Source organism: Phoca vitulina, unplaced genomic scaffold (assembly GCF_004348235.1).
Source record: "Phoca vitulina isolate PV1807 unplaced genomic scaffold, GSC_HSeal_1.0 scaffold3, whole genome shotgun sequence".
In the NCBI taxonomy this organism is placed as follows: Eukaryota; Metazoa; Chordata; class Mammalia; order Carnivora; family Phocidae; genus Phoca; species Phoca vitulina.
Genome location: NW_022589706.1, coordinates 27975625 through 28263824, shown reverse-complemented (window position 1 = coordinate 28263824; position 288200 = coordinate 27975625). Strand labels below are relative to the sequence as shown.

The 288200-nt window shown below is 37.3% G+C and overlaps 3 protein-coding genes and 1 pseudogene across 14 annotated transcripts in view; 2 read left to right on the top strand and 2 right to left on the bottom strand.

The window, feature by feature from the left end:
- N4BP2 (NEDD4 binding protein 2) overlaps nt 1-45005 on the bottom strand; it is an 83580-nt gene extending 38575 nt beyond the window's left edge. For 5 of the 9 annotated variants that reach the window (XR_004298844.1, XR_004298845.1, XM_032400228.1 and 2 more), the window contains exons 1-6: nt 44895-45005; nt 31225-31321; nt 14119-14461; nt 9295-10438; nt 8634-8758; nt 3673-3761 (exon numbers count right to left, since the gene is read on the bottom strand). Coding sequence is in view for 7 of the 9 variants with exons in the window: in XM_032400228.1 (XP_032256119.1) it covers nt 3673-3761; nt 8634-8758; nt 9295-10438; nt 14119-14347 (1587 nt within the window). In the remaining 2 variants the exon portion in view is untranslated. Of the gene's footprint in view, nt 1-3672; nt 3762-8633; nt 8759-9294; nt 10439-11841; nt 11935-14118; nt 14462-31224; nt 31322-44232; nt 44561-44894 lie in introns of those variants that run through there. The other 4 variants (XM_032400229.1, XM_032400227.1, XM_032400232.1 and 1 more) reach the window with 4 other exon arrangements.
- Nucleotides 45006-118332: 73327 nt separating this feature from the next.
- PDS5A (PDS5 cohesin associated factor A) lies at nt 118333-244203 on the top strand. 4 transcript variants are annotated; one of them, XM_032400222.1, is made up of 33 exons: nt 118333-118460; nt 119316-119493; nt 160696-160899; nt 162001-162087; nt 162578-162675; nt 167347-167473; nt 169381-169461; nt 171255-171395; nt 174652-174767; nt 177169-177263; nt 178160-178305; nt 180652-180803; nt 182341-182454; nt 184790-184871; nt 186210-186258; nt 186493-186632; nt 192088-192203; nt 200090-200195; nt 201971-202131; nt 205693-205816; nt 206631-206789; nt 209230-209298; nt 210446-210582; nt 213358-213481; nt 213783-213987; nt 214505-214619; nt 225486-225618; nt 226192-226311; nt 228095-228157; nt 228886-229031; nt 230452-230560; nt 234297-234649; nt 243941-244203. In XM_032400222.1, the coding sequence occupies exons 2-33, from the start codon at nt 119356-119358 to the stop codon at nt 243942-243944; spliced, it is 4014 nt and encodes a 1337-aa protein (XP_032256113.1). In that variant the 5' UTR covers nt 118333-118460; nt 119316-119355; the 3' UTR covers nt 243945-244203. The 4 variants fall into 4 exon arrangements, 3 of the variants coding, with proteins under 3 accessions (XP_032256113.1, XP_032256116.1, XP_032256115.1); XM_032400224.1 differs by lacking the exon at nt 118333-118460 and adding an exon at nt 118561-118676; XM_032400225.1 differs by lacking the exon at nt 206631-206789.
- LOC116629926 lies at nt 145136-146998 on the top strand (annotated as a pseudogene).
- A 36949-nt stretch (nt 244204-281152) lies between the features above and the next one.
- UBE2K (ubiquitin conjugating enzyme E2 K) overlaps nt 281153-288200 on the bottom strand; it is a 72050-nt gene continuing 65002 nt past the window's right edge. The window contains exons 6-7 of the mRNA XM_032400221.1: nt 285938-286066; nt 281153-285614 (exon numbers count right to left, since the gene is read on the bottom strand). Of these exons, the coding sequence (XP_032256112.1) occupies nt 285540-285614; nt 285938-286066 (204 nt within the window). The 3' untranslated portion in view covers nt 281153-285539. The remainder of the gene's footprint in view (nt 285615-285937; nt 286067-288200) is intronic.

Here is a 288200-nt window from a genome sequence, read left to right as displayed (position 1 = left end):
TCTTCTTCTTTTTTTTTTTTTTTAACATATAATATATTATTTGTTTCAGAGGTACAGGTCTGTGATTTAACAGTCTTACACAATTCACAGCGCTTGGTCCTCTACTCTTTTTTTTTTTTTTTTTTTTTGGTCCTCTACTCTTGTTCATACTCACTTCTTTGGTAATATCATTCCATTCCTTGGCTTTGAGTATCACCATTACCATACGGTAATGACTCTCAAGATACATATCTTTAGCTCAGAATTCACTCCTGAACTCCAAACTCATAGATCCAACTACCTATTCAACAAACTTAACATATTCAAACCTAAACTTTTGAAATCCATTACCCGACACCCACCACAAAACTATTTTATCTGAACCCTTCTCCATCATTCTCAGCTCCTGACAACCTCTAATTACACAGGCCAAAAACCAACCTTGATGTCACACTGAACTCCTCTTTCTTTCACATCCATTATCAATCCAATAAGAAATTCAGTTGGCTCTACTTTCAAAATATATCCAGAATCTAATCAGTACTCACTGTGACCTTCACTGCCACCATGTTGGTCTAAGTCATATGATCTCTTCCTTTAATTACCACTATAGTCCTCCAATCTCCCTGCTTCCACACTTGCCACCCCCGCCCCTGCCCTTACCCCAAGTCTATTCTCAACATTGTGCTACAGCAATCCCGTTAACAGTCGGATCATGTCACTACTCTGCTCAAAACCCTGTTACGGACTGAATGTCTATGTCCCTTCAAACCCCATTATGTTGAAATCCCACTCCCACCATATGACTGTGTTTAGAGATAAGGCCTTTATGGAGGTAATTAAGGTTAAATGAGAACATAAGGGTAAGGCTCCAATCTGACAGAATTAGTATGCAAATAAGAAGAGACACCAGAGAACTCCTTATATACCATAAGAGAACATGGCAAGAAGGCAGCCACCTGCAAGCCAGGAAAACAACTCTCACCCAGAAACCAACCCTGCCAGACCTTGACCTGGGACTGCAAGCCTCCAGAACTGTGAGAAAATAAACTTGTTTAAGACACCCAGTCTGTGGTATCTTGTGGCAGCCTGAGCAGATTAATACATCTTTCATGTCACTCAAGGTAAAATCTGAAATTCTTACAGTGATCTATGAGCCCTTATATAATCTGCCCTACCATCTCCCCAACCACCATTACGTCTCTGACCTCATCTCTCACTACTGATCCCCTCAGTTTTATGACAAGATACAAACAAAGTACCCACTGATATTTTCTGTCATTCTGACAGAAAAGTCCCAAAATCAACCTAGGTAAGAAGTGACAGAATACCCTGTAATGAGTCTACTCACTTCCATCTCCTCACCTCAGTACCAAATTTTATATACTTTATTCAGGGGCTGGCAACAGCTCTGGTCTCTAATTACCTAAAGGGACTGTCCTATAGCTCTTAGGATCAAATTAATTTTAAATGAATATACACACACAGAGGGAAAAAAAGAGACTATGAATTTAAAGACTTTTTCAACTCCCATATCAATAGGCAAATCTTAATAATGTTATATTACTTGGGAGGATTCTTATTTATGTTAAGCTATATGATAACTCACAAGGGAAACTATATATACATTTAAAGTAGTAAGTTTTGCCAGATGCCACTAAGCATACCTGACTGCTTGCTACTTATCCCCAACTCACTACTTAACTACTTCTGTAAATGACAGTCACAACAGTAATAGATTGTTATCTCCAACCTATTCCACTCCCCCACAGCTCTCATTATCTTGCTACCAAAAGGAGCAAAAAGTGATCCTCTTCTCTACAGTAATTGCTGTATCTACTCGTTTTTGAAGAAAAAGTGAATTTGGCAACCTATGATAAGCAGCAGTCCTTTATACTTCTAAGTAGAGTTGGGAAGAGCCAAGGAATCAATACTGGGAAAATAGCTTTATAATTTCAATTATTATGTAAGGAAAAAAAAGGAAAGAAAAATACTATGGAAGCCTGAAGGCTAAATGAAAATCAGTAACACAGTAATGCAGAGGCTTTTTTATTTTCTCCATAGGAAAATGAGTGTTAAAGAATTTCTTAATATGACAATAGGAAGCTAAAGAAAACATACAGAGAAGTCAAGTAAGTTAAGTGGGAAAGCATTCCCCATGACAAATACATTAGGCTAGAAATTAGTAACTCCTGAGGCCAGAAAGCAAACTGAATTTCAGTTCCCAATATACTAAAATTGAGTCTGTTCCCTTTACTGCACCTGCACAGAAGTAAAATCTCATTTGCTCTCAAAGGACATTAATTTTCTTCAGAAAAATGAAGAGTCACACCTTCAAAATAGTACAAGTGCACAACACATAGCAAAGGAGGTACAGGCTGGATATGCTGAGGACATTCAAGAAGTACAACATTCATTAACTGAAGAAACATAAATTGAGCTTTAACGTGCCAGACGTGTGTGCTAACAGTGGGGGAATAAACAATACCCAATAATCACAAAAGCTTCATTCATTCACCATTTTAACCTAACAAATATATCTTTACTATATGCCACCCTGAAGATTCAATGATGAATAAAACAACAATCTATCCTCAAGAATATATAGATAGCTTACAGCCAAATTTAGACCATCAGCCAGTATTTGTACAGCCTAGGAACTAAGGATAGTTTTTATATCTTTAAAGGGTCATTTAAAAAGAAAAGAAAAAAAAAAAAAGATAAAACAACAGAGACTGTATGTGGCCCCCAAAAACCTAAAATATTTACTACCTGGCACTTTATAGAAAAAAGCTAGCCAACCCATGGCCTACTGATAAAAGCAGCGTGCTTAATGGTATCACAGAAGTAAGCCAGGGTACCATGAAAACATAAAGAGTACTCCACTCAGCTTTTTTTTTTTTTTAAAGTTCTTTTTAAGTTTTTTTTTTTTTCATTTGACAGAGAGAGAGAGACACACACAACGAGAGAGGGAACACAAGCAGAGGGAGAGGGAGAGGCAGGCTTCCCACAGAGCTTGGAGCCCGATGTGGGGCTCAATCCCAGGACCCTGGGATCATGACCTGAGCCAAAGGCAGACACTTAACGACTGAGCCACCCAGGCGCCCCTCCACTCAGCTTTTTAGTAAGTTAATGCTAACTTCCTGAAAAAGGTGACATCAAAGCTGGGCAAAAAAAAAGAAAAGAATCTGGCAAATTTGAAGAACTGAAAAGAGTTGAATTTATAAAAGTCTGAATTTATCAGAAGAGCAAAATCAAAAGAAATTTGGTCACTAACAAAGGACCACCAATTTTGATTCCACCAAGTAAAAGCAGTAAGGAAAAATATTTTGTATGTATACATATTAATACACACACACGCACACACATATATATATACACCAACATAAACATAAAATTATAATTTATTATCTATATACACACAAACATAAAATTATAACTTAATACCACTACTTTTTATAAAAGACATCAAAAATGAAATAATCACAGGATTTAAAAACTAAGAATTTGAAAACTGATTAAATTTAGCTTTATGCAAAAACTATTCCTATTTTTCTCATTTCGCTTACAACCAGAGAAAGCTCAGTTACAGACAGTCCGAGGACTGTTTGCTTGAGATTCAGTTGTGTAATTAACATCCACCAACAATTTCAAACTTACTACTATAGACTTATGACAATTTATGGTACAAACCAAAGAAATATATGGCTTCATTTCCCATGCCTGTAGGTTTGTATTGTCTATTATTATAGGAGACACCTTCTTCTCAAATGCTTCTTTCGCTGAAAAACACAAATAGAAAATGACAAATCACTTTTTATAACAGTATTAAGTATTCTCTTGAAATTTGAAAAATCTGATCTTGTTTCCATAATGAAAATCATAGATATGTGCTAATTTTACTCACAACTCTACTTCTTTTTTTTTAGGGGGGGAGGGGCAGTGGGAGAGGGAGAGAGAGAATCCCAAGTAGGCTCCACACCGAGCTCGGAGCCCAATGGAGGGCTTGATCCCAGAACCCTGAGATCACAACCCGAGCCAAAATCAAGAATTGGATGCTTAACCGACTGAGGCACCCAGGTTCTCCACAACTCTACTTCTAAATATCACTTATGAGTGTATGAAAAATTAAAGTAGAGGTAAATGTCGGATAATAAATAAATACTAAAGTTATAATCAGAGAAAATTATAAAATAAAAACTGTCTTTTATGTGAGTTACATGTATAAATGGCATAAATGGGGAAAAAAACTATCATTAAAAACAATATCATGCTAAAAGCAACAAGGTATCCTGGATAAGATTCTAGAAGGGAAAAGAACTTTAGTAGAAAACTAGTATCAGGGGTGCCTGGCTGGCTCAGTCAGTAGAGCATGCAACTCTTGATCCCAGAGTTGTGAGTTCAAGCCCCACATTGGGCATGGAGCCTAATTAAAAACAAAAATTGTAAAAAATAAATAAATTAAATTAAAAATTAAAAGAAAAGAAAAACTATATCCAAATAAAGTCTGGAGTTAACAGTAATATACCAGCATTAATCTCTTAGTCTTGACAAATGTACCATGGTTATATAAGATGTTAACATTAGAGGGGAAATGAGGGGTATACAGAAACTCTGTATTGCCTTTGCAACCTTTTCATAAATCAAAAATTATTCCAAAATAGTTTTAAAACAAACAAGCACAAATTATAAACAAACACACACAAAAAGATGTAATGATTTAAAATAAAGAAAACATTATATACTGTTGTCCAAGAGATTTTCTTAAAAAACTACCTTTTTTCCCAAGGAATTAAACCATTCAGGAAATTAACGATGAAGCACAATAAATAAGCCTTACAAGGATATTATGTGGAAGTTTTAAAAGTTCCATGTACTCTCTTACAACTCAATAATAAAAAGGCAAATAATCCAATTTAAAAATAACAAACGATTAAGGAGCTAGAAAAAGAAGACAAAACTCAAACCCAGCAAAAGGAAGGAAATAATAAAGATTAGAAGAGAAATAAATGATATAGAAACTAAAAAAAATAATAGAACAGATCAATGAAACCAGAAGCTGGTTCTTCGAAAAGACCAACAAAATTGATAAACCTCTAGCCAGACTCATCAAAAGAGAGAGAGGACCCAAATAAACAAAATCACTAAAGAAAGAGGAGAAATAACACCACCACAGAAATACAATTTTTACAGAATATTATGAAAACCTATATGCCAACAAACTGCACAACTTAGTGGAAATGAATAAATTCCTAGAAACATATAACCTACCAAAACTAAAGCAGAAGAAATAGAAATTTTGAACACAATAATTACCACATGAAATTGAATCACTAATCAAAAAACTCCCAAAAACAAAAGTCCAGGACCAGATGGCTTCACAAGCGAATTCTACCAAACATTTAAAGAAGAGTTAATACCTATTCTTCTCAAACTATTCCAAAAAAATAGAAGAGGAAGGAAAACTTCCAAATTCATTCTATGAGGCCAGCATTATCCTGATACCAAAACAAGATAAAAACCACCAAAAAAGAGAATTACAGGCCAATATTTCTCATGAATATAGATGCAAAAACCCTCAACAAAATATTAGCAAAGCAAATCCAACAATACATTAAGAAAATCATACACCACAATCAAGTGGGATCTATTCCTGGGTTGCCAGGGTAGTTCAATTATTTGCAAAACAATCAAAATGATACATCACATCAATAAGAGAAAGGACAAAAACCATAGGATCATTTCAATAGATGCAGAAATAGCATTCTACAAAGTACAACATCCATTCATGAGAAAAACCATCTGCAAAGTAGGTCTAGAGGGAACATACCTCAACATAAATTTGCAAATGACATACCAATAAAGGGTTAGTATCCAAAATATATAAAGAATTTATACAATTCAACATCAAAAAACAAATAATCCAATTAAAAAATGGGCAGAAGACACAAAGAGACATTTCTCCAACGAAGACAGAGAGCCAACAGACACATGAAAAGATGTTCAACATCACTCATCATCAGGGAAATGCAAATCAAAACTTCAGTGAGATATCACCTGACCCCTGTCAGAATGGCTGAAATCAAAAACACAAGAAACAAGTGTTGGTGAGGATATGCGGAAAAAGGAACCCTCCTGCACTGTTAGTGGGAATGCAGCTACTGTGGAAAACAGTAAGGAGGTTCCTCAAAAAAAAACTAAAAATGGAACCACTCTATGATCCAGGAATCACACTACTGGGTATTTACCCAAAAAGTACAAAAACACTAATTCAAAGGGATACACACACCCCTCTGTTTATTGTAGTATTATTTACAATAGCAAATCTATGGAAACAGTCCAAGTGTCCACTGATAGCTGAATGGATAAAGAAGAGGTGGTGTATACACACACACACACACACATACACAATACATACACATACACAATGGACTATTATTCAGCCATAAAACGGTGAAAACTTGCCATTTCCAACAACATGGATAGAGCTAGGGAGTATACTGCTAAACGAAATAAGTCAGAGAAAGACAAATAACATATGATCTCACTTATGTGTGGAATTTAAGAAACAAAACAAGGAAAAAGAAGAGAGAGAGAGAGACAAACCAAGAAACAGACTCTTCACTATACAAAACTAATAGTTATGAGAGGGGAGGTGGGTAGGGGGATGGGTAAAATAGGTGATGGGTATTAAAGAATACACTCATCATGATGAAAAAAATAATTTTTAAAAAAGGAACACAAGATACTTAGAAAAAAAGTACAATTTTTCAAGGAAATACTATTTTCCTATTTAAATACTTTTTAAATAGGAAGGGAAAGACTGTACCTTTATATAACTAATGTATTAAAAACTTTTAAATCACATCTTGAAAAAAAAAAAAGAAACTTAAATTGACAACTCTCCAAAGAAGATAAACTAATGGCCAAAAGGACACACCAAAGAATGCTCAACATCATTACCCACCAGGAAAATGCAATCAAAACCACAATGAAATACCACTTCACATCCACCAGGATAGGTATAACCAAATATACAGATAATAACAAGTATTGGTGACAATGTGGAGAAGAGAGAACCCTCATAAACTCCTAGTAGGAATGTAAAATGGTGCACTCACTTTGGAAAAACAGGTTGGTAGGTCCAAAAAAGTTTAGACATAGACATGTATGTTCATACCAACATTATTCATAATAGGCAAAAAGTGGAAACAACCCAAATGTCTATCAACTGATGAAAGAATAAATCAAATGTGGCATATCCGTACAACAGAATATTTTTCAGCCATAAAAAAGAATGGACTACTGATACATGCTATAACATGAACCTCGAAAATGTTAAACTAAGTGAAAGAAAGCCATTCACAAAAGACCACATATGATATGATTCTATTTATATGAAATGCCCAGAATAGGCAGATCTATAGAGACAGAAAGTAACTTAGTGGTTGCCTAGGGCTGGGAGAGGTTAGGGAGAAATGAGGAGTGATTGTTAATGGGTAAAGGATCTTTTGGGGGTGATAAAAATGTCCTAGAATTATAGTGATGGTCGTAGAACTCTGAATATGCTTAAAACCATGTGATTCTTATCTCAATAAAACTGTTTAAAAGAGTTCTGCCTCTTAATTTAATATTATTACTGCTATGGCTATTGCAGTAGTGAGGGCATGTTGAACCACTGCTAAACACTTCTTTCTCAACCTTAACAACACCATAGGGGTTAAGTATTATTAAGCCCTTTTACAGATGAAGACAATAGGCTTTGGAGAGTATAAATAACTTGTTCAAGATTGCATAGCTAGTAACTACCAAATCCAAGGCTATTCTTCACCACATGATACTGTTTTCATTTTTTGTTGTAATAGTATTTTCATAGTCCTGCGTTCTCACTTTAATATTCAGTTCAAGAAAAAATACAGAAAAATTCAATAATGTCTGAAGATGGCAAATTCAAGAATCACTTTCACAGTGCCTTTATCATAAAATGAAGGCAAAATATTGTCTATGTGTATTAAGAATTCCTCATGGGACGCCTGGGTGGCTCAGTCACTTAAGCTGCTGACTCTTGATCTCAGAGTCCTGAGTTCAAGCCCCAAGTTGAGCTCCACGCTGGCCATGGAGCCCACTAAAAAAAAAAAAAAGAAAAAAAAATTCCTCATATGAAATTCAAACTATTTATAACTAAATATTTCATGATAAAACCATCTTCAGTGAACAGATCATTGCACTAATAATAACAGTAAGGTTTTATCTCTTCTCTACAGATTCAGTTTGAGGAGAGCCATTTTTACTCTCACACTGTCCCCCCATACCAACAAAATCAACCTAGGAAAGCGTAGCGTTTAACAATACAAATTCCATTTTAGGGGGCCCCTGGGTGGCTCGGTGGGTTAAGCGACTGCCTGCGGCTGGGGTCATGATCCTGGAGTCCTGGGATTGAGTCCCACATCAGGCTCCCTGCTCAGCAGGGAGTCTGCTTCTCCCTCTGCCCCTCACCCCGCTCGTGCTCTTTCTCTCTCCCTCTCTCTCAAGGAAATCTTAAAAAGGAAAAATAATTACAGGGAATTATAACTTTCTAAAAATTGTCTACCTCTCAAAATACAAATATTTTATATTGCTCTTAATATTACCCAAAATCTAATGTCTATTCTTACCACGATTCTGGTTCCATTCATGTGCTTCTCCTAAGTACTTTACATCAAACTGGTACTGTCCATTTATGTAAAAATAATCATCAGTACTAAGAATAACTCCACTTGGATTATCCTCTTGCAAAGTCCTGTGAATGATAAATGGAATTATTTCCATTAATTTTTCTCCTAAATTCTCTCTCCTAATTTTTACAAGGTCATAATCCAAATAAAGAATTGTTACTTAAAAGTGAGAATACAGTAATATCCAGACAAGTCATACTGGAAATCCTCTTAGCAGAGGATTGACTCCCAAGAAAACTGAAGTAAAACAAGTCTATTTTATTCCTTGAATTCAAAATCAATTATGGTTTTTTAACACTATAATCTAAGTTGAACTTATTTTTTTTCCCATTCAAATTAGTTCTCTTTCACATAAAGCTATTTCTACTGATTTCAGAAGCTTACAGTCTTGGAATTATCTTTAAATTTTTCTTCTATCTCCCAAAATGATAGTCTAAGATAGAAGAATTCAATAAAAACTTCTGGAGAAAAGAGTGCTGCTATTTGCTACAAAGTAAGAAAAAATTAGTAAAAAGAAAAGACTTTAGGGGTTACTAAACATCTCTATTAAGCAATAGCATTTCACATATATTTTTTTTTTAAACTTAATTAAACCTCATACCTTGCCAAAAAAGATTTTCCTGATCCTGGAAGCCCTCTGAGAAGAACAAGAACTAGTCCAACATAAGATGATGTCTTCTTTCTTACAACCTGAGAAACTGGGGTTTCTTGTACTTGATAAGCACTTGTTCCCTCTTTATTTCTCCATACCTTTGTTGGGGAAGTGTGAGAAATAACTGGAGGGGGAAATGTGTAGTTGACCGGTCTCCAGTGTGTAGTGGTGGTTACAACAGGAGCTACAAAGCCATGATTTCCTTGAAAGAGGTCAAAAGCAGGAATCATTGGATTCCACATCGGTGGAGGAGGAGGAGGCAGCAGTAGAGGGAGAGGGGTAAGTACAGAGCAGTAATTCACATCCTTCCCCTTTGATGGCAGTTCAGTATGTTTGTGTGGCTTGAAACTGAATTCTTCAGAAGGTACAAACGCATCAGGGACAGAAGTAGATTTCTGATCCCCACTTGTAACTAGTAAATCAAGCCCCAGATTTCGCACAGTAAGGCTTAACGGAGCCTGAGGTTCGTTGGCATCCAAATCTACAGGGGCTGGAGAGAACGGAGTCTCAACACACTCAGATTCTAAAAGCTCTTTCTGTCTTTGACTGAGATTGCTACCACCCACCATAGTGTCATTTGCTACATTTAAAGAACTACTGAGAAGAGAATCTTCCAATGCCAATGTGTCATCCTTTATAAAACTTTTGGACTCATTAGAAGCAGAAGGTGACATTAAGGTGTTTGAACTTAATGCAGAGGCAGAATTCTCTAAATTTTCACTGTTCAATTCCATATTTTGTGTAGAAAGAATGGGAGTCATACTACTTGAATCGGAATTTATAAATGCACTCGGGTCACTAGAACTATTAACACCTTCCAAAGGCAAAAATGAGTATACTTGGTCATCAGGAGAAGAGTTCAATTTCTCAAAAGCATTCTGTATTAAAGAATCCAAGTCTTCAGTTAGCTGCATGTCCAAAAATGAATCCATTTTTGAATCTTCATTCTCTTCTTCAGGAGGATACTTTTCCATTATTTCACGTCCCACAGCACTTACTTGGTTCTCAGAAGCAACAAAGCTTTTTGAAGACGATTCTTGTACCTTGGCATCAGTGGCAGATAATTCTAATAGACAATCCATTGCATTTTCAACTGTACAACAAGAAGAGCAATATACATGTGTATTGAAAAAAGTAAACTATAATTTGATTAAAATCCATGTACTGAATAGAATACAGAAATTTATAATTTATAAATATTCATTTTTTAGTTAATATTTTATGAATATACCAGTCTGTATTAGTGAAAGGTTTGAATGATGGAGTCATGCAATGCTGTTACTATCAGACAAACTGTAATAAACTAGGATAACAAATTGCCATCAAGTAGATGATCTCTGATAAATGTCAATAAACATAAAACATAAAATATCTATAAATTGTATCTAAAAATATCTATAAATTGTATCTAAAAATTGCATATATTATGTTTATTTATAAAGACCCAAAAAACAATTTATTCAACAAATACTTAGCTACTGCCTATCCTTTTAAATATTAAGCATTTTTAAGCACTCTCCTATAAATCTAATTTGTTTATATGGTTTATGCTATGAATTTCACTTAATACAAAAAATAGGTATCAGCATGTACTACATATCAGACATACTCTGTTCAAAGTAAATAAGACATAGTTTTTACTACACTTAAGGGATTTTTGCAGTCTAATGGAGGTAATTAAAGATAATTAAATTAGAAGACAATTACATTATAATATAATATAGATTAAATAATACACACTTTTAGTAATACACAAATGCCATAGCAGCCTTATAGGAGAATAAGGAAAGATTTCACATAAGGTAATATGTGAACTGGGACTTGAAGATTAAAAAGAAACTTGTCAGACACAAAAGGGAAAGGCAAAGCCAGTCTTGAAAACACAAAGCATGTTTAAGGTATTAAGAGAAGTTGGTTGGAGTGTGCGTACACAGTAGTATGGTAGATGAAAGGAGACAAATCTGGAAAAGATGAAGTGGAATTGGAAAAAGTGCTATATGTCATGGTAGGACAAATCAATTTTACTTTCTAGGGAAACTACCTGTCACCATATTTGAGCTAGGAGCTTCATATGTATCACCTCAATGAACCATCAAATAATACTATGAGGTATAATATTTCTAGCAAATAGATGAAGAAGTGAAGTTCAAAAAGCATATTAACTTGGCCCAAGTGACACAGATATTAAGTGACAGAGCCAGGACTGGTATGTCTGACTCCAATGCTGAGCTCTTTCTGTTATAATACAAATACAGAATTAGAATTGTTAAGCATTTGAAATTTTGGAGTTTTGCTTATTTTTGTGTTGTTTTGTTTTGTTTTATGGAAAATAAATACGAAAAGGAAGCACAGCACAGGAGGTAACAGCTCTGGTCTGGAGTCAGAAAACCAACACTTAAATCTCTGCTTACTGGCTATGACCCTTAAAACACATTACTTAACTTTCCTAAGCTTTGATTTTCTCATTTGCAGTACAGGGATAATAAAGGTACCTACCTCATAGGGTTCTTGTGAGGATTAAATGAGATAATCCATGAAAATGTGCTGGGCACAAGGACTGGCACCTAGTAAGCACCCAATTAATGTTCCCTTAAGAAGAAAAACAAAGAGGGATTGGAGGGGCAAGCCTGGCAGAGAGACCAGTTAGGATATTATAGCAATAGTACAAAGGTTAGAAGCCCTAAACATGGGGGGGGGGAAAAAAAAAGAAAGGAAGAAAGCACGCAAGCAAACATAAGAGGTATTTCTACGAAGAAAATCTACATAATAGAAAAACCACAAGGTCAACCAAAAAAATTAACATGTATATAATAAAAAACAGTATTAAGTAAAAATAAGTAAAAGATCAGGATATATATATCACACAAAAGAAAAGTCCTTACACAGAGTGTTGGAAAAAATTAAAACAATGGTATAAAACAACAAAAAAAATATGAATAAACAATTCACGCAAGAATACAAAAATTAATATATAATCATGTACAAAAATGCTCAATAATCCTGTTTATTTAAAGAAAAAACAAATTAAGAAAAAGCAAAATTTTATTCCCATTAAAATCTTAAAGTAATACTACACGATGCTGAAAAGGCTGTGGTGAAACCACTATACTTAAACAGTGCTAGCAGGATGACAAATCAGCACACCTGTTTGGTAGGCAATTTAGCAGTATGTTTCCAAGAACTGAAAACTGTTCTTACCTTGTGACATATGAAAATAAAACGTTGGACTAAGAAAAAAAGCCAAAAGAAGGGAAAAGTGGTTTGTACCAAGATGTCCTCTGCTGTATTAATTATTCATGAAAAACTTAGATATAATTAAAAAATTAGAGCACAACAATTCAGTGAAATATTAGGAAGCTATTAAAAAGAAATACAAAGATCACGGCAACACTGAAAAAATGCTTATGTTAAGTTTAAAAAGCAGAATACATAATTTCATCAATACTATTATTCAAAATACTCAAAATATCAGTATTTATGAACAAGGTGTAGAGAAGATCCTGGAAAAGAGAAATGTTTTTTGTTAGGATATAAGGGTAATATATTTTTCTTGTAATTCCTCATTACTATGTTAGTGTATCTGAAACAGATTTTAAACACCTCAACAATAGGAAATAAGAATTGAAGTCACACATAAAATTCTACAAACTATCATTTCTCAGCATCATATGGACTGCCGAAAACTGTTTTTTTACATACATAAGAGGATAGTTAAGATATGCTCACATCACAGTCCATGTAATGAATAAAAATGGAAGTTTCTCATGCATTAGCAAAACTTCCCCAATCTAGAATAATTTTATCTTATACTAATCATGGCCAATAGCAACACTAAGCATCAACATTTATTCATTCAGTCAACTTTGATAGCTTGTCTATTTGCCAAAATACTTCTAAACAATTTATTACAAGTTATTAATAATACTATACTGAAGACTTCACAAAAAAAAAAAAAAAAACACACACACACAACTCAATTCTCACCAGAAAAGTCCTATGAGGTACATACTACTATTTTTCTTATTAACAGATAAGAAAACACCCAGAGAGCTTCAGTGGCAGAACTGGAAATCTAACCCAGGTTTCTTGACTCCAAAGCCAATATTGTGAAACACTACTCTATTAGCATCAACACCTAATCAGCTCTCTTTCCCACAATTACAATTATCTTTTCATTCAATAAATATTTACTGAGGTCCTATCTGAATCATTTGCTATTTTAGGGGCTGGGGATACAGCAGTAAAAACAGTTTATAAAATCTGTCTTTATGGAGCTTACATCCTAAGACAGTGGTTCTCAACTGGGGATGATTCTGGTCCCCAAGGGACATATGACAACAGATGGAGGCATTTTTAATCGTCACAACAGGCTGCTGAAGGTTGCTACTGGAATCTACAGAGTATAGGCCAGGGATGCTGCTAAACATCCTATGATTCACAGGAAAGCCACTCACAAAAAAGAATTATCCAATCCAAAATGTTAATAGTGCCAACCTGTTCTAGAGGGAAGATAAAAAGAAATGAAACATAAAATATGATATCTATACATACATCTTATATCTAGAACTGTATATTTCTCAAAAGCAGAAAAAAACAATGCTTTCTTCTTCATATCATTCACAGTAACAACTTAGTACCTTGCCCATAGCAGATGCTCAATAAATTAACAAAACAGAAATAAGGCAGTCATTTTTCTATATTACTACTGGTCATGGCACAGTACATGAAGTCTACTTATACGATGCAAAGTGTTCAAACTAAACTTTTTCTCACCTTTGAAATCACATTCAGAAAGCATCAAATACACTACATCGGGATCCAGATCAGAAAACATCTCTGAGATACTGGTGAAGAGTTCCTCCTGATCAACTTTTGTCTCACACATGGAAGGAAGAGTAGTAGTTGGCTCCTCATGACTAGCAACAGTGGATACGACAACTTCCTTAGAGCTTGCAGTCTTCCGAAAAGGATTTCCCCCAAGATTTTTCTTTCTCCTTGGCATTCTGACTTCCAAAACTAAAATGTTTCCCTTTTCTTATTTAAGATGTTTGATATTTAAGTCATACCTCAAAGAAAACACGGTTAAATATCTTGCACAATCCAGCAGTAATAGGACCTAAAATAGAAAGCAAGTAAAAACACTCAGACTATATAGTTATATTTCCATTTCTAAAATCGGAATGACATCTTTATTTAACTCTAAGAAAGTACCATCAACTCTGGTAGCAAAGCCAAAAAGCAGTCAGACAACTTCTCTCTCTCCAAAATATTCAAATTTTGCCAGGATTGAACATGTTAAAAATCAAGGTATTAACAAATATAATGAATTTTCGCAACAGTGTGTACACTGTTTTACTGTCATTATTTCATTTTTGAAAACCATAAAACAGTATTCATAATGACAACGCCTACTGAACACCTACATCTGGATGTCTAATAGGCATTACAAACTTAACATGTCCAAAACTGAGCTCCTGATCACCTCCTTCATATCCGCTCTTCTCAGTCTTTCCCGTCTCAGTTAATACAACTCTATTCTTCCAACTGCTCAGGTCAAAAATCTTGGAGTAAGTCCTAACTCCTCTCAACCCAAATCCAACCAGTAAGCCAATTCTGTCAATACAACCCTCAAATGTATCCAGACTATGACCTTTCCTCAACTATCTCACTGCCACCACAGTCTGTTGTCAAGATTACTGTAAAAGTCTCCAAACCAATCTCCATGCCCCTTCTGCTATTTATATGTAGCAAAGCAATCTCAGTTAACTACAGGTCAGATCATACATATCTTCTGCTTAACTATCTACTGGCTTCCCATTTCACCCAGAGTAAAACCCAGAACCCTTAAAATGGCCCATAACTCAGACATGTGTTACTTCAGTACTGTCATCCCTAAACCTCTTTCCCTTTGCTCAGTGTCACTCCAGCCACACTTGGCCTCCTTGTTCTTCTTCAAACACACCAGCCATGCTCCCCTCAGGGAACCTTTACATTTGGCCATGTCCTAGGCCTTAAACCCCAGCAAATTTAAAAGGACTGAAATCATATAAAGTGTATTCTCTGACCACAATGGAATCAAACTAGAAATCAATTAACAGAGAGATAACCGATAAATCTCCAAACACTTGGAACTTAAACAATATACCAAATAATCCATGAGTCAAAGAGAAAAAGTCTCAAGAAAAATTTAAAAATACATTGAAATGAATGAAAATGAAAATATACCACATCAAAATTTGTAGGACACAGCTGAAGCAGCAATGCCGGAAATTTATAGCAAATTTATAACCAAATGCATACAAATCACAAAAGAGGAAAAGTCTCAAATCAATAATCTAAGCCCCCACCACTACTACCTAGAAAAAGAAGAGCAAAACATAAAACACTGATGAAAGAAATCAAAGATCTAAATAAATGGAAAGACACAGCATGTTCACAGACTAGAAAACTGAACATAGTAAAGATGTCAATTCTCCCCAAACTGATATGCAGAATTCCTATCAAAACCCCAGACAGAGTTTTTGTGGATATGGACAAGATTATTCTCAGATTTTTTTGTGGATATGGACAAGATTATTCTCAAATTAAATGGAAAGACAAAGGAACTAGAATTGCTAAAACAATTTTGAAAGAGAGCAATCAGTCAACTCAATTTCAAGATTTGTTATATCACTACACTAACCAAGACTGTATGGTATCAGTAGAGGGACAGACATATAGATCTGAAAACAGATTATAGATTTGGAAACAGAAGAGAGAACCCAGAAATACACCAACATAAATATGCCTAACTGGCTTTAGACAAAGGTGCAAAAGCAATTTAAGGGAGAAAAGATAGTCTTTTCAACAAATGAAACTGCAGCAAGTAGACATCCACAGATTAAAAAAATAAACCTTGACCTCAGTTTCACACTTATACAAAAATTAACTAAAAATGGATCAAGAACTTAAATCCATAAAACTATAAACATCTTAGGAAAAGAAAAAAAAGAAAAACAGGAGGAAATCTCCAGGACCTAGAGCTAAACAAAACACCAAAAGTATGATGCATAAAAGGAAAAACAGATAAACTGTACTTCATCAAAATTAAAAACTTTTGCTCTGTGAAAGACCTTGTTAAGAAGATGAAAAGGGGCGCCTGGGTGGCTCAGTCGTTAGGCGTCTGCCTTCGGCTCAGGTCATGATCCCAGGAACCTGGGATCGAGCCCCGCGTCTGGCTCCCTGCTCAGCGGGAAGCCTGCTTCTCCCTCTCCCACTCCCCCTGCTTGTGTTCCCTCTCTGGCTGTCTCTCTCTATCAAATAAATAAATAAAATCTTTAAAAAAAAAAAAAAAGGAAGATGAAAAGACAAGTTACAGATTGGAGGAAATATCTGCATACCATATATCCAACAAATGACTAGTATCTGAAATAAAGAACTTATCAAAACTCCACAGTAAAAACCAAACAATTCAATTAGAAAATGGGCAAAAAGCATAACACCAAAAGGATACACGAATGGCAAATAGGCACATAAAAGATGTTCCACATCATTAGGCATTAAGTAAATGCAAATTAAAACTACATACAATGAGCTATTACTTACACATCTATCAAACTGGCTAACATAACTAATGACAACACAAAATGCTGGCAAGGATACAGAGAAACTGGATGGCTCATACACTCTGCTAGGAATGTAAAATAGTACAGCCACTATGGAAAAGAGTTTGGAGGTTTCTTTAAAAACTAAACACATAACATCATACAACAATTCAGCAATTGCATTTCTGGACATTTATCTAAGAGAAATGAAATACTAAGTTCACCCAAAATCCTATAAACAAAGTTTATAGCAGATTTATTCATTATAACTGAAAAATAGAAAACAATTCGGATGTCCTTCAATGGGTGAACGGATAAACAAATTATACTTCCATTCCATGAAATACTAGTTAGCAATAAAAAGGAACAAACTGATGATATACAAAAACAACCTGGATGAAATTCCAAAGTTATGCTGAGTGGAAAAAAGCCAATCCCAAAAGGCTATATATTGAATGATCCCATTATTATAACATTTTTGACATGACAAAATTACAGAAATAGAGAACAAATTAATGATTGCCAAGAGTTAAGGAAGGGATGGGAGAGGAGGACAAGTGGGTGTGGCTATATAAGGGTAAGTTGGGGGATTCTTGTAGTGATGGAAATGTTCTATATTAATGACAATATCCTGGTTGTGATGCCATAGTATAATTGTGCAAAGATGTTTCATCGGGGAAACTGGGTAAAGAGCACAGGAGATTTCTCTGCATAATTTATTAGAACATGTGAATTTGTAATCTCAAAACAAAAAGTTTAACTCTGAAAAAAGCATGTTAAATTAAAAATTCATTTCATCAGTCATACTACACACATTTCAAATGCTCAATTACTACATGCAGTTAATGATTACCATATTGGAGAGCAGAAATAGTAAACTTTTCCATCAGTGCAGAAAGTTCTATTGGACAGCACTGTTCAGGAATATAAGTTCCATGGAGCAAGTGAATATCCCATCTTGGGAAGCAAAAAAGTACAAAGAGAAAGTCATAAAGAAAAAAAGTACTAACACATCTAGCCACATTTAAATGTAAAAGACCTGTGTATCAGAAACAAAATAGGGAAAAATATGTACAACATGCAGCAACTGTTTTCAATTTTTCTCCTTCCATTCTTTCATAAAGAGGGTTTTGCATCCACCATTTCTACAACTACCCTAAAATTGCTCTTATCTACCAACAGTGCACAAGGGTTCCTTTTTCTCCAAATCCTCGTCAACACTTATTTTTTTGATTTCAGCAATTCTGACAGGTGTAAAATGGTATCTCGTTGTGGTTTTAATTTGCATTTCCCCAATGATTAATGATGTTGAGCATCTTTTCATTTGTCTGTTGCCTATCTGTATGTCTTCTTTAGACAAATATCTATTCAGGTCCTCTGCCCATTTTTAATCAGATTATTTGTTTTTTGGGTATTGAGCTTTTCGGAGGTTCCTCAAAAAATTAAAAATAGAATTACCATATGATCCAATAATTCCACTACTGGGTATTTACCCAAAGAAAATGAAAACACTGATTCAAAAAGATACATGAACCCCTATGTTTATTAAAGCATTATTTACAATAGCCAAGACATAAGGGCGCTTGGATGGCTTAGTTCGTTAAGCGTCTGACTCTTGATCTCAGCTCAAGTCTTGATGTCAAGGTCATGAATTCAAGTCTCCATGCCCAAGTATCCATCAATAGATGATTAAAGATGTGGGATATGGGCGCCTGGGTGGCTCAGTCGTTAAGCGTCTGCCTTCGGCTCAGGTCATGATTCCAGGTCCTGGGATCGAGCCCCGCATCGGGCTCCCTGCTCTGAGGGAAGCCTGCTTCTCCCTCTCCCACTCCCCCTGCTTGTGTTCCCTCTCTCGCTGTGTCTCTCTCTCTGTCAAATAAATAAATAAAATCTTTAAAGAAAAAAAAAAAAAAAGATGTGGGATATGCACATACACACACACATACACAGTGGAATATTACTCAGCCATAAAAAAGAATGAAATTTTGCCACTTGCAACAACACGGATGGACCTAGAAGGTATAATGCTAAGTGAAATAGCCAGAGAAAGACAAATATCATATGATTTCACTCATATGTGGAATTTAAGAAACAAAACAAACCAAGGGGGTAAAAAAAGCCAGACTCTTAAATACAGAAAACAAAATGGTGGTTGCCAGAGGAGAGGTAAGTCAGGGGATGGGTAAAATAAAGGGGATTAAGAGTATGCTTATATTGATGAGCACTGAGAAATGCACAGAATTATTGAATCATTATGTTGTACACCTGAAACTAATATAACACTGTATGTTAATTATACTTGAACAAAAAAATAAAATTTTTTTTAAAAGGGAAAAAAAGTTTTAGGTATCTTAAGCAACCAAAAGGTTCTGGTACCTTCTCCCATATTCATTTCAAAGTACAAGCCATTCTATGGCTAAAATTAACAAGTCAGGAAACGACAGATGTTGGCGGGGATGCGGAGAAAGGGGAACCCTCCTACACTGTTGGTGGGAATGCAAGCTGGTGCAACCACTCTGGAAAACAGTATGGAAGTTCCTCAAAAAGTTGAAAATAGAGTTACCATACGATCCAGCAATTGCACTACTGGGTATTTACCCCAAATACAAATGTAGGGATCCGAAGGGGTACGTACACCCTGATGTTTATAGCAGCAATGTCCACAATAGCCAAACTGTGGAAAGAGCCAAGATGTCCATCGACAGATGAATGGATAAAGAAGATGTGGTATATATACACAATGGAATATTATGCAGCCATCAAAAGGAATGAGATCTTGCCATTTGCAACGACGTGGATGGAACTGGAGGGTGTTATGCTGAGCGAAATAAGTCAATCAGAGAAAGACATGTATCATATGACCTCACTGATATGAGGAATTCTTAATCTCAGGAAAAAAACTGAGGGTTGCTGGAGTGGGGGGTGGGGTGGGAGGGATGGGGTGGCTGGGTGATAGACATTGGGGAGGGTATGTGCTATGGTGAGCGCTGTGAATTGTGCAAGACTGTTGAATCACAGATCTGTACCTCTGAAAGAAATAATGCAATATATGTTAAGAAAAAAAAAAGGAGATAGTAGGAGGGGAAGAATGAAGGGGGGGAATCGGAGGGGGAGATGAACCACGAGAGACGATGGACTCTGAAAAACAAACTGAGGGTTCTGGGGGGGGGAGGGGGGTTAGCCTAGTGATGGGTATTAAAGAGGGCACATTCTGCACGGAGCACTGGGTGTTATGCACAAACAATGAATCATGGAACACTACATCAAAAACTAATGATGTAATGTGTGGTGATTAACATAACAATAAAAAAGTTAAAAAAAAAGTACAAGCCATTCTAAACTAAAATAAGTGAAAAAGAAGCCTAGAAAGGCTCTGATTTTCCCTGACTGTGATTTATGTTGTTCTTTTTTTGTCAAATATTAAATTGTTTTCCAAAAGAAAATAAAAATTGCTCTTATCTAAATCACCATTGATGTACTCGTCAATGATAAAAGTCAATGATAAAATTCACCAGGAAGATATAACAATTCTACAATTCTAAGCTTGTATTCAACTTGTAAAATCACTCCCTCTGTAACTATTAGAAAAAGGATGGGGCGCCTGGGTGGCTCAGTCGTTAAGCGTCTGCCTTCGGCTCAGGTCATGATCCCGGGGTCCTGGGATCGAGCCCCGCATCGGGCTCCTTGCTCTGCGGGAAGCCTGCTTCTCCCTCTCCCTCTGCTGTTCCCCCTACTTGTGTTCCCTCTCTCTCTCTCTGTCAAATAAATAAATAAAATCTTTTAAAAAAAAGGAGCACCCCCAACAAAATAGAAAAAAAAGAAAGGCTGAACAATAAGGACAGAGGAGATCAATAAATAACTTGGCTTAATATCTATACAACACTGGACCAAATAACCACAGAATACACTTTATTTTCAAGTATACATGGAATTATATTAGAAATTAGTAACTAATGGGGCGCCTGGGTGGTTCAGTTGTTAAGCGTCTGCCTTCAGCTCAGGTCATGATCCCAGGGGCCTGGGATAGAGCCCTGCATCGGGCTCCCCGCTCAGCGGGAAGCCTGCTTCTCCCTCTCTCACTCCCCCTGCTTGTGTTCCCTCTCTTGCTGTGTCCCTCTCTGTCAAATAAATAAATAAATAAATCTTTAAAAAAAAAAGAAGAAATTAGTAACTAAAATATAACTAGAAAACACAATTGTTTGAAAATTAAGAAACAGACTCCTATACTTGAGTCAAAGAAGAATTCCACTATATTAGTGAAATGCTAACATCAATTTAAGATAATAGTTAAAGGGCGCCTGGGTGGCTGAGTGGGTTAAGCACCCAACTCTTGATTTCAGCTCAGGTCATGATTTCAGGGATGTGAGATCAAGCCCCAGGTCCGGCTCTGTGCTTAGCTCAGCTCTGCGTTTAGCTAGGGGTCTGCTTGTCCCTCCCGCTCCATCTCTGTCCCTCTCCCTTCTCCCCTCCCTCCACCCCACAAGCACTCTCTAAATAAATAAAATCTTTTTTAAAAATAAATGTAAATTTAAAAAACAAAAATAATTAAATTAATATTATTAGAAAATATTTTAACCAAATAAATATATCCAAACTTGTGAGATACAACTAAAGTCATGCACAGAAAAAGATGCATACAAATGCGGGTGCCTGGGTGGCTCAGTTGGTTACGCATCTGCCTTCAGCTCAGGTCATGATCCCAGGGTCCTGGGATCAAGTCCCAGCATCAGGCTCCCTGCTCAGCGGGGACTCTGCTTCTCCCTCTCTCTTTCCCCCTGCTCATACTTTCTCTCTCTCTCTCAAATAAATAAATAAAATCTTTATTTAAAAAAAGATGCATACAAATGCATATATTAGAAAAAAAGAAAGGGTGAAAAATCAACTGTCTAAACATTCAATAAGCAGTTGGGGGGGAGAAAAAACAGCAAATCAAACCCAAAGAAACTAGAAAGGAAATAACAAACAGCAAATACAAAATAGAAAACAAATACACAGTAAATGGGATCAACAACATCAAAAGACAGTTCTTTGAAATCTAAACTAGCTTAAAAACAAAAAAAACAAAAAAACACCCCATTAAGAATAACAAATCCCCGGCAAGAGTGATCAAAAAAAGAGAACGGATGCATGGGTGGCTCAGTTGGTTAAGCAGCTGCCTTCAGCTCAGGTCATGATCCCAGTGTCCTGGGATCAAGCCCCGCATCGGGCTCCTTGCTCAGTGGGGAGCCTGCTTCTCCCTCTGCCTGCCCCTCCCCCTGCTTGTGCATGCTCTCTCTCTCTCTCTCTCTCTGACAAATAAATAAAATCTTTAAAAAGAGAGAGAGAGAGAGAAGGTACAAATTACCAATATCAGAAATGAAAAAGGGGACATCATTATCAAGTCCACAGACATATTTTAAAAAGAGAGAGATCATAAACAATTTTATGCCAATAAATTTTAAGCTTTAAATGGAATGCACATTTTTAAAAAACACACATCATACCATATCTGAAATAACAAGATCTAATAGTCCTGTATCTATTAAAGAAATGGATCTATAACTTAAAAGCTTCCCACAAAGAAAACCCTAGGGTCGAGGTGGCTTCATAAGAAAATTCCACTAAATAATCTGTAATACCAATCTTACACAAACTCTTCTAGAGACTAAAGAGAAAACACTTCCCAACTCATTTTATGAGGTCAACCTAACCTTGATACCAAAACCTTACAAGGATATTAAAAGAAAAAAATTACAGGCCTATTTCACTCATGAAAATAGATGCAAAATTCCCAAGCAAAATATTACAGTAGTAATACATAAATTATGAGTGACGTTATACAAAATATAAAAATTATATTAGTTATTTATAAATATAATGTATCACAACCTGAATTTATTTTCAGATTATAAAGTTGTTTTAATATTTGAAAATTATTCAATACCCAGCATTACCAAAATAAGAAGAAAAATCGTAATAATCAACTCAATATATGCAGAAAAACTATTTGAAAAAAGTCAACATCCACTCATGATAAAAACTCTACATAAATAGAAGGGAATAAAGGCATGTCCAAAACACACACACACACACACACCCTTCATACATAATTAGGAAATGCTAAAAGTTTACCCTCTGTAATCAGAAATAAGATGCCTGCCATCACCATTTCTATTCTACAGTACTACATTGTACCAGATATCATAGCCAGTGCATTAAGACTTGAAAAGGAAATAAAAGTTGTAAGGATTGGAAAAAAAGAAATATAACTATCATTATTCACAGGCAATACAACTGAGTACACATAAAATCCGAAAGAATCTACAGATTATCTTTTGGATTACCCAGATAATTTAGCAAAATTGCTAAACTGTATTTCTCTACACCAGCAATTAGAAAATAAAAATTAATGTTCTAGATCTATCAGCAGCATTTACACAGCTGATAAATCCCTCCCTCAAAGAACATCCTAAGGATATTATCTTCTTTTAAGAACAGGGCCACTATCAGAATTTTCTCATCATTCAACTTGGAAAAAATGACCTGTTCCAGGGCTTAGCCCTAGGTTCTCTTCTTTTCCCTGATTTACCCACTTCTTTGGTGACCTCTCCTAGTCTCATGGCTTTAAACACTAACAAAATGCTAATAATTTACATCTTCAAACTGCACCTCTTCCCTAACCCCAGACACACAAACTACCCACTAAATATCTCCACTTTGTATATCTAATAGACATCTCAAACCAGGCATGTCTAAAAGTGATCTCAATCTTCCATTGCAGACCTGTCCTATCTATAATCCTCCAATCTCAGCTAATGGCAATTTCTAGTTGCTGAGGCCAAAAAACTAGGAGTCATTTTTGCCTCCTCCTTCCTGCACACTTCATCTGATCATTCAGCAAATCTTGCCAGTTCTAAATTCAAAATATATTCAAGTCATATGATAACTCTTACGTTTAACCTTCTAAGGAAGTGCCAGACTGTTATCCAAAGTGGCTGCACCATTTTCAATTTCCACCAGCAATATATGGGGGTTCCCATTTCTCTATATCCTCACCAACACCTGTTATTATCCACCTTTTTGATTATGGCCATCCTAACAGTATCTCATTGTATTTTTTTGGTTGGTGTTTTTTTTTTTTCCTCATTGTAGTTTTGACTTGCATTTCCCTAATGACTAATGTTGTTGACCATCATTACATTGCTCAATTAGCATTTGTATATCTTATCTAAAGAAATATCTATTCAGATCCTTTGCCCATTTTTAAAAGTAAGGGTTACTGTCAATATTATTTAGCTGTAAGAGTTCTTTATGCATTCTGGATAGGAGTCCTTTATCAAATATCTTCTCCCATTCTGTGGGAAAGGACCCAGGCGCCCCATCCTTTCACTTTGTTGATGGTATCCTCTGAAGCACAAACATTTTTTATCTTGACGAATTTATCTGTATTTTTCATTTGTCACTCACACTTTTGGTGTCCTATCTAAGAAACCATTGCTGAAACAAAAGTCACAAAGATTTATGCCTATGTTTTCCTCAAAAAGTTTTACAAGTTTTAGCTTTTACGTTTAGGTCTTTAATCCATTTTTAATTAATTTTTGTATGTGGTATGAGATAGGGGTCTAAGTTAATTCTTCTTCATGTGGATATCCAGTTGTCCCAGTACCATCTGTTGAAAAGACTATTCTTGGGGCACCTGGGTGGCTCAGTCCATTAAGCATCTGGCTTAGACTCAGGTCATGATCCCAGGGTCCTGGGACTGAGCCCCGCATCAGGCTCCCTGCTCAGCGGGGAGTCTGTTTCTCCCTCTCCCTCTGCTGCCCCCCCCCCCCCCCCCGGTTCACATGTTCTCTCCCTCAAATAAATAAATAAAAATCTTTAAAAAAAAAAAAAAAGACTATTCTTTCTCCAATGAATGGTCTTGGCACCCATGTCAAAAATCAATTGACCATAACTATAAGGGTTTATTACTGTATTCTCAATTCTATTTCACTGATCTATACATCTACTCTTTTTTTTTTTTAAGATTTTATTTATTTATTTGAGAGAGAGAATACAAGGAGAGGAGGGGCAGAGGCAGAGGGAGAAGCAGACTCCCCACTGAGCAGGGAGTCCAATGCGGGATTTGATCCCAGGACCCTGAGATCATGACCTGAGCCGAAGGCAGATACTTAACCAACTGAGCCACCGAGGCACCCCTATAAATCTACTCTTATGCCAGTATCACACCATCTTGATTTGTAGTTAAGTTTTAAAATCAGGAAAAGTAGGAACGCCTGGATAGCTCAGTCAGTTAAGCATTTGCCTTCTGCTCAGGTCATGATCCCAGGTCGTGGGATGGAGTCCCACATCGGGCTCCTTGCTCAGTGGGGATCCTGCTTCTCCCTCTGCCTGCCGCTCCTCCTGCTTATACTCTCTCTCTCTCTGACAAATAAAATCTTTAAAAAAAAAAAATCAGGAAAAGTGAGCCTTTGAACTTTGCTCTTCTTTTCCAAGACTTTTGACTATTCTAGGCCCCTTGGATTTACATGCAAAATTTAGAATTAGTTTACCAATTTCTGCAAAGAAGCCAGATGGAATATTGACAGGGACTCTGTTGAATCAGTAGATCCTAAGTCAAAGGTTTGTTTTAAAGCTTCCAACACCTCTGCATTTCATATAGAGTAAAAGCCCAAGTTCTTAAAATGGCCTAGTTAAGATACGAAACAGTCTGGTTCCCTAGTAACTCTTTCAAATCATTTCTTGCTACTCTCCCTCCTGCTCTTTCTTAAATTCACCCAGAATTCTCCTGTTTCACTGCCCTTATACTTAAATCAAATCCTGAAATGCACTTCCCCCAGATATCTACCTGACTTACTCCTTACAAGACTTCACTTATGGCATCTTTGCAGCAAGGTTTCCCCTAACGATCCTATGCAAAACTACACACGCATGTTCTCTCCATCTCCCTTTCATTATTTTTTTCCTCCAAAGAAATTAACACTCTCTAATTTCGATGTTTATTTTGTTTAATGGCTGTATATACCCTGACACTAGAAAGTAAACTCTCTGAAGACAAAGGTTTTTGGCAATTCTGTTCACTCTTCCACTGCCATCACTAAACTAAATAATAAGTACCAAAACTGTATACCAATATCAAAACAATGTCTAGCACATAGTAAGCACTCAATAAATTTCTGCTAGATAAATAAAGGATTAAGGCAAGGAAAAAGAAATAAGAAGAACAGGAAAGCCTTAGGTATAAAATTCTGAAAAGAAATAGTAATACTCAATAAAAATTTAGAAGTTTAACCCCATTAATAAAATGAAGTTAAAAGAATATTACTGGGGGGGGCGCCTGGGTGGCTCAGTCGTTAAGCGTCTGCCTTCGGCTCAGGTCATGATCCCAGGGTCCTGGGATCGAGCCCCACATCGGGCTCCATGCTCCGCAGGAAGCCTGCTTCTCCCTCTCTCACTCCCACTACTTGTGTTCCCTCTCTCACTGTGTCTGTCTCTGTCAAATAAATAAATAAATAAAATCTTAAAAAAAAAAAAATATTACTGGGGTGCATGGGTGGCTCAGTCAGTTAAACATCTGACTCTTGATCTCAGCTCAGGTCTTAATCTCAGGGTCCTGAGTTCAAGCCCCACATTAGGCTCCATGCCCATCCTCCCTCCCTCCCTCCCTCTCTTTTTTTTTTTCTTTTTTTTTAAAGATTTTATTTATTTGACACAGAGAGACATAGCGAGAGAGGGAACACAAGCAGGGGGAGCGGGAAGAGGGAGAAGTAGGCTTCTCACCGAGCAGGGAGCCCAATGCGGGGCTCGATCCCAGGACCCTGGGACCATGACCTGAGCCGAAGGCAGACGCTTAACGACTGAGGCACCCAGGTGCCCCTCTTTTTTTCTTTTTTAAAGAGAACATTACTGTTATGTCAAATACTCTTATGTTGCCTAATAGACAAAAAATAATTTTCAAAATAATAATAGCCACTGTTGGCAAGTCTACAGTGAAATAGGAATTCTCATACACTGTAATGAGAATAAACTAGTATAACCTTTCTAGAAAGCAAACTGGCACTGTGTATCAAGAAATCTTAAATCAGGGGTGCCTGGGTGGCTCAGTTGATTAAGCGACTGCCTTCGGCTCCGGTCATGATCCCAGAGTCCTGGGATCGAGCCCCACATCTGGCTTCTTGCTCAGCGGGGAGCCTGCTTCTCCCTCTCCCTGCTACTCCACCTGCTATGCTCTCTCTCTGTCAAATAAATAAATAAAAATTCTTTAAAAGAAAAAAAGAAATCTTAAATTACAGTTAACCTTTGAACAATGTTGGGGGAGGTGTCAAGAACACCAACCACCCAGTCAAAAATCTACTGATAGCTTTTGACTTAACTACTAATAGCCTATTCTTGACTGGAAGCCTTACTGAGAATATAAACATAAAGTCAATTAACAAAAATTTTGTAAATGTATTATATACTGTTTTGTTACAATAAAGTAAGCTAGAGAGAAGAAAATGTTATTAAGAAATATATAAGGAGAAAATATATTTACAGTACTGTACTATAAGAAATTTCCATGTGAGTGGATCCCGGCAGGTTAAGCCTGTGTTGTTCAAGGGTCAACTGTACTTTTATTCTTTGATCCAACAATTCCACTTTTAGGAATTCATCATAAAAAATAATCAGATTTACATATATAAATAGATATTTATACAGAAATGTTCAAAATACAGGAATTTTTTACAAAGAAAAACTAAAAAACAACTAAGTAGTGAGAAAGGAATGATAAAATAATTTCTGGTGATAGTAAGTATAATTTACTAAAAACATACGCCAGCTAGAATGTTAAGATCATGATTTTACTTAACTCTTAAAATTGTAAGTAATATTATGCCTATTTTGCAAATAAGAAAACTAAGGACTAGAAAAGATAACTATCAAGCTTAAGGCTCTTAAGTAGCAAAACTGGGATTGAACCCAGATTCGTTAGACTCCACTAAGCACAATATCCATTTAGATTCCTAAATTGGAATTTTATACAGTCATTAAAGACTATATTTTGGATAATATTTAATTGAGAGGTTTTTTTTAAGACAATGTTTGAAAAGAAAGCAAGACACAAAACTAAATGTAATTTATCCAGACACCCAAATGGGACTAGATTAGACTATAATATTAGACTGGAAAAGAAATCTCTGGGTAATGGGATTACAAGTAACTTTATTTTTTTTTTTTAAGATTTTATTTATTTATTCAAGAGAAAGTGAGACAGAGCATGAGAGGGGAGAGGGTCAGAGGGAGAAGCAGACTCCCCACTGAGCAGGGAGCCCGATGCAGGACTGGATCCCGGGATTCCAGGATCATGACCTGAACTGAAGGCAGTCGCTTAACCAACTGAGCCACCCAGGTGCCCCACAAGTAAATTTATTTTTAGCATACTACTCTTTTTATATACTACTTTTGCATTTTCCAAATAATCTATAATATATACAGACTTCAATAATCAGGGAAAAAAAAAATCGCTATTATCAAAGATGAATGTTAGACTTCCCCTATTACTTCCTCCAGCTGGCAAACCATACATCCTTTCCACCTTTTTCCATTGTGTCTATTTATATGGAAAAAGATCTAAACATGTAGGTAGCTTAAGTGTCCAACCAATATTTAGTATAATGAGGAATTGCTATAAAAACATACAGTACCACCCAAGTACCAGTTTTATTTTATATATCCAGATTATTTCAATCCCATTTATTCACTTGAGTAATGTTCAACTTTTATCAACTGATCTTATGCATCTTCCTTTTTCCATAAAGAGAGCCTTATTGATACACTAGTTTAAACAAGGTTATGTAGCTTCTTCACATACATACCTGACCTAGAGAGTGTATTCTAAAAGGATATGGGAAATAAGGATGGGTAAGTAAGGTTTGATATACGATGGAGAAATGTGAAAGAACTGGCTCAAATGAAGAACTTAAAAATAAATAATATAAACTTTTGTTAATAACGAGACCATGAATATTTAAATTTCATATACACATTTTCCAAGCTCTTCTACCTCTATTATTTAATTTTAACCTGATAGAGAACCTAACCAATATATACTTGCTCACTAATTATCATCAAAATATTCCCGCATGGGGCGCCTGGGTGGCTCAGTTGGTTAAGCGACTGCCTTCGGCTCAGGTCATGATCCTGGAGTTCTGGGATCGAGTCCCACATCAGGCTCCCTGCTCAGCGGGGAGTCTGCTTCTCCCTCTGACCCTCCCCCCTCTCATGTGCTCTCTCTCTCTCTCATTCTCTCTCTTTCAAATAAATAAATAAAATCTTAAAAAAAAAAAAATATTCCCGCATGGTACGCAGAGGCCTTATCAACTTGAGTTTTTGTTTTGTTTTGTTTCAACAGATAAAGATATATGTTCTTTTAAACATTAAAAAAAAAAATTCTGGGTTAACATGAAATTTATAAAAGTAGTAGAGTGAACATGACCTCTAGAGTGGTATGGCAATAGTCAGTACTGCCATTAAAGTGAATATACCAATAAACACCACTTCAAAAAATACCTTCCTATTGAAAGCTACATCATCAACACAACACTCACTAAAAAAATTTACCATGTCATTTTATGAATAAATCTGCTATATTTATATAAAGACTACTAATTTTAGATAACTTACCTTTACAGAAAAATATCAGAAAAACAAATTTCTATAACAATCAAGAAAGATATTCTATTTAATATATGTAATATCAACCATCTAGAAAGAACAGGCCTAAGAAAATTGATACTAACAATCAAATTTATTAATAATACTTTAGCTCCTTAAAATCATCAAAAAAAGAAAAACAAAAAGCACCTCTCTATAAGGAATATATATATGGAAGTCACGGGACTCAAAACATTGTATCATCCCAAACAAGATCAAGAAACATCTCTTTCAGAAACAAATGCTACCAAAACCAATCAATCCATCTTTACTGGGGATTAAGTCACCTACAAAATGATTTTAAGTGCACCACTGTGATAAGAGTAAGATAAATATTACATCTGATCAAGGTACCAAAGGGTGTGTCACTAAAAAAATAGCATTTATAGAAAATGTAATCAAATTAAGGTAACCAATAATCTTAAAGTGTATCTATCTGACATAAGAACTATTATAATAGATCATTGAAGACATCCTAAATATCAGTGGATAAGAGTATGGCTAAATAAATTATGGTAAAAATCACCCTTTAGAATACTAGGCAACTATTAAACAGTTTAAGATAGAATGAAGAAACCAGATGTGTGTAGAAACCAGAAAGACCTCTGAGACATATCCTTAAGGGAGAAAGCCAGTTGCTAAATAATATACAGCTTTTGGCCAAAGAATCCAGGAAGTTGTAATTTAGAGTTCTTCAACACTTTCTATAATCCTTCATTACTTACTGCCAGTACTAGTCTTGCTTGGTTATTTTAGAGCCTCACATTGTTGGTTTTACCAACATATTTTCTTTTTTTTTTTTTTTTAAGATTTAATTTATTTATTTGACAGAGAGAGACACAGCAAGAGCGGGAACACAAGCAGGGGGAGTGGGAGAGGGAGAAGCAGGCTTCGCGCCGAGCAAGGAGCCCAATGTGGGGCTCGATCCCAGAACCCCAGGATCATGACTTGAGCCGAAGGCAGATGCTTAACGACTGAGCCACCCAGGTGCCCCCCACCATATTTTCATCTGTATGTGTTTATTTCCCCATTAGCCATGTTCCTTGATAACATAGATGATGATATATACTCCAATCTGACAGATAGCCATAGTCCCATACATAAAATAGGTGCACAAATAATATTTGCAAATGGAGAATATATAAAATATGAAGATGCATTTTAGAAACAGAAACTAAAACATTAAAGAGGAAATATTAAAGGGGAAAAGCAGGGATGCCTGGGTGGCTCAGTCGGTTAAGCATCTGCCTTTGGCTCACGATCCCAGGGTCCTAGGATCAAGTCCCACATCGGGCTCCTTGCTTGGTGGGGAGCCTACTTCTCCCTCTGCCTGCCGCTCCCTCTGCTTGTGCACTCTCTCTCTCTCTCGCTCTCTCTCACTCTGACAAATAAATAAATAAATCTTAAAAAAAAAAAAACTAAAAGAAAGCTAAATAAAAAAAAAGGGGGGGGGAACAGGACTACAATATAGTTGTTTTACACAACCACAAGCTCTTTGAGAAATTCTAGTAACAAAATCCGTGATTACATTTTCCTTCCGAGAGATTTTTTTAATCACTCAAATAAAAATGCTTGAGAACCTATGTGTAAAATATTCATCCTCTATGACTTTAATAATACTTACCATCTGTCCAACATTGATGCTAAGAACGTGCTTATTAAGGCCACAGTTGATATCTATAAACTCTACAGCTCTTCCTGTTATCCAACATGTCTTCTTACTACAAAAAAAAATACATTTTATATATATAATAAAAGGCAAATCTATATCAAACTATAATCCTAAATGAAATCAAAGTTCAAAACATGTAATACTTACAACATAAGTACATATGATATTCCACAGAGAAAGGCACAAAAGTAAAAAAAAAAAGACAAAAAAGGCCAACCTCATTTGCCACCACTGGAGGTAACTATAACCCTCTGGAAATGGTTATATTAAAGGAACAAACTAAGCATTTATTCTCCAGGTAGAACATTATTTCAAGATAACAAAATAGCCCAAATTGATGAGGGAAACTTCTTCATAGAAGATGACTATGCAAAAGGAATGTAAAAGAAACAACAGAATCTTAGTATTTCTAACAAGTAGCTGAACAAGAATCAGCAATCATCAATGAAGGCTAAAATCATTAGGTGAAACAGGTTGATAGAGATTTACCCGGAGCCAAAGTGTCATCCACAGATGACTTACAGATGCAAAAAGAAAAAGATAACTTTTCAATAAAATGATCTGGTTGTCACCACCTCAGCCTGGTGATGAAACACAGCATCAGAATGATGGAACAACTAAACATTATGTGCTCTTAATATGAAACAATATGAATACAGAGCATCACTTTTATCTAGTACTCTTCCAAAAATCTTTAACCTGAATCTGAAACACCTTTAGATATAACTCCAAGTTTAAATATGGCGGGGGGGCGGCGGCGGGGAGACAGAAGGAGAGGGAGAGAGAATTCTAAGCAGGCTCCAGGCTCAGCACAGAGCCCAACGTGGGGCTTGATCTCACAACCCTGAGATCATGACCTGAGCCCAAGTCAAGAGTCCGAAGCTTAACTAACTGAGTCACCTAGGCAGCCCCTAACTCCCTGTTTATAGAAAATATAGGGGATAGAGGAAAAAGTTCTACTACACCATGAGTAAACGATCAGCAATACAAAAAATGTCAGACATTCTCAACAGAGCTAACAAATCTGTATCACGGAGTAAGAGAGGGAGGGTGGTGAAGAGATAGGTAAGAGAGGCAGTTCTATAAAAAAAAAAAACTCAAGAGATAACTAAATGCAATAGGTAGCTCTTGATTTGAATTTGGTATTAAAAAAAAAAAAAACAATAAAAGGGGCGCCTCAGTGGCTCAGTCAGTTAATCATCCAACTCTTGATTTTAGTTCAGGTCAGGTTCTCAAGGTTGTGAGATCAAGCCCCATGTCACACTCCACCCTGGGCATGGAGCCTGCTTAAGATGCTTTCTCTTCCTCTCCCTTTGCCCCTCTCTGCCTAAAAAAATTAAATTAAAAAAAACAAAAAACAATAAAAGAGGTTTTGGGAACAGTTGGAGAAATAAGACTATGGTATGAGTATTATATATTAGGGAATTATGATAATTTTGCTAGGAATAATCATGGTTTTACAGCTATATCGGAGAATATCCTTTTTCTGGGATATATGCTAAAGATAATATGTCTTCTTATAATTTTTTAAAAGAGCAAATTTCAAACTAAACCCTTAAACAAAATTGAGCAAAGTCCAAAATATATACAACTATAACATAAATGTATAATACTCAAAAAGGAAAAACCATGGGTGGTTTTTCCTGGGTGGTTCAGTCGGTTAAACATCTGCCTTCAGCTCAGGTCATGATCCCAGGGTCCTGGGATTGAGCCCCACGTCGGGCTCCCTGCTCAACGGGGAGTCTGTTTCTCCCTCTCCCTCTCCCTCTGGCTTGTGCTCTCTCTCACCCACTCTTTCTCTCTCAAATAAACAAAATCTTAAAAAAAAAAAAAAAAGGAAAAACCAAAAAATAAATTCCACTTGCCACCATTAATTTACTTTTAAATGGTGCAGGAAATTTATATGTACATACACAGATATGTAAAGTAAATGTGGCAAAATTATTAACAATTATTTGAATCTAGAAGGTGGGTACAATATACTATTCTACTTTTCTATATGCTTAAGTATTTTCCATTTGTGAAAGTTTTTAGAATGTACCATGCTTCAAGTAAACTTGTTTGTCTAGTCTACAAAGTAAAATCCTTTTTTAATCCAAATACCAACACTTAATTTGAAACTTCTAATTCAAATATGCCAAGTTTTCATAAAGCAGAGTAAAGGTTGTATCTGGTTATCTATCCATATGCGTTCTGAGAAGAAAAATTCAATCATGCTATAAGTAAAGGGAAGGAAGAAAATGAAAGAAGAAATCTTTTTTTCTTAAGATTTTATTTATTTATTTGAGAGAGAGAGAGAAAGAGCACAAGAGTGGGGTGAGGGGCAGAGGGAGAAGCAGACTCCCCACTGCCCCCCCGCTGGGGACTCTGGGATCATGATGTGAGCCAAAGGCAGACACTTACCTGACTGAGCCACCCAGGTGCCCCTGAAAGAAGAAAGCTTAAAGGATAAAACTGAAGGAGGGGCTCCTGGCTGGCTCAATCAGTGGACCATATGACTCTTGATCTCAGGGTTGTGAGTTTAAGCCCCACATTCGGCGTGGAGCCTACTTTAAAAAAATTAATTTTTTTAAATGAAGAAAAGGACCCTGAATTGGGGCAACAGGCTATCCGCTCGCAACAGCTATCTGCTCAGTGGCAAGTCTGCTTCTCCCTCTCCCTCTATGATCCCTCTCCCTCTGTGATCGCTTTCACTCTCTCTCAAATAAACACTCTTAAAAAAAAAAAAAGAAGAAGAAGAAAAGGACCCTGAATAGCCAAACAACCTTGAGAAATTAAAACAAAGCTAAAGTCTTTGTTTCCTGATTGGCTTCCTGATTTCAAAACATATTAACAAAACTACAGTAATCAAAACTGTACGGTACTGGCATAAAGAAGCAGAAGAACAGCTGCAATAGAATATAGAGCCCAGAAATAAACCCTCACATACACAGTCAAGTAATCTTTATTTATTTGAGAGAGACAGAGACAGAGAGAGGGAGCGAGCACAAGCGGGGGAAGGGGCAAAAGGGAAGGGAGAGGAAGACAGAAAGAATCCCAAGCAGACTCCACACTGAGCATGGAGCCTGACATGGGTCTCGATCTCATGACCCTGAGATCATGACCTAAGCCAAAACCAAGAGTCAGTCACTCAACTAACTGCACCACCCAGGCACCCCTACAGTCAAGTGATCTTTGACAAGGATACGAAGGCTACACAATGGGGAGAGGATAGTCTTTTCAACAAATGGTGCTTGAAGAACTGGATATCCACATGCAAAAGAATGAACCTGGACCCTTACCTGATACCATATACAAAAATTAACTCAAAATGGGTTAAAGACCTCAACATAAGACCTGAAACCATAAAACTCTTAGAAGAAAACATGGCAGAAAGCTTCATAACATTGGACTGGCAATGACTTCTTGGTTATGGCACCAAAGCACAGGAAACAAAAGCAAAAATAAACAAACAGGACTACATCAAACTTAAAAAAAAACTTCTGCACAGCAAAGGAAAACAATCAACAGAGCAAAAAGGCAATCTACAGAATAGGAGAAATATTTGCAAACCATATATCTGATAAGGTGTTAATACCCAAAATATATAAATAACTCTTACAAGTCAACAAAACAAACAAAAAAAAAAAACCCTCAATTTTCAAAATGGGCAAAGGACTTGAACAGACATTTCTCCATAGGCGATTGATACACAAATGACCTACAAGCATATGAAAAGATGTTCAACATCACTAATCATCAGGAAATGTTAATTAAAACCACAATGAGATATCACCTCATACCTGTTAGGATGGCCACCATCAAAAAAAAGGGGGCAGGAACAAGTGTTGGTAAGGATGGGAAGAAACTGAAACCCTTGTGTACTGCTGGTGGGAATGTAAAATGGGCAGCTTCTGAGTAATATATAGAATTGCTGAGTCCTATATTATATACCTGAAACTAATTTCACACTGGATGTTAATTATACTGGATTTAAAATTTTAAAAATAAAAATAAAATGTGCAGCTGCTATGGAAAACAATATGGAGGTTCCTCCAAAATTAAAAATAGATTATGATCCATCAATCCCACTTTTTGGGCATATATCAAAAAGAAATGAAAACAAGATCCCAAAGAAATATTTGCACAATCATGTTCATTAAAGCATTATTCACAATAGCCAAGAAGTGGAAGCAACCAAAAATGTCCATGCAACATAAATGTTCATTAACAGAAAAAAGGATAAAGAATACATGGTGTACACACAAACACACATGACGGAATAATACGCAGCCTCAAAAAAGGAAGGCAATCCTGTTATATGCTGCAACATGGATAAGCCTTGAGGACATTATGCTAAGTGAAATAATCCAGTCATAAAAATACAAATACTGTACGATTCCACTTATATGAAGTATCTAAAGTAGTCGAACTCTTAGAAACAGCAAGTAGCATGATGGTTGCAAGGGGCTGGAGAAGAGGAAGAAAAGGAGAATTGTTTGATGGGACTAGAGCTTCAGTTCTACAAGATGAAAACATTCTAGAGATCTATTGTATTAACAATGCACATATAGTTAACATTACTGTACTGTTCATCTAAAAATGGTTAGGATAGTAAATTTTATGTTATATGTTTACCAATTTTTTTTATAAAACTATAAGGGGTTTAGGGGGCGCCTGGGTGGCTTAGTCGTTAAGCGTCTGCCTTTGGCTCAGGTCATGATCCCAGAGTCCTGGGATCAAGCCCCGAATCGGGCTCCCTGCTCGGCGGGAAGCCTGCTTCTCCCTCTCCCACTCCCCCTGCTTGTGTTCCCTCTCTCGCTGTGTCTCTGTCAAATAAATAAATAAAATCTTTAAAAAAAAAAAAAAACTGTAAGGGGTTAAAACTACAAAGGGAAAAAAATAAGAGAAGGTGATTTAGCAGGGAAAGAAAATGTTCACTGAAGAGAGTTGGGAGTCAGGGATGCCTGGGTGGCTCAGTCGGTTAAGTGCCTGCCTTCAGCTCAGGTCATGATCCCAGAGGTCCTGGGATCAAGTCCCACATCAGGCTCCTTGCTCAGCAGGGAGCCTGCATCTCCCTCTGCCTACCTCTCTCTCTCACTCTCTCCCTGACAAATAAATAAAATCTTTTAATGAAGAGAGTTAGAGTCAGAAATAGAACAGAAAAGAAAATCACAAATAGAAATCCTGAGAAGTGAATTACGTTAGTTACAACTACATAATCAATTATCAACTCTGGGTCCTGTGATAGAATAGATCTCCTGGATCTCTTTAGCTCCAGAAACTATATGCAAAATACTATCTACTAGGATTGTACATATACTATATCCATCCCCTACTCAACCACTTCTTTCCTATGAACCATCACCTACCAAAAAGCCTCCATCCTTTCCTTTCTGTCTTTAAAAAGTCTAATTCTAAAAAGTTCAAATTCCTGCACTGGAAAAACGGTTCAGAAATTTGATTTTCTTGGGGCACCTGGCTAGCTCAATCAGTAGAGCATGTGACTCTTGATCTCAGGGTTGTGAGTTCGAGCCCCACTTTGGGTGTAGACATTACGTAAAAATAAAATCTTAGGGAGGGAGGGAGGGAGGAAGGAAGGAATTTAATTTTCTCAATACACCCAGAGTTGATAAGTATCAGGAGATTTCTTAACTGAGACTAACCAAATTCCTAGTATTCCCTACACTGTTTTGTAAAATAATAATTTACATTTGTTGTTTCAAATTCCCACTTCCTGTTGATGTCTTAATCCAAAGCAATCTTCCCCCTACTGGTTTTTCTCTGGCTGCCCCTTCTCAGTCTCCATTGATTTCTTCCCTTTTGCTCTGTCTTTTCAATGTCATGGTTCCCCTGGATTCTGTCTCCAACTTTCTGCTCCACCAGCTTTTCCTAGGCCCATCTAAACCCATGGTTTCAATACCTGTAACTACAACTCCAGCCCAGAATTCTCTCCAAAACTCCGATATACTTAACTGCCTAACAGTCATAACCACTTGGATATTACGTAGGCCCTTCAAGCCTGAGAGGTCCAGCTTAAAATCCTTCAGTGACTCTACAGTTTTCAAGATCAAGTTCCAACTCCTAGGGAAAGTACTCAAGGACTTCTATGATCTGGTCTCTTATGTACCCCTAGCTTCCTCTTCCTCTATTCCTCCTCAGGTACTCTCTATTATTTCTGTATCTAATTATTTGCTTCCCCACACAAAGTAGGACATTTCACATCTCTGTGCTTCACAAATGTTCTGCCCAAAAGTCCCTCTACACCTTTCCACCCAACCCATATTTCTTGGCTTAATTAACTTTCCTTCAGAAGGTTTTTCTGCTATCCCAAAGTCTGACTTAGACACAGCTCCCACTGCACCCTAGATATACCTCTATCTTAGCACCTCTGTATTTACTTGCTTAGACCACTAGTTGATAAGCATCTCCCAGGTAATGTGTTATTTAGCAACCAAGAGCTCAATAAATATTTGTTACATGCCAGCACAAACCAAAAAGCCAAATTAGTTCTTTAAAATATTAGACTTCCCAGGGCGCCTGGGTGGCTCAGTCGGTTAAGCATCTGCCTTCGGCTCAGGTCATGCTCCCAAGGCTCTGGGATCAAGCCCCGCATCTGGCTCCCCTCCACGGGGAGCCTGCTTCTCCCTCTGCCTCTGCTTCTATTTCTCATGAATAAATAAATTATTTTTTAAAAAAACAAATAAAATATTAGACTTTCCACTTTAGTACCTGGAATACTCACATACATAATACTGAGTATCTTTTTCACAAATAAAGTACCTAAGAAAATAAATTTATAATCAGAAGAATGGTTAAGAATTATAATGAATATTCTTTGTGTCCGCCCAGAACTCCTTCTCCTCCCCTCGTCTGTTAGAAAACAGACCCCTGACACATAAACGAGCACATCACATGATCTAAACTAAACTAAGCATAGCACCTCATCTCCTCAGCTGCAGGAATCAGTCAAGGGATGGACATGTGACCAAATCTACCTAAAACCTTGTACATAAGGCTCTAAATAGATAAGTCTGTGCTGGCAGGAACCAGGTCCCACCATGTGAAGCATATCCACAATAGGAGAAATGGCACCAATATGCACAGATTTTAAGTATAGGAAGGACCTACCTGTGGGCAAGTTCCTACCTTAGCCTTTATGGCCATCTCTATCCATACAATTTCTGTTATATGGTTATTAAGCCAGTAACTTTTCCCTTGAAATAGCCTATTTCAAACTGTATCTCTGTTACTTGCAATCCAAAAAGTCCTAACAAACAGAGAAACTGAATATATGGAAATTTTATGTAAAGATGTATTTCACTGACGCTATAAAAGGGCCTACCTAGTATGCCTTTCCTAACTTAGAAAACTTTCATCTGGGGCTCCTGGGTGATTCAGTCAGTTAAGCATCTTTCTTCAACTCAGGTCATGATCCAAGGGTCCTGGGATGGAGTCCAGCATCAGGCTCCCTGCTCTGCGGGGAGTCTACTTCTCCCTCCGTGCATGCGCTCTCCTCTCCGCCCCCACACCCCCATCTCCCTCTCTCTTGCAAAAATAAAATCTTCAAAAAAAAAAAAAAAAAAAGAAAATTTTCATCTAACATATATAGTGTCTCCTTCCCTTCCCTACTAGGTAAACCCCAAAATAACTACTTAATTCCCTCCATGCAAATCACATCATTTTTTAAGATAGTCAATTCACCTCTTTCTTTCACTACACCCTAACCACTACATGGTGAGATGACAGATAAGCAAACTATAACAATGTGATAATACAGAGTTGGCTAGGGAAACAAACAGAAGACATGGAACAAACATTAAACCAGGCCTTGAGATATCAAAAAAAGCTTCCCCATAGAGGTATCATCTTGACTGAGACCTGAAAGACAAGTATGAGATAACAAAACCAAAGGGGAGGGAAGCAGGGAACCAGAGAAGGCATTCCAGACAGAGGGAAGCTCCTGTACTCAGGCTTAGATTTAACAAACCTGGCATTTTAAGGAAGAAATGCCAGTAAATGAATATGACTAGCACATTGAAGGCAAAGGGAAAAAGTGAGAAGGGATGAAGATGAAGAGGTGAATAGAAACCAGATCATGAGGATCCTGAAAGCCAAATTAAGAAGTTGACTTTATCCTAAAGATGATGAAAAGTCACAAAAAAAGAGTTTTGTAGCAGGGAAGTTATATGTTCAGCTGTGTCAGATAGATTACTCTGGCTAAAATGGTGGGGGGGGGGGAAGGATTGGAAGGCAAGACTGGAAGCAGGGATAACCACTTAGGAGGGGATTGCAGCAATCCAGGTGAGAGATGATGCTAACCTTGAGCAGGATGGTAGCCTTGGGGATAGGGAAAAGGCACAGAGTCAAGAAATATTAAGAAGAAAGAATCCAGCAGGGCTCAGTGATCAATCAGAATGTGAAAGCAAAAAAAGAGGACAAGGAATAGCCCATGTTTCTGCCAAGTTATTATTCGCAATGTCTACTATTTACTAAATTCTTACCACACATACATTATCTCATTTAATCTTCCCCTAGAAAGAAGACCGAAAAGAAACAGTCTATTCTGTATTTTTGGTTTGAGGATAGGAGACGGAAAGTTGTTAATGACTATAGTTTGGGATATGCTTAGTACTGATGGTAGCATACAAATGGACATGTCATGAAGATAGATGATACATGAGTCCACTTATCAGGAAAAGAGCTTTGGATTGGAGACAGAGAATTACCAGAATACAGATGGTAAACAGAGAGAAATATTTTTAAAAGTAAAATATCTCCTCTATTCATGCCAAGATTTATTTAATACCTACATACCTAAAGTAATTAGGTTGGGACCAGTGTTAGCAGGAAAAAAAAAAGGAAGATTCAGTGAAGCTCAGTTAGTAGAGGGAGGGAAGAAGGAGCTCAGCATAGCAGTTAAGTGTATACTGGAAATATATCAAAGGTTCAAAGGTTAGGCGGAGGACAGAGAAAAGAGTAAAACACTCCAGGCAGAAGAAATAAAATTCAAACACAGAATTTTTTTTAAAAAAAGATGCCCTGCTTTGGGGCGTGTGGGTGGCTCAATTGGTTAGGCAACTGACTTGATATCAGCACAGGTCCCATCTCAGGGTTGTGGGTTCAGGCCCTACGTTGGGCTCCACTTTTAAAAAATTAATTAATTAATTAATTAAAAAGATACCCTGCTTCAGAACAAAAAGAAAGTAAATATCATTCATGTCAGTTTCCCAAAGTAATTCTTAAATTTAATGAATAGAAGATATATAAAAATGTTTTTCTTAAAAAAAGTGACATGGGGGGGCGCCTGCGTGGCTCAGTCGTTGGGCGGCTGCCTTCGGCTCAGGTCATGATCCCGGAGTCCTGGGATCGAGCCCCGCATCGGGCTCCCTGCTCAAGCGGGGGGTCTGTTTCTCCCTCTCGCACTCCCCCTGCTTGTGTTTCAGCTCTCGCTGTCTCTGTCTCTGTCTCTGTCAAATAAATAAATAAATAAAATCTTTAAAAAAAAAAAAGTAACATGGGGAAATTCCCTCTACTAAATACTACTGCATATTTTTTTTTAAATATTTTATTTATTTATTTGAGAGAGTGAATGAGCACATGAGAGGGGGGAGGGTCAGAAGGAGAAGCAGACTCCCCACTGAGCAGGGAGCCCGATGCGGGACTCGATCCTGGGACTCCAGGATCATGACCTGAGCCAAAGGCAGTCACTTAACCAATTGAGCCACCCAGGCGCCCCTAAATACTACTGCATATTATGAAGGGGTGCCTGGGTAGCTCAGTCTGTTAAGCGACCAACTCTTGATCTCAGCTCAGGTCCTGATCTCTGCTCAGGTCTTGATCTCAGGGTTGTGAGTTCAGACCCCACACTGAGCTCCATGCTGAGCATGGAGTCCACTGAAAAACAAACTAATGCATATTATGCATTATGAAATGGTACAGTCACAAAAATTCAATAAAAGATTGAGGAACTATTATAAGAAATCAAGAGTCCAGAAAAAGTCCTAACTATATCTCAAAATTTACATGTAATAAGATAGGCTTTCCAAAACAAGAAGATTAAAGTTTTTAATAGTGGTAAAATGATTTAATAGTAATTTGTAAAACAATTAAGGTGGTATCACCTTAGAATTATAAATTTATGCTTAGAATTTATCCTAAATTCTGATTACAAAGTTAATTTTAGAAATATTAGGAAAAACTGATTATCACATCTGTAGAACAATGAAATTTTTTAATTTGGAAATATGAAGCAATGACAAAGGAAAAGAATGATAGATTCATGTATGAACATTTTAAACTTCTGACAAATAAAAATAACCAAAAAGTAAAACAGCAAGCTAGAGAAAAATATTTTCAAGAAAAACGACACTAATAACCATATATTTGGACCATTCTCAAAATTTTAAGAGAAACAGATGTAATAGATGATCAAAGGATATGAACAATCCACGTTTAGAAAAATAGTGTCCACCATCAGTCTAGTGAGATTTAGCGGAATTGATAGACCCAGAGCCAGTGCTCAGCCAAGTGCAACATGTGGGTTCTTCCTGCTACTAATTCCACTAATAGTCATAAAAACCTAGCTGGCATAGCTAGTTTCTTCCTCCATGGAAATTAATGAAATGATTTTTTCAATTTTCAAAGTTATGTGAGTTTGGATAGCACAAATTAATTAACCTGAATCTAGATGTACTACTGAAATAGTTTCTGGAGAACAAGGCTGAGATTCTTCCAACAGTCTGCCCACCTAGACATATTTTAAAACTTTAGTACAGTGGGTAGGAAGGTACTTACTTAAAAGTAAATTCAATAAACCAAAATTCAGAGTAATGTTAAAATCTGTATATGATTTAAAAAAAAATCTGTATATGATCTTACATAAGTAAATTGAACTGTAATGTAGAAGGAAAAAATGTTTATGTGACAAACTAATATACCTTATTTCATCCATTTTAAGACATTTTTACATTTCTGCAATAAGGACCATCCTAAAATCAATGGCATATCACAGTTACTTGGAGTTTTTTTGCTTTTTTGGTTTTTTTGGTTTTGTAGAGGTACATAAAATAATCCATCTTACAACTGATGGGAGGAATGGTAGATATTTGGAAATGTCATGATTTACTCGACATCAAAGGTTTTGTTTCAGAGGGCCACAAAAAGAATATGCTAAGAGTAAGGTTCTGGGTCACAAAGATCCAGAACTGACTGAATCCTGGCTCTGCTAAATACCAGTTGGCTTATATTGGGACAACTTTCTTCACATTTCTCATATTGTCTGTCTCCTCATCTGTGAAACAGTACCAATAATAGTGCAAATCTCATAGAACTGTGAAAATTAAATACAGCAGCATATGTACAGTGCTTAAAACAGTGCCTGGCATACATACATACATACACACACACATGCATATATACATATATACATATATATATGTATGCACATACATAAACAGATATGTGGTGGCCACTTTTATTACTCTAAGGATGAAGGTGATTAGGCCGATAATGACTTCTGGCTTATTCACTGCCTGGCATGGTAAATATTTTTTAAAATGTCAATCTCAAAAATAAATAAATAAATAAATAAATAAATAAATAAATAAATAAATAAAATGTCAATCTCTTCTTTAATTCCTAAAACTACTTCTAAAGGCATTTAATAGGGATCTATTAAGATTAAATATCTGGCCTGACATATTCTTCACAAAACTGACAACATGAGTTTGCATATAAAAAACTGAAGGGAAGAAAGGCAAAGATGATAGCTGTTTCCCAAAATTCACATTGACTAATAAATGGTTACTGTTTTGCACATCAAAAGACAAGCATAACCATGGATAATCATGAAGACAGAAAAGGAGATTTTAAAAGAAGGAAAATCCTCAGATATTGTTAAAAAAAATACGCACCTACACTGATATTTACTTAGCCTCTACTGTGTACAAGGTACTAAACCCACTTCAATAAAGGAAAAATATTCTTCTGATAACTTAAGCCCACTTTTTCTATTTAGTCCAACACTTGGTCCTCTTTACTCTTCCCCTAAAAGCTATTAAAGTCAACAGGTACACAAACTGACATTCATCAGTACTGTATGCTGGGTTTCTGCACTGGGATTTTGTACTTTTTTTTTTTTCCATTAATATACTAGTCTTTTTTCATGAACTAAATTGTAGGCTCCTCATACAAAAGCAGCCATTTCTTCCCTATTCTTCCCACCATCTCCACCACTGCAGCCCCCTTATTCTGGCACAACCACTTAAATGATAAAGGCTCTATCTAGCATAGGAACTAAAAATTATTGATTTAAATTCTGACCTTTAAAAACGAACAGTGTTAGAAAACTGAACAAGCCGAGCATCAAAACACATGACGTTTACATTTCTTAAAGTGTGTAAGGATTCTTTCATTGAAAATTGAAAGATGGTTCAAACGAGTTACAAAAGAGAGCTGGGTGTTTGAAAGAAAAACCACAGAAATAATAAAAACGGAACGAAAAAGCTGATGCTGGGATGAAAAGATAACATTAAAAAAAAAGTGAGAGAAGAGAGGTGTCTGCACATCAGTCATTGTTTTCCCAGAGACCAGGTTGATCACCAGGATTTTCTTCTCTGCGCTCAACCAATCCCCACCTTTTCTGAGTTAACCAGTCTCCAGGCAAGCAGCGCTTCTTGATTGGCTTAAAGATGGGGAGTAGAAAAACCAGCCAATCCCGCCTTCAAGTCGGAACTGCGCTATGGAGACATTACAACCACTGCATGGCGAGAATGTGTACAAACCTGTCCCTGCCACAAATACCAGATTCCTAGTTCTAAAGGCTGTTGCGAAAAGGAAGATTCTTTATAAGCCACACCAAGCGTCATCTGGCATCTACACTTTATTACTCTAGCTCTCTGAAGCGGGGGGCGGGTAGTGTTGACCGTTTTAATCAAAAGAGCCTAAGGAATAAACTGTGCCCCCGGTCAGATGACTCACTCTATCGAAGACGGATTTCCAAACGAACATCTCGGAGAAGGTCCGGATGACAGAAGGGTTCAAGCAAGGTCCCAGAGAGGATCAAAGTTGCGGTGGGGGAGGGGGTGCGGACGAGGGTCAAAGAGGCACAAATACCAGGGACCCGGGATGTCTCCCCACAGTATCCAAAATCGGAACGTGTGGAGTGAGAGGCTGTGTTTGGATATGAAGAAGTGAGTAAATAAACGGCTTTGCTAGGACTACGTGCTCCGGAGGGTGGCCCGAAGTTCCGAGAAGGCTCCGCCTGGGAAACGCCGAAGGTGCTCGAAGGGGCACAAGGTCAAGTCCCGGCGGGAACCGACAGGGAAGCAGCTCCGGGGGGTCGAGAGGGGTGTGTCTGGGCCCTGGAGGCCCGCCCGGGACTGGGAGGCCGGGAAAGCGGCCGCGGCCCCCGCCTTCGCCCGGCCTCGGGCGGCACGCCAGGGCCCGCCCCTCACCGACGCCTCACTTCCCTTCCGTCCAGGCGGCCAGGCCCGCGGGCCCGCGCCGGCCCCCACGTTCGGGGATTTGGGCTTCGGTCGTAGCGCCGCCCGCCGCTGCCTCAGGCCCTTCGCTTCGGCTCGGGGCCCCGGGATCCCTTCCCTCCCGGACCCGCCGCCCCGCCTACCACCCGCTGCCTTTACCTGCTCCGAGAGCGGGTGGAGGGCGTCGAGGCCCGGGCCGCGTCGTCGAGTGCGCGACGCGGCGCCGCGGGTCCGCAGCCCTTTCCCGCCGCCGCCACTGCGCTCTCCGGCGCGGCGCTGGGCTGGCGAGCAGCGGCGGCCGCGGGGGGGGCGGGTACTGGGGGGGGAGACACGCGCGGCGAGTGCCGGGCGGGGAGACACTGCCGCTCTCTGTCCGGCCCGGGAAGAGCAGCCTCGCCGCCGCCAGCCGCGAGAGGGCGGGAGGGCGGGTGGGCGGCCGAATGGGGAGGGGTCTCGGGAAGTAGGGAATGGCTGCCACGTCGTTCAGGTGGCTCACCGCCCTCCGCCTCCCCCACACCACCCGGCTCCCCGCCGCGACCTCTGGTTCGTCCCCGAGCTCCGCCATGGCGCGTCGGCCCGCCCCGCAGGGCCGGCTCCGGAGACCGGGCCCGCGGGCGCTCCCGCCTCTCCCGCTCCCTCAGGAGAGCGAGTCCGGGCCTGGCCGATTCTGCCGGATCGGACCCGTCCCTGCATCACCACCACCACCACCAAAAAGCTCCCCCGAAATCCTGTTTCCCCCTTTCCTGGTGGAGCGGCCACAGGGAGGAGCAAGCCCTTTTCAGTGTGTCGAGTTTTCGGGGAAGGCGGGAGCTGTTTCGAGCCCGTGAACGTTATCAGTAAGGGGCCCCAAATTTTTGCCGAAGTAAAGAGCGCGGGAAACCACGGCTGTTTCTAGCCCTCTGCACTCTCCCAACCCGAAAAGCAAAACAGAAACACAGGGTCGTACTCAGTACTGGTCGAGGCGTGGGAGGAAATAAGAGCCGGGGCGGGCCCGCCAGCGCGCGGGTCCCGGCGGCAAGTTGGGAAGAACGGCGGGGCGAGCTAGACCGCCTCAGCATTGCCTCACTGGGCGGTAGACTCGGGGCGTGCAGGGCCACGGCGACGGGCGCGCGAACCCGCCCGTTGCGCGCGCGGCGCTGCCCGCGGAGGTTTCCGGGCGCGCCGGCCACTTCGCCGGCGGGAGACAAAGGGGTCGACGGCGGCCGCGGCCGGGACGGAGACTGTCGGCTCCCAACCAGCGCTGCCCACGTCGGTCCGACCACGCTTGCGGAAGCACCAAACCGTGGGTTTGTTTGCCATGCGGCTCTGCACGCACTGACCTCTGCACTCCAGTTAGAGCTTCGGTTTTCAGATGCCAAGAAAAAGCAACGAGGTTTTCTTCCCTTTTGCGATAACTTAACTGTTAGCCCTTCTCCTACGCCTGCTCCATTTCTTCACCTAAACTCTGCTTTCTTTAGTTGGTTTTCTTCTGTGTTCTGACGTGAAATCGATGTTTTCAGGTGCACGAATTTTTCACCCTTGCTTTCTGGTGGTGATGGTGGTCTTGCTGATCCTTTTTTTTTTTTCTCCCTCTGTTCGACTTCCTTTGCAATTACTTTTTATTCCACCTTCATTGTTTTTCATAGAGAAACAAAATAGCGTCCTGACAAAGTATTTCTTTGCGTCCAAAAGACAGACTGTCCGTGTTGTAGTAATTGCTTTAAACTGAGTGGAAATTTGGGATAAGTTCAAGTGGATTTTTATCTTCATCTGGGTCTAACTGGAATACCTATTCACACTCAATGAAAACATTCTAGTGGGGTTTTTTTAGAATCAGAAATATTTAAGCAGAGACCTCAGGATGGTAAATTTTCTAATGAAACCAACTATACACAAAAATACAAAGAAGGTTTTTTTTCTTTTGTATTTTTTTTGTATTATTAGAGATCCTTGAGTCCCAATATTAAGAAATTACAATACAAAAACCTTTACTAACGTTTTTATTAAATTTCAAAACAAAAATTTTAATAAAGTACACAGAATATCAAGATATAAATAGCTATTGCTGAGAACCTAACATTAACTCTGCCTCTGAACAGCCATTAAAAGAGACTAATAACAGTAATATATGCCAGTTTAGAAATGAAAGAACCCTAGTAATTATGAACTTCAAACAAATCTAGCAAATTAGTATCAATTTTGTTCGTATGAAATATGTTCACCATGATAATAAAAATACATTTAAATTCTTGATTTTCCTTTGAACATTTTAAAGATTCATCACTTCTTGTCTGAACAATAAGAAATAAAGTGTTCTTAACATTGGGAAAATATATTTGAAGCCAAGACATCATCCAGTCTGAATTTTTAAAAAACGAGTGCTTAGTACACCAATAAAAGAAAAATACTGATATTACATTATTACAAAATTCTGAAAGTCAGACTCAAATGAAGAACAAAGCAATCTTTACTCGACATTCACAATGCCAGCCTTCCTTTGTGAATATTTATAAAAATGTTCTCCTTCCTTATTGGTTTAAATTCTAAGCCAATAGGAAAAGTACAACACATCTTTCAAAAGGTGAGACATCAGCATTGGGTTAAAACATTGGATAAATAGCTTGTTTATCATGCTCATTCTCATTCAATATCATATATTAATTTCAAAGAAGAAATTTAAGGGGCACCTGGGTGGCTCAGTCAAGTGTCTGCCTTTCGGCTCAGGTCATGATCCTAGGGTCCTGGGATCAAGCCCCATATCGGGCTCCCTGCTCTTTTCCCTCTCCCACTCTCCCTCTCCCACTCCCCCTTGCTTGTGTTCCCTCTCTTGCTGTGTCTCTGTCAAATAAATAAATAAAATCTTTAAAAAAGAAATTTAAGAATCTTTGAATGATTATCTTGATGTACCTTAAATGCCAAATTGCTACTCTTGATCACACTCTGCTCTCTGTAATCTTCCAATTGGTTACATTACAATTAATTAGTTAAAATATTTAATTCTCTGAAATGCCAGATGAATCTGTGAAGAATGACAAAATGCCTATAACCTAATACTATAAATAAGATGAACCCTGCCATTTCTTTATATGAAAGATGGCCTTTAAGGAAATAATAGTTTCTGTTTTAGAAAATGTCTTGGATTTTTATAAAATGGCCAATGCATCATAAATAAACCTTTTATATTTGTCTAAAGCCATCTTTGGCCTATTTAATGGCTAAATACTAAACCTGCTTGTTGATGTTTATGTTTAGAACATAAGTATGATTTCCTCCCAATCAAAACTAATCTCTGCTTTCACATTCCTATACTTTGATTTTGACTCAGAGCATTCTGCTTAATTATAATTATTTACATATTTATAATTTCCTTTAGTAGTTCATCAATTCCTTGAAGATAGTTTCCACTTCCCATTCAATCTTTTATTCCTCACTGCCAAACTCAGAGCCTTGTGCAAAACACTCCATGGATATTTGCTGAATGAAAGAATGAGTGAGCATTACTCTATAACACAGCATATGGCAAATCAAAGAAAATCTGTCTCAGGATTTTTTCCTCCTCTACATCGTAGCTGATAAATACTTGTTTTCATTCCCAACTAAACTTAGAATAGCATTGTTTTGTTGTTGTTGTTGTTGTTGTTAAGTAGGCTCCACATCCAGCGTGGAGCCCAACACAGGACCCGAACTCACAACCCCAAGATCAAGACCCCAAGATCAACACCTGAGCTAAGATCAAGAGTCAGAACCACAGATCCACCCAGGTGCCCCTAGAATAGCACTGTTGCAAGAACTTCATTAAAAGAAAGTAGGACCAATGTATGCTGGAACCCCTGTGTTTTTCAACTTTAAATCTGGTGGAAACTGGATAGTGGGTAATATTGCTGTTATCTAAAGTAAATAAGTATCAGTGGACTTCATAAAGGATTGCTTTACCACGCTCAACAAGAGCTGCAAGCTCTGTGACTTTGGGAAAATCACTCTAAGCCCTCTAAAACTCATTCTCTCATCTCTCAAATGCATTCATTATATTCACTTTCTGATTAATTAAAATAATGAAACCATGTAAAAGTAAAGACTCAATAGAAGGTAGTTATTACTTGCAGTTATTAGTGGACTCAATCACGAAGAAAAATTATTTTTTGTGCAATTATTTATCTATAAAAGGCAGGCAATAAAGTGGTGTTTAAAAAATTTTTAAATGAGGAAACAAATATCCTGAGGGAAGGAATAGAATACTAACAAACAACATCTACCAAGAGAAGATAACTTTTGAGAATTGAAATTTGCTAAGAGAATAGATCTTAAGTATTCTATGTGCACATGCACCCACAAGGTAACCATGTATGATGGATGTGTTAATCATTTCACTGTATATGTTAAATCACGTTGTACACACATAAGTATATACAATTTTATCAATTGTACCTCAGTAAAGCTGGGTGGGGGGCAGAATGAGGAGAAAAAAGTCAACCTACTATTGAGAAACCAAAGAACAATACCAAAAAATAAGCGAGCAAACAAATAACAAAAATAAGCAAACTGAAACAAAAAAATGAGAACGAGGCCATTGCAGGCTGAGTGAAAACTTCATGAAAAACCGAACCTGCCTGTGTCTCAGAAACTTCACAGCTCCCCACTATTTTAGTTTTTCTCATAATTGTAAGAAACATTATGTGAGAAAATATGTAAATGAAGGGCAAATTATACATTTCTTTTAAACTGGAAGGCTTCTCATTGCATTCTGTCCTTTGAATAAATTCTCAGAGATTTTAATATGACATTGTACATTATAAAAGAGAGGAATAGTGTTACATATTTCCAAATTTACTTGACAAAAATCATTATCCATGGAGAGCATCTCAGGGCATAAAATTTTATAACATGTTTTGGGAAGAAACACTCATTTATATGGTTGAAGATAAAATCCCAGCGCCTCAGCCCATGCGTCCAAATCCTGCCACTAATCCTACAGAAATGGACTTCAAATAGACCCTCAAGCCTAGAAACACTGAGGAATGCTCTTGAGAAATTTATCCTTGTTTTACCCAATTTCTCCATAAGTGAGTAGGCAGGCATGAGGCAGTTTCTGAAGTTGACAGGGAAGGTAGAAATGGGATTGGCAAAGAGAGGGTTAAAAACAAACAAAAAACCCTAGGAGAACCAGAACTGCAGAATGGCAAGGATACCTTTCTCATGCCTGGGAGAATCCTGTGGGTATGATAGCAACCACAGTTCTGTCTTTGTGGGGGATTTTTATAGGAAGCCACTCTTCAGTCCAGAAGCATATTGTGGTAGCTCCAGCTTTATGTAAGTGTTAAGCTTTCATATCATTTACCAATAAGGAAATATTACATCCCATAACCATTCCTGGGGACATCTTTCTGTCAGTCACATTACTCTTCCATTTGTGACCATCATACATCTCCCAATATAACCTACTTTCAATGATGTTAAGCCCCTGGCCAGCAATCATTCATTTTCACTTATTTCTGTCTTTACAAACCCAGCTCAAATTCCTTTTCTCCCGTAAAGTTCTCCCAGATACCCCAAACATAATGAGCTGCTTCTTCCTCTATGCCCACAGCAATTTATATATCCTCTCTTACCCGATTGCTATGGTGACTATTTGTCGTTGTGTATCTTTGCTAAGCTGTGAGCCCTCTTTCCCTAGGCAAGAAGACGTATCCCCAGTTCTTTACACATTGAAATGTAGTAGACCCCTTTTAGGGTACTTCCTCGCTCACAATTTCCCCTTAGTTTTACTTACCCCCATTCCATAAAGTGCACTCCAGGATTTTTTAAAAAAATGACTCTACCTCCCCAGCCACAGTGAATTAACCAAGAGTAGGTATCTTTATCCAGTTAGCCCTTCCTGGGAAATTTTAGAATTAGGACAAAGACAAAAAGCATCATTAGTAAAATCAAATGATAAACAAGAAAAAAATGCAATTCAAATCAGAGACAACTGACTTATTTCTCTAATATATAAATACCTAGAAATCAATAAGAAAAATACCAATAAAATAGAAAAAAATAGACAAAGCATAAAAAAGATTGTTCACAGAAAAAGAAAAATTACTCTTAAATGTGTGTGTGTTCCAGTTTTTATTGCTACATTATTTGTAATAGCAAAAAAATGGGGGAAACCTAGATGTTTATCAATAGAGAACTGGTGAAATATGTTACATCACAACACTGAATCCTATGGCATTCTCTAAATGCTGATAACTGTACAGTTTTCAGAATAAACTGTTCGGTGAAAATGTGTATGTGTTATACTGCCATTAGTGGAAAAAAATGGGGAGAGAAGAATACCTAGATAGATAGACAGAAAGATAGATAAATGTGTTTTATCATACATACATTAAATAGGTCTGGAAGGAGCTGGAAGAAACTGGTTCCATTGGTTGCCTTGGAGAAACAGAAATAGGTAACTAGAGGAAAAGGGCTGAAAAGACTTTTCACTGTACCTTTTTGAAACAAAAGAATCTATTTAATATTTTAAAAAAAATATTTAAGTAAGAATAAAATATTCTAGAGAGATACAGTTTCTTTGTGCAGCTAAGCCTGTACGGGGTTAACTGAGGAGCTGGGGGCAGATCTGTTCTGCAAGAAGCCTGGGGAGGAAAGGAATCTGTCCCAGAAAGAATGAAGCAGACAAAGCAGATTGAGAGATGGAAAGAAAATACTATCTGGGCTCTCAACGATTTGGTTGTAGTCTTTCCCAGGGCTAGCTGCGTCCCTCTCCTTGGTTTCTTTAAAACATTCCCTTTATTATAATAAACCGCCCTTTTTGGGCCTAGGTTAACTTGAGGTGTTTTCTAATAGTGGTGTCCAACAGAGTTTAACTAGTAGGTTTTTTGTAAATGCTTGTTAAAATGAAATGTGACATTCTCTATAATGAAATCCATTTGGGTTCTCAAAATTTGATTGTACTATTTAAAAATTAAAAAAACAAAAAGAAACACACGCAAAAAAAAACCTCACCTCTTTCAAGTTGAGAGAGGGCAACCTCAACAGGCATTCTAAAAGAAATTCACCCTAAGTAAAAGTAGTGTTTGCTGATGGAAAATATAAACTGGGCCTGGGCCAAGTAGCACATTCCACCCAATAGACCTTCCTCTCTGATCCTGCCTAAGAGCTGAGACTTCTCAGTGAATGTTTGGTGATAGCATTTCTGAAAGACGAATTCTTGAATTTTGCTAATTATTAGGATGGAGTTTGAGGATTGTAGGACAAGTTTGTTGGTTTGGTTTAAGCTGATTTGTATTTTGAAAGGAAAAGCATTAGGGAACAGAGCAAGAAGAGCACCATTCCCAGCGCAATTATTTGAGCATATTCAAATATAAATTTCCAAGACCCAGGACTACTTAACACTTTGAGGCTAAACCTTTCTGGAGGTGGTATCCATTTCTTTTAACATGTTTTCAAATCTATGGATAGTACTATTTATTTTATAGCATCCTTCCCAGTATTGAAAAGATGGGAAGAACTTGGGAAAGTTCTAGAAGGTCCAGAATATTTGTAAAACAACTCCTAGAGTTAAAATAGCGTACAGATGAAGTTAAATATATTTTGTATGAGCCTGGTATTGTAATGCACATTCCAAGAATTATAGCATAGACGCTTCATTTGTGTTTATACACCTTTTTTTGTGTGTGTGAGAGAGAGAGAGTGACCGAGAGAGTGCCCGTGAGCAGGAGAGGGAGAGGGAGAAGCAGACTCTCCATTGAGCAGGGAACCTGGCTGGGGGCTCCATCCCAGGACCCTGGGATCATGACCTGAGCTGAAGGCAGACACTTAACCGACTAAGCCACCCAGGCGCCCCTATACACCTCTTACATAAGGTGAATTTAAACAGGATGATGAAATTATATCGGCTATAAAGTAAGTCAGAATAATTGCATATATACACTAAGGGGTAGAAGAACACAATTTATTTGTATCATTGAAATCCCACTGAAAAATTAAATAACATTAAATATCAGGTGGGGCGCCTAGGTGGCTCAGTCGTTAAGCATCTGCCTTCGGCTCAGGTCATGATCCCAGGGTCCTGGGATGGAGCCCCGCATCACGCTCCCTGCTCAGTGGAGAGTCTGCTTCTCCCTCTCCCACTCCCCCTGCTTGTATTCCCTCTCTCGCTGTCTCTCTCTCTCTGTCAAATAAATAAATAAAAATCTTTAAATATATATATAAAAATAAATAAATATGTAAATATATATCAGGAGCTATTCTTTTTTCAACTAATATTTCTTGAGAATTTGGGGATATTGTAAAAGTAAAAGACACAACCCCCATCTTTAAGGAGACCGTGGCAATTTTTCTGAGTTAAGACATATACATACAAAGGATCATCATTGTCATTTTTACTGAGGGGAGTAGGATGGTGAAATGGAAAATAATATTGGCTTTTAAACGGTTGTAGGGTTTTCATTTTTAGTTCTGCCATGTCATTAATATATGAGCTCTGTAAAGATAATTAGTTATTCCTAGCCTCAGTTTCCTCAATTGTAAAGCAGGGATAAGAATGCTAACTTTAGAGAACCATTGTAAGAATCACATGAGACAATATAGATGAAAATATCTAAGGAAATGCCTGATACGTATCGGGTGAGGGGCTTGATAAATATTAGTTTACTCTCTAACTGAACTGAAAGGATTATATATGTTCTCTAACTCATTTTTATTCATTTGTAAGTAATAATGCTTTAGTTCTATCATCAGTGAATTTTAAATTGAAGTTAACTAAAAACTTCAATCATTTTGAGAATTAAAATTTTAATTGCCTTAAAGCTAAAACTCAAAGAAATATATAGGGTTTTTTGTTGTTGTTGTTTAAAGATTTTATTTATTTATTTATTTATTTGCGAGAGAGAGCATGCACTAACGGGGAGAAGCAGAGGGAAAGGGAGAGAGAATCTGAAGCTGACTCCCCACTGAACACGGAGCCCAGCGCAGGACTCTATCCCCTGAACGCGAGATCATGACCTGAGCCAAAACCAAGAGTCAGACACTTAAATAACTGAGTCACTCAGGCACCCCATACAGAATTTTAATCAAGTAAACTAGGTAAGGAAAAAAAACTAAGAATATAATTATTTTCCTAGAAGAATGTTATTTGTAATTCCAACTTGCTCTTTGAATATAATAGTATCACCTAACATAAGTGCTTTTTTTTTTAAGATTTTATTTATTTGAGAGCGAGAGAGAGCAAAAGAGATCATGAGCTGGGGGAAATGCAGATGGAGAGGGAGAGGCAGATTCCCTGCTGAGCAGGGAGCCCGATGGGGGGGCTCCATCCCAGGACCCTGGGATTATGACCTGTGCCAAAGGCAGACACTTCACCGACTGAGCCGCCCAGGTGCCCCATAAGTGTTTTTCTTTTTTAAAGATTATTTACTTGAGAGAGAGCATGAGAGAGAGAGAGAGAGCGCACACAAGCAGGGGGAGGGGACAGAGGAGGAGGTAAAAGCAGGCTCCCCACTGAGCAGGGAGCTGGATGTGGGGCTTGATCCCCAGACCCTGGGATCATAACCTGAGCCAAAGGCAGACGCTTAACCAATTGAGCCACCCAGGCACTCCATAAGTGCTTTTTAAACATGTAAAACAGTTCCAGATTTTGCTTTGAGTCCCCTATAGATATAGGTGTTTCAAAATATGTCCTACATTGAACATTTGTTCATGATAGAGCATAGACATTTCTCATTGTTTTGATGCGTTGCTGCAAGAAAATCTGTTCGAAAGAGGTGAAAGACCTCTACTCTGAAAACTATAAAACACTGATGAAAGAAATTCAAGACAACACAAAGAAATGGAAAGACATTCCATGCTCATGGATTGGAAGAAAAAATATTGTTAAAATATCTATACTATCCTCCCTAAGCCATCTATACATTTAATGCAATCCCTATCAAAATACCAACAGCATTTTTCACATAACTACAACAAACAATCCTAAAATTTGTATGAAATCACAACAGATCACAAATAGCCAAAGCAATCTTAAAAAAGAAAAGCAAAGCTGGAGGCATCACAATTCTGGACTTCAAGTTATATTAGCTGTAGTAATCAAAGCAGTATGGCACTGGCACATAAACAGACATATAGATCAATGAAAAAGAACAGAAAATCCAGAAATAAACCCACAATTATATGGTAAATTAATCTTCCAGAAAGCAGGAAAGAAAAGGCAATGGGAAAAAGAAAGTCTCTTCAACAAATGGTGTTTGGAAAACTGGACAGCAACAAGCAGAAGAATGAAACCGGACCACTTTCTTATACCAGACACAAAAATAAATTCAAAATGGATTAAGGACCTAAATGTGAGACCTGAAACCATAAAAATCCTGGAAGAGAACACAGGCAGTAACTTCTTTGACTTCTTTCAGCCATAGCAACTTCTTTCAAGATATGTCTACTGGGGCAAGGGAAACAAAAGCAAAAATAAACTATTGGGATTACATCAAAATAAAATAAAATAAAATAAAAAGCTCTATACAGTGAAGGAAACAATCAATCAAAAAGAATGGGAGAAGATATTTGCAATGACATTATCCAATAAAGCGCTAGTATCCAAAATACATAAACAACTTTTAAAACTCAACACCCAAAAAACAAATAATCCAATTAAAAATGGGCAGAAGACATGAACAGACATTCTCCAAAGATACACAAATGCCCAATAGACACATGAAAAGATACTCATCATCACTTATCATCAGAGAAATGCAAATCAAAATTACAATGAAATATCACCTCACACCTGTCAGAATGGCTAAAATCAACAACACAAGAAACAACAGGTTTTGGCGAGGATGTGGAGAAAAAGGAGACCTTGTGCACTGTTGGTAGGAATGCAAACTGGTGCAGCCACTGTGGAAAACAGTATGGAGGTTCCTCAAAAAGTTAAAAATAGAAATACCTTATGATCTAGCAATCTCACTACTGGGTATTTACTCAAAGAATACAAGAACACTAATTCAAAGGGATATATGCACCCCTATGTTTACTGCAGCATTATTACAATAGCCAAGATATGGAAACAGCCCAAGTGTCCATTGACTGATGAATGGATAATGAAGATGTTGAATTAATACATATATGTTATATATATTAATATATATATTAAACATTTTCCCCTTAAACTTTTTTTAAGATTTTATTTATTTATTTGACAGAGAGAGACACAGTGCGAGAGGTAACACAAGCAGGGGGAGTGGGAGAGGGAGAAGCAGGTTTCCCGCTGAGCAGGGAGCCCGATGCAGGACTCGATGTGGGGCTCAATGCGGGGCTCGATCCCAGGACCCTGGGATCCTGAGCCGAAGGCAGATGCTTCTGGGTGGCTCAGTCAGTGAAGCATCTGCCTTCGGCTCGGGTCATGATCCCAGGGTCCTGGGATCGAGTCCTGCATCGGGTTCCTTGCTCAGTGAGGCTGCTTCTATCTCTCCTTCTGCTTCTCCCCCTGCTTGTGCTCTCTCGTTCTCTCTCTCAAATAAATAAATAAAATCTTTAAAAAGAAATTTTCTTTAACCTACAAGTTCATTTTTTTTCCTTCCGATTTTAAATTAAAGCAAAACATTTTAGGGACATCTGAAAGTATGCTAGACCCTAGACATTGGTCCTACTGTGTCCAGTGGAGAAGTTGGCCCTAGGCAACACACTGAACCGAGTAAGTCTTAAATCCTGAAAAAAGTGTGTGCTCTCTGAGAGCAGCCTTACTCAAGAAAAAGAGAGGAAATGAGGCAAGATGCCTAGGTCATTCTTCCCAAATTTACCAATCAGATATCACTCTCTCTTCCCTGGGATGGGTAAAGGGATAGTGAGAAGCTAGGAGTTATACATCCTAGCTCAATCCACAATAAAAAAAAAAATCAGTAGAGAAAAAGCAACCCTCCCTTAGCAAGTCTGTCCTTACCATTGAAATGGTTGTGTTCAGTTATCATAATGTGATAATCCTGGCCTTTAAGATTACACATCTAACTCTTCTTGCTCCAGATTTCTGTTTATCAGAAAACTTTCTGGTTATAACTATATGGCTTTCCATATAGATTTTCCTACAAAGAAAGTGCATCAAGCAGCTGATAAAACATACAATCTGCTCTTTGGTTTCATGTATCATCATAAATTAGTAAATTAGCATTCTGATTTACATATTATTCTCACAAGAAATTGGTTGGCATGAGAATCCGTGGATTCGTTTAATTCATCTAAGTGATGTGACCATGTTAACTGAACCAGAAAAATTGAGATTCAAAATCTAAACCACTGATGGCTTAATCTAAGGTATTACAACCCCAGAGGACCCCACCTCAGCGGTCAGCAAGTTTTTGTTAGCTGCAATTCATTTTTCCCATTCTCTAATCACAACATACCCCTCTGCCTTCATACTGTTTCTAATAATACTGTGTCCTAGGGGCGCCTGGTTGGCTCAGTCTTTAAGTGTCTGCCTTTGGCTCAGGTCATGATCCCAGGGTCCCAGAATCAAGCCCCCAATCGGGCTCCCTGCTCGGCGGGAAGCCTGCTTCTCCCTCTCCCACTCCCTCTGCTTGTGTTCCCTCTCTTGCTGTGTCTCGCTCTGTCAAATAAACAAATAAAATCTTTAAAAAAAAAGATAGTGTGTCCTCGAATTAGATGAGTGGTGGGGAAAAAAAGGGAAGAAATACTCTGTAAATTTTTTCCACAATTGCTATTTCCTTCCAGTTCTATCCAATGTCAGAGGATTAAGAATACATGGCTTTTTTCCATGGCTCATACTTAGGGAAGAATTAATCATTATCAGTTAGATCTGTGTAAAAAATCATATTCTTTACAACAAATTATCCATTAAATTTTCATTTGGCCTTTACCACCTCCATGGCCAGACAAGATACCATCTTGGATCAAGATAAAGAGTAACTGGTAATACAACAAAGTTTGGGTTTTTGCTTTTTTTTTTAAGATTTTATTTATTTATTTGAGAGCGAGAGAGAGCATGAGCAGGGAGGAGAGGGAGAAGCAGTTTCCCTGCGAGCAGGGAGCCTGACACGGGGCTCGATCCCAGGACCTTGAGATCATGACCTGAGCTGAAGGCAGACCCTTAACCGGCTGAGCCACCCAGGTGCCCCCACAACAAAGTTTATAATGGAACATTTCAATAGTTATAATCTTTCATTAAATATATATTGAAAGCCAGTGATGTGTGAGTCAGTAGGTATCTAACGTAATTGGAGGCTGAAGCATTATCTAGCTGTGTGCCCAGGAAGAAAAGGAAATAGATTTTGGTAAATATATATTAATTTCTAACTCAACAACTGGGATTATAATCCCCATTTTCAGAGAAAATGGAGGCACAGAGAGTAAAGAACTTGCCTAAGGTCATACCTAGAAATCATATAATCATGACTCAAATCCAAGCCTGTTCAGTTCAATAAACATTTGTTGTATCCCTACTCTATGACAAGCCCTGTGGTGGACATTGAGGGGACAGCCCTGGTTTTTCCTTGAAGAACTCCACCAGTTTCCTGACATCAATTCAGTAAACCTACCTCCATGACCACTCATGCTTTTCACCAGCCCTCTTGGTTCCATGGGAGAGGCATACCTCCTCCTAAGCAGGAGTACTTTTTACCCTGTGCTCTAGATCCCACCCCTCACTTTTATTCTTTTTTTTTTTTTTTTAACTTTTTGTTCTGAAATAGTTTTAGACTTACAGAAAAATTACAAAAATAGTGCAGAGTTCATGTATACCCTTCACCCAAGCTTTTTCTAATATTCACAATTTGCATAACCATAGTATGATGTTCAAAAACAGAAAGTGAACATATAATACCATTAACTAAACTATAGACATTATTGAGATATTACTGGTTTTTGCCTTAATTTTTTTTTTTTTCTGTCCCAGGATCCAATCCAGGATCCCATACTGTATTTAGTTATTGGGTTTCCTCTGTCTCCTCCAGACTATGACAGTTACTCAATTTTTTCTTGTCTTTCATGACTTGAAACTTTTGATGAGTATTGGCAGTCGTTTTGTAGAATGTTTATCAATTTGGTTTCTCTGATATTTTCTAATAATTAGATTGAAGTTACACATTTTTGGCAAAAATACCTAGAAGTGATACTGTGTTCTCAATGCATCATATCAGGGGGTACATGATGTCAATACATCTTACTACTGATGGTATTAATCTTGATCACTTAGTTAAGCTGACATCTACCAGGTAGTAAAATTACTATTTTTTCCTTTGTATCGATAAAAATCTTGAGGTACTTTGAGACTACGCAAAAATCCTCTTTCTCCTCAAAATGTTACTCATTGATTCTACCATGCATCAGTGGATCTTGCCTGCAACAATTATTACTGTTGTGTTTGCCTAAGAGAAATTGTATATTTCCCTTATTCATTCTACACTTACAAATTGGAATTCTCCTGTGAGGAATAGTTATGCCTTCTCCCTAACTTATTTGCATAATTATATTTATGCCAGTATGGACTTACGGATATTTATTTTATTCTATGGGTTATAATTCAATATTATCATTGTTTTGTTTCTCAAATTGTTCAACTCCGGCCATTGGGAGCTCCTTCAGGCTAGTTTCTGTATCCTTTTGACATGTTCACTTCCTTTTTTAAGCACTTCCTTATTTTCTTGTGCCAGAAGCTATTCCAGGCTCCTTGGAATCAACAACTTCTCCAAGGAGCCCCCCTGGTTCCCTTTATTAAAGAATGGCATTTAGGAACCAATCTGGGTGCTAGATGTGCTAATTGCTACTAGGGTATCTTAATGAACAGAGGCCCTCTTAGTGAACAGAGCTAAGGAATTACATGCATGTATATTAATGCACTTATGCACACCCATTTATATATATATATGAGTTTTTTATGATACCATTGATTCCAGATCACAAAGTTTATTCTAGCCTTTTCTCTTCCTTTATTTGTAATTTCTTCTTCCTCCAATAATGAGAAACCTGGCTCTCATTATCTATAATATATTTACTCATATGTTCAATCCTAATATACACATAAAGTAATTATAGAATGTTAACTCATACCAATGTGAGAAACAGATTTACTCAGCACAGTATTTGTGTAGGTTTTTTTGTCTTTAGTCTTACAGTATCTGGTCCATATACTGTTCACTTGTATTTTTAATATCTTTTTTCAACTAACATCTTCGTTTATTAAAGTGTAAGTAGATTTCATCTTTTTTAAAGTTTTTATTTAAATTCCAGTTAGTTAACATATTACTTAGTAATATTAGTTTCAGGTGTACGTTGCCACTCAGAATAGAAGAGAGAAAGATTTTCCCAGACACACAAAAACTAAAGGAGTTTATGATCACTAAACCAGCCCTGTAAGAAATAGTAAAGGGGAGGGACTCTGAGTAGAAAGGAAAGACCAAAAGTGACAAAAACAGGAAGGGAACAGAGAAAATCTCCAGAAACAACAAAACAAGTAATAAAATGGCACTAAATATATTTTTAAGTATCTTTTTAATGCCTTCCTCTTATCAGCATTTAAACACCGAAGCCCTCTCCTAAATGAAAAACACTGTTCTCTCATCCCACATTCTCATTCCACTACAATCCTTAGGACTGAAGGCAGTTGAATAGTTCTATATTCACTATCTACATTCTCTCCACTTATATTCATTCTTGAACTCATTGCACAGACTTCCATCTTTACTACTCCCCCAAAATTACTCTTACTAAGATCATTTCTAATCTCTGTATTCCTATATTCAGCAGACAAAATTTTGCTTGACGTCTCAAAAAAATATTTCACACTGTCCAGCTCTCTCTTCCCTTGACACCTAAGGTAGACACTCTCCCCATTTTCCTGCTACGTCTCTGGCTAATCCTCTTGTTCTTTCCAAGTTCCTCTTTTTATGCCTTCAACGGTGATGCTTCCCTGATTCTTTTCAGCACCTCCTTCCATTCTTACTGTCCAGTTCCCTGAATTATCTCAATGTAGCCAATGTTTTTTAGTTACCATCTGTATGAAAATGACTCCAAAATCTAGAACTACAACTTAGATATTTCCAGCAGGCACCAGAATCATATATCCAAAGGCCTTTGAGCCAATCTATACTTGAATATCTCAGAGGAACTTCAGACATAACATGTTCAGTTATTAACCTGTCATCAGACCTGATTCTCCTCAATAAACCTATTTTCTTTTTTTTAATAAGCCTATTTTCAAACTTTTTATTTTTATTTTTTTAAAGATTTTATTCATTTGTTTGTCAGAGAGAGAGAGAGAGAGAGCACAAGCAGGGGGAGCAGCAGGCAGAGGGAGAGGGAGAAGCTCCCTGAGCAGGAAGCCCAACGCGGGACTCAATCCCAGGACCCTGGCTGGGATCATGACCTGAGCCAAAGGCAGATGCTTCGCCAACTAAGCCACCTAGGTGTCCCCTCAGACACTTTTTAACACTCTCTTTCCCTTCATTTAGTTTAAGACTTCAGATATAAATGAATTAATCATTTTTCATATTGAGTTTCATATTTTGTTCAGTAGTAATTCTGAAATGTGATACTTATTGCTGAAAATGACACACCTTCTAGTATTTGAATCATACTTCTCTAAAATCAAATAGAAATTTCCTTTATAATTATTCCAGACCAGGAAAACACTTATTTTTCTTGTAGCAATGAACTCCTTACATCTAAACATCACCTCCTGGTTTCTCTCAATAAAAAATAATTAACTATTTTTATGTTCCATTTAGATTGCATTTCTTTCAGCTCCAGAAGTTAGAAATGTATATATTTAAATTTGTTTAAAGTACCAGCTAATGAGGAAAATCCATCTCTAGTGTTCCTTTAATTACACTTGCAATGTGTCCTAAAGTTTCCAAGCCAAAGATTCCTGGGCTTCCTTCATGATTTTTCTGTATTACACCCTTTGCTCACCCACACACAATTAGCTGTCCTGTAGAGTATTCTTTCTAAAATGTAAATCTGGTTAGGTCACTTTCCTATTAAAACTCTCCCTTAAAAAAAAAAAAAAAAGCCCTTAGGGGCGCCTGGGTGGCTCAGTCAGTTAAGCGGCTGCCTTCGGCTCAGGTCATGATCCCAGGGTCCTGGGATCAAGTCCCGCATCGGGCTCCCTGCTTAGCGGGGAGTCTGCTTCTCCCTTTCCCTCTGCCTCTCCTCCTTGCTCTTGCTCTCTCTCTCTCTCTCAAATTAATAAATAAAAATTTTAAAAATCTAAAAAAAAAAAAACCTCTCCCTTTTGTGCTTCAAAAGACAACATCAAGAAAATGAAAAAACAATCCACAGAATAGAATTTTTTTGCAAATCATATATCAGATAAGGGACCTGTAGCTAGTATGTATAAAGAACTATTGCAACTCAATAATAAAAAGAAAAATAACCTAATTTAAAAATGGGCAAAGGATCTGAGCAGACACCTCTCCAAAGAAGATATACAAATGGCCAATAAGCACATGAAAAGATACTCAACATCATTAGCCATCAGTGGAATTTTATTAACCACGTGTTTCTGAGGCTTTGACATTTTGGGGGGTCTTGCTGATGTTGAAGCACCTGTCCCTCCCAGGGCTATCCACCCTTAGATAGTTAAGGGACTTGCCTGCATATGCTTTTTATATGCAAACCAACCAATCCAGAGCCCATACCCCCAACCACTCCCTTATCAGGCTCTCACACTCCAGACTAGTATTTCCCTACCCTAATTACCCCAAGGCCAGGTACCAGGCAACTAGGAGCAGCTCCTTCGCCACTGCAGAGCCTGTGGAAATTATTCAGGCTAGCCAATTCTAACCCTGCTTACCTGCCTCACCTGTGTTCTTCCCATAGAAACCACAATAAAAGCTCTTGCCCACATTCCACTCTCCTCCTGACCTAACTCGGTGCCTCCCCTTTTGGCTTCCTCGGGCAGGGCTTGGTGTAACCCCTCCTCTTGTGATCTGTGAGTATGACAACTATCTTTTTAATGGCAATCTGGTCTGTTGACCTTGCCATACTTGAATAATAACAAAACCCACATTTTAAAACAGAAATGCAAATTAAAAATATAATGAGATGCCACATCACACCCACCAGGATGGCTGTCATCAAAAAGATGAACAATAACAAGTGTTAGCAAGGATGTGAATTCACGAAATTGGAAACACTCATACATTGCTAGCAGGAATGTAAAATGATGCACCTAATTGGAAAACAGTCTACAGGTTCTCAAAAAATTAAACATATGGTTATCATATGACCCAGCAATTCCACTCCTGGGTATATACCCAAGAGAATGAAAACATGTTCACACAAAATCTTGAATGTGAATGCTTATAGCGACATTATTCATAATAGCCCAAAAGTGGAAACAACCCTAATGTCTATCAACTGATAGACCAAATGTGCTATATACAAGCAATGGAGTATTATTCAGCCATAAAAAGAAATGAAGTACTGACACATGGTGCAACATGGATGAAACTTGAAATCATGGTAAGTGAAAGAAGCCAGTCACAAAGGACCACATATTATATGATTCCATATTATATGATTCCCAGAATAGGCAAATCTATAGAGACAAAAAGTAGATTAGCAGTTGCGTAGAGATAGGTGGGATGAGGGATAACAACTAAGGGGTACAGGTTTCTTTTGGGAGTAATGAAAATGTCCTAAATTTGATTGTGGTGATAGATGCACAATTCTGTGAATATACTAAAAGCCATTGAATTGAACATTTTAAATGGATGACTTATATGGTTTATGAATAATTACATGGTTTATTTTTTTAAGATTAAAAAAAATATTTTATTTATCTATTTGCCAGAGAGAGAGAGAGCACAAGCAGGGGGAGCAGCAGGCAGAGGGAGAAGCAGGCTCTCCACTGAGCAAGGAGCCCAATGCGGGGCTCGATCCCAGGACCCTGGGATCATGACCTGAGCCGAAGGCAGATGCCTAACCGACTGAGCCATCCAGGTGTTCCTAATTATAAGGTTTATGAATTATATCTCAATAAAGCTGTTTAAACAAACAAAAACTCTTCAATGGCTTCCCACTACCCTTAAAATAAAAACTAAATCACTAAGATTAATAAAGCAATAAGAACTCTGGGCCCAGCTCATTTTTCCAATGTCATGGGTCATTAGTCTTCTCTTCAACCATCATTACTCTCCTTTTACTCTAATTCTAACCATGCTAAACTTTTTTTGTCATTTCCCCAAACATGTGTGGAGGTTTTAAAATATGTTTATGTAATCTTTGATACTCCTCCTTTCAAATAGTTGTAACCTAATTCTCTTCTCCTTAAATATGGGGTAGACTTAGTGACTCACTTCTAATGAATAGAATGTTTGTAGAAGTGATGTTGCATGACTTCTAAGACTAAGTCATGAAAGACATTGTGGTCTCCTTGTTCTCTCTCTAGGATCACATGCTCTTGGGAAAGTTGTCATATTTCAAAGATACTCAAGCAGCGCTGGAGAAAGACCCTTGTTGTGAGGAACTGAGGCTCCTGCCCATTGCTGTGTGGACGATCTCACAGATCTTCCAGTCAAACTTTGTTAAAAGTCCAGATGACTGCAGCCCCAGTCAATATCTTGATGACAACTTTGTGAGAGACCCTGAGCCACAACCACCTAATTAAGTCACTTCCAAATTCCTGACCACAGAAACTATGAGGAGATAATAGTTTAATCTGTTTCTTAGGCCACTAAATTTGGGGGATTAAAAAAGATATAATATAATATGACATGCTACCCATCATCTCTAAGCCAAACATCATAAGATATTTACCTCACTAACTTCTCATGATCCTTATCCTTCTCAGTTCAAAATAATTTTTCCAGGCTTCCTTAACTACTGATTATGTCTCCCTGCTACTTGCTACCATAGCACACACCCATTTAATCAAATTATTTGTATACCCCACTACACCCTAAGTTCAGTGAGGTCCCATATAGAATCTAACTTGTCAACACTGTGTTCCTAGCACCTGCCATAGTGCCTGACATATGTTAAACTATAAATAAATACTTAGAGAATGAATAGTTAAATGAATGAATGATTGAATTAAGGGCATATTAGGGAGATAATATAAAAGTAATGAGATAAAGAACCCATGTGTGCAAGGCTGCTATGAGAGCCTAGAAGAATGAAATTTAATTTGATCTGTATCACTCCCTTACTGTAAAACTTTTGGCAAGTTACTTAACATCTCTGTTTCTCATTCTTTCTAATGGACAGTTTCCTTATGTATAAAATTAGGATAATAATAGTTCCTGTGTCATAGGATAGTTGTATTAATAAGTTAATACCTAGTAGAAAAAAGTAATAACATCTGGGAATTTAGAGAAGAGCTCATGAGAAAGGAAAACCTGAGTAGAGTCTCAAAACATGTATATAAATCGGGCAAAGAAAAGTTGAGTGGCGGGGAATAGAGGCAGAGAGAAATGCAGAAACAAAGTTTCAGAGGTTAGAGGTAGCAAAGTGCATGCAGAAAACTTCAAGCAATTCAGTATGGCCAGAGTATAAAATGCAAAGAAGGGGAGAGGCAGAACAGGAGGCTAAAGAGATAGGGAGGTAGGGATAGCAACATGGAAGGCCACCTATGTTATATTACAACTTTGTAATTTATTCTGGAAAAAATAATGGAGACCATTGAATGGGAGTGAGTTGGTTGTATTTGCATTTTGGACATATTGTTTAAACAAACAAACAAGAGTCTACCAACCGAGCCACCCAGGTGCCCTGGACATATTATTCTGATTGACTTAAAAACCATTAATCTCCATACCCACTAAGATGGCTACAATAAAAAATATGGACAATAAAAAGTGTTGGAAAGCATGTAGGGAAATTGGAACCCTCATACATTGCTGTTGCGAATGTAAAATAGTGCAGTTCTTCATAAAATAATCTGGCAGTTCCTCAAAAAGTTAAACATAGAGTTACCATATGATCCAGCAATTTCACTCCCAGGTATATACCCAAGAGAAATGAAAACACAATTTGTCCTCTCAAAAATGTATGCATGAACATTCATAGCAGCATTAGTAATAATAGACAAAAAATGGAAACAAGCCAATGTCCATCAAGTAATGAATGGATAGATAAAATCTTGTAAATCTGTACAATGGAACCACGAAACCTGGCCATAACAGGGAATGAAATATTGATTCATGCTACAACATAGATGAACCTTGAAAACATTATGCTAAGTAAAAGAAGATAGACACAAAAGGCCACATATTATATAATTCCATTTACATGTAAAGTATAGATAGGCAAATCTGTAGAGACAGAATGTAGATTAGTGGTTGCCTAGGACTAAGGCAGGGTGGAATAGGGAGTGACTGTTAATGGGTAAGGAGTTTCTTTTTTAGAAACTGAGCCTGAAACTGAGCCTGGCTGGCTCAGTCAGAATAGCAGGTGACTCTTAATCTTGGGGTCGTGAGTGTGAGCCCTAGGTGGGGTGTAGAGATTACTTAAATAAATAAAACTTTTTTTAAAAAAAGGAGTTTCTTTTTTAGAACATGAAAATGTTCCAAACTTAGATTATGGTGATGGTTGCACAACTCTGTGGATATACTATACTATACTAATTGTATACTTGATATAGGTGAATTTTATGGTTATGTGAATGATATTTCAAAAAAACATGGTTTTTCTTAAAAAGCCAATACTCTTTCCAATAGAATATTGTGTTGCATGGTCATTACTATTATTATTACTTTACAAGTTTCTCTTAAATATATGTGACATAACGTGTGCCATGAAAGGGTTAAGGAAAATTTTGAATTTTCCATATTGCCTTTTGTGGCATTAAATCTTTACTTCTTTATCCATTTTAATATAAAATTTCTGAAACAAAATGGTTTTAAAAATTCCCAATCTAGTCCCATCTTTATTTTAGTATTTTTTCCATCATGTTGAAATAGTAACATTTTGCAGGACACATCGCAACTATAGAATAAGAAACATTAGAGATGGATTTTTCTCATATAGTTGGTACTTTAAACAAAACTTAAAATGTATAAATTTCTGACTTCTGGAAATAAAAGAATATTTCTAAAAAGAATATATCTGAAAAGGATATAAATTGTTCTGAGGACCAATTTTTATTTGTTAGAAAATATGGTTTAAATACGAGAAAGAGGGATGCCTGGGTGGTTCAGTCGGTTAAGGGTCTGCCTTCGGCTCGGGTCATGATCCCAGGGTCCTGGGACTGAGTCCCACATCGGGCTCCTTGCTTAGCAGGGAGCCTGCTTCTCCCTCTGCCTGCTGCTCCCCCTGCCTGTGCTCCCTCTCTCTCATTCTGACAAATAAATAAATTAAATCTTTTATAAATAAATAAATACTGGAAAGAATATTATTTTAGCAATGTGTCATATTTCAGAAATATCATTAACTAAACATGGAGAAGGATATAGTTGATTTATATGTGAAATCATAAACTAATCCAACAAAAAATTTTAAGTTTAAAAAGTGTTTCCCTGCTTATAGAAAACATTTAAAAATACATGTAATACTTGAAATGAGAACAAATAAATAACATAACACTTACTTAATTTTTAAGTGGGCCAAACCAACCTATTTCCTTTTATTTCTCCTCCAGCAAAACTTGAATAAATAATGAGAATAAACTACCTTATTATCATTATGTCCAATTAAAGAGAGAAACATCATCACACAATTTTTTTTCTCCACTCCAAGGTTATTTTATGCCACAAGTCCTGCTTGGTATTTGATGACTTTCAATAAGAGGAAGAAGTTTCGGTTAAGAATTCTTTTTTTTTTTTAAAGATTTTATTTATTTATTTGACAGAGAGATAGAGAGCACAAGTAGGCAGAGCGGCAGGCAGAGGGAGAGGGAGAAGCAGACTCCCCGCTGAGCAGGGAGCCCAATGTGGGGCTCGATCCCAGGACTCTGGGATCATGACCTGAGCCGAAAGCAGACGCTTAACCGACTGAGCCACCCAGGCGCCCTCGGTAAGATTTCTAAGATTGTCCCAAAGATTCCTGCCCTTTAATGTATATGCCTTGTATATGTGAGCCCAGCGAATATGATGGAGTATAATTCCTATGATTAGATAACCAAATTGGACTTTGAATTAATAAAAAAGGAGATTATCTTGGATGGGCCTGCCCTAATCAAGTGAGCCCTTTAAAAGAAGGTGAACTGTCAGACGGTTGTTTTCCTGGTCCCTTGAAGAAAAAGCAAACTGTCATTTAATGATAGGGTGCCATGCGGCAAGGACCTGAGGGCAGCCTCTAGGAAATAAGAACAGTCCTCAGTTAATAGCAAGCAAGAAACGCAACTTTAATCACAAACCACAAGGACCTAAATTCTATGGACAGCCACAGTGAGCTTCAAAGAGGACCCTAAGTCCCCAGGACCCTAAGTCTCAGATGAGATTGTAGCCATTGTATCAATGTAACACATTGATTTCTGCCTGGTGAGACCCTGAGCGGAGGACCTAGTGAACCCAAGCCAGACTCCTGACTGATGTAAAATGTGAGATAATAAATGTGTGTTGTTTTAAACTATAAGTTTGTGATAATTTTTTATGCAGCAAAAATAACTAATATAAAGGAGATAAAAGACAAGCCAGCTTTATACCTATTAAACAACAACTTCCCTCATCCCCTCCCCTCAGCCCTAGTAACCACCTTCTGCCTTCTGTTTCTATGAATTTGGCTACTTCAGATATCTTGTATAAGAATCATACAGCAGGGGCGCCTGGGTGGCTCAGTCGTTAAGCGTCTGCCTTTGGCTCAGGTCATGATCCCGGGGTCCTGGGATCGAGCCCCGCATCGGGCTCCCTGCTCCGCGGGAAGACTGCTTCTCCCTCTCCCTCTGCCCCTGCTTGTGTTCTCTCTCTCACTGTGTATCTGTCAAATAAATAAATAAAATCTTAAAAAAAAAAAAAAAAAAATCATACAGCATGTGGTTCCTGGGTGGCTCAGTTGGTGAAGCATCTGCCTTTGGCTCAGGTCATGATCCCAGGGTCCTGGAATCGAGTCCCGCATCCAGCTCCCTGCTCAGCAGGGAGTCTGCTTCTCCCTCTCCCTCTACTGCTCCCCCTGCTTGTGCTCTCTCCCTCTCTGTCAAATAATAAATAAAATCTTAAAAAAAAAAGAATCATACAATATTTATCTTTTTGTGACTAGCTCATTTCACTTAGCATAATGTCTTCAAGGTTCATCCATGTTCCAGCATGTGACAGGATTTCCTCCCTTTTTAAGACTGAATAGTATTTCACTATGTATATATTTATACCACATTTTCTTTATACATACATCTGTTGATGTACATTTAGGCTTCTTCTACTTCCCTGTTATTGTGAATAATGTTGCAATGAACATGGGTGTGAAAAATATCTCTTTGAGATCTTGTATCCAATTCTTTTGGATGTATACCCAGAAGTGGCATTGCTAGATTATATGGTAGTTCTATTTTTTTTTTTTTTTTTTTTTTGAGACAGAGAGAATGAGAGAGAGAGAGCACATGAGAGGGGAGAGGGTCAGAGGGAAAAGCAGGCTCCCTGCCGAGCAGGGAGCCCAATGCGGGACTCGATCCAGGGACTCCAGGATCATGACCTGAGCCGAAGGCAGTCGCTTAACCAACTGAGCCACCCAGGCGCCCTATGGTAGTTCTATTTTTAATTTTCTGAGAAAGCATCATACTGTTTTCCACAGTGGTTGCACCATTTTACACTCCCACCAACAGGTTCCATTTTCTCCATGTCCTTGCTAATACTTGTTATTTCCTGGGTTTTGTTTTTTGTTTTTTTTTTTTGATAGTGACCATCCTAATGGGTGTGAGGTAATATCTCAATGTGGTTTTGATTTGCTTTTCCCTAATGATTAGTGATGCCAATAATCTTTTCATATGTGTATTGGCCATTTGTATATCACCTTTGAAGAAATGTCTAGTCAAATCCTTTGCCCATTTTTTAATTGGGTTATTTGATATTTTTGTTGTTGAGTTGTAGGAGTTCTTTATATATTCAGGATATGAATCCCTGGTCAGATAGTTCAGATATATGATTTATAAATATTATCTCCCATTTGGTAGGATGTCTTTTCACTCTTTTGACTCTGTCTTTTGATGCACAACAGTTTTAGTTTGATGTAGTCCCATTTGTCTATTTTTGCCATTTTGTCTGTGCTTTTGATATCATATCCAAGACCACTGGAAATTCAGTGTCACGAAGAATTTGACTCTTTTTTAAATCTTAAGAATTCTCTCCAGGGGAGCCTGGGTGGTTCAGTCAGTTAAGCATCTGCCTTCAGCTCAGGTCATGATCCTGGGGTCCTGGGATGGAACACTGCATCAGGCTCCTTGCTCAGCAGGGAATCTGCTTCTACCTCTCCCTCTGTCCCCCACCGTGTTCCCTTCCCCTCCCCCTCTCGCTGCTTTCACTCTCTCTCTCTCTCTCTCTCAAATAAATAAAGAAAATCTTTAAAAAAAACAGACAGCAAAATACAAGCTGACATTTTTATTATTAAATTCAACAGACACATTATTCTGTCAAACTGCTATAGAAGTTTCTAAATGCTTGTTCTCAATTTCTATGATTATCTGGACACAGGTAATACTAGTTCAAGAACTAACTCTAAGGGAGGTAAACCATACGAGACTCTTAAATATAGAAAACAAACAGATTGCTGGAGGGGAGGTGGGTGGGGGGATGGGCTAAATGGGTGAAGGGTATCAAGGAGGGCACTTGTTGGGATGAGCACTGGGTGTTGTATGTAAGTGATGAATCACTAAATTCTACTCCTAAAACCAATACTACACTATATGTTAACTAATTTGAATTTAAATTAAAAAAAAAAAGAACTGTAGCCCACAGTGTACACTATACTCTGAGTAGCACTTCTCTAGATCTTTCTCAAGGGTGTAATATGGCAAGTAAGGTGAGGTAACCACTGCCTCAACCATGGTGCCTCTATGGCTTATAGACAGAGCACCCCAAAATGGTTATAATTTCCTATAAGCACACAAGGACTGAGAAAGCCTTTAAAGGAGAGTAGAATATGCCACCCCAGAATGTGCCACTTTGTCATGTGGGTAATTTTGAGCTGAAGTCAATCAAGACCCAATAGACCCAAGACAAAGTTCTACCTCTCCCTTAACTATCTAAAAGAATTTCCATAGGGGGCCTGGCCCAGAAAGACAGCTATTACCAGAGACAACTTTTTGTCTGGAAGACTTATCTGTGTGGCAGGACGACAGTTAATTACCAAACAGGCTTCTCTTATCGTCCTGTGAATTACCCTCCTCCCCTTTGAAGCCCCAGGCCACTATCCCATTCCTCAGCTGAGGATGGCATGTAAGCCTCAACTCCCTGACAGGCCCTTGAGTCTCAGATCTTTGGGGCTCTGGCACATAGAAAATTTAACTTCTTTTTGTCCTGTTAATCTGTCTTATGTCAATTTGATTACCAGACCAGCTGAAGAACCTAAAAGAGAAGAAGGAGAAATTTTTCCACTCTTACAGTTGGCAATCATGAAGGGACTTCCACCGGCTGGACATTGCTCACTCTGGGGCTGCTGCAACTGAGAAATCCTAGGATCCCTGAAAAAAGCCAGCAGAAGGTAAGAGTCCTTACATGTCAGTCTCCCAAATCTCTGCCTGAAGGATCTGTTGGAGTCAAGAGTGACAGGAGTCCTTTTCTTTCTTTCTTTTTTTTTTAAGATTTTATTTTAAGTAATCTCTACACGCAACGTGGGGCTCAAACTCATAACCCTGAGATCAAGAGTCGCACGCTTCTCTAACTGAGGCAGCCAGGTGTCCTTTTCTTTTTCTAAACAGAGACTAGCAGGAGAAAATACTTGTGTGAACTAAGTTCCTTGGGTGTAGTGACTCTGGTAAAGATTTGGTATGAGTAATCTTGATTTCTATTGATCCCTTTCCTCCCAGAGATGGTCATTATTTTCTTTTGTTTCTGTCATCATGTTCCATGTCCTGAGAGCTTGGCTTTATGATGAATGAGAATATTCTGTCTGGTCTCCAACAATTACAGGATGCATGTACCAGTATGTATCTTGCAGACAACCAAATAGGCTGTGGATCCAATATGAAAAACCATACTGGGTCTGACCTGAGCTGAATTGGGTCCAGTGTGAGGCAGGATTCCCTTTGTCTGACTATGCCAGCTCTCAGAAGATTGTGTTATAAGGAGTCTAGTCCATAAGGCGCCTTTGTCATCTCAAGCTTCATTGCCTTGGTAGTGCTAGAAAAGTCCCATTCCGGTAGCATCTGCCTGTGTCACAGATAGCAAGTCTGTGACCAGTGGCATCTCACGTTCTTGTGGAAAACCGGAGATACTGTTTTCACTATACCATTCTTACCACCTGTGACAATGAATGCCTCTGCTTTCTTAGGCTAACTCTGGGACTGAACTTTCTGGATCCTGTGAGGGCTGTATCTTTTGCACTGCCCTTTGAAATGCATCTTACGTTCTTGGTTGAGCTGTAAAAAGGCATATTGGTTTAAGTCACTATTGAGATTAAGATTCTATTTGTCAATGGCCAGATGATGAATCCTCTGAATTGGCTATTTTTGTTTTTGTTTGTTTGTGTGTTTGTTTGTTTTTAAGATTTTATTTATTTATTTGACAGAGAGAGACACAGCAAGAGAGGGGACACAAGCAGGGGGAGTGGGAGAGGGAGAAGCAGGCTTCCCTCTGAGCAGGGAGCCCAATGCAGGGCTTGATCCCAGGACCCCGGGATCATGACCTGAGCTGAAGGCAGACGCCTAAGGACTGAGCCACCCAGGCTCCCCTTGGCTATTTTTGAAAGAAAAAAATTTTAGAGAGTTCTCATTCTAAACAATTGTCTTATCAGTACTGATGGAAAGACCAAATTAAAGAGACGACACAAAGGAGTATTACAGCTAGGCTTAGAGACTCCCTTAACAAGATGAAAGAACAGAAATTAGAACAAAAAATAATGTCCACATCCAGTGTAAATTCCCCTTCTTAAAATCTGGCCCCATCTGCCTGTTTTAACTTCCCTCTCCCTACAGGATTTGCAGAGAGCACTTCAACCTAATCTTCAGGCCCAGGGTATATATAGGTACTCATGTAAATGCTGAAAGCCAGAAATTGAATTTAGTAGAAGCATCTGAGACAGGGCTCACTTTGCTGTTTCTCACAATTTCTACTTTCCAGTGCTCTGTAACCTGGTTCTGCCAGCTTCAGACCTTCCTATGCAATGTCCTTTGTGGATGTATCCTGGACCCCCACTACAAAGAATTCATGTCCTCTGGACAGCATCAGATCTTTTAAATTATAAAGCCCCACTTTATCTCCATTTTCAAAAGTTCCTACCGAATTTAGAGAAGAGTTAGAAAGATCAGTGGCCATTCACAACTCTACTCACAGGGACCTTGATTATCTGCTAAGGGGTGTTCTTCCCACCCATAGTTATACTGTAGTTAAAACAAACCAGACAGTTCCCTGAGGAACCCCTCCACACCACCGCCGCAGCCGCCGCCGCCGCCATTGACAGAGGAAGCAGATGACCAGAATTTCTCCTAGGCCTTCCTACAATGATCAGCTGAAGATCAATGTTCAGGGGCTGACAGACGCAATGGTAGAGCCTTTTCCCCCTAAGGTAAAGTGGTCCAAGGTTGAATTGTGAAGCAAATCAAAGATAACTAGTTGGATGGGTGAATTGACCTAGGATGTCATTTAGGCTGCAACCTAATTCTTTGAAGAATTGAGAGCAACTGTCCTTATCTTACAAATCTTTGGGAAACTACAAATACCTCTCTAGAAGCAGTTCAAAATTTACCTATTCCTTTTTACGGATTTCCAAATCTCCCCAATTTATGTCAAAAGGTTTATAAATACTGGCCTCACAAAACCAAAGTCCTTCTTGGGGAAGCATGTATTCTTTTTCTATGTCTTTGTGTGATGTAAATGTTAACTTATCTAGGCCATTTCTATAAAGTACAAACTTGAGGGAAGTAATTTTTATCAGAAGAAGAATGAAAGAGGGAAAGCTCATTTGAAACTTAGACAAATGAAAAAGGCTTTAAGTGTCTTCTCCAGAAATATTGGTTTTAAAAAAGCTTTAACCATCTGAGCAGGTAGCATAAATTTATTCCATCTACCAGAAATATGACTTACACCCAACTCTTCTTATAACTAGTGAGTTTTATATTATTGTACCTGATTCATGGCAGTAATTTTAAAACGGAAGCTATAACATCTCTGTTTCTGTCTATTTGTATGTCTATATATACACATGTGTTATAAATATGTGGCATTTTCCTACCTCCAGATGGTATACTAAAATTAATCTGTAAAAGAACTCATTTAATTGGCTTAAAGAAATCTGTTTATATAAATTAAGTATTCCTAAAAATTTTCAGAAATAGAATAAAAATTAACCCAAATGCTTTTCAGGTTCTTATGATCTGGGAAAATATACTGAAGCCAGTTTAAGTTGCTTGGTTTAGTTAAAATAGATACGTATTTACAGTTAGCTGCATTAAATATAATACTTTTATTCTATCTAGGGTTACTAAAGATCAAATGAGTTCATGTTACAAAATTTGTCTGCAAGAAAAAGAGGTTGGTCTGATGGCTGACTGTCTAATATCTCAAGAAGTTTGTGTGGATAGGCTAAGCATAATTGTTAAGAACAAGTAAATTAAATAGATATAAGTAGGATAAAAAAGTTTTAGATGAACTTCTTCTTTTAAAGATTTTATTTATTTATTTATTTATTTTAGAGAGAGTGAGTGCTCACAAGCGCGCGCCTGCACTTGTGAGCGCAGGGAGGAGCAGAGGGAGAGGGAGAGAATCTCAAGCAGACTCCATGCTCAGTGCAGAGCCAACACAGGGCTTGATGCCAAGACCCTAAGATCATGACCTGAATCAAAACCAAGAATTGGACACTCAACCAACTGAGCCACTCAAGTGCCCCTTAGGTGAAATTTTTAAATAGTTTCCCCCAAATCTTTTTGGTAACCTGAAGCCTTAAATTTTGCTAGGTTAAGTTAAAGAATGAGTTAAATTCATTAAATATCCAGATCATTTCCAACTAAGATAAAATACTGAAATATTAATTACTGAACAGAGGTTTACCCACTTTTTGCTTCCTTTTACACAGGAACTAAAGATATTTGGATGTATTCATAAACATGTTTTGTGCCATGCTGAGAAATTTACTATGAGAAAGCATATGTTTCCAAAAATTATAAAAAGTAATCATAAATTTGCCAGGCCACGGAATGCTAATACAAAAGGCAGTTCATAATTGTTCAGTTCTTTATTTTCACTAAAAATGAAGGTTTTTAAGGGTTAAAAAATTCTAATATATGTATTCTACCTAACATTTAAATAATAAGAGTTAAAGCTATTCTTCTCAAATTATTCCATAAAATAGAAGAAGGAAAGCTTCCAAATTCATTCTATGAAGCCAACATTACCCTGATACCAAAACAAGATCAAGACACTACAAAAAAAGAGAACTATAGGCCAATATCTCTAATGAACATAGATGCAAATATCCTCAACAAAATATTAGCAAACTGAATCAATAATACATTAAAAAAATCATTCACCATGATCAAATGGGATTTATTCCTGGGATGCAAGTGTGATTCAATATTTGCAATCAATGTGATACATCACATCAACAAGAGAAAGGATAAAAAATATATGATCATTTCAATTGATACAGAAAAAGCATTTTACAAAGTACCTCATCCGTTCATGATAAAAACCTTCAACAAAGTAGGTTTAGAAGGAACATACTTCAACATAATAAAGGCCATAAACGAAAAACCTACAGCTAACATCATACTCAAAGGTGAACAACTGAGAACTTTTGCCCTAAGTTCAGGAACAAGACGAGGATGTCCACTCTCACCCCTTTTATTCAACATAGTACTGGAAGTCCTAGCCACAGCAATCAGACAAGAAAAAAAATAAATAAAAGTTATCCAAATTGGTAAGGAAGAAGTAAAACTGTTCACTATTTGCAGATGACATGATACTATATATACAAAACCCTGAAGACTCCACCCAAAAACTATGAGAACTGATAAAGAAATTCAGTAAGGTTGCAGGATACAAAATCAATGTACAGAATCTGTTGCATTTCTATATATTAATAAGGAAGCAGCAGAAAGAAAATTAAGAAAACAATCCCATTTACAATTGTATCTAAAAATAATAAAATACCCAGGAATAAATTTAAACAAAGAGGTGAAAGACCTGTACTCTGAAAACTACAAAACACTGAAGAAATTCAAAATGACACAAATAGGGCACCTGGGTGGCTCAGTTGGTTAAGCAACTGCCTTCGGCTCAGGTCATGATCCTGGAGTCCTTGGATCGAGTCCCGCATCGGGCTCCCTGCTCAGTAGGGAATCTGCTTCTCCCTCTGACCCTTCCCCCTCTCATGTGCTCTCTCTCTCTTTCATTCTCTCTCTCTCAAATAAATAAATAAAATCTTAAAAAAAAAAATGACACAAATAGAAAGATATTCCATGCTCATGGATTGAACAATCTACAGGTTTAATGTAATCCCTATCAAAATACCAATAGCATTTTTCACAGAACTAGAACAAACAATCCTAAAATTTGTATGGAACTACAAAAGACCCTGAATAGCCATATCAATCTTGAAAAAGAAAAACAAAACTGGAGGTATCACAATCCCAGATTTCAAGATACACTACAAAGCTATAATAATCAAAACAGTATGATACTGGCACAAAAGTAGACACATAAATCAATAGAACAAAATAGCCCAGAAATAACCCATGAATATATGGTCAATTAATCTTTAACAAAGAAGGCAAAAATATGCAATAGGAAAAAAGACAGTCTCTTTAACACATGGTGTTGAGAAAACTGGACAGCTGCATGCAAAAGAATGAAACTGGACCACTTTCTTACACCATCCACAAAAATAAATTCAAAATGGATTAAGGACCTTAATGTGAGACCTGAAACTACAAGAATCCTAGAAGACAGTACAGGCAGTAATTTCTCTGGCATCGGCTGAAGAAACATTTTTCTAGATATGTCTCCTGAGGCAAGAAAAATAAAAACAAAAATAAAATATTGGGATGACATCAAAATAAAAACTCTGCACAACAAAAAGAAACAATCAACAAAACTAAAGGACAACCTACTGAATGGGAGAAGATATCTGCAAATGATATATCTGATGAAGGGTTAGTATGCAAAATAAATAAATAATTTATACAACTCAACACCCCCTCAAAAAATAATCCAATTAAAAAATGGGCAGAAGACATGAACAAATATTTCTCCAAAGAAGACATACAAATAGCCAACAGATAAATGAAAAGATGCTCAACATCACTCATCACCAGGGAAATGCAAATCAAAGCTACAATGAGGTATCACTGCACATCTCTCAGGATGGCTGAAATCAAAAATACAAGAAGTAACCGGTGTTAGCAGGGATGAGGAGAAAAAGGAAAACTCATGCACTGTTGGTGGGAATGCTAACTGGTGCAGCCATTGCGGAAAACAGAATGGTGGTTTCTCAGAAAATTAAAGATAGAACTACCATATGATCCAGTAATTCCACTACTGGGTATTTACCCAAAGAATATGAAAACACTAATTTGAAAAGATATATGCACCCCTATGTTTATAGCAGCATTATTTACAATAGCCAGGATATGGAAGCAGCCCAAGTGTCCATCAATAGATGAATGGATAAAAAAGAGATTATATATATACATACACACACACAGTGGAATATTAGCCATGGAAAAGAATGAAATCTTGCCATTTGCAATGACATGGACAGACAAATACCATTATTTCACTCGTATGTGGAATTTAAGAAATGAAACAAATGAACAAAGAAAAAAAGAGACAAACTAAAAAAAAAAGACTTTTTTTTTAAAGATTTATTTTAGAGAGACAGCAAGCGAGGGGAGAGGCAGAGGGAGAGGGAGGGAGAAATTTTAGTAGACTCTGTGTTGAGTGTGGAGCCTGATGTGCGACCCAATCTCATGACCTTGAGATCATGAATCGAGTGGAAACCAAGAGTTGGACACTTAACCAACTGTGCCACCCAGGGGCCCCCAAAACAGACTCTTAAATATAGAGAACAAACTGTTGGTTACCAGAGGGGAGGCCGGTGGGGGGATGGGTGAAATAGGTGATTGGATTAAAGAGTACACTTATTATGATGAGCACTGAGTAATATATAGAATTATTGAATCACTATATTATACACCTGAACCTAATATAACACTGAATGTTAACTATACTGGAATTAAACATTTTTTAAATGTTACCTCTCGTAAAAAAATTTCCAATATATGTAATTAAACTTCCTAGAGATAATAGGGTAAATATCTAGGGATGCAAGTAAAGTAGAATGTGTGTTTTCTTGTGTATGTGTGTGTATCTGTGTGTATGTATGTGTGTGTGTGTTCAATAAAAGAGGTATGAGGAAGAGAAATGGATTTTTGTTAAGAGAAAAGAAAGTAATTTTGTCCTAAGAGAGAATGGCAATTTCAAAATGGGAAAGAGGGAAAAACATAAAATCTGAAAAATTGTAGAAGGTTTGTGGAAAAGGAATCTTTAGAAAGAAATTTTATGCATGGCCAGGACTGGCTAAGATTGAAATGAATTTAATTAAGTGAATGAATTTTAATATGAAAAGTAAGCTGGTACTAAATTAGAATTTAGTTTTCTCTCTGTTAAAAGGACAATTTTCTTAGACTATTGGCCTGCTCTTAATAGGAAATTATAAAATGTTTTTCTTTACATATTAAAATAATCTGTCTAGAAAACAAAGATTCTTTTTGTCAAAATAATTTCTCATGTTGTCTTTATTCAATTTTTGCTTCAAAAAGCTGAACCTTGGGGTGTCTGGCTGGGTCAGTCAGTAGAGCATGCAACTCTTGATCTTGGGGTTGTAAGTTCAAGCCCCACACTGGGTGTAGAGATTACTTAAAAGTAAAATCTTGTTTTTTTTTAAAGATTTTACTTACTTATTTGTCAGAGAGAGAGAGAAAGAGTTCATGCACAAGCAGGGGGAGTGTTAGGCAAAGGGAGAAGCAGGCTCCATTTTAATCAAGGAGCCTGATGCAGGATTCCATCCCTGTGATCATGACCTGAGCTGAAGGCAGACACTTAACTGACTGAGCCACCCAGGTGTCCCAAAAATAGAGTCTTATTAAAAAAAAAAAAAAAGAGGGTGCCTGGGTGGCTCAGTCGGTTAAGCGTCTGCATGATCCCAGGGTCCTGGGATTGAGCCCCACATCGGGCTCTCTGCTCAGCGGGAAGCCGGCTTCTCCCTCTCCCACTCCCCCTGCTTGTGTTCTCTCTCTCGCTGTGTCTCTCTCTGTCAAATAAATAAATAAAATCTTTAAAAAAAAAAAAGAAAGAAGAAAAAAGAAAAGCAAGCAAGCAAGCAAGCAAGCCGAATCTTCTCTATTAAGAGTTAAGCTTTTTTTTTTTAACAACTATTTAATTTTCTTTTGTATTTCTCTGCAGAATCTTTGTCACTATGGTTAAATGGGTGACAAAGTATTATTTCATAGTAATCTATGATCCTACTTGAAGAAATGTTTTAAAACTTTTTGATATTTTTGAAAAACTTCAGAAAATCAAATTCTAAATGAAGTCTTTTTGACCTTGAACTAAATTCAGGATTTTCCAAAGGGCTCCTGGAACATCTCAAAGATTTGTTCTCTCTCCTAACAGAAAGAGAGATGTTACACTAATTAGGCTTATCTGTTATGTTAAATTTAATGGGAAGCACTGTCAAAAAACTGATGCTAAATCTTCTTAGATTATATTTGTGTGGATATATGTTATTAATATAAGCATTCCTGATCTTGTATGAAATGCATAGAAATCTGATATGTTCTGGTATAATGTTATCATAATTCTAGTTATTATCTTAAAATGTATATCATAGAAATAAATACATTTCCTTGTCAATTGCATTATAATGAAATCTCATCAGATCTTTAACCATGGCCATTTTTAGGTCTTTTGTCATTTACAGTTGTTTTACTCTGATGCTTTTTTAATAGTGTTCCTGCGAGTTCTTCATCTTCAAGGAGATTCATGGAAAGAACTTTGACAAGTACAGGTTTCTGATAACTCTTTGATCATAAACTGAATTGGATAAGAATTTCCAAAACTAATGAAAAACCTGGACCAAGCAGAGCAAATATTAATTAAATGGCACTGAATGAACTAAGGAGGATGATTATAATTTTTTTTATGACTTTTTGTTCGAAACATTGCTGGTTCCTTAATGTCTTGTTTTTCCAGATTTAAGGAAACCTTTTCTCTTAAGCGATCTATGACTTATAGCAGTTTGGTAAAATATACCTTTGTAACAAAGATGAAGCATTTACCCTTTCTCCCTAGCTGATCCCCCAGAACTCAGAAACTCTTGAGTCCTCTTTTCATGGCAATATAGTTATTTGCATAAATTCAGTAAGAGTCTGTTGTCCTTGTTACAGGACAGAAATGGAAATATTGCTTATATTACCAAGGCTTTGGCTGGAATGTCTATTTTGAGAATGTGCATGGAATCAGATATGACCAGACAGCTTTAAGGGACTAAGGTTGACTTTATGGAGCCAACAGAGCCCCTTGGAAAACTTGGCCTGATACCTTGCTTACAGAGTTCCTGACAGCCTTACCAGGTGAGTAAGGAAGGCCACTTCCTGGCAGTCTCAGAAACCTCAGAATATTTTGGGGACCTTGAAAAGAAAGTAATTTACTCAAATCTATAGGTATTGCAGGTGAAGTCAGATGGTGAGTATGTGGCTTGGCTTTCTAGCCTTAAGAGGCTTTTAAAAGTCCAATCTGGGGCGCCTGGGTGGCTCAGTCGGTTAAGTGTCTGCCTTCAACTTGGGTCATGATCCCAGGGTCCTAGGATAGAGCCCCGCATTGGGCTCCCTGCTCAGTGGGGTGCCTGCTTCTCCCTCTCCCTCTGCCTCCTCCCCAGCTTGTGCTCACTCTCTCTTGTGCTCTCTCTCTCTCTCGCTCACTCCCTCAAATAAAAATAAAGTCCAATCTGAGATTCCATATGAAAATTTCCAGCAAAGCAGATTTAAAAGAGCCTGTAAGATAAATCACTATTCTTGCTGCACTTATATAAATAATCAGGCCAAGTTTATTGAAACTAGACTTAATTTGCAAACAAATTAGTCTTACTGTGGTTATCTTTGATAAAAGTGGGAGTGATTATAGAGAGAAAAATTATGTTTCAGTAAAACACCTTTGTGGATATAAAATTCTAGTGCTATTAATTGTCTTTGAGGTTTTGTTTTCTACCTATACACTGGACTAGATCCTGAATTCTTCTAGTTTCCTCCAATATATGGCCACAAATCTCCAAACTAACATTTTCAATTTCCTCTCACCCTTCTGACTGGGAACCATTGAAAACTAAAACCACCTTTTTCCCAAAGCCATGTAAGCTAAAGCTGAACAACCTGTTATAAACTTCAGAGAAACCACCACAACACCTCATGTATGGACAGTCTTCATGTCTGTTGCTGTGCAGCTACTCAGAGAGATCACTACAGGCATTCAAACTACAAACCAGGAGAGTCACCGCCAGCCCGTACTCCATCTGAAGATGCTTCAAGCCGGACATCTAGTAAGCTTCTTGATTGGCTGCCTTCAGAACCCAGACTCTGAGATCATAATCTGCTCCAATTACTAACAATTTTCTTTTGTTTCCACAGAAATGTCTTCTATTAAATACCTGATTGTTTGAACCACAGGTCTAACTTTGGGAGCCCCCCACATCTCTGCTTCCTGAAATGAGACACAACTATCTAAGTGAAGTGACCTACCCTCAGGACGAACAGACTAGTTCGATGAGATGGAACAATCTACCAATTCAACTTCTAGACTATGAAATTTCTTGGGGAAGTTTCAAAGGCAGGACTGAAGGGGAGCAGAATATACCACCCCAAAATGTGCCACTTTGGCATGTGGATTATTTTGAGCTGAAGTCAGTCAAGACCCAAGACAAACTTCTACCCCCCCTCAACTACCTAAAAGAATTTTGATAGGGGGCCTGGTACAGAAAGGGAGCTATTACCAGAAGACTTACCTGTGTGGCAGGATGACAGTTAATTACGAAACAGGGTTTTCTTATCGTCCTGTGAATTACCCTCCTCCCCTTTGAAGCCCCAGGCCACTATCCCATTCCTCAGCTGAGGATGGCATGTAAGCCTCAACTCCCTGACAGGCCCTTGAGTCTCAGATCTTTGGGGCTCTGGCATATAGGAAATTTAACTTCTTTTTGTCCTGTTAATCTGTCTTATGTCAATTTGATTATCAGACCAGCCGAAGAACATAAAAGGGGAGAAAGGAAAATTTGTCTGCCTCTATACCTTTAACATGACTGTTCTTCACGTGGCAATGCGCAGTGGTCTAAAAGACTCGCCTACATCACCACAGCTAATTAAAACAAGAATAAAAAAGAATTAAAAAATTCACTCTCATTGCATCATAGTGCTCCATAGCCAAAACACCTTCCTCCTCCATCTCCCACTTAGCCAACAAAAATCTTGTAATTAAGAAGGGAGGATCCTGGGGCGCCTGTGTGGCTCAGTCGGTTAAGCATCTGCCTACGGCTCAGGTCATGATCTTTGGGTTCTGGGATCGTGCCCCGAGCTGGGCTCCTTGCTCAGTGGGGAGTTTGCTTCTCTTTCTCTCTGCCTCTCTCTCTCTCCCTCTACCCCTCCCCACCCCCAATTTGTTCCCTCTCTCTCTCTCAAAATAAAATAAATAAAAGCTTTAAAAAAAAAAAAAAGAAGGGAGGATCCTTTTCTGACACTTGTCCATATTTAATAATGGGTATAGAAATACCCGAAGAATTTTTACTTCTTTTATTTCATCTCAAGGTTTTTAGCAAAAAACACCCAGAAAATATAGAAGAAATGCTTCTGATTCTGTTGATGTCATGGCATCTTAGTAAAAAAGAGCTGTGGACCTCATTATTATGGCAGTGCCACATCTGTCCTTCTACATTTTGCAACATTTATCAATAAAACTCGGATACCTCAATTATACTAGGAGGAACTCACTTTGACACAGCCCTATATTTTCTAGAAGAGACCAACTATTGCTATGAACAAAGGAGAGAATTCAAGAGTAACTATGGAGCTCTAAGGAAGGCAAATGGGTTGGAAGTTGACTGTGGGATTTTCCTTGAAGCTGAAAGTTTGCATAGCAAACAGGCTGCTTTTACTTAGATTCTATGTTTATTTGTAGTGGTTTATGGTGGGGACAGCAGCTGATGAAGAATGTGATACCCCAGGGCGCCTGAGTGGCTCAGTCGGTTAGGCGTCTGCTTTCGGCTCAGGTCATGATCCCAGGGTCTTGGGATCCAGCCCTGCATCAGGCTCCTTGCTTAGCAAGGGAGCCTGCTTCTCCTCTCCCTCTGCCCCTGCTCATGTGTGCTCTCTCTCTCTCTCTCGCTCACTCTATCTCTCAAATAAATAAAATCTATAAAAAAAAAAAAAAAGGAGTGTGATGCACCCCCCCCCCCCCCACCAGGATTAGAGTGAAGCAAGTAAGTCACTCAAGTAGAGTGTAAAATTTAAAAACTCAGTGATCAAGACAAATAATACCTCAATGCAATATTTTTAAAACACAAATTTGGTACAAACACCCCCATAATGAACAAAATATCAAAACTTTGTTTTTATTTTTTTTTAAGATTTTATTTATTTATTTGGCAGAGAGAGAGACAGAGAGGGAGCACAAACGGGGAGCAGGAGAAGGAAAAGCAGGTTTCCCACTGAGCAGGGAGCCCGACGTGGGGCCTGGGATCATGACCAGAGCCAAAGGCAGATGCTTAACAACTGAGCCACCCAGGCACCCCCCAAAAAATCAAAACTTTAAAAAAAAATAGGATCAGTATTACTAATTTTCTCTTTTGTTTCAGGTTCCAATATAACTAGGCATAACACTACTTGGCATTGCCACTGAGCAAAGAGTATAGGCAGACAGATCTGCCTTCAAAATACTTGTATTTTTTGCAAGTAAGTTTGGATAGTGGTGATCAAGGCAAATGCTAGGATGTCACCTCCATAATTTCCAGAATCAAGATGGCTGAGCATTGATCTTTCTAACCTCCTTTTTTGAAAATCTCCAAACACAGTCAGAACGAGAAACAGAAACACAAACCCCATCTTCAACAAGACTAGGAAATATCTGTAGCCCCAACCCACAGCACATGAAGACAAAAAGCAGGTGGAGGAACAGAAACTAAATTCGCAGAGGGGTTGGAGCACCTGGGTGGCTCAGCCCCCATGTCGGGCTCCCTACTCAGCTGGGAGTCTGCTTCTCCCTCTCCCTCTACCCCTCCCCTCCCCCAGTCGTGTTTTCTCTCTCTCTTTCTTTCTCCAATAAATAAATAAAACCATTAAAAACTTAAAAAAATAAATAAATTAGCAGAGCAGAAAAAGGCCAAACTTTGTTGGAGAATGTTCTTAAGAAGCAAGACAACTCACTCCAGAAAGGCTTAGCAACTGAAGCCTGTCCCCTAGAAGGCAGTGGTAGGAATGGGGCACTGAAAGCAATGAGGGGTGTCTGAAAAGAAGCAGTTAGCCCCACAAGCCTTCCTCCACTCCCATCAGTCAGGCACCCACCCCTCCCCAACTCCCACAAGTACTTTACTGGGGAGAAACAACCTGAGAGGCTTTGGGGGAGCACCAGGCAGGAAGAGGGCAGGGTGAGGCTTTAATGAAAGACTGCCTACTGAACCATGAGACTCCTCAGTCCCTTACCTCACCCTGTGGTACAGCACCACCAGCCAGGCTTATCCTTCTCAGGCAGCAGATTAGAGGCTCTCTCCAGATAAACTAAATTGCTACAGAGAAAATGCCTACCCATACTGACATTTGGGGGACCACACCCACACCCACACCCACAAGCTGGCTGACTACCTCCTCAATCTAAAAATAAGCCCACAAGCTAACAAGACCTGCCCACTCACACAGAGTTTCCAATCAGCTTTGCAGTGATTCGTTTAAAAACCTGAACAAACATCCAAGGATCACCAGATCTTCGAGGAAAGCTTCCAACAATAAAGACAGAGGCCAAAACAAATAAACCGAAGGGGAAGAAAAAGAACTCAGCGGAAACAGATAATGCAGACGGTAGAAGAAAATTTCAAAAAGTAAATTAATTTTATCAGGGAGATAAGATTTTAATCCCATGAAATAAGAATGAAATTCTCTCAGAAGTAAGGAAAAGGAGAGAAATGAAAGGGGAGAGGGAGAAAAATTAGAAACAAAAGGTGATTTTGGAAATTAAAAATGAGGGTAAAATATAAAAGATAACAAAATTAAAGTATTAATCTGAGAGTTTCAACATCTAACTAAAAGAGTTCCCCAAAGAGAGGACATTGGGAACAAAATTATCAAGGAAATAGCACAAGAATATTTCCCAGAAATAAAGGTCAACGGGGCACCTGGGTGGCGCAGTTGGTTAAGCATTCAACTCTTGGTTTAGGCTCAGGTCGTGATCTGAGGGTTGTGAGATAGAGCCCCGCAGCAGGCTCTGTGCTCAGCGTGGAGTCTGCTTGAGATTCTTTCTCCCTCTCCCTCTACCCCTCCTGCTCATGCTCTCTCTCTCTCAAATAAATCTCTGAAAGAGAGAAAAAGAAAGAAAGAAAGAAAGAAAGAAGAAAGAAAGAAAGAAAGAAAGAAAAAGAAAGGCCAAGTCTCCAGTTTAAAAGTGCATATTGAGGGCACCTGGGTGGCTCAGTTGGTTAAATGTCTACATTCGGCTCAGGTCATGATTCCAGCGACCTGGGATTGAGTCCCTCATGGGGCTTCCTGCTCAGCGGGGAGTCTGCTTCTCCCTCTACCCCTCCCTGCTGCTCATGTGCTCTCACTCTCACTCTCTCTCACGCTCTCTCTCAAATAAATAAATAAAAATCTAAAAAAATAAAAAATAAAAACACATATTGAACATGCAATTATGGAATCATTATGTTGTACACCTAAAACTAATGTGTCAGTTGTATCTCAATTTAAAAAAGCATACTGAGTGCTCAAGATAATAAATTTAAAAAACAGCAACACTAAGACATGTCAACTTGAAATTTCAGAACACCAAAAAAAGAGATGATTCTAGAAGCTTTCGAAGAAAAAAAAATACCACAAACAGAAGACTGAGAGTTAGAATTATATTGAATTTCTCCACAACACTGAATGCTAGAAGACAATGGATCATTGTCCTCAAAATGCAAAATTCAAAAATGGTTTTTAACTTTGATATATTTAGACATGCATAGTATTACAATGTTTATCTTCTTTGCACACTTCTTTGCATGATGACATTAGAGGATACACTCCAGCAAAATAAGAGAGTAAACGACGAAAGAGTAAGTCATCAGATCCAGGAAACTGGGGAGTGCATAGATGACCGCTGTGTAATAGGTCTAGAAAGAAATTAGTACAGATCCAAGTAGGAAGACAAATACCTCCAGGAGGGAGGTCTACATGGGGAAGAAATGGCAATGATAGTGTGGAAAATGGAATTCACTGGCATTTTACAGAGGTCAGAGATTCAAAGAAAACTAAGCAGAGGGGGGAAAAAGGGGGCAGGTGTTAAATATCATTATTCTACACTTTCAGGCTCAGCAGTACACAATTATTACATGCTAGTGGTACTGAAAACTCTAGAAAGTTAAGGAGGAATCCCACATTTTCCTAAATACAGAAAAACTTTTATGCATAAAGATATCCTTTACAGTGGGTAATTATAAAATTAAATAGCAAAAATAATCTAGATGTCCAACCAGAGGGGAATAGTTAAATAAATTACGACATATCACTTGATGGAATTTAAATTAATAGCATTACCACATTTTCTGCATACCAAGGACTCATTTTAGAACCTACCTTGAGAGCAGCTTGTTAAATTGAAAGGAGGAATTGAGAAAAGGAGAATGAAAGTTGCTTGTGTGTTACTGTTGTGGGAAACTAAAACTAAATGCCTTATAGAGATGTCAATCAAGTAAATCCCAAAACAGGCAGCCTCAGAGCCCCATGTTGTTAGTATTTAGCATTGTATGAAGTAGGAAACAGAAGGTAAATGTTTTGGTAAACCTGTCTCTGATGGCCTTGGGAAGAAAGACACAAGGGTCAGTGATATGATCTCGAAGTGGTAGAGCCTGGAAAGAGACAGATGACTGCGGCATTGCTGACCTACTTCAAGAGTGATTCATTTTGCAATAGGAAACAAGTCAGGAAAGATCTTGGTTATAGCCAAGAACAGAGGGCTCACCTTCCTCTTTTCCCAGGACAAGATCTTCAGCCAATCAAAGAAACTGCCTTTCTACCCCAGCAGCTCCAGGCATGAGGTCCTGGCTGCTTCTGAATAGCATTAGTTAGGCAAGGAGGCAAGGATCCCTGCAAACTCTCCTGGTGACTCCAAGCCCCAGAGGCTCCAAAATCATCTGCCAGAACTCTGAGCCCTTTATGCAATAGAGCTGTTAGATGAGTTCGACAGAAATGCCCCAAATGCTTGAAAAACTGATCAACTTTGGCTCTACATTACCTCCAAACCACAAAAACACAGTATGAGAAGTACAAGAGTCTATATTACATTTTCTTAGTTAAGACTATTTTGAAACAGAAACTCCTCCAACTCCCTTCAGTGAAAAAAGAAGATTCGCCATAGTGATGCAGGGGAATCTCTTGAACCCATGGGTTGGAAACATAGCTGGGAAACCAGGAATAGAAAACTGTCACAAACCAGACAAAATGCCCTTTTAGTCTCTAGTCTGTCTCTCTCCCTGACTCCCTTTCTTCTTATCAACCACTTTTGACCAATATTTTGAACTCACTGGTTTAATTGTCCTTCACTGGCACCAGTCTGGCAAAAATCCCAGCCTGGATCAATCCAACATTTCATATCATCTGTAGGTGGACCTGTGTTGCTAGGGACAGCTGGAGAAAACCATACGGTGCAGATTGATATGATTGGGAACAGTATGAATTCATGGTCTCCTATATCCGCTAGGCCCTTAATCCTGCCCCGGGATTCTTTGGCTCCCCTATTCTGTTCACACATCCATTCTTCACCCCTCTCCTCCACTCTTCTCCCATCTCCCATCTTGCTGCCTCTCCCTTATGAGTACCAAATCCCCTCATCTCTTACTTTAGAAAGAAAAGGAAGTAGTAGTAATAGTAGATTATTAGAAATAATGACAGAAGAATATAATAATAATAGAAGAGAACTCTGTTAACTCTCACCAACCAACCATTCTTTGATCTTTCTCCTGTGAAATAGACAAGGCATCTCTTCCCCCTATCTCTTTACCATGTTTCTTCAACCTCCTCAGGGGTCTCACTCCACTGATTATCCCTGCCTTACATATTACATGCTGAAGACTCACAACCTCAGCCCTTCACCCCCTACCAACTAACACCCATTTACATTTTTAGTTTAAATTTTTAAAAGTGTGGCTTAAGCACGAACTATTTTAGACTGTGTGCTGGAGGATATTGTGGTGAACTAGACAGATGTGGTCCCTGTGAACTTTCCAGCCCAGGAGACAGACTTTGAGTAAAGAATTATAAGTCTGATTTGTGTTAATTAATGGGAAGTACAGGATGCTGTGGATATACGTAGTAAGGAAATTTAACTTTATCTAGGAAGGCAGGTAAGCCCTTCTTGAGGAAGGTAAAATTTAAAGCTGCCACTTAAGGAATGTATAAGAATTCAGTAAGAAGAAAGAGGTTTAAATTCTATGCAGGCCTAACCAAAATCCTATCAGATTTTCATGAAACTTGACAAGTGTATTCTAAAACCAAAATGAAAAATGGGGCACCTGGCTGGCTCAGTCAGTAGAGCATGTGACTCTTGATCTTGGGGTGGTGAGTTCAGGCCCCACGTTAGGTGTAAGCTTACTTGAAAACAAACAAACAAGTAAATAAATTAAAATTAAATAAATAAAATTGAAATGAGAAAGAATAAGGTTAAGAAGCACCAAAACAATCTGAAGAGGAGTAAGATGGAAGAACTTGTCCTCTGAAGACCTATCATAAAGCCATAGTAATCAAGACAGTATAGTCTCAGTACAGAAATAAAATCAGAGCAATGAGACCCTCTCTATGCTTGTGCTTTCCTACTCATCCTTCAGGACACAGTATGAATTATCACTGCCTCCAGGAAATCTCTGACAGTTCCTGCCCTCAAAATCTTGACTAGGTTCCATCTTGTGGTGCTTCCATGATAGTTCCCTGACAGTTAACACATTTACTCTAATATCTGCTTCCCCGCTCACTATTAGGACAGAGATCATTACTCTTTTTCACTGTTGGTCCTCAGCCTACCTGGCATTCCTTTAAGGGAAGACTTGAAGGACTACCTTAAAGGCAGTATGAAAACAGTGTTATTCCACCCCACCCCAGCCTATCTCTTGGTACTGTTGACTTCCCATCCACTTTCCCTCATTTATTGAAGACATCAGTACTTTTGGCCATAGTCATATCCTCAAAAACCCAGCCAATTTTCTGCGTTTATTATCTACAAAGACAATCCATCCAAAATTTGTCTTTGCAGTTTCCTGACATCGTCATCTTTCAATAGATTCAATCTACCTCAGCTTCTCACTTGAAGGGTCATGAAGTCTACCTTCAAAATCATGAATTCAACCTTTCTACTGTGGACATAAAGGAATGTTACCTAAATGAGAACAAACAGAGGCTATTTTTTCAGAGCTTGCTATTGCAAAGGAGTCAGCCACAATCACTTGCTTTTGGCAGAGACTCCAGGGCAAGGAAGAAAGCTTTATAGTAAAAAAAAAAAAAAGGCTCCAGGTATGCTCTGGTTGGTGGTTGTTGGCATGAGGAAGCTGGAGGCATCTAGCTAGAAATGAGACACCTTATGTGATTGCTTTAGGGAGCACATGTGGCTCTCTCTTGTTCTGAGTTGGAAGGGAGGTCCAATAAATAAATTAATAGGGAGACCAGCAGTCATTGACCAAGTCCTGATCATTCCATGCCCATTGCTGCAGAGGTTATGGTCAGAATTCTATTGCCATATATGGTTTGGCCATTGTCCATTTGTACATTCAGTCTTTTACTACGCATTAAGCATAACCTTCAATCTTTCCAGTACCTGTCCAATTATTCCCTCTTTGATGATTTTTCACCTTACATTTGGACTAGTTGCCATTTCTTACTGGATTTTTTCTTTTCTTTTTTAAGTAGGCTCCATGCCCAGTGTGGGGCTTGAACTCACAACCCTGAGATCAAGAGTTGCATGCTCCACCAACTGAGCAGCTAGGCATCCCTTACTGGATTTTCAATTTCTCTGTACCGGATATTTTCCTTCAATATCCAAGTAAGTTGCAGTCTTTTACAACAAAACAAAACAAAACAAACAAAACAAAGTGAACAATAGCCCCACATCTGAATTCCATCTTTTCATCTACCAACCCACCACTACCCTTTGCAAGGAAACTTCTCATTTTTTCCTAATTTTTGGATCCACCAAAAGCTTCATTCCCATCTCTTTTCTGTACTTTCCCTGAGGCAGTCTTTATTCTAAAACTGATATATATCATTACCATCTTTGTATGTATCTGAATTTTACCGTTAGGTTTAACTATACAAAGTTTTAATATTTGATCCTTCGGCAGTATAAAATAAATAATTTAATTTCATTCAAGCACGTATAAATGTATGTAGCCCTAAACAATATGGACCATGGGTTTTTTTGTTAAAATTTTACAACAATATATCTTTAAAAACTTGCTTCTTATGCATAGTTATATTTAATTTTTTTATTTTGAAATAATTATAGAGTCACAGGAGGTCATAAAGACAGTACAGAGAGATCCTGTGAACGCTTCATCCAGTTTCCCCCAACAGTTACATTTTATATAACTATAGTACAATATCAAAACCAGAAAACTGACATTGGTACAATGTGTGTTTATAGTTTTATACCATTTTATTATGTAACCACCACTGCAATTGAAATACAGAACTATTCCATTACCACAGAGGTCTCCCTGTGCTGCCCCTTTATAGCCATACATACACACCCTAAAAACTCTGACAACCACTAATTTATTTTCCATTTCTATAATTTTATCAGTTGTAGAAAGCTATATAAATGGAATCATGCAGCATGTACCCTTTTGGGACTGGCTTTTTCACTCATCATAATGCCCTTGGGATCCATCTAAGTTGTTACATGTATCACCAGTTTATTTCTTTTTATTGCTAAATATTCCATGGTATGGATGTATGACAGTTTATTTAACCATTCACCTATTGAGGGACATTCTGGTGATTTATAGGTTAGGGCAATTACAAATACGGCTGCTATGAACATTCCTGTACAGTTGATATGTGGACATTAATTTTCATTTCTTCATGATAAATGCCTAGCATGCAAGTACTGAGTTGTGTGATTAATGTATGTTTAGTTTTTAAGAAACTGCCAAATTTGTTTTCCAGTGTGGGTATACCATTGTACATTCCCATAAGCAATGTATGAGCAATCTAGTTTCTCTACATTCTCGCCAACATTTGCTATTGTCACTACTTTTTGTTTGTTTATTATGTCTTTTCTAATAGATGCGTAGTTTTATCTCATTATCGCCTTAATTTTCATTTCACTAATGGCTAGTGAAGTTGAACATCTCATTTGCATCAGTATAGTGTATTTTCTTTGGTAAAAAAGTCTCTTCACATCTTTTACCCTTTTTCTTTCTTTTATTAAGATTTTATTTAACTATCTATTTTTTTATTTAGAGAGAGCGTACACACATTTTTTTAAAGTTTTTATTTATTTATTTGAGAGAGAGAGAGAGACAGCACAAGCAGGGGGAGCAGGAGAGGGAGAAGCAGACTCCCCGTTGAGCAGGGAGCCCAATGTGGGGCTCGATCCCAGGACCCAGAGGTCATGACCTGAGCTGAAGCTTAACCGACTGAGCCACCCAGGCACCCCTCCTTTGGAACTTCTTTATCCAGTCTCTCGACATTGGAGTCTCCAGGCTCAGTCATTAGCCCTCTTTTCTTGACCCTCTATACATTTGTCCTCTACACTGTACATTCCATCCATTTCCATGGTTTCAAATACCAAATTAATTTCTTTACAAAAGACTTCTCTTGTGAGCTCCAGATCCTTATCTCTAACTCCTGATTCAACATCTCCACTAAGATGTCCCACATTTGGTTATCTCAAAACTTAACATTTCCAAAACCTCAGTATATCCATAGCCATCTTATAACATAAATCTAATTTTACATAACTTTCCAAGGTCCCCTACATGTTTGAGCCTTCATATATGTCACTTTTCTCTGCCCAGAATGCCTTCTCCTTTCTCTTTGCATAGTTAACTTTTCTACTCATTCGTCAAACCTCAATTTAAATGTTAATTTCCTGGGGCGCCTGGGTGGCTCAGTCTTTAAGCGGCTGCCTTCGGCTCAGGTCATGATCCCAGGGTCCTGGGATCGAGCCCCGCATCAGGCTCCCTGCCCCGCGAGAAGCCTGCTTCTCCCTCTCCCACTCTCCCTGCTTGTGTTCCCTCTCTCACTGTGTGTCTCTCTGTCAAATAAATAAAATCTTTAAAATAAATAAATAAGTAAATGTAATTTCCTCAGCAATATCTTCACTAATCATCTCCAAACAGGGTTATATTCCCCTTTACTTTTTCTTCAGAGACCCTATCACAATTATAATTTAAGTATTTTGTTTATGTAATTATTAATATCCATCTCCCCCAGTGTGTGTCTTGCTCACTGTGGTATATCAAACTGTCAGCACAGTGCGTGGTGCATGACAAATGTCTAATAAATATTTGTAGAAAGAATGCATAATTTTTTTAAAAGATTTTATTTATTTATTTGAGAGAGAGTGAGCAAGAGAGAGAGAGCACAAGCAGGGGGGAGCGGCAGGCAGGGGGAGAGGGAGAAGCAGACTCCTCTGCTGGGATCATGACCTGAGCCGAAGGCAGATGCTTAACTGACTGAGCCACCCAGGTGCCCCAAGAATGCATAATTTTTAAGTGAATATTTGAGTAGCTGAATGAATAAATATTTGAATGAAACATTTCAAGAATCTTAAAAAGATTTAAAGATTTTTATTTTATTTATTCAATTGACAGAGATACAGAGAGAGAAAGAGCATGAGCAGGTGGAGAGGCAGAGGCAGAGGGAGAAGCAGGCTCCCTGCTGAGCCAGGAGCCTGATGTGGGGCTTGATCCCAGGACCCCAGGATCATGACCTGAGCCGAAGGCAGATGCTTAACCATCTGAGCCACCCAGGTGCCCCAAGAATCTTAATAAGATTTATATCATTGATTCACTAATCACTCTTCTGGGACTTATCTTATGTGAACAATACTAAATACAGTCAAAGCTTTACATATAACCATATTTACTGCAGTCTTCTTATAACAAAATGTATAGATGATCCAAATATCCTATAAAAGGAAACATAAGTATATTAAAATTAAATAATTTATTTCCAAATCTAGCTGATTATCAGAATCCCCTAAGGAACTTTTATTAAAAATAGAGATTTCTGGATCTCACTCTGGACCTACAATATTAAGCTCTCTATGAATGGACACAGGAAAAAAATTCCTTAGATTCTTCTGACAATTAGCCAGGTTTTGGAACCACTGGGTTTAGTACGAAGAATATAGATTCTGAAGTAAGACTAACTTTGCTGCTTATCAGCCCTATGACCTCAGGGAAGTAAATTTTCAGACTTCCCTGAGGCACAGTCTCCTCATCTGTAAAATACCAATCCCTGGGGTGCTGAGGAATGAATAAAGTAATGTCTATAAGGTTTTGGACATGCATATTAAGTACTTTGCTATTAGTGTTAAGGTACATTGGCACTATAGAATATTCTACAGCTATCAAAAAAATCTTTCTGAAATGATTCTTATCCTCCTATGTCTTAGTCAAAGTCCTAGAAGAAAAGTTTAGTACACTCAAACTGGGTAATTTGAGGGGATTTAATAAAGGGATTATTTACAAAAGGTTAAGAGAAATCAATAAGATTACTGCAGGACTTTGGGTCTGTCAACAATGGCTATCATTCCCAGGCCTGAAAGAGAGACCCCAGAAAGGGTAGCTACGTGGAGAGAGAGAGAGAGGCTCTGACAGGAGCTGGGACCTTCAGTAAAGGGACAAAGCCAACCCATAGCAATCCCTCAAAGAAGGAGATAGAAATAAATACTCTGTTCCCTATTGGCCAAATCCATATAGAAAAACCCAATAGAACCTATTGATGAAGTACTTACTGGTTCACATCCAGGGACACAAAGCAGAATGGAGAAGGGAGGGGAGTGGATTCTGACTAAAGAAGGATACGAATGATAGACATAAGTATTTCAACTGTGTAAAATATCCATAGCACTTAAGATTGTAAGTAAATACATCAACATTTTAATATTGATTGTTTTGGGGAAGTGGGATTATGGATTACCTTTCCTTACTCTTTCTAATTTTTTGAATATTCTAAGAGTTTCAACAATAATAATAGTTAACATTTATTGAGCACTTACTGGTTTTTTGTTTTTGTTTCTGTCTTTTTAGGATTTTACTTTTTAAGTAATCTCTACATCCAATGTGGGACTTGAACTTACAACCACGAGATCAAGAGTTACATGCTCTACTGACTGAGCCAGCCAGGCGCTCCTGAGCACTTATTGTTGTATGCGCATATGTGTATTAATACATATCATCTTTTCAACAACCCCATAAGTTTGGTACTGTTAACTATCCTCATTTACAGATGAAGAAATCGTGGCTAAAAGTGACTTGTTAGAAGTTATACATCCACAGCAAATAAACTATGGAGCCATGATTTAAACATTATCATTCTGCTCTAGAGTCCGTGCTTTTAAAAACTACTGTTATATTCACAGTAGAAAACAAGAAAGACTTTTACAAAGAAAAAAATGAATAAGCTTTGTTTTTTTTTTTTTTAGTGCGTGCACATGTGAGCGGGGGTTGGGATGGGGAGAGGGAATCTCCAGTGGACTCTCCAGCAGACTCCAATGTGAGCGAGGAGCCCAACATGGGGCTCAATCTCATGACCCTGAGATCATGACCTGATTCCCAAACCATAAGTCTGTCACTTAACTGACTGAGCCACCCAAGTGACCCTGAATAAGCTTTTTTTTTTTTAAAGATTTTATTTATTTATTTTTCAGAGAGAGAGAATGAGAGAGAGAGAGCACAAGCAGGGGGAGCAGCAGGCTGAGGGAGAAGAGGGTTCCCCGCTGAGCAAGGAGCCTGATGTGGGGCTTGATCCTGGGGCTCTGGGACCACGACCTGAGCTGAAGGCAGATGCTTAACAAACTAAGCCACCCAGGGGACCCTGAATGAGCTTTGTTTTAAAGATAAACATTTATAGTACTTTTTCCTGCTATTCAATTAAAATTAAAAATATAATACATGTAATACCCATCCTATATATACTATATAATATTAATAAGCAGTTTAGTATATATAGTATAGTATAATAAACATAGTAATGTATAATAAAATAATAAGATTTATATATTTGATTCACTAATATCACTTCTTCTTTCTTAGTAATAAAATCTCTGATTTTCATCTGGGCATGGGGCCAGCCAGAATAATGACTACATTTTCCAAATCCCCATATAACTAGGTGTGGTCATCTCTAAATTCTAGACAATGAGATGTAAAGTAGAAGTTATGTGTGCAACATCTAGAAAGTATCTTTGAAGGGAGGGAATAAGCACTTCTCCCCTTTGTCCTTTCTGTTGGCTGGAATGAGGATATGATGATTGGAGGCTAAGCAGCCATTTTGGATCATGAGGTTAAAACCACATCTTAAGTTTGACTAAGTAGCAATGTAAGAAGAATTTGTACTGAAGAAATAAGTGTTGGGGAAGATGTTGAGAAAAATGAACCCTCATGCACTGTTGATGGGAATGCAAACTGGTGCAGCCACTGTGGAAAACAGAATGGTGGTTTCTCAAAAAGTTAAAAATAGAACTACCCTACAATACAGTAATCACACTACTTGGTACCTACCAAAAAAAATACAAAAACACTGGGGCGCCTGGGTGGCTCAGTCGTTAAGCGTCTGCCTTCGGCTCAGGTCATGATCCCAGGGTCCTGGGATCGAGGCCCACATCGGGCTCCCTGCTCGGCGGGAAGCCTGCTTCTCCCTCTCCCACTCCCCCTGCTTGTGTTCCCTCTCTCGCTATCTCTCTCTCTGTCAAATAAATAAATAAAATCTTTAAAAAAAAAAAAAATACAAAAACACTAATTCAAAGAAATACATGCACCCCTATGTTTATAGCAGCATTATTTACAATAGCCAAATTATGGACACAGCCCTAATGTCCATTAATAGATGAATGGATAATGAAGATGTGGTATATAAATATAATGGAATATTATTCAGTCATTAAAAAAAAGAATGAAATCTTGGCATTTGCCATGACATGGATGGAGCTAGAGAGTACAATGCTAAGTGAAATAAGTCAGTCAAAGAAAGACAAATTCCATTTGATTTCACTCATACCTGGAATTTAAGAAACAAGCAAAGGGGGAAAATAGAGAGAGACAAAGAAACAGACTTATAGAGAACAAACTGATGGTTACCACAGGGGAAGGGGGTTGGGGGATGGGTGAAATAGGGGATGGGGATTAAGGAGTGCACTTGCCATGATGAGCACAGGGTGATGTATGGAATTGTTGAATTACTATATTGCACACCTGAAACTAATGTAACAATCAGTGGTTATGTTAACTAAATGGAATTAAAATAAAAAATTTTTAAAAAGTTCTCTTTGAACAGATGGCACAATTAATTCTAGTCTTTGAAATATATTTACTTATATAATTATTAAAATGTTGAATATTCCTGGAGTCTAGAGATAATAAGAGCAGGCACATCAAAATCCTCTGTGAAGTTTTAATTATTTCATTATAAAATACTGCAGACATAAAGTAAGGTACAAATTATAATATAAAGAGAAACCATGTCCCCCTACTCAGCTTAAGAAATAAAATATTACAGTGTTAAAACCCTCGGAGTGTTCTTCCCTATTCTTAGTTCTTTCCACTCTACAAAAGGCAATCTCTCTCCTGAAATTAATGATTATCATTCCCATGTACATCTTTATATTTTTACTACATGTATATATGACTCTAAAGAATAATTGTTATTGTTTCTGCCTACTTTTAAGCTGTATATGATTTATATAAATGAAACAAATTTCTTGGATTTTTCTGCAATTTGGGGGGTGCTTATTATAATGTTTTTGAGATATATTCATGTTGGTTCATGTGTATATGAACTATACTTCATGCCACTTACCTGTATTTCTAAAAACCCTAGCATCTCATAACTAAATTATAGTGATAGAAACCAGAAGAGTGGTTGCCTCTGGTAGGCTGGAGCAGACTGGACTGGACATAAGGGAATTTGAGGGATGAATGAAATGTTCTATAGCTTGTTTTGGATAGTGGTTACTGAGTGTATGTAATTGTTAAAATTTATTGAACTGAACATTTAAGATCTATGCATTTCATTGTATGCTAACTTTATCTCCATAAAATAATTAAAAGCCAACAAGTGAAAACAACAAAAAGGAACTCTAGTCTCAGGCATTCTAATTTAGTAGGTCTGTGCTGGGGGTAAACATATTTTTTTTTTACAAAGTTCTAAATAATTCTGAGGGGCACCCTCAACTGAGCACAACTGCCCTAGAATGACACAAAATTGGGGCAGGAATTAGGAAGAAGAGTCATCTGTCAAAGATCTAGGAAACATCTCATGGTCTTGTATGACCTCCCTAGACTTCTGAGAGACGTCTAATATGACCTCCCTAGGCTTCTTATAGTATAGTTGGCAAGTTTTACAAGAGCAGAAATAGCAATGTTTGACCCCAAGGCAAGCATTAATGGCAGCTAGGCCTAACTGTAATACTGCTAAGATTTTTACAACTTAGTAAATGACAACTAAATTGATTTTTTAAATTAATTAATTTATTAATTAATTTGTTTATTTATTTTAAAGTAATCTCTACACCCAATGTGGGACTTCAACCTACAATCCCAAGATCAAGAGCTTCATGCTCTTCTGCCTAAGCCAGCCAGGCGCCCCACAACTTAATTGAATTTAATTCTTTCTCACACACTGGTGGAGGCACAACTTGGAATATATCTACACCTTACATATTGAGGTGCTATGCCTCTTCAGATTATCTAGTTTCCCCCCTCACCCCTTTTTTAAGTCTTATCTTTGTTCCCCTATCTCATGCTCCTTTCAGAGCCAAATCAAGGAAGGGATCTCTCAGTTCACTCTTTGTATACAACTTGATTTTTTTTTTTAAGTATAATTTTCAGTGGATATTTTGAGAAGCCCTTTTGTGCAGAGTACCATTTTAAAGATGATGTGCCTAACTTCTCATAAATTCAGGGAGCGGTACCTCTCCAAAGACGCCAATTGAGGGATTAAATTCAACTTAAGTTGGATGCACTCTCTGAAGAGGCCCCTAATGTGACATTTCTTGTGTGCATTTTGCCCATGTCTTGGCCAGAGTTTTCTGCCTCCTATCTCTCATGTTCCCACTTCATTATTGAAAATCCTCTTCAAATTTCAACTCTCCTATAATAGGTGAATGTGAAGATTCTCACTTCACTCAAAATAGCTGCCCAATGAACAATTGATTAAATTGAAATCTATTTATATTCCCATTGTAAAAAACATTTTTTTCTCATTGTAAAAGCGACGCATGTGTGCATCAATTAGGAGCCTATTATTGTAAGCGACATATTGGCTAACTTAAGCAAAAAAAAAAAAAATTATCTGAAATGTATCAGAGTAGTTCACAAAATCAAAGAAAATACTAAAGATCTGAGAAGCTGGGTGGAAGGGCATGGCCAGGAATCTGAAAGTAATGACCAGCCTTCACGGGCTGCCTTTCCACAAATATTCACTGACCTCCAACTACATGTCTGGCACCATCTGGGGCCCACTTCAATCAGACATGGGAGGGGAAAAAGGGGGAGAGTCAAGCAAGGCTTTACCAATGAAAATTTGCTGGAAACAGGTCTGAGAGTTTCCCATGTGGCCAAGAGAGAAAACAGCACAGGTAAACATACAAAGATACCAAAAAGGACAGATGGCTAGTAAGAAGAGGGAAAATGGTAAAGAAGGCAGGGAAGGGTACCAGAGGACTTTATGTCTAGTCCCCAAAACTGAAGTGGAACTGGGGGTATAGACGTGGGGGGTGAGGAGCAGGGGGAGTAGTTTGGTCTAGATTATACCCAGACAGGGTCGACTGTTGAGAATGCCAACTACATCAGAACCACCTAAGAATGTGAAATTAAAATCAAGTGGGATTTGGCCTGAGACTAGCTGGGTGATGAGAGGATTTCAAATAGGTTTCAGAAAGATCCAGAAGTCTGATATAAATTTGGAGAGTAAAAAGCCAAATGATCAAAATGCTTGGACAACAAGAACAAGAATGTTCTGGGTGAATACCAGAGATAGGAGCTTAACACTCACAGGTAAACTATGTGTGAGAGAGCCAGCTCTACTTTAAGAGCTAGGGATGTTGTCGTCACATTTATTCACAAAGTATTTAGACTTAATCATAGGTAATTAGGAAGAAGAAAGGAGGAAAATGAGATACCAATACATGCAGTATTTACTAATGCCAGGCCTTGTTTCAGGAACTTTACACACATTATATAATTTAATCCTCAAAATAATCTTATGAGATAGATGCTATTATTTTCTCTCTTTTATAGGAGAGGAAACTAAAGGCCAAAAATGCTTAGTAGCTAGTAAAATATGAAACCAGAGTTTGCTGACCTTAAAACTCAGACTCTAACTCACTATAATGTGTGACTTTAATCAGGAGAGTCATTATCTCATTGGATATTCCATTTCATTCTATTCTCTGCTTCTGAATCAGTATTAGGAATATATTAGATCTTCTTGCTCCATGTCTCTTTCTATATTTTTCATTTCTTTATCTCTGTATACTATATTCTATGTATTCTCCCCATATCAATTTTTCAATTCTTTCACTCTCTTTAGCTACTTTAATCAACTGTTAAGCCTAACCATTATTGATGGAGGCTAGAGTTTCCCTCTATGTTTTGAAATTTCTGTTTGGTAACTTCATGTTCAGCTAGGCTTTATCTTCTGGAATCTTGTGAAGTCTGAGTTAAGAGTAGGTCTCTCCCGAGAAGTTTTTACTGACACCAAGCCACTTTTTTTGGTCAGCTTTACTGAAGTATAATTAACATTCAATAAAATTCACTGACTTAAAGTGTGCAATTCAATGAGTTTTGATAAATGTAAACAGTCATGAAACTGCAACCGTAATTAAGATATAGAATATTTCTATCATCCTAAAAAGTTTCTTTGTGCCTCCTTGTAGTTAATCCTTTTCTGTCATCCCAGGCAATCACTGATTTGCTTTATATCATTACATTTTTGATTCCTATAGAATTTCATATAAATGGAATCATACAATATGTAGTCTTGTTTTTGATCCTTTCATTTGGCATAATTCTTCTGATATTCTTCTATGTTTAGTGTATCAGTGATTTACTCATTTTATTGATATACCACAATTAATTTAACTATTCACCAATCAATGGACGTTTAGGTTCCTTTCAGGTTTGACTACTATGAATAAAGCTGCTATGAATATTTGTATACAAGCGTTTATATAGACTTTTGTTGTCACCTTTCTTGCATAAACACCTAGAAGTGGGGTTCCTGGCTTATATGTTAAATATATGTTTACCTTTACAAGAAACTGTCAAACTTTTCCAAAGTTGCTATTTGGAAACTGCCAAGCTTTTCCAATATGAGCATTGGCACTCCCATTAGCAATATATCAGAGTTCAGTTGGTCAACATTCTATCACTTGGTATTATCAGTCTTTAATTTTAGCCAATCTAGTATAATGATATCTCATTAAGATCTTAATTTGCAATAAATAAAATTTTTTTTAAAACATAAAAAAAAAGGGGCGCCTGGGTGGCTCAGTTGTTAAGCGTCTGCCTTTAGCTCAGGTCATGATCCCAGGGTCCTGGGATCGAGCCCCGCGTTGGGCTCCCTGCTCTGCTGGAAGCCTGCTTCTCCCTCTCCCACTCCCCCTGCTTGTATTCCCTCTCTCGCTGTCGCTCTCTCTGTCAAATAAATTAAAAAATTTTTTAAAAAATTATGAAAGATCTTAATTTGCTTTTCCCTAATGATTAATGATGTTAAGCATATTTTCATATGTGTATTGGTCATCATATACATTTTTTTCATGAACTGCCAGTTCACACATTTTGCCTATCTTTTTTCACACTGCTAGTCTTCTTTTTATTGAGTTGTAAGAGTTTTTTTTTTTTTTTTTAAAGATTTTATTTATTTATTTGACAGAGAGAGAGGCAGTGAGAGAGGGAACACAAGCAAGGGGAGTGTGAGAGGGAGAAGCAGGCTTCCCGCGGAGCAGGGACCCTGATGCGGGGCTCGATGCCAGGACCCTGGGATCATGACCCGAGCCGAAGGCAGACGCTTAACGACTGAGCCACCCAGGCGCCCCAAGTTGTAAGAGTTTTTTAAAAATATTCTAGAGGTGCCTCGGTGGCTCAGTCAGTTTAGTGTCCAACTCTTGATTTCAGCTCGGGTCATGGTCTCTGGGTTGTCCCTCTCCCTCTGCTCCTCCCCCTCCTCATGTGTTCTCTCTCTCTAAAATAAATAAATAAATAAAATCTTTCAAAAAAATATATTCTAGGGGCGCCTGTGTGGCTCAGTCGTTAAGCGTCTGCCTTCGGCTCGGGTCGTGATCCCAGGGTCTTGGGATCGAGCCCCGCATTGGGCTCACTGCTAGGTGAGAGGCCTGCTTCTCCCTCTCCCACTCCCCCTGCTTGTGTTCCCTCTCTCGCTGTCTCTCTGTCAAATAAATAAATAAAAATCTTAAAAAAAAAAAAAATATATATATATATATATTCTAGATACAAGTTCTCTCTCAGATATGTTTTGCAAATATTTTCTCTCAGTATGTGGTCTGTCTTTCATTTTCATAAGTGTTTTTCAAAGAGCAATCATTTTAATTTTTATGAAAAAATTTTTTTCTTTCATGGGTTGTGCTTTCTGTGGCCTATGGACATGGAGCCTACTTAAATAAATAAGTAAATAAGTAAATTAAATTTATATAAAAATGCAAAGGACCCAGAATAGCCCAAAACAATCTTATTAAAAAAAAACAAAATTGGAAGAATGTATGCAACCTGATTATAAGATTTACTATAAAGCTACAGTAATCAAGAGAGTGTGATATTGGCATAGGATTGACATGTAGATCAATAGAACAGAATAGAAAGTCCAGGGATAGACCCACATATATATGGTCAATGTCCCAAGATAATTTAATGGGAGACAGGATAATCTTTTCAACAAATGGTGTTGGAACAGTTGGATATCCATAAGCAAAAATAAAGGTTTATCCTTATCTCATATCATACAAAAATTTTAACTTGAAATGAAGCATAGACCTAAACCTAAATTTTTCTAAAAGCAAAGTTGGGTTGGGAAAAGAATTCTTACATAGGCTACCAATGTGGGGTTTGAACTCACGACCCTGAAATCAAGACCTGAGCTGAGATCAAGAGTCACATGCTTAACCAACTGAGCCACCCAGGCGCCCTTATATAAATTTTAAAATCTGCTTGTCAGTTTATACAAAAAGTTTGCTGAGATTTTACTTGGTATTACATTGAATCTATAGATCAATTTGGGGAGAATTAACATCTTAACAATATTGAGTTTTCTGATCCATTAATGCAGTATCTCTATTTACTTAGGTAATCAATTTTTCTCAGAACACTTTTGTAATTTTCAGTGTATAGGTCTTGCACATACTTTGTTAAATTTATCCCTAAGTATTTCATGCTTTTTGTTTTTGTTTTTTTTAAGATTTTATTTATTTATTTGTCAGAGAGAGAGAAAGCACAAGCAAGGGGAGCAGCAGGGAGAGGGAAAAGCAGGCTTCCTGCTGAGCAGGGAGCCTGATGCGGGCTCAAACCCAGGACCCTGGGATCGTGACCTGAGCCAAAGGTAGATAATTAACTGACTGAGCCACCCAGGCATCCCTCATGCTTTTTGGTTCTATTGTAAATGGTGTTTAAATTTTTTAATTTCCAATTGTTCATTGTTAATAAGAAATACAACTGATTTTTGTGTATTGACCTTCTATCCTGAAAATTTGTTGAAATCACTTATAGAACTAGGACTTTTTTGTAGATTCCTTAGGATTTTCTATACAGATGATTGTGTCATCCACAGATCACTATTTCTTTTTTAAGATTTATTCATTTATTTGAGAGAGAGAGAGAGAGCGCACATGCGCATGCACAAGTGATCTGGGGGAGGGGCAGAGGGAAAGAGAATCCTGAAGCAGACTGTGCTGAGCAGAGAGTCAGATGGGGTAGGGGGGGCTGAAATCTTGACCTGAGCCAAAACAGAGTTGGCCGCCTGACTGACTGCCACGCAGGCGCCCCCACAGACCACTTTTTATGTGAAATTCTAACTGGGAGTTCCCAGACTGACACTAATACATCGATGATATACATTCAAACTCCAAATCTAAGTGTGGACAGGTTAGGTTAGTAGCTATAAATTCAAATAGAATACTTCCTTTTTACTGTCTAGATCCCAGGCCCCCATAGACAAGCTTTCTTGTCCTTTCCCTATTCCAGCAAGCAGTTTTTCTTAGTACACCTGTCACTTAGAGTAGCCTTTCAAAGTGTTGACTTCAATAAGGGGATTTTATTCCAGCTTCCTACCTCATGAGATGTCACAGCCTTGTTAAGACCTAAGGTAGCCGGGTGATGGGTATTAAGGGGGGCACATGTTGTGATGAGCACTGGGTGTTATACACAACTAGCGAATCATTGAACACTACATCAAAAACAAATGATGTACTCTATGGTGGCTAACTGAACGTAATAAAACAAAAACAAAAACAAAAAACCCCCATGAGCCCCAGTGTTATCAAGATAGGGAAACCCCATCTAACCTTGGTCCAAGGGTACCTGAGTGAGAGCTCACTTGCCTACTGCTCTGGTTTTACCTTCTTTGTTTTTGGCTCTTCAATATATAAAATATAGTAGAAATCCAGCAGAAACAAAAAGAATGTAAAATATTAAAAGGGCATAGAAATCCTCTCTGGAAAGAAAATTCCTGCAAGAAAGAGAAGTTTCGGGGCACCTGGGTGGCTCAATCGTTAAAGCGTCTTTCCTTCTGCTCAGGTCATGATCCCTGGGTCCTGGGATAGAGTCCCACATCGGGCTCCCTGCTCAGCGGGGAGCCTGCTTCTCCCTCTCCCTCTGCAGCTCCCCCTGCGTGTGCTCGCTCTCTCTGTGTCAAATAAATAAATAAGTAATCTTAAAAAAAAGAGAGAGAGAGAGAGAGAAAGAGAAGTTTCTTCTCAAAGGAAAAAAAAAATGCTTCAAAAATGCCATCTTTGTTTGCTACCTACAGAAATACAAAAGTACCAAAAATGGATATTCTTAATACTGTTATGGTTGTATAGTGTTGTACTTCAATTTATTTTTTCTAAGATTTATTTGAGAGCGTGCGAGCTGGGGGAGGGGCACAAACAGACTCCCTGCAGAGCAGGGATTCCCAGGACCCTGGGATCACAACCTGAGCCCATAAGCAGAGGCTTAACCGATGGAGCCACCCCGGCACACCTGTACTTCAATTTAAAGTCACAGATACAGTGACTAAAACTGGAGCAATCAGACAGAGAAGCACAAGGGAATGGCAGTTGACTTTCCATAGCAGGCCTCAGCACAGGAATTGTTTTATTGCTGGGACTGCTACTGCTGAACATGCAGATACACTGAAAGTACCATGGGGTTATATAGAAAAGCTAGAGCTACAGATCATTGCTATTAGGTCAGTCCTGTAAGGGAAGTAGGAAAGGGACAAGGGGAAATAAGATTAAATCAGTTGGCTGGGGATAAAGAGTCTCTTCGGTAGTTACAGATTCCTATTTAGACTGGAGGGTGTGTAGACAAGAGAGGTTCCCGCCCTTCAGGCATCGGCAAGAATATTTTCCTATCTGGACATCTTCCCTCTCAAAATATGGTTCATGGATCAGATGTTGTTAATGAAGAACTCAGGCCAGGCTGCTGCCATGTCCATATTGAACTACCTGACCTAGACCTTCTTATCTGTAGACTCTAGAACCCAAGTATCTTCATGAGGTCAAAAAAAGGAACAGTAGGTATTGAACTGTTCTTTGCACTCTCATTAAAACTTCTGTGCAAGGGCACCTGGGTGGCTCAGTCGGTTAAGTATCTGCCTTCGGCTCAGGTCATGATCCCAGGGTCTTGGGATTGAGTCCCACATTGGGCTCCCTGCTCAGCGTGGAGGCTGCTTCTCCCTCTCCCTTTGCTCCTCCCCACTGCTCCTGCTCTCTCTCTCTCTCAAATAAATAAAATCTCAAAAAAAAAAAAAAAACTTTTGTGCAACACACAGCATATTCTTGTGTCTATACTGCAGTGAAGTGGGAAAAACAGTGAACTAAAAATACCACATCTCTTATACAAAAATGTTCAGAGCAGCTCTCTTCTTAATGGCCGAAACCTATAATAACTCAGTCTATCAACAGGTGAATGGATAAATTGTAGTATATCCTTATAACACAATAATTCAGCAACAAATACCTACAAATATATGTGACAGCATGGATTAAATTTAAAAACATTATGCTGAGTTGAAGAAGCCTTATACGAAAGCATATATGTTATATCCTCGAAATTTCACTTATGTGAAGTTTTAGAACAGGCAAACTGATCTGTTGGATTCATTCACCACCTTCCGCACTGTTTATGACAAGCTAGCTACACCGGCATTCTTTTGGTTCTTTGAAGTCAATAAGTACTGTACCTTTCCACCTCGGAGTCCTTGTTCCTATTCTTCCCCCTGAGTAGGATATTCTGTCTTCCCCTACATTGAGACATTCTGTCTTCCATTCCTACCCTGAGACAAATGGCAACAACTTAGCGCAAAAGTGATTTCAAAAAAATTAAAAAAAAAAATAAGAAGAACAGAACAGAAAAAAAAAAGTGATTTCAAACTACATAACTACATAAATACATTCCTCTAAATCCAAACTAAATCCTACAGTTTACATACTCTTTTTTTTTTCCCAAGGAAAACTACCCTAAACCCAGACTTAGATTAGCTTTCAGAACATCTGGTACTTCTCTTTTCCACAATTATCCTAATTATAAATAAACAATTAATGATATTATTGTTAGGGGGTTTCTCCACCTTCAACTATGACTATCTCAATGTCAGGGACTATTTATGTCTGTTCACTGTTCTATTCCCGGGCCCTATCACCATTCTTGAAAATGTAGGGGTGTCCGCGTGGCTGGGTCAGTTGAGCGTCTGCCTTTGGCTCCGGTCATGATCCCAGGGTACTGGGAAGGAGCCCTATGTCGGACTCCCTGCTGGGCAGGGGAGTCTGCTTCTCCCTCTCCCCCTGCCCCTCCCCCACTCATGCACGTGCTCTCTCTTTCAAATAAATAAATACAATCTTAAAAAAAAAAGAAAATGTAGTAGGCAAATCATAAATATTTGTGGATTAAACAGCCAAAAGAATGAATATCTCCATATTTCCATATTCTCGTTTTCCAAAAACTTGGTGATCTTTGATCACTTTTTTTTTTTTTAAAGATTTTATTTATTTATTTGACGGAGAGAGACACAGCAAGAGAGGCAACACAAGCAGGGGGAATGGGAGAGGGAGACGCAGGCTTCCCGTGGAGCAGGGAGCCCAATGCGGGGCTTGATCTCAAGATCCTGGGATCATGACCTGAGCTGAAGGTAGTTGCTTAACAACTGAGCCACCCAGGCGCCCCGATCATCTTTTTATATGACAGTGGTTTTATAATATTATTTTCTTTTTTAAGAAAGTTTTTATTTTAATTCCAGTTAGTTAACATCTAGTGTTAGTTTCAGGTGTACAATAGAGTGATTCAATAATTCCTTGCATCACCTGATGCTCATCATGTTTGTAATATTATTTTCTATATAGTGAATGAAAAGTTATGTAGCCTTCTCTCTAATTTGGGTATTCAAGTTTTTTTTTTCCTATTGCTAGTTTTAAAAGATTTATTTTGGCTCCACAGCTTGTTCTGGTAATGTCATACAAAGTTTTAGGATTGTTGTTACATTTGGGAAATCCCCGTCAAGTTTCTTTCATGTATGAGGTACAAGATTACAAGGCATCTGAAGATGGCTTGTGCAGTGACAAACCTTAAATACTCTGCATTGTCAACATTCATTTGCATAGTTTGCAGTAGAAGAGTTCCTGGAAACCATTCCTACATTGAGACAACTGGCAATAACTTAGCACAAAAGTGATTTCAAACAGCATAACTACATTCCACTAAATCCAAACTAAATGTATCCAAACTCAGCTGGATTCCAAAAATGCCTCAGGACATGCCAGTGCTTCCCAACATGAGGGAGGTGCTAAGGAGGGTAGTCAGAGTGGAGAGTGAAAGTAATCTTAATCTACTGTTAAAAATTTTCTGAATTTGGGGCGCCTGGGTGGCTCAGTCAGTTGAGTGCCTGCCTTCAGCTCAGGTCATGATCCTGGGGTCCTGGGATTGAGTTCCACATCGGGCTCCCTGCTCGGCCAGGAGCCTGCTTCTCCCTCTGCCTGCCACTCCCCCTGCTTGTGTTCTCTCTGTCTCTGTCTCTGTGACAAATAAATAAAGTCTTTAAAAGAAAATTTTCCTAATTTTACAAAATCTTATAACTGTGTGACTCTGCAAAGATCCTTCCCAGAGGGTGCTGAAACTTGCACTTCATTGGCTTCATGGTAAATCCATCTCTGCCTACCTCACTGGGTTGTTGATAGCATTAAACAATATACTGGATGTAAAAGTACTTTTTAAACTATGAAGAATTACAAAGAGGTAAGACGATGATGATGATGGGCTCCCAGCCTCAGTCCAAGTTTTGTCCACTATATATATATGTGTGTGTGGAGATACCTAGTCAACTAGTGGGAAAAGCTAAAGGAATCCTATTTGCAAGAAAGTGGAAGGAGCTCCTGGTGAGAAAGTTTATTGTAAGAGGACAGCCAGGACTGACACATCTGACTCATTAATGAACCCTTGGTATATACAGTAAGAGATGATTTTTTTCCAGCCAAGTCCTCCATGGACCATGTCTCTCATCCTTTTGTGGGAGTCAGTTGAGGGGTGCATTATGAATAAACACTAAAATAACTATTTCATTGAATAAACTTAAAAGTCATTTGGCCAAGGAAATTTCATTAGAAAACTTTCCAAAACTCCACTCTAAAACTTCTTAGAGTTCAAAAGCCAGAGTGATAGCCTCACATCTTAAAACAGTTCAGTTGACTGAATAATAAAACAGCCCTGATCCTGCTTATGTAGTTCTATGTTCAAATATGGTAAGAAACTACTTATTTACATGAATTACTATATTGTTAGGCACAATTAAAGCCATGGTATTTTTATTAAAACTTTTCTTTAAAGTTAGTATATAACACTCTCCTATTTCTCCTGGGTCCTAGGCCAAGCCAATCCATTTCAAAAGAGTTGACATGATTGATAAATACTGTAAAGAGGGAAAAAAGAGAGCAGCAGATTCTATATTTAACTTTTTTCTATATTTAAAAAACTTTAAGTAAAATTGGAAAAATCTAGTTCTACTCCATTGTTGACCCTAATATCTCCTATATCCGGAACGGAGTCAGGGATAATAGCAGTGAAAGTCTAATACAACTGGTAGTAAAGTATCTCCTTCTCCCCCTCCTCTCCTTAGTACATCACTTGACAAATGTACTAGTTCATTTCTTTTTTTTTTTAAGGGAAGTTTTAATTTTTTTTTATTTTTTTATTTTATTTATTTATTTATTTATTTTTAAATGAGAGAACTTTTCTTTCTTTTTTTTTAAGATTTTATTTATTTGCGAGAGAGAGAATGAAAGACAGAGAGCATGAGAGGGAGGAGGGTCAGAGGGAGAAGCAGACTCCCTGCTGAGCAGGGAGCCCGATGTGGGACTCGATCCTGGGACTCCAGGATCATGACCTGAGCCGAAGGCAGTCGCTTAACCAACTGAGCCACCCAGGCGCCCTATTTTTTTTTTTAAAGCAATCTCTACCCCCAATATGGGGCTCAAACTCACAACCCCAAGATCAAGAGTCACATGTTCTACTGACTGAGCCAGCCAGACAACCCTAGGTCATTTCTAATGAAACACCAGAACTATGGCTTGAATAGGGAAAGCAGGAGAGGTACATCCAATATTAAACAGCCATATTGTTAGCCAGTCACACAGATTCATGTAGTCCAAGATGTTTTGAGTCAATTGAATAAATATTTATTGAGTGCCTATATGTGCCAGGCACTATTCTAGGTGTTTGGCACACAGCTGTGAACAAAAAAAAAAGATCCCTGAGCTCACATAACTTATATTGTAGCAGAATGTACACAATAGTGCCTTGCTTCAAGTTAGTGTTGGATCTCCTAACTCAGAGTCACAAGGGAGTAAGGGTTTGGAAAGTGTTCCTCTACTCTTTTCATATCAGCCTCCCCAACTATCAACAGGCAGGGGTCCTGCCATATAGGCCCACCCTGCTGCCCTATTTGGCTATCCCTTTCACTGCCAGCAAAGAAAAAGCATCCTCACCTTTGGTCTTTCCCTTTCTTTTCTTTACTCTCCATGACACCTGTATGCTTTCCCCAGGATCCTATCTCTTTTCACCTCTGGCACAGGCTGTGAGCTCTATTCTACTTTAGATGACACCCGGGGTGTGTCAGATCCTATTAGTGGAGTACATACAATCAGATTTTTCACATTACAAAACTGACCTCCCCCAGTGTGTTAATATTCTAAAAGGGTCTTGGTCCCTTCCTCGGCATTCAGGCACATTGCCAAATGCCCTTCTGTTCCCCATGGTATGTGCTATGCCCCAGTAAGGGAACGGCATACAGAGAGGAAAAGAATGTCCAGCCACAATAACAGTGACAGAAACAGGAATGCAGATCAAGGTACAGAAATGGAGTTTCCTGTAATAATAGTTTTCTGTTTCATTTTATGGAAAAAAAAGATACTGTGTTATAAATTTTAAACTTACTAATATGTATTAAGTATTATTTATTAAAATGTGAATAATATATTCAATTTTTAAGATTAAAGAAGTCAAAAATTACATTTAAATAATTAAATTCAATGCTAATGGAGATTTTTTTTTACACATTGGTGGGTACATTTGGAACTCTGTGTGTGTGTGTGTGTGTGTGTGTGTGTAAATACAAAGACCATTGCTTTGGTACTACTTTAAGAGAGAAAAAACACTTTGGTGGAGATCTTTTAGAGGATATCCCTGGTCCATGACCCAGTAATCCTTCCTTAACCCTAGAAATTGCTGTTGGACTCCCAATTCATTAGCAGTGGCTCATCTAGAGGTACATTTTGGACACGATCCTGCCCATCTGGCCTCAACTGATTAGGCCACATGGGCACCTGGAGAGACAGATCATAAACAATAAACATAATAAATAAATTATTTAGTATATACTTGATGATAAATGCTATGGGAAAAGGAAACAATTAAATCTGTTGTCTTTAGCATTTGGGATTTGGACTAAGAAATTCTAGTTTAGTCTAGACTGATCTAAGATGAAGGAGATCTAGAGTCAGAAGATGAGGGGTGGTTCTCTTCTGTGTGCTATGTGAACTGAAAAGCAAAGAAGGGGGTCTCTTCAAAGAGCAAAGAATGAAGCAGGTGTTGAGAAGGAAGCAGACTGCATCCTGAAGGCTTTTCAGTTCTTACTTCCATTCCTTTCTTGAGGCATAGCTGTAATTTTTGCTCTTGGGTTCCCTGAGATATTACCTAGTATATCTAGCTAGCTAGCTAGCTAGCTATCTACCTACCTACCTACCAATCTATCTCTTGCTAAAGCCAGTTTTAATTTCCTTTGTTCCTTGCAACCAAAGAGAACAAACAGCAATAATGATAATAATATCAACAATTGTAGCCGATATTTATTAAGCCCCTACTAGGTGCTAGGGACTGTGCTAAGTACTTTAGGTATTTTATCTCATTAGATGTAGATTTTGTCTGTAACATTTAAAAAATAAATTTGTTTTCCAATTTTAAATATCTTGGAACCATTTTTTTCTGAACAAACTTTTTTCAGAAAGTTTGGAAAGTACATGAAAGTATGAAGAAAGAGAAAAGCATATCCCATAACCTCATTAACAAGAGAGAGCCAAGGCTAACATTTTCTCCTTGCTTACTCCTAAGAAAATTCTTATTTCCCCATCATCCCAAGTCCATTATCTTCTATCCAGACTTCTGGTTTCCAAATTAGAGAGTTAAGACAGCACAAATACATGAAAATATAGTAATAAAAACACAAGAAAACTTCAAGCTGCCTGTTGAATTCAGGGATATCTTGTCACCTCTGCATCCTCAACATTCTTCTGCCAGATAGTAAGTGCTAAGTAGTTTAATGTATCAAAACCCAAAGGTTCTTAACTGGCCTCTCCCCATTGTATTTTTGAAAATACACATAGAGATGAAACTAACTTCCATGGAAAGTTCTACCCTCAGTATGTGTTTGGCTCAAATCAATCACTGATTCTATACTTACAGTTTTGAAATTTAAAGTGGCTTTCAGATTGACAGCCCTGAGGCGTTTGGGGTATGTTCAAACACCAAAGATTCCCCATTATGTTCCCTATCCTGTGCTTTCTAAAGACTGAAAAGATAACAGATATATTTTAGAAATATTTTCAATGGAGTGGACAGAAAAGGAATTTTCTGGTTAAGTTTCAATTTGTCAAAGAATTCAATCAACAGGAAACTTCCTATCCCCTGAAAATCATGATAAATCTTAGGTATGATTAGAAGGTGAAACAGTTCTTGGGGCACCTGGGTGGTTCAGTTGGTTAAGTATTCTACTCTTGATCTCAGCTCAGGTCTTGATCCCAGGGTCATGAGTTCAAGCCCTGTGTTGGGCTCCACGCCTACAAAAAAAAGAAAAAGAAAGGTGAAACAGCTCATATTAACTTTTCTGCAGATTCCCTGCTTAATTTTCTTTAGTCTCTGGATAAATCTATGCATAATTGTACTCCGAAGAGTTTTTCCAAAACAGTATCTATCTAGGTAGCCCACAGTCCAAGAACTATTCAGTTTCTGGAATTACTTGAAAAAATTCAGAAGGCAAAAGTTGTGCAAATTCTTGGCACATTCCTTGGACAAGTCAGATAGTGCTGGCTACCAGTTCTAATGTGGTTACATTTCCAGTTAAACCAGAAATTTGAAATTCAGCTACTTATTCCTACAGTCTGCCACAGTTATTATAATGACACTTGATGGTTATAAGTCATAGAAAATATTGCACTTATAAAAAATTCTTAATAAAGTGAACATAAAAGAATTATTTGATTATTAAACAAGCTGACTATGACTTCGGTCTGTTCAATTTTATACAACCTCGTTTAGTATATTATATCTTCTCATTTCTAAACTGCTTTCAAAATTCCAGTTTTGGACTTTTGCATATAAGCTGACAAATGAACACTTTGAGCCAAAGCTTGGTGAAGCTGGTTGCCAACGAACAGTTCCATTTTTACAGTTTCTCCATCGTAGTTGTGTAATTACTTAAATATTTGCTTGCATATTGTTCTTATTTCCTAAGAATGTGAGAAAATGGAAAAATGAAAACGCAGATTCTAGAGATAAATTGAGGCTCACAAGCTTAGTACGACTGAAAAAAAAATGTAGAAATAAGATAAACTGTTGGTCACAGCTTTATAAATATTCTACAGGTCTCTTTCAAAAGCACAGGGTTAGGTCCAAAAACGAGAGTGATGAAATTTGTCTCTCAGAAGGTAAAATGCTTTTGCTTTCTTACAGCTACTAACCAATCTACTTGAAGATAAATTTCACACATGGCTGCTGTTATAGTTTCCTAGAGCTATTGTAACAAAGTACCACAAACTCAGAGGCTTAAAAGAACAGAAATTCATTCTCTTACTGTTCTGGAGGCCAGAAGCCCAAAATCAAGATGGCAGCAAGGCCATATTCGCTCTGAAGGCTCAAGAGAAGAACCCCTCCCTGCCTCTTTCCTTGCTTCTGGTACTTGCTGGTCATCCCTGGCATTCCTTGGCTTGAAGCAACATCATGCCAATCTCTATTGTCACCTGGCCTTCTTCCCTGCATATCTTCTTATAAAAATACCGGTCATTGGATTTAGGGCTCACCCTAATCCAGCATGACTTCATTTTAACTAATTACACCTGCAAAGAACTACTTCCAGATAAGATCACATTTTGAGGTTCCAGGTGGACATGAATTTGGGGTACTATTTGACTCAGTAAAGCTGGGTTCATGGATCATGATTAAGATTTCATCAAGTTCAATTGTTAATTCTAAATCAAGTCATATTTGGTGGTGAACAGAAATTTACTCAAATTAGCTCAGGTAAAAGGGATTTTACTGTAAGGAAACAATTCTTATGGGGAGTCCAAGGAAGACAGAACAATCAGGACAAAAATTAGGACACATCGGGTTTCCTTAGCCTACACATATGTAGATAAAGACCGTTACTGTTTTGCATTGATATAATTCAGCTAAACATTCCATCTGTTGGGGCGCCTGGGTGGCTCAGTCAGTTAAGCGGCTGCCTTCGGCTCAGGTCATGATCCCAGGGTCCTGGGATCGAGCCCCGCGTCAGGCTCCCTGCTCAGTGGAGAGTCTGCTTCTCCCTCTCTCTCTGCCTACTTGTGCTCTCTCTCTCTCTGTCAAATAAATAAATAAAATCTTTAAAAAAAAAAAATTTCCATCTGTTGCTGAGTCTTCATTCACAGCCTATCTCATGATACTTTGTTTGGCTCAGCTCAGCTTATGGACTGCATTTTCTTGGTTCAGGTGCCACTGTAGGCTCAGTCAGGTGTGTGTGTGTGTGTGCGCGCATGTGCGCACACACGTGAGAGAGAGAAAGAGAGAGAATATGTAAGGCTGGGATAGGAACCACTCTCTTAAAAGAGTTTGCAGGAGGGGAGGCAATTATTACCCTCTCTAATATGTTTCGATAAATAAATCTCTTCTGCCTTTACTGTAATGAAGAAGTATTTGTCATAAGTTTACTTTCTTAATTATTGTAATCATATAAAACAATAGGAGTCTGGCATCCCAAGCTTCATAATAAAAATACACTGTAATGTGATTGTTCAAAGTTTAATTACCATGAAAATTCTTTCAGTCCTATAATCATTTATCGTCCTAACACTAGCAGTTTGAGGAGGGAAGCAATCTGAGAAAATATAACTCCAAATAATTTCTCATTTTACCACCACTATTAGAAAAAAATTATCGGGGGCATAATTTCTTTGACTTTGGGGATATAATTTCCAAAAATATTAAATTATAATATTATTTTTTCTAATTTCTTGAGTTTGTCATCTTATTTTTTTTTCTCTTCTGCAACTCAGATGCCCTGAATTGGTTTAATCATCAACCTTGGGTTATAAACACATTCCTCATTGGTGTATGGACTCTTCTTATTCATTCATACATTCATTCACTTATCCTTTATTGAACATATGTGAAGCCACCATTCTGCCGAAGACTAAAGCTTTAATAGGAATATATCTACCTGTGTACTCATTCTCCCATCTTGTCCCCCTGTGTACCCTCCTTCCCTTTGTACTTCAGGGGTAACCACTACCCTGAGCTTTGATTTTGAACGTTATAAACAAGTTATCATATTACGTCACTAAGATTTACTCGTGTTATTTATACTTGTAGTTTCTTTCATATTTTGAAAATATTTAGTTATACTTTTTTTTCCCCTGCTAGTTAAATAATACTTAATTTTGATTAAACGAATTTAAGAAAGCTGATGGGGCACCTGGGTGGCTCAGTCGGTTAAGCATCTGCCTTCAGCTCAGGTCATGATCCCAGGGTCCTGGGATTGAGCCCCGCATCAGGCTCCCTGCTCAGCGGGGAGTCTGTTTCTTCTTCTCCCTCTGCCCTTCCCCCTGCTTGTGCTCTCTTTCTCTCTCTCTCTCTCAAATAAATACAGAAAATCTTTAAAAAAAAAAAAAAGGAAGCTGATATAACTAATGATGACGCAGGTCAGCCTTCACAGTTTAAACTGAAGAGAGATTGTGCATGGAGACTAAGATATTAGAATTCAAATAAAGTCTTTAAATTACTAAGACAAACAAGTTAATCATTAACGTCTTGGTCATATTAGACCAAAATGATTCAGACTTCATATTTTTTGTCTTTATCAGTCATCAGTGAAACATGTCAAACTTATTTAGTTCAGTACAGATAGATAAATTATTATTGTATGCCTAAATATATTTCAATTTTAGCAAATCTAAGCCAAGATGTCAGTGGTATCTGGAAAGACACTAAAATAAAGCACCATTTTTTTTCAAGTTTCATAGTGATTATGACAGATGGTTAATTTCTCTGTGACCAGAGGTACACAGATGATTCATATGTATAATTTGCGAAAATACTCAGGACAGATTTAGCTAGTTCATTTCAAATTGAAGAGCAAATAAGTAATTTCAGATAAACAGAATAGACACATTTTAAAAACGGATTTAAATATCTCAAATATTTTTGCATTTTTATGTTTGATTATAGTTTTACCTTAGTCCAGTTTCACTATGCACAGCTTCAGTCTCCTATTACCCCAATTCATCCTTTTAAACTATCACCCTGCTCAACATCTGTAGCATTCAATATGAACACAGTTTATCTTCTAACCTCATCTTCTGTCAATCACTCCTCCAAACCCTATAATCTAGAATGGCACTGTCCAATATAATAGTCACCTAGCCACATGTGGCTAGATTTTAAAATTAAATTAAATTAAAAATTCGGCTCCCTGGTCATAGTAGCCACTTTATAATCACATTTATAATCACATTTTTCATCATCTTCACTTTTATTACCTGGTCCTTATCACCATCTCTCCTTGGGATTTTTGTAGTTGTTTTATACTTGATTACCCTAATTCTATACTTGTACTTCTACATTGTTTTCAACCCAGCAGCTAGAATGATTCTTTCATTTAATATATGTATATATATATATAACTTATGTAGAGCCTAGTATGTACCAGTTACTATTCTAGGCACTTTACAAATGTCAACTTATTTATTCCTCATAATGACCCTCAGAGATAGAAACTATTATCCCTGTTTTACAGATGAAAGGAAAATAAGGCACAGGAAGACTAAGTAATTTGCCCAAGGTTGCCTGGCTCATGGAACATAAATCGTATCATGTCACTTCTCTGTTTAAACTACTTCAATAATTCCCCCATCTCAGTCATAGTATAAGCCAAAGTCCTTCCAAAGACCAAGGGCCTAAAAGGCTACATGTGATCTGCATTCCTCTTCTACTCCATTTTCCTCCATAGCAATTTATTTATTCTCTTGTCTGTCTCTCCCCAAATTAAGTTCCACCAGGGTGGGCAGGGATTTCTGTCCCCTTCTCCATTACCAATTTTTTTCTAAGTGCCCAAAACAATGCCTTGCATAGCAGGCACTCTAAATAATCATTGCACAAATAAATGTATCCCTTCTCATTTACTGCAAGTGGAAACAAATGTTTAAGAAACGAGGTTAAAAGCAGAGATTTCAGAATTCCTGAATTTTAGAATTGTATAAATTCCATTTATTTATTTATTTATTAGTTAATTTTTTGGGGGGAGGGGAGCAGAGGGAGAGGGAGAAAGAATGGAGAATCTTAAGCAGTCTCCATGCCCAGTGCAGAGCCCAACACGGGGCTTGATCTCACAACCCTGGGATCATGACCTGAGCGGAAATCAAGAGTCAGTCCCTTAGCCAACTGAGTCATCCAGGCGCCCCTAAATTCAATTTATTTGTGTGTTGTAATCCTTAGGGCTTACTAATCTTGTGTTTATAAAGTCAAACAATATTAACAAAGTCATAAATTGTGTAAAATTAAAATTGCTGAGCATATACAAAACTCCATTTAATAATGGGTAAATTACTCAGAAAAAAAATGAAAACAAAAAGCACCACTCTTTTCTTATTTAAATATGACAGATTTGAAAAAAAAAAACCACCTTGAGAGGGAGCACTTAAAAGAGAGTAGGTTTTGGTCGGTTTAATTGTTTGGATGAAGATGAACTTACATGGATTGTTGGCTACTCCAAGTGCCCAAAAACAAAGCACTGACTTTTGGGCAGTTCTAGCAAATGAGCAACTATGGCCAGTTCCATTCCAAGATGATTGCTCCCTTGTGTAATACTTGAAAAACAATTCAGCGAGTACAGTACCTTTAATATTTTTCTGACCAAGTAAAGGATGTGGAAAAGACCAATGGATATCCATCAAGAATAATAATCAAATATAATTTTAAACTATGGTAGTGGTCAGTTTCAAAAGCTGAATGCTATTTCATATTATTGTATTCTTTTTTCAACTTCATCTTCTGATACATGTGCACCTGAGGTTCATTTGCTTAATTTATTTTTTTACATTAAACTGCTCAAACCCACTGCATTGGGTCTTCCTTTGGATGAAAGAAAAAGTTATTCTGGGTATATTTAAAACATTTTTAAGAAATATTTTTATTTCCATATTCACAAGAACCATCTAGCTAATTTGTAAACATGCTTACTTCTGGGTGTCACTCAGAGATCCTTATTCTCTAGGTTTGGGAGTGGAGCCCAGGAACCTACGTTTCAGACCATTCTTTGAGAACTACTCGACTCAAAGCTATTTTCATATTTTGCATCTTTCAAAATATTAATTTTAGAAATGCAAAGAGGGGAAGGCAAAAACTCTGGTGGCTGTCAGAAGGAACAAGAATGAGTAGCTCACGTTGTGCCATGTTGTAAAACTTTTCCTCAGTTTGCAGATCTTCTGTTCCTGGGGAGGAAATCAGTTCATTTTCACCGAGTAATTAACCGTCTTTCAACCAGTTCCGTCCATGTCTCTCAGGATGACCCCCAAAAGTCATGAACTCATCTTCGCGGCATAACGTAAAGCTCAGTTCGTCCTGCGTGCCCTCACAAGGGCCTCTGGGACCGGGTTCTCTTCCCGCCACAGGGGCCCCTCCTCGCTTGCCCTTTGGGTCCAATCCTCCCAGAGGCGCAAGTCTTGGCGCCAACCGGGTGGCGGCGCTGTCCGCCTCGCGCGCTGCCGCCTCGGGCCCGAGGGAGGCGGAGGCACGGCCGGCGGAGGAAGGGGAGGGAGCGAGGCGCGCGCCCTGCTCTCGCGTGCTCTCGCACCGCTCGCGTGACCGGCTGGTGTGTGCGCGAAGAGCCGGCTCCCGGGGACACGGACGGCCGGGCGCGCGCCGCTGCGAGGGGCGTCCGGGTCCCGGTCGGCGGACCCGGCCGGCGCGAGGTGTGGGCGGGCGGGCCGCGGGGGTCCCGGGCGCACACGGTCCCGGAGGTGCCTTCTCTGAGGCTGCTCTTCCTCGGCCAGACGGAGAGCGGCAGTGTCTCCCCGCCCAGCGCACACTCGCCCCGCGTCTCCCCCCGCGGCGGCTGCTCCTCCTCGGCACCGCCAGCCCCAGCGCCGCTCCCGGGCGGGCGGCGGCGGCGGCGGCGGCGGCGGCGGCGGGACCCGCGGAGCCGCTTTGTGTGCAGCCCGACGAGGGGCGGCGGCGCAACCACCTGACAGAGGCCCGGGCGCTCGATGCACCTTCCGCCCGCATGAGGAGGAGGAGGTAAAGGCGGCGGTGGCTCGGCTCCCGCCCTCGGTTGGTGGAGGGAGGGGACGGAAGGGGAGACCGGGGCGGGAGGGGGGGGCGCGGGACCGAGGCCCGGCGGAGCTGCCCGGAGGTGCCAGTGAGGCCTCGGCAGCGCCGGACGGCGCCGAGCAGTCGGGGGGCGAGAGAAGCCGCCAGGGTCCCTCCGCCGAAGTTGAAGGAACAAAATGTGAAGTGCGGAGCCGCGTCAGCCGCTTCCTGGCGTGGGGTTTGGGGTGGAGGGCGTCTTGTTTTCCCCTCCCGCGGGACAGGGGAGGGGCGGGAGCGTGGCGGGGACGCCTGGGGTCCCGAAGCTCGGCCCGGCAAAGGCGTTCGTTTCCCGGAGCCATCGCTGCGTGTGGGTCCGGTTGGGTCCCTAGTTTTGCGGCCTAAGCCGAGCCCTATAGGCCTCGCGTCTCCTTTCCCGGAGGGGACTGGCCGGGCGGGGGACTCGGGGCTTCTCTCCGACCGAGCGGGGGCCGTGAGGGCCTCGCCGGGCTCGGGAGGCTGCCAAACTTCGGACCTCGGTGCTTGGGGGTGGATTTCATTGTGAAAGGCGGAATGGGAAACTCCTGGCGCTGCTCGGCGCTTCCCGCGGCCGCGGCGGCTGGTGCCGGAGAGCCCCGTGGGCCCGCAGCTGGCGGGGCCCGCGTGAGTGCGGGTGGCGGGGCGGCCACCAGGGTCTAGGCCCGGGGAGGGGCGAGTGGCGGGGCCGCCGCCGAGTCCCCGGCCTCCCCGGATAAAGGGCCCTTTGCAGATTAGAGATTTTTGAAATGAAAAAAGAGGTTACAAAGTCTCCCTTTTCTCGCTGAACTTTTGTTTTCTGACCGATAGAGGCCGGTAGAGGACTGTGAAAGAAAAGTTGTCCCCCAGGATGGACTTCACCGCGCAGCCCAAGCCTGCCACGGCCCTGTGTGGCGTCGTGAGTGCAGACGGGAAGATCGCTTACCCTCCGGGGGTAAAGGAGATCACCGACAAGATCACCACGGATGAAATGATCAAGCGACTGAAGGTGAGCGTCTGGACACAGGGTTCACGCTTCAGAACGTTTGTGGTAGGAGGTGCTCTCCTGTGGTATTACTGCACTGCTAGGCCTGGCCTTTACAGTTTCACCTACCCGGGTTTTTTTTAGGTATCATCTCGTTTTTTTACCCTCTCTGAAAGGTATTCTTTCTTGGCTGTATCTTTGAATAGTTCTGTAGGGATGTAATCATTATATGAAATTAAAAGGAGTGTGCCTGTTTTTTCAAGCATAAGAATTTAGGTGCTTTTTTAGAACTTTTTTCTAGAAATATTTATGAGAATACTGTTCAGAGTAGCTTACAACCTTAAATGTAGGCAATAGCTTGCCTAGGAGGGTTCCTATTTCCATTAATTTCTGAGGAGACTGATTTAATCACCAAAGCATTTTATTTAATTGTCACAATTTTCTAATATCCAGAAGCTTAAATATGAATTTAGTATGGTTAAACTTTGACAGAATGTACTGACTTCAAAATTCAGACTTGAAGTAAGGTGATGATTTAGGTCTACATGTTCAAGGTTTTCAAGAGAGAATATTTTAGCTCTAAAAAAGTTAGCTTATTTAAACCATGGTGACCCTAAGATCAAGGTTGTAAGTTTCAGGCTTATATTGGTCCGATTTTTGCTTTCTGTTGCATGGACATAGATTGTGCCCACAGCCTTACAAGATAAGTGCTGTTCTTGTGAAGGGATCAACTTGATGCAGTGGTTCTCAGCCAGGGCATTTTCTTTTTCTTTCTTTCTTTCTTTCTTTTCTTTTTTTTTTTAAAGTAGGCTCCATGGCCAGTGTGGAGCCCAGTGCCGGGCTTGAACTCACCACCCTGAGATCAAGACCTGAGCTGAGATCAAGAGTTCAACACTGAACCAACTGAGCCACCCAGGTGCCCCTTAGCCAGGGCGTCTTTGACCCCCAGGGAACATTTGTCAGTGCTGAAAATATTTTGTCTGTCACAACTAGGGCTAGATTGGAACAAGGAAAGGAAAAGACTTGAGGCAGGGAGTCCAGCTAGGAAACTGGTAATAGTGTAGGTGAAAGATGTTGAAATCTTGAAGCCAGGCAATGGTAGGGGGAAGAGAGGTAGGGAAGGAACCAAGAAATGTTTCAGAGTTAGAATCAATCAGACTTGGTGGGAGGTGAGGGAAGAAACAATGTTGACAGTGTTTGTACCTTGGGCAACTTGATGAAATGTATTTTTAGGGAATGATCTTGCCCCTTTGTTCTAGAGCTTAATATAGTGCCTACTAAATGTTTATGAAGTTGTGAGTGATTAATGAATATTTAAAGTATTCCTTTACCTTAGTTTTTAAAATCTAATGAAATTCTAGTTTGTTGCCTCTGTTGAAGGAAAAGGACACATTACCTTCCGTTAAAATAAACTTGATACTAAAGATTATACACGAGGTGAGGTGCTTAATTGATGCTTCTTAAGGTTATAGTGAATGTTTGGAGATGCTGAAAAATTATGAAATACAAAGCTGTTAAGTAAACAATTTATAGATTTTTAATTTTTTATTTTCATATCAGGAGTATTGAAATCTTGAATTCTAGTGATGGATAATCTGGTTAAAAAAGTTACGACCATATGTACTTTTTCTACTTGCAGATAGATTATTAGAAATGCTGTTATATAAATGGACATATAACCAAGTCTAGAATGAGCTTTGGGTTAGGAAATCATTTGTTATGTGTTCTTTTGGAAGTTAAAATTGACATACATATTAACCAGTTTGAATGTCCTGCTAAAATTTTGCTTTTCTCAAGAATCTTATGATTTTTCCCCTTATTTTTCTAAGTCTGTTTTGACTTTGTGCTTTCTAGGGATCCCTGGTTAGTTAAAGTAGTACTGTCTCATTGGAAGCGTAGATTTTTAACAATGTTTAACTATTTTTGATAATTCTTGTGTTTATTAAACCCTTAATTATGGGCAAATTTTATAAATTCAGTAGTTTTTTTTTATTGTAACATAGCAACAATGTTCAAATGCTGTATAAATGCAAACAGAGCTTAATGGCAGGTAAAATCTTAGTGAAATTCAGAGATGTTTGGTCCATTCTCTTCAGTTTTCAAGAATGGGACAAACATTTTTACAATAGAACCATAATTTTAGAGTTAGAAGGATCTTAAAGGAAATTCTAGAACTCCTTGTATTTCACAAATGAGAAAATTTAGGCCCAAAGTGGCCAAGTAACATGTACTGAGATCAGTCATAGAGTGGCTTAGTGGCAGAGCCAGGGCAATAGCATCATATTTATTTTCATTCTTATAGCTGATTTTCTTCAAAGGAATCTAAGTAGAACTAAGAAGGTATTTTTATTATGCAATTGAAAACAGTAAAGTGAAAAGAGAAGGGAATCAATGAATTCATTTGTTCTTTTGCAAGGAGATATAGGACAGCATTTTTTTTTAACATTAGAAACAATTGTAATGCTTTGAAGCTTTCTTGAAAATGGTTCTTAGGGGCACCTGGGTGGCTCAGTCGTTAAGCGTCTGCCTTCAGCTCAGGTCATGATCCCAGGGTCCTAGGATTGAGCCCCGCGTCTGCTCCCTGCTCAGCGGGAAGCCTGCTTCTCCCTCTCCCACTCCCTCCTGCTTGTGTTGCCTCTCTCGCTGTCTCTCTCTCTGTCAAATAAATAAAATCTTAAAAAAAGAAAATGGTTCTTAGAATATGTCTTTGGAATAGCTAAGGTATACTTTTGTATATATATTACAGGTTTTAATTTCAGTTTCTGAGGAATTACTTTACATATTCTTATGTCCAGTCACACTGGCCTTCGATCAGTTCCTTGAACATGCCATGTTCATTTCTGCCTAGACAGATTCCACATTACATAACCCATACGTGTACTCTTCTCAACTTCCTTTGTCATTAATTTGTTCTTTTGTCACTCATTTGTTTTTCTTAAGGGAAGTCTCTTAGATTCCCCATTATGTGTTCTTTTAGCTCCTGCATATCATTTATTACAGATGTGATATTACACTTATGCATATGTTCATGAATACAGGTACCAAGTCTCTTTTTGTTTATTTTTGTACCCTGCCAGCACCAAGTCCAATGCCTGGCACATTGTTAGGTGCCCAGCAAATATTTGGTCAGTGGACAAATGAATACTTTGTATTAATATTGGATTAGAAAAAAATAATAATAGTGGATTAGAGAAATATTTGTATTTTTGAAATGAAGGATAATTTGAAAATATTTTGAATTGCAACTAAGTCTTTACCTGAGATTGCATACCAGAGAGATAACATGGATATTTAGAATTTTAGAACCAAAAGGTAGTTTAGAGGTTATTTGGTTCTGTTCTGATTTTCCAGATGAAGAAACGGAGTCTGAGATGTTGTGATCAGCCCTAGTTACAGAAAGCTGAAAACTATCACTAACAGTTTTGTTGCTTAGGGTTGCCTGGCTGGCTCATTTGGTAGAGCATGCAACTCTTGATTTCAGTGTCATGAGTTCAGGCCCCCTGTTGGGTGTGCAGCCTACTTTTTAAAATAAATAAATAAACAAACGGTTTTGTTACTTAGATAAGTTGCAGTTATATATTAATTTTAGAACTATTAAAGGCCGTACAAAAGTTATCTCTTTGAAAGGACAGCAGATTGTTTACTACCAATGTTACATTAAGCATCAAGATCTGTAGTTCACAAATAGCCTTCTTTCTGTATAGTTAAGGATTCTGAAACTAATGTAGCAGTCATGTCTGATAACTTTTATAACACATTCAAAATACACCTATAAACAGTGTTGTACATAGCTCCATTAAGAGCTTCTGCCCACAGTTTGTTATACACGTCGGTTTCAAATCATGTATTAATATAGAACTACATGCTACTCACATTTTATTCCTTCCTTTCTTGCTGTTTTGGAAGTAGAAAGTCCTTATAAGCCTTCATTTTTAGAGAGAGGGACGGACCAGTTGAAGATTTAAGTATTTATTTATTTAAGTAATGTCTGCACCCAACCTGCGGCTTGAACTCACCACCCTGAGATCAGGAGTTGCACACTCAAGCTGAGCCAGCCAGGGGCCCTCAAGATTGTTTCTTATATCCACTTCTTATTACCTGGTGTCAGAGTTCAGTACCCCAGACAGTTCTCTGGCTATTAACTTCATACCCAAATCTGCCGTATTCATCCAGTCACAGAATCAAATAAAAATTCGTACTACTTTGGTGCTAAGAATTAGGAAAGATTAAATAACAAGGTTTCATTGTTCTGAATATGTCCCCCATTTTTCTCCCACCAGGTGTTATTTATGTATTTTCTTTGTATTTTAATGTCACCTTTCTCTTTGTGTCAACCATTCCCTCTGCCCCACACTCTCACTTCTGCTTTCTGTAGTGTAGCTTGTTTGATATAGTTCGGAATTAGGATGTGGTGGCTTGACTTAAGGTAGGGCATCTCTCTTTTCTCATCAGATGTAGGTTGTGAGAGGGGAAGAATAGATTAGGGGCAGGAAGGCCATGAATTCTTTCCCTTCCTTTCCTCCAGGTGGATCCCAGAAATACCTACTTTGGTTATAATTATTTTCACTTCCATAAAAGATTTTTATTTATCCCTAAATGCCACATAGGATGCTAATTTTACATATAATTCAGTATTAACTTCCAGTCTAAAATCTGTTTGCATATTTTATTTTAATATTTGTATTAAGTCTTCTTTGCAGAAGATTCTGCTAGGAAATTAAAAAATTCAATAGGCAGGATTTCTAAAATGAAGCCCTATAATATAGCCAATATGTATTTGGGGAGTAATGCTAACTGTAGCACAGTTCTTATTTTAGACTTGCATTTGTGTAGAGGAACTGTTCTGCTCATTTGTTGGTATGTAACAAACTACCCCAAGCCTAGTGGTTTAAAACAGCTGTGTTTTTTTTTTAATTTTATTATGGTAAAATATATATAACATAAATTTTGCCATTTTAATCTTTAAGATTTTATTCATTTATTTATCAGAGAGAGAGAGCGCGCACGAGCAGGAGAAGTGGCAGGCAGAGCAGGCAGAGGGAGAAGCAGACTCCCCGCTGAGCAGGGAGCCCGATGTGGGACTCGATCCCAGGACCCTGGGATCATGACCCGAGCCGAAGGCAGACGCTTAACCAACTGAGCCACCCAGGCGTCCCCATTTTAATCATTTTTAAGAGTAGTTTTGTGGTATCAAGCACATTCACATTGTTGTGCAACCATCACTACCATTCATGTCCAAAACTTTTTCATATTTTCCAACTGAAACTTTGTACCCATTAAACAGTAACTCTTGGGGCACCTGGGTGGTTCAGTGGGTCAAGTGGTTAAGGGTCTGCCTCCAGCTCAGGTCATGATCTCAGGGTCTTGGGATCAAGCCTGGCATCACATCAGCCAGGCATTGCATTGCATCGCATCAGGCTCCCTGCTTAGCTGGAGTCTGCCTCTCCCTCTCTGTTGCCCTTCCCCCTGCTTGTGGGAGTGCTTTTTTTTTTTTCTCTCTCTCTTTCTCAAATGAATAAATGAAATCTTAAAAAAATGGTAACTCTTTCCCCCTTCCCCTAGCAGGGGCAACCACCTTTCTACTTTGTGTCTCTGAATTTAAATACTCTAAGAGCCTAATATGAGTAGAATCATAATAGTGTTTGTCCTTTTGTGACTGGCTTGTTTCACTTAGCATAATGTCTTCAAGGTTCACCCATATAGTATATGTCAGAATTTACTTTTTAAGGCTAGATAGTATTTCACTGTGTATATATAAAGCATCTTTTGTTTATCCATTCATTTGTCAATGGACATCTGGGTTGCTTCTACCTTTGACATCTGCCACTTTCCTTCTTTATCTCACAATTTTGTGAATCAGGAATTTGGGCAGGCTTGGCTTGACTTGAGTATTTTTCTCCATGTTCCTTACTGTGCTCATTCAGTTATTCAACTGGTGTCTAAACTGGTCTAGAAAATCCACACTGGTGTCTCTCAAACACTTTGTGCTTTGGTAGGAACAGCTGTAAGGTTGAACTCAGCTGGGCCTTTTTCCTATCTATGATGTAATCTTGGGGCTTCTCTACATGGTCTCTCTCGCAGGGTAGTTGGACTCAGGCTCTAAGACACCATGGAGGAATTTGCCAGTACTTTTTAAAGGCTTGGTTCAGAATTGGCAATGTCACATCTGTCTTACTCTGTTGGTTAAAGTGCTCATGGCCCAATCTACATTCAAGGGGAGAAAAAAATGACTCTACTTCTCAATGGAAGAAGAAAGAAAGAATTTGTAGCCATCTTTAATCTATCACAGGAGCTCTTTTGACAAGTCAGAGTATACTAACTGTAGACTTTGTAGCGGTATTCATAAATTTGAAAAACACTTAATTTCAAAAATAATAGTATATATTTGCAGCCAACTTGCTAGATTTGTGAAATTTATTTTAAATACTGTAAGAAAAATTCGTAGGAATTTTTTTATGGGCTAGGTAGGGAGAAATTATGTGGGAATCTCATGATTTGATCTTAGAATCCTGTTTCTTTTATTATTTGAATTTTTACTGGAGAGTATTGCTGGCTAATTATGATGTTTTTTCCACTCCCTCCTCCTTTTTAAGAATTACCTCAACTTTTTATTTTGAGACATTTCAGACCTCTGGAAAAGTTGGAAAAATTGTACCTTCAGTACCTATATCCCTTCACTTAGGTTTACCAGTTGTTAACATTTTGTCACCTTTGTTTGCTTTTGTTTCTCCATACACACACAGAGGGAGACAGACATGATACACTTTTTTGTACCTACAGACATCATGACATTCTCCCTGTGAATGCTTCAGTGTTCTTCTTAGAAGAGTGATTGTTATCACACTCCAAACTTAACATTGGTACAGTGTTATCTGTTATACTGTCCATAATAAAGTTCTCCCAGTTGTCCTAAAAATGACTGTTAATTTTTTTATTTAATTATTTTTTAATTTTTAAGTTTTTTTATTGACATACAGTTGACACACAGTGTTATATTAGTTTCAGGTATGCAACGTAGTGATTGCATAGGTCTGTATGTTACATGTTACCATACAATGGTATTACAGTATCAGTGACTATATTGCCTACGTTGTACCTTTTATCCCTGTGACTTATTCATTCCATGATTAGAATCCTCTACCTCACATGCCCCCCTCACTCATTTTGCATTTACCCCAGCCCCTCCCTTCTGGCAACCATCAGTTAAAAATGACTTTTTAAAAATTGGATTTTTTCCTCTATCCAAGTTTCAGTATAGGATCATTTGCATATGTCATGTCTCTTTAGTCTCCTTTTTTATTTTATTTAATTTATTTATTTAAAGATTTTATTTATTTGACAGAGAGACACAGCAAGAGAGGGAACACAAGCAGGGGGAGTGCAAGAGGGAGAAGCAGGCTTCCCAAGGAGCAGGGAACCCGATGTGGGGCTCAATCCCAGGACCCTGGGATCATGACCCAAGCTGAAGGCAGGCGCTTAACAACTGAGCCATCCAGGCTCCCCTAGTCTCCTTTTTTAAAGATTTTTATTTGTTTTAGAGAGAGAGCATGTGTGCGCGGGGGAGGGGGTCAGAAGGAGAGGGAGAGAGAATCTCAAGCAGAGTCCCTGCTGAACGTGGAGCCTGATGCAGGGCTCCATCTCAGAACCCTGAGATCATGACCTGAGCTGAAATCAGGAGTTGGAGGCTTAACTGACTGAGCCACCCAGGCGCCCCTCTTTAGTCTCCTTTTTAATTTAGAAAGTTCTGGGGTGCCTGGGTAGCTCAGTCGTTAAGCGTCTGCCTTCAGCTCAGGTCATGATCCCAGGTCCTGGGATCTAGCCCGGTGTTGGGCTCCCTGCTCGGCGGGAAGCCTGCTTCTCCCTCTCCCACTCCCCCTGCTTGTGTTCCCTCTCTCACTGTGTCTCTCTCTGTCAAATAAATAAAATCTTAAAAAAAAAAGTTCTGTCACCGTTGTTGGAAGGGGGGGGGAGTCATTCATGGTGTGACATTTTTGAAGCATTGGTCTCATAGGAGTGCCATAATCTGTTTTTCTCATTTCCTCGTGCTTAGGTTGAACTTTTTTTGGTGTGTACTTTACCATGCAAGTGGTGATGTATAGTCAGTCTCCTTTGCATCATCAGGAGGCACAGAATGTCATTTTGTCCTGTTGGTTATGCTAAGTTTGATCACTTGGTTACAATTGGTCAACTCTTTCCATTGTAAGTATACCTTTCCCAGCTTTGCAATTACTAAGTAATATTTAAAGTGACAGTTTGTGAGAATAATTTGTTTTCTAACAATTTTTACTTAACTGTTTTAGTATCCACTTTGGTGATTATAAAATGTTGCCTTTTTAAAATTCTATCATTCCTTCTACATGTGTTAGCTGGCCTTCCTCTGTAGAAAAGAGCCTTCCCCCTCCTACCCGCCCCCCCTTTTTAAGATTTTATTTATTCATTTGAGAGAGGGAAACAGAGCACACAAGCAGGGGGAGGGGCAGAGGGAGAGGGAGAAGCAGGCTCCCCGCTGAGCCAGCCGGGAGCCCGACGTGGGGCTCAATCCCAGGACCTGGAGATCATGACCCAAACCGAAGGCAGATGCTTAACCATCTGAGCCACCCAGGCACCCCACCTGCTCCCCTTTTTAAAAAAATTATTCATGGATTCTTCATTCAGTGCATTATAGTCTACTGTCTTTATTCCCTTTGAGAGTCAAATTATCCCAAAATGAGCATGCTGGCTTTGGTGTCCTTTTGAAACATCTAGTATCTTTTTGATGTCTCTCTGAGTCTTTGAGCACTTCTTTGTTTTCTGGTGCAACATGTTCACCTTGTGCTTTCTTGCCCCAGATTTGGATAGGTCATTTTTTCCACAGGGTCCTATTTCCATTTTAGTTAGAGAGTGGTGTTTATAAACCAAGGTCTGGGCGTGGGCATTGGGTTCACATAGGTAGTAGGAGGTAATTTTTCAGGCCCTATCAGTGTGTAGAGCTAGGAAATATACATACTTTAAATTATGAGTTCATTCTGTTCAGTTAAAATCCAACACCACAGGGACGCCTGGCTGGCTCAGGCAGTAGAGCATGCAGATCCTTTTTTTTTCCCTTTTTTTAAGATTTTATTTATTTACTTTAGAGAGAGAGCAGGGTCAGGGGAGCAGAGGGAGAGGGACAAGCCAACTCTGCGCTGAGCATGGAGCCCAATGTGAGGCCGGATCCCAGGACCTGGAGCCGACTGAGCCACCCAGGCACCCTGTGCATGTGACTCTTAATCTCGGGGTTGTGAGTTCAAGCCCCATGTTAGGGGCAGAGGTTACTTAAAAAAAATAAAACAAAACAAAAATAGCCCCACAGTTTTTCCTAAACTTCCTCCATTCCATATTTGTATCATCCTTCTTCTACAGTATAAATCCTGTTTTCCCTTAACTTTGATAAATTTATTTCCTTGTACTACCCTGCTATAAACTCAGACAAAATTCAATACTATACCAGTATCCCTTGCAAGATTTTTTGCAGTTTTGTTGTACCCCTAAGGTTGTATAGAGTACATTATTTGTTAGTTACTTGAATTTGAATTCTTTTGTCCAAGTGATTACATTATCAATTTTATATACAATTGGTTTCTTTCTTTCTGTTTGTATTCAATTTTTATACACACAATACTTTTTATTTCCACTGATCAATGTGATTCTTGCTTTTTTTTATTGTGCTAAAAAACACACAACATAAAATTACCATCTTAACCATTTTTAAGTCTACAGTACAGCACTGTCAACTATGTGCCTTGTTTCTTTGTGAGCCTCCCTCTGCCCCTTCCACATATGTATACATTGTTAATACAACAGACCTCTATAACTTTTTCATCTTTCAGAACTGAAACTCTGTATCCTGTGAATAACTCCCTCCTTCCCCCCCTCCCCCCGCCCAGCCCCTGGCAACCACCATTCTATTTTCTGTTTCTAGGGGTTTGACTACTTTAGATACCTCATATAAGTGGAATCACATAGCATCTTTTTGTGACTGGCTTATTCCACTTAGCAAAATGTCCTCAAGGCTTATCCGTGTTGTAGCATATGACAGGAGTTTCTTCTTTTTAAAGGTTGTATAATACGTTGTGCGTATATACCATTTTCTTTATACAGTAATCTGTTGATGGACATTTAGGTTGCTTCTCCTTCTTGGCTGTTGTGAAGAATACTGCAGTGAACCTGGGTATCTCTTTGAGATCCTGTTTTCAATTCTTTTGCATGTATACCCAGAATATATACTGCTGGATCATATGATGGTTCCATTTCTAATTTTTTTGAAAATTAGAAAATTATTGTTGCCATAGCAGCTGCACCAGAAGTGCACAAGTATTCCAATTTCTCCAGATCCTCACCAGTGCTTATTATTTTCAGTGGTTGTTTTTTTGTTTGTTTGTTTTTTAAGATTTTATTTATTTCTCTGACAGAGAGGGAGAGAGCAAGCAGAAGCAGGGGGAACAGCAGACAGGGGAGAAGCAAGCTCCCTGCTGAGCAAGGAGCCCAATGTGGGGCTCGATCCCAGGACCTTGGGATCACAACCCGAGCCAAAGGCCGACGCCCAACCGACTGAGCCACCCAGGCACCCCTTCTGTGTTTTGATAGTGGCTATATTTAACAGGTGTGGGGTGATGTCTCATTGTAGTTTTGATTTGTAGTTCCCTTATGAGTGATGTTTAGCATCTTTTCATGCTTGTTGGCTATTTGTGTATCTTTGGAGAAATGTCTATTCAAGTCCTTGGCCCATTTTTTAATTGGTTTGGTTTTTCTGTTGTTGTTGAATTGGAGTATTTAATTTTAGGGATTACTTCATTCTTTTTATTTAATTTTACATGGTTCAAAAGTCAGTACTATATAAAAACTTATACTTTTCAGAAGCCTTACTCCCATCCTTATCCTTTCCATGCAACCACCCACTATAGGTAATCATTTTCAGGGTGCCTGGGTGGCTCAGTTGGTTGAGTGACCAACTCTTGATTTCGGCTCAGGCTATCAGGTCATGATCTCAGGGCCCTGGGAGGCTGCCACCCGCGCCCCCCCCCCCCACCCCCGTCCATCTGTGTCCAGCTCCATGCTTATCAGGGAGCCTGCTGGAGGATCTCTCTTCCTCTGCTCCTTCCCCCACTCACACAGGCATATATTTTCTTATAATAAAAATAAATAAATCTTGTCATTTTCATTAGTTCTTGGTCAGTCTTTTCTGTGTTGCCTCCCTTCTTACTCAAAGTGTAGACTACTGGGGTGCCTGGGTGGCTCAGTCCGTTAAGCATCTGCCTTCAGCTCAGGTCATGATCTCCGGGTCCTGGGATTGAGCCCCGCCTCAGGCTTGCTGCTCAGCAGGGAGTCTGCTTCTTTCTCTCTCTCTCTCTCCCCCCTGCCCCTCACCCCGCTCATTCTCTCTCTCAAGTAAATAAACAAAATCTTTTTTAAAAAAATGTAGACTATATGTACTCTTTTGTACTTTGCTTTTTTTCACTTAGTATATTTTGGAAGTCACTCCAGTTTCACTTGGAAATTTCCATATCTGGAAATCTTTTTTTAATTCTTTTTCGTGGTGTTTTAGTACTGTATGTGTAGATGTGCCATAGTTTATTCAGCTAGTCTCATTGTTACATTTGAGATTGTTTCTGATATTTTGCTATTACAAATAATGCTAATGTCAATAACCTTGTTTCACGTGTTTTGTATTTGTAGAAGTTTATCTTCAGGGCAGATTTCTAGGAGTGGAATTGTTGGGTCAAAGAGTAAATTTATGAGCTATCTATATATATCTGTATCTATATAGATATATAGATACAGATATATATGTATGTGTTGTTTTTTTTTTTTTTTGGAGGTGGTCGAATTCTCCTCCATAGGGGTTGTACCATTTTGGACTTCTATCAGCTAATATAAGAATGCCCCGGCTCTCATTATGTATTCTCAAGTAATGCCTACATTTATTTATTTAAAATAATGCCTACTTTTTTTTTTTTTAAAGATTTTATTTATTTGTCAGAGAGAGAGAGAACATATAAGCAGAGGGAGCAGCAGGCAAAGGGAGAAGCAGGCTCCCCACTGGGCAAGGAGGAGCCCAGTGCAGGACTCGATTCCAGGACCCCAGGATCACAGCCTGAGCCAAAGGCAGACGTTTAACCGACTGAGCCACCCAGGCATCCCGTAATGCTTACTTTTAAATTAGCAAATTGGCAAATTAATATGTTGCAAAAAAGCCATTTTATTAACTCCTGGCAACAAGAGTTCTTTATGGGAATGATTAAACTTAACGTATCACATTGAGGTTAAGAGGGGTAAGAACCCTATTTAGATATCCTTAAAAACTCAAAGGGAATTGAGTGACTGTTTTAGTTTCTAGGTTTTTTTAGTTTGTTTAAAGAAATGAGGTGGTGGGGACAAAATGTTAGTAACAAAGATGGTGTTGAAATCAAGTCTCACTTAGGTCTTAATTCAACACCTTGAATTAAATAGAAATTAGGTGAAGGCATGTTAAAAATCCTGTATGAAATAAGCGACATTGATATGTAGAATGCCAATACCATGATTTATTTTTCCTATCAGAAATCTGTAGACATCCAAGGAAAAAACTGATGAGTTCTCACAGTAGGAAAACAGGTTTTAAGGTCATTAATGAATTTTGTTTCTATTAGCTTCTATTTTCAGAATTAATGTTTTAAGTTAAGCACTAGGCTGAGGTTGTTGGCACATGGAAATATGTCCAGTTGAATTCCCCACTTAGAAAGATAAAATGAGTAGAGTTTATACATTATATAAAAGCTTAACAAGTTTTTATTTGCTGAAGACAACAAATCAAGAGGTTTCTAGATAATGTTTATAATAGAAAGCTGAATACAAAAATAACAAAGGAATTTACTAATCTTCTTGCCCTTGCTGTTGGCATTTGGTTTTTTACATTAATGCAGAGCTTCCCAGCTAGTGTACTTCCATACAGTTACAGGTGTGCCTAAATATAGGAGTCTGAGGGACTCCATATTTGGAGGTTACAAATATTTTCTTTTTTTTGTGTGTATGATGTGATATTTTATTTTTTTAGTTTATTTTTAGTTTATTTTTTTTATAAGTAATCTCTATACACCATTGGGGCTTGAACTCACAACCGCATGATCAGAAGTCACCTGCTCTACAGACTCAGCCAGCCAGACGCCCCTATGATGTGGTATTTTAAAAGTTGGGAACTGCTATAATACGTTTTTTTTTTCATGTTTTAAAATTATTAAGATCAGGGCGCCTGGGTGGCTCAGTTGGTTAAGCGACTGCCTTCGGCTCAGGTCATGATCCTGGAGTCCCTGGATCGAGTCCTGCATCGGGCTCCCTGCTCGGCAGGGAGTCTGCTTCTCCCTCTGACCCTAACCCCTCTCATGTGCTCTCTCTCATTCTCTCTCTCTCAAATAAATAAATAAAATCTTTAAAAAAAAAACTTATAAATAAATAAATAAATAAAATTATTAAGATCAAACATTCAAAACTTCCTACCAAGGTAGGAGTGCTGTGATTGGTGCTGTTAAAACCAGCCCTTAAATAGTATTAGTCCATTGGGGAAAGTAGATTTATACTAGAATAACACTGGATTGGATTTCCATTTTTATGAAGAAACAATATTTGAAATTAACATATATAACTTATAAATTAAATGCCGGTTACTAGGATTGCATGCTAGGATTGTGCTAGGATTGCGTTTGTTTCTTTGGATAAAGAAATACTATGAATTTTGATCGTCAAGAAAAGTTTCGTGGAGAAGGTGACAGTTGGACTGGAATTTGAAGGCTCAGACTGTGGTAGACAAATAGGTGGTAACACATTCCAGACAAATAGCAGGGACAAAAACTGAGTGGCAGAAGCATGCTTGGTGTGTTTAAAGAAAATTAGTAGAACAGTTTTGCTAGAGCTAATGCATCTTAAGAGAGTAGTTGAGAGAAAAAAAGAGGAAGGTACCTCTTGAAATTGTTAAATTTCTTAAATGCCAAAGAAAGGAATTTGAGTTAAAAAAAAAAAACAACTCACATTTGTGCTGAGGAGTCTGGTGTCTAAGTCATAGTTTTGCGTGATTAACAAAGCTAAGTGGTCAAGCAGTTTCTTTACACGTGAATACCACCTTTGTGGCTGATTTGTGGTCTTTTTGTCCTCCTTTTCAGACCAGATAGCATCTTTGGTTGAACAGTAATCTATTTCTAATTGATACTGTCTGAATAGATCTGTTAGTTGGTGAGAGTTTAGTCATATGACACTAGGTGTGAAGACTGTGGCTGAGTAAAATTTTAAAAGAGTGGTTAGTAGAATTTTATGTACTAGACTATCATATGAATTGGATTTTTATCACATATTTATTCCAAAAAAAATTTTTTTTTTTTAAGATTTTATTTATTTATTTGACAGAGAGACAGCGAGAGAGGGAACACAAGCAGGGGGAGTGGGAGAGGGAGAAGCAGGATTCCCACCGAGCAGGGAGCCTGATGTGGGGCTCGATCCCAGGACCCCGGGATCATGACCTGAGCCGAAGGCAGACGCTTAACGACTGAGCCACCCAGGCGCTCCTCCAAAATTTTTTTCCAAAATTTTTTAGAATTTCTGTGTTAGGAATTTAAGTAAATGTCAATAAACTGATGCCAAATTGTTAAGTTTAATACTTGAAAATTAAACTTATATTTAATTGGACATGTATAATTGTCCTATAATTTCAAATGTTTGAATATCCTTCATCTAGTCATTATAAAATAAGTAGAGGTAAATTTTTCATTACACAAAAAGAAAATCCTTGAATAAAAATGTTTAAGGACTGAGTCAGCATGTGTAAGAAGACTAGTGTGTTTTTGGCAGAAGTTTAGAAAATGGTTTTCTTCTTGAAGCATGTACCTAAATAGTTTTGAAAAAAGTGGTAAAAATCATCAGGCAGTAATAAGATGAAATTGATTTTAGATCTCTTGGAAGTAATGTTATGTAATTTTGTCTATTATATTCATTTCTCATCCTTTAGTTGATATTTTACCAGATTTTTTAGATTATAATACACTGTTTCACTTGTCCTTTATATTTTTCTATACATTTTTGTTTAGTATTCACTTAATGTTTTTTTTAATAGATGCTATTTTTTAGAGCAATTTTAGTTCTTAGCAAAATTAAGTAGAAAGTACAGAATTCCCATCAACTTCCTGTCTCCCCTCTCCCCCCCGCCATTACATCCAGCACCAGAGTAGTATGTTTGTTACATTCCGTGGACATTAACACATCATCATCACCCAAAGTCCATATTCTTTTTTTTTTTTAAGAATTTATTTTTAGAGCAATTTTTGTTTCAGAACACAATTGAAGGGAAGGTATAGAGATTTCCCATATACCTCCTTCCCCACACATGCATGGCCTCCCCCATTATCAGTATCACTCAACAGAATGGTACGTTTCTTACCAAAAATGAACCTATGTTGATACATAATCACCCAAAGTCCATAGTTTACCTTAGGTTTATTCTTGGTGTTGCACATTCTTTGGGTCCAGGCAAATGTATATTGACATATATCCATCTTTATAATAACATCTAGAGTATTTTCAGTGCCCTAAAAGTTGTCTCTGCTCTGCCTATATATCCCTCCTCCCTTCCTATATATTTTTTACTGTGGAAAATCTCAAATGTTTATTATTTATGTATTACTTATATTTTTTATCTAAGTTGAATGTATTGTCCTCTTAATATTCCTAATTTTGACTTTTCTTATTTGGCCAAAGTGGAGCTTTAAGTGTTGGTTTTAAAAAGAAGATTTTAAATCTTGGACGTACTCAGCATGCTTTAATCTAGATTAGTGGTTCTCAGATTTTTAGAGTTTTTAAATATCACCTGGTGCTTTTAAGAATTAGATACCTGGTTAAAAAAAAAAAAATTAGATACTGGTAATCTCCCATCCCTCTACCCCCAATTTAGTAGTTTAGGGGTGGGCTCAGTTTTCTGCATTTTTTCCCCTGCATTTTCATTAAGCCCCTCTGGTATTCTTGATACAGAGAATATACACTGAGAACCCCAGAAATATATTTTACTTTCCTTATTGCTAAATTTCATATTAACTATTCTCAAAAATTTTGTCTAAAAAAGATTTTTTAAATTCGTTATAGGATTTTTAAGTTTAAATTGTGCCCAGAAACAAACTTCCCTCCCTAATTATTTTAAACTTAGCTCTATCCTGAAGACATTTAAATTTATTTGGAAGGCATGCAACTATGTATACCATGACATCTTTTACATTATCCAATGGCAGTCTGTTATTTAGAACTCTATTAATCTACATTTTTTTCAGAGGGAGAGGAGGGGCAGAGGGAGAGAGAGAATCTTAAGCAGGCTCCATGCCCAGCACAGAGCCTGACATGGGGCTGGATCTCACAACCCTGAGATCGTGACCTGAGCCGTCATAAGCCGAAATCAAGAGTTGGATGCTTAACCAACTGAGCTACCCAAGCGCCCCAATCTACATGTTTGTTATATGGTTTTACTAGTAGTTATACAAATTTAATTTAACAAAAATTATCCTCAAATGTAATTAGCTCACAGGGTCATTTGATGGGGTTATTTACTTATGAAAGCAGACATTCTGGGTTTCCAAATGAAATCTCATTCCATCCTAGTCTTCCTAATTTGAGCTGACAGCTGCAAATATAGCATGTTGGAGTTTTAAAATAATTCAAGTTAAATTGGTAGTCCATATATATTTTACTAATGAGAGTTGTACTTTTCCAAAATAGGGTCAGGAAGCATTGAACTGTTATGCATTTTCAATAGTGTGTGGCATTGCAAAACTAATCATTCTTATTTACAAATGTGTTATGATTCTTTTTTTCCCTCTGTGGGACTTCACTTTTGATTTTCATCAAAAATGAAATGTTTATGTGGCTTTATTACTTATCACTTCACTTCAGTTATTTGCAAATTGTCAATGCTTGAAATATACGATGGTGATTAAATAAAGCATTTCAAATAGCAAATCGCCCTATCACTTAGTAAAAGGGCTGCTGATTTTTTTCCTTTTTCTGACTGTTAAGTGTCTTTTGTGCATTTCTTTGTATATATCTGGTTTAGGGTTCTCTGAGTTTCTTAAATATATAGTTTATCTTTCCTTATTATTGAAAAATATTCAACCATTGTTTCTTCAAATATTTCTTCCCCATTTTTTTCTTTCCCTATTGCGCCTCCAGTCTGTTTGGTGATATTCAGCAGTTTGTTACAGCTTTTGTTTACATGCTGAAATTCCCCATTGTTAATGCATGTGTCTACCTTTTCTACTATATCTTTGAACATATTAATTTTAATTATTTTAAAGTACCTGTCTGATAGCTTAAGCATTTGGGCCATTTCTGGGTATGCTTCTGTTGACTTATTTATCTCTTGACAATGGGTCTGTCTCCCCTATCTCCCTCCTGTTTTTGATTGAATGCTGGACATTATAAAAAAAAATAGACTGAGGTAAATAATAATTATGCACAGAAGTAAACGTATCTCTTCTTTTGTCAGGTTGTTAGTGTGAGAGATTGGATAAATTCTTAACTGGTTGAACTGGATTTGCTATATTTTGCTTTTCGTGTGTGTATATGTGTGTATGAATACATCTATTCTGTCCATCTTTTTTTAAATGTATTTCAAGGTGAGTTGCATTCATCAGTATACTTTACCTCTAAACACTTTATCACAGATATCATTAATTTGAATTCACAGTATAGTTTTTCTGTGTGGGAGGGTAATATATATATCTTACTATTTGATGAGTTTTAACCGATGCTTATTCATGTATAACCCAAACTCTTTTTTTTTTTTTTTTTTTAAGATTTTATTTATTTATTTGACAGAGAGAGACACAGCGAGAGAGGGAACACAAGCAGGGGGAGTGGGAGAGGGAGAAGCAGGCTTCCCGCTGAGCAGGGAGCCCGATGTGGGGCTCGATCCCAGGACCCTGGGATCATGACCTGAGCTGAAGGCAGACGCTTAATGACTGAGCCACCCAGGCGCCCCTATAACCCAAACTCTTATCATGATATAGAACATTACCATCGCCCCAGAAAGTTCCCTCATGCTCCCTTTAGGTAATCTCTGCCCCTCTACCACCCCCATAGTGGTAATCACACTTAAAATTTTTTAAACCTAGATTAGTTTTGCCTCTTCTAAAACTTCATATAACTAGAACTATACAGTATGTATTTACTCTTGTGAAGTCCTCTATCATACATCATAATGCTTTTGAGGTTTATCCATGTTGTTGCCTGTATCATTAGTTTGTACCTTTTCATGGCTCCATATTATTCCATTGTATGAATATCCCAATTTGTGTTACCATTCTTGTATTAATGGAAATTTGGACTGTTTATGCTTTAGGCTGTTATGAAGGTGTTATACACATTCCTGTACAAGTCTTCTTTTGGACATATGCTTTTATTTATATTGGGTAAGTACCTAGGAGGGCAGTCATTGGATCATAAGATAGCTTATGTTTATTTTTTTTAAGATTTTATTTATTTGAGCAAGAGAGAGAGTGAGAAAGAGAGTGAGAGCCGGAGTGGGTGAGGGGCAGAGGGAGAAGCAGACTCCCTGCTGTGCAGGGAGCCTGATGTGGGGCTTGATCCTGGGACGCCAGGATCATGACCTGAGCTGAAGGCAGACGCTTAACTGACTGAGCCACCCAGGCACCCCAGGTTATGTTTAATTTAGGAGGCAACTGCTAGTCTTTTTTCCAGAGTGGTTGTACTATTTTACAGGTTCACCAGCAATGTATTTTAAAGGAATTTGTCCATTTCTTCTAAGTTTTTTATCCACATGAAGTAGATATTTATAATATTATCCTTTTAATGTCTATAGGATCTGTGGTGATACTCCCTTTTTGCATTCCTCATGTTGGTTCTCTTTTTTAAATTGATATGTTTAGCAAGAGGTTTGTCAAATCTGTTACTCTTCAAAGATCTCACTTTTGGCTTTGCTCATTTTTTCAATTGCTTGTTTGTTTTCTATTGATTTGTTCTTTTTTCTATTTCATATACAGAATTTTCTCAACCTCTGCACTCTTGACAGTTTAGACCAGGTAATTCTTTGTCTTGGAGGGCTGTCTTGTGCATTGTAGGATGTTTAGCAGCATCCTACAAATGGACCCACTAGATGCCAGTTGCAGGCCCCTTCCTCCCAGTAATGACATCTAAAAATGTTTCCAGATATTGCCAGATGTCCCCTGGGGGGGCACAACCACCTTGGTTGAGAACCACTGTCCTAAAATAAGCTTTTTAAAGCTATGCATTTCTTTCAGAACACTTTTAATTGCATCTCACTAGTTTTGATGTTTTCATTACCATTTAGTTAGAAATGTTTTTTCATTTCTTTGTGATTTTTTTCTTTGACCTATGAATCCTTCAGAAATGTGTGATTTAATTTCCAAATACTTGAAGTATTTATAAATATCTGATTGTCAATGATTTCTGATTTAATCCTGTGATCAGAAAACATATTCTATAAGATTATAGTCTTTTGAAATCTGTTGAAATTTTTGTTTTTTTGGCTTAGCATATGGCCTCTCTTGGCAGGCATATCATGTGCACCTGGAAAGAATGTGTATTTGTTGGATGGATGCAGTGTTCTATAAGGTCATTTAGTGTCCATTTTGTCAGGGGATTGAGATTGTTATTCATCATCGAAGTCTTCACTGATTTTTAAAAGTTTTAACCTGGTTCTGTTGCTGAGAAAGAGTGATAAAATCTCTGTGATTGTGGAATTGTATATTTCTCCCTTAATTCTGTTGATTATTCTTTCATTTATTTTATAATTGTTGTAAGGCACATATCGTTGCATTTATGATTGTTAGATCTTCCTAATAAGTTCTTAATGTCTAAACTCCATCCTTTTTATAGTTTTTGTCTGCATTATATATTTTTCCACATTTTTCTTTTAACCAGTGTGTCTTTCTATTTAACATGCATCCAGCATATAGTTGGGTCATGCTTTTTAAGTTTTTTAATACTGTTTTTATCCATTTTAGCAATTTTTGCATAAATTGGAGTAATCACATTTAATTGATGTGGTTGGATGTATGTCTACCATTTTGTACTTTTTCTATATGTCTCACCTGTTTGTTTTTCTCTTCTTTCCTGTCTTTTAATATGCTGTTTTTTAGAATTCCAGTTTAATTATCTCTTGGCTTTATAGGCATACCTTTTTGTTCTGTGTGTCTATGTCTGGTTGCGCAGGGATTGAAATACACATCTTTAATTTTTACAGTCTTAGACTTTTATTTTTATACTAATTCATGTAAAATGTAGTAATCTTTTATCAGTATGGGTCCATTTATCCCTCTCTCTTTATACCACAGATATATATATATATATATTTTTTTTTTTTTTAAGATTTTATTTATTTATTTATTTGACAGAGAGAAACACAGCGAGTGAGGGAACACAAGCAGGGGGAGTGGGAGAGGGAGAAGCAGGCCTCCCGCCAAGCAGGGAGCCTGATGCAGGGCTCAATCCCAAGACCCTGGGATCATGACCTGAGCCAAAGGCTGACACTTAACGACTGAGCCACCCAGGCACCCCCAAGATATATTTATAAACCACACATTAAACAACTCTGTGTATTTTAAATAAGTTGCAAGGGAAATAGTCTTTTATGTTTGTGCACTTATTACCATTTCTTGTTGTTTTTCGTTCCCTCCCAAATATTGGATTTTCCACTTGATGATAATATCCTTCAGTTTGAGGAACCTCCCTTAAGTGTATATTTTAGTGAGGACTTGCTGAGGTAATTTTATGTAGTTTTTATTTGTTTGAAAATGACTAATTTACCTTCATTTTTGAAGGATATTACTTTTTGCATACAAAATTCTGGGTGGACAGTTCAGTCCTTTAAAGATATTTTCCACTCTCTTGTATTCTCTGTATAAACCATAGTGTAACATTCTGTTAATTTTTATATATGTATTTACACACAATCATAATCTAGATCAAGATGCAGAACACTTTTGGCACCCAGCAGGCTGACTTATGTTTCCTCCCCAGAGATAGACATTCTTCTGATCTCTATCAGAAGTTTTGCCACGAAACTTAGTACAAATAGAATCATGCAATACATACTCATTTATGTCTGGCCATTTTACTAAAACATCCTTGTCTGAAATTCAACCTTATTGTTATGGGGCACAGTAATTCTTTTTCATTGTATGAATATAGCAAAATTTATTTATCCATAATATATTTTTTTTAAGATTTTATTTATTTGACAGAGAGAGACACAGCGAGAGAGGGAACACAAGCAGGGGGAGTGGGAGAGGGAGAAGCAGGCTTCCCACCGAGCAGGGAGCCCGATGCGGGGCTCGATCCCAGGACCCTGGGATCATGACCTGAGCTGAAGGCAGGCGCTTAACGACTGAGCCACCCAGGCACCCCGACATTAATTGATTTTCAAGTGATATATCAACCTTGTATTCCTGGCATAAATCCCACTTGATCATAATGTGTAATTCTTTTTATGTTGCTGGATTTTGTTTGTTGGTATTTTGTTGAAGATTTTTGCATCCATATTTTTTAAGAGATTGGTCTATAGTTTTCTTGTGATATCTTTGTCTAGTTTTGGAATTAGGTTAATATTGACCTCATAAAATGAGTTGGAAGTGTTTCATCATCTTTTATTTTTTGGTAGAGTTTGAGGAAAATTAGTATTAATTATTTAAATGTTCAGTCGAATTTAGCAGTAAAGCCATCTGGGCCTGGGCTTTTCTTTGTATTTTTGATTGCTAATTCAATCTCTTCATTTGTTATAGATTTATTCAGATTTTCTATTTTTTCTTGAGGTGTTTGTGTTTTTCTAGGAATTTATGCCTTTCATCTAAGTTGTCTAATTTATTAGCATACAGTTCTTCATAGTATTCCTTTATAATCCTTTTTATTTCGGTATGGTCAATTGTAATATCCCCTCTTTCATTTTTAATTCCAGTCACTTGAGTCTTCTCTCTTTTTTCTTGGTCTGTCTAGCCAAAGGTTTGTCCATTTTGTTGATCTTTTCAAAGATCCAGCTTTTGATTTTCCCTTTCTGTAGCAGTCATCAAGTTCTTTTGGGCAGAAGTATTTTCTGGCAACTGATATAGGAAGCCTTTGCCCAGTTCAGCTTCCCTACCACTATCTACCCTTTCCCACCATTCCCTTTTCATCTTGCCCCTAGCAAGAATTTCCCTGTACTTACTATTGCTTATCCCCTGGCTGTCACTGTGTGTACCATAATTAATTCCATCTGTTTTTTCCCACATATATATACTTGTCTGCTTAAATCTCGTTTTTCTTCTCCTTTCCAAATTTTAATCCACTTAACCTTAAGATAAGCCAGCTACTTTTCATTGCTTTTTTTTTTTTTTTTTAAGGTTTTTTTTTTTTTTGGTCAGAGAGAGAGCATACGTGAGCGCACACACAAGCAGGGGGAGCGGCAGGCAGAGGGAGAAGCAGATTCCCTGTTGAGTGCGGAGCCCAGTGCGGGACTCGATCCCAGGACCCTCGGATCATGACCTGAGTCCAAGGCAGACATTTAACCAACTGAGCCACCCAGGCGTCCCCTCATTGCATTTTTGAGTAGAAAGATCTTGAATAATGATTGATCATTTTAAGAGAAGGGCAAATAATCCACCTTTAGGAAAAGGAAAGCTAGAAAACTTGAAGTTAAATTAATATATTAATGGTATTCATTAAGCTGCCATCTCCTCCCATCTAAATTCTCTACTATAGTCTTCACCCAGCTACATTGTGAGAAAAATAGGCTTTTTGAGTTGGCTTGGGAACATAACCACGTAGTATTTATAGCACTATAACAATATAGTTTCTACAGTATACTCTATGTGTAGGTATTTTATTTCTCTGTAGTCATTTTGGACAACCACTTGTCCTACTGTACTATACCATACTATACTATATATAATATATAGGTTGAGTGGTAAGAAGGACATGAGTGATAAGCCACACTGCCTGGATTTGAATTTTTTTACTCTTGAGCAAGTTACTTAGCCTCAGTTTCCTCATCTGTTAAATGAGGAATTTAATAATAATGCCCTCCCATAAGTAATCATTGTATTAGAGGAGTTAATAGTACATTTAAATTACTTGAAATATGCCCGCACATAGCAAAAACTCAATAAATGATAGCTATTAGTACTATTACAGATACTTTACCTACAAAAATATGCTTTCATTAAGAATTTTTTCTATTACATGAGGGTCAAACTGTAGAATACTTAATTGGTTTGTATAATGTTGCCTTCATTCATTTTATCCTTCAACCTCACTACCCCAAGAACATCTAAGATATGTTAAAACAAAAGTGAAAACCTCTTGTACAGGTGTGAACCTCTCAGGCTTCAAAGTTATTCATATTTTAGGACCTTATAAATTGCCCTTGAAGCTAAAATAGCTTCTGTGATGACTGTCTCTGTTACAGTCAGTATCCAGGTTATTTTTAGAACCCTGTTAGTACTGGATTACCTTAAAAGCGGAAACAAATGTCGTAAAACATTTCCTCTAGTTAAGAAACTTTTCAGGAGTCATTGAAAGTGTAGTTTTATAGTATATAAATTATTAAATGGCTTGGGACTAATAGAATGGGCCTTTAGAATAAATTTGGGTTTGGAGTTCAGGAAGAGGGTAGTGGTATGTGTAGCATCTAACTTTCCTATACCACTCAATTTAGGTATGAAATTATAACGTCTCGTTAAAGAATACGAACATCAACTAAATATATTAGTAACAAAACAAATTTAATCTCTACTGGCTTGTTAGTAAAACAGCTTATTGAGTTTTTCCCTGGAGAATAACTTAATTTGTTGAAATTGAATGAAATAGCTATATTGATGCTTTGTTGTTGTTTGTTGTGGGGTTTTTTTCCCTCTTGCCCAGGTGCAGGGTTTCTTTCTTTTCTTCTTTTTTAATTAGAAATTATTCAACTTAAACTAAAAAAATAAACACTTCACCCATTTCTCCCACTCCTCACCCCCCACCTTTGATATTTTGTTTTTGTTTTGTTTTTTTTTAAGATCCCACATATAAGAGAGATAATACGGTATTTGTCTTTCTCTGGCTTACTTTACTTAGCATAACGCCTCTGAGGTTCATCCATGTTGTTGAAAATGGCAAGATTTCGCTCCTTTTTATAGCTGAATAATATTCTGGTGTGAGAGAGAATGTGTGTGTGTGTTTAAAAAACACAAGTTCTTTATCCATTCTTCTATGGACACTTAAGTTGTTTCCATATCTTGGGTGTTGTAAATAATGCTGCAGTGAACATGAAGTTGTAGATATCTCTTAAAGTTAGTGTTTTTGTTTTCTTCAGATAAATATCCAGAAGTGGAATTGCTGAATCATGGTAGTCCTATTTTTAATGTTTTGTTTCGTCTTAATATTAGCACTTAGTCTTGAAGTGTATATTGATTGCATTGTTATTGGCAAATAAGAATTTCAGAGATTTACATTCTCAGACTTGGTCCACCACTTAAGTCTAGAGCATGTCAAAAAGTATATTAGTACATTTCATTCCTTCAGGAAATAGGCAGTTCTGTCTTACTTTACAAGACCAGCGTAGAATATGTAAAACATGGCACCTAGCCCTTAGAGATCAAAATTTTGAGGATACATGATTTTTACATTAATAAGTACAGCAAGGTGACACCATAATATAATTGCTTTGTAATTGGTACTCTGTTTTCAGTTCAGAGGAGTCCGCGATCCATTCAGACTATGGTGGTCAAATGGGCTTCAAGAAGAGGAAGTAGGGGGGTATCTGGGTGGCTCCGTGGGTTAAGCATCCAACTCTTGATTTTGGCTCAGGTCATGATCTAAGAGTCATGAGATTGAGCCCCGTGTGGGGCTCCATGCTGGGCGTAGAGCTTTCTTAAGATTTTCTCTCTCCCTCTGCCTCTCCTCCTCCCACTTGTGTGCGTGCTCTCTCTCCCTCTCTCCAAAAATAAAAGAGGAAGTAGAATTTGAGCAGAAACTTTAAGTTAATTAATATTTTAATCAAGAGTGTATTTGGGGGCTGCCTGGGTGGCTGAGTCAGTTAAGCGTCTGCATTTGGCCCAGGTCATGATCCCAGGGTCCTGAGATTGAGTCATGAATCGTGCTCCCTGCTCAGCGGGGAGCCTGCTTCTCCCTCTCCTGCTCCCCCTGCTTGTGCTCTGTCTCTCTCTCTCTCTCGCTCTGTCAAAGAAATACATAAAATCTTAAAAAAGTATTTTGAGTGAGGAGTATAGTTAGGGGTAGAAGCAGTTCTAGGGCATATTCATATATTTCTTCAGTAAGTGTTGCGCTATGAGCTCTTTCTTTTTTCTGCGCAAAGCCTAAGATGCTTAGGATGGGACACCTGGATGGCTCTGTTGGTTAAGCATCCATCTCTTGGTTTCAGCTCAGGTCATGTTCTCATGGTGGTGAGATCAAGCCCAGGTCAGGCTTTGCACTCAGTGTGGAGTCTACTTCAGATTCTTTCCCGCTCTCCCCTCCACCCAAGCACTTGCATGCGTGCATGCTCTCTCTTTCTTTCTCAAATAAATAAAATTAAAAATAAAAAGATGCTTGGGATGTTTTTGGAATATAATGAATATAGTTTGACTAGAGTGTAGATTGAAATCAATATAACATTTTATATTTACAAATTTATACATGTGTATATATACACATATATATTCATACATAGTAAGATAAGAGTATAAATTATGATGCTTTAAATGTCAGAAGATATTGGTCAGTGGGAACCATTATTTGAATTGTGGTAACATTAAAATAGATGTTTTAAGAACAACTTAGAAGCATTGAGTTTGATTTTGAGAATTAAAGTAAAACGAGGTATGGTGTAAGAAGGAATGTTAGTTGTATAAACTGTATTCAGTATTAAGGTAACTCACTTTTGAGATACGCAGTCAGGGCTCTTAAGAATACTGTTTCTTGAAAGACATTTAAAATCTAGGTGCAATGAAAAGACATAATAATGTGATAAATTTGGTCAGTATGTCACTTGAACTTTGAGCATTAGGCCTAAAAGTTGCTCTAATCTGTTTAACTCCCAAATCAGAATGTGTATTAGATAGACTTTATTTTTGTAGTTCTAATGGTTTATGCATTAACTGTGCTCCTGCCTCACCTGCTTCTCTCAGGTTTCACCCCAAATGTATATTAGATAGAAGGATTTATGTTACGGGCCCTCTCCTCTCCCCGCGATGGCGTGTGCTCGTCCATTGATATCTGTGTACTCCGAAAAGGGGGAATCATCTGGCAAAAATGTTACTTTGCCTGCTGTGTTCAAGGCTTCCATTCGATCTGATATCGTGAACTTTGTTCACACCAACTTGCGCAAAAACAACAGACAGCCATATGCTGTCAGTGAATTAGCAGGTCATCAAACCAGTGCTGAGTCTTGGGGTACTGGCAGAGCTGTGGCTTGAATTCCCAGAGTTTGAGGCAGAGGGACTCACCGTTCTGGCCAGGGTGCTTTTGGAAATATGTGTCATGGGGGCTGCATGTTTGCACCAACCAAAACCTGGCACTGTTGGCATCGTGCAGTGAACACAACACAGAAGCGATATGCCATCTGCTCTGCCCTGGCTGCCTCAGCCTTACCAGGACTGGTCATGGCTGAAGGTCATCGTATTGAGGAAATTCCTGATCTTCCTTTGGTGGTTGAAGATAAAGTTGAAGGCTACAAGAAGACCAAGGAGGCTCTTTTGCTTCTTAAGAAACTTAAAGCCTGGACTGATATCAAAAAGGTCTATGCCTCTCCGCGAATGAGAGCTGGCAAGGGCAAAATGAGAAACCGTTGTATTCAGCGCAAGAGACTTCTACAATGAAGACAGCGGTATCATCAAGGCCTTCAGAAACATCCCTGGAATTACTTTACTTAATGTAAGCAAACTGAACATTTTGAAACTTGCTCCTGGTGGGCATGTGGGACATTTCTGCATTTGGACTGAAAGTGCGTTCTGCAAGTTGGACGATCTGTATGGCACTTGGCTTAAGGCTGCCTCCCTCAAGAGTAACTACAACCTTACCATGCATACTTAATATAGACCGTAGCAGAATCTTGAAAAGTCCAGAGATCCAAAGAGCCCTCCGAGCACCACGCATGAAGATTCATCACAGAATCCTGAAGAAGAATCTACTGAAGAACCTGAGAATCATGTTGAAGCTAAACCCATATGCAAAGACCATGCGCCGGAATACCATTCTTCACCAGGCCAAGAATCACAAACTCCAAATGGATAAGGCAGCGGCAGCCTTAGAAGCCAAATCAGATGAGAAGGGGGTTCCAGGCAAGAAGCCTGTGGTAGGGAAGAAAGGGAAGAAGGCTGTTGGTGTGAAGAAGCGGAAGAAACCTGTGGTGGGGAAAAAAGCTGCAGCTACCAAGAAACCAGCAGCTGACAAGAAGCCTGCAGAAAAGAAACCCACTGCGGAGAAGCCTGCTGCCTATAAAAACTTAGGTGTATTCTATAAAAGTCAAATCATTTTGGACAGCTAATTTTGAATAAAGACCTGATCAAAGCCAGTGGAGAAAAGAAAAAAAAAAAAAGGATTTATGTTACAAGTAATTATATGAAAATGGAAAGGAGTACATGCTGGCAAACAGCTCAGTACCACTCTAATCTAGCAGTCCATGTATACACTTAGTGAGTGAGCCACCATTTTGATATAAAAATTGTAAGTTTTATTTAACTCCCAAGCTCACATGTTTTCACCCCTGAAAGATGGATGTTTTTGTTGTTGTTTAAAAATTTAGTGTACAGGGGCGCCTGGGTGGCTCAGTCGTTAAGCGTCTGCCTTCGGCTCAGGTCATGATCCCAGGGTCCTGGGATCGAGCCCCACATCGGGCTCCCTGCCCCGCGGGAGGCCTGCTTCTCCCTCTCCCACTCCCCCAGCTTGTGTTCCCTCTCTCGCTGTGTCTCTCTGTCAAAAAATAAATAAAATCTTTTTAAAAATAAAAAAAAATAAATAAAAATTTAGTGTACATACAGAGATTGTCTGAACTAATGGTTTCATTCATAATTCAACAAATAGAGTGCTGTGTATCAGTATAGTTTTATAGATTCTGGACCACACAAATGAATACATTCTTATTGCCTTTGCAGAATTTAAAAGTCCTAGTGCAGAAAAGACAGAGAATAATAAGTAAAATGAAAAAAAAAAATAGGTTGTAAACTTAAAGCCCTGACATATGAGAGTTAAAATGGTGTTCAGGAAAGTATTAGATTACTAATCCTGAGGTGCAGGTTTTAGTTTTTAGTCCTAGAACTGCCATTAATTCATTACATTTTTTTAGTTAATATCTCTAGGTCTCCATTTCTTCCTCTATACCTCTTCCTCTCCCCTTCTCCCACTTCTTCCTCTCATTTTTAATGGAGTTGAAATTTTTGAAGTCCTTATATTATCTAAAAGATGATTGGATTAGTTGCTTTAAAGGAAATCTGAGATTCTTGTGGTACATGTAATATTATTTTTAAAGCTTTGTAACTTTTTATTAAATCATTCAAACAAAACCAAAAATGGACAAAATAGGATAATAAACTCCCGAAGCAAACCTCTCGAGCATTATATCATTTCATTATTATTTCAAAATGTATTCCTAAAAAATAGAATATTTTTCAAAATCACATGATGGTTAGCACACTTAAAAATTTATTATTAATTATTACTGTAATTAAAAATAGCTCTTAACTGTTTTACTAAAAGCATATACGTATGTTATGGTGTGTCTCTTATGTATGAAATATAGCTTACAAAAATACATAAACTATAGTTTAATAAGTAACTATAAAGTGAACATGTGAATAAAGAAATAGTGTATCAGGGTGCCTGGTTGGCTCAGTCAGTTAAGTGTCCAACTCTTGCTATCAGCTCAGGTCTTGATCTTAGAGTCATGAGTTCAAGTTCTGCACTGGGCTCAATGTTGGGCGTGGAGGCTACTTAAAAAAAGAGAGAGGGAGGGAGCGAGGAAGAGAGAGAGGGAGAGAGAGAAAATATCAACACACCCAAACTTCTATAAGCAGTGTAATCAATGCAGTCTTCTTAGTTTGCTTATAATGTCATTGTCTATGTATGCATCTCTAAACATGTAGTTTGGTTTTTTCTGGTTTTAGTTTTTGAATTTTATATGAATGGAATCACATCATATGATTCCTTGTGATATACATCTTATTCAATATTGTGTTTGAGCTTCATGTTATTACTTATATCTGTTTTCCAATTATTTTTATTGCTGAATAGTACTCTGTTGTACTACTTATCCAATCTTCTGTTTACATTTGATTTCTAGTTTTTTTTGGCATTTACGAACAACATTGCTGTGAATATACTTGTATACGTATTCTCTGTATATGTACAACCTGCTTTAGGGCATAGATATACACATAGGTGAAATTGTTGAGTCATTGGGTGTGCATATCTTCTACTTCACTGAAAACACCAAAGTAGTTGTAACAATTTACATTTCAGTTAACAGCGAATGAGAACTCTCATTTTCTTTGTTGGACTTCTAAAAGGTTGATTTAATTTTTACCAGTGAGGAAAAGATCTTTTACTTTACTCTTTCCCCAAGGTAGTGACTTTAAAAAACCAACTGTAGGGGCACCTGGGTGGCTCAGTCGTTAAGCATCTGCCTTTGGCTCAGGTCATGATCCTAGGGTCCTAGGATCGAGCCACGCATCGGGCTCCCTGCTCCGTGGGAAGCCTGCTTCTTCCTCTCCCACTCCCCCTGCTTGTGTTCCTTCTCTCGCTGTGTCTCTGTCAAATAAAATCTTTAAAAAATAATAAAATAAATAAATAAATAATAAAAAACCAGCTGTAGGGGCACCTGGGTGGCCCACTTGGTTAAGTGTCTGCCAGGGTTCTGGGAAGGAGCCCGACACTGGGCTCCCTGCTCAGCGGGGAGCCTTCTCCCTCTCCTTCTGCCACTCCCCCTGCTTGTGCTTGCTCTCTCCCTCCCTCTCTCTCTGTTTCAAATAAATAAAATCTTAAAAAGCTGTATTGACTTCATAATTGAGAAATACAATAGGTTGCACATACTAAACTATGCAATACGAAATAATAATATATCTAGTCTTTGTTACCGGTTCTTAGCACAGAGATTCAAAAACCCTTGGAATTTCCTGAGTCCGAGGAGTGTCTTTGTTATGCTAATTGGGCAACTCTTGGCCTGCCCCTAGACTCTTAGAGGGTCATCAGAAAGTCCAAGCACGGGGTTAGAGAGTTGGAACTTTGCCACCTGACCTGGGAGAGGTGGGAGGCTAGAGATTGAGTTCAGTCATATGATAATTAATCCTATATTAAAACCCCAATAAACCTGGATACCAAGGTTCAGAGGAGTTCACTGGTTGGTGAACACATTGGTGTCCTGGGAGGGTGTTGTGTTGGATTCCACCAGAAGAGGGCATGAAAGCTCTTTGTCCCCCTCTTTCATCCCCAAGTGTTTTTTCCATTTGGCTTTCCTGAGTTGCATCCTTTATAGTAAAGCTGTAATTATAAGTATTGTGCTTTAGGTGAGTTCTGTGAGTTGTTCTGGCAAATTATTGAACCTGAGGGTGTTGTAGGAAGTCCCAAAGATATAGCTGGTTTGTCAGAAATATGGGTGGCCTCCAGGGCTTGTAGGTGGCATCTGAAGGCGGGGGGGGGGGGGCAGTGTTGAGAAGAATTTTGTCCTCTAACTTGTAGGGTTTGTGCTAATTCCTGGTAGTTACTGTCAGAACTGAATTGAAATGTAGTACACTTAGTTGGTGTCAGAGAATGGCTCTCAGGATGTAAGTTTGACAAGTTTTAACATACATGTATACAGCCTTGAAACTGTCATCACAATCAAGATAATGAACATATGTCACCCCCAAATGTTTCCCCCAGTCCTTTTTAATCCACTCTACTCCCCATTTGTGTCTGGCTTTTTTGGCTTAGCATATTTTTGAGATTTATTTATGGTGTTGCCTAAATGACGTTCTTTTTATTGTTATTAGTAGTTTTTTATATGTGTATACCACAATGGATTTATTCATTTACCTGTCAATAGATAGTTATTACAATTTAGGGCGTTCTGAGTAAAGCTTTTATGAACCTTGTATTTGTGTGAACATTTGTTTTTATAAATACTTAAGGGTGGAATTTTTGGCTTGGATTTTAGGTGTATCTTTAACTTTATGAAAAATGGCCAGTTTTCCAAAATGGTTATACCATTTCATATTCCTACCACCAGTGTATAATTTTTTTTTTTTTGTAAAGTGTCTGTTCATATCTTTCTCCTATTTTTATACTGTGTTAGAGGACTCATACACCTACCTGATTTCAAAACTTAATGTGAAGCTACAGTAATCAAAACTATGTGGTATTATTAAAATGATAGATAAATAGAGCAATGGAACATAATAGAGAGTCCAGAAATAGACCTACACATTACAGTCAGTTTTATTTTCAACAAAGATGCCAAGACAATTAATGGAGAAGGAATAGTCTTTTATACAAATGGTGCCTGAACACCTTTACCTGAAACTCGCAACACATACAGAAATTAACTCAGAATAAATTATAGACATATAATTTGCATTTTCTTTTTCTGGTTGAATTCTAGAAATTCTTTATATGTACAAGACTGGTTCTTTGTTCGTTATGCCTGTCACAAATACCTGCTTTCATTTGGTAGCATGTCTTTTAAAAACTTTTTAGTGATGCCTTTCAATAAATAACACTTTAATTTTAGTTTTATAGAATCAATTTTTGTTAGTACTTTTTGTGTCTTAAGAAATCCTACTGAATGATAAATACATTCTTTTTTTTTAAGATTTTATTTATTTAGAAAGAGAGAGAGTGCATGCAGGCAGGGAGAGAGGTAGAGGGAGAAGGAGAGAATCTCAAACAGACTCCTCGCTGAGCATGGAGCCAGATGCAGGGCTTGATCCCACGACCTGCGATTATGATCTGAGCTGAAATTAAGAGTCGGTTGCTTAACCAACTGAGCCACCCAGGTGCCCCAGTTCTCCTTTATTTTTTTTTTTTTAAGTTTCTTAGATTTCCCTCCCCAATTTCAATTTTTATTCCACTGGGAATTATTTATTTATTTTTTTTTTTTGGTAGGTTCTAAAGTAGTCTGTCTTGGGGTGCCTGGGTGGCTCAGTCAGTTAACCGTCTGCCTTCAGTTCAGGTCACGATCCCAGGGTCCTGGGATTGAGCCCCACGCATCAGGCTCCTTGCTCATCAGGGGCCTGCTTCTCCTTCTCCCTCTGCTTACTGCTCCCCCCTGTTCGTGCTCTCTCTCTCTCTCTCTGTCAAATAAATAAGATAGATAGATAGATGATAGATAGATAGATAGTGGTCTGTCTTTACCATTACTTTCTGGAAGTGGAAAATTTTAATTTAATGATATTTTCTGTGGAATGGTTGAGGAGCGTGTGTTACTAAATTTTTACTACTATTTTAAAAATTATGTAAATTTTAGTGATATTCCATTTATTGGATATTTTCTTCATAGTTTTTTTAAACCTGTTTAAAGACTCGTATGTCTCGGGGCGCCTGGGTGGCTCAGTCGTTAAGCGTCTGCCTTCAGCTCAGGTCGTGATCCCAGGGTCCTGGGATCGAGCCCCGCATCGGGCTCCCTGCTCAGCGGGAAGCCTGCTTCTCCCTCTCCCACTCCCCCTGCTTGTGTTCCCTCTCTCGCTGTGTCTCTCTCTGTCAAATAAATAAAAAAAATCTTTAAAAAAAAAAAAAAAAAAGACTCGTATGTCTCTATAAGTACAAAAGAAGAGGGAAAACAACTTTTCAGAATAATTTATTTACCTGAAAAGATGGCTGTATTGACATTTTTCCTTTAAAATATTTCCAACAATTTGTAAATTGTTGATTTGAGGACCACATAGAGCATGTAGACATGTTTTGCTTTTCCTTTGCAATAGTATGAACTTTTTGGAGCTGCTTAAATTCTCAAATCAGATGATTTCACTTAAAATTTTGTTGTGTCCTGATCACCTGGATGATTTTGCAGTATTTTACTGCATTGTCACCTGGCAGTAATTAACTAAAGCTTAGATCTGTCTTTAATTGGGGCATGTGTTCTCCATTTCTCCCCAGTCCTTATTTCCATGTCACTCCCCTCCAGTTGTGACCCCTGCTATATAGATGCATGTTTAGGATTATATTTACTTAAAAATTCTAAATAAATTTCTAGCAAACAGATACATATTTACTAACTGATTATCTAGAACTGAGTAAGTTTTATGCCAGAATGATAGGAATATATATCATGGGTCATAATGTTCATGTGTGTGTGTATAAAACACTCATATGTATATGTATATGTAATCAGAGTAGATGTTAAAGAGGCATTTTGTGAATTCTAATGTTTTTTAAAAAAAAGTGTATGCCCATCCACTTTATGTCAGTCACTGTTCTAATCATTGAGGATACAGATGTTAACAGGCAAATCAAAACTTAGGTGAAATAAACCTGTAATTCAATTTATTATTTTAAGGTTTTAAAGTAGAATTAGAATACTTCGTGTCATTATATTCCCAAATCTGTAACATCTGTGTATCAGGCCAATGATGCCATGGTAAATATGTTCTATTAAAATCAGAAACTTTTTTTTTAAGACAAGTTTGGTGAAACTTTCATTTCAACTATTAATATATGTATGTTTATCTTGTATTTTGTGGTAAATGCATTCATTTTTAATTTTAGTTTTTTAGTTTGATATGATTTCAGACTTCAAAAGCTGCAAGAATAGTAAAAAGAGTCTCCTGTGTTCTCCAGATGTTACCTTTTTCTTTTACTCCTCTTTTCCTCTCTGCCTACTCCCATGTCCTATGTGAGCACAAAGCCATTTATAACAAAAATACCGTATTCACTTCTTTAAGATCCCATTCTTGATGTTTGTATTTGGGCTCATAGGGACAGTGATGTATAGTCATCCTCATCTGTGTTTTTGCCAGGTTAGGTCATTCATGCTATACTTGGCTAAATTTTGTGACAGTGTATGTAATAGCATTCCTTTCTGAAAGTTTTGAAAACCAAACTAGCTGATTCGCAAGGATCAGATGTTCTTTTGTGTTTTTATTTTTTTATTACACTATTATTATTTCATCCTGAACTTTATTTTTTTGTTTTTGTTTTGTTTACATGTTTTGATATATTTGTGTTTATTTCACCTGGTTGTAACATTAATTAACGTGTAGCTAAGAAAAATATCTCCCCAGTTTTAGAAGTCATTTGTACTGAATTTTTAAATTGTGGTAAAATATACATAACATAAAATTTACCATTTTTAAGTGTACAGTAGAGTGGTATTAAGTACATTCACATTGTGCAACCATCAGCACAATCCATCTCCAGAACTTTCACATCATCCCTAACTGAAACTCTGTACCCATTAAATGCTAAGTCCTCATTAAATTCTAAGTCCTCATTCCCTCCTCTTTGTTAATCACTGGTAATCACTGTTCTACTTTCTGTTTCTATAAATTTGTGACTACTCTGGGTACCTTATATAAGTGAAATCATATGTTACTCTAAAAAGGATCTAAGAGGGGCACCTGGGTGGCACAGTCAGTTGGGCATCTGCCTTCAGCTTGGGTCGTGATCCCAGGGTCCTGGGATCGAGCCCCGAGTTGGGCTCCTTGCTTGATGGGGGGCCTGCTTCTCCCTCTTCCTCTGCCTGGCGCTCTGCCTACTTGTGCTCTCTCTGTCAAATAAAGTAAAATCTTTTTAAAAAATAAATAAATCAGGGCACCTGGGTGGCTTAGTCGTTAAGCATCTGCCTTTGGCTCAGGTCATGATCCCAGGGTCCTGGCATCGAGCCGCACATCAGGCTCCTTGCTCAGCAGTAAGCCTGCTTCTTTTTTTTTTTGAAAGATTTTATTTATTTATTTGACAGAGAGAGACACAGCGAGAGAGGGAACACAAGCAGGGGGAGTGTGAGAGAGGGAAAAGCAGGCTTCCTGCTGAGCAGGGAGCCCGATGCGGGGCTCGATCCCAGGACTCTGGGATCATGACCTGAGCCGAAGGCAGACACTTAACGACTGAGCCACCCAGGCGCCCCAGTAAGCCTGCTTCTCTCTCCCACTCCCCCTGCTTGTGTTCCTGCTCTCGCTATCTCTCTCTCTGTCAAATAAATAAATAAAATCTTTAAAAAATAATAATAAATAAAAAGGATATAAGATACTGGTGAGGAACTAATATAATAAGCACTCTCATAGCTTACAAAGATTTTTTTTTTTTAACCACAACCCATGTTAAGAAATACACTTTACATTTTGCTCCCCAGTTCAAACAGCCATGTATGTGATATTTATCTGAAACCAAATTTCAGCTAAATTATACCCTTATCATATGTGGTGCCCTCTAATATTTTCTTTTCTTCCCTCCCTCCCGTGCCAGTATTGATCTTGTTCTGGGACTCTGTGACCTAGGGCAAACTACCTACAAGTGCACAACTTTCCTTATCCATAAACTTAGATGATAATAACACCTACCTCTCGGAAACATTGTCATGAGTAAACCATTGCCATAATGATTGCTCCAGAGCCTCACACACCTAATAGATCAGTACCAGCACAAAATGGATGAATCCTTCCTGTCTGTTGTCACAAAGCTTAATGCTGATGCTGCCACACACCACAAAATGCCTTCGCTCCAGAGTTGCCAGCCAAAAAAAAAAAAAAAATAGAAGCAATAGCAACACAGCCTCTTCCACACTTCCACTTTCCAAATCATGAATAAGTGCTTTTGATTGGCTAAACTAGATTACAACTGTAACCCTTATTGTAAGGTGACCTAGGATATATAGTTTTTAGCTTTCCTGCCTCTGCAGTACAGAAAGGCATATTTTAAAAACTGCAGAATGGATGTGGTTTCAGTTAATCATTACTGTGTAGTAAAACAAAACCTAATGAGTTAAAATTATTATTCCTCACAGTTCTATGATATGACTGCTCCATGTGGTGTTAGCCGGGGTTACTCTTTTTTTTTTTTTTCTTTTTTTAGACTTTATTTATTTATTTGACAGAGGGGGACACAGTGAGAGAGGGAACACAAGCAGGGGGAGTGGGAGAGGAAGAAGCAGGCTTCCTGCGGAGCATGGAGCCCGATGTAGGGCTCGATCCCAGGACCCCGGGATCATGACCTGAGCCGAAGGCAGACGCTTAACGACTGAGCCACCCAGGCGCCCTAGCCGGGGTTACTTTTACAAGCTAAATTTGGTTGGGAGCTCAGCTAGGGCTTTAAGCTCACTATGTAGTCCGCCTTTGTGTGTTGTCTCATTTTCCAGGGTTCTATCTGTGGTCTCTTCTTTCTTGGATAGTCCGGTCTTCCTAACAGTGTGGTAGCTGGGTTCCAGTAGGGAGCATTCCATCCTCTATATGCACCTGGTTATCAGACCTCTCCTTGCATTATGCTTGCTAATGTCCCATTGGTCAAAATAAGTCACATGACCAAACCCAGAGTCTTTATGAGAGGACTAAACAAGATGTAAATATTATGAGCCATAATATGGTAGTTAGCCTCCAAGATGGCCCTGAATGATCCCCATTTCCTTATATTCCAACTGAATAGGGCTGTCCTGAGTAACTAATAGGCTGTTGTGGAAGTGACAGTGTATGTTTTTGAAGGTTAGGTCATAAAAGATTGCTATTTATGACTTGGCGCTCTTGGATACTCACTGGGAGAAAGCCAGCCACCATTAGGACACTCAAGCAGCTGTCCAGAGAGCACCTGTGGAGAGGAACTGATGCATTTTGCCAAAAGCCAGTGCCAGCTTACCAGCCACGTGAATGAGCGACCTTCATAGCACATCTGGTAGGCCCATCAGACCTTCAGATGATTATAGCTTTAACTGATGACGGTTTCATTAGAGAGTCCAAGCAAAACCATCAGGCTGAGTCACACTCCAATTCTGCCTCCATAGAAACTGTCTGACAAATAAATGTTTATTGTTTTAAGGTACAGAGTTTGGGGATATTTTGTCACATAGCAATAGATGACAAATACATATACTTTTCTACTGACAGATATTTTTTGATGACTCGCATTTCCTATGTAATAAAATTTGAAACTCCTTTCTTATGGCATTTAGGAATACAGTTTGCCCTTTTTACTTTATCTCTTGCCTCCCACTCAACTTGCTGAGATTGCTTCAGAATACTTTGTAAGATGTCTCTGATGACTTCAAAGTTTGGCTGAGTTAGCTTTGATGGATTCATCAACCTTGTGAGTGAGACATTCATTTAGTGGCTACCTCATAAATAAAAAGGTATTTTCATGAAATGCAAATCTAACCATATTATGCTGTTGTTCAAAATACGTCAGTGGTTCTTGCCTTCAAGATAAAGGCCAAATATCTCTGGTTTGCATGTTCTCTCCTTTGGCTTTTGTCAACTGCATGAGGATTTAAACTGTTCCTTAGTTTACTCATCCATAAATACAAATTTTGATTATTTTGTTGGTTGAGGTTAGATGAATTATGTAGGAGGGATCCTAATCAGATGATTTCAGGTGGCCTGGCTAGTCCTACTTGAAGTTAATGTTAGGATTATCTTTAATCCCTTCACAACTCCCATTTGGTGCTCTTTATTTCTCTAAGAATTCCTAAACTTCAGGTGTTTATCTTCTGTCACTGATTCCAACTAGATAACAATCTGTACTAAAATGTTAACAGATAACCCAAGAAATAAGGCTTAACGTCTCAAAGGGATGTTTGTACTTGAACAGTAAGTAGGCTGTCACTGACTAGTACCTGCATAACCAAACCAAGATACAAAGCTGTAACAGAATGGCAGGAGAGGGTTGGTATTTTGATTAGAGTGCTAGTACTATATCTATCTATACATAGTTGCCTTGATTTGGGACTTTTCACCAGTGAAGCCATTTAACATTGGAGATTTTTTTGGTGGGAGGGTTTTTAATTTCAGATTCAGTTTCTTTTCATAGAGATAGAATTATTCAGATAGTGTATTTTGTGTGACAGCCCCCTCCAGTGTAGTATTATTATTATCCAGTGTAGTATTAAGTGTTTATCGGGTGAATAATATAATATGTCCTCTTTTTAATTCCTGATACTGGTAATTTATGCCTTCTCTCTCTCTCCTTGATTTATTCTTATAGAGACAATTCTATATAGAGTCAATTCTATTAGTCATTTCAGCAGTCAACATTCGGCATTGTTTGGTTTTTCTCTTTTGTATGTTTGTTTTTCAATTCATTGATGTCTTTTAATTTTCCCCCCTTTGATTCTACCTCCTTTCTATTTAATTTGCTATTTTTCTAACTGAGATGGAAATGTAGATCACTGATTTTTCATTCTTCCTTCTTTTGTAGCTTATACGTTTAAGGCTGTAAATTTCCTACAAGTACAACTTTAACTGCATCCCGCAAGTATTAATAGTTTTCATTGTCATTCAGTTCAGAATATTTTCTAAATTCCATTATGGTTCTTTGATCAGTTGAATTTCACTAAATATCTAAGGAAGAAAGATAAAACCAGCATTACTATAAACTTTCCGTGTAATAGGAAAAAAGGGATCACTTACCAATTTGTTTTAAGCCAGTATAACCTCATTTCTAAAATGGACAAGGTTGGGGGTGCTTGGATGGTTCAGGTGGTTAAGCATCCAACTCTTGGTTTCAGCTCAGGTCATGATCTTGCGGTCATGGGATTGAGCCCCATGGTGGGCTCCACTCTCAGTACAGAGTCTGCTTGAGATTCTCTCCCTCTCCCTTAGCCCTTCCCCTTCTCACACACACTCTCTCTAAAAAAGAATAAATAAAAAATCTTTAAAAAATTAAAAAAAAATAAAATGGACAAAGTTGTCTTAAAGAAATCTCTGTTTTAGGTCAATTTCTTTCGTGAATATAAATGCAAAAATTGAAGTAATATAATAGCATCTCAAACCTAGCAATGTACAAGTGTTATGACCTAGTTGGTGTTATTTTAAAATGGAAACTTGGACTAGAATTAGATTTTAGGAATGGAAACTTGGATTAAAATTAGAAGACCAGTCAGTGAGATTTACTCAATTAGGAGGAAAATATGATCACCTCAGCATGCACAGAAAAATGATAAAATTCAATACATATGATAAAGTCATCTTCTGTATGATTTATTTCATCTAACATAATACCCTGTTGGTTCATCCATGTTACCACAAATGACAAGATTTCATTCTTTTTTATGGTTAATATTCTAGTGTGTGAGTATGAGTGTGTGTGTGTGTGTGTGTGTGTGTGTGTGTCACCTTTATCCTCTTCTCTATTGGTGGACATTTAGGTGGCTTCCATATCTTGGCTATTGTAAATAATGCTGCAATAAACATAGGGGTGCATGTATGTTTTTTAATTTTTTTTTTAAATTTTCTTCAGGTAAATATCCAAAAGTGGAATTACTAGGGCATATAGTATTTCTATTTTTAATTTCTTGAGAAACCTCAGTACTATTTTCCACAGTGGCTGCACCCATTTATATTCCCACCAACAGTGCATGAGGGTCTCCTTTTCTGCACATCCTTTCCAATACTTGTTAATTCTTGTATTTTTGATACTAGCCATTCTGACTGGCATGAAGTGATACTGCATTATTGTTTGCATTTGCATTTTCCTGATGATTAGTGATTAGTTTAGCATCTTTTCATGTGTCTCTTGGCCATCTGTATATCTTCTTTGGAAAAATGTCTATTCAGGTCCTCTGCCCATTTTTTTAAATTGGATTATTTGGTTTTTTTGGTGTTGAGTTGCATGGGTTCTTTATATATTTCGGATATTATCCCTTTATCAGATATATCATTTGCAAATATCTTCTGTTCAGTAGGTTGCCTTTTTGCTTTATTGATGGTTTTTTTTGCTGTGCAAAAGCTTTTTAGTTTGATGTAGTCCCAGGAGTTTATTTTTGCTTTTGTTTCCCTTGCCTGTGAGACAGATCCAGAAAAATATCGCTTAAGGTCGATTACTGCATGTGTTTTCCTTTAGGAGCTTCGTGGTTTCAGGTATTACATTTAGGTCTTTAATCCATTTTATTTTTGTGTTTGGTGTAAGAAAGTGGTCCAGTTTTATTCTTTTGCATGTAGCTGTCCAGTTTCCCCAGCACTATTTATTGAAGAGACTGTCATTTCTCCATTATATATTCTTGCCTCCTTTGTGGTACATTAATTGACCATATAAGCCATATAAGCAGGGGTTTATTTCTGGGCTATCTGTTTTGTGCTAGTACCATACTGTTGTTGTTTTTTTGTTTTTTGTTTTTTATTCTTTTTTTCTTTTTATTGAAATATAGTTGACACACAGTGTTACATTAGTTTCATGTGTATAGTGTGCATAGTGATTCCACAACTGTGTACATTATGCTGTGCTCACCACAAGTGTAGCTACCATCTCTCACCATAAAATACCATTAGGATACCACTGACTATATTCCTTTCATCCCCATGACCTATTCATTCCATAAGTGGAAGCCTGTACTTAAAATTCGCCTTCACTTACTTTGCCCATTCCCTAGTAACCTGTGTAGTTTTGATTATTGCAGCTTTGTAGTATACCTTGAAATCTGGAATTGTGATATCTCCAGCTTTGTTCTTCTTAAAATTGCTTTGACAATACAGGGTCTTTTGTGGTTCCATACAAATTTTAGGATTCTTTGTTGTAGTTCTGTGAAAAAATACTATTGGTATTTTGATGAGGATTGCATTGAATCTGTAGATTGCTTTGGGTAATACGGACATTTTAACAATATTCTTCAAATTCATGAGCATGGACTTTTCTGTTTTAGGGTGATTCTAAAATGTACATTTGTTAGTTTTGTAATTATAAATAACAACAGAGGTTATTTTATAATTATAGCTTTTAATCCGAAGTACAACTACATAAAAATGCTTAAGCATGGTTTTCTTTTCTGAAATGCAAAACCTACTAAAGTGTGAAATGAGAGCAGTTTGGAAGAGCCTAAATCAAGGCAGCTTTGATAATAAAATATAAAAGGAACATAATTGATGATGTTGCAAAATATCAAATGAATTTGGTCGTATGTATGAGGCTAAGAACTTTTTTACCTGGGCTAAATTTTACCTAAAATGATTAGAGTCTTAAATGTAGATTTACACAAATTGATTGTGAATCCTCTGATAGTATCTAATTACTAGTTTGTGTTGTAATGGACATGAGTTTTTAAAAACATACGTCTTCTACTAATTTCTAAATATCAGGAGTTGAGTATTTTTTTCTTTTTATGTATTTTTACAGATGGTAGTAAAAACTTTTATGGATATGGATCAGGACTCAGAAGACGAAAAACAGCAGTATCTCCCACTAGCCTTGCATCTTGCATCTGAATTTTTCCTCAGGAATCCCAATAAAGATGTGCGTCTCCTTGTAGCATGTTGTTTGGCCGACATTTTTCGAATCTATGCCCCAGAAGCTCCATATACTTCCCATGATAAACTTAAGGTAAATATAATCTTTACAGAATTTAGTTTACTTTTGTAGTTTATAGTTTAGCTTACCTTTAGGAACGTAGCTTTTATTATTATTCACCTGTCATCATAAGAAGATTATAAGTTGTAAAACAGATGAATTATTCATTCAGTTAAAATTCATTGCATATCCACAAAAATGACTGGTATTTTTATTGAGGCATTGAAAGGTGTAGATCAAACTAGTCCCTGTCTGCTCATATGTAACCTTCATGATAACCCATTACTAAGCCTCGGTGGCTGAATTGAAGGGATAAATAGTGGATTAGTGACACTTTATAAAACAATAGTGTGACAGAATTTCCTATTCAAATGATTATTTCCCGCTGCACATTACATGCAAAATTATATTATGCTTATCTTGGAAGTTTCTGCCTTTGTTTAAAATGTATGAGGAACTCTTTTGAGTTGATCTCTTGAGCTGACTTCATATTCTGAATAATTTTATTCCTGGCAAATTTTAATATTTTGAACTGCCTTCTTTTCAGTTGTCCTAAAGTCATTTTTTTGCGTACTGATTCTATTTTGGGTTAAAACTTCTAAAAAAAAGCTTATTAAGAAATGGCACACTATTGTCATGAAAAGTACAACCCTTGAGCCAGTCTATTATTGTTTTTGTTCCACACAAGTTTGTAGTCACACATCAAATTCAAACTAGATACTGAAAATTACTATTTTCATGTAGGAAATAGTAATGGAAAGACTCTTGTCCAGGTCCTTAAAATGAAGATAATTCTTTGCCATGATGCAAGATGAAGATAGTGAGTAAAGTGGAAGTTCTGTAGTAGAAGAAAAGGTAACAAGATATAGAACTTATGGTTCTCCAAGAATGAGAAAGCCTAAAGATTTATGCCAATAATAATTTTTATTATCATTTCTAAAAGATACAATTTTATATAATTTGCTCTGTTCTCATTATTTGGAATAACAGACTAAGCCAGTCCCAAGTCATTTGGCTAAGGAGAATTTTCTTTTATCATATGTAGTGGAGAATATGTATACAGACTATTATTAATGTATTTAAAAGAATGATAAGTATGTGTATCTAAATTAATTTTATCATTTTTTTTAACAGGACATATTTTTGTTTATTACCAGACAATTAAAAGGTTTGGAGGATACAAAGAGTCCACAGTTTAATAGATACTTTTATTTATTAGAGGTAAAAAAAATTTAATAAATATCACACTGTTTGTGTAATAGAAAATTCCTTACAGTAACTTTATAATGTAAAATGAATTTTTTCGTTTTCTACAAATCCCACTTAATAAAATGTCTTTTTTAAGACTACATTCCACTGGAAAACCTATTATATGAAACTATTTTCATCTTTCTGTTTTTATTCTTTTCTAATCTGAAGAGGGATTAAGTTGAATTAATTTTCACTGTTCCTTATATTTAGTATGTATATAAGTCTATTAATCTCTAACAATTTTAGTATTTTTCCATTAGAGTAGGTTAATGCCAACAGATGTATGTCTTTTTAAAGGTCACAGTATATGACAACTTTAACAACTTTAATTTTATATAGTTGGACCTTTATAAGCCTTAATATAGATTCATAATTCTAAAAATTAAATTATAATAATGAATTTGCTTTTGTGTAACTATTCTGTGCAAATGTAAATAATCATTTTATTTATTTATTTAAGAACTTAGCTTGGGTTAAATCATATAACATCTGCTTCGAATTGGAAGATTGCAATGAAATTTTTATTCAGCTTTTTAGGACTCTCTTCTCAGTGATCAAGTAAGTTATTTTTTAAGCATTTCTGTTTGTCTCTTTCCTTGCTGTGCATAGTGAAGTATTGTGTACTGTGCCTGTAACTATGATTTTTTAGATTTATAATGAAATGTTTTCCTTAGAAGACTTGACATGAGGAAAATAAGCAAATCTGTTGTCTAAAAGCTGCCTTTCCTTTTATACTACTATTTTAGGTTAGGTATCAATTACATTGTTTGACTCTTATAAAGCAAATGGTGTGAGGCCTTATGTAATGAAATATTAAATTATGAAATGGGAATTATAAGTATTGTAAGTACCATTAGTGAGTGCTGAAAATCATAGTACCTCAGTGGTTAAGCACACTGACTTCTCATTTTCAAGCTAGAAAAACACCTTAATCATTGCTCTTTCTTTATAGAAATAGGGAAAGGGAGGGTGGTGGCTTGCCCAAGGACAAATCACTGAACAGGAGAGCCTAAACTCTGATTTCAGTTCAGTGTTTTATTCTCTTTGGGTCTTTTGTTTAGTAAACCAAGCATTATCATGAGATGTGTTCTACAGCATTGCACTATATACAAACATGATATATCTCACATAAATTTTAAATTTTCTAGTAACCACATTAAGAAAGGTTAAAAAGAAACAAATGAAATTTATTTCGATAATATACTTTATCCCAGAATATTCAAAAGCATAACTTATTTTTTAAGATTTATTTTAAAGAGAGAGAGAGAGCATGGGCACACATGCGTGAGCAGGGGGAAGGGCAGAGGGAGAGAGAGAATCTCAAGCACACTCCCCCGCTGAGCTCGGAGCCTGACGTGGGGCTCAGTCTCATGACCCTGAGATCATGACCTGAGCCAAAATCAAGAGACCAGCACTTAACTGACTGAGCCATCCAGGCACCCACAAAAGCATTATTATTTCAACTTGTGGCTCTGTCCATACTACAAGTGTTCAGTGGCAAAGTGGCTATTGGTTAATGGCTTCCATATTGGATAGCACATTTCTAGAGTTTTCTGTAGATTTTTTTTTTTTATGAATACTATGTCATGCTGTTTCCTTAGAATGGTAGGAATAGAATTTAACTGGAATAAACAGGAAAGAAATGGACTGTACTGGTGTAGAAATAGAAGCTTATAAAGAGACTGCTTGAGAAAACGCTTCCTTTGGCAACTAACTGAAGGCCTGTAAAAAAATGATAAAATATATAAACTTTACCTTTTGTGTTAGTTAGCTTTTGCTGCATGACAAAACAACCCCAAACTTGCTGGCTTAAAATAGACCCCATTTTATTTAACTCATGATTCTGTTTAGCAGTTCTTTTTGTCTGGGCTGGACTCACTCCTGTATTTGCAGTCAGCTGGCAGGACATCTGGCAGTTGGCTGAGGTAATAGGACAACTAGGTCATGTGTGTGTCTCTCTCTCACACTCTCATCATCCAACTGGCTAACCCAGGCCTCTTCATATGCTGATTTCAAAAGTAGCAAGAAAGAGCATGCTTTACCTCACAGGCACTTTTTAAACCTCTGCTCACTTCATGTTTACTTAAGTTTCATTGGCCAAGGAAGGCACATAGTCAAGCCCAGATTCGGAGATTGGTTAGATAGACTCCATATCTTCAAGGAGGAACAGCGTTTCAAAGGCATATAAATATAGAGATGAGAACAATTTGTGGCCATTTTTTGTATTCTGTCATATTTTTGCAACTTTTTCTTTTAAAACTAAAATCGCCAGCAAAATTTTAAAACTCTTGAAATTGTCATCGTTCTGCTCCTCTTGTTGACCTTAACTGTCCACTTAAGTCCACTGCCATTATACTTCTTTCCTCTCACAATTACTTGTACATACACATACCTTTCTTTGATCCATTAATATTTTTATTTCCTGAACCTAAAGATCTAAGTTTATTGTTGACCTAATTATCTAATTAATTCACAGTGAGCTATGAGTAAATAAAAGACTTGCCTTTTGGGGGCGCCAGCATGGCTCAGTCAGTTGAGCGGCCAGCTCTTGATTTTGGCTCAGGTCATGATCTTGGGGTCCTGGGATCAAGCCCTGCGTCGAGCTCCCTGCTCAGCAGAGAGTCAGCTTGAGGATTCTCTCCCTCTTCTTCTGCCCCTCCCCCTGTTTGTGCTCTCGCTCGCTGTCTTTCTCTCAAACAAATAAAAAAAAAAAGACTTGCCTTTCGAAAGAGGAGTTCATTACTGACACATTTACCATTTGTCTGGTGGTCTTCATTTCTTTGTGTCAATGCAGATTTCTATGTGGTATTATTTTTCTTCAGTCTGAAGGACTTCCTTTAACATTTCTATAGTTTGTCTGGTGCTTATAGAATTCTTTTGGTTTTATATGTCTGAAAATGTCTTTATTTCACTTTCATTTTTGAAAGTTATTTTCATGGTAAAAGTTCTAGGTTGATAGATTTTTTTTCTTTTTCTTTTTTTTTTTTTTTTCCCCTCTTCCAGTACTTTTAAAGATGTTGCTCCATCTTCTTCTGGTTTTCATTGTTTCTAATGAAAAGTTTTTGTCAGTTTTAATCTGTGTTCCTCTGTACATAATGTGTCTTTTTTCTGTACCCACTTTTAAGATTTTCTCTTCATTACTGGTTTTAAACAATTTGATTATGATGTACCCCAATGGAGTTTTCTTTTTCTTGTGTTTGGGGCTCATTGAGTTTGGATATGTGAGTTTACCCTTCTGATTACAGAATGCCCTGTGAATTGTGAGATTTTTCCACTTTGGTTGGAACATCTAAGACCTTTGTAAATTCCAGGAATTATTCCCTCTGCTCCTTTCAGGTGGTGCCTTCCCCAGACTCAAGACATTTCCTCACATGCATGTGCTGATTAGTAAGCAAGCACTTGAAGACTCAGGGATACCTTTACAAGCCTGCTCTCTGAATAGGTCTCTCCCCTCTGATATTCTGCCCTGCAAATTCTAGTCTTTCCAGACTTAGGAAGACCACTAGGCTCTGTCAGTATCTTCCCTCCCCACACTGCAGCCTGGAAAATGTTTCCCTCTCTCAGCAACATGTGCATGATGTTCAGTGTCTGAAAACTGTCGTTTCATATATTTTGTTCAGTCTTTTAGTTGTTTCAGGTAGGAGGGTGAGTCCTATCCCAGTTACTGTATCTTGACTAGAACCTGTGGAAATCATTTGGCCTGTTTTTGTATCTTTTCACTTTGTTCTTTCCTATCACTAAGTATATTTGGGTCTGAGAGTTAAATACTCTCTTCAGTTTTTTTGCATCAAGCTGAATATTTCTATTTTTTAACCCTTACACACATTCCCCCTAATACTATATAGTTGATCCTTCATGATCTTGGCCCATAGTAAACAGAATATTTGGAAGAGGGCATGCAATAGGGGTATCTTTCTAAAAGTTGTGGGAAACAGTGTATCTAATGTGAGAATTTTTCCACCAACTTAAGGAATTTTCATCTTTGCATTTTACCATCAAGTGCCCAGCAGGTTTCTTATACATTATTTCAGGTTTTTTAAAAATTCAGAGATACATAAATGATGTTAAAATTTTGTCTTGATTTAAACTTTTCTACATCCCTATATCTGTAGTATAATTAAATTGTATCATTTCTCTTGATTTGTCTTTAAATATATATATCTGATAAATGTGAAAATGGACATTTCAAGTCTTTAGTTAAGATGCAGTCAGAAGGAGGGGCGCCTGGGTGGCTCAGTCGTTCAGCGTCTGCCTTCGGCTCAGGTCATGATCCCAGGGTTCTGGGATCGAGCCCCGCATCGGGCTCCCTGCCCGGCGGGAAGCCTGCTTCTCCCTCTCCCACTCCCCCTGCTTGTGTTCCCTCTCTAGCTGTCTCTCTCTCTCTGTCAAATAAATAAATAAAATCTTAAAAAAAAAAAAAAAGGCAGTCAGAAGGAGAGAAGCCTAGATGTTCTACTAGTTATAACAGTTTTATAGCCAGTCTTTTTAGTTAAGTACTGGATCAGCAGTAGAGACATATTTATTGAGGAGGTCTACGGTTGACTCTTCACTGGCTTGGCTAAGGAAGTAGGACTAAAGCTGATTCTAGGCTTTATACCTTGTTGACTTTTCATTTTGTTTGAAATTCTTTGTGAGATACCCAAATGGCATTTTCAGAACCTTCTAGTCATAAATTCTGATAAAAATTTTATCAGACTTTTGATTTTCAGTATTGGTGAACTAAAATCGCTAGTGACAAATATAGCAAAAATTACTTGTATTGGTTGAGGGCTTTTTGGTGTTTATAGTTTTATTTTGGGGAATGTATTAAGATCTAAAAGAATGAAAAGGATGAAAAACTATTATCATTATCTTGTACTTTTTTTTTGTTTTCTTAATTAAAATTTTATCACCTTTTGAAATCTGGGGACATATAAGCAAAGATGTCCTTTCTTTAAAGTTGATGTTTTTGTTTGGTTGAGTTTAACTCACTGTGAATCCTAATTGTGTAGTGACTTAATTCATTTTAAAAGTCCTTGGTTTTGTAAAATACTTTACAACAATATCTTACAGCTGTTGTTACAGTCAGCAGAGCGAGAAAGTAAATAGAGCAGTCAAAATTTCTTTGCTATTAATTGGTATGGATTCTTCAAGTAAAAATTCCTTTATCTGAGATAGTTGTTTTAAACTGGGAAGTATACTTTTCTTTTTGTAAGCCTGATTTTTTTCTTCTTTGTTTTTTTTTTTAAGCAATAGCCACAATAAGAAGGTACAAATGCACATGCTAGACTTGATGAGTTCTATCATCATGGAAGGTGATGGAGTTACTCAAGAATTATTAGACTCCATTCTTATTAACCTCATTCCTGCACATAAGGTCTGTATAATATGAAGATATTAAGGGTTAATGTTTAAAGATAGTACTACACATATGAAAAATAATTTGTAATTTCACATAATTATTCCCACTATCATTTTCTAGCCCCAATAAAATAATGTAACACACATCAGTCTTAAAATTATTGTTTTTAGAAGATTTATTGATTAATATATATTGTAGAAGATTTTCATTCAGTGTAGTGCTTCCTATTTTCTGGAACACAAAAATCTTTCACCTTTACCATTTATATATAATGTGGGAATTAGAGTACTGTCTTAGTTAGGTGTCTGTTTTTTGTTTTGGGTTTTTTTGGGGGCAGGGAAGGAAAATGTATTTCCTTCTTTGTAACACAGATGTGGGACATAGGAATTGTATTTCTTCTCAGAATCCATTTTTCTTGGGCATTTTCAGAAAAAGATTTGGGCAGAAGCAGGAACTATATGGTTAATGTTAAGGGGAAAGAGATGATTCACAGCTGTATATTTCTCTCTGTTTTCCTTTTTCTCTTTCTTTCTGCTGCTACTTCCTAAGAAACTGAAGAACTTAGCTTTCCACAAGCTCTACGTACTCAGTCATACCTTACTGTTGATACTTACCTTCCTGCTCTTTTCCTCTAATGGTTCAGTGATCAGATGTTAAATGAACGGTATATCTAATTACACTTACCTAATAATGCAGTTAATTAGAAGTTCTTCTTCTGCCTCCAAATATTATTTGCATTTTATTAATTCAAATGAATCTGTAATTTGCCAAAATTTTGAAAGTATGGCAAAGGTGGGGGGGTACATATCAGGCAAAATAAGAGGGGAAAACCAAGGAGGAATTAGATAGCATATTTGGTGTTTATATTCTAGTTAGTATTTTTATGATTAGGAAATTTATATACCGTTTTAGGAAATAGAAAGGTTGCCTTAATTTTGAGTTAATCTTTCCTTTTGCCAGTGGAATAAAATCTTAGAGCAAGGGTCAAGAAGCTATGGCTTGTGGACCAAATCTAGTTCACTACCTATTTATGTAAATAAAGTTTTTTTGAATACAGCCATTCTCATTGATTTTCATTTTGTCTGTGGCTGTTTCATACTCAACAGCAGAATTGTGTAGTTGCAGCAGTAACTGTATGACTCAAAAAGCCTAAAATATTTCCATCTGGCTCTTCACATAAAAAGTTTGTTATTACTCACTTAGAGTATAGGGTTTCCTAGTGTCTTTTTGGGAGAGGTGCGAGATGATGGTGAATGAATCTCAGTTTGGTCCAAAACTTCAAAGTTTAGAGATGCTGATAGGTAAGAAATCCATTTCCAAATAAGTCTTTAAAAATTGAATATGTCTTTTCTGTGGCCTTTTTCGGACCCTTTAATTTGTTATAGTGACACTGGGAATCTTGAGAACAAACACAGTATTCAGTGTTTCAAAACTATCTAATTGACCACGTATTTTTCTTGGAACACTTTCCAGGTGTACTCTTTCTTAGATCACACATTGATTAGACAATGAAGTACTTAGGATGGTGGATGACACAGGATGTGTGTGTGTGTGTGTGTGTGTGTGTGTGTGTGTGTGTGTGTGTGTGTATTCATTTAGGATACAGGGGTATAATTGGCAGTTCAAATTAGTTAACAAACCCAAAAAGCCTTAGGTCTGTTTTTTAGTTTAATAAAACTAAACAAAATAAGGGGTTTGGCTTTTGGCTGTCTAAAAATTTTAGTTTTTGATTTATAGTGCTATTTGCAACTTCTGCATTTAAGACCACTTGACTAGAGAATATTAGGTAAAACCTTGAATGGGGTTCAGTGATATTTTTTGCTTTATAGTTCAGAGATTTGAAGATTATAGTGTTATCATGGCTCTGTCTCATAAATTTCATGAATTCATTTGTAACTTGGCATATTTTTATTGTGTTCCAGAACTTAAATAAACAGTCCTTTGACCTTGCAAAAGTCTTATTGAAAAGGACAGTCCAAACTATTGAGGCGTGCATTGCCAATGTATGTATTTCTGTTTATATTTTTTCCATAATTGTATAATTCTTAATCCATTGTATTAATTTATTGAGACCTTTCACATATAGTTTTGTTTAGCGTATAAACAGTTTCATCTATTTAAAACAAATACATAAAAGAACTGATGTATCCAGATGTGACCAAATGCAGTATTATATAAGAATAATTATATAAGCTTTGACATTATTTTTGAATGGCATAAGATATAGGATATTTTATAAAAACTTGTCTACAACTCCCACCCCTCTTTCACTGCCTTTGTATTTAAATTTATCTTTTTATCTCCTGAGTATGCTGATCTCTTTGACTTTCTCCTTCTTTACCTTTATTTTCCTAGGTCATTCCTCTGAACTCTTTTGTTTCTCTCTTAAATAGCTGTTGTATATTAATAAAAATACTTTTTTTTACTTTATTGAAGTTTTTTTAACTTAAGAAAATCAATAAAGTAATCTAGAATAAAAAATAATTTATAATTCTTCCTGATATATCTGTTCATTCCATTATTGCACATTTGCTCACACTCATACCTGTTTTTTTTACATACTCTATATAAAATTTTGAATTGTCTGTATATTTCTATATTTTGAAATTATTTCTTTATAAATGACCGTAAATGTTTCTTTGAGTTGATATATATCCATAATTTATCTAACCATTTCCTTATTATCTTGCATTTAGATATTTTCAGTGTTTTCCTTTAATAGTTACCATCTTGAGTGTAGCATTTATCTATTGTTGAATTATTTTCCACATATAAAAACCCAAGTGAGAGTATATTAATGGCATGAATTATTAGTATTATTTATATTACTAAATTAATATTTAAACATGGTAAAAGAAAAGTTTCTTTTCACAAAAAAATATATAGTGAAAAGTGTCTCTCTTCAACTCTGAATACCTTATTCTCAGTTCTCAGAAATAACCATTACCAATAGACTTTCAATATATCCTTCCAGAATTAGTGTTCTATGCGTAATCATTTTTGTATATGTGTATTTTTTAATCTTGTTAAAACTTTTTTTTTACTTTTCCACGGTCTGCATAGTAAGTATGAATATTTTCTAACTTTTAATGTATGTTGCTTTTCAAAGGAAATATATTGTTTGATGATACTACCAAAAATAGTACTTACATCAGTTATGTGCAACTGCCTCCTTAGCATTTTTAAATTTAATATTTTTTTCCTATGTGTGTCTGTGTATTGGCAGGGAATGGAGGTGTCTTTTAATTTGTGCTTTTGATATTCTCTTTGTTTCTTTCTAGCATTCTTTTAAATTACCAGTTAGCTTTTGTATCATCACTTTTTTTCCCTCTTGATACTCTGAGTCAAAATCTATTTGACTTTGGGTATTAAAAAAAAAAAAAGCCTCCACCTTTAAGTACTCTTTATTACTAAACTCATGGCAAAATTAGTCAGACATAAATAAAATGCAGAAAATAAAAGATTGAGATTTTAAAATTTCTCTATTATAAGGAAATTTCTCTATAAAATTCTTTATAATGAATTACATAAACTATCAAAGTTGTTTTGTTTTTATGGAAGATTCCTAGAAATACCATCTTAATTTGGAAAACTTTCATAATTAGATATTTAGAGGTTTATTCTGTTTTAGTGACTGTTCTATCATATATTAGTAATCGAAATATGTTTTGTTTCATTCCCTTCAGTTGTATATGTAATGCCTAATTATATCTTTTTTTAGACACGTTTATAAAAAAAATCTGTCCAAGTTTTTAAGTGAAATGGACATTTTATTTTTGTTTAATATCTCCTTTAGTTTTTCAATCAAGTCCTGGTGCTGGGAAGATCATCAGTAAGTGATTTGTCAGAACATGTATTCGATCTGATTCAGGAACTTTTTGCAATAGATCCTCATTTATTATTATCTGTCATGCCGCAGCTTGAATTCAAACTAAAGGTAGGACTGACTATAATTTTTAAGCTCTTTAAGCTTTAAGAGAAAAATTTATATATAACTTCGTAAAAGATAAATATTGTTTTACTCTTTAAAAGAAAATGTGAGTTCAATTTATCTTCTTACATTTAGTTAAGGTATACATTTTTAATCATTTCAGTAAAACAGTCTCTCTCATCTGGGTGTAATAGGAGAATTACATGGGAAAATTATAACTCTCCTAGTTGTTAAATATGATAAACACAATGACACAAATAATAGATATGAAGAATGATATTATTCCTTATAATACATACTTATTAAATAGTATTTATTATTAGGTAGATATACTTTAGAACATCAAAAGATTTCAAACTGAGTGCTTAAAGGGTCTTGATTATAACTATATGAACCTTCCATAGTATAGATCAAGGACAAAAATTTTACTGTATGACTTGGGGCATATCTTATTTTTTATAGCCAACTAAACAAGGGATTCATAACTCCTCAAAAAATATGAAAAACTTGACACTCGATCCTCTGTCCCAGTTGAACTATATGAGATAACAGCTTACATTTGCTTAATATTCTCGACTTTGTGAAAGGCTTTTTATATCCAGTATCTTATTTGATCCTTAAACTGTGGTATAGTTAGGACCAACATTATAGTTTTGATTTTTGAGATGAAAAATTTAAGATGAAATATTTTTTGCCCAGTTGCACAGTTAAAACAGACTTGAGATTAGAACTCCAATCTTCACACTCTTTGAACATTTATATACATGATGGGTAAGAATTGTCCATATTGGGGGCACCTGTGTGACTCAGTTGGTGTTAAGCATCCAACTCCTGCTTTCAGCTCAGGTCATGATCTCGGGGTTGTGAGATTAAGCCCCATCGGGCTCCACTACTAAGTGGGGAGTCTGCTTCTCACCCCCCCCAAATGCTGGGCATGGAACCTACTTAAGATTCTCTCCTTCTCCCCCTCCCTCCCTCTCCAAAAAAATTAAAAATAAAGAATTGTCCATATTGTCTTTATTATAAATATTTGTCATTTACAGTATAAAAGGACATTATACTAAGCTTCTAAGAAAGTCTGTTATATGAAAAATATTATATGGAGAACAAGGTTTTGTTTTATTTTTTAATATTAAGAGTTTATTTTAACAACAGCCTAAAGATGTTTCCATACCAAATTATTTCTAGGTGTAAGGCATTAAAATATTTTCTCTCAATCTCTTCATAGAGTCTGAATATGAAAAGTCACGCCTCTTCAATCCTTAAATAAGATTGCCATGATAGATGGTGGGAAGGAAATGAGAACTAGATTTCTAGGTTTCTATATGTGGACTGAGGGAGACACAACCTCAGAGACACCAAATGATTTTTGCACCAAAATCAGTTTACCATCACTATAATCATATTCCAGCCTCACTCAAGGAATATATTTTAAATTTTAAAAAGGTAGGAGGGTGAGTTTCCACTCAGTTTCAGTAGTTAAAAATAGAGATATAAAATGTCACATCATTTGAAATAATCACTAAACCACTGAAGTAGTCACAAGTAGAATAAAACTTCCACTTATTTTAGTTTTTGACATTTAAGAGATAAACTGATTTTTCTTTAAAAAAATAAATCATGTTGGTTAGTTGATTGGACTTACTAAAAGGTCCTAATCTGCATTGCTGGAGAAAAACTTTGTCAAAGAAAATCATTTTTGTAATTACAAATGTTAAAGCTTGATACAGTTTTCTTTTTTACCTCTTTGATAAGTGTGTCTGTTTTACCCACAAAACCCCTATTCCTGAAAGATAAGTTATTCATAACAAAGACTATATCCCATGTACCTTATTTTTTTAACCTGCTGTCTTTTTCCATGAATATTTCTTTATTGGATTTCTGGTATTACTCTAGACACACGTTGTATATGAATGCTTGAAAAAATTAGCAATTGCTTTTTGTTACTCCCTTTATTTTCCTAGTGAATATGTGATTTTTAAAGTTTCACACACCACATGGTTTCAGAATAATTTATAATAAGATGTGACATCACTAGTGAAACTGAAACAGAATTCATAGCATATATTGATTCAGGATAAGAAAATTGGAGGCCTTTATCAAAAAAAAAAAATTTCAAACTAAGTTTTGATTTTTTTGTAATGTTCAGTTTAGCTGACCTTTTAGATCTTCTTAACATTCTTGTTCTTCTATTAAGATGAGTTTTCCCAGGGGCGCCTGGGTAGCGCAGATCGTTAAGCATCTGCCTTCGGCTCAGGTCATGATCCCAGGGTCCTGGGATCGAGCCCCACATGGGGCTCCTGGCTCAGCGGGGAACCTGCTTCTCCCTCCCTCTGCCTCTCTCCCTGCTCATGCTCTCTCTCTCTCTCTGTATCTCTGTGTCTCAAATGAATAAATAAAATCTTTAAAAAAAAAAAATGAGTTTTCCTGAATCATGATATTCTTCAGTGTTATGTTCTCCAGTAAGTTAGGGGAATCCTTTTTTTTTTTTTCCTAAGATTTTATTTATTTATTTGAGATAGAGCGAGAGCGAGGGAGCCAGAGCACGAGCTGGGGGAGGGCAGAGGGAGAGGGAGAAGCAGGCTCCCCGCTGAACAGGGAGCCTGATGTGGGGCTTGATCCCAGGACCCTGAGACCATGACCCGAGCCGAAGGCAGGTGCCCCAGAGGGATCCTTGATTAAAATTTCATATGTCAAAACCTTAAATGATATGAGTTTATGTTGGTGCCTCAAATGGCAGGAAAGATTTCTTATAAGAAAACTTACTAGGATGGGGGGCTCCTGGGGGGCTCAGTCGGGTAAGCACTCTTGATCTCAGGGTTGTGAATTCAGGCCCCACATTGGGCTCCACAATGGGTATGGAGTCTACTTAAAAAAAAGAGAGAGAAAGAAAGAAAAAATTTATTAGGGTGGGAATTATTTGCAGCTTTGCCCTTCACAGAATTTTTTCTAAGCTCTTAGGGGATGTTAGAATTGAATGATTATCTTCATATTTCTACAATGTCTGGGTGTAGATTGCAAACAAGCAGTGAAGTAGGCATAAATTAGCAGTTGGAGGGGGTGTGAAATAAGAACAAAGAACCAGACAGTCTGACATGGAATCACATCAATTTCCACATAATAAATGAGAGCATATGATATTTTAAAGTTCTCATCATTATAAGTGGAAATATGAAACTATAGCTTCTCAGGAATGATTCATGTTGTTTTCTGTAATCTGATGAATAAACTGTGGCTCCATTTATTTTCTCTTTTTCCTTAGAGCAATGATGGAGAAGAGCGATTAGCTGTTGTTCGACTTTTAGCTAAATTATTTGGTTCTAAAGATTCTGATTTGGCAACACAGAATCGTCCTCTTTGGCAGTGTTTTCTTGGACGGTAAGAGAACATAAAATCCTATGGATTCTAACTTTTATGTTTTGGAGGCCAGTCAGTATGGTCCATTTGATTAAAACCACACATATCAAAACTTTAATTGATACGTGGTTTTTTTTTTTTTTAGTATCTGTGTTGCTATCTTTCTTGGAGAATAAATTGTAGATCAGATTTTTTATGAAGAATGCTTATTATTTACCACATAACACTTTTTAATCTTTCTGTGCTACAATTATGTCATTAGAATAAATAGATAGGCAACATCTGAGAATGTTCCATCTTAAGATTTTTAAATCATGAGACTGAAGACATAATGATCCAGTCCATGCCATTCTTCAGTCCAGCAGTGTATTCATTTACTAGTGTTTATTGTTTAGGTCTGTAGCTTATCTAATTGAATGATGTAAGTTATGAATTAATTTGGTATTATGGTATGATATTGAAATTGAAAATAACATTGCCCTTCATTCAGATAACTTCTAATGTTCCTTCTCAAGAACTTAGAATTATTAGGATCTATTCAACTTGATGGTAAGGTTGAAAAATCTATGAAATTTATCAAATTCCCTTTTGAATTCCATTTACACGTTTCTTGCTTCAAACCATGAAAAGTCAGTTTTTACTGTTAGTATTCTGGAGAACTTTTAGATTTATCATTGTTTAATTCACTTGATTCAGAAGGTGGGCCTAGAAATTTTCTTAAAGTAAATACATTATAATAATCCCAAGTTAGATTTGTCAGTAATTTTTTTTTAAAGATTTTATTTATTTATTTGACAGAGAGAGACACAGCAAGAGAGGGAACACAAGCAGGGGGAGTGGGAGAGGGAGAAGCAGGCTCCCAGCTGAGCAGGGAGCCTGGTGTGGGGCTCGATCCCAGGACCTTGGGATCATGACCTGAGCTGAAGGCAGATGCTCAACGACTGAGCCACCCAGGCACCCCTTGTCAGTTATATTTTAATATTTGAAAAATCTCTGACACTGACAGTCTTAATTTGCTCAGAACAGGCCATTCTGAAGGTCTGTAAATGCTGACTATTTTGGATAATTAAACTTGATTTTATGAGAACTTGGAATGAAGCAACTATACTTGTCAATAAGCAAGAGGAGTGATTCTGTCCTTGTGATTGCCTTGACGTTTATAGCAAAACAATTACTTGTAAAAACTAAATCAACTGAAAGAGGCTTCTTATATTCATAATTTTACATTCACTGCTATTTCTAATCAGTCTCCAATTCATTGAAACAAGATATATTACCAGTGTATCTGTTTTACTGTATTATTTTCTTTAATTATTTAGCAATAAGTGTTTTGATACTTTGTAATTTAGTTTATCATAAATGGTAATGTTTTCGTTTTTCTCTGGCAATTAGAAAATTTATAAATCCTAAATGCAAGATTTATTAAAGTAAAATTATTGTAATTTTAATCTTTATATAAGAAAGTAAGAAAAAAGTAAGATTTAATTTTTATTTATTAACTATTTTATTTTTATTTATTAAGACATTTATTGGGGCACCTGGGTGGCTCAGTCAGTTAAGCATCTGCCTTCAGCTCAGGTCATAATTCTGGGATCCTGGAGCATAGTGCTCCCTGCTCAGCAGGGAGTCTGCTTCTGTCCTTCCCCTGCTTGTGCTCTCTCTCTCTCACTCAAATAAATAAATAAAATCTTTTTTAAAAAAGACATCTATTATATAACTTTTAATTGGTTATTTTATGAGATTACTTTACAAATAAAAATATTTCTTGCTATTTAAAAACATTATTTATAATTAATAAATGTTTCTTAAATTGCCCATAATAAATTTTAAATTTGAGAGTTGTTAAGTTTACCTTTATTATGTGAAGTTTTGGATCTACATGTGGTGTTTCATATTTATTGCATTTTTACAATATACTCAAGCTTTAAAAGAGTAATACAAGTTCGTCCCAGGAAACGAAACTTTTTCGTTGTAAGCAGTTTCATAACATGCATTTTATGAACTTATCTTTGAACTTCTGGATCTGCCTCTCATATGATTTGTTCTCTACCTCTTATTCCTCTAGTATTTTCCCCCATAAACTTTTTTCAAGTAGATTTTGTAGGTTTCAAATATTTATTTTTTGTTTTGTGTCATAATTAGGCTCTTAAATTTGGGGCTCTACAAAGTATGTAGTTTGGGTTGGGGATATGTTTATACTTTTGTTTGTTTTAGCATGGTAAACATTCTGTTTTCAAAAATGTTTTTTGGAACTACATATCTTTTTATATTCTCCCTTAAGAACATATTGTCATTATAAAATAATCAACACACTTTTTAATCAGTAACTGTTGTTTATAGGCACTTACCTACTGTAGATATACCTTATTTGAAAATAATTATTTTGCCTTACAACTAATCTTTAGCAACCTTTTCCATATAGATTTAATGACATTCACGTTCCTGTGAGATTAGAAAGTGTGAAATTTGCCAGTCACTGTTTAATGAATCACCCAGATTTAGCAAAGGATCTCACAGGTAAGCTGGCTGATTTATTATAAATATGAGAGTAATCACACAAATATATTTTAGATGTGGCCTTTGACCTTAAATTTAGTATCTGAATAAGTTTTAACCTGGCACTATTTCAGATTTTTATCAGTCCTGGACTGATAAATGATTTCATGTTTATACAATAAAATTACACTTGAAAACTTCATACTGTAATCTTTTAGAATTTTTTGGAAATCAGAGTTTGAGGAAGTAGACATTGGGTTTGGGCACAAATCATTATACCTATGTGATAATTAAATATAGTAACATAATCTAATAATAACCCGGAAAGTGAGTATCTCCTGGAGTAGACTAGAATTTCTCATTCTTCACTTGAACATGGAGCGTTTGAACCTGCTTATTTGGTATTGGCAAATAAATGCTTTTATCAAAATGCTGTTTACCAAAAAAGAAACATTTTTTTGTTTTGGTTTTGTTTGTATTGTAATTATTTAGGAATCTTTTTTAGAGGTCATAGAATGTTATTCTGTATTTTATATTGTGTAATGTACAGAACTATACCTGTCAGCAAACTTGCTGTAAGCATTTTTACTATTTTTCTTTTAATTCTTTTAATTTGTATTATAACTTAAGTTCTGAATATATAAATCAGATATTTTGTTGTGATTTGACTTATCCAGAACAGTTGAGGTAAAATACATTATTTATTAAGATGTGACTCCAGTAATAAATAGCGTGGTATATTTTGTGATTCTATAGGGTATTGCCACCTCAAAAATAAAATGATTTTAATTCATGCCACATTTTACAAACATTGTTTCAGTATGGATAGAAGCCTAAAGCATTAGTCTTTTCTGTCATTCTGAACATGACAAATAACATAGCTAACATTTAGCTTTAGTTTTTTTCTCTTATTACAGAATATTTGAAAGTTAGATCACATGATCCCGAAGAGGCTATTCGTCATGATGTCATTGTTACTATAATAACAGCTGCCAAAAGAGACCTTGCCTTAGTAAATGATCAGCTACTGGGCTTTGTAAGAGAAAGAACACTGGATAAACGGGTAAAATCTGAGGAATTTTATTCTTTTGTAATTTACTATATTTAAAGTGTTTGCTAGGGGCGCCTGGGTGGCTCAGTTGGTTAAGCGACCGCCTTCAGCTCAGTCATGATCCCGGAGTTCTGGGATCGAGTCCCTCATCGAACCTGCTTCCCCCTCTGACCCTCTCCCCTCTCATGCTGTTTCTCACTCTCTCTCTCTCTCTCAAATAAATAAATAAAATCTTAAAAAAATAAAGTGTTTGCTAAAGACAATAGAAATTATTTCTAAAGTTTTATTTTACCTTTTCACTTACTAGTTTCAAAAGAATAATGAGTGATCACCTATGTTTTTTTCTTATAGTTAACATTTTCAGAAGTGACCATGTTGTATAAACTTAGCTGGATCTGTCATTCATTGGACTAAAAGAATATCATACTTTATATGAAAGTGATACTTCTATAGTGCTGTACCAAGCTAAAGGCTGAAGTGATAGTTGTATGTTCAGATACTTTTTTGTGTGATTTCCTGTCTGTGGTCACAATTAAAAACATGGTTTGATAAGGAAGAGTAGTACTAAGAACAACAAAAGCTGTTGCTGAGTAATAGTGTCAACTGTAAGCAAGAGACAGACATGCAAGGCAGGCTGATTAGACATCTTATTAACATCTTTAACAAAAGTTACCTTTGCAGTGTGCTATTTTATTTGAGGCATGGTTGAAAACCCACTGTCCTCATAAAACCAGTGTCGTTGGGGCTCCTGGATGGCTCAGTCGGTTAAGCGTCTGCCTTCGGCTCAGGTCGTGATCCCAGGGTCCTGGGATCAAGCCCCGCATCGGGCTACCTGCTCAGCGGGGAGCCTGCTTCTTTCCCTCTGCCTGCCGCTCCCCCTGCTTGTGCACGCTCACTCTCTCTGACAAATAAATAAATGAAATCGGGGAAAAAAAAAAAAAAAGCAGTGTCCTTTAGCAATAGTTTCAGAGTAAAATTATATTTCTTGGTTATAAAATACAGCAAGAGGTATTCTTTAAGTTCTTTTTAAATATTTTGTTAGAGGAGGCAAATATGTCATGTGGGCACTCTTTAACATGTCCAACTGTATCAGTGATTATAACTTTGAACAAGTTTTTCCTCTTGGCTTTAATTTAAATGAAATGACGCTCTACCTAGTGGTTAGCTGGTAACTCTCTCCCCGCCCGCCCCCACCTCCATACACACACTCAATTTAAGGTATTACCAATTTTGTTATTTCCTCCTTTTAGAAACTTTTCACTCCTGCTTCTACTAATGTTTGTTTGTAGTTTCTGAAGGAGTTGAATAAATGAATCTTCCTGAGGCTGCATGATATGGTCAAAATAGCATCTACTGGATATTTTTTAGGACCCAGATTTTGGTGCAGTAAATTAGATGACCTTGTGTATAGCCTTTCTGAAATTTGTTTTCTCCCCTATAAAATGTGGGGACAGGACTTAATCTTAGATTTCACTGCTTACAGTCTTTGGTTTCATGTGAGAAATGTCAAAGGCATCTGTTACCTGTTACATGGGAACAAAGTTTCATTCCATCTAAATAGCCTAAAAATGAAGAAATTATACAAAAGATTATAAAGAAATATTAATGTAAATAAACCAAAGATCGTATGCTCTGATTTGTTATTGAGACAAATATCTTTTTTTTTTATTACCTCTCACTGTCATGGTTCTAACTGTAGGTTTTTATAGTCTCCTTTTTTATCGACCTTCTTCCTGCCACCTTTCTTTCCTCCTAGCAAACTGTTCCAGTCTCTGGAAGTCCCAAAGAGTCTTCTTCCACTAACTAGTATGTGGCTAGGTAAATCATTTGCCCTTTTAATCTATAAAGTAAGGAAGTTCACTTAAAATGATCACTAAGGTTCTTTCCAACTTCGTAATTCTAGGATCTTGATACTAAATTTTGTTTTTATTCTGAGTTAATATCAAAAGGAATGTAATTAGGATAAAATATTCCAGATGATAGGGCTTTTGGTTGCAGAGTAAATCACACTTTCTCTTTTACCTTTTATCACTTTTAAAACTAGGGCAAATTTTTTTAGACAGAATCTAATGAAATCATCTGTAAGATTTACTACCGATTGCTTGGCTGTGAGTGAAATGAAAAATTGGTAGGTGATTTAGTAGTATTTGCATTCAACAATTTTTAAAATAGTCTGATTTATAAATACATATGTATTCAAAATTGTTGGTAAAGCAATTTGTTGCTTCTTAGGAAAATAAATACTATGCCAGCTTATGTACATATGATTGTAAAACCTAGTGAAGAAATGCCAGTTTTTGCAGATTAGTATACTAAAGTTTGGTATCTCGCTCATTCAATAAACTTTATACTTTTTAGTGGCGAGTAAGAAAAGAAGCTATGATGGGTCTGGCTCAGCTTTATAAGAAATACTGCCTTCATGGTGAAGCGGGAAAGGAAGCTGCAGAGAAAGTCAGCTGGATAAAAGACAAGCTTTTGCATATTTATTATCAGAATAGCATCGATGACAAGTGAGTCTGACATGTTGGTAGAATGGTTGAATATAAAAGTGCTTTTAACTTTTTGACATATAATATACTTTTTAATTTTTTAATTTCTAAATTTGGAAGTCACTTTCTGCATATTTATACATTCTATGTTTAAATAAGACTCTGACACAAATTGTCAAGTAGCATCATTAGTGAAGTAGGTATGGACTTTGGAGTCAGACCAGAGACCAAATGTTCATTCTGCTCCTTATTAGATGTGTACTTCTCACAACTGACTTCTGTGCACCTTGGTTTTATCTAAAAAGTAATAATAAAGCTTTCCATGCAAGATGGTCATGTGGATTAAATAAAAAATGAACGTAAAGCTCCCTAACCCAGTGCCTGTCCATATGGGACTATTCAGTAACTGCTAGTTATTATTTTTACTTTTTTGCAACACTGTAAGTATCAATAGAGGAAGTACTATGGTGTTTTTTTATTGAGGTATAATCGACACATAACATTAATTTCAGGTGTATAACATAATGATTCTATATTTGTATATATTGGGAAAAGATCACCACAGTATGTCAACTTAACATCCATCCCCATATTTAGTTACAAAATTTTTTTTCTTGTGTTAAGGACTTACATTGTTATCATTTTTTGAATGTTACTTGTAATTCTATATTGGGTTGTAGTAATGATTTTGGTTTTTGCAAAGTACTTTGCAATGTTTGATAGAATTAGACTGATTACTTCAGCATCACTGGCTGTGTATTTCATTGATTAATGAGGATTTCTTGTATTGTCTTGTTCTGATGGTTCTGAATAATAAATATAAGCTTAGCAAGAAGGTTATTCCAGTATCGTTAAGGAATTTAAACTGTGGAGAGAAGAGAGATCAGATGTGCACAGGAAAAGCTAAATTTTCGGGAAGTAATATGAAGGAAGATCCCCCTGATTTTATTAAATGACGACATGGGAAAGGAGTTGGATTGTAATTGGAGGAAATCAATGTTTTTGTGTGTGTTTGTGTGTTGGGGTTTTTTTGGTTTTGGATTTGAGTTTTTTGTTTTGTTTTGTTTTTTTGAGAATTAGCTGTTCTTGATTGTCGCTTTATATGTAGTGTTAAGTAATTTCCTATACCTCAGGACTGATGAAGAATAGCTGGAACAGCCTAGCACCCTGTGTTTAGGGATAACGTATAACCCTTTTAGAACAAATATTCCATACTGACAGAAAGTAAAGCCACAAATAGCAACCACAGCTCTAAATTTTAAAATAACTATATTCCAGGGTGCCTGCCTGTCTCAGTCAGTAGAGCATGCAACTCGTGATTTCATGAGTTCGAGCCCCACATTGGGCGCAGAGATTACTCAAAAACAAAACAAAACAAAACCAACAGCAATCAAATAAAAAACATACTCCAAGGAAAGGAACCGGTCACCTACTAATCTTTTCCATTGTATTTACACACATAGGTCTGGTATCTTTGCATGAGATGGTTAAAATATAAAAGGGCTATTGCTTCTGAAAATAACAGAATAATTGTAACTGGGATTTTTTTGTTTCATAGACTGTTGGTAGAGAAAATCTTTGCACAGTATCTTGTCCCCCACAACCTGGAAACAGAAGAGAGAATGAAATGCTTGTATTACTTATATGCTAGTTTGGATCCAAATGCTGTCAAGTAAGTTACTTTTTAAATGATTGTTTGGAGTTAAAGATTTTATAAAATTACCTTATCTAATTGTTGATAGGGTTGTTGCTTCTTCTAGTTGAATCAAAAACCTCAGGGGCGCCTGGGTGGCTCAGTCAGTAGGGTCCGACTCCTGATTTTGGCTCAGATTTTGCCACAGGCTGGGCATGGAGCTTGATTAAGATTCTCTCCCTTTGCCCCCCTCCCCCCCCACACTCACACATGCTCTCAAGAAAGAACCTTAGATAAATGTTTATACAGAAAAATTAATAAGTTTAGATAAATTAAAAGCAAAAAATAATCCTATATGCATAAACATATTTGGCAACTGAGTCAATAATACAGTTTCAGGGATTCAAAGAAATCCCCATGTCAAAATTACTTTGTCTACCTGTTCACAGGGATCTAAATTACACTATTGGAGCTTTACAATACTAATCCTAAGAACTAAATACTGCTTCTTAATCAGGAAAGTATATTGAGATCACTCTGTGTAGAATGACCATGTGATTGGTTGTTCGAACCGGGTTATTTTTGAAACAGAAAGGCACTATTAATATTTTTGATTAGGCAACTGGCATAAACTTTAACTGTCCCAGGCCAACTAGGATGTGTGGTCACTCCACTGTAATAAAGCTTTTAAAAAAAGTAAACATGTCCCGTCACTAAGAATTCTGATTCTTCTGAAAAGAACCTCAGCTTGTGTGTGTGTGTGTATTATTATAATATGTGTATATTTTATGTATTTGTTTTTTTAACTTTCATATAATTTCAAACTTACAGAGAAGTTGCGGAAATAGTACAAAGCATTTTACCTAGATTCATCATTTGCTTTATCACTTTGCCATTTGCATATACTTTTTCTTTATCGCTACATAAATATTTTCTTCTGAACCATTTGAGAGTAATTTGCAGACATTAGATCCCTTTACCCCTAAATATTTCAGTGTATATTCCCTAAGAACAAGGATATTCTCTTATATGACCAGAGTACTCTTATCAAAATCAAGAGATTTAACATTGATACAATATTATTGTCTAATCTAATGTGTATTTAAGTTTCCTCAGTTGTTCCAATAATGTGCTTTATGGGTTTTTTTCTTTTCTGGGATTATAGCTTGTATATTTCATTGTCATATGTCTCTAGTTTCTTAATTTGGAGCCATTCCTCAGTCTTTGTCTCTTACAACTTTGATGGTTGGGGAAGAGTATTGCATGGTCCAGTCCAATTTTGTAGAATATTTCCTCAATTGGGGTTCATCCAGTGTTTCCTCATTAGATTGGGATTATGCATTTTCAGCAGAAATTCTACAGAGGTAACGTTGTATCCTTAGTGTATTAGGAGGCGTTAGCCATCATTTTTTTTTTAAATTTGCAGGTGATTCCTAATGCTCACCCTACATAGTAAATCCCTAGCCTAAGGTTTTGGTCTCTTTATATTTCAAAATATTGGCAAATAATACTCCAACATAGACTAATGTCTCAGAGATCCCTCTGGGCACCTGGAATTATGGACTGGGTTTGTGAGAGAAGAAAATCTGCTTTCATGGAGAGAAAGAAGTGTAGAATAATAAACACACTCAAGTTAAATTTGGTGTCTTGAATCTACATCATTTCTAAGTTTATTTCGACAGCCCTTCATGAATACCTCTTAGCCTGCCATGAAAATGCCTTTATGATCTGATCCTTTTCTGCAGTATGTTCCAGCTTCCTGATGCTACTTTATTCACACTCTGTGCTCCAAATCTGTAAAAAAACGCTTAAGTTACCTATCCCAGGCATTTTGATGACATTTTATCTTTTTCTTTTTGGTACCGGAACATTCTAGTTTCCCCTGCTTAGAATGTCTTTCAGTCCCCAGGCGCCTGGGTGGCTCAGTCCGTTAAGCGTCTCCCCTTGGCTCAGGTCATGATCTCAGGGTCCTGGGTTCAAGCCCCACATTTGGCTCCCCGCCCAGCAGGGAGTCTGCTTCTCCCTCTCTGCCCCTCCCCCCAGCTCGTGCTCAAGCTTTCTTTCTCTCTCTCTCTCTCTGTCTCTCTCTCAACTAAAATCTTTTTTAAAAAAAATGTCTTTCAGTCCCCATTTACCTAGAAAGATCCTATTCATCCTTCTAAACTTCTGAAATATTTTCTCTCATAAGAAGTCTTTTATATACTATTTTAAGCTAACCTGTCTTAATTCTATAAATAAGTGCTGGTGCTTAAAATTTTAGGTAGATGTAGAAGCATAGCGTATCTATCTCATGCAACAAGAAAAGTAGTAAAGTTGAATAATTACCAGATTGTTATATTACATATTTTTTTCATGTTTATAACTTTATTAACAGAGCTCTCAATGAAATGTGGAAGTGTCAGAACATGCTTAGAAGTCATGTACGAGAACTATTGGATTTGCACAAGCAACCTACAGTAGGTTCATGATTTGTTTAATAGTTTGTTATGGTCATTATTCAGTTTTTCTGTAGTTACATATAATGAAGCAAGTAAAAACTTTCAAGTGTTTTCCAAATGTCGGTTACACATAATTTCTCTAGTTTTCCAAGCTAAATTTTAACTGTAAATGAATATAACAAAATCTTATTTTCTAGTATGAACAAAGAAATGGTAATTTCTAGTTTATCATTTCAGATACTAAGAATTTATACATGGCTCATCAGTTTTCAAATAATTAGAATTAAACATCAAGATAAAATTTTATGAGAAATCATGATTTTTTTTTACTCCATGATTTTGGGTTCGTCAATGTAGTCACTATCAAATTTAGGTACCAGTTCTATAAATATGGCAAAGTCAAATTAACAAAAAAATTTTGCCCAGTGTCTTCTGAAAGATGGGGGGGAAAGAAACTTGAATAATTTCTTAATATACTTCTAAGTGTGTTTGCTACTAGAATAAGTGTTCTTAACTAGGAAATTATAGACAGAGACCCTTCAAGAGTCTATTGATGCTAAAGCAAGGGTTGGCAAAATTTTTTGTAAATGATCAGATTGTAAAAACTTAGGCTTTACCAGCCATAAAGTCTGGTGAACTGCTCAACTCTGCCTTTATAAAATTGCAAAAGCAGTCATAGACAATATGTAAGTGAACAAATGTGACTGTGTTTCCGCAAAACTTGAACAATAACAGATGGTCCATAGGACCATAGTTTACCAATTTCTGATCCAAATTATTCAAATTTCATACAAATTTAGTAATAAGGTAATAACTTTATTGTGCTGGACTATACAGAATTACTTTTTGGGAGGCAGGTGGTATTGTGAGGTTATTTAAGTAATAGGCCACAAAATAGTTAATAGAACTCTTCAGGAAGAAATTTTTTTCTACTTGTCAGATTTTTAGTTAATTTTCTTTGATGTATGGCTTCACAGTAATTTTGATACGATAATTGTTTCAATTATCTTCAGTTCAGTCTTCTGGCAAGATGTTTTCCCTATGGAAGTTATGTTACTCCTTTTTAATTTTTAAAAACCTCTTTTTGACATCACCTTTCCTTCTGTTTGTCCTAACTTAATAGTTGTTGCTACTCCACAATTCTTTGTTACCAACTTGGGGCGTAGATTTTCTGGTGGCTAGTGTGTGGTGTTTTTTGTTTTGGTTTGGTTTGTTTTTTTGTTTTTTTTTTTTTTAGTGTGTGGTGTTTTTTGTTTTGTTTTGGTTTGGTTTTTTTTTTCTTTAAAAATGTGTAATTGGATTTTCTTACAGAAATTTGGTAGCAAATATGACTTTTGTTTTTGTTTTAAATTTCAGTCAGAGGCTAACTGTTCTGCCATGTTTGGAAAACTGATGACCATAGCAAGTGAGTTTGTTTATTCACTCCATATGTATATAATAAACATCAAAACAGACAATTTACATAATGGGACTATCAATTTAATACTAAGTAAGAGAAAATAATCCTCTTAATTTTATTTCTAAGAACCAGTTAGGCTGATTGTTTTTTGATAGCTCAGCATAATTTTTAAGACCACTTGCTTTTAGTTTAGTATAGTAGTTTTTATTTTATAATACTGATTCTCTTTCAATTTTATAGAGAATTTGCCTGACCCTGGGAAAGCACAAGATTTTGTGAAGAAATTTAACCAGGTTCTCGGTGATGATGAGAAATTGCGGTCTCAGCTGGAGTTATTAATCAGCCCAACCTGTTCATGCAAACAGGCAGATGTTTGTGTGGTTAGTAAATTATACTTCTACATGTGTTCTTTTAGCTTCACTTGTTGAAATTTATATTTCATTAAAGTCTGCTTTACATAAATTATTTGTGTTAATTTAACAATATTGTGAACTCTAAATTACTCAGGAGTATATCTGTGGTCAGCTTAGCTCTCTTACCACTGTTTAACCAAATTCCAGGAAAAACACTAGAGAACTAAGCCAGGGAGTTTGGTCCTAGGAATTGAGCAAAGCAGTATGCTTTGTATTTAGTAGACGTTTGTTAAGTAAATAGAATTTTCTAAATGCTTATGTGTGTATGCATTTTCTTCACTCATGTATTAGCATGGAAATAACCCTTGTCAATAAATTAGCAACAGTTACATTGCCATATATGCATTTATAGATAAGGTAATTCCTATTTAGGCTTTTGTCTTCATTCTATTCCTGGATTCTTTATTTTATAGAAAACCAGTATTCATTGAAAATATCAGGAAGGAAAACTTCATCCATTCATTTATACAGCATTTTATGAGAGTTTTGTGTTTGAATTTCAGCTATACCATTTACTACCAGTGTGACCTTTAGTAAGTTCTTCAATATTTTGTAGCCTCATTTTTCTCATCTATAAACGTTAAAAAACTCATAGGATTGTTAGAAGATTTTGTGTGTGTATCTGTGTATATATATCCTAATACCTGGCCCAGCACTGCCCTTTAGGATTTAAATAAATTGTATTTCTGTGGTATTACATATGTTACAACCATTATGTTTGTGACCAGGCTTACAGAGCTGAATAAGAGAAAGGAAAATTATTTCAGATATTTATGTCTAACTTTGTTCTAAAAAGAATTAGAGTGCAATAATTATTTGTGTGTTAAAGGGATGAGGACTATAATAGATGTATATACAAAGTGGTCTGAGAGCATGGAATAGGTATTTTTTTTACTCATTCTAGGGATATTAGGTCTCTAAGTGGATTTTAAAAAAAAAGGATTAGGAAGAGAAGAGGGGAAGCTAATTTAGGGAAGAGAACAGTGGACTTTTCTCTTGGGTCTAGGGATGAGGATATGCCAAGTGCTGGGTGGTTTGCTGAAAACAGTTAAAGGTTGCATTTATGTCTTTGGCATTTAGGATTCTAGTTCCAGAGTACTGTATCCTACAGGGTCTCTACTAATATAATTGGGTCATAGAATGAAATATTCTATGTCCATGGACCACACCTTAAAAAACCCTTCCCTACAAGGTTATCTGAATATGCATTGTATCTTCTGAAGGCCAAACTTTGGGTTGTCCCTTGATCAAGTCTACACCATTATAGTTCACTGCGTAATTTAGTAAATTGTATTATACATGGTCTCTCACTGCGGTTGCAGTTTAGATGACAGAAGCAGGCAAATATCTCAGTAGAGAATACAGGGTGGTAAGTATTCTGATAGAATCATGCACTTTGGTAACACAAAGGGACAGCAGCCGTCCCAGGCAGGGGTGGAAATGGGAATAGCTTATTCTAGAATAAGTGATTCCTGAATCGAATCTTAAAGGATGAGTAGGGATTAGACCACTACATCAAGAATGACTGCTGTATTTCTAGCTTGAGTGATTGGTTATCAGAGAAGATATTTGAAGGGTAGGAGAAGATAACGATGTGTGGCCTCGCAGCAGTTGTGTTTAGAAGTCTGAAATTTAAGGCTGGTTCGTATATATTAGCATAGGTATAGTTCCTGGAGGAGGTAGGGAAGAAAAGAACGAAAGGGGAGAGAGATGCTAACTTATGTTACACTATTTAGTAACAGTCATCAAGTGCTTCCTGTTTCCTTTTCATTTAACCTTTCTGTGGTTCAGTGAGAATGATATAAGATGTGATGTGATTTATAGTAAGAAATATATATTGGGTCTTTGTCCCCCATTTCTGGCACAGGACTAAAACTCATCCTAAGTGCTGAGAGCTGCAACGGTGTCTTTTGTTATGTTAATGAGGTGCCTTTGGGAGCTCAGCTAAGGGTGGGGAGTGGTTCCCTGTGTAGCCAATCACATGATTAGTGGATTGGAACTGTCAGTCCTACCCTCTGACATCAGAGAAGAGGAGAGGGGCAGGAAATTGAGTTCAGTCACCAGTTGCCAATGATTTGATCATCAAACCCATGTAATGAAGCCTCCATTAAAGACTTAAAAAAGACAAGATTCAGAGAGGCTTCCGGGTCGGTGGACATGTGGAGATTTGGGGTGAGGGGCAGGCTCACAGAGGGAATGGGAGTTCCCTGTCCTTGCCACATACCTTGCCCTATGTATCTCTTCCATCTGGCTGTTCCTTAGATGTATCCTTTTATAATAAACCAGTAATCTGGTAAGTAAATTTTGCTCTGAATTCTGTGAGTTGCTCTAGCAAGTTCATCAGACCCAAGGAAGGAGGGGGTCGTGGGAATCTAGATTTACAGGCGGTTGGTCAGGAGTGTAGGTAACAGCCTGGGCTTACAACTGTTGTCTGGAGGTTTGGAGGGAAACCGTCTCTTAAGACTGAACTCTTAACCTGTGGGAACTGATGCTACCTCGGGGTAGACAGTGTCAGAATTGAGCTGAATTGTAACATCCTGCTGGTGTCCAGAGAATTGCTTATTGGTGGGGGAAACCCACCACACACACACACACACACACACACGAACCAAAAACAACAGATCACTGTAACATGAAAGTTAAACCTTTAGAAACTGCTTCTTGTGAGAAATTGCTTTATCTAGTTTACTGTTTCCAGCTACGAAAAATATTGATAATGTTAAATCCTCTTAGGAGACATTTTGATTAGGAAAACAGCAAAAGTATATGAGAGAGAACACTGTATGTGAAAGAATACTATTTTTTTTAACAAATGTTTTTATTGTCAAAATGAGAAAGGAAAAAATGTATGAAGAACAAAGGATATATAGATGCAGAATTTTTAAGCTATTTATTTTTGTAATAACAAAATAAATTATAAGCATGTTAAAATAGGGATTGGGGCACCTGGGTGGCTCAGTCGGTTAAGCTTCGGCTCAGGTCATAATCTCACAGTCCTGGGATAGAGCCCTACCTTTAGCTCCTTGCTCAGTGGGGAGTCTGCTTATCCCCCTACCCCTCCCCCCACTTGTTCTCACACGCATGCGTTCTCAAATAAAATCTTTTTTTTTTAGATTTTATTTATTTGACAGACACAGCCAGAGAGGGGGGAACACAAGTAGGGGGGAGCGGAGAGGGAGAGGGAGAAGCAGGCTTCCCGCAGAGCAGGGAGCCTGATGCGGGGCTTGATCCCAGAACCCTGGGATCATGACCTGAGCCAAAGGCAGATGCTTAACAACTGAGCCACCCAGGCGCCCCTCAAATAAAATCTTTAAAAAAAAAAAAAATAGGGACTATTTCTTTATTTCCTTGATACTCCATAAGGGTGCTTAATATACTAAACAATTTATGTAATTAGTAAATATCAGTAGTAGTATGAATCTACAGTGTTACCATAGTTGATGAGAAATTTTGGAAATACTGTCAGGGATGCAGAAAGAATTTTCTTTTTTCTTTCTGCTGTCATTTCCTAAAAGGATTACAAATGATTACTTCTGTTTGAAACTTTGTCAACTACTTTTCAGTTATAAAATTTCTTGTTTATGCGTTGGAAGTATGTGTGGGTATTTTTTTTTCTTGTGTAAAAAAAATAAGGAAACTCTTGACTTGTTGCTACAAACTAATTAGTTGGTTTTTGTTGTCACAAACTAATTTGGCTTGCTGCTAATCCCCAGTATCACTTAAGAATCTTATCACATGTAGTTGTTATGAGAGAGTACCTAGATATTGCATACATAAAATATTGTTATGAGGGATTACCTAAATGTAAGGTTATATTGAAATACAAAAACGTCAGGTTTTAAAAGTTAATTGTGTTGGGCGCCTGGGTGGTTCAATTGGGTAAGCATCTGACTCTTGATCTCAGTTCAGGTCTTGATCTCAGGGTCATGAGTTCAAGCCCCATGTTGGGCTCCACGATGGGCATGGAGCCTACTTTAAAATAAAAGTTCATTGTGTCTAGTGTTATTGTGTATGTACATAGGTGTATTTTATATTGTTATTACTGATTAGATAATTTTGAATTATTTTTCCCTTTAACATTTCCTTTATTTTTTTCTACTGTAACTGTCTCTCCTAATGCCTAGTTTTTCCTTTTTTAGTAATCTATTCCAGAGTACTGACTGTATAGTTTGTCTAGCAATTTTCCAATAGATTTATTTGTTATTAAATGATCACTGACTTTATCTTAGGTTAAAGCAACTAAATTTTATACTAGGGATGGAAAAATCCCCTTTTGGGGAGACCTGCACAAAATAAATTTGATTTCAAAAGATAGTAACATACTTAAATTCAGATTTAAAATGTATATCTATTGGTTAGAGCGAAGTATGTAAGGACTGAGCACTGACTAAAATACTTTTATTTTCTCAAATGCTAAAATTTTGCTCAGTTAATTACAGCTTGCAAAATAAATCAGGCATCTCTTAATGACTAAGAAGTTTTCCTGAGACTTACACTCTATTAACAGACATGGATGGTATCTAATTTAATATTGGTTTTATAATTAATATGTGTCAGGATGTCACTGAAACTACAGTAGAAATTTTTTCCTTTTTCCCTTGTCCCTCTGAACATATAATGTTTTTTTTCTTTTTTTATGGAAAGAGTACATAAAATAACTATTATTTGTTATTGCTTTATAGTTTGGAAAGCACTTTTAATGTGCTTTATCTTATCAGCCAAGATTTACATTTACTCATCACAGATATTCAATTAAAAACATTGTTATTAAACTTCTTTCCCTAATGCCCAGCAAAATTTAGCCTTTTCTTTGGGAGAATTAGGTTCTATAATCATTAAGTCCTAATATGTTCTTTAGAAATTCCATCAATAATGTGTTTTCCTTGTAGGAGATATTTGATGTAATACCACTGTGTTTGAAATCAGCTATGTTCTTCCAGAACTAAAAAAACTGTATAATTACATACTTAACGAATCTTCGCCTTTAAAAAAACAAATCATTAACTGAAATAAAACAAAATATTATGACATTATTATGAAATAAACTAATAAACATGTTATTAGTTTGAAATAAATTTTGAAATAAACTAAGACATACCCATGAAAGTTTAAATTTTTAACTTTTTGGAAGTAGAGCATTAAAAAAGATTGTTTACTAATCAATAACTTCATGGGAGAAATATGAGACAGAAGGCATAAATTATACTGTGTCATCCCCTTTCTGTTCCCCATTGTCCAGATTTTGTTTTGATTACTTAATGAGTATATAATTTTAGTCACGATCTAAAGCAGAAATTTAGTCAGGTCTAAAGCAGATTCTGCTGGTTTTGAATCTTTAAATGCTTTTGATACCTATAATTATTTTTATTTTGAAAAATATGAAAGTAAATCATACTTACGGTAAAATCTTTCCTTTCTATAGAGAGAAATAGCTCGAAAACTTGCAAATCCTAAGCAGCCAACAAATCCTTTTCTAGAGATGGTCAAATTTCTGTTGGAAAGAATTGCCCCTGTGCACATTGATTCAGAAGCCATAAGGTAAGCTAGGAAATATATTCACTCAAAAATAGAATATAATCTGAAACCACAGTGCTGTAAGTTTAAATTCTGGGTCCCTAAGAAAACCTAAAAAGGTTCCCTGTATACCTTTTTAATGGCAGAAGGATGTATCATTGAAGTTGAAAGAAGGGCCTGCTTGTTTTCTAGTCTTTGGCTTACTTCAGTGCTTTTTATTTTTTTAAGGGTTCTTGTGTTTTATCTTTAGCCTATATGTGCTCATTAAAGAAATTAAGAATATTAAGAATGGAGAAAGAAGAAAATTTTACATCTATAGGCTATCAATCAGTTTTTGAGTTTTCTTAACCATTTTGATGGCCACACAACATTCCTTTAGTATATATCACTGTTTACTTGAGATATGTGAAAACAGAATAGTATTTTGAAAAGAGCACAAGTTGCCCTTAGACTAATCTGGTTTCACAACCTGTGTCTACTACGTACCAGTTTTGTGGCTTTGAAAGAAGCCCAGTAATTTATCTGAGTTTTTCATTTTATTTTTAACTTCAGTATGTGTGTCATATCTCCCTGTTGGATGATTGTGAGAATTAGAACACATAAAACTAAGTAGTCTGGTATAGTAGATAAGCTGTATGTCTTCCTTTTCATATTGGGTTATTACATAGCACTTACTGGTGCTCTCTCTCTCTCTCGTTTTGGTTTGGTTTGGTTTTATTGGTTCTCTTTTTAAACAGCCTTGGATTAGGAGAGCTGGTTCTAGCTAGTTACTTCACCATATGTGAACTACTGCTTTGGTTGTATTGAAATGCCAGTTGTATTGATTTTCTAGGGCTGCCATAACAAAATACCACAGACTGGGTGACTTAAACAACAGAATTTAATTTTCTCACAGTTTTGGAGGCTAGAAGTCCAAGATAGAGGTGTCAGCAAGTTTGATTTCTTCCGAAGCCTCTCTACTTGACTTGCAGACGGCCTCCTTCTCGCTGTCTCCTCACAAGGTCTCACATTGTCTGTGTCCTAATCTTCTCTTCATATAAGGACAATAGTCATATTGGATAATGTCCCACACATTTCACCTCATTTTACCCTAATTATCTCCTTTAAGGCCCTCATTTCAAGTACAATCACATCACGTACTGGAGGTTAGACTTCAACATATGAATTTGGGGTATGCAATTCAGCTAATAACAGCGATGTTTATCTTTTTCCTTTTGACTAAGAATTCCTTTTTCTTTAATTTCCTTATTTGCAAATAAGAAAACTAAGGTTTTCAAAGAGTAAATGGTTTGTTCACAGCTGGGTAATGGCAAAAACCATAGATTGATTGATTTTTCCAAAGGATGGCAGTAATTTTTAATTCTTTTTATTTGTGTATACTTCAAACACAATGTTACATTAATTTCAGGTATACAACATAGTGATTCAACATCTCTAATGCTATGGCTCACCACAAATATAGCTCCCATGTGTCACCATACGGTGATATTACAATATCATGAACTATATTCCCTATGCTGTACCTTTTATTCCCATGACTTACTCCATAACTAGAAGCCAATATCTCCCACTCCTCTTCATTCATTTTGCCTATCCCTCCATCCCTCTTCCCTCTGGCAGCCATCAGTTCTCTGTATTTATAGGTCTGATTCTGCTTTTTGTTTGTTTATTCATTTTTTTTTTTTTTTAGATTCCACATATGAGTAAATCATATGGCATTTGTCTTTCTCAGTCTGACTTATTTCACTTAGCGTAATACCCTGTAGGTCCATCATGTTGTTGAAAATGACAAGAGTTCATCCCTTTTTATGGCTGCATAATATTCGTGTGTGTGTGTGTACTGCATCTTCTTTATCCATTCATCTGTCAGTGGACACTTAGGTTGTTTCTGTGTCTTGACTGTTATAAATAATGCTGCAGTAAACAAAGGGGTGCATATATCTTTTCAAATTAGTTTTCATTTTCTTTGGGTAAATACGCAGTAGTTTAATTATTGGATCATATGGTGTTTCTATTTTTAATTTTTTGAGGAACCTCCATACTGTTTTCCACAGTGGCCATATCATTTATATTCCCACCAGATTTATTATTTTTGACATCAGTGTCCTTTGCTCTATGCCATTTAATTCTAATGAGGTAAATCAAGGATATAGTACATGTAGTAGTACTCTTGCCTTTGCATATTGACTTTGAAAGAGACATATAATGGCATTTGCTGTTTGTTTCCATGAAGCTTCATAGGGTTTCATTACTTTAGTAAATTATATAAGCTAGTGGTTAATCTCCATTCTAAAAGACCAAAAACTCAATTTTTTCAGTAACATCATACGTGTTAAGGCTCAGAGAAATGAACTTATGGTTAGGGTTTCTGAGAGACTAATTGTATGCAAAATTCCAATTTATTAATTTTAATGAGAAATATGTATGTCATATAATATTCTTTCTGTATAATCACCTCTTGGACTATTAAATTACAGATAGAGGGTTTATTTATTCATGTAACATACATTTAATGGAGCAGTTTGTAAAATACATTGGGTAACTGGAGAAGGTTCGTTATATAACCCAAATTGTGTGGGATGGATTTGTTGTTAGGGAAGGCTCTGAAATAGATCACACATAAATGGGTAATGAAAGATGAGTAGGAATTATGGAGGGTGGCCAGGTGAAGACTGCAGGGGGAGAGCAGCCCAGGCCACTAGCCTTGTGTCCTGGGGTAAATTATTTAAGCTGCTCTGAGCTTTAATGTCCTTATGTTTAAAATAAGAATAATACATTACAATAACAACTGGAATTGTTGAGAGGCTTAAATGACATGGGTATATAAAACACTTAGCACAATGCCTCACACATAGTAATTACCGAATGAACGTTAGTAGCTATTCTAGGAAGAAAAGATAGACAAAACAAAGGCAGAAGGAATCAAGAAGTAGTTAGAAAATTGCATGTACTTTAACCATAATGAAGGATTTTGGAAGAAAGGAATGAGGAAAGTAGAAAATCATCCTAAATATAACCAATTTTTCTTTAGTATATTTTCTCCAGACTTGTGTTTATACAAATACACATATGCATGTTTCAGTTATTTGTCTTTAGATAGTGGTCGAAAGTGAAGTAATGATTGTAATAATGGTTGAAACCTCGGGGAGAGGGTAAAATTTAAAAAGAAAAGGGTGAGGACTGAATCCTAAGGAAAATTAAGAGGCTGCCAGAAGATAAGGAATTCATTGAATTCTTAAAAATTCTAACAATGTGGTATGGTGACAGATAGTAACTAGACTTATTGTGGTGACCATTTCGTAATGTTTATAAATACCAAATCACTATGCTCTATACCTGAAACTAACATAATATCATATGACAATTATTCAATTAAAAAAATTTTTTTAGGGAGACATGGTCAAAAGTGGAAGGAAAATCGGGAAAGAGTGATAACAGAAAAAAGGGACTAAAAAGTTGGGGGGGTCAGATGCTACCCAGAAGGAAAATAGATAGTAAAAAGCATCCATTGGACTTAGAAAAGGGAGAAACATCACAATGGCCAGAATAGTTTCTTTGGGGTAGCAAGGGCAAACCCACATGACCCAACTCTTGAGAAGAGCTTAGGATAGTCCTTCTCAAATACACATCATGATACACAGAGAAAATGATAATATTTGAGCAGAGAAGACTGCCCAAGCCCAGAGGTGACTGGCCTAGCTCAACAGGATCCCAGTAGGTTCCACTCAGCAACCTTTGGGTATGAGAAAATCAAAGGGGATAAATACCTTGTCACACTTTGAAACTCTGCTTTAGGAGATAAATTGAGATGTGGGACAGCCACTGTGGACAGTTTAGCTATAAAAAGTAAAGGAGAAAAATGAGATGATGGGAAGAGAGTAAACTTGAAGAAGGGTCTTCTGTTGTTTTTAATGAAGGAATTTTGAATATTGAAATACCTTTGAGGGATACTAATAGAAAAGAAGAGAGGTTGAAGATGGGAGAAGGGGAATAGAATTAAGATAGTGCAACATCCCTAAAGAAGAGGAATAGAAAGAAGGAAATCTTCCCCTATGACATGAAAAAATAATAGATACAAATGAGAGGAAGTTAGAAGGTAGGGTATAGAAAATTAGTTTTCACTCAAGGCCTCCATTATTCTCTATTAGGTTAAAAGTAAAGTAGGTAGTCTGCTCAGTGGAAGGATTTAGACCTGAGGTAGAATGGTGAAGATTTGTATCCATTGTTACACAGCATGGAAGAGAAAGAGACACATAGAAGACTTCCCAAGCAGTTTTCAACGTGTACTTGAATTGGTAATAATCTTTTGCTGCATGATACCCCTGTGAAGTATATGGTGTATGTATTATTTCTCTCATTTAGAAATGAAAGTACTTTTATAAGAAGAAGGACTACAATCCTGGTTTCAAGACTTGGGTCTTTTTCTTATAGCTCGACTCATAATGGTGATGTACCCACATTATAAATGAAAAAGATTATGTCTGTCTTGTTTTGCACTATACTTTCAGGACAGACCCTAAGACTTGGTACATAATAGGTGGTCATTAAATACTTATTAAGTAAATGCATGGATGACCTCTTGCAAATAATTAGATACATTTATAAATTTTTTCAAACACATTTATAATTTTGTTAAATTAATGTATCATTTTATAGGATTTCCTCCTAATAGAAAGCTTAATTCAGAATATTTTTCTCAAATTGAAAATAACTTTTTAAAAAATATATAATGTCAGAGCTAAAACTTCTAAAACAAAATATGGGGTGAGCAAAATAAATGGGACATAAAAAGCACAAACAATGAAAGAAAATTAAATAATTTTTCCTTTTTGCAAGACACCATTATGAGAAAGAAAAGTCAAGCTACAGACTGGGAGAAAAGACTTGCAAAGCATATACCTGATAAAAGATTATATCCAGAATATAAAAAGTATTGTTACTACTCAGTAAGACAAAGTATAAAAATGAACAGAAGATTTGAACAGACTTCACCAAGTAAGATATACAAATAGAAAATAAGCACAGGAAAAGACAATGAACATTATTACTCATTAGGGAAATATAAATTCACATTACAATGAGAAATACCACTGCACAATCATTTGGCTAAAATTAAAGATTCTGTCCATACCAAGTGTTGATGCTGTAGGAGACAGTTTGTTATAACATTAAGTAGACATATAATATTACCATCCAACTCAGGAATCCCAATACTATGTATTGCCTATAAGAAAAAAAAAACATAAATTGCCATAAAGATGTATATTTAATTGCTTATAGCAGCTTTATTTATATCTTTAAGCTAGAAATACCCTAACGTCCATCTCTTGATAATTGGGTAATCATACTGTGATATATCCATACAATATATACTTTTCAGCAGTAGAAAGGAATAAACTACTGATTCTACTCAACAACATGAAGGAATCTCAAAAGAATTATGTCACTTAAAAAATGTCAGACACAAAATATATGAAATTCTAGAAATGGTAAAATTGTAGTGACAGAAACCAGATCAGTGATTGCCAGCATGGAAAAAGGAGATTGACGACACAGGGGACATAAGGCAATTTTTTGTGAGGAGATGGGAATGTTATTTGTGTGTGTGTGTGTGTGTGGCGCGCACATGTATGGCTATAATCAAAAAGACAGATGAGTTGGAGAAGGTGCAAAAAAATTGTTACCCTCCTGTATTGCCGGTGGGAATGTAAAATGATGGAGCTGCTTTGGAAAACAGTTTGGCAGTTGCTCAAAAGGTTAAAACAGAGGGAGTTACCATAGCAACCCGCAATTCCACTCCTAAATATATGTCCAAGAGAAATGAAAATATATGTCCAAAAAAAAAAAAAAGAAAATATATGTCCATACCTGTATATGAATGTTTATAGCAACATTATTCATAATAGCCAAAAAAGTGGAAACAACCCAAATGTCTGTCAGTTGATGAACGGATAAATTGTCTTCTATACTGGAAGGTTATTCAGGATTAAAGTGAATGAAATACTGATGCATACTACAGCATGGATGAACCTTAAGAACAGTTTGCTAAGTGAAAGGAGTCACAGAAGACCATATATTGTATGATTTTATTTATATGAAATATTCAGAATAGGGAAATCTATAACAGGAGAAAGTAGATTAATAGATTACTAGGGCTAGAGGAGGTGCAAGTGAATAGCAGTGACTCCTGTTGGAAAGGGGTTTTTTTGGGGACAGGGAGAAATCTAAAATTAGATTGTGGTAATGGTTTTACAGCCCTGTGAATCTACACTAAAAACCATTGAATTACACATTTTAAATATGTGAATTATATGATATATAAATTATATTTCAGGCTACTGTTTACATACACCCCTAATTTGTTTTCTCAAAAAAAAAAGTTGTTTTTTTAAATCAATTGAAGATACTAAGGTTTTTCAATTATTGTGTTGTTAGAAAGGAAAGGAAAGTACTAAAAGTGGTTTAAATTATATAGAAGATGCATCTGTGCATCTTATATATTTTGTACTTAAAATTTTTTTAATAATTTAAAATATGCATATTTTTCCAAAGGAAAAATTTTCACCTAAAATTTATCATTAGCTTCCATTTGTTAAATATTTGCTATATACTAGGCCATTTGCTGTAATAATTTAATGTCCCTCAAAATAAGGTAGTATTATCTTCAGTTTACTGATGAGGAAGCAGTCTCAAAACCAAAAATCACATCTGTTTTTACTTAAAATAGTATCATCTTGCTACATAGACTGATTTTTATTGACCAACTAATATTCCATTTTGTGGTGGTTAGGTATGTTTGAAAAATTAATTCCATAATGTTGGACAATTAAATGGTTTTTTAAATATTTAAATTCTAGTTAGTTAACATATAGTACAGTATTGGTTTCAGGAGTAGAATTTAGTGATTCATCACTTATATACAACATCTGGTGTTCATCACAGTAAGTGCCCTCCTTAATACCCATCACCTATCTAGCCCATCCCCCACCCCCCTCCCTCATCAGCCCTCAGTTTGTTCTTTACTGTTAAGAATCTCTCACGGTTTGTTTCCCTCTCTCTTTTTCTTTTCTTTCTTTCTTTTCTCTTCCCATATGTTTGTGTTTTGTTTCTTAAATTCTATATATGAGTGAAATCATATGGTATTTGTCTTTCTCTGACTGATTTATTTCACTTATAATACACTCTAGTTCTGTCCACATCATTACAAATGGCAAGATTTCATTCTTTTTGATGGCTGAGTAATATTCTATTGTATATATGTACCACCTCTTCTTTATCCGTTCATCAGTCAGTGGACATTTGGGCTCTCTCCACAGTTTGGCTCTTGTTGATAAGGCTGCTTATAAACATCAGGGTGCATGTGTCCCTTAGAATCTGTATTTTTGTAATTAAGCGGTTTTTTAATTGATGAATCTATTTATGAATATAACATGATGCTTTTGATGAACTGCTTCTTTGCTATGAATTTCTAGGAATGTAATTACTGATTCAGTAAATTATCAGGGATTAATTTAAACATCTTTGTCCGTGTTTTTGTTAACTATTTGCTTTTTGCTTTGAGTGAATTGTCATTTGTCCATTTAGCAGCTGCTCTCTTGTTTTTCCTAAGATTGTAAATGATATCTTTATACATAGAAATCAATAGTAAATTATATTTCCAGTATGTGTCGTTTAATTTTAGTTTTGTTGTTTTTCAGTAGAGTTACACATGGAGTTTGGTCGGTGGTGTAGGGAGATAAACTAAAATATATCTCAGCTGTCAAATAGGGAGCAAAGTTTAAAAAAAGTTTTTTCTCCATGAACATATTTGTATCTGATGTTTAGATTCTGTATGTATTCTGCCACAGTGCAATTAGGATACAGTTACTAATCTAGTAAGATTACTAATTGAGATTTTCTCGTTTTAATAGTGCACTGGTAAAACTGATGAATAAATCAATAGAGGGGACAGCAGATGATGAAGAGGAGGGTGTAAGTCCAGATACAGCTATTCGTTCAGGACTTGAACTTCTTAAGGTACTTTTGAGATAATTTTGTCTCCATGCATTTCCACAGTTTTAATTTGAACTCCCATAAGGATATGCAAGAGTTGGACTTTATTTCACTGGAAACTATTTGAAAGATTAAACATTTGTGGTAGAAATCACAGTTTATAAAAATGTGTGTTTTTACATTACAATAATGTAATTGTTTTACATTATAAAATAATAATGTTTTGGGGGTTTGCGGTTTCATCATTTGCATGCCTGTATTTAATAACATGTGCTTGTACCAGTATGTTCTAAATGATCTAGTCTTACCTTTCATCTGGAGCAGTAGGATTGCTCACAGGAATTACATAATAATAGCATCTGTCTGATCAGGGAATTTTTAAACAATTGCTAATCATATTTATATTCTTATGCCAAAGAATTCAGAGAATAGAGCAATTAGTTAAGAGCCAGGTCAGACAAGACTTTATGGATAAGATATGACTTAATCTAGGGGAAACACAGCATCATCAAAGAAGATAATTCTTGGCATATTTTAGGAATTGTTGGGAGTCTAGCCTAACCAGAGAAAAGGACTGCTTTGGGGAATAATGGGAGACAAAATTGGTTTTAGATTGTGGAATGCTGTTGGAGCAGAAAGGTGTTATCGGGGTCTTTCATTCTGGCTTTTAATATGGTAACAGCACTTGACAGAGCTTTCATCAGATGGAGTAAAGAGGAGAGGAAATTGAAGGCAAAAGATGTTTAGATCATTACAATATATAAACTAAGGGAGAAGAGACAAATCAGTGCAGTGGACGTGAGAAAGAAAACAGTGATGGGATTGTACTAGAATGGTCTTAAATATAATTTCATGGAAATAATTGATAATGATGCTTCGTAAGAAAGATTCTAATTATATTTTTAATGATGAGGTTATATTTTTAAGTAGTTTTAAGAGTGAAATCATCCTTAAGATGAACATTTTTAATAGGTTTTTTCAGTTTTTCAAATTTGATTCTCCTTTTTTCTGTAAGTAAAACTTAATAAGGTTTTATATTATCAACTTATTTAACATGTCAACGTATTATCTAAATATCAACAAGAACCTAACCAAATGAGACAATCTCTTTACTTTATAACCCAGTAAATAAATGCTTATTGAATAAGTTAATGAAGACTACATACTCCATCCCCTGCCCCTCACTTCTCCACTTAGCCCTTATTACTGATATTATGCTAACTAAATTGTTCCCACTTCATAGAAAGTAAACTTTGTAGACATGTGATGTCTAACTTGCTGTACATTCCTTTGGGATAGACTGGGACTTATGTAGGCATAAATAAGGGAATAATTATTTATGTTTGTAATCATGATAAAAGTTCACAGTTATGGCTTGTTTATAGCTACACCCAGTGCACTTTTTGTGATGGATTCCACTTAAAATATCCCTTATAGAGTATCTTTTTGCCAGCGAAATAAAGCTGAGTTAACATTTTGTTCACTTCACAATATCGCAGTCCATAAAAAAGGAGCCACGTTTTCTGCATTCCCAGTATCAGGATAGACTAAGAGGTGAAGAAGAAGATAGGGCAAGGGCTATAAATCAGCTCTCTTAAGGAAACTAATGCACAATATTTCTGCTAATGTCTGATTAAATGCAACAAATTGCAAAGGAGGCTATGAAATAAAATCTTCATTCTGTATAGCTAGCATATGCAGCCCAATATTTTGAATTGTATTTATAGTAGAAAATATAATTATCTTTTAATGGATTAAAACCATTGTCTATACTTCTAAAGCTGTATCTATTCCTCCAGGTTCTGTCTTTCACACATCCTACCTCGTTCCACTCTGCAGAGACATATGAGTCCCTGTTACAGTGCCTCAGAATGGAAGATGACAAGGTAGCAGAAGCTGCTATACAAATTTTTAGAAATACAGGCCACAAAATAGAAACAGACCTACCCCAGATACGATCGTGAGTATATTTTTTCTCATGGTAAACACAAAGTGGTTTTTGTTGTTGTTGTTTTAACACAAAAGTTTTTTAAGTGTGGGAGCCATACAGTCCATTTTCCCTTTCATGGAGGAAGATAGGAGCGAGGAAAGAGAATTTTTACTTAGAAGCTACTTGTCTGGGGGCAACTGGGTGACTCAGTCTGTAGGGCATCCAGCTCTTGATCTCAGGGTCATGAGTTCAAGCCCCATGTGGGGCGTGGAGCCTACTTAAAAAAAAAAAAAAAGCTACTTTTCTCTATCCTTTGTTTTATCTTTACTCTGCCTCATTCTCCTCCTCCACCATTAAAAGAACAAACTGAAACTTTGTTTATAACAAGATTTTTAAATATTAATATTAATAATTAAGAGTTTTCACAGAATTTCAAATTTATGGTTAATATATCTTCGTTATCTAAGTATGTTCATTTTTTTTTTCTCAGCTGGTTTAAATTCCATAGCTGCCACCTTCATGTCTCACCAAAGAATGGGATAATCAAGTAGTGTGCTTAATAGCGTATCTTATTAGTTGGTTGGTTGTTGGCAGTGGTGCTTTGATAATTTTGATCTCTCTCTCAAGCTTACCTTTCCCCTTTCACCATAAGAATGAAATACATGTTGATATTTTTACTTTGGCATCTTAAGGAGGTTGCCTTAGGATCAAATTTGTGCTGAGAGTTTATATTTAGACAAAAGATGTGGGAGATGTCTTTTGGAAGAAAAACACATTGCTGATAGCTCTTGAATCACATGTTCAGGGTATATGCAAATAGTTTTGGATATATCCAAATCAAACCAGTTTTTCCTTACCAGGTAATAATAGGATAAGAGGACTCCTGACTCCTAGTTTTTATTAAATTTGTGAGCTAATAGTTTAATTTGAGAAATAAGTCAATGTTTATTGTACATTCTCTTCATTCTCAGAACTGTACTGGCTAATAATAAAGAATTAGTACAGTCAGTCCCTGTTCTCAAGGAGTTTATAGTCTAGAGAGAATAATCTTTATATTTGTACATTGAAAAAAAACCATTGACACAGTAGGATAAAGTTTCTGGTGAGTTTTTCAAGGTAGGAGAACCTTTTTTAAGGTAAAGGATTTATTCTTAAAGGAATTCTATCCAAAATGAAGCAGTGGAAAAATGGGGATAGATGGAATCATTAATTTTTGGACACAAGGAATAAAACCTCTTATTCTTTTTTTTTTTTTAAGATTTTATTTATTTATTTGACACAGAGCACAAGTAGGCAGAGCAGCAGGGAGAGGGAGAAGCAGGCTTTGGCTGAGCAGAGAGCCCAACTCAGGGCTCCATCCCTGAGCCAAAAGCAGACGTTTAACCGACTAAGCCACCCAGGCGCCCCAAAACCTCTTAAGACTAATTAGAAAAGGATGCCTGGGTGGCTCAGTCGGTTAAGCGTCTGCCTTCGGCTCAGGTCATGATCCCAGGGTCCTGGGATCGAGCCCCACATCGGGCTCCCTGCTCAACGGGAAGCCTGCTTCTCCCTCTCCCTCTCCCTGCCGCTCCCCCTGCTTGTGCTCTCTCTCTAATTAAAAAAAAATTTTTTTTAATCTTAAAAAAAAAAAAGACTAATTAGAAGGAAGGAGAGAATCATTGAAAAGCAGAGAAGCACAACAGTGCAGGCCTCAACAATAACCTTGATGGCATCATTAGATTATAGCACACTAGAACAACAAGGAAAAAGGTTAAAGTTGATTTATGTGTTGTCATTTCATTAGACTAAGAAGAATTAATAATACGTTTAACAACAATTTGATCAATGCTGCGTCTCCCTTTGTTACTTGTGTTATTTATAAGAACTGTTACTGGTAAATGAGTTTGTGAGAGAAAGACAGTGCTCAGTTAAGGAGGCTGCTTGGGCATAGAAATCCCTAGCTTACCATTTTAAACCTGCGTACAAAGAAATGTGGCATACTCAGAAATGTCAAATCCACTTTATGCTGACTAGCATATGTTCCAGTTCTTTGGTTGAGGTGCATGACCTGGAATCTGGGGTACTTGCTCTTAATGTCCAGCCTCCTGTTTTCATGAGAGGACCCTTTTTCACCATTGTATTTGACACAACTGACCTTATAATCTATAAAATAGGACCACTGCAGTAAATGAATGACAGGTATTTTTCCTTATATTTTTTTTGCCTTAAATAGATTTTCTTCTGATTAAAAAAAAAATATGTGTATGTTCATTGTAAAAAGCTGAAACTTTAGGGTATATAAAGGAGAAAAAGAGTCACTATCAACACTTCGTAATTTTTAAGAGTATTTTATCTACTTGATGTATATACCTGTTTTTTTATAGGTTGATACACACATGCTGTTTTCTTCGTACAGTGTTTTCCCATATCATCAACATTTAATGCTTAAGACTGTAATGTAGGACAATAAAGTACATATTGTCCTAAGGAAAGATTGTTTTACTTTGATCTTCAGTGTCAATTTGGAGGTTAAGTGCAGGGATCTTGGAACAGAAGTACACATCTTCACATCCCAACCTCACCAAATACTAGCTCCGTCAGCTTAAGAAGCTTAAATAAATAATATTTTTGTCCTTTAGTTTTCTTATCTGTTTAATGTAACAGTCCTCTTTGTGTGACTGTGAGGATTAATTGACTTAATCCATGTAAAAACACTTAGAAAGGTGCTTGGCACAAGTACTCAATAATCGTTAGATGCTTTTATTACTCCTCTACCAATATATGTCTGTATCCTTGCATACTTTGTTTCACTGGTATCATTTCAACTTTTTAATAAAACTTGGCCTTTTGCTACTTTTTTTCCATGACTGCTTTAAAATAACTGAAGGGGATTGTGAAAGGGAAATGGAAAATTAGGAATATGTACTTAGAAGGTAGATATAAGAGTATGGCATGGGGCAAGTTTTAGATTATAAATTAAGGGTGGCTTGTTTATTTCTCCATATTCATGAGGTGGCTTTAAAACAGAAATTGTCTCCCGAAGTAGCCTTTTTCTTTTTTTCTTTTTCTTTTCTTTTCTTTTTTATTTATTTATTTATTTATTTGACAGAGAGAGACTGCGAGAGAGGGAACACAAGCAGGGGGAGTGGGAGAGGGAGAAGCAGGCTTCCCGCGGAGCAGGGAGCCCGATGCGGGGCTCGATCCCAGGACCCTGGGATCATGACCTGAGCCTAAGGCAGACGCTCAACGACTGAGCCACCCAGGCGCCCCCAGAAGTAGTTTTTCTTGAGACATTGTATTTCTTGGATTATAGTTGAGGACAGATAAGGAGCTTTAAATCTTTCTGTAGATGAGGTAATTTTTACGGGAGTCTCCTCGGGGTGCCCAGCTGGCTCCGTCGGTGCGGCACGCGGACTCTTGATCTCAGCGTCATGAGAGTTCGAGCCCCACATTGGGTGTAGAGATTACTTAAATAAAATTTAAAAAATAATGAGAGGCTCCTCTACCAGCATACATCCAAACAGTTATGGGAAAGTAGGTAGAGGAGACAACCAAAAGAACTACTTGTGGTGTATGGGCTTTTTTTTTAAACTATGATATTATTTTTTACAGGACCTTAATTCCCATTTTACATCAGAAAGCAAAGAGAGGTACTCCACACCAAGCAAAACAGGCTGTTCACTGTATACATGCCATATTCACAAATAAAGAAGTCCAGCTTGCACAGATTTTTGAGGTATATATAATATATAGGATGCGTTTATGGATGCGTTTATGTTGATTTTTATTTTTATGCTGTGTGGTTTGATGAAGATAGAAGGTAGATTTTTTTTGGCTATTTTTTAGTCTCACCCTCGTATATAAATTCTATGGGAGCAGGGGCTCTCTTTTTTTTAGCACTGTATTCTTAGCCTTTAGTTCACATTATATGTTCAAATCCTACATACAGAAGAATATTTTGTGTGTTTGTGTTAGAACATTTTACTTAGTTTTAGCTTTATTGGCTCTGTGGTATGTATCCTCAGAAAGTAACTTTAAACTACCCAGTTTAAAGTACCTGAAAACCCTACCTGAAAATTAGTCCTGTTTGCCTTTTCTTATGTGTGATCCTTGACCTGATTCCACTGTTGGGAAGGTACACCTGTTATTATAAATTGGATATAGTATCAGCAGAACCCAGTGAACACTTATTTATGGTCCATGGTCTTTAAAATGTCCCCATAGGGTAAGAAGTCCACCAACATAACAAGCCTATTATTGTAGATGGCTTGAAAATAATGCTGATTTGATGACGCAGAAATGTTCTTGTTTTTACTTCTGCCTTTTATGTGTGCTTTTTTTTTTTTCCTGGATTCTTTCAATCTTATTGAATTTCAGTAGTTGAAATAAAAATTGAGTGTCTAATATGGCTGAAGCTACTTTTGATCATATTAGCACAGCTTTGTTTGGGCACAACAAACTCAGGAGGGTCAGGAACATTTACTGTTTCCATAGAATGTCTAGATATTTATAAAACAAAACTGGTAATTTTGACTGTTTTATTTTTATAGCCACTCAGTAGGAGTCTGAATGCTGATGTACCAGAACAACTTATAACTCCATTAGTTTCATTGGGCCACATTTCTATGTTAGCACCAGATCAATTTGCTTCCCCAATGAAATCTGTAGTAGCAAATTTTATTGTGAAAGATCTGCTAATGAATGACAGGGTAAGTTTCTAATTTAATTAAATTTAGAATAAGACTAAAACTATTTACATCTTTATCACAGAAACATTTCTGCTTCTCTATTTAATTTTCCTTTTAAATTATTGTGTTTTCCCTCCTTATTTACTTAAATTTCCAAATGACATCCTGACTTTATGTAGCTATTACCAGAACTTAACATTTAAGAAAGAAAAAATGAGAACATGAGATGGATGAATCATGAAGTAAAAAATATAAGTCAAATGCTATTATCCTAACATTTGAAGGACAATTTACTGGAGTGCTAGAATTTTATCAGATGTTGTTAAAAATATGAGTGGATTTGTATTTAACTAGTGTTTTGAAATATAATTACATTGCATTTTTGGCACTAGATGCACATTTTAGTTATTGAAGTGTGTGGGGTGGGTACACACACGTGTATGTGCATACATGCTAATTTATTAACTCTGGGCTGGAGCCTGGGAATATACAGCTTGAAAAGGCACGCCAAGTGATTCCTGAAACACACCTCTGATTAAGAATCACTACTTTACCAAGTAGATCTAAATTAAAAAGTTGTTGAATGAAGACAAATCTGTTTTACCTGCTGGATCATTGTGGATGACTTTCAATGCAGTGCTAATTTATCCAGCTTACCTCTTCCTTCCACATGATCCAATAGTCTTTGGAACCTTCGATATCTAAACTTAAAAAGAAAGACATTTGCCCGTGCATTCCATCCTCTTTCCCTTCCCCCATTTGGATGTAATAGACAAGAATGGAAGAGCATAGCCAAAGTGTCATTTCCCACTCAACACATTCAGGCTGTTCTTTGCACTACTGATAGATATGAATGGCAACAAACGTGAAATTTAAGACCCCTCTTAGATTGACTAGATTGTAGTTTACAATGGCTCTTTTTTGTTGCTGTTTGTGTGGTAAAATATGCCTAATATAAACGGCATTTTTGCCATTTTTAAGTGTCTATCACTTACATACACCAACATTCTTGTTTTTGTTGTTGGGTGGGTGTTTTTGTTTGATTTGGTTTTTTAAAAAATAAAAAGTTTTATACCATGTATGCCTCCTGTATACATAGGAAATACCCAGGAAAGCCAAACAACTCTCCGAAATGACCCAAAGTACCACCTAAAATATGTACCCACATTTTTTGTGTAACTGTCACCACTATTTTCAGAACATTTTAATCTCAGAAACTCTGCATTCATTAACCAGTAACTCCCATTGCTTCCTTCCCACAGCCTTTGGTAACACCTCTGTTGTACTTTGTTCTGACTTTGCATTTGCCTCTTCTAGATACCTCTTATCATACAATATTTGTCCTTTTGTTCCTGGCATATTTCACTTAGCATAATGACTTCAAGGTTCATTTGTGTTATGTATCAGAAGTTAATTCATTTAATGCCAGAATAATGTATCTGTAGCCTACATTTTTTTTATTCATCTGTTAATGGACAGTTGTGTTTTTTCCCACCTTTTAACTTTTGTGAATAATGCTGATGGGAACATTTGTGACCCTGTTTTCAAATCTTTTCGATCTGTACCTCGGAGTGGAATTGCTAGGTCACATGGTCATTCTATGTTGTACTTTTTGAGGGACCACCACACTGTTTTCCACAGTGGCTGTACCATTTTTGCATTCCTAACATCAATGCACAAGTCTTCCAATTTTTGTCACATCTTTGCCAATGCTTCCTCTTTTCTCTGTTTTTGATAATGGCCATTCTAGTGGATGTGAAGTAGTATCTTGTGGTTTTGGTTTGTGTTTCTCTAATGACTAACAGTGTAAAGGTTTTGTGTGTTTTTTTTTTTTCCATGTGCTTTTGGCCATTTGTGTATCTTCTTGGACATTCAAAGTCCTTTGCACACTTTTAATTGGGGTGTTTATTGTTGCTGAGTTGTAAGAATTCTTTATATATACTGAGTATTAAACCCTTGTCAGATATTTGCCAAATCAAAGATGATGAAGATTTTCCCCTGTATCTTCTTTTAAGAGTTTTAATAGTTTTAGCTCTTAAATTAAGATCTTTGATTTATTTTTTTTGAATTAATTTTTGTATATGATGTAACAGTTCATCTTTTTTTTGCTTGTGGATATCTAGTTTTTCCAGCACCATTTGTTTGAAGTAATTGGCCTTAGCAACCTTGTTAAAAATCAGTTGACCATATATGTGAGGGTTTTCTGGGTTCTCTATTTCATTCCATTGGTCTATATGCCTATACATGTCAGTGCCATCCATTTTGTCTTGATTACTATAAATTTGTAGTAAGTTTTGAAATCAAGAAGTTCAAGTCCTCCAACTTTGTTCTTTTTCAAGCTCTGGTGACTTTCCTATAGGTTTCCTAGAGCACTGCATTGTTCAGCATGAAAAACTTAATGAAGGAAACTCTAAAAAATCTTTCTAAGAGTTAAATATATTCAATTGTCTATTGTCTATAGTCAACAGGTGAGAAGAATGGAAAATTATGGTCTCCAGATGAAGAGGTTTCCCCTGAAGTACTAGCAAAGGTAAATTTGTGTAGGCCTTGATAACTTTTGTGTTGAAATAATGAACATTCATAGACACCCTTTTTCTTTAATCTGACAGCTAATAGTATTTTTAAATGAGGTACTTTATTTTTAAATCAAAAGTTGTTTCTCTCAAAGAAATTATAGTCCTCATTGAGTTATTTATATATAGATATGTCAGCATCTTCTGTAGAACTTCATGCCTGCTAAAATAATTTCAGTGAGGCTGTTTTACACAGAAATTGTAGGATGTCGATGCTCAGAAGCATCTCAGGTCTAGCCTAACTACCACTCTCTATAAAAATATGAATATTAACTTGGCAAAAACAGATGGCTGTCATCGAATTGGTAACTTTTGATAGATACAAAATGTCTCTCAGTAAAACTAATTTTTAAAGTGGTGGTATTGGGGTTGAAGACAAGACTTGTTTTGTTACCATCTTCCTTGATAATCTGTTTCACCTTGTATAGCTTCCTAGTCTGTTCCATCAATTCTTTTTTCCAGATTGTCAATAAATTTCGTAAATAACACCTAGATCCTTTAGCTAGTTCTTTCACATGTATTGGTAGCAATCTTTTGAGTATAAACCTCCAAGAAATTATGACCACAAATAATTATGGAATCTCCTAGTTTTTTTAATCAGGATAGTCAGACAGAATCAGACTTAGTGGTTTCTTCAAAGTAGTTTTTGCAGTACTATAAAAATATTAAAGTCTATCTAAATAGCTCATTTTAATCACTATAATAGGTATAGTTTAAATAGTTATTTTTAAACGATATATTTTCAAATAATTTGAAAATTTTGGGCAACTGCAAAAAGCCTGGGTTCAGGAGCCAGACTTTGGGCAAGTTATCTATCATAGTAATGTGTCTCTGTTGCCTTATCTATTGGAAATAAAAACACCTCCCTTGTAGGCTTGTTTTGAACATCAAATAAGTTAATACATGTACAGCTCTGGGAAAAGTGCCTATTATCGATTAAACAATAAATATTCTTACTGTTATTGTTACTATCCTACAGACTTGTTTAATAAAACATGTCCACCAGCAATTAAGCAACCTCACTAATCTAATTGACATAAATTAATCTTCCCTTTAATTGGAATTTTAAGTTCCTTTTTTTTTTAGCATGTTAATATTTTATAGGTACAGGCAATTAAACTTCTGGTAAGGTGGCTGTTGGGTATGAAAAACAACCAGTCTAAATCTGCCAATTCAACTCTTCGATTATTATCAGCGATGTTGGTTAGTGAGGGTGACCTGACAGAGCAAAAGAGGATCAGGTGAGATCTTTCTTCCTTTCCAGTTTTTACAGCTCAAAATATTGGTAGAACTTACATAGTAGGAATTATTTACCTAATTAATATTGCATGTTGTAATTGCACCATATGCTTTGGGATCAGATCTAATGTACTCACTTGGGGTTTTCAACTCAATGATGATGGAATGTTTCTTTTCTAAAGACCAAACTTTTTCCAGTGAATGTTTAGTCATAATCACTATATGTTACAGTTGGCTTCAACATTTTTGGTTCACTTAGGCAAATATCTGTTGAAATACTACACTTTGCAAAACACCATGAAAAAGCATTGCAGCAAAAACAGATAAGATTCAGTTCCTACCTTTTACCCTGTAGTATAGTGATTGGACAAGGTGGGTGACTGGATACCACGAAAAGAATACAAGCTTCAGTGGAGGGGTTCAAAGGAGGAAAAGTCACAGCCCTCCTGGTGGTTTGCAGAAGATTAAAACAAGGTTCTGCGAATGCAAAAAACCAAATTGTTTCCATTTCTGCACATTTTCACTGTGTTGTGAAATCACCATTTCTTTCTGTTCATTTTAAGATGAAAATAAAAGCAAATTTTTCATGACCCTTGTTTGTTTCAAATTCTTGATTTACTAGGGTCCAGGAATACCAACAGATAAAACTACAGAATTCTACTTGTGATGCATTCCTACTTTAAAATGTGTTATTACAGGACAAATTTAACTATTCATTTATGCATTCATTATTTATTGAGCACTGTCATCCTAGGTACTGCTGTGCTTTTTTTTAAAGGTATAAAATCTCTCCTTCCAAGGAATATGCATTTTAATGGAGGAGATTATGAAATGAGCAAATTACGGTAAAGATGCTGAATGGTTTGATAAACTGAAGAAAACCATGGAAAATTATCTTTATCATAGAATAAACCAAGGGTATTGTAGGAACAGATTAGAAGATTAGAGCTGAGTTAGGGATAATAAGTTTTACATTTGGGGAAACTGTGGCAAAGGCTTAATAATGAGCTCTTATAAAGCAGTGATAAATAGGCAGAATCCTCAATAGAGATGAAGACTATGAATTATCAGTTTACCTTTTTAAAAATGTTTAACATCAACTAAATACAATAAATACAGTTTAAACTTAGTGATACCTCTTGACTATAAAATGAGCAAAATATTTTTTAAAGTAATCACTGTTTCATGGGTTCAGGGAAATGGGTCCCCTCATTACTCCTATTAATATAAACTGGCACAGTCTTGGCAGGACAGTTTGGCATTTTGTGTCTAGATCCTTATAAATGTTACCCTTTTGACTCTATTTTTACACTCATGAAATAATAAAAGAATCATACAAAAACATACATACAAACATGTTCTTTCCAGCATTTTTAATCACAGAAAATAAGGGATTGGTTAATTGTGGAACACACATGTCATGAAATATTAGGCAAATCTTAATTAGGTATTATATATGCCATGGTTTAGCTTGAGCTCTAGAATCAGAAACTTCTACAACTCTCCACTCCATTTACTAAGCGTGTGAACTTCTACAAATCACTTTTCTAAGCCTCAATTTGCTCACTTACAGAGTGAAAATTAGATAGTGTTCACACAGCCTAGCACAGGCTTAAGCACCCAGATGGTAGCTTTTTTTTTTTTTTTTAAATTCCTGAATCATTTGTCTCAGAGGCCATTTGAAGTTCCCTCAAGAATACCAGTGTTCAGGGCACCTGGGTGGCTCAGTCGTTAAGCGTCTGCCTTCGGCTCAGGTCATGATCCCAGGGTCCTGGGATCGAGCCCCGCATCGGGCTCCCTGCTCCGCGGGAAGCCTGTTTCTCCCTCTCCCACTCCCCCTGCTTGTGATCCTGCTCTCACTGTCTCTCTCTGTCAAATAAATAAATAAAATCTTTAAAAAAAAAAAAAAGAATACCAGTGTTCACTCTGATAATCCTGTAGTCCAGGAGTGCCATGTTGTCTCCTCTTGTATGCTAATGATGGACTCAGCCAGCTTTCCACGTTTCCTGAAGTCTTTAAAATGTCATAACCATGCTGTGTTTAACATAGAAGTTGAAATAACACTCACTGTCCTTTCATCTCATTCATTGTCCCATTTTACCAGTTAGGGAGTAAAAAACTATTGGGCGGGGGTGGAAGGGCTGGACCTCCTGGGCGGGGGGGTTTGGCTACAAAAGGAAGTCTGCCCCAGAGACTAGGTGCCCAGATAGACACTGGCTCTCATTTCCATATCCTTTACTCTTAGATATTTGTCTGATACATCCCCTTCTGTGGTATAAATCAGCTCCCCATTGCTAGCCCCTCCATTTCATCAGTCGTAGGCTTAGGCTAGATTTTTATTACATGGGTGTATGTATGTACATGCATTTAAAAACTGTAGGAAACATTTAATATGATAGGTGATTTAATCAAGTTTTTTACAACGAATGTGTATTCCTCTTAAAATGAGGAATACCATTCCTGATGTAAATGGTTCTTCTTGGCATTGCAGTTACCGTAGTTGTGATCGTAAGTAGAGCTGCTTGGCTGTGGTAGAGGATCTACACTAGAACATAACTAAAAATGAAGGCAGATAAATTTATCATTAGTCACAATGATTTGAGCCTTTTTCCCCTGTGTTGAGTTCAAGGACTCAAAGTAGCTTTCCCAGATTTGTACATGATGTTATTTTAAGCATAAATTATGCTAAAGACCTTAACACCCAAAAAGGGATCAAAGCATTGTTATGAATGATAATGGTTATAGGAAATGTTTATTTCTTTTTTGTTTGTTTATAGTAAATCTGATATGTCTCGCTTGCGATTAGCTGCTGGTAGTGCCATAATGAAGCTTGCTCAGGAACCTTGTTACCATGAAATTATAACCCCAGAACAGTTTCAGCTCTGTGCACTTGTTATTAATGTAAGTAATCCTCTTATTTTTGTCAATTACTTGGTCTTCAAAGTTAAATACATTTACTTTCTGTGAATACAGATCCATTTACTGTGTGCACAAAAGGAATTGGTATTATAACTACTATTCTAACTAAATGTCCTTTAAGTATTGTTATTTATTCCCCAATATAATCGTTTTTTTAAAATGAAGACTTTTGGGACAAACTGCTCTTTAGTAAATGTTTCCCAGTTTTTTTCTTAACTGGGTTATTTTGTCATGGTTTTAAAAGTACTAACATTTAAGTATTTTTGGTTTTCTGCTGCTGTAGGATGAGTGCTACCAAGTAAGGCAGATATTTGCTCAGAAGTTGCATAAGGCTCTCGTGAAGTTACTACTCCCATTGGAGTATATGGCGATCTTTGCCTTGTGTGCCAAAGATCCTGTGAAGGAGAGAAGAGCACATGCACGACAGTGTTTACTAAAAAATATCAGTATACGCAGGGAATACATTAAACAGAACCCCATGGCTACTGGTAAGTAATTTTGAAAGCTCCAAGTGTGCAAATGTATCTTGTGAGTGTATCAATTTATAGGGGGGTTTTATTTCCTATATTTCCATTGTAGTATATTTATAAAAACACTACAATTTTTAATTTTTATAGAATTCTGTTGCTATAGTTGTGATATACTTAACATCTAAAATCCTGGTTTCTAAGTGCTATTTATAATGTATAAAACTGTTTGGAGGAATTGTATTTTTCTTATGGGGTCAGCAGTGTGACTTGATTTAAACACTGCTCAGATGTCAGAGAGTAAAGAATTATTTTCCCAGCTTTACCAAAGACTCACTGTATAATCTCAAATTATTCTTTTGGCTTTAGTAGCTTTCAACATTGAAATGTATTTAACTATCATCTATATAGCATGTTGCCGGTAATTTTAAAATAACTGAGAAAAAATATGGAAACTGAAGTGGTTAGAATGCAAAACTAGAGAGGAATTTTATAAAAGCTATTATTACTATTGTTAATAATAATGTTTTCACTTTAGAGAAATTATTATCACTGTTGCCTGAATATGTAGTTCCATACATGATTCACCTGCTAGCCCATGATCCAGATTTTACAAGATCACAAGATGTTGATCAGCTTCGTGATATTAAAGAGTAAGTCATGTTGATTTTCAAGAATTTTAAAAATTTTTACTTACTGAAAAGATGATAAATTTTTTCCTGTTACTATTCCCATTAGAATAAAAACTTCTTTGTGGCTTTATTATAAATTTCATCTTACAAAATTTTTCCCATCTGTCAAGTTCTTTTTGATTCTTTTGTTTCCTGTTTGCAATTAACTGAGTTTTTGAAATAGGTTGGTTTGGTTGTTTTCGTTTTTATCTTATTTTGAGTATTTGTATTAAGATGGGTTTCAGTTACTTTAGTTCGATAATTTAGAAAGCCATGTAGTAAAAATTTCTCTTCTTGAAACTAAACTTCACTTTCATACTCAAAAGATGCCTTAAAAATATGCATGTACACGTGAAATATTCTGTGGCAGGATTATGGTAGTACAAAATTAGGCTTGTTACACCAGTCACAGAGAGATGTGTATCTAGTGGAAAGACAGGCAAGTAAGCAATTAAAAAACACTTGCTAAATAACTGGTACTTCTTGTGTATGATACAGGGTGAAAGAGTGAGAAGCAGCCTAAGTTTGTCTATAGATGACCTCCAGGAAACTTTTTTTTTTAATGGGAAAAAATTGATTTATTTTGCTTTTAAATTCTGCACAACATTTTACTGAAAATGAAGTGATTTTTAATCTACAGATAAAAGACTCTAAATGGTACACAGGATGTTTTTTACAAGTTTGGTTTTAAAATAGATTTGAATTCACAGTAGGTCTTACACAATGATTTCAATAAATCAGGCACTCCAGAACACAGTGTGGAGGTGTAACAATTATGGGATGACTTCTTAATAGTCCAAGGATATAAAGACCTTTGAAAGAAATTAATCTTTCTGCAGTATTAACCCCTAAAAGCAATTTTCCTTTATAGACGACAACAGTATTGTCAGTTTCATATACTTTTTACTTTATAAAAGAACTCCCAGAGAAAGAAATTTCTGGAGGTTTTCCCAGATACATACAGCTATATTTTCTGTTGTGCTTACAATATCTGCAAAGTGTGGCACATCCAGATCCAGATTCTTATGATCAAGGGCACTCATAACTGCCTCCTCCATGTACTCTCTGAGGTCGGTCAAATTCATAACCATTCCGGTAACAGGATCAGTCTTTATAATTGTGCCCATAGTCATTTGGATTGTTGCATTCCCCAAACAATTTCAGGTTTTCTTCATTACTCAGATTTGCTTTAGGGCCGATGGGTTGCACTGAGGGAGACAAGGTGGGACAGTTACGCCCAATGGCCAACGGCAACCACATTGATGGCCTTGCCTCTGACCTCCAAGAAACTTTAAAGCGGTATTTACTTTCTGTCCTGTTATTATGATTTTGCTTTGCACTCTTAAATTGGTACCTTCAACTTGTATTTAAAATTATCATGAGGGCGCCTGGGTGGCTAAGTTGGTTAAACTTCTGCCTTTGGCTCAGGTTGTGATCCGTCCTGGGATCGAACCCCACATCAGGCTCCCTGCTCAGCGGCGAGTCTGCTTCTTGCTCTCACTCTCCCTCTGTGCCCTTGCTCTCTCTCTCTCTCTCAAATAAATAAATAAAATCTTTAAAAAAATAAAAAATAAAAGTATTATGATTTTTGTATGTGTGACATTAAACCTTGTTCCTGATCTAAGATTATAATCAACATTTATCTCTACCTGCTACAGCTTTCATCACTGAAAATATGTCAGTATCGTAATTGGAAGAGATATTATATCTTGTCCAACATTACTGTTAAGCATTGAGCTGTTGAGCTCCTTATATTTGGAAGGCTTGTCATTTCATTGTTGTTGCTTCCAATACATCATTCCAGTAATATTGTCTTTCTATTTCAAATGCTTGAAAATAAGTCTACGTTTAAAAGAAATTTTTTTTAGGGCTTTTAGTTGATCTATACTTTAAGAAGCCACATAATTAGGTTCTAGTCCCAGCTGCATAATGAAAAACTTTACTTCTCTGGCCCTCAATTGCCTTACCCATAAAATGCAAGAGATAAAATAATTAATTCCCAAAATGTCTTCCAATTCTTATTTTTGTTTATCTTGTAAATGTTTACATTTGTATTTACAATTTTTTTTCTTTAAAAACTTTTAGTTTGGCGTTTCCCAGAAAGCACTTCCATAAAATAAAACACAAGGTCTATGTTAGAGGACGTTTTAGCATATTTCAGTTGCAAAGCAGTGATGTGGAAGAAGGATTAGACTTAAGAGAGATAACTATGATGTGGGAAGAAGAGTACTGACGTACAGGAAGTAATTGGAGTTAGAATTGAAATCACTGGCACATGTTTTTGTTCTGTCTAGCATGCAACATTTTTTAGGATCTTTAAACAATTTTAATTAGCATGTAATTTGAAGTGTTAAATAATATGTTTTTCAAACTGGTTTTTAACTTTGTGGTAATTATTAACTTATTGTGTCACTATTTGCTTTGGTATTCAAAGTCTTTTATGGTTTCATATAAATTTTAGAATTATTTCTTCTAGTTCTATGAAAAATGCCATTGATAAGGATTGCATTGAATCTGTAGGTTGCTTTGAAATAGTATGGACCTTTTAACAGTATTCTTCCAGTCCATGAACATGGAATATCTTTCTATTTATTTGTGAGTTTTCAGTATCTTTCATTAATGTCTTATAGTTTTTGATATATAAATTTTTCACCTCCTTGGCTAAGTATATTCCTAGGTGTTATTCTTTTTGATGCACTTATAAATGGGAATGTTTTCATAATTTCTCTTTCTGATAATTATTAGTGTAAAATATACAACAGATTTTTGTGTATTGATTTTGTACTCTGCCACTTTATTGGATTTGTTTATTCTAACAGTTTTTTGATGGAGTCTTTTGGATTTTTTGTGTATAACATCTCATCTGCAATTAGTGACAGTTTTACTTCTTCCTTTCCAGTTTGGATGCCTTTTCTTTCTTTTTCTTGCCTAATTGTTCTGGCTAGGACTTCCAATACTTTGTTGAATAAAAGTGGTGAAGAGTTGGGGCGCCTGGGTGGCTCATTCGTTGGGCATCTGCCTTCGGCTCGGGGCATGATCCCAGGGTCCTGGGATCGGGCCCCACATCGGGCTCCCTGCTCGGCGGGAAGCCTGCTTCTCCCTCTCCCACTCCCCCCTGCCTGTGTTCCTCTCTCGCTGTGTCTCTCTCTGTCAAATAAATAAAATCTTTAAAAAAAAAAAAAAGTGGTGAAGAGTGGACATCCTTGTCTTGTATGTTCCCTCTATACCCACTTCATTGAGAGTTTTTATCGTAAATGGATGTTGAATTTTGTCATTTACTTTTTCTGCATCTGTTGAGATGATCATGATTTTCATCCTTCATTTTATTAATGTGGTATTGATTCATTTGTGGATGCTGAACCATGCTTCCATCCCTGGAATAAATTCCACTCAGTCATGGTATATGATCCTTTCATTAATGTATTGTTGAACTCAGTTCGCTAACATTCTTTTGAGGATTTTTGCATCTATGTTCATCAGAGATATTGGCCTGTAGTTTTTCTTTTTTGTGGCATCCTTGTCTGGTTTTGGTATCAGGGTAGTGCTGGCCTTGTAAAATGATTTTGGAAGTCTCCTCTTCTCTTTTCTGGATGAATTTGAGAAGAATTGGTATTAATTCTTCCTTGAATGTTGGTAGAATTCACCAGGGAAGCCATATGGTCCTAGACTTTTGTTTGTTGGGTGGTTTTCAGTTATTAATTCAATCTCCTTACTAGTAATTGGTCTTTCAGATTTTCTATTTCTCTATGATCTAGTCTTGGTAGGTTGTATATTTCTAGGAATTTATTCCTTTCTTCTAAGTTGTTCAGTTTGTTAGCATATAATTTTTCATAGCATTCTGTTATGATCCTTTGTATTTCTGTGGTATTCATAACCTCTTTCATTTCTGATTTTTGAGTCCTCCTTTTTTCTTGGTCATTCTAGCTAAAGGTTTGTCAATTTTATCTTTTCAAAGAAACAGCTCTTAGTCTCATCAGTATTTTTTCCTATTGCCATTTTAGTCTATTTCACTTATTTCTGCTCTAAATTTTGTTATTTCCTTACTTGTACTAACTTTGGGCTTCATTTGTTCCTTTTTTCTCCTAGTTCTGTGTGGTGTAAAATTACTTTGTTTCCGGAGATAGGCATTTATCACTATGACCTTCACTGTTAGAACTTACCATGTTTGATGCTTTTGCTATATCCCCTAAATTTTGGTATGTTACATTTCCATTTTTGTTTGTCTCTAGATATATCCTTTATTTCTCTTTTGATTTATCCTTTAACCAGTTGTTCAGTAGCATGTTGTTGAATTTCTACATATTTGCTAATTTTTCATTGTTCTTTGTGTAATTTCTGATTTCATACCATTATAGTCGGAAAAGATGCTTGATGTTATTTCAGTCTTAAATCTATTAAGACTTGTTTTATGGCCTAACATATGATCTGTCTTGGAAAATGTTCCATGTGCACTTAAGAAAAATGTGTATTTGTTGTTTTTGTATGGAATGTTCTGTAAATATCTGTTAAGTCCATCTGGTCTAATATGTCGTTTAAGACCAATGTTTTCTTCTTGGTTTTTCTGTGGATGATTTGTTCATTTAACTAATTGGGGTATTAGAGTCCCCATATATCGTAAATTATAATAATTATATAAATACTATTGTATTTCTCCTTTTAGGTCTGTTAATATTTGCTTTATATATTTAGGTGCTCCTATGTTGGGTGCATAAATATTTACAAAGGTTGTATCTACTACTTTGTTGACCCCTTTCTTATTATGTAACGTATCTTTTTTGTGTATTATTATAGTCGTTGTTTTAAAATGTATTTTGTCTGGGCACCTGGGTGGCTCAGTTGGTTAAGCAACTGCCTTCAGCTCACGTCATGATCCTGGAGTCCCAGGATCGAGTCCCTCATCAGGCTCCCTGCTTAGTGGGGAGTCTGATTCTCCCTCTGATTCTCCCCCATTCATGCTGTCTCACTCTCCTCATTCTTTCTCTCAAATAAATAAAATCTTTTTTTTTTTTAAGTGTATTTTGATACAAGTGTAGCTACTAAAGCTTTATTTTGGTTTCCACTTGCATGTAGTATCTTTTTCCATCTCTTCACTTTCACTGGGTGTGTCTCTTGTAGGCAGCATATAGATGAGTCTTGTTTTTTTAAATCCATCCAGCCATTCCGTGTTTTTTGATTAGAGAATTTAATCCATTTACATTCAAGGTAATTATTGATAGGTATGTGCTTGCCATTTTGTTAATTGTTTTGTGGCTGTTTTTGTAGTTCTTCCCTGTTCCTTTCTTCTTTTGCTTACTTTTTATGTGGTTTAATGACTTTCTTTAGTGGTATGCTTATATTCCTTCCTCTTTATCTTTTGTGTATTTACTATAGGTTTTTATTTCATGGTTACCATGATGCTTACATATCATATAACAACTTATAGCAGTTTGTTTTAAGTCGATAACTTAGGTTTGATCCCATTCTAAATCTCAACTTTTTTTTTTTTAAGATTTTATTTATTTGACAGAGAGAGACACAGCGAGAGAGGGAACACAAGCAGGGGGAGTGGGAGAGGGAAAGCAGGCTTCCCACAGAGCAGGGAACCCAATGTGGGGCTCGATCCCAGGACCCTGATATCATGACCTGAGCCGAAGGCAGACACTTAACGACTGAGCCACCCAGGCGCCCCTAAATCTCAACGTTTTTTTAAAAAATTATGACATGCTATTTTTTATTTTATTTTTTAAAGATTTTATTTATTTGAGAGTGGACGAGAGAAGGAGCAGGGGGAGGGAGAAGCAGACTCCCCGCTGAGCAGGGAGCCCAATATGGGGCTTCATCCTGGGACTTGGGGATCATGACCTGAGCCGAAGGCAGACACTTAACTGGACTGAGCCACCCAGGTGCCCCTAAATCTCAACGTTTTAACTCTTCTCCCCACATTTTATGTTTTTGATGTTATATTTTGAATCTTTTTATCTTGTATATCCCTTAACTAATTATTGAATCATAGTTATTTTTACTACTTTTGTCTTTTAACCTTCATACTAGCTTTATAAGTAATTCACTACCTTCACCATACTATATATTTACCTTTCCAGTGATACTATTTCACATGTGTTGTTTTTACTAATTAGGGCCCTTTCTTTTCTGCTTAAAGAAGTCCCTTTGACATCTCTTTGACAACCATTTTAGTGGTGATGAACTCCTTTAGCTTTTACTTTTCTGAAAAACTCTTTCTCTCTCCTTCCATTCTGAAAGATAATCTTGGCAGGTAAAATATTCTTGGTTTTCCCTACCCCCCGCCCTCAGCATTTTGAATATATTGTGCCACTCCCTCTTGGCCTGCAAAGTTTGTGCTGAACAATCTGTTAGATAGTCTTATGGGGATTCCCTTATAAGAAACTTTTTTTTTTTCTCTTGTTGCTTATAATACTCACTTCCTGTCTTTAACTTTTGACGTTTTAGTTGTAATGTGTCTTGGTGTAGGTCTCTTTGGGTTCGTATTTTTGGGTCTCTCTGGGCTTCCTGGATCTGGTGTCTGTCCGTCCCTATGTTCAGGAAGTTTTCAGCCATATTTCTTCAAATAAGATTTCTGCCTCTTTTCTTTTTTCCTCTTCTGGAAGCTCTACAATTCAAATATTAGTCCATTTGATATCCTTTAATTTCCTGAAGCTATTTTCACTTTTTATTTCATTATTTTTCTTTTTGCTGCTTTTATTGAGGCTGACTGATCCTTATTTTCTGTTTCATATCTAGTCTGCTTTTGAACCCCTTTATTGTGTTGAAATTTTCAGTTCCATTATTCTTCAGCTCTGTGATTTCTGTTTGGTACTTTGTTAAATTTCATCCCTGTTGAAGTTCTCACTCTGTTCATCCAGTCTCCTCCCCAGTTTGGTGAGCATTTTATGACCATTACTTTGAACTCTTAATAAATTTACTTATCTTCCTTTCATTAAGGCTTTTTTATGAGGTGTTATCTTATTCTTTCATTTGGAACATATTCTTCTGTTTCTTCCTTTTGCTTGACCCTCTGAATTGGTTTCTGTACAGGAGATGAAACACCATCTTTTCCAGTCTTGAAGGAGTGACCTTGGGGAGGAGTTGAACCTTTTCATTCAGCATTACCCAGCTCTTGGTCATCTCTCAAAACTTTGAGTTTATCCAAGCAACCTGTTATATTTTTAATAGCTCCCAGTAGTTAAGGATGTGCCAAGAGCTGTCAGTGTCCTCTAATGGAGGATCTCTGCACCTAGATTCAGACTGACTGGAAACCAAACCTTCAGGCAGCTGCTTTTAAAAGTATGCAGATATATACAATCCTGAGGGGCCAGGAGCAGAAACCTCACTGACCACCAGAGCCAGGCATCCTGAGGGATGTCCGCTAGGTGGCATTCACAAAAACTGGGGTTCCAAATGAGTATATGAGCTCCTTTCTGGGAGACACCAACAAGCTGGAGAAAGACTGAGAGCACCAAGATGGCATCTATGCCTTTGTTCCTTGAGGAAGCACCACAGGCCACTAAATGCGTGGCAAACCTAAGTCCTGCCCTTAGTCCAAAGCTCAAGGACGAAGTGGCCTATTGACAGGAAAAACTGAAGGGATGCCTCAGTCCGCTGTTTGTGCAGTGCCCTGAGGGTGGTAGCCTGCCAACAACTGTCCCTCTGATTACCACAGTCCCTTGGGACCCTGGAATGCAAGCCCCTCCAGCCACCACAGCCAGGTGATTAAGGGGTCCCCCCTGAGCATCAGGCACTGGACTCAAAGCTCCCTTCCAGGAGAACTGGCGCTCTGGAGCACGGCAGAGGGTGAGCATGAAGACAGCACCTGCCCTCCGAGGTCTCTGGGAAGGATTTCAGTCAGCCTCTAAATGAATGTTTTAATTAGAAACCTGCCCTCAGGCCACAGTTATGATGATTAGCTAATAGGCCTACTTGACAGAAAAACCAGGGTCCTGGGTCAATTGCCTCTTGCTGTGCCCGGGAGGGGTGGTAGCTGGTAGCTCTTTAGGCATTCTTTGCGCATTGGTTACAGTCCTTTGGGATCCAGGAACATACGCCCCACTGGCCACCAGTGTCAGGTGATGTAGAAGTGTCCCTTGGCGGCAGTCACAAAAACTGGGGCACCAGGGAGGGTTCTGAATTCCTTTCTAGGTGATTATTACATTCCCATGTGACCAGAAACACAAGCTCCTCTGTTCTCCAGAGCCAGGTGTTCAAGAGATGTCCCTCTGGGCAGCACCCACAAAAATCAGGGCACCAGACATGTGTAAAGGTTCCCTTCTGGGAGCTACTCGTCCTCTGGAGCACAGCAAAGGGAGAATGCAAAGATGGCACTCCGCAGTCTCCATCCCTGGAGAGTGTTCCAGCAGGCTCCTAGATGTGTAAGTTGAATTAGATGCCTGCCCCTCAGGTGAAGGTTTTAATAAGCAGGTTAACGTTTTTCACTAAATTTAAGCTGCTTCTGAGCTGGGCCCTGGGGCAGGTCAGTTCCAGCACACAAACCCTTTAAGAGGCATTTCTCAGATTGCTAGACTTGTGGGTCCCACTGTGGGACATTTCGGGGATTCATCTCTGAAGTTCCTGTCTTAGAAGTTGGGGTGACCAGTGTGGGGTTTGAACCTTTCACTCCTCAGGAAAAAGCTCCAGGTATTTTGAGTTTCCTCCTAGTTGTGGGTCACAGCACCTGGGGTGGGGTTCATGGTGAGATTGTGTCCCAGCCTCTCCTACAAACTTTGATGTGTTTTTTTTTTCTTGTTTGCCTAATGTGTAGTCATCACTCAGTCAGCTTTTAGGTTTTTTAAGAGGAAATTGGTTCCATATGTAGCTGTAGATGTGGCATATTCCTGAGAGAAGGTGAGCTTGGGGTCTTACTACATCACCATCTTGAATCAGACCAAGTTCTCGGTTTCTTACTGATCTTCTGTCTGGCTTTTCTATCCATTACTGAAAATAAGGTATTGAAGGGGTGCCTGGGTGGCTCAGTTGGTTAAGCGTCCAACTCTTGGTTTTGGCCCAGGTCATCATCTCAGGGTTGTGGGATCGATCCCTGCATCAGGCTCCACGCTCAGCGGGGAGTCTGCTTGAAGATCTCTCCCTTTGCCCCTCCCCCCATTTGTGCTTACTCTCACGCTTTCTGTCTTTCTGTCTCTGAAATAAATACCTACATCTTTAAAAAAAAAAAAAGAAAATAAGGTATTGAAATTTCTGATTATTACTGCAGAATCCTCTGTTTCTCTTCAATTCTGTCAATTTTTGCTTCATGTAATTTTGGGGCTCTGTTAGGTTTGTATGGCTTTATGATAGTAGTATCTTCTTGCTGAACTGAACCTTGTATCAGTGTAGTACTTCTGGGTCTCTTACAGTCTTTTTTTTACCTTAAATCTATTTTGTCTGATCATAAAATAGCTACCAGCCCTCTTTGGTTATCATTTGCATGAAATATATCTTTTACTTTAAGATGCTTTGTGGTTTTACACCAAAGTGAATCTCTTGTAGACAGACATAGGTGGATCTTTTTTTTTTTTTTTTCCCTCTCCTCTTTTCCCACTCTCATCTCTGCCTTTTAATTGGGGGCTTTTAATCTATTTTCATTTGAAGTAATTACCGGTGAAGAGTTATTTCTGCCATACAGCTATTTGTTTTCTCTGTCTTATATATGTTGTTACTTAATTTCCTTCATTTTTTGTATTTACTTGTTTTTTGTAGTGAACCTTTTTGATTCCCTTTTCTGTGTATTTTTAGTTATTTTCTTAGAGATTACAACTAATACTCGTAACAACGTAGACTGAATAATAGCAGCTTAGTTTCAATAGTATACAAACACTTTGTCCTATACAGCTCTACCCCTCTCCCTTTAGTATTGATATTGTGATAGAAATTATATCTTTTTACATTATTTCCATTTACATAGATGTAATTATTATGCATTTGCCTTTAAAGTCTTTATGTAAAAATAGTTAAAATTGAAAGTACAGTAATGCTGGCTTTTATATTATGTGGTTACCCTTTACTATTTGCTAGTGTTCTTTATTTCTTCTTATGATTTTAAGTTACAGTCTGGTGTCCTTTTATTTCAGCCTGAAGGACTCACTTTAATAGTTCTTTTAAAATAGGTCTACTAAAAATGAACTCCATTAACCTAGTGCTAAATTTCCCCCTTACAGTAGTCCCTCAAACATTCACATAGAATATAGGCAAAGAAGTACGCATACATTATCATCAAATTATTTCTCCCCTATTGATGCAGTAAATCAGTTAAGTCCCATGGCTGCCTGAGAATCATCCTGGGAACTTACTACAAACAGGCCTTACCCTAGATTTGTTGATTTAGGTTCCTCAAGGATTCTAATGTTCATCCTGATTTGGGATTCACTTTTACTTTAGAAATTCAGGTATTCCCTTCAGATACTTTATGTATTAAATGAGTATACAGTATAAGTGGAAAAGCAAAAATAGTTTGAGTTGTGACTGCTTAGCTGAATGACCGGTTACTGTGCACATGCAATTTGGAGTCATGTCACAGCAGAATTCCATGCAAATACTAGACCTGCATAGTTTGCAAATAGTCAAAAGAAGAAAGACTGCTGCCTGCTGGTTTCCTCATCATTGCTGGGCAGTGATACGTGTCACATCATCTAAATGTCTATTGAATACCTACAGAATGAATCTTTACATGCCTCGTGAAACTGTCAGACTTCCTTGTATTATACAGCTATGTTTTCATTTTTAATATTTTATGGTTTAGTTTATATTTCACTCTTACTTTGTTATATCCAGACAACAGACCTTCCCAATAAGATGTCTAATCCATTAAGCAAAGCACCTACTTTTAGTCTCTTTTAATAGGCGAATATGTTTATCATTTAGGTGCCTATGGTTCATGCTTGAAGTTTTAATGACAAAGAATGAAAACAATAGCCATGCCTTTATGAAGAAGATGGCAGAGAACATCAAGTTAACAAAAGATGCCCAGTCTCCAGATGAATCCAAGACAAATGAAGTAAGATATGTGTTAGGCCAGCGTATATTAAGATAATTGCAGGAAAAAATATTACAGTCCTTGTCCCACTTGTTTTTCCTGTTACATAATAAATTAGATTACAGAATGTTCATAAAAATACATATTTATGGTCAGTTTTATTGTATTTTATTATAATTGAATTCTATTATTGGAGGAATGTTTATTACCCTGAAAAGGACATTAAAACTTCTACAGAGCAGGGGGATAAGAACTAATAAAATTTACTACTCTGCTGTCTTACAAATCTTTAATAAGTCACAGACAAGTAGATATTCCTTTTTGTATGTTTCCCTTGATTTGGTTTGGTTTATTTGTTTTTAATGCATACTTGGCATTCATGTTAATTAGGTAAAGGGTTATTTTGTTTGTTTTTTGTTTTTACCAGGAGGCTACATAAGAAGAAATGCAAACACAAATGTGAAATGTTCAAGGAATAAATAATATCCACATATCCCTCTTTTCATTTCATTTTATACATTGGGTAGAATTGGTACTTGAGGTTATTTTGTGCTACTGAAAGTTATATATGATCTTTCTCTCTTTCCTCCCTAGAAACTTTATACAGTATGTGATGTGGCTCTGTGTGTTATAAATAGTAAAAGTGCTTTGTGCAATGCAGATTCACCAAAGGATCCAGTCCTTCCACTGAAATTTTTTACACAACCTGAAAAGGTAATTTTTTTCTCTTCATTGTTCCACCACACTAAACTAATTTAAATTTCAGTTACCATCAACCCTAGTGGCAAATAGTGGATTGTCTTGACTACAGAGTAAGAAATAGCTCTTTGTATTTATATCAAGGAATGGGAGATTGTCTTCCAAAGCCCTGAACAAATATCATTCTCACCTTACAGAGTAGGAGAATGCAAATCAAGCTTTATGGTGATATTCTTGCGTGAGCTATTCCTTCTGGATATTTCTAGTATTTAAGAGGAGTTTTCAGATTTCTTAAATTGCTTAAATCTCACTTTATTAAAACACTGTATTTTATCAGGCAAGAAATAAAATGTTTGGTACAGTGGAAATATAAATATAAATGAAATAAAATGTTAGAATTAACAGAATTGGGTCTCGGCGAATGATGTATTCTAAGCAGCTTCTAAGTTCAGGGACTTCAGGCAAGTTAACTCTTCTAAGCCTCAATTTCTGTCTCTCTAAAATGCAGGTGATAATACCTATGAGCAATTATTAATACTTGTCTATAATTTTATAAGAGTTTGTCACATAATAAGCATTCAGTAAATGGTAGTAATAATACATCATTTGTTGTGCTATCAGCAAATTAAGTTTTCCATCTAAGTAAATTTTCCAGCTAACTAAAGCTCTTTGTTTTTCCAACTAATCAGAATTTAAAAACTTTTTTTAGAAAAAAGTTTTCTACTTATTTACTGCTTTAAGGAAGTATTTGGAAGTTTAACCTTCCTGTGCTTTGTTTCAAAAACAGAATCCTAATTTTTTTTTTTTTTTTTAATTAAATAGGCTCCACACCCAATGTGGGGCTTGAACTCAGGACTCTGGGGTCAAGAATCACATGCTCTACCAACTGAGCCAGCCAGGTGCCCCCAGAGTCCTAAGTATTTTTAATTGGAAAAAATACATCATTTAAAAGTTTTTATACATTTTCAAACCTTAAGATATGCTTCAGAATATTCAGGGTAATACCCTCCCTTAGAGTATTTTATAGAAGAACATAAGTGAGATCACTTAAAAAATTAATAAAACTTCTTGGTCATAGTGAATCACTTTAGTTATGTGACACCATTGTGGTTTATTTTATATGTGTGCTATTCCCGGATATTTAACAGAAGCATCAAAGGATTCTTAAGTTTCATATAGATAAAACTTTCAAGAAAGTACCATCAGTGTCCACATTAGGTTTAATTCATTTATTAACTAGTAAACATCACTGCTGCCAAAGAACATTATAATTCACTTAATTATATTTTGGCAGTGTATTTACATGCCAAATGTAAATTTGATTTGGACAGTCTTCTTATGGTTCTAAAAACAATATTTTTAATTAAACTGACAATTTTTTTTTTCAATGAGGGTAATTTTCTTGAGATCAAGGGTGAAGTTATTTTAGTGAATATTAAGTGCTTAATAAATGTACTGTACCATTTTGGATGCTTTGGGATCCCAGATGAAGTAAATTTTACAGTAGAGTGGAGAATAATCTGGAGACTATTTGCCCTGAATTATATGAAAAAAATAGGAATGTGTTTTATTTAAAATGTGATTTAAGTAATTGAACTCTGATATTTGCCAAGTCTTATGTGCCATTGAGTTAAAGCTAGACTTAATGACATGGTTCATTAAATATGCTTTATTTGAGGAATTAATATGTATCCTGGCCCAAATGTAATTGTTATCATAAGGCACAGTGCCTGAAAAGTCTTATTTGGACAATAAAAATACACATGTTCACTTGTTTGTTTGTTTGTTTGTTTTGTAGGATTTCTGTAATGACAAAAGTTACATTTCAGAAGAGACTAGAGTACTTCTGTTAACAGGAAAGGTATTGTGTACTAGATAATTTGGAAATCTTTATCTCATGTGTACATTACTTCTGATGTACTTAGAAATAACTTTTAAAAGCCCCATGGATTTTATAGTTCCTGATTCTTAAGGACCATATTGTGGATTGTAGCATCTAAAGCATTTGTTCACTCACGCTTTTTTCTACCATAAGCAACTCTTGAATTACGACCATGTGTTCTCATCAGTACTAGTAGGCTTCACGTTACTCATAATACACAAAGCAGATTTTCTTGAAAAATGGTATAATAAATTTAGATATGAAGATTTTAAAAAAGAAATAAAGTATTAATGAGCTAGATAATTTATATTCCGTAAAAGTAACATGACACCTTCTGAAAGAGCAAAAGAAATTTAATTTTTGATAAAAACAGTGTCTAAACTATTATATACATTTAATAGTTTATAAGACATTTTATTATATCTTATGTATTTTTGCTGTGTGTTTCAGGGGCACTTTTTATTTTGATTGACCAATAAGAAATAAATACTGCCTAGTTATTTTTAAGTAGAGGTAATAACTTGTGACTTGTAATTGTATTCAGGCAAACCCAATTTTGCAAAATTATCATTTCTAATAAGTTTAGAATTTAACTTTCTAAAGTAACAATTCCTTGGCTTAGGCTAAACAGTATCTTTTACATGTGTCTAAATTTATGTGAATTCCTTACAGTAAGGTATAAAATAATATGCATATGTAATTTTTAGCCAAAACCTGCTGGAGTACTAGGTGCAGTAAACAAGCCTTTATCAGCAACGGGAAGGAAACCGTATGTTAGAAGCACTGGAGCTGAGACTGGAAGCAATATTAATGTAAATTCAGAGCTGAACCCTTCAACTGGAAATCGATCAAGGCAATTTTTTTTCTACATTTGTTTTTGTTACTATCACTCACTACTTGGTTCATCTTTTAATTTTTACCTAAAGCACTAGATCACAAACATAGACTTTAGGAAACATTTTGGCATAAAATAATAGCACTGAGTTTTAGTAAAATTAATGATGGAAATTAAGAGTGCACAATTATATTTTGAACCCATATAACATTCTAAGTATGTAAAAAAGTAAATGGAACAAATTTAAGAGTTTTTTTTTTTTTTTCTTAAGATTTTATTTGAGAGAGAGAGAGAGAGACAAGTGTGAGAGAGAGATCTCAAGGGGGGAAGGGTAGAGGAAGAAGCAGACTCCACACTGAGCAGGGAACCCAATGTGGGACTCGATCCCCAGAATCATGACCTGAGCCGAAGGCAGATGCTTAACCGACTGAGCCACCCAGGCGCCCCAAATTTAAGAATATCTAATATATTATAACTAATTTTCATGGAAATGTTTATATAAGAAAAATGAACACTTAGGAAAACTATGAATATAGAACTCTTAAATTGAATTTATGTGCTTTTTAATGTTTAACTCAAATTAATATAGCATGAGTTAAGATGAACATTTCTACTTATAAGAATATTCCATGTTTATTTTAACATGTCTTTACCATGTTAGCCACTGCATAAAAATTTCCACCTAACCCTACTCTTATCAACACTAGAATTTGACGCTTTTAAAGATTTTATTCTTACTCATGAAATTTTAAGTATAAACTCAATTTGTGTTGTTTTAAACACATTGTTAGCAGTAGAACTCCAAAATATAAAATAAATTAACATGGAATATCTGTGGTTTACAGAAATGGTGAGTCTCAAACATCTCCCCTGTGGCCTCTTCTTCCAGCCCCCTCCCTTGCAGAGCATTAAGAACACAGACTGGAGGGGCACCTGGCTGGCTCAGTCAGAGGAGCATGCGACTCTTGATCCTCGGGGTTTTGAGTTCGAGCCCCATGTTGGGCGTAGAGATTACTTAAAAATAAAATCTTAAAAAAACCCCCCCACACACACACACACATAGACTAGAGACAACTGTACTATACACTATCTATAATACATCTATCACTGTATTTTTACTTTGTTTTAGGGTTTCCTACCCCTAAGAGAAAGTCTTAAAATAGTTGTATGATTTTGTTTCTAGACAGCTAATCTTTCTGTCTGGCAGTTTTAGGCAGTCATTTGTGTCTTACATTAGTAAGGTTAAAGGGAATCAGTAACATGATATAATACAGCAGTGGTCTTATAACCACAGAAGATCTGAATCTTGCTAATGTTGCTTCAATTGGCTGGGCTTCGAAACTAGCCTAAGCTTCTGTTTCCTTATTGGTTAGTGAAAGGGTAGGCTATCTGTCCATGTGGTGAAATAAAGAAGCTTCGGTTTATTTTTCTTCAACAGGGAACAGGGTTCAGAGGCAGTAGAAACTGGAGTTAGTGAAAATGAAGAGAACCCTGTGAGGATTATTTCTGTCACACCTGTAAAGAATATTGACCCGGTAAAGAATAAGGTAAATTTTTAAAATTTAACAAATGGAATTCTCCCAGAGATTATTACAGTTTCATGGTAGATGTTAAGAAACCCCCACTTGACAAGTTAATATATACTACATATTCTACATTTGTGTGTACCACCTCTCACTATACTTACCATGCTTCCACTGCCTACATCCACCCATTTCAAGAGTTGATGTAGCCTCCTATAGTAGTGTCCTTCTCCCACACTACTACTCCCAAAACTTGAAAGACTAGGAATTGAGAGTTTTTGAGATCTTACTTTCAAATTTATTGACTCCTATAAGAGATATATACACTGTTTTTTTGGTTATATTTTTTAAAAGTTAAATTTATGAGTTAACCTTTTAAAATGTATTTGAGTTTCTGTTTAACGGCTACATTCTTTATTGTTGACCTTATAATTATGGCACCCAATTTTAACAATTTTGTGGCAGGAGAGAAACATTGGTAAGAATCAGACCTGAGTCTGAATCCTGGCTCTGCCACTCATTGGCTGTGTGTCCCTGAGCTTCATTAAACTATAGAATGAGACCGGTAACTTACTCAGTAGCAATGGTATGGAAATAACTATTACTTCTTTTCCTACAGAATCATATTCTCAACATATTTATCTTTTTATTGCCCACCATATATTTATAGTATTCATCAAATGTTTTAGGAATCGCCCTCGGATACATAAAATACAAGACTGTACAGTTATTCCACAATAGCTGAACTATGCAAACTCATTATCTGAATTCAAACTGAATAGATGATGATACATTTTTAGATCAGTCTCTTACTATTCAGCCTCTTGCTATTTGTTATCTGAAGTTCAGTATGTCAGTAGATTCAGATAGCAGGGAGCCTCTCACTGTCAAAACTCTTGAAATTCGGAAAACAATAGACTTGAATATTGTGGGGTTCTTGTATAGAATTAAACAGTTTTGATGTAAACAAATTTACATACAAAAATGCATATTGCCACAGACATTCATTTAAACGTACTTAAATGTGTAGGAAGAGGTGGTACAGGGATAAAAAGTTTTTTCTGGCACAAACAACTATCTATAACTTTTCTAGCCTGTGATATAAAATTCTATGTAAGATATAAATTGATGTTATATGTCAATTATACTTTAATAATAGAAAAGATAAATGTGATATTTAAATTGTAATTTTTGAGAAGCCAAAATGTTACTTTACGATTAATCTATAATAGTGTTCCAAACCCTTATTTTAACTTTTTCACACTTCCAAAGAATTTTTTTTAAGAATGTTTCGTTTTTTTTTTTTTTCCTTAAAGATTCCGTTCATTTATTTGAGAGAAAGAGCAAGCACGAGCAGGGTGAGGGGCAGAGGGAGAAGCAGGCTCCCCAATGAGCCGGGACCGTGGGATCATGACCTGAGCCAAAGGCAGACGCTTAACTGACTGAGCCACCCAGGCGCCCCTCCAAAGAATGTTTTAACAAATTCGCTATAGCCTTGAACACACAGGGGTTGTATTTTGACAAAACTTAATCACTTCCCAGTCAGGTCTCCCATAAGTTGTCATTTCTTTCCAAAGTCTGCTAGGCTCAAAAAACTATCTTGTTGGTATACTAAAAGAAGATAAAGATCGAAGAGAATATTTCTTGCTAACCAATTTTTCGAAGAGATTAATGCATAAACCAGTTTATTATGTGTATAAAAATTATCCAGCAAATCAGATATGGGTGTTTACAAATCAGGACATTCTTGGGGCGCCTGAGTGGCTCAGTCAGTTAAGTGTCCAGCTTGATTTCAGCACAGGTCAAGATCTTGGGGTTGTGCTGTTGAGCCCCACATCAGGCTCTGTGCTGGGTGTGGAACCTGCTTAAGATTCTCTCTCTCCCTTTTCTACTGCCCCTCCCCATCTCTTAAAAAAAAAAAAATCAGGACATTCTCTCCTCTTATTTACTCTGTGAGGGAAATCAAACTGTAATATGAAGGATGAGTAAGGGAGGTGGTTAAAAGAAGCAAGACATATCCCATGGATTCAGGCAGGCAATGTTACCAGTGTTGGCCTGAAGGAGTCTTCTTTTTCTTCATACCTGTGGCTGACTAATGGGTTTCCTCTTTCATTTGTCTTTTTTTTTTTTTTTAAGATTTTATTTATTTATTTGACAGAGAGAGACACAGCGAGAGGGGGAACACAAGCAGGGGGGACTGGGAGAGGGAGAAGCAGGCTTCCCACGGAGCAGGGAGCCCGATGCGGGGCTCGATCCCAGGACCCTGGGATCATGACCTGAGCCGAAGGCAGACGCTTAACGACTGAGCCACCCAGGCGCCCCTCATTTGTCTTTTAATGAGTTCTTTAAACATATGCACATGTACATAATATTCATAAGTGTGTAAATACAGTCATGTGCATGATTTTTATTGCAGCCTTTGTTCCTTTTAAAAAGTAATCTGTATCGGGGCGCCTGAGTGGCTCAGTCGTTAAGCGTCTGCCTTTGACTCAGGTCGTGATCCCAGGGTCCTGGGATCGAGCCCCGCATCGGGCTCCCTGCTCAGCGGGAAGCCTGCTTCTCCCTCTCCCACTCCCCCTGCTTATGTTCCTGCTCTTGCTGTGTCTCTCTCTGTCAAATAAATAAAACCTTAAAAAAAAAAGTAATCTGTATTAATTTTTTTCTTGTCTTACATTTTTTCACCTGTGTATATACATAAATATTTCCCTTCCCCTTTTTTGCCACTACAAACAATGTTGCATTAAAAATTAAATGTGCATCAAACATTTACTGGTGATTTTTTATTTCTATGGGCTTACTTTCTAGTAGTGGGATTGCTGAGTCAAAGAGTAAAATGTATTGCAGATTTTAGATATTTCCATATTGCTTCCTTGAAAAAGTGGAACACTTGACATTGCTACCCAGCAAGGTGGAACACTGATTTGTGAATTTTTTCACTTAAATTACTATTTTCATGAGTTTTCATTTAAGTAAATTTTCTTGAATCATGAAAGATTTATAAATATTTTTTACCCAGTCATTCTGAAAAGGTTTTCTGGGGGAAATGAAAATTAGTTAATTGAAAAGATTAACTGATTTTTTGGACAATGATAGTGCTCCTTTGTCTTCCTTTAATCAATTTGAATTTTATCAGCTAAAATTATGACTCCTAAATATCCTCTGTATAAGGTCACTTTCGACTCTAAAAACTATTAAAGTCCATTATATGGCATATTAAAATGGGATTTTATTTGAACATTTTAGATGACTTAACACATATATTTGGTAAACTAAAAGAAAAAAATGTTCAGAAAAGAAGTAGACGGTTAATGATTGCAGCAAAAAGTGACAAAAATTAGAATGTATGAAGGGAGTGAGAAATTGAAGAACCTTATGTCATAGAATTACAGAAATTATTATAGTCAAAGGAGCATCATAGATAAAGAGCATATTCAATTATGCAAGCATGCTCCCCTTTTTTAAAAAGTGATAAATTTAGAGCATACCATCGATTAAAAGGACCTTTTCATTTTGAATGAGTGTGAAAGCAAAACTGAGTAGATTTTCTCTATACCACCTGTGCATTTTAATAAGCATTTATGGCAGATTATATATGCCAAGCCCCATGGCAGGCCCTGCTCTCAGGTCCTTACCCTCAAGGAGTTCATTAGAAGACTTGGAATTCCAGCTCCTCGAAAATACTTTCAAAATGCTTCTTTCCAGTACAGATCATTGATATATAAGGAATTTATGTTTATAGAATTGTTTTGTGCTCTTTTAGGAGATCAATTCTGATCAGACTACCCAGGGCAACATCAGCAGTGACCGAGGAAAGAAAAGAAGTGTAGCAGCAGCTGGTGCAGAGAACATCCAACAAAAAACAGATGAGAAAGTAGACGAATCAGGACCACCTGCCCCTTCAAAACCCAGGAGAGGGCGCCGACCCAAGTCTGAATCTCAGGGCAATGCAACCAAAACTGATGACATAAACAAACCTCTGGGCAAGGGAAGAAAGAGAGCTGCGGTCAGTCAGGAAAGCCCTGGGGGTCTGGAAGCAGGTAACGCCAAAGCGCCCAAACTGCAAGATGGAGCCAAAAAGGCAGCACCAGCAGAAAGACAGATTGACTTACAAAGGTAATGGACACCTTTCTTTCTGGACTGTGAACTTAGACATTTTGTTTTATTCTTAGTATGTGCCAGTCACCCCCAAACACCTAGGCATTTGGGACTGAAAACTGCCCTTGGTTTTCATGAGTAGGTTATAATGGCGTTTGTTTTGATCTCATAACCTCCAGGACGCCAATTTGAAGAGTGATCTTGTTTCTTTTGGTTAATTTTTAATTAGGATATCATGTTTTGTATTTCTGCTTACTAGCAAGGACAGTATTAAATTTTGCTTGGTATCCTTCACATGGTTACATGGGCTTTACTTAATTTAAAGGGTTACCTTTTGGGTAAAAAGGTCTCAGAATGGGGCGCCTGGGTGGCTCAGTCAGTTAAGAATCTGCCTTCGGCTCAGGTCATGATCCCAGGATCCTGGGATCGAGCCCCGCATCGGGCTCCCTGCTCAGTGGGGAGTCTGCTTCTCCCTCTCCCTCTGCTGCTCCCCCTGCTTGTGCGCTCTTGCTCTCTGTCAGTAAATAAATAAAATCTTTAAAAGGGGCAGGGTGTCTCAAGTCATGACACACAAACAGGTATATCCTGCTCTTGAATTCCTCCTGTTAGTTAATTTTAATATAAGTCAACAACTTACCTCTTCCCCCCACTCTCCAGTGAAACCACCTCAAAGCTGCTCGTCTTTGATCATTCTTGGGCTGGGACTTCAGCTTCTCTACCCTGTAGTGGTGGTGTTCCAGCTGGAGATCTAGAAGTTGGCTCCTTTGAGACCTGGCCTACAGTTAGAATTTAGCCCTACCCCCTTCTTTTTTCTTTGTATGTCTGTACCTAACTCATCTCCCCTTGAATTAGACTGTAAGCATCTGAATTCCTTGTAGGAAAGAGACGGTTTTGATCATCTCAGGATGATCCTACCATCGTGCTTCAGTATTTTTATAAAGTATAGTGTTGCCTTGTGTTAACAAGTACATTTTTAAAATTACCATTCATGTTAAATCTTCTTATATTTTAAGTGTCTCAAGCTACCTTTTACGACATCTCATGGGAGCAGATTCAGGCCCAAACCTGATCTAAGTAATGGGTGTTTCTCCTACTCACTTCTAGTTTTATGTGTAGTAAGTGTAATAATGAAAGCTATTGGGGGCAAATTCATTATTTTTCTCCTCAGATCTAGATCTGGATCATATTTAACCTCAGCCCCCTCTTTGTCTTCGGTAAGACAGCATAATAATACCTTCTTCAAAGGACTGTCCTAAGAATTAAATGGATCAATAAATATAAAGCACTTAACCAAGTGCCTTTCACAGAATAAATGCTCAGTCATTGTTGTAGCCATTGTTTTGAATTCTAGAGTCTCTACCCCTTAATACACTTTTCAGTTACACAAAAGTTGAACACTTTCCTTCGAGATGGCCAGAATTTTCTGAAGGGTTTCTAAAATTCTATTCTAGGTGTTCCATTAGTACTGATCATCACACACAGGCCACTTGAGCCACCAGACCTTGTCTCTGATTAGCGCCTGGTAAAGCCCCCTGCTCTGCTTTTGCTGCACCATGTGCCCCAACATCATCAAACCAACAGAAGCGGCTTCGGTGCCAGAGACTGGTTAAGAATAGCATTGAGCCTTCTTGAAAATCTAAAAATGTCTTGAGTGAAAAACACCTTAGAAGTCTCAAGTATGCCGGCTGTTAGGTCACAGGGGGGCAGTGTGTTAGCCAAAACAGAGTTCTGTGATGGTTTTATATTCTCAGTGAAGCTAGGTGGTTAAATTAGATGTTCTTGACAACTCTGTACTGTGTTAACTGTGTAGAATAGATCAAATATTTTGCACACATGTTTCAGAAACTTGTGATTGAACTGTCTGCTACTAATTTAACAAAATATAGAAGTACATTCTGAAACTTTCTCCCAAGCTTCCTTTTATCTTTTCCTGAAACCTAATATACAACTCTGCCTTTACATTCTGGCATTATGACTTAAGCTTGGAATCCTGAGGAACTGTTGAGTGAAAGCTCACTTACTCCACAGACTACTGCTCATGATCCCCTCTTGCATAGAACTGAATGCCTTGTAGGCACACCGGTATTGCTCCTAGTACTTGTCGTTCGTTCTTTTAACGAATACTCAACTGATAAAGAGTGCTAGGCATCATGCTGGGTGTTGGCAATACAAATGTATCCAAAGTAAAAAGGTTCTTGCCCTCCAAGAGTTTATTTCCCTAGCTTGTCAACTCCAGAAGAAACCAGAAAACTTTCGCATTAGTTGATAACAGTAAAAGTATAGGACTTTTTTGGTAATTACTACATAAAACAGAATGAAATTCCGACACATGCTACAACATGGATGGACCTTAAGGACATTATGCTAAGTGAAATGAGCCATACCCCAAAGGACAAATACCGTATGATTCCATTTAGATGAGGCACCTAGAGCCATTACATTCGTATAGACTGAAAGTGGAATGGTGGTTACCAGGACGAAGAGGGAGTAGGCTTTAGTGTTTAGTGGGTGTACAGAGTTTCATTTGGGGAAGATGAAAACATTCTAGAAATGAATGGCCTTGATTGTACAACATTGTGAATGTACTTAATGCTACCATGTACTTAAAAATGGTTAAAATGGTAAATGTTAGGTCATACAAATTTTACTACAACAAAAAAAATGCTACATAGGAATAATGATCTCTAATACTAATATAGTACTGATTATGAGCCAGGCTCAATTTTAAGCTCTTTGTTAACCTATTAAATCCTCAAAACACCTCTTTGTGGTAAGTTCTACCATTATTCCCAGCTTACAAAGAGGAGGAAACCCAGGTATAGGGGCCCCATGTAGCTTTTGGTCTCTGCTTATATAGTGGGGCCAGGATTAAACCCAAGCAGTGTCCCTCCAGAGTTTGTAACTGCCATGCTATATTGTATTTTAAGGTAAAATTAGTCTTTTTTTTTTTCTTTAATATTTATTTATTTGACAGAGAGACAGCGAGAGAGGGAACACAAGCAGGGGGAGCAGGAGAGGGAGGAGCAGGCTTCCCGCTGAGCAGGAGCCCGATGCGGGGCTCGATCCCAGGACCCTGGGATCATGACCTGAGCCGAAGGCAGACGCTTAACAACTGAGCCACCCAGGCACCCCTAAAATTAAGTCTTAATTCTAAGGCACTACACATGCGCACAAAACTGGTATAACAGAGACTTTGAAAATACTTGTATTTTTTATTTTCTTGTATATCTTAAATATATAGTTCGTATGTGTAATAGTTTCCATAATGGAGTACATTTGCATTGTTGATTTTTATAAGTCTTATGTAAAAAGCTAGTTTATTTAGTTAGTTATTTTTAAGTTTATTTAAGTAATCTCTGCAGCCATTGTGGGGCTCGAACTCAAGACCCTGAGATCAAGAGTCGCATGCTCTTCCAACTGAGCCAGCCAGGCGCCCCTAAAGCTATTTTATTTAAAATAACCACAGGTTGGGGCACCTGGGTGGCTCAGCCGGTTAAGCATCTGACCCTGGATCGAGCCCTCATGGGTCTCCCTGCTCAGTGGGGAGTCTGCTTCCCCCTTTCCCTCTGCCTTTTTCTTTCTCTCTGTCTCTCAAATAAAAATAAAATCTTAAAAAAAAAAACCAATAAAAATAAAATCTAAAAAAAACAACAACAAAGAAACACCTGTTTAAAATAACCACAGGTTAAGGGGTGCCTGGGTGGCTCAGTCGTTAAGCGTCTGCCTTCGGCTCAGGTCATGATCCCAGAGTCCTGGGATCGAGCCCCGCATCGGGCTCCCTGCTCAGCGGGGAGCCTGCTTCTCCCTCTCCCGCTCCCCCTGCTTGTGTTCCCTCTCTCGCTGTGTCTCTCTCTGTCAAATAAATAAATAAAATCTTAAAAAAAAAAAATTTTTTTTTTAAAAATAACCACAGGTTAAGCCAAACAGACCAACTATAGTCCTCTTTTTAACCTCTTTCACAGTACATGCAAACAAAAGCCCCTGCATGTTATCGTCAGAGAGGAATAAACCAAGCAATAGATCAGAGATTCTTGAAGGTGGCACACTTGAAGTAAACGAAGCACCTCATGCCAAGAACATTGTCAGACTGATGAAAATTAGGTAGAATAATGTGCGGAAGATATTTGGGGTGGCTTGGCATATTTATTAATAGAAATAATAGTAATAATAGGGAAAGGTTGTTAAACATATATTTGTCTTGCCAAAAGTCAACATGAATTAAGTACAACCCTATGTTAGAGGTCAGGAGACCTGAACAGACTGTCTCCAGGCACCTGGCCAGTGCCACGCAGAGCAAGACTTGGAATCCAGGAGAGTCCTTTAGTAAGCACCTCAGTGTGGTGTTTCCTCCTGTAATTTATGCAGTATTTTGAAACTTTTTTTTTTTTTAATTTTTTTAATTTATTTTTGACAGAGAGAGAGCACAAGCAGAGGAAGCAGCAGGTAAAGACAGAGGGAGAAGCAGGCTCCCCACTGAGCAGGGAGCCCGATGCGGGGCTCGATCCCAGGACCCTGAGATCATGACCCGAGCCAAAGGCAGACGCTTAACCGTCTGAGCCACCCAGGCGCCCCTGAAACATTTTTAAACTGTGAACATTCAGAACTCTATTTGTTTTTCCTCTTAAGATGTAAAAGATACTGTGTAATGATGTAAAAGATAATGTGTAGTTACTACCAAACGATGTAATAGACACACCAAAAGTTCCTTATTTGTGATTTGGCTGATATTTTAACTATTTCAACTTAAGGAGAAATGTTAAATGGTCAAAATCCTGAAGTTACCGGCTTTATTTTTATTTCATAGTGGGACTGTAGCTTCCACCTTCCTACAAGATTCTAAACCTACTTCTCATTGGGGCACCTGGCTGGCTCAGTTGGTAGAGCATGCCACTCTTGATCTCGGGGTCGTGAGTTCAAGCCCCATGTTGGGCATAGAGTTTACTTAAAAATAAATAAAAATAAGCATACTTCCATTAACTACAAGTATTACCTGTGATTGATTTGATATCCCACCTATATTTTCCTGAGACCTGGTGAGGATCATATAGAGATTAAAGCCACATGATTACAGTTCTCAATATAGAGCTAATCCAACACCTTGAATCATCCTGTTAAGGTTGTCATTAAAATTTCAACCAGCTAATTACTAAAAGAAGAAATAGGATTGCCAAACATGAGAGCCATCAAACACTAAATCTGTGAGAAGGATGACCCCAGGGTGATGGTCAGCTTGCTTATTGCCCTGGAGACTCAGAGCCTCCAAAGCCTCGCCTAGAGGCCTTGCATTGTGGAGTGAGATCTGAATAGCTGCACTAAAGTAGTTGGCCCCTGGACTTGAAGCTGGAATGCAAGACTTTGATAATTAAGTACCCTAGTGCTTCTCTATGGCCCTGCTCTCTAACTTCAGATGCCACTTCAGTCTCTTCCTTAACCTTGCATTATTCTTCATGCCTTTCACTTGCTTAATTTCTCACTTGCCAGATGATCCGTTCCTGCTCTGGTCCCAGGTTTCCAAATCCGAAAAGACCCTCTCCCCATGACATTACCCTAATCTTCTTTACTTCATGTATGCCATTTGATCGCCAGTCTACACCTTGTGCTAGTACCATCTCTAGAAAACTCGCCCAATCTTACTGTTTGATATTTGTATTGTGATCATTGTGTGATTATATTTTATTAATGAAAACCATTTTGGGGACCCTAGTATATGCCAACCACAGTCTCTGCTACCTTGTTTAATCCTTCAGCACTATTAGGTAGGACTCTTGATAAATGGTAGCCTCTAGAGCTATTCTAATGCTACAATCAGCACTTACAATGTGTGGCAGGTCCTAACCCTCTAGAATTCCTCTTACCAGGTCCTCTTACTGAGAGCATTAGGTAAATAATAATTTTTAGTATGATTCCTGCTTGTAGAATTTATTTACTAATTCAAGGATGGATACTTTATCCAAAACATAGATAATATGTACAAAAATTTACTGGCATAGATTTTACCTTTTTTTTTTTAAGATTTTATTTATTTGACAGAGAGAGACACAGTGAGAGCAGGAACACAGCAGGGGGAGTGGGAAAGGGAGAAGCAGGCTTCCTGCGGAGCCTGATGCAGGGCTTGATCCCAGGACCCTGGAATCATGACCCGAGCCAAAGGCAGACCCTTAACAACTGAGCCACCCAGGCGCCCCTAGATTTTACTTCTTAATCTGAGAGTTGATGCTGAGCATTTTAACTTGTAAACTTAACTATAAAATTTTTAGATCCCCTTGGATTTTTCCAGTAAATGTATTACTCCCTCAGCTATTTGTGTGTATGTGTGCGTGCGTGCACGCGCGCACGTTCATTCCAGTAAATGTTCCTGTCTGTATTTTGGGCTATATTTGAAATTGTTACTTCTTTTGAGAAAATTCCTGGAATTTACCCTATACATTTATAATAATTAGCCATTTGTGTATTATGGTCAGGAAACAGTATCTGACAACTGGACAATTAATGTTGACTTTCTGAGTTTTGGGTAAAGGGTAGATCATCATTTCAATTATTTAGTTTACTTGTTTTTCCTTTGTGTTTTTGAGATGGCAAACAATTCCAAACATTTTGCATTGAAAATGTATTTTTATAGGTCTGCTGATTCTTCGGTATGTTTTGCTTACACTTTTAAGGCTAAATGCTTCCACAAGGAAGAGACTACCAGGAAACACCAGGGGAGAAACAGTCCTTAAATTTGGGACTTCTGGGGAAACTAAATATAAAGAAATTACCTATAGGAAAACAGACTATAGTTTTCCCATCTTTGGATGAATATGTTTTGCTTAGCATGCTTAGTGTGGAAGTGTTCAAGAATCTTGGAATTTTTTTTTTTTTTAAGCAAAGAATTTCCTACTTCCTGTACTCATTTGTATATTGAGAAAGTTTCCTGTCACTGCCTGGGTTCACATCTTAAAATCATAGTAATCCCTAAGTATGTATCCTCATGTATTATGCAACCATGTATTACTTTGATATGAATACTTTTTCAGTAACAGGTGAATTTTTATCAAAATAGTATGACATTTCTTAGAAACCAGGTGCTTGGATGTGATGACAGTTCACTTTGGGACGTGGAATCAAGTCCATGAAATTCTTCCAGTGATCTGGATCATTTAAAAGTCTGTGAGAGCAGCCAGGAAGATACTGAGGACTCAGAGCTGGTATAGGGAAGCTTCCTGAAGTTGAAGCAGGCAGCTTCTAGGGGATTCTTCGATATCACATTATTAAATCTTTTTTATATATTATAACAAATTAAGTCTCCGTAAGAATCTTAATCACTTAGCTTGTTTTTTAAGCATTGTCATCTTTTTTTTTTTTTAAAGATTTTATTTATTTATTTGAGAGAGAGAATGAGATAGAGCATGAGAGGGGGGAGGGTCAGAGGGAGAAGCAGACTCCCTGCTGAGCAGGGAGCCCGATGTGGGACTCGATCCCAGGACTCCAGGATCATGACCTGAGCCGAAGGCAGTCGTTTAACCAACTGAGCCACCCAGGCGCCCTAAGCATTGTCATCTTAATAAAATGTACATGTAGTGGAATACAAGTAAACAACTCCCTTATCTTTCTCCCAAGTTTGGAATTGTTGCGAAGGAGACCCAGTTTTAATACTGATATGGCTGATGAAAGATGTGGAAATTGACAGGCCAGGTGGCTACTAATGCCTTGCCTCTAAATTGAACCACCACAGGCTGACCTGAATGCCCTTTTGGAGGCAAAAGAAAACAAATCCAGGAGAGGACAAGCCCAGCATGCTTAGTTCCTCCCACCCCTCGCCCCTCACCTATTTAAATTAGATGGGTTCTTCCTCCTCCCAAAGAGGAGTTAGGTGAGAGAAGAGAGACCATATCCCCCATGCTCATGCTTCCAAAAATCAGACTCTCTCTCTTTACTAGGGAAATGGGACCAGTGGGGATTTGATTCCTCTAACCTCTTTAACAGAATTAAGCTAAATTTTTCTCCTTGGTTTTTTTTGTTTTTTGGGTTTGGTTTTTTTTTTGGATACTAAAATGTAGGTGTTTGGGGCCCCTGGGTGGCTGTTGGTTGAGTGTCTGACTTTGCCTCAGGTCATGGTCCCAGGGTCCTGGGATCAAGCCCCACATCAGTCTCCATGCTCAACAGGGAGTCTGCTTCTCCTTCTGCCTGCCGCTATCACCCCCCCATGCTCTATCTCAAATAAAATAAAATATTTGAAAAAAAAAAAATAAGATGTATGTGTTTACCCAGTTTGGAAGCCAGAACTTCTTTTGCTGCTTATAAATAAATGCCCAGTAACTTTTTTTTGTAATACTATTTTGAAGTAATACTAATGACAAATTACAGTTATTTCAAGTGAGTAGCTTTTATTGTTTTATTATTGTAAGCAAATCTGCCATTGGGTAGCAGCACCTAATGGTTGAAAATAAAAACTTCTTCATTGGTTTGTTTTTTTTTTTTATGTTCAAGGTAGACATGTTATTTCAATTTTTTATAAATTGTATCAATATCTTATAGCCATTTCCATACTTGAAGAGTGAGTATATAATGAATAATAGTTTAAAAACAGTGATGTATATTACATTAAGCAAAAAGAGAAAATATTTATGTCTAAGTCTCAAATATGGCTTATAGAAGTTATGAACTTATAACATTACCATCATACTAACATCAATGGATTGGTAGTAGTGTCCTTGATAATTTTCAGAAAATACAATTAATATAACTTGTATACTCCCTCCATTATTCTTTTTTTCCAATACCTTTTTATTTGTAGAAGAAACTATGCATTATGACTTGGTCCAGGCCACTGGCTTGCAAACTTGTATATGCTTCAAAATCACATGGAGGGGGCGCCTGGGTGGCTCAGTTGGTTAAGCGACTGCCTTCGGCTCAGGTCATGATCCTGGAGTCCCAGGATCGAGTCCCGCATCGGGCTCCCTGCTCAGCGGGGAGTCTGCTTCTCCCTCTGGCCCTCCCCCTCTCATGTGCTCTCTCTCTCTCTCTCAAATAAATAAATAAAATCTTTAAAAAAAAAAAAAAATCACATGGAGGGCTTGTTAAAACACAGATAACTGGTTCCCGGAGTTTCTGAGTTACAAGTTCTATTTGGGGCCCAAGATTTGTATTTCTTTTTTTGTCTGTGTGTGTTTATATAGTTTAGAGAAAGATTCCTTAAAACAAGGTCTCAGGTGAAAAATGGGAAAATAATTTTGAGATTTTTAGATAATAACTATAGAAATGAAATAATTCTGGTATGGTGTGTTTACATCTTTTCTAACTTTTCTTTCTTCTACTTCCCTCCCCAAGGTAAAAAGAAAACTCATTTGCAAAGGGAGAAAATGAAAGCCAAACAGAAGCAGGCTCCAGCTTCTGCAAAAACTTGGATTCAAATGTCCCTGAACAGAAAATGAAGTTAACTTCAGAACACACTTTCTGCCTTGAAAACTGAAAGAAACTATTACTTCCTTTTACATGACCACAAGTCCTTTGATGGAAATGTACAGCAGAAACTCTTGAGAGAGAAGCTAAAAGCAACTCTATTCTACCCTCCCCCCTAGACTTTTCTTACGAAAAGTCAATAATTAAGCAAATTGCTTAACACTTGGTTCCAGTTCCTGCATATCTGGAGTTCAAAGGCATAATACACCATTAATTTCCATGCTGCAGTTTTTATTTTAAAGAAAGTAACAGGATGTCCTTACACTGACACTGAAAATTCATCAATTTTAGAGCCAGGAATTCCCATGTTACACAGAAAAAAATAAATAAAAGTCTACTGAATTAATTTTTTAGAAGAGATCAGATTAAATATTTCTTTGTTTTTCCTTTTGGAAACTTTTATGTATAATTCCTTCTGCCTGCCTACTTTTCTGCAAAAATGAGATGTACAGATTTCAGTTCCCTGCTATGAAAAGTGATGTGGTGGCAATTTTATAAATGTTGCTTTCTGATTTTTATCAGAGTGAGAAAATAAAATTATTATTGATTTCATATCACTTCATATTTTGATTTCCCCTCCATTTTAGCTTAATATAATTTGCAATAAATGTACATATTGTTGTTTGTTTCATAAAGCATATCACTTTAAAATGGTTTTTACTCCTGTGATTATGTTGGAATATTTGGAATTTTAAAGGAGTAAAGACTGCCCAGCATTTGGTTTTATAATGTTTGTCACCAGATTTTTATTATTGATGTAAAGAAAAAGTCAATTTTTTTAAATAGTTGGACTTTGGCAGCTTTGTAAGGAAGTTGGAGGTGTTTAGGATTGCTGTCAATCTTCAGCATTGTGCTGTTGGGAAATAAGTATTTTGCTTTTGTCTGCCTGTCTGGGCTCAGTTTTCATGTTTATTTTAGAAGACAACTGTTGCATCAGTATATTGTTTCTTGGCTTTGTTCAGCATAGGTAATGTGTGCACTCTGTGTACACACAATCATATTTAAGTTTTTTGCATAAAATAAATGCTTTTAGATGTCATATGGTAGTCTTTTTTAATCTCTTTATCATATGTTTTCTTGTGAGTTTCTTTTTATGTGAAAGGGCTAATAAAGTCATAAAGAAACAACATAATTACAACCAACTCTCCATTATCTATATAAAATAGTGGCTATGCCTCAGGTTTTGAGTTTTGCAGTCACAATTTAAATCACAAACTTAATGAAACCAAGTATATTGCAAGAGCTATTTCAGGAGGAACTTGAAATTTGTCCTTCTTTATGCTCAGAGTTGTAGCTGCCCCCATTCTGTACTTGAGGCTCTTTCCCGAAGCCCTAACTGAATGTGCTCACTCAGTTGCCTTGCACATTCCTAGTGAGGGTCAGAAAACACAAATGACACTTGCATTAGAAGTTGGTCTTGAGAGGCTGTAGTCTGCAAGGGATGTAAAACAGCGAATGTGAGCTATGTCAAAAAAGAATGATTAATGTGAAATTTGCTAGTAGTAAATGTCACTTATAGATAATCAAGAGTTGGCTGTGTATTGACTCAGTGAAAGATGGGTAATTCTTTCAAATATGCATGTACACACATTTAGGTATCGGGTGATGGTTAGGGAACAGTGGATACAAGTGATAGAAAACGATACCTTTTAAAAGGGCAGGAAAAGCCCTCACTCTTCTTATTGCCTCTTCATTACCCTTTAGAAGTATAAAATACTGCCTCCAACATGCTGAAAAAGAATATCTATGCATAAGCATCAGAGAAGTCCCTCAAGCAAACAGTGGACATGTATATTTAGAAAGATTTTAAAGTGCTCTTAGCATCAGACAACTTGATTCTTAAGGCCACTGATCTGTCACCAATAAAAAGCACACTAGTAGGGACCTTTTTCAACTCCTTTTGATTACTCAGCATCACAGCTGACTAGATTACCTAGTGTTAAGTCATATTTATAACAATGTAGCAGAACCATTTGCATCTGTTTGTGGCTGCGTCGATTTTTTGCAGGAGTGGAGTTTAGCTAAAAGGATCTGGTCCACAGGTGTATGTAAATGGCCCCCCTGGTTTCATAATATGATGCAAGCATCTAGCACTAAGGGAAGGGAGAGTAGGAGGATAAAAAGATTGAGATGATGGGGAGGGACTTAAGGGACATTTGTCAGTTTTCCTTTGCAAAAAGGAAAAAGTTAAATCCCTTAGGAATTTGATATTCACATCTCAGAGAAATACAACACAAAGTGCAGACTTATATTTGAGAATTGTTAACCCTTTGTGTCTAGTTTGAAGCTTCTTGTATTTGTCTAAAACTACAAGCCAGAATTTTGTATCTCCTTTGATAAAAAGTGTGTATAATGTAAAGTAGTTTTGCATATTCTTGTGCTGCACATGGGCTGAATTTTTAAAAAAATTTTTTAAAGACTTGAAGCAGAACCTTGTAATTTGTGTAAATGAGTGTAAAATCCTACCATAAAATGCTAAAAATATGCATTGTTTCAAATAAAACCAAGAAATGCAGCATTATATAGTAGTGTGGAACCCTGAATATTCATGTATGTCACAAGCTGATAACATATTTGCATATTTTCTGTTTGGATTCTGGAGTCTGCATGTCCTTATAAGAAATCAAATGTAATCATAAATCAAAAAATCAAATCTTCAAATTTCCTGGCTATGTACTCTGATCTGACCTACAGTGACAGGGAGAACATAATAGATGATAAATTCTGATAGACATTTGGGAAACTTTAGAAGTTGCTTTTTAACCCAAGAACTAAAAGTGGCCTTTCATTTATACTATGATACATCTATTTATTGCAAATTTTGGACATGCACAGTTTAAAAACTGATGAAAGCAAGTAAATTGCATGTATCTGGAATAAGAAATGAACAGAATGAGAAATAAAGCTAGCTATCCTGCCTGGTTCTGTATTTTACCCTCAGTGGGATTATCGTTCAACACCTTGATATTTGTATTGTCAAGACTTTTCTGCCTTCACTATTCACATGGATAAACTGTTCATAGAAACCACTGGAGGCCAGCAAGTCTCTAACAGTCTGACGACAAGCTTTGCAGCCTGCCTCAGTAATAATGATGGCATGCTCACAAGAAGTAAAAGTTGGTCGTAAGCCAGCAACAGCGTAGAACAATGGAAATGAATGTGCATAATCACATACCTCCTCAGCCTGTAAACCAGAGCTCTAATTTTTCACTTCCATAAGAGTAATAAACCTTCTTTACTTCATTTTGTGTCTTATTTGAAAGGCCAATGGGGATGCCTGGGTGGCTTAGTCAGTTAAGCATCTGGCTTCAGCTCAGGTCATGATCTTGGGGTCCTGGGGTTGAGCCCCACATCGGGCTCTGCTCAGTGGGGACCCTGCTCCCGCTCCCCCTGCTTGTGCGCACTCTCTCTCTCTCAAATTTAAAAAGATGAAAGGCCAACAAGAACACGTGGGTCCCATTTCTAAGGAATCTGCCAGGCTGGTAATCAGGATTTCCATTTTGGGGTATTTCTCAAATCACATTTTTCGATCTTGATTGCCAACTAAAGGCACTTTCCTTCCCTTCGTTCTCTAGTTACTCCTGTTCTCTAGTAAAGACCATGCATTCTGAATAAAATCCATTACTTTTAGGAAATAGCGCTGTATCAAATTCTGCGAGAAGCTTGGAAAGTAATCAATTAGAGGTCATTAATCCATGTAAGGAGCAAGGTCCAAGTCTATGGAAGCCAGTAAAAACTGAAGGGCAAGGAGTAGTGAGTGATTTTCCTCCTGACAGGTATTTATCTAATCTGTACAGACTAGGCACAATGCCAGGGGCTGACATTGGAAACACTAGTTTGGGGCCTTGGAAGGACTAGCAATATAAAGCAAATGGTACAACACAGACAGCTCTGACTGTTCAGGTTATATATTGTCTGGACTTCAGAGCCCCGATGGATGCTGTAGAAACAAAACCTACCTTTTCTATATAAAGAAATGCAACTCTGAGAACTGTCCGAGGAGATGCGGGTTCCTAACAGGACTGGGCTGAGCAAGCCTCTGCCTCACAATGAGCTGGATCTGATGCAGGGGGTAGCTCTTCAGGTCGAGGACCCCCTGGGCGAAGGTGACCATAAGGAAGGGCAGACTCCAGCAGGGGAAGGACCAGAAGGAAGCCTGCTAGTTGAGCAGTACAAACACTGAGCACCTCCCATGTGTGAAGCATTACTCCCTCTCTAAACTGCAAGACCAGGCCCAGCCCCCAAACCTTGCTCCCCTGCTGTCCTCAGTGCACTCCCTTCCCAAGCACAAATTTGGGTGTGCTGACAATTCCTGTGGCTTCTTTGGACAAACTCTCTGTAACCGCAGCGCCTTACCGTGCTTCTCCAAAAAGCAAATTCTGGTGGAGACCCAGGCAGTGTCCCCCCTTGAAGCACCTCTTAGTTTTGTTCTCAGCGTTTTTAGAAGAGACTCATCCTGACGGCCATACATCCTCAACCCAAAGAAGTGCCTGAGACCATTTTCCTCTAAAAGGTTTGGCGGTTTTGCCATCTGGTTTCACCTGACTTACAATGGAGTGTACCTTCCAGAGATAGGCCAGCTTCAGAACGCAAGAGGAACCTGCCCCTCTGCAACGTACCTCAGGCTAAGAACTGAAAGGCAGAAGGCTGGTACCCCTAAAGCCATCTAACTTGTAACCATTTTACAGAGGTTCTTTTAAATGTCCTATGTAGAACAGGCCCAGCTTGGTCCGCCCATGGAATCTTAGAATTACGAACAGAAGGGCTTGCCTCTTTTTAGAAGTCAGAGCTCACTGGGATCAAAACTAGACAGATCCCATTGCTTTTCTCTCTCTCCACACATTCGCACAACTAGGATCTTCTATTGATCACAAGGCATCCACCATGCCATGATAGTCAAGCAGATCTCAGTCTCCAAAGCTAATTCAGAGGAAAACTTTCACAAATATTTTATAAACCAACTATTACATCATCTCCAATCTCCTGCTGGTTCCACCTTTTTTGTAACAATAGCAACATAAATAGCAAAGTGTTTGTTGCCCAAAGACCTGATCTTCACTAATGCATTTCTATCTTACTGATAATTTTGGCATTGTGTTTTGAGGGTGAGAACTACCTAAATATTACAATTCCTATGGAAGGATGAAGGAGTTATGAATATGCCGTAATAATTAGTAGAGACAAGAAGAAAGCCATTGTGCAAACATGGCCTTCATTGCTATTTGGCTTTGGGGAGAATAAGATTCTGAATGTGGGAAGGAACAGATTAGAAAGATTTCTGCCTGAGTTCATGTCCATTTTAATATCCCTGCTTGTGACCAATATTTTTCAACAATAACAGTTGAGCAAAGAGGCTCAGAAAGGGCTGGCATTGCAACTAGAATCTCTGCCCCTAGGAAAGCTGAATCATTGAGAGTATGGGTTGCCGAGATGCAAAGAAGACATTTGCTCTGTGAATTCAGGCAGGAACCCTGGAAAGCTTGGGTTCAGTACTTCACAGCAGCAATGAGACAGCAATGAGGTGGTGATGTGTATATACAATGGAATCCTAAGCAATAAAAAGGAAGGAAATACTAATCATGCTACAACATAGATAAATCCCAGAAATATTATGCTAAGTGAAAAAAGCCAGACACAAAGAACTACTATGCTTCTATGTATATGAAATATCCAGAGAAGCAAAATCTATAGAGATATAAAGTAGAATAGTGGTTGGCTAGGGATAAGAGCAGGGATTAACTGTAAATGGGCTCATGAGATCTTACCAGAGTGATGGAAATGTTCTAAAACTGGATTGCAGTGATTGTCGCACAACTCAATAAATTTACTAAAAACCACTGAATTATATTTTATGGTAAGTTATACCTCAATAAAGTTTAAGATAAATGAGACACGGGGCACCTGGCTGGCTCAGTTTGTAGAACATGAGACTCTTGATCTCCGGGTCTTAAGTTCAAGCCCCACGTTGGGAGTAGAGATTACTTAAAAGAAAAAGAAAAAAAAAAAAAAAGATAAATGAGACCTCTTCAAAAAATCTTTCTTTAACTATGCAAAACAATGCAGCATCCACTTAAGTAACCGGACTGTCAAATCCACATCATGTCAAAAGCACCATTATTAACAATAACTGAATTTGCAGGCAAAGCACCCTTCTCGGAGCACCTGGGTAGCTCAGTCGTTAAGTGTCTGCCTTTGACTCAGGTCACAATCCCAGGGTCCTGGGATTGAGCCCCCCATTAGGCTCCCTGCTCAGCAGGAAGCCTGCTTCTCCCTCCCCCACTCCCCCTGCTTGTGTTCCCTCTCTCGCTGTCTCTCTCTGTCAAATAAATAAATAAAATCTTAAAAAAAAAAAGCACCCTTCTCATCAGTGAGTTCCACTCCTCACAGGGTTACTTGCTGGAGTCAATCTGGTTCTCAGTTAGGCAAGTCTGGAAACCATTTTCTCCACTGTGGTCATGGCCACAACTGACTTTATTAACCAAAGATACAAAACACTATGTGTAAACAAGAGGCCACCATATTCACAGTGACTGATCAGTTCCTTCTCTTAGGAGTTCCTGTCCTTATGAGACATCAGAGAACTCACTTGTGTACTCTCTCCAGCTGTGCACACGGAGGAAAGGCCGTGAGAGAAGATGGCCAGCTGCAATCCAGGAAGAGAGGCCTCACCAGAAAATGGATCCCCTGGTAGAAAACATTCCAAGAGATGGGGCTTCCTCTGTGATTCTGACCTCTCCCAGCAGTAGGAGCCTCTAAAGGTCTGGTTCCAGGATGGTTTTCTGCTCCTTCCCCATGGGACAGGGATCTTTTTCTTTCCCCAACCTTATCTGATCTACACCTATACTCAGGGGTGAAGAGTCACTTTCCTTTCCCAGCAACTATGAGTTTTGTTACACAGGGAAAGAGTCCAGGCAGGGCTTGGTTACTTTGACACAGCAGCAGGTGCTCACCTTCCCAGGCCTGCGCCACCAAGAAAGGCTTGTCTCTGGCCTCCACCTGTGCCCAACGGTCCCTGTGAGTGTTGATGAATGACACGTGAAAGCACCCATGTGTAGATGAAAACCCCTTGTGTCTGAGGCACCTTTGTTTAAATTTCAGGCCATCTGGTTACTTCACTTCTCTGATGGGTTCAAGAAAATGACTTTGCGGATTAGCAGTAATCACCCTCTTTACAGCTTCCTTCACCTTCTAGGCAGAAGACAGAAGCTCCTAGATTCAAAATAATCAAATAAAGAAACTGTACCTCGGTTATATCAGCCTCGTCATTCTCTATGACAACTTGGAGTTTTTGTGTTTGAATTGTTCTCTATTAGAATTGCTAGAATCAATCCTGAAAAGCAAAAACACTAACAGTATTGCAATCTCTGGAATATATTGTGACACAAGACTTTTATGAAATTCTGACACATGTAAACTTATGCTTCAGACTTTTCCTATAATTTGTTGATCTCCTGATGCATGCAATACTTTTCAAAATTAAAATAAATAGGGTTCTTTGCTTAACTATGAGTGAGGGTAGATGACAAATCTGGGTATGGTCTTTTTTGAACAATATAAAAAGATTTTGACAATCCTATTAATAAATTTGAAGAACTTAAGGCTCAATAAACAGAAATTGTGAGAGAACTTCAGGGAAGAAGGCAGAGTATGAGGATCCTAAGCTCACCTCATCCCACAGATACACCTAGATAACACCCACATCAGTGTAAATAACCCAGAAAATGACCTGAAGACTGGCGGAACACATTCTACACAGCTAAATGTAGATAAGAGGCCACACCAAAGAGAATGGGGGTGCTGGAGACAGAGTCAGGAGCAAACGGACCCACAGGCCTGACTGTGGGAGGGAGGACTCCGAGAACATGGAGAGTGGAGGGGAGAAGACCCCACCACATCAGGCACGCCATGCACAAGAAACCCACACTTGGAAGATGAATCTCTATAACATTTGGCTTTGAAAAACAGAGGGGCCTAACTTCAAGTTCTTACAATCAGTAGGGCTTAACACCTGGAACTTTAAAATCACTGGGTTTGGCTCTGGGAGAAACAGGAAAGTGAAAGGAAACTGAGTCCTCATCCTTGAAGAGACAGCACAACAAACAGCCCCACTGAGATACAGCAAAGCAGCAGCAGTTTGAGAAATGCCTGAGGTATACGGGAAGATTTATTTACTAATCTCATAGCAAGTGCTGGAGGAACAGGGATCTTTGGGAGATTTCTCCAAGAACAACATAGCTGGCAGGTGCCATTTCCCTCTCACACCCCCCAGCCTAGATACATGGACACCATAGGAACCAGCACAGCATGAACACTCTCCACCTAGCTTGTTAACAGCGCATCCCAACCCATGCTCTCCTGTGGATGTGTCCCCTCCATCCCAGCCTATGCAGCTTTCCCAGGCAGCTGCAAGGCCCCTCCTACAGCAGAATGATGAGGACCCTGCAGGCACCGTATGTCCCGCCCCCACATTCTCCTGCCAATCTTCTCCCCCAACATGCCCTTGGCAGTTATCCATCCAAAGTGGTCCCACAAGCCTGGCAATGTGCAAGCAGCCCCAACAGAGACCAAGACCACTCCAAAGTGACTCTCTTCCCGGGGAGAGGGGAAGATAATCACCCATACCAGTCATACTGTGGCCACAGCAGTGGGCTGGGAGCAAACATCTGTTCTGTGACTGCATGTGCCACCCACCAACAAAAGCTCCTCAAGGGACAACAGAGGAAGAGTTCCCTGCAGTTTGGTGCTACTGCAGCTCTGGAAACTGCCTGATCTGATTCAACTCAAGTCACTAACAACAGAGGGACCAAACCCTGCCCACAATAAGCAAAGAGAGACATTGCAGACAATCTGACTTAAGGCAAATGCAGTGCAGCCACAATAGTAGGACGCATGCGACACACATAGGAAACATCCTTGAAGCACCAGGTTCTGGTGAACAAGAGACAATGCACTGCAGGGCACTAGAGGATCTCTCTTCATAAGGCCACTAGTTTCAAGAGCAGGAGATGTATCTGACTTTCCAAACATACAGAAACAAAGAGACAAAGTGAGGAGGCAGAGGAATATGTCCCAAATGAAAGAACAGGACAAAATCACAGCAAGAGCTAAATGAAATGGAGATAAGTAATATACCTAACAAATAATTTAAAGAAATGCTCAAAGAGATACTCACTGTACAGGAAAAAAAAAAAAGTGGAGGACCTCAGTGAGATCATCAACAAAGAGAAAACATGAAAAAAAAAATCAGAGATGAAGAACTCAATAACTAAAATTTAAAATACCCTAGAGGGCACCTGTCTGGCTCAGTTGGTAGAGCATATGACTCTTGATCTCGGGGTCGTGAGTTTGATCCCCCCTACTGGGTATAGAAATTACTTTAAAAAAAAGAAAGAAAGAAAAGAAAAATGTAAAATAAAAAGGGGGGGTGCCTGGGTGGTTTATTCAGTTAAGCATCTGCCTTTGGCTCAGGTCATGATCCCAGGGTCCTGGGATCAAGCCCCGCATGGGGTTCTCTGCTCAAGAGGGAGTCTTCTTCTCCCTCTCTCCCTCCCCCCACTCATGCTTATGCACGCTCTCTATCTCTGAAATTTAAAAAAAAAGAATCATCAAAAATACACCAGAGGGGATAAATAGACTACAGGAAGCAGAAGAACAGATCAACAACCTGGAGGACAGAATAACGGAAAGCAATTGAGTTAAATAGGAGAGAGAAAAAATAATAATAAAAAATGAAAATGTATTCAGGAAATTCAGCAACACCATCAAGCATAATAACATGCACATTATAGGGATCCCAGAAGAAGGAGAGAGAGAAGAGGGGTGCAGAAAATTTACTTAAAGAAATAAACAATAGGTGAAAACTTCCCAAATGAAGGAAACAGAAATATGGATCCAGAAGGCACACAGAGCCCCAACAAAATCAACCCAAGGAGGTCCACACCAAGATACATAGGAACTGAAATGACATAAAGCAGTGATAGAGAATTTTAAAAGCTGCAAGAAAAAAAGAAAACAGATACATACAAGGGAAACCCCATAAGGCTATCAGCTGATTTTTCAGCATAAACTTTGCAGGCCAGAGAATAGTGGCATGATATATTCGAGGTGCTGAAAGAAAACAACGTGCAATCAAGAATACTCAATCCAGCAGAGGTATCATTCAAAATAAAAGGAGAGGCGCCTGGGTGGCTCAGTCGTTAAGCGTCTGCCTTCGGCTCAGGTCATGATCCCAGGGTCCTGGGATCGAGCCCCGCATCGGGCTCCCTGCTCGGCCAGGAGCCTGCTTCTCCCTCTCCCACTCCGCCTGCTTGTGTTCCCTCTCTAGCTGTCTCTCTCTCTCTCTGTCAAATAAATAAAATAAAATCTTTAAAAAAATAAATAAATAAATAAATAAAAGGAGAGGGGCGCCTGGGTGGCTCAGATGGTTGGGCGTCTGCCTTTGGCTCGGGTAGTGGTCCCGGGGTTCTGGGATCGGGTCCCACATTGGGCTCCCTGCTCCTTGGGAGCCTGCTTCTCCCTCTGCCTCTCTCTCTCTCTCTCTCTCTGACTCTACTGAATAGATAAATAAAGTGTTTAAAAAAATAAAAATAAATAAAAATAAAAGGAGATATAAAGGGCTTCCCAGACAGAGGCGCCTGGCTGGCTAAATTGGTAGTATGTGACTCTTGATCTCAGGGTTGTAAGTGCAAGCCCCACGTTGGGTATGGAGATTACTTAAAATTTTTTTAAAAAAAAATCTTAAAAAAAAAGGTCCACACAAACAAAAGTTAAAGGTATTCATCACCACTAAACCAGCCCTACAAGAAATGTTAAAGGGGACTCTTTGAGTGGAAAAGAAACAAAGCAGGAGTAAGAAAAGTAGGAAGCACAAAAGCAATAAAATTAACTATCTCTATAAAAATCAGTCAAGAGGTTCACAAAATAATAGGATATAAAGCATGACAATTTTACCTAAAACATGGTGGAAGGAAGAGGAGTACAAATTTAGTGCTTTTAGAATGGGTTCAAACTTAAGCAACCATCAACTTAATACAGACTGCTATATGCATAAGGTATTATATATAAACCTATTGGTAGCCACAAATAAAAAATGAATAATAGATATGCAAAAATAAAAAGAAAGGAATCCAACTATATCATTAAAGAAAGCCAGCAAGCCATGAGAGAGCAACAGAACGGTACAGACAAACACTACAAAAACAACCATAAAACAAATAACAAAATGGCAATAAATACATATCTATCAATAATTACTTTGAATGTAAATGGACTAAATGCTCCAATCAAAAGACATAGGGTGATGGAATGGATAAAAGAGCAAGACACTTGGGGCACCTGGGTGACTTAGTTGGTTGAGTGTGACTCATCTCAGACCTAAAGACACATGCAGGTTGAAATCGAGGGGATGGAAAAGCATTTATCATGCAAATGGAAGTGAAAAGAACAAGAGACAGGAAGAACACTATATAATCATAAGAACAATACAAGAAGATATAGCAATTATAAGTATTTATGTACCCAAATACATAAAGTGGCTAATAACAAACATAAAAAGTTATCAATAGTAATACAATAATAGTAGGGGGCTTTAACACCCCACTTACATCAATGGATATATCATCCAAACAGATAATCAACAAGGAAACAGTGGCTTTGATAGACACATTGGCAGCACAGTACACATTCTTTTTTTAAAAAATATATTTATTTGAGAGAGAGAGTGAGAGAAAGCATGAGATGGGGGAGGGTCAGAGGATGAAGCAGACTCCCCGCTGAGCAGAGAGCCTGATGTGGGACTCGATCCTGGGACTCTGGGATCATGACCCGAGCTGAAAACAGACACCTAACCACCTGAGCCACCCAGGCACCCCACAATACACATTCTTTTCAAGTATATGTGAAACATTCTCCAGAACAGATCACATGTGGGGCCACAAAAGAAGTCTCAACAAATTAAAAAAGACTGGAGTCATACCATGCATCTTTTCTGTCCATAAAGCTATGAAACTAGAAATCTATCACAAGAAAAAAATCTGGAAAAAACACAGACATGGAGGTTAAATAACATGCTACTAAACAATGAATGGGTCAACCAAGAAATCAAAGAGGAAATTAAAAAATACATATGGAGACAAATGAAAATGAAACAGTCCAAAATCCTTGGGATGCAGCAAGAGCTGTTCTAAGAGGGAAGGAAGTTTATAGCATTACAGGCCTACCTTAAGAAGCAAAAAAACCCAAAAAACAAACAAAAAAATTAAATAAGTAACCTAACCTTACACCTAAAGGAACTAGAAAAGAATAAACAAAACCCAAAACCAGTAGAAAGTATGCTTCTCTTCCTCTCCCTCCACCCCTCCCCCACTCATACTCTCTAAAATAAATAAATCTTAAAAAAAAAGATCAACAAAAGTGATTAACCCTTAGCCAGACTCATAAAAACAGAAACACACAACAGTAACAACAACAAAAAGAGAGAGAAAGAGAGGACTCAAACAAAATCAGAAATGAAAGAGGAAAAATAACCAACTCTACAGAAATACAAATGATTATAAGAGAATATTATTTTCTTAAGATTTTATTTATTTGAGAGAGAGCACAAGCAGAGGGGAAGGGGAAAAGTAGACTCCCTGCTGAGCAGGGAGCCCGATGTGGGCTCAATCCCAGGACTCTGGGATCATGACCTGAGCCAAAAGCAGATGCTCTACCGACTGAGCCACCCAGGTGCCCAAGAGAATATTATAAAAATTATATGCCAACAAACTGGACAACCTAGAAGCAATGAATAAATTCCTAGAAACACATAACCTACCAAAACTTGACCAAGAAGAAGTAGAAAATTTGACCAGACTGATTACCAGCAATGAAATTGAATCAGTAATCAAAAACTTCCAAACAAAATCCAGGACCAGAAAGCTTCATAGGTGAAACCTATCAAATATTTAAAGAAGAGTTAATACTTATTCTTCTCAAACTATTCCAAAAATAGAAGAGGAAGGAAAGCTAAAAAATTCATTCTATGAGGTCAGCATTACCCTGATACCAAAACCAGATAAAGACACACACAAAAAAAGAGAACTCTGGCCAATATCCAAGAAAAATAGATACAAATATCCTCAACAAAATATTAGCAAACTGAATCATTACAAAAATGATTCAATACAATCACGTGGGATTTATTCCTGGGATGCAAGTGTAGTTCAACACTTGCAAATCAATCAACATGATACATCACATTAAGAGAAAGGATAAAAACCATATGATCAACCCAACAGATGCAGAAAAAGCATCTGACAAAGTACAACATCCATTCATTAAAGAAAACCCTCAATAAAATAGGTTTAAAGAAAACATACCTCAACATAATAAAGGGCATCTATGAAAAACTCACAACTAACATGATACAAAATGGTGAAAAACTGAGAGCTTTTGCCCTAATATCAGGAACAAGACAAGGATGTCTACTCTCACCACTTTTATTCAACAAAGTACTGGAAGTCCTAGCCACAGCAATCAGACAAGAGAAAGGAATAAAAGGTATCCAAATTGTAAAGAAGAAGTAAAATTTTCACTATTTGCAGATGACATGATACTACTATATATAAAAAAACCTAGGGCGTGCCTGGGTGGCTCAGTCAGTTAGGTGTCTGAATTCAGCTCAGGTCATGATCTCAGGGTCCTGGGATCGAGCCCTGCGCTGGGCTCTGCACTCAGTGGGGAATCTGCTTGTGCTCTCCCTCTGCCTCTGTCCCTCCCCCTGCTCATGCTCTCTCGGTCTCTCTCTCAAATAAATAAATAAAATCTTGAAAAAGAAAAAGAAAAAGAAAAACCTCCACCAAAAAACTATTAGAACTAATAAATGAATTCAGTAAGGTCACAGGATACAAAATCAATATACAAGAAATCCATTGCATTTCTATACATGAATAATGAAGTGGCAGGAAAGAGAAATTAAGAAAACAGTCCCATTTTCAACTGCATCAAAAATAATACCTAGGAATAGACTTAACCAAGGAGGTGAAAGACCTGTACTCTGAAAACTACAGAACATTGATGAAAGAAACTAAGATGACATAAGTGGAAAGACATGCCATGCCCATGGATTGGAAGAACAAATATTAAAGTGTCCATACTACCCAAAGCAATCTACAGAGAGAGCACACAAGCATGAGCAGGGAGAGGGGCAAAGAGAGAAGCAGACTCCCGGCTGAGCAGGGAGCCCTATGCAGGGCTCCATCCCAGGACCCTGGGATCATGACCTGAGCTGAACCCAGGCACCCCGCAATCTACAGATTTAATACAATCCCTACCAAATATCAACAGTGTTTTTCACAGAACTAGAACAAAGAATCCTAAAATGTATATGGAACCATAAGAGACACCAAATAGCCAAAGCAATCTTGAAAAAAAAACAAAACTGGAGGTATCAAAATCCCAGATTTCAAGATATATTACAAAGCTGTATTAATTGGGGCACCTGAGTGGCTCAGTCATTAATCGTCTGCCTTCGGCTCAGGTCATGATCCCAGGGTCCTGGGATCGAGTCCCACATCAGGCCCCCTGCTCAGCGGGAAGCCTGCTTCTCCCTCTCACACTCACCCTGCTTGTGTTCCCTCTCTCGCTGTCTCTCTGTCAAATAAATAAATAAAATCTTTAAAACAAAACAAAGCTATATTAATCAAAACAGTATGGTACTGGCATAAAAATAGACACATAAATCAATAGAACAAAACAGAGAGCTCAGAAATAAACCCATTATGGGGCGCCTGGGTGGCTCAGATGGTTAAGCGTCTGCCTTCGGCTCAGGTCACGATCACAGGCTCCCTGCTAGGAGGGGAGCCTGCTTCTCCCTCTGCCGCTGCCTCTCTCTATCTCTCTCTCTGACTCTCATGAATAAATAAATAAAACAAAAAAAAATTTAAAAATAAATAAATAAAAAATAAACCCATTATATGGTCAATTAATCTTCGACAAAGGCAGCAAGAACATGCAATGGGAAAAGACAGTCTCCTTCAACAAATGGTGTTGGGAAGGGCGCCTGGGTGGCTCAGTTGGTTAAGTGTCTGCCTTTGGCTCAGGTCATGATCTCCAGGTCCTGGGACTGAGCCCTACATCAGGCTTCTTGCTCAGCAGAATGTCTGCTTCTCTCTCTCTCCCTCTGCCCCTCCCCACTGCTCATTCTCTCTCTCTCTCTCTCTCTCAAATAAATAAATAAAATCTTCTAAAAAAAATGGTGTTGGGAAAACTGGACAGCTGCATGCAAAAGAATGAAACTGGACCACTTTCTTACACCATACACAAAAATAAACTCAAAATGAATGAAAGACCTAAATGTGAGACCTGAACAATAAAAATCCTAGAAGACAGCACAGGCAGTAATTTCTCTGACATTAGCTATAGTAACATGTTTCTAGATATGTCTCCCGAGGCAAGGGAAACAAAAGCAAAAATAAACTATCAGAACTACATTAAAATAAAAGTCTTCTGCACAGCAAAGGAAACAATCAACAAATCTAAAGGACAACCTATTGAATGGGAAAGACATTTGCAAATGACATATCTGATAAAGGGTTAGTATGCAAAATATATCAAGAACTTATACAACTCAACACCAAATAACAAATAATCCAATTTAAAAATGGGCAGAAGAGGGGCACCTGGGTGGCTCAGTCAGTTGAGTGTCTGACTCGATTTCAGCTTGGGTCATGATCTTGGGGTCATGAGATTGAGCCCTGTGTTGGGCTCTGCACTGAGTTCAGAGTCAGCTTGAGATTCTTTCTCCCTCTCTCTCCCTCTGCCCCTCCCCACTCTCTCGCCCTCTAAAATAAATAAATAAACAACATAACATAAAAAATAAAATAAAATATAAAATAAAATAAAAATGGGCAGAAGACATGAACAGGCATTTCTCCAAAGAAGACATATGGATGGCCAATAGACACATGAAAAAATGTCAACATCACTAATCATCAGAGAATTGCAAATCAAAACCACAGCGAGTTATTACCTCACACCTGTCAAAATGGCTGGAATCAAAAACACAAGAAACAACAAAGATTGGTGGGGATGTGGACAAAAAGGAACCCTCATGCACTGTTAGTGGAGATGCAAACTGGTGCAGTCACTGTGGAAAACAGTATCAAGGTTCCTCAAAAAATTAAAAATAGAACTACATGTGATCTAGTAATTCCACTACTGGGTATTTACCCAAAAAATACAAAAACATTAATTTGAAAAGATATATGCACCTGTGTCCATTGATAGATAAATGTCCAAAGTATCCATTGATAGATGAATGAATAAATGATATGGCATATCTTATATATATTACTTAGACATGAAAAAGAATGAAATCTTGCCATTTGCACAACATAGATGAATCTAGAGTGTATAATGCTAAGTGAAATAAGTCAGAGAAAGACTCATATGTGGAATTTGAGAAACAAAACAAAGAAAAAAGACAAACCAAAAAACAGACACTTTAGAGAACTGGGGCGCCTGGGTAGCTCAATCGGTTGCACCTTCAACTCTTGTTTTCTGCTAGACTCATGATCTCAGGGCATGAGATCAAGCCCCACCTGGGGCTCTGTGCTCAGCAGGAAGTCTTGAGATTCTTTCCCCTCCCTCTCCCTCTGTCCCTTCCCTCGCTCATGCAGCGCACTCTCTCTCTCAAATAAATAAATAAATCTTTAAAAATAAATAAACTATAGAGAACTAATGATTACCAGAAGGGAGATGGGTTGGGGATAAGGGTGAAATAGGTGAAGGGGATTAAGAGGATGCTTATCATGATGAGTACTAAGTAATGTATAGAATTGTTGAATCACTAAATTGTACACCTGAAATTAATATGACACTGTATGTTAATTACACTGGAATTAAAATTTTAAAAATAAACAAAAAGAAATTGCAAAATAAATAGATGGGAAGTCAGGCAAAAAAAAAAAGAAATATCAGGGCACCTACGTGGCACAGTTGTTTAAGTGCCCCGACTCTTGATTTTGACTCAGGTCATGATCTCAGCGTCATGGGATCGAGGCCCGACTGCGGCTCTGCACTCAGCTTGTGATTCTCTCTCCCTGTCCCTCTGCCCTTCCTGCTCACGCTCACACTCTCTCTCTCTAAAATAAATAAATCCTTAAAACAAACAAAGATAGAAATCGCAACATTATTCACTGTGCAAGACTAATAGATTTTCCCCTCTTCTCAAAAAAGATATTAATGTAATTTAAAATCATTAGTCTACTACTTTTCCTCTTTTGTACTGCAAAATTTTATAACATGATTATACATAAATGATGTTCAATAAAAGAAAATGTTCAGTTTGTTTGTATTTATTACATGATTACTGAAAATAATTTTGTAGCATAAAAGCTGTTAAAAAAATTATTCACTCCAGGTATTAAATACACTGGGTATGTCACCAATAGAAAATGTTACAGAATGGTTTGGGGTGAATGATCTATATTACCAAATAGGGAAATATGTTATTGTTCCACAATAGTGGCAGAAAGGGGTTTGGGGGGATCTAGGGAAACTAGGGTTCTATAAAAAGCTGCCTAATCTATTGAGGAGCTAGCTAATGGAAGGTGAATTTGTAATAAAGGGAAATCATAATGGTGACACTTGTCAGCTACTGTGTCATTGACCAGTTGCAGATATAAGAAGCAGCAATGAACTATGGTTTTTTGCTATATGATTTGAATAACATTTACATATTTCAGTAATTTATATAAAATTTAAATAATATATATTTATATATTTTAAGCTATTTTCCACTTTTCTGCACTATTTTATATAGAGTATGTTTTGCAATTAAGTTTTCAAATTAAGTTTCCACAGGCTACATAGTATCTAGACAGGATCAGATTAAAAAGAGAAACAGACATTACCCAGAGATCTTAGACTTAGGCCAGGACACAGTACTAATGGTATTTGATTTGGTCCCTTTAAGAGGACACAAGCACTTAGGATGTATAATAATTTTGTGCTTGCATAGTCTTTTCCTTGGACCTAATACAATTATTTTACTTGCTCTTAAAACTTGCCTCAAGTCTTTTTTGGTACTTGTAAAGGTACAGATAAGAAATATGGGGAGAAGGAAAAGTAGGAATAGACCCTTAAAAGAAAAATAGAATATACAACCCTTATAAACAGAGCTTTGTTACACTCAATTTCACTTTCCTTTTTTTCCAACTCATTTCTGAGAATAGCCCTTCACTTGCCTTTCACAGAGGCCTAAAATTCTGATCACTAGAATTATCCAAGTCCTTGGGGGCTTGAGACACCTCACATTTCTGTTTGCTATTTAGATGCCTTATGCTTCAAAATTTTGTCCACAAGCATAAATTGCCTGGATATCTTTGGCATGGCTTATAAATAGCACCCGTGGGACAATTTCCACAGATCAAAATGATTCATAACAAGAATTCCAATCTGAAGACATGGCTGAGCACCAGTTCTCTGCCAGTCTTTGCGCTAGGGATAAAAGTAAAGAAGACATGATTCCAACCCTTAAAGTGGAAATGACTGACATGAAAATAAATTGTGTTAATGCAGTGTGATGTGTGCTATAATAAAAGTTTACACAAAAAAATAGGAGTCTAGAAAAAATTTACTGTGCCTGAGAGGGAGTTTAAAGAAACGTAAAAACGTTTCAGAAAACTGACATTTAGTTAAATAGGATTTCATCAGGAGGGAGACAGGTATTTCAGACTGGGTAGGGAAATAGGGAGAATATAGATTTGGAAACTACAAATCCCAGCTACATGATTCATTAACAATGTGTAAACGACCTTAGGCAAATCACAATTCAGCTTGAATTTCTCACCAGCAAAATGAGATCTGCCTCAAAGATCTCTATGGTTCCTCCTACTGACAGGGTATATTTGTAGCCATCTATACTTCAGACAAGAATTCCTTCAAAATAGTTACAACACATCAAACAGCATTTTATATCAATTTATATATATATATATAACTTAATATATATAGTATATATATTTTAAAGATTTTATTTATTGGGGCGCCTGGGTGGCTCAGTCGTTAAGCCTCTGCCTTCGGCTCAGGTCACGATCCCAGGATCCTGGGATCGAGTCCCGCATCCGGCTCCCTGTTCAGCAGGAAGCCTTCTTCTCCCTCTCCCGCTCCCCCTGCTTGTGTTCCCTCTCTCTCTGTATCTCTCTCTGTCAAATGAATAAATAAAATCTTTAAAAAAAAAAGATTTTATTTATTTTTTAAAGATCTTTATTTATTTGAGAGAGAACCAGAGAGCACAAGCAGGGGGAGCGGCAGAGGGAGAGGGAGAAGTAGGCTCCCTGCCGATGCGGAGCTTGATCCCAGAATCTTAGGATGCTTAACGACTGAGCCACCTAGGTGCCCCTAAAGATTTTATTTTTAAGTAATCTCTACACCCAATGTGGGGCTCAAACTCAACAATCCTAAGATCAAGAGTCACATGCTCCACGAACTGAGACAGTCAGGCACCCCTTTATATATTTCTTGATTATAGAATCCATACTTGTTCTGTATCCTTTTCTCACCAAGAGATCATTTTCCATCTTCCCAGCATCTTTAATTTCTCTCTCCCCAGTGACTTTTCTCCTTTTGTCACAAAATGTGCGCAGGCACAAGTTTTTCTCGCCTTAGAAAGCAAACCTTCACCTGACAATACTTGGTAATTATTTTAGTTCCCTTTTTAATAGCCAAACTTCTCTATTTTAGCTCACCATTCTCTAACTTCTAAGCTGATTGTTAATTCCATCAGTTTGTCAAAACTGCTCAGATACTGGAAGAAAACTAACAAAATGCTGAAACTATTGCCAATATGCAATGACTAGCTCTCATCTGCTCCATCATTCTGGTGCCATTAATGTTGCTGATAGGGACATTTCCCCTGCTTTTGATGTTTTTTCAGTGCACATTTGACATTTATTGAGCACCAAGATTGTTTAAGGAGTTTACAATCAACCAGGGGAAAAAAACAGCAAGAATATAAGGTAGAGGGCGCCTGGGTGGCTCAGTTGGTTAAGCGACTGCCTTCGGCTCAGGTCATGATCCTGGAGTCCCGGGATCGAGTCCCGCATCGGGCTCCCTGCTCAGCAGGGAGTCTGCTTCTCCCTCTCCCGCTCCCCCCTCTTGTGCTCTCTCTCTCTCTCAAATAAATAAATAAAATCTTTAAAAAAAAAAAAAAAAAAAGAATATAAGGTAGAATGTACATATGCAGTGGAACTTATAAAGTTCCATAAAAGATTTGGGAAGGTTCATGGAGGTGGCAGCATTTGAGGGTAGATTTGAAGGATAAGATTTCAATTTATTGAAATAGAAGAGAATCATATGCAAAAGAAGCAACAGTAATTTTAAACATAAAGAGGCAGGAAGCACAATGTGTACTTAGAGAAACATTACGATAGGGAGAAAATGAAAGACCTTCTCATATAAACTTTTATTTTGGGGACATCTAGGTGGCTCAGTCAGTTAAGCGTCTGCCTTCGGCTCAGGTCATGGTCCCAGGGTCCTGGGATTGAGTCCCGCTTCCGGCTCCTTGCTCAGTGGGACACCTGCCACTCCCCCAGCTTGTGCTCTCTCTCTCTGACAAATAAATAAAAATCTTTAAAAAAAACTTTGATTTTTGGGCGCCTGGGTGGCTCAGTTGGTTAAGCGACTGCCTTCGGCTCAGGTCATGATTCTGGAGTCCCGGGATCGAGTCCCACATTCGGGCTACCTGCTCAGCGGGGAGTCTGCTTCTCCCTCTCCCGTTCCCCCCTCTTGTGCTCTCTCTCTCTCTCAAATAAATAAATAAAATCTTTAAAAAAAAAAAAAAAACTTTGATTTTTATGCAAAGAATAAAGTGGTGGTTAAAGAAAGAATAGGCTTATAATGAAAATATCTCCTCTGCCCAGCCTTTTCCAGTCTCTGGCCTACTCTTGAGAGACAAGTTCTCTTAACTGTTTCTTCACCGAGTTGCCATATTTTTATTTTATTTTATTTTTATTTATTGAGAGTGCTTGCATGTGTGGGTGGGGGAGGGGCAGAGGGAGAGAGAGGATCTTAAGCAGGCCCAATTTGGGGCTCAATCTCACAACCCTGAGATTATGACCTGAGCCGAAATCAAGAGTCAGGAACGCTTAACCTACTGAGCCACCCAGGAGCCCCAGGAGTTGTCATATTTTTAAATAATATGCTTTGAATACTATTTCTTACTATATAAATTCTGCATATAACTACAATGTGCTCTAAAAGCTGAAAATCTGGCATTTTTAGAGTTCCCCCCAACTTGCAATACAGATTTATCACTACATTTGGTTAAGTTGATTATCAAGTATTTATTGCCTTGCAAGTGTTTGGCTCATAAAGAGCTAGATGTGCATTTTAATTATACTTCTCCTCTTGAGAGGACATATAGAATGTGAGTCAGGAGTACCAGCTCCTGCAGCCACACTGCGGGTCAAACTCTGGATATGGCACTTTCTAGCTGTGTTAACTTTGAGCAAATTATTTCATCTTTCTGCCCATTTCCTCATCTGTAAAATGAGTACAGGATCTACACAACTGTAAAATCAAATGAAATGAGTTACTGCATGTAAAAGTACTCAGAACAATTACTGGCACTTAGTATACAGTGTAAAAAAAAAGTTAGCTATTCCTATTATTATAGGGTCTTGTTCTAAAGTTTACAATGGTCTTTCTCTTGTGCATTTCCAGTTGCTTCATCCACGTAGGACATGAACTGTACAACTGCAAGGGCCCCACTCACCTGGTAAGAATACATGAGGTTATGCAATAAGGCAATCTGTTTCCATATCAAGTATTTTACCAAATCCTCTTTTCTAAGAGTCCTTCCACCCAAAGCCCCTGTCCTGCTCTAATAAAGCTGCGGGCTTTGTGCTTTGTTAATGGGTTCTTCCTATATTGCTCCTCTGGATTAGATACCGTTTCTTTGACTCAAAGTATCTTTATTTCTTGATATACTCCCTTTTCCTACAGCAGAATATCTACAAGCAATTTCTTACAATGGTGTGTATAAATAGTATTTCTGAATCTTTTCTTGTAAAAACAAAAGGTTTTATTCCATCCTAATAAAGAACTGATAAAAATTTAAATGGAAAAAAAATTTTTTATCAGCATTTGAATACTATTACACTGTCTTCCAGAATACAATGAGTTTTTAAGAAATCTAATGCTATTGATTCTTGCTCTTTTCTTTCAAGGACATTTAGGATCTTTGCTCCTGCCCAGTGCTCTAAAATTTTACAAAGATCCTTGTCTTTTTTCATTGATAGCACTGAGCTGGTGAATCTTTCAATCAGGAAATTTGTGTCCTTCAGCTCTGAGATGTTCTTGTACTATTTATTTGGTAATATAATACCACATTTAAAAAAATCTCTTTTGATAGAGTTTGTTCTCTTACCGGGATCGGTTGCTGAACGTTCTGAGTTGATCCAGTACATTCCTCATATTCTTGCTTCTATTTTCTGCCTTTTTTACCCTCACTGAGACATCTACTTTATTAATTACCCTTCTATTCATTCATTTTGCTCAACAAATATTTACTGATGACTGACTTACTATATTTTTTTATGTTCCAGGCAATGTTCTTGGCATTGCAGATAAAGTAGTGAATGAAACAAATCTCAATTCTCATGTTGGACAAAATTTTAAAAAGTAGGTTAATAGTAAGTGTCATAAAAAAAATGAACAAGTAGAGGGCCAGGTGAATGGAGGCAGAAGTTTTTAATTAGGATGGTCAGGAAAGGTCTGACATTTGAACAATAACATGAATTAAATGATTGAGCAAGATATGTGAGGATCTGGAAGAAGAGCATTCCAGTCAGATAGAACAGGCTATTCAAAGGACCTGAGGTTTTAAGAAGCCTGGTGTGTTTGACAAATACCATGAGGCTAGTACATCTAATGGAGGGTGAGCTAGGGAGAGAAGAAAAGGATAAAGCTGGAGGAATGGTTAGGAGCAGAACAGGTAGTAAGGTAACATAGAGTATTGTGGCCATGATAAGGAACATGGATTTTATTCTAAATTTAATTAGAAGTCATTTTGAGCTGGAAGTACCACTTAAAAAAAAAAACATTCTGGCTGCTATATGGCAGATGGACTATAGAAGCTCAAGAGTGGAAGGAGGGAGGATGTTTAATAGTCAAAGCAAATGTGATAGTGGCTTGTTAGGGAGGTAGTGATAGCGGTAAGTGGAAATCAGAACCAGAATACGGTTGATGCTTGAATGATGTGGAGGTTAGAGGCACCAAACCTCTGGGCAGTTGAAAATTCACATATAATTTTTGACTTCTGCAACTTAACTTCTAATAGCCTACTGCTGACCAGAAGCCTTACAGATGACATAAACAGTTGACTAACACATATTTTGTATGTTATATGTATTATAACCTGTATTCTTGTAATATAGAAAAAATAATGTTTAGAAAATCGTAAAATATATTCAGGGACTTGGCACTTAGTTGGTTAAGCATCTGCCTTCAGCTCAGGTCATAATCCCAGGGTCCTGGGATCCAGTCCTGCATCAGGCTCCTTGCTCAGCAGGGAGCCTGCTTCTCCCTCTGCCTGCCACTCTCCTTGCTTGTGCTCTCTCCCTCCCTCCCTCTCTCTGACAAATAAATAAATAAAATCTTAAAAAAAAAAAAAATTGAGAGTTTGAGAAGCACTATTCAGCTCTGTGCTTCTGCACTCTCCCTGGAGGTGTCCCTGCACTCTTACCCACACCTTCATGATTAGCCCCTGGTGATAAATCCCACATGGGGCTCTCTGTTCAGTGGGGAGTCTGCTTCTCCCTCTCCCCCTGCCCCTCCTCCCCCTGCTTGTGCTCTCTCTCTCTTTAATAAATAAATAAAATCTTTAAAAAAATTAAAAAATATATATTTACAGCACTTGTAATGTAGTCTTTGGAAAAAAAATCCACAGAGTGGACTCATACAGTTCAAAGCTGTGCTGTTCAAAGGTCAGCTGCATACTTAAAGGCTGACATAGTAAGAGTTGCTAATGAATATAGGCCATAAGGCAGAGAAAGGAGTGAAGGGTGATTGGGGTGGAGGGGGCTGGCTTGAGCAACTGGATAAATAATGGTACCTTTCAAATGCCTAGGGAAAGATGGAGGAAGCAGCAGATTTGGATGGAGGTAGAGGGAAAAAAGATTTTAAAAAAATTTATTTATTTATTTATTTATTTTTAAGATTTTTTATTTATTTGACAGAGAGAGACACAGCGAGAGAGGGAACACAAGCAGGGTGAGTGCTCCTGCTGAGCAGGGAGCCTGATGTGGGGCTCGATCCCAGGACCCTGGGATCATGACCCGAGCTGAAGGCAGATGTTTAACGACTGAGTCACCCAGGCGCCCCAGATTTTGTTTTTTTTAAACCTAAGTTTGAAATGTCCTGCACAGTGGTTAAACTCATGGAGATGGTCTACATGAGTTCAAATCCTGGACCAGATGGGGTATGGAGCCTATAAAGCTTTCCTTTTTCTCTTTAAGATGGAGATATTATGAGTTTGCAAGTATATATGTATATTATGAGTTTGCAAGTGTATAAGCAGGTGGGCAGATACATTTGATGATGAAAAGATGCAGTGCTCCTTGCTTCTATCTCTCAGTAATATAAAAAATTAGTTCATTAGCTATGAAGAATTAGAAGTAGCTGATGGAGATTGGAGGCAAGTAAGTTGTACAATAGTCACCTCAGAGAATAGAAGATTGAAATGATTGGGGAGATAAAAGATTGAAGCTAAGTGCTAAAAGCACACTTAAAAATAGCGGTGACCAGCTCACAGTGAGAACATTCAGCTTAACTGTGTGTGTTTTTCTCCAGTTATTTCTGCTATGAAGTTATAGGAGTTGAGTAGGCAGACACATGAGATTTTGCAAGGAAGATCAGGAAGCAAGGGACAAGGGATAATTATGATGATGGCCCATGGAAACTAAGTTGGGTAAAGAGGAAGGTGAATAACAAGTATACATGCCTCACCTTCAGGAATTTGGGCTGTGAAATTAAAAAACAGCTACTGAGAATTTTAAATCAACCATATCAATGATCGCTTTAGATGTAAATGGTCTAAACATACAAATTAAAAGACAGAGATTATAAATAAAATCTTTAAAAAAGGGTGGGGGGTGGCAGCGCCTGGCTGGCTCAGTCAGTGGAGTATGTAACTCTTGATTTTGGAGTTGTGGGTTCAAGTGCCACAGTGAGTGTAGAGATTACTTTAAAAAACTAAAAGATAGATTGTTAGAGTGGATTAAAAAGCTAGATCCAACTCTGTATATGCTAATTATAAGAAATCCACTTTAAATATAAAGAGATAGACATGTTAAAAGTAAAAGGATAGGGGCGCCTAGGTGGCTCAGTTGGTGAAGCGTCTGCCTTCAGCTCAGGTCATGATCCCTGGGTCCTGGGATCGAGCCCCGCATCAGGCTCCCTACTCCGTGGGAAATCTGCTTCTCCCTCTCCCACTCCCCGTGCTTGTGTTCCCTCTCTCACTGTGTCTCTCTCTGTCAAATAAATAAAATCTTTAAATAAATAAATAAATAAATAAATAAATAAAAGTAAAAGGATAGAGCTATATCATGCAAACACTAGCCAAAAGAAAGCTGGAGTATTTAATTAATCTCAGATAAACAGACTTAAGAACTAGGATACTATCAGAGACAAAGAGGGATATTAGAAAATGACAGATGTCAATTCTCCAACAAAGGATAATCCTAAATGTACAAGCACCTAAAATAACTGAACTTCAATACAACTTCCCAACATGGACCATGTTCTGGGCCATACGGCAAATCTTAACAAATTTAAGCAACAAAAATCCGAAAATATATGTTCTCAGACTATAAGAGAACTAAATTGGAAATCAACAGAAATATTTAGAAAATTCCCAAATATTTGGAATTAAACAATAAACTATCTAGTCCTTAGATCAAAGAGGAAGTCTCAAGAGAACTTAAAAAAACAATTTAGTCTGAAAGGAAATGAAAATACAACACAGTAAAATTTGTGAGCTACATCTAAAGCAGTGCTTAGAGGAAAACTTACAGCATTAAATGTTTATATTAAGAAAAAAAAGAAAGATCTAAAATCAGTAACTTAAGCCTCCACCTTAAGAAAAATAAGCAAACTAAACCCAAAACAAACAGAAGTAAATAATAAAGATTAAAGGGAAAGTAATGAAAGTGAAAATAAAAAAAAACAAAAAAAATAAATGAAACCTAAAGCTGGTTTCATAAAGCAATAAGATTGATAAAGCTCTAGCCCAAATGACTAAGAAAAAAATGGAGAAGATATAAATTACCAATATCAGCAACGAAACAGGAGATATCACTAGAAATTCCACAGACATTAAAAGAACAATAAGGGAATACTACAGAAATCTCTATACCCATAAATTCAGCATCTTTGATGAAATGGACCACTTCCTTCCTTGAAAACAACAAAACTCACTCAAGAAGAGACCATCTGAATTGTTCTATATCCACTAAAGACATCAAATTTGTACCTGAAAGTCTTCCAAAAAAGAGTATCCTAGGTCCAGATGGTGCCTGGCTGGCTCAGTCAGTAGAGCACACAACTCTTTTTTTTTTTTTTTTGAGCACACAACTCTTGATCTGGGGTGATGAGTTCAAGTTCCATGTTGGGTGTACAGCTTACTTAAAAAAAAATAAAAAAAAAAATTTTTTTTTTAAAGTATAACCACCAATTGAGGAGACTCCAGAGAAAACAGGGGTTCAGGAAGTAATCAAGATTCAATTTTGCTCCTGAGAATACTATGAATTAGGGCATGGTGGAAGGAAGTGGAGAGGGCCAGTTAGTAAGATTGGGTCAGATCAGGCAATAGCTTTATAGGGTATAAAGTCTAGGTGTCATCAAATAACTTTAAGAGTCTTGAACTGAGGCTGCCTGGGTGGCTCAGCTGGTTAAGCATCTGCCTTTGGCTCAGGTCATGGTCCAGGGTCCTGGGATCGAGCCCCACATTAGGCTCCTTGCTCAGTGGGGAGCCTGCTCCTCCCTCTCCCTCTCCCACTCCCACTGCTTATGTTCCCTCTCTCTGTCAGATAAATAAATAAAATCTTAAAAAAAAAAGTCTTGAACTGGGTGAATGGGGTAAACCAAGACGAAAAGCAAGATGGGATTAAACCTTGAAAAGTTTTAGAGGTTGGGTAATCAGTTATGATTATAGCTTCCTTATTGGGATCAGTTTCTTAGGCAGTTTGTTGTGATAAAGTGGGTGACAGATGGTGGTGGTCTTACCAGTATTACAAGGAATGCTTTGGGTGGCCCTTAAAACTGGGGGAAAATCAAATTTACCTTTTTCTTTTTAACTATGTAAGCATTAAAATTTTTAAGAGCTCTTTGTTATTCTAAGTTCCTTTTTCATAGCATCCTGCTCTTTTTGGATGGGTGCAATGAATTCTTAACTAGATTTGTTTTAACTACTGTTCTGTTCCCTATGTTATTTCTTCCAGGTTGATTTCTTTTTTCTTTTTACATTGGTTTCTCTTTCATGTTGAAGACTTTTCTCTAATCTTTATCTTAGTTTTCTGCATATGGCTGGTAGTGAGGCACTGAAAGATGATTAAGAGTACTGTTACTATAGTTATTGACTGTCAGGCTTTTCCTTTAAGATAATCGTTCAGGGGGCACCTGGGTGGTTCAGTCAGTTGACCGTCTGCCTTCAGCTCAGGTCATGATCTTGGGGTCCTGGGATTAAACCCCACATCAGGCTCTCTGCTCGGCAGCGAGTCTGCTTCTCTCTTATTCTCCCTCTGTGCTTCGTCTCAAATAAATAAAATCTTTAAAAAAAAAAAAAAGGTAATCTGTTAACTAAAGTTTAAACTAAAAAAAAAAAAAAAAAGATAATTGGGACGCCTGGGTGGCTCAGTTAAGTGTCTGCATTCAGCTCGGGTCATGATCCCAGGGTCCTGGGATCAAGTCCCATGTCGGGTTCCTTGCTCAGTGGGGAGCCTGCTTCTCCCTCTGCCTGCCGATCACCCTGCTTGTGCTTGTAGTCTCTCTCCGAGACAAATAAATAAAATCTTAAAAAAATAAAAAAGATAATCATGCAGGGTGGGGATTAAGAGTTATATATCCTCATTTTCATTTAATTCCCATTTTAAGCCTCTTATCCAACTTATATCTTCACACAATACCTAGGTTCTTCAAGGCCCATCCTTTTCCACCGTTCAAAGCTCTCTGCATTCTAGCTAAGCTGTGGCTTTTACCATATGTAGCATTACTTCACACCCACTGGATAATACTTTGCAGGATTTTGCTTTATCCACTGTTGAGTCTATCCTATTTTCTTCTTTGTTGTCAGCTTATATGTATAATTACCTTGTATTCCTTTATTTTTTAAAAGATTTTATTTATGGGGCGCCTGGGTGGCTCAGTTGGTTAAGCGACTGCCTTTGGCTCAGGTCATGATCCTGGAGTCCCGGGATCGAGTCCCGCATCGGGCTCCCTGCTCGGCAGGGAGTCTGCTTCTCCCTCTGACCCTCCTCCCTCTTATGCTCTGTCTCTCGTTCTCTCTCTCTCAAATAAATAAAATCTTTAAAAAAAAAAAAAAAGATTTTATTTATTTGATAGAGAGAGAGGGAGAGGATAAGAGGGAGAAACAGACTTCCTGCTGAGCAGAGAGCCTGACATGGGGCTTGATCCCAGGACTCTGGCATCATGACCTGAGCTGAAGGCAGACGACTTAACCGACTGAGCCACCCAGGCGCCCCCCTTGTATTCCTTTAAATGTGATCTTTTAGAAATGAAGGATAAATATGCCAATCCATTTTAGCTTTAATCAGAAGTCAGCACTGAAATGCTAAAAAGAGAAATCAGATATTTAATGTAGTTTTGAAAATAACTAAGGTGTCTTTTTTTTTTTAAGATTTTATTCATTTATTTGACAGAGAGAGACACAGCGAGAGAGGAAACACAAGCAGGGGGAGTGGGAGAGGGAGAAGCAGGCTTCCTGCTGAGCAGGGAGCCCGATGTGGGGCTGGATCCCGGGACCCTGGGATCATGACCTGAGCTGAAGGCAAATGCTTAACAACTGAGCCACCCAGGTGCCCCATCTAAGGTGTCTCTTAACAGGATGATAAAATAGGAACATAGGTCTAAGTTTGGTATCTGATTTAGTTGGGTTACTATTCATTGAGTCCTGGTCAGCTGCTCACCCTGTTTCTTCAGCGTAAAATAAATAGAATTTAAAAAGTACTCTATTTGTTTTGAAGTATTAAGTGAGATAATACATAATATCTAAAATGCCACCTGGGGACGCCTGGGTGGCCAGTTATTAAGCATCTGCCTTCGGCTCAGGTCATGATCCAGGGTCCTGGGATTGAGTCCTACATCAGGCTCCTTGCTCAACAGGGAGCCTGCTTCTCCCTCTGCCTGCCACTCCCCTGCTTGTGCTCTCTGACAAAATCTTTAAAAAATTAAATAAAAGTCCATCTGATATAAAGTAAAAACCCAATATTAATTCACATTCTGCTTTGAAAAACAATGCTAAGGGGCACCTGGGTGGCTCAGTCGTTAAGTGTCTGCCTTTGGCTCAGGTCGTGATCCCGGCGTCCTGGGATCGAGCCCCACATCGAGCCCCACATCGAGCCCCACATCGAGCCCCACATCGAGCCCCGCATCGGGCTCCCTGCTCAGCAGGAAGCCTGCTTCTCCCTCTCCCACTCCCCCTGCTTGTGTTCCCTCTCTCGCTGTGTCTCTGTCAAATAGATAAAAATAAAATCTTTAAAAAAAAAAAAAAAGCTAAGATTATTCTAATTTCTTAAGAAACACTTAAGACTGCAAAATTCAAGTGAACAAGGGACCTGAACAGAGCGGAATACCAATGCAAATTAACCCTTGAAATGACAACCAATCACATTATATCTTAAAAAACAAACCCACTTTACTTGCACCTTCGCAGTATTTTTTTTAAAGATTTTATTTGACAGACAGAGAGGCAGGCAGAGGGAGAGGGAAAAGCAGGCTCCCTGCTGAGCAGAGAGCCCAACAGTAGTATTTTTTAAATGAATACTTACATTTCAGAAAGAGTGGGGTGACCCTTTCATGTATGTTAGTGGTAATATTAATTAGTACATCGTAGGAAAGTATTTTAGCAATAAAGCAAATCCCTACAGATTGTCCTTTTTAAAATTTATTTTTATTTAAAGATTTATTTCAGTGAGAGAGAGAGAGCCCAAGTGAGCATGGGGAAGGAGGGGCAGAGGGAGGGAGAGTGTGTCCCAAGCCAACTCTGTGTTGAGTGTGGAGCCTGACACGAGGCTCAATCTCATGACCCTGAGATCATAACTTGATCTGAAACCAAGAGTCTGATCTTCAACCAATTGTGCCACCCAGGAGTCCCTTTAATTTTTATTTTTTAGGTAATCTTTACACCCAATATGGGGATCAAACTCATAACCCCGAGATGAAGAGTCACATGCCTCACTGACTGAGCCAACTAGGTGTTCCTGCAGATTGTCCTTAATTAAGGAAATAATCTGAAATGCATACAAAGTGATTCAATATGGCATTTTTCATTTTATCAAAGTAGTATATATAGATTTTAAGTCAACTATTACTAAAGGATTATTTTTAAATAACTAGTAAAGGCTGCAGTTTTGGAGTGATGAAAATGACTAAAATCGAGCTAACAGATGCACAACTCTGTGAATATACTAAAAGCCACTGAACTGTACATTTTAAAGATTTTATTTGACAGAGAGAGAGCAAGAGACAACAAGCAGGGGGAGTGGCAGAGGGAGAGGGAGAAGCAGGCTCCCTGCTCAATGCAGTCCTCATTCCCAGGACACCAGGGATCATGGCCTGAGCCAAAGGCAGAAGCTTAACGGACTGAGCCACCCAGGCATCCTTGAACTGTGTATATATATTTTTTTATATTTTATTTTTTTTAAAGATTCATTTATTTGACACAGAGAGAGTGCACAAGCAGGGGGAGCAGCAGGCAGAAGGAGAGGGGGAAGCAGGCCACCCCATGGAGCAGGGAGCCGGACACAGGGCTTGATCTCAGGACCCCGGGATCATGACCTGAGCCGAAGGCAGATGCCCAACCGAGCCACCCAGGGACCCCTGAACTGTACATTTTAAATGGGCAAATGATATGGTATGGGAATTACATGTCACCAAGTCTGTTAAAAACACACGTAGACAGCGTATCTTGACACACACAGCATATAATTTCATTTAAAGGCAAACATTTTCAAAATAATACGCTTACATGACTATATTTTTATTCATTGACTTAAAACATACTTTAAAGGTAGACAAGTTTTTAGCTCTCTTAGATCATCCATCCCCCTTCCATTCTTCATGTTTTAGTATTTGGCAAGTCTGGTAAAATAGTTTACATTATGACTATGTGGTTATTGATTGCTAAATGACCATGCTTTGAATGTTTCTTTTTTACATCGTTGTTTTCCTAGAACAATTACATCTTTTTTCTTTTTTAAGATTTATTTTAGAGAGAGAGTGAGAGCGCGTGAGCAATCAAGGGGAGCAGCAGAGGGAGAGGGAGAATTCTGAAGCAGACTCCCCGCTGAGCACTGAGCTCAACTTGGGGCCCAATCCCAGGACACTGAGATCATGATCTGAGCCGAAATCAAGAGTCAGCCGCTTAACCGACTGAGCCACCGCAGTGCCCCATATCTTTTTTTTTTAATTAGCTTTCTGTATACCTACTATTGTCAATTTTTTCCTTGCACTCTGATTAATTCCAATGTAATTTCACGTATGGTAAAATATATTAGATAATCTATCAGTTCCTTTCATTTTGTTGATCTTCTCCAGACTATTTCATCCTTCTGGTGGGTCCTCTATGTATTGGAATGGCTGTTCAAGCCTGCTTCACAACTGGCATTCTGGATTTCTCTTCACTCATTCCAGAAACAACCAGCTCCTATATTGTATCTCATGTCTTTCTTGCACGGATTATTCCTCCATTTTGGTGAGTGCATCATTTAGGTGCTTCCCAAGAAAAAGACAATAAAAGACAAAAATGTTTTGAGACTTGAATATATGAAACTATTTTTTTTTAAGATTTTATTTGAGAGAGAGAGCACAAGAGGGGGAGGGCCAGAGGGAGAAGCAGACTCCCCGCTGAGCAGGGAGCCGGATGCGGGACTCGATCCTGGGACTCCAGGATCATGACCTGAGCTAAAGGCAGTTGCTTAACCACCTGAGCCACCCAGGCGCCCAACTGAGCCACCCAGGCGCCCAAAACTATCTTTAGCCTACACTGACACCTCACCTGGGAACAGAATTTAGAAATAATTTTTCACTCAAAACTTCTCAGTCACTGCTTCGTTGTCCTAGCTTCCCATATCACTGTTGAGAAACTTGAGGACATTCTTTTTTTTTAAATTTTATTTTATTGTTATGTTAATCACCATACATCATTAGTTTTTGATGTAGTGTTCCACGATTCATTGTTTGCGCATAACACCCAGTGCTCCATTCAATACATGCCCTCTTTAATACCCATCACCAGGCTAACGCATCCCCCCCCCACTCCCCTCCCCTCTAGAACCCTCAGTTTGTTTCTGAGAGTCCATAGTCTCTCATGGTTCATCTCCCACTCCGATTTCCCCCTCTTCATTTTTCCCTTCCTACTTTTTTTTTTTTTTAAACACATAATGTATTATTTGTTTCAGAGGTACAGGTCTGTGGCTCATCAGTCTTACACAATTCACAGCGCTCACCATAGCACATATCCTCCCCAATGTCTATCACCCAGCCACCCCATACCTCCCACCCCCCACCACTCCAGCAACCCTCAGTTTTTTTCCTGAGATTAAGAATTCCACTTGAGGGGCACCTGGGTGGCTCAGTTGGTTAAGCGACTGCCTTCGGCTTGGGTCATGATCCTGGAGTCCCGGGATCAAGTCCCACATCAGCTCCCTGCTCAGCGGGGGGTCTGCTTCTCCCTCTGACCCTCTTCCCTCTCGTGCTCTCATTCTCTCTCTCAAATAAATAAATAAAATCTTTAAAAAAAAAAAAAAGAATTCCACTTGAGGACATTCTTATCCCCCGTTCATTTAAGGGGCCTATTTCCCAAACTCCCAATTCCATTTTTTGGGCTGTCTCATTTTCCTAATGTTCTGAAACAAAACATGCCTCACTGTGGGTCTTTTCCCACTGTGTTGGGTGCTCAATAGGTTCCCTCACAGTACAGTGTCCTGAAATGTCCCTGATTATTTTAATACTTTGCCTCATTCCATTTTCTTTAAGTTCCTATTAGGGGTGCCTGGGGGGCTCAGTCAGTTAAGCAACCAACTCTTGATTTTAGCTCAGGTCATGATCTCAGGGTCATGAGATTGAGCCCTGTGTCAGGCTCTGTGCAGAGTCTGAGATTATCTCTTCCTCTTCCCCAGCTCGTGCTATCTCTCTCTAAAATAAAGAAAAACTTTTTTAAACAAGTTCCTATTAGGGGAGCCTGGGCAACTGCCTTCGGCTTGGGTCATGATCCCAGGGTCCTGGGATCGAGCCCTGCATCGGGCTCCCTGCTCAGCGGGGAGCCTGCTTCTCTCTCTCCCTCTGCCTGCTGCTGCCCCTGCTTGTGTGCTGTCAAATAAATAAATTAAAAATCTTTAAAAAAAAAAAAAAAGGTCCTATTAGATGTTGGACCTTCTGAAGTGATCCTGTAATTTTAAACATTTTGTATTTTAAAAATTTTATTTTACCTATTTTCTTTTTTTAAAGATTTATTAGAGAGAGAGAGCATGCATGAGAGCCAGGGGAGGGGCAGAGGGAAAGGCAGAGAAGCCTGATAAGGGGCTTGATCTCATGACCCTGAGACGACGAGCTGAGCTGAAATCAAGAGTTGGATGTTTAAGAGACTAAGCCACCCAGGCGCCCCTTTGTTGTACTTCTTAAACTTCAAATGTTTTAACTAAATTTTGTTGTAGTAATTTACAAAATCTTTTTTATAAAGCATTCTGTACTTTCCTCATGGACGCAAGAACTTATCTTGTCTTTGAAGGTAGTTGTATTTTCAGATTTTCTTCTCCCCGTACTGATTTTTTTTTTTAAAGATTTATTTATTTCTTTGACAGACACAGCGAGAGAGGGAACACAAGCAGGAGCAGAGGGAGAGGGAGAAGCAGACTCCCCATTGAGCAGGGAGCCTGAGGCGGGGCTTGATCCCAGAACCCCGGGATCACAACTTGAGTTGAAGGCAGATGCTTAATCAACTGAGCCACGTTCCCAGGCGCCCCAGTTAGGCCTATTTTAAACGTGCTCAAAACACATTAGCATACAGTTGGGTAAGATCATCTAACACAAAGCCTATTTTGTAATAAAGTGCTGAATATATCATGTAATTTATTGAATACTGTATTGAAAGTGAAAAACAGGATGGCTGTATGTGTACAGAATTGTCCTATCATGATTTACCCTCGTATCACGTGGCTAACCGGGAGCTGCAGCCCACTCGACTGCCCAGCATCACAAGAGACTATCATACTGCAAACTACTAAGCCAGAAAAAGATAGTAATTCAAAATTTTAAGTATGGTTTCTAAAGAATGCAAATTGCTTTTGCACCATCATAAGGTAACAACAACAAAAAAACTAAATTAAACCACTGAAAGTCAGGGACTATCTGTACTAAATGAAGGTTAGGGACAAAAATAGGGAGTGAAGAGATACTATGTATAATTGATGGAATAGAAATGTAATTAATATAGGTGTTAGGTAACCTAAAAAGGAAAACCAGAAACATTTAAAAGCTATTTTCTCAATGGATTAGTACTACAGGTAGGAAGAGGATTATAGATTTCCCATTATGAACTCTTCACTACTTCTCGTTGTTAAAAATGCATGTTTATCATTTGGAAAACATATTTTTTAAAGGAAAATCAACCATGCTAATAATCACCTCAGCAGACTATCATCCTGAATTCGTTTTTTGTTTTTTTTTTCTAAGTAAACTCTATGTCCAATGTGGGGCTTGAACTCACAACCCCAAGATCAAGAGTCACATACTCTACCTACTGAACCAGCTAGGTGCCCCACATTTGTTCCTTTATAAAAATTTTGCCTTTTGATTTTACCTTAATGTCATGACATCTTAGGTTAACCTGAAATGAGCTACACCTCTCTCATAGAAACAGAAGTATGACATTATTCAATTATGAACTGAAGTATCTGTAGTGGAATAAAATATTAAAATAAAAATATTAAAACAAATGGAATAAAATGGCTTTAGGGCCAATTAGATTTTGTGGTTTAAAAGATCATCTTCTATGGGCTCCATAAACCAAGAACACTGCTATTTATTCTATTATTACAAAAACAGAAAATAGTATGTTTGGTCCATGTAAAGCAACTTCAACAGAAGTCATGGAACCTTAAATACAGTTGAAGCTAGTTTACCAGAACATTCTGTTCAATTCATACCACTGATTTGACTGGTTTGGGTACACTTTCCTTGAAGACCTTACTCCCACCTGAACTGGTTTTCCTTTTCATGCTTGCAAATGATCCCTTCATATTTCCTATTTTTAAGGAAAACAAGAATGGCATTAAAATGTCTTAAAACGCTACCTAGTAGGCACATATAAATTAACAATATGATGGGGTTTCTACAACAAAAACCCTGTGACTCTAGGTATCCAAGTCATTTAGTTTTCTATATTAAAAAAAAAGAGCGAGCCTGGAAGCTTCCCCTTTTCCCTTAAAATTATACAATTCTATAAATACGGTTAGAAGATACCAGTGCAATGTCAATGCCATTACTCTTGTTCCTCAATATTGCTCAGGACACAAGGTCATTCATCTAACAATATAATGCAAATAATAATGTGCACAAAAAGGAATATATGTACTTCACATATTAAAAATGAACTGAGGAATAAATACAATAATTAAAAAGCTGTTATTTGAGTTGTGTGAGTGAAGAAAAGGCACCACTAGTTGCCCTTAAATCAAGTTAGGCATGATCTGTACATGCAGCAAAGCTTTTATGCCATAAACGAGAAACAGAGTATTAGGTATATTAACTCTGTAAGAAATAAAATATACTTTGGGTTTCTCAAATGTCCAAGTTTTCTAGTATTTGTCTTATTTTACCTATATTAATAAAAGGCTCTATAAATATTGTACACTGAGTATTTAAACAGCTTGGCCTTTTTGACTTTGGTTCTGTATCTTATTAAAAGGTACTTTACAATAGGGAGATTAGAATACAGCTGTGCTTTAATGTCTTTTTACTGAAATGGGGTAAAATGAACATTACAACATGAATGCATGGATAGTGTATTACTGTAGGACATACTCCTAAGAGGTATTAGAGAATTCATGTTATTTCACTGAAAATCTTTAATTCTTTGATGACTGAAACAAAACTTATACCAAGCGTTTACTACCCTAAAAATCTGACCATCCTTTGCTAGGGGTTGGTATGAGAGCTCACTTGAATTCCATCTGTTATTCTTGATTTAATATGTAAAGATCCAGCTTGCTCCATGAAAAGAGCACTTCATACTGGTATTCCAGTCAGGAGCAATTCCATCTCCAGGCTACAGAAAAGTCATAGGTCTGCTGAAAGCTGGTTATGAATGCCCTAGAGACATAAAGTAACAATCAGTTTTGCCATGTAAAAAAACTAGTACAAACCCTAACCAATATAGCCTCTTTTAGTTATCAGTATTAGAGGCAGGGGATAATCCAAGGGTAGTAACCCAGGACTTTCTGAAACAATTCAAGAGTCTTTTCCATGGGAACAAGCACCCTCCTTTCCAGAACTATTTGTGTGCACAGATGAAAACAGAATAAACATTACCTTCAGTACCAATTCTCTCTGGATTACTCTAAATTTTGGATTAGGACCTAGCCAAATGTTCTATTTTCAAATAAATAACTTTAATTAAAACAGTTTCAACACATTTTAAAATTCAAAGATCTAATATAATTTATCCCATTTATCATCATATGCTCATTACTATGAACCTTGTCTAGGAGACAGACCTACTTGCTTCTTTTTCTTGCTCAAAGTAATGTGGAAGTTTAATCGCCTGCCTAGGTGAGTACCCAGAAAGAAGATATAAACCATTTTCAGGGGAAAACATGCATGCATTTATTTTTAAGAATTCCCAGTAAGGGGGGGAAAAAAAATTCAACATCTTTAAAAATGTGTTTATTTTTTAAAAAATCAGTTGTGTACAAAAGTGTTTCGTAGTTTTTAATTCTCAAGACAAATACCCAACCCTCCACCCATACCCCACCCTGCTTCAATGGTCTTTCTGGTAACCCTCCCATTTTCCCCTTACAGGAAGTTAATGGCTCAGAATAGACCCTCCTACAGAATTTATCATCACTAACAGATTGTTTAGAATAGAGATCTAGAGAAGCTAACAAGCAAGGTTCTTTCTCAGTGAGGTTAATGAGAATCCCTATAATGGCAGTAGACTTCCAGCAGACACCACAACAAAGCACCATCAATTGCTGAAAGCTAAAAAATAGATTATTATTTTCAATAGTATTTCATTTTCTATTGGAAAAGTCTTTAAATTACATTAAATAAGTCTCTTTCCCCCCAAAGAAATAGTCTAGCTTTTATTATGATGCCTGTAAAAAGTAGGTAACAGCAAGCACACAAGGATCGTTTAACAGCACAGTGCAATGATTTGTATTCACTCACCCCCTAGAACCAAACTGATAAACTGTGCCACACCTGATTATATATATAGCAGCATGGTTGAAATAACCAAGCAAAAGGTGACACATTCACAACTTACATTTAGGTGATGATCACAGGCTTATGAGGGTAGATCAGTCCAATAAAGCAGTAACAGAACAAACAGGACAAGGGAGAGACTAACATTCCCCTATCCCTATGCCACAAGATTTTTGATCCATATTGCAACAGTGCAAACAGAACATGTGACATTATATGTTAGACACTGCAGAAAAGTAACATTTGGGGAAAAGGCTATTTATCAGTAAATACTTCAAGTTGCCTTCTTCCCCAGTGATAGCAAACAGCTGATGTTAAGCATTTATTTTAAACTGGTACTAAAGGAATGGAAATGCAAATTTTTTAAACCAAAGGTTTGTACCCTGGAATTGAAATTTCTTGAACTAGAAAAAGTGATTAATACAACATCATTTTGTAAAAGTCCATGAAATAAAGTTAACTGTAAACAGACAGCTTCCTTTATCATATCCAAACATTGTTTCCATCTATGTACAAGGAAGTATACCTGGCTCCAACCCTTCCCTGCCCAAATCCATCTTAAATTTAAAACAACAACAAAAATGCTTTATTTCCTGTGTTGCTACAAGTACTGTGGAAACATTATCATACCCTTACTGCAGAGTTTTAAAAGCTCAAATCAGCATACACTTATAGCCAAGATCTGCTTTTCACATCGATAAACTTATTAATAAGCAGCCTAAACAGTAACACAATATGCTGCATTCTGTAGTGCATAAATAAGCAATATCCACTTTAACTGCCAATTCTTTCTTATACTTTAAAAAATTATTTTTGCATAGTTTTAAGCGCCAACAATCACAAATGTGAAATACTTCCAAAAAGAAAAAAGCAGTCAGTCTTTCATTTCATAGATTACTCTCCTCAAACGCAAAATACCCAGAATCCAAACATATGTATACTTGAATGTATTACGTGTTTAAGTAAACCACAGTCACAATTCCAAATATTTGAGGGAGCCAACTCAGAGAATCTAATTTAGTACAAAGTTCTCAAATATTGATATACTACCTACTGTATACTTAACTTGGGGGACAAATTGCTATTCATTCATTCAGTAATCTGTAGTGAAATACTACTATACAGCTAAGTATTTGTCCTTTTAAAAGTTGGGCACATACCCAGGAAATAGACCCAATTATAATAAAAACCTACTGGAATATCAGCGACCTCTAGCAAATCTGCCTGCCCTAAATGAGATATTTAAAATATATATATATATATGTATTAAATATATATATATATTTAACCATAATTTTTGAGGCTTTTACAACTGCTGAATCACAAAAAATTGAGAATTATAAAAATAATTTCCACCAGGGTACCTTTTCTCTAGACCTGCAGTTTTAGTGTCCGTTTCCCAAACCCGTAAGACCAGAGGAAAAAAAGCAATTGCCTTAATTTTTATGTTTGGGAAAACTACATTTATCTGTAGAGAAGTGAAAAACAAGAAACAGAAGGACAGTGGGAAATGCACCAGAAAGGAAAGAGGGATTATCACATTTAATGTAAATGAGGTAAATATATTTTTGAAATGGAAAATGCATTATGGAAAACCTCTTTTACCAAATATTGTACTTTTCAATTTCCTGGGCACTGAGGATATTGAATTGCAGGTGGATGAGATTACCTATGGGGTTAATGTGCTTAAAAATCAAAGGCAAGGTATAAAGGTACAGCTGCCTCCAAGAGCTAAGTATGTAACGTTTGACCTTAGTAACCTCTGAGTTCATTCTCTCTTTTGTCTAACCACAGGACAATTAAATATACCCTGATAATACAGGCAAATAGTAAATTGGGTAGATGTGTTTGATACTGAAAATAATCCAAATATTACCAAGCCAACCCTCCACTAAAAAAAAAAATTAATTCTAACCAACGGTGGAACAAAACTGTCCACATTTCACACAATCCCAACCTTACTTCAAAATATAAAGAAAAGTACAAGGTTTTAGCTATTTAAAATAAATAAAGAAAAATCTTGTTTCCTTTGGCATCTTTAGAAAGTAACTAAACTATAACAATTAAAGGAGGTGATTGTATAAAGAAATTTATGCTTAAGCAAACATATAGGGGAAAAAAACATAGCAACTTGTGTTTAGTATGCAATAATATCAACTACAAGAGCTTACTATTAATTAGGAAAGCCTTACAAGTTTTTGGAAGAACCTTCACATCTTTAACATTACAATATATTTAATAATGGTTCTTTTATTGCTTCTAAGATTATTGAGAAGTCAAATGAAATTATGCTGAATTTATGGTTCAAAACTATTTTCCAAACACTTAATGATTATAATTTAGGATAAATAACACTTGAAGAAAGCAAACCTTTTATAATATGACTTTCAATATACAGCCTTACTTTAATTCATTCTCATTCCATTACATTGTTATTTGCATTGGTCCTGAAAATTTAATAAGAACTGTGTCTCTATGTATAGAACTGCCTGCATAAATCCATTTCAGCCTTCATAAAATGGTCACATTAGTGTTTGAGCTTGCAAAACTAATAATTTTCAAACTTTTGAACTTAGAATGAAATGTAACTTTAATACGAATAGAAAGTCTGACTATGTACAAGAAAAGGTAAAGTTTTCAATTCTCATCAGAAACATCATAAAGAAAGCTAGATTTATAACACACTTCTATTCCTATGTGTATCTGAAGTATGTACAGTAAAACACCACACAGCTTTCATGTGTCAACAGGGGCAAATGCAAGCAAGAGTGACTTGTAAAGTACCTGATAAAGCAATCTCTATAAAGCCAAAATTAGGCTAAAAAACTGCCAACAGTTGATTGCATCCTTGCAAGTTCGCAAAGAAAATTTCATCAGTTTAAAAATAGATGTCAAATTCACTGAAAAACTAAGTTGGGTTCTTTCATTAAATCTTGGGAATACTACAACATTAAGTATTTACTGTTTTTGCAAGAGGAACAAAATTGGCAGCTCCATTTTTACATTATTACTCACATAGGAAAGTTTTAAGAGTGAAGAACTGTAACAAAACACTCCAAATGGACGACCTAAAAATGGAGCAAGGGATACTGCCCCTCGGCATTTTTCTCCACCAAATATAGAGAAATTTACTATTAGAATATTAGCTGTGTGTGGCAAGAGGGGGAAAAATAGATATGGTGTCCCAGTCTGTTGACAAGGACAGAAAGGCTCTGAATAGGTCACCATCTTCAATTCTGGATAAATCTCATATTTAAGAATTCTCAAATGCTTAAAATGGTGGTCTTTTCAGCTACCCATCCTAAGAAGTCAAGTACAAGCATGCAAGTAAATTCACAGGCACAGAGGATCCATGTTAAAAACAGTTAAGGTAGCTGTGATGCAACACCAACAATTTGAATGGCCCTGACACACTCAAAATATTATCTTAATTATTCAACAAAATCCTGAAGCAAACTCTTGCTAGTCTTGGTACACTGCTAAACACTAAAGTAGCATGTTTTTTCCATGGTTTTAGCTTAGCTCAAAGAATTTTTACACTATTAAGAAAAAAAATTAAAGTATTTCCCCTTTTTAAATTTACACAGACGTTTAATTAGCTTTATTTACAGAGCAGGGATTTTTTTCAGTCTCCAATGTTGCCTAGATAACATCATTAGGCAAGAATGCCAGTTTAAAAGAAATCTATGCAGAATCCTAAAAATAACAGATGTTGATGCTCCTCAAGAAGGGGCAAGCTTGACTATATCAGCAGCTCTTTCTCTATGCCTCAGTTACTCAGAAGCAATTCTGTTGCAGTCTCTACATCCCATGATTTTGAAGACAAGGCCACTATTACCGCATTCTGTAGAGAAGAAAAGGGGACAAAAAAATCAAATCTCAAAATATTTTTAAAATACTGAATCACGCACTATCTTTATATTGTGAAAGCACACCTTGTTTTCTTGTTTTTTTAAGTTGCCTTGTATTTGTAGTGCATAAAAAGCTTCTAAACCAATGACTGGAATTAGCAAAAGGAAAAGAAAAGAATCACTGATTGTAATAACATAAGAAAGTTTATAAAAACTAGATTTAGAGTATCTTTGAACTACTTTTGTCAGCCAAGGATCTGCAGCAATAATGTAACTCAACCAATATATCAAAATAAGCAAGCCTTTTGGTACTTACCCTATCAAAGCCCATAGCACATAGGTTTTCTATTTTTTTGGTGTATTCTGGACTAGAAACTGGTGCTCCAGCATACACATGTGCCCAAAGTCGAGCTGTCTGTTTGAACATTTCGGGATTTTGTTTGTACTATAATGAAGAAACAAATTGAATGACATGACAATACAGTCACAATATTCAATATTTAATTACCTAAGAACTGGCTTTTTCTAAGTAAAAGTAATTTACATTTAAAATGTAATTGATTCAACTTTCTGTTGCATATAAGGTCACTCAAGAAAAAAGGTCCGACCTGAAGCTGTGATTCACAAGTGTTGACCAAAAAAAAAAAAAGACCAATTATATTTATCAACTTTAATCTCCAATTTCAATAGATATAAGTAACAGAAAACTAATACTAATTGAAGTGAGGTACAGACATGTTTCTGAACACTGCAAAGTGTCAAACATTATACAACCAAACAGAATTGTTTGCTTCTAAAATTGTATGGACATTAACTAACAAATGTAACGGACTTTTGTATTAACCACAGGTCGGAAAAAAATACAACTAGACTTTGCTGCTTTGCTAGAACGGTATTCGTATACAATGATTTAAGAAAATACCATGTGCAAAGCCTTTTTTCAAAAGATTTTATTTTGGGGGCACCTGGCTCGCTCAGTTGGTAGAGCATGCAACTCTTGTTCTCGGTGTTTTGAGTTCAGGCCCCATGTTGGGCATGGAGCCTACTTAAAGGAAAAAAAAAGATTTTTAAGTAATCTCTACACCCATCATGGGGCTCAAACTTACAACCCTGAGATCAAGAGTCACATGCTCCACTGACTGAGCCAGTCATGCTCCATTGGCATGCTCCGCTGACTCGACATGCAGTCTTTTTTTTTTTTTAAAGATTTTATTTATTTTTTTGTCAGAGAGAGAGCGCACAAGTAGGGAGAGCCGCAGGGAGAGGGAGAAGCAGGCTCACCAAGGAGGGAGCCTGATACGGGGCTCGATCCCGGGACGCTGGGATCATGACCTGAGCTGAAGGCAGACACTTAACCGACTGAGCCACCCAGGCATCCCTCAATATGCAGTCTTAACTTACAGCATCTTTTGAGATGTTTATGAACTCATAGGACTTTTAAAAGGTAAGACTTCCCATTCTCATTAGAAAGAGATAAATTCATTCTTAAATACTCTGGAACCAATATTACTTAACAAATGAAGTATAAATTTAAAATAACTATTCAATTCACTTTAATATTTCTTTTAAAAGTATTTTACATGTACTGAATATTTTAAGACTGATCAGCTTCTATTATATATTAAAATGATAAATCTAGTTTCTACCTTGTTAATTCCTAACGAGGAAGTAAGTCAAATTACTGGACTCTTTGAGGAGCTAGAGGAAAGCTGTAAGTCCAACTTCAGCCTTTGAGGCTCAGAACGTCACAGGAAATCAAAGCTGAGATTCAAGCCATGCTTCTGACTACCAAAAGCAAATCAACAGTACATACATACAGCATGTAAAACCCTAATTCTAAGCACTCTGAAACAAACAACAGTAGAATGTATTAACAAAGATATACATAAAATAAGGAGTGAACAACTTTTCAAGGGAAAGGAATAGGTTTACTAAGAGGAACCAGGCAGAGGAAACATGGTAGATTGAGTGAAATGACCGGCAGAAATGAACACCATCTTGAAAAAGCAGGAGTCCAAGAAACAGTAAAAATTTAGGAGAGGAAGCTGGGTTTGTAGACAATTCAAATCATGGAAAGACTATAAACTAAAGAATCTGGATTTACCAAGTAGGTGATAGCAGAGCTTCCTTTTTTTTTTTAAAAAAAGATTTTATTTATTTGACAGAGAGAGACACAGCGGGAGAGGGAACACAAGCAGAGGGTGTGGGAGAAGGAGAAGCAGGCTTCCCGCCGAGCAGGGAGTCTGATGCGGGGCTCGATCCCAGGACCCTGGGATCATAACCTGAGCTGAAGGCAGACGCTTAACGACTGAGCCACCCAGGCGCCTGAGAAGTTTTTTAAAATGTGAACTAAGGCAAATCAGAGAAGTATGACAGAGATACTGGGAATGGAATCATCAAGAGAAAAGGAGGCACAGAGAATTCCAAGTCTGTGGCTTGGATATTTAACTAAGCTGATGATGGTATCATATAAGGATGGACAAGTTCATAGGATTTAAGATTCTATGTTCAGTATGGGAATGTGCTGAGGTATCCAAGAAACATTCATAAAGAACTATCCAGTTCTTTTTTTTTTTTTT

Coding starts and splice junctions, on each gene's coding strand:
- PDS5A (XM_032400222.1), top strand. CDS start 119,356: ATGGACTTCACCGCGCAGCCCAAGCCTGCCACGGCCCTGTGTGGCGTC. Junction 167,474..169,380: donor ACCTCATTCCTGCACATAAG/GTCTGTATAATA, acceptor ATTGTGTTCCAG/AACTTAAATAAACAGTCCTT. Junction 228,158..228,885: donor TACTTCTGTTAACAGGAAAG/GTATTGTGTACT, acceptor TGTAATTTTTAG/CCAAAACCTGCTGGAGTACT.